This window comes from Salmo salar, chromosome ssa13 (genome assembly GCF_905237065.1).
Source record: "Salmo salar chromosome ssa13, Ssal_v3.1, whole genome shotgun sequence".
NCBI classification, from domain to species: domain Eukaryota; kingdom Metazoa; phylum Chordata; class Actinopteri; order Salmoniformes; family Salmonidae; genus Salmo; species Salmo salar.
The window spans coordinates 81,109,733-81,398,090 of record NC_059454.1 but is presented as its reverse complement, the minus strand read 5'-3'; the positions used below and the strand labels follow the sequence as shown (position 1 = coordinate 81,398,090).

The window sequence follows — 288,358 nt, the reverse complement described above, 5'->3', positions numbered from 1 at the left end:
ATTGAGATAGACTTTTGTTATTGACCAAATACTTATTTTCCACCATAATTTGCAAATAAATTCATAAAAAATCCTACAATGTGATTTTCTGGATTTTTTTTCTCATTTTGTCTGTCATCGTTGAAGTGTACCTATGATGAAAATTACAGGCCTCTCTCATCTTTTTAAGTGGGAGAACTTGCACAATTGGTGGCTGACTAAATACTTTTTTCCCCCACTGTACATTGTTATCCTAGAAAATCTAAAATTTTATTACATACAGCCAGGAAGAACTATTGGATATAAAAGCGATGTCAACTTACCATCATTACGACCAGTAATACGTGTCAAGCGGATCCTTTGCTCGGACCCCCACCCTGGACATGCGATCTTATCCCAGAGGCCGACCCCAAAAAAACGGACGCCGCAGGAAAGGCAGACGGAGCGGCCTACTGGTCAGACTCAGAAGACGAGCACACCATCCACCACTTCCGAGCATGTTACTCACCAATGTCCAATCTCTAGATAACAAGGTGAACAAAATTAGGGCACAAGTTGCCTTCCAGAGAGACATCAAAGATTGTAACATTCTGTTTCACGGAAACATGGTTCACTTGGGATATGTTGTCAGAGTCGGTACAGCCATCCGGTTTCTCCACGCATTGTACCGACAGAAACAAACATCTCTCTGGTAAGAAGAAGGGGTGGGGTGTATGCCTTATGATTAACGACTCATGGTGTAATCACAACAACATACAGGAACTCAAGTCCTTTTGTTCACCTGACCTAGAATTCCTTACAATCAAATGCCGACCACATTATCTTCCAAGACAATTCTCTTTGATTATAGTCACAGCCATGTATATCCCCCCCAAGCAGATCCCTCGCCAGCCCTGAAAGAACTTCACTGGACTCTATGTAAACTGGAAATCATACATCCTGAGGCTGCATTTACTGTAGCTGGAGATTTTAACAAAGCTAACCTAAGAACAATTCTGGTAGTATTCTGGATCATTGCTACTCGAACTTCCGCGATGCATACAAAGTCCTCCCCTGCCCTGCCTTTGGCAAGTCTGACCATTACTCCATTTTGTTGCTCCCAGCCTATAGACAGAAACTAAAACAGGAAACGTCCATGCTCAGGTCAATACAATGCTGGTCTGACCAATCGGATTCCACGCTTCAAGATTGCTTCGATCATGGGGACTGGGATATGTTCCGGATAGCCTCAGACAACAACATTGATGTATACGCCGACTCTGTGAGCGAGTTTATTAGCTAGTGCATCGGAGATGTCGTGTCCTCTGTGACTATTAAAACCTTCCCTAACCAGAAACAGTGGATTGATGGCAGCATTCGCACAAAACTGAAAGCGCGAACCACCGCTTTTAATCATGGCAAAGCGACCGGAAACATGATCGAATAGAAACAGTGCAGCTTTTCCCTCTGCAAGGCAGTCAAACAAGCGACGTGTCACTATAGAGACAATGTAGAGTCGCAAATCAACGGCTCAAACATGATATGTGGCAGGGTCTAGTCAATCACGGATTACAAAAAGAAAACCAGCCCCATTGCGGACATCCACGTCTTGCTCCCAGACAAATTAATCAACTTCTTTGCTCACTTTGAGGACAATACAGTGCCACTGACACGGCCCGCTACCAAAGCCTGTAGCTCTCCTTCTCCGTGGCCAATGTGAGTAAAACATTTAAACGTGTTAACCCTCGCAAGGCTGCCGATCCAGACAGCATCCCTAGCCGTGTCCTCAGAGCACGCGCAGACCAGGTGACTGGTGTGTTTACGGACATATTCAACCAATCCCTATTCCAGTCTGTTGTCCCTACATGCTTCAAGATAGCCACCATTGTTCCTGTTCCCAAGAAAGCTAGGGTAACTGAACTAAATGACTATCACCCCATTGCACACACTTCTGTCATCATGAACTGCTTTGAGAGACTAGTCAAGGATCATATCACCTCCACCCTACCTGATACCCTAAACCCACTCCAATTTGCTTACCGCCCCAATCAGTCCACTGACGATGCAATTGCGATCACACTGCACACTGCACACTGCACACTGCACACTGCACAATCCCATCTGGACAAGAGGAATACCTATGTAAGAATGTTGTTCATTGACTACAGCTCAGCATTTAACACCATAATACCCTCCAAACTTGTCACTTAGCCCGAGACCCTGGGTCTCGACCCCGCCCTGTGCAACTGGGTCCTGGACTTTCTGACGGGCCGCCCCTAGGTGGTGAAGGTAGGAAACAACATCTCCACCCCGCTGATCCTCAAAACTGGGGCCCCACCAGGGTGCGTTCTCAGCCCTCTCCTGTACTCCCTCTTCACCCATGACTGTATGGCCATGCACCGCTTCCAACTCAATCATCAAGTTTGCAGACGACACTACAGTTGTAGGCCTGATTACCAACAATGACGAGACGGCCTACAGGGAGGAGGTGAGGGCCCTCGGAGTGTGGTGTGAGGAAAAAACCTCTCACTCAACTCCAACAAAACAAAGGAGATGATCGTGGACTTCAGGAAACAGCAGACGGAGCACCCCCCCCTCCACATCGACAGGAGACAGCAGTGGAGAAGGTGGAAAGTTTTAAGTTCCTCTCCGTACACATCACGGACAAACTGAAATGGTCCACCCACACAGACAACGTGGTGAAGAAGGCACAACAGCGCCTCTTCAACCTCAGGAAGCTGAAGAAATGTGGCTTGTCATCTAAAACGCTCACAAACTTTTACAGATGCACAATCGAGAGCATCCTGTCGGGTTGTATCACCGCCTGGTACGGCAATTGCACTGCCCTCAACCGCAAGGCTCTCCAGAGAGTAGTGCGGTCTGCACAATGCATCACCTACAGCACCCGATGTCACAGGAAGGCCGAAAAGATCATCAAGGACAACAACCAACAGAGCCACTGCCTGTTCACACCGCTATCATCAAGAAGGCGAGGTCAGTACAGGTGCATCAAAGCTGGGACCAAGAGACTGAAAAACAGCTTCTATCTCAAGGCCATCAGACTGCCACCACTAACATAGAGAGGCTGCTGCCAACATACAGACTCAAATCTCTGGCCATTTAACCTCTCTTGGTTACGCTAGCGTAGGTAGCGGAGGTGGGACGCCACCCACAGTTCACACTATTCAACAGCCAGTGAAAAATCAGAGCGCCAAATTCAAAACCACAAAATGTCATTATTCAAAGTTCTCAAACATATGACATTTTACACCATTTTAAAGATACACGTCTCCTTAATGTAACCACATTGTCCGATTTCAAAAAGGCTTTACGGCGAAAGCATAAAGTTAGATTATGTTAGGACAGTTCCAACACAAGAAAAACCACACAGCCATTTTCCTAGCAAGGACAGGCGTCACAAAAAATAGAAAACCAGCTAAAATTATGCACTAAACTTTGACGATCTTCATCAGATGACACTCCTAGGACATCATGTTACACAATACATGCATTTTTTGTTCAATCAAGTTGATATTTATATCCAAAAACAGCATTTTACATTGGCGCGTGATGTTCAGAAAATATTTTGCCTCCAATACTGCCGGTGAATGAGCACAACAATTTACAAAAATACTCATCATAAACGTTGATAAAATATTAAACTGTTATTCAAAGAATTATAGATGAACATCTCCTTTGTGCAACCGCTGTGACAGATTTAAAAAAAAGCTTCACGGGGAAAGCACACTTTGCAATAATCTGAGTACTGCGCTCAGAAAAAGACATCAAGCAATACAGATACCCGCCATTTTGGAGTCATCTAAAATCATAAATGGCATTCGAAATATTCACTTACCTTTGATGATCTTCATCAGAAGGCACTTCCAGGAATCCCAGGTGCACAATAAATGTTGTTTTGTTCGATAAAGTCCATAATTTATGTCCAAATACCTCCTTGTTGTTTGCGGGTTCAGTAAGTTACTCTAAGTGTAGGAAGCGCGGCCAAAATGTCGCAACGAAAAGTCAAAAAAAGTTCTATTTACTTTCGTTCAAACATGTCAAACGTTGTATAGCATCAATCTTTAGGGCCTTTTTAACTTAGAACTTCAATAATATTCCAACCGGACGATTCCAATGTCTTGAAAAACATTTTGGAACACAGCTACCCCTCACGTGAAAGCGCGCCAATGAACTCATGTACTTTCCTGAGTCAACAACTTCCAACTTCCTTTGTTCGCTCTCTGTTCACCATAGACGCCTCAAACAACTTTCTAAAGACTGTTGACATCTAGTGGAAGCCTTAGGAAGTGCAAAATGAACCCTAAGTCACTGTGTGTTAGATAGGCAATGACTTGAAAAGACAACAAGAACCAGATTTCAAACTTCCTGGTTGGATTTTTCTCAGGTTTTTGCCTGCCATATGAGGTCTGTTATACTCACAGACATCATTCAAACAGTTTTAGAAACTTCAGGGTGTTTTCTATCCAAATATACTAATAATATGCATATTCTAGTTCCTGGGCCCGAGTAGTAGGCCGTTTAATTTGGGTACGTTTTTCATCCGGCCGTGAAAATACTGCCCCCTACCCAAGAGAGGTTAAATAAATGTACTTAATAAAGGTATCACTAGCCACTTTAATAATATTTACATGTCCTACATTACTCATCTCATATGTACATATTGTATTCTACACCATCTACTGCATCTTGCCTATGCTGCACGCCATCGCTCATCCATATATTTCTATGTACATATTCTTTTTCATCCTTTTACATTTGTGTGCATTTGTGTGTATAAGGTAGTTGTTGTGAATTTGTTAGATTACTTGTTAGATATTACTGCATAGTCGGAACTAGAAGCGCAAGCATTTCGCTGCACTCGCATTAACATCTGCTAACCATGTGTATGTGACCAATCAAATTTGATTTGATTTGTGCTGTGTAAGGGCTATTTGACCAAGAAGTAGAGTGATTGAGTGCTGCATCAGATGACCTGGCCTCCACAATCACCCGACCTCAACCCAATTGAGATGGTTTAGGATGAGTTGGACTGCAGAGTAAAGGAAAAGCAGCCAACAAGTGCTGAGCATATGTGGGAACTCCTTCAAGACTGTTGGAAAAGCATTCCAGGTGAAGCTGGTTGAGAAAATGCCAAGAATGTGGAAAGCTGTCATCAAGGCAAAGGGTGGCTACTTTGAAGAATCTAAAATATATTTAGATTTTTTTAACACTTTTTTGGTTACTACATGATTCCATATGTGTTATTTCATGATGTTGATGTTTTCACTATTAATTTACAATGTAGAACATAGTAAAAATAAAGAAAAACGTTTGAATGAGTAGGTGTGTCCAAACTTTTGACTAACCCTTATTTTACCAGGTAAATTGACTGAGATCACATTCTCATTTACAGCAACAACCTGAGGAATAGTTACAGGAAGGATGAATGAGCCAATTGAAAGCTGGGGATGATTAGGTGGCCATGATGGTGTGAGGGACAGATTGAGAATTTAGCCAGGACACTGGGGTTAACACCCTACTCTTACAATAAGTGTCATGGTATCGTTAGTGACCACAGAGAGTCAGGTCACCTGTATAATGTCCCATCCGAAAGACAGGACCCTGCACAGGGAAACGTCCCCAATCACTGCCCTGGGGCATTGGGATATACTTTTTAAGACCAGAGGAAAGAGTGCCTCCTACTGGCCCTTTAACACCACTTCTAGGAGCATCTGGTCTCTCATCCAGGGACTGACCAGGACCAACCCAGCTTAGCTTCAGAGGCAAGCCAGCAATGGGATGCAGGGTGGTATGCTGCTGGCTAAACTAAGGGTCTAAGGATGTGTTCTCTTTCTCAGCAGACTCAGTGGCATGGATAGAAGGCTCCTATGTAATACATCTCATGACTGGAACCCAACTCACATTTGTGGTAAACATAACAGAAGATTGTTGCTTTACAGGAGAAATGATGATAGACAATACACAGGAATCGCTTAAAGGCACATATATCTGAACATCTTTACAGTTGACGGAGTGCATGAATCCTCTGTAGGCTCTTGAGGTATATAGAGACTGACTGACATTTCAGTGGAAGGTTCAGTCCTTCCCAGCTCCTGATGACTCTAGATGGGTAATGAGGAGACATGTTGAGCCCACGGTGGTTGGTCCTGGTGTGAGGAGAGGGGCTGTGGAGGGCTGGCCTTGCGGTTGAGGACCAGGCAGCACCAGTTGAGCCCAGATTCTCTCCCAGAATCTTGCATAATGACAATCTTGCATAATGTTGTGCTATTTCTCTTTCCTCTTTGAATTATTTTTCTCATTCACCTTCCATTTTCACAGCTAAGATTTCATTACAAACTAATCAAAATAGCTATGGATTATTTTATCCTTTACCTATCCTCAGCTCAGAGCACATCTCACAGCTATCTTCTGACTATACTGTACACTGACAAGGTGAATTCAGGTGAAAGCTATGATCCCTTATTGATGTCACCTGTAAAATCCACTTCAATCAGTGTAGATGAAGGGGAAGAGACAGGTTAAATAAGGATTTTGAAGCTTTGCGACAATTGAGAATTGGATTGTGTATGTGTGCAATTCAGAGGGTGAATGGGCAAGACAAAAGATTTAGGTGCCTTGTACGGGGTATGGTAGTAGGTGCCAGGCGCACCAGTTTGAGTGTCAAGAACTGCAACGCAGCTGGGGTTTTCACACTCAACAGTTTCCAATGTGTATCAAGAATGGTCCACCACCCAAAGGACATCCAGCCAACTTGACACAACTGTGGGAAGCATTGAAGTCAGCATGAGCCAGCATCCCTGTGGAATGCTTTCGACACCTTGTAGAGTCCATGATCTGATGAATTGAGGCTGTTCTGAGGGCAAAAGCGGGTGCATCTCAATGTTAGGAAGATGTTCTTAATGTTTTGTACACTCAGTGTACATCAAGTAGACAGAAACTAAACAAGTCATATTTCCCCACACATAAATATGCAAGTTTTATCTCAGTCAGTCTCTTTCATAAAAACACTAAGGCAGGGTGCCAGCCTGGTTTGTGGTGGTGGCAGGGTACGGACAGCATAGGCTTTATTTGCGATTACAATTCAATTAATTTTAATCTCTTAATATGGAAATGCATTCCGATGCCCACAAGCGATGCAAAGCATCCACAAGTATTTATTGGAGCAAATTCACTCTGACTAGTCAGTGTGTGGTTGGTTTCCCTGCTGTATAACAGGGTCTGAACCCAGATGACCTGCTCTCGGTAGTCCAGGGACTGCCAGCCAAACGATTAACACTGCACTTGTACCCCACAACGCGTCAGCAGAGAGTAACTCACCCTGCTGTCTGGACCCAGATCGAACACCAATGCCCCCAGGAGCCTCGACGTTAACACACACACACACACACACACACACACACACACACACACACACACACACACACATCTGAGTGATGACGAGATCTCTCTGTTCTTGTTTTAAGTTTGTGACTGCGTGTACACAACATGGCAGGAGATTAAAGAGCTCAACATTGGCTAATTTAGGCAGTCATTTAATTAGTTTGATTTAATTTGATTTCTTTCAATTGGCTGCTGCGGCCTTGGGCAGATAACTGCAGAAGTGAGAATTTGGAAGGTCAGCCAGCCAGTTCAGTTTATTATTCCACATTACTGTGCTGCATGTCCTGCAGCCTTAGGCTGGCTGTTTGCTGGTGGACAGTGGACTGTGTTGTTGCTAGAGCAGGCCTGACAGGATGAGAGGGAGTGACCAACAGGCAGACACCCCTAGCAATGGCAATGCAAACAAACCTTGGTGCAAGGAAATATGGTAACAGGCTAAATACGGACTAAGAATAATTTTAGGTTGTAAGTAACTGAAGAAAGGAAGTCAGATGAAAGAAAAGAGGGCTATGGGAAAACAAGATAAGAAACACCATATGTCATCGACGTCCTGTGGTTTGAAGTCTATTTCCCCCCTCTGTGTCTACAGATCTAAATGATATTAATGACCATGCATATGAACGCAAATGAATCCATGTGTGAAACATTATTTTTGACATATTTTACGCACTACTTACAAAGCCTCCAGGGCTATGATTTAACATTCAGTCTGTGCTTGGCTGAGAATCATCGAGTCCACATTTTCGGCAGTGCTGTTTAATCCATAGCTGATATTTCTCTAATGTTTATGCTCAAACAGTGAAATAGAGGGTGTATAGAGTACGATTCATCATCAGCCACCAGGGACACTGAGACAACCATTTGGTAACACTTTTGAGAAGATTTTTTAAGTATTGTTTTTGATTGAATATGTTTGATTTGAATACATACTTGGACTTTTGTTGTTGTATTATCATACCTACAGGTCACTGAACCTGCACAATTATCTGAGTTATTACCCATTACTGTTGGCTAAGCACCAACTAGGCGTTTAATAGAAAGCTGATGTCTATACGAGATACAAGCTCCTTTACGAGACCACACTGTATAATATCTCCAGAGTATTCTGACTATCCTCTAGAAAATAATAATAAAATAACATTTCCTTATGACGTGTGTACTCAGAATACCTCCCCATCCCTCAGTGGTATGGTTTGAGGAACAATAGGAGCATCTACAGTTCAGCATCTTGATTGGTCACTCTGTGATTACTCTGAGAGGCTGCCTCAGTATCAAAAGTGTGATGGACTGCAGCCCACTTTGGTGCAATCTCGGCTTGACATCAGAGGAGGCTGGTGAGGGGAGGACGGATCATAATAATGGACGGAATGGAGTGAATTGAATGGTATCAAACTCATGGAAAACCAGGTGTTTGATGTGTTTGATACCATCCCATTTATTCCGTTTCAGCCATTACCATGAGCCTGTCCTCCCCATTTAAAGTGCCACCAGCCACCACTGATTGACACACAAGGAACAGCTAACAAAACATCTGAATAGAGAACACATCCCACCATCGGTCACAGCCAGGAAGAGTAGGTCTTCATGTACTTATGTGATAATGCCCGAGAAGCCGGTGTTTGGAAGATCTTTTGGCACGGGTGTTGTTAGGCCCAAGACGAAGTCCAGGGCCGGCAAACCGTGCCAATATATCCCCCAAACACCAGCTTCGAGGGCGTTATCACTTTTATACAACGGGTTACCAACATATTCAAATAATGATTGACATATTTTCATTTAAAACGTTGTTCTGATTAATTTATTCATACTATTTCATCCTTCCACAAGATATAGTCCTGACACGTTCAGTCTTTTTGTTCTGTATCTATGGACGCGACCCAGTCATTTGTTCTAAATGTTCCATTGCCATACTGGCTGGCAACACTCTTATCCCTTGCTTACTAGCTAGCCAGCTATGACTAACAGTGAATCAAACAATTCAGCCAGAATAACAGCAACGTTTCTGCATTTTCATTTGTTTAAGCTGTTTTCTAGTGACATTTATTTGGATACATCCATAACAATGAGATAAATGGGGGCCTCCCGAGTGACGCAGCGGTCACCACAGACCCAGGTTTGATTTCAGGCTGTGTTATAGCCGGCCGTGACCGGGAGACCCATTAGGCGGCGCACAACTGGCCCAGCATTGTCTGGGTTAGGGCAGGGTTTGGCCGGCTGGGATTTCCTTGTGCCATTGGGCTCTAGCGACTCCTTGTGGCGGGTCGTGCGCCTGCAACCTGACTCTGGTGACCAGCTGGACGGCGTTTCCGCCGACACATTGGTGCAGCTGACTTCCGGGTTAAGAGAGCAGTGTGTCAAGAAGCAGTGCGGCTTGGCAGGATCGTGTTTCAGAGGACGCATGGCTCTCGACCTTTGCCTCTCCCAAGTCCGTAGGGGAGTTGCAGCGATGGGACAAGACTGTAACTACCAATTGGATATTGGCTGCTTTGAGGAGGGAGTCGAGAATGTGCCTTGTGCAGGCACAGACAATAGAGCCCATGTTAGTTTGAATCTTCAGTGTGAAAATTCTCTACATGAGAGGCCATTTCATTTGTGCATGTCATCATTGATTGCAGTCTGTTGTATTGACAGTGGAATATAACCGTTTATCAGTCGGTCCTGCATGTCCTAATACAGACTACCACTGAGACCACCACATTGTCTTTACAAATGCTCACCAGTAGATGGTTCTTGCCTATATGAACCTGACCTTAGCAATATGAGACCAACATTGCATCTGGGCTTGGCTTCAAATTGTCAGACTCGGCAAGTGTGGACTGCTTGGAGAGTCTGGGTTGCACAGTGCATCGGAAGGCATAGTTTTGGGAATGCATATAGGCTCCGGGGTCGTCTCCAAGTATAACATCTGACAGGGTAGAACTGCTTGGCTTAGTTTGATTTGTCACAAAATTAACTATTGTTTAAAAGGAAGCACAGTCAGGTAAAATGAGTGCCTAAACTGTGGTGTGCTGTCACAGTCTCATGTTCAGTAGGCTATTATACTTCTGGCCAGCCTGTATGTGTGTGTAAATACCATTAGTAACTATTAAAAAACAAACAATCCCCTACCATTGTAAGTTACTAAAGACATTAAAGCATGTTGGATGAATGATTAAATAATAAATAATGTAGATAGTATAACAAAAATGTATTTCTAAGAATGACTCACTACAAAAATGAACCTATGGAAAATAATTTAACCCGCCGATAAAGGTCACTTAAACAGGCAGCTGAATCAACCAATCAGCAGTGCCTGTAATAGGAATCCCTCACATTCTGTGCCTTACCAGAGTGGTTCCCAACTCCAGTCCTCATGTTGTCCCAACAGCACTCATTTTTATTGTAGCCCTGGACAAAAAACACCTGATTCAACTCATTGGAGAGACTGGTGATTAGTTGACATGTTGAATCAGGTGTGCTTGCCCGGGGCTACAATAAAAATGTGAACTGTTGGGGGTACTTGAGGACTGGAGTTTGGAACCAATGCCTTACCATTGCAGAGAGGAGATTCAGGAATATTTAGAGGACAAATGGAATTAAATTTAAAAAAAATAATATTGCAAAGAGTAGAACCACTGCCTTACCATGCCAAGCCTAGCCCTCAGTAAAGGACAAAAGGACAGTGCGGGGCTGGCTGGAGGACTTTCCCCGTGCAGGCAGGCAGCCGTGCAGGCAGGCAGCCGTGCAGGCAGGCAGCCGTGCAGGCAGGCTGTCAACAGGGCAGCTGTCTCTGTCTCTTCACACTGGCCACAGGCAGAGGCGAGACTACTGGGATTAGATGCAAGTCGCCAGCCTGACACATAAAAACACACAGATGCTCTTCCAGACCCCTTACCCTCACTGCTGTTTACAGAATGCATTGCAGAGGGGGAGGGCGAGAGAGTAGATAGACATTATGAATCTGATATGTAGGGAATGAGACAGTGGGAGAGACAGGAAGAAGGGTTTCTTTTATAGGTAGGGCAAGAGTGTGTTTGTGTGTGCATGAGTATCAGGGTGTTTGTATGAGTGAGATAGGAGACTCAGAGTGTGAGTAAGTGTGGAACACATTATATATATATATATAGAGAGAGAGAGAGAGAGAGAGAGAGAGAGAGAGAGAGAGAGAGAGAGAGAGAGAGAGAGAGAGAGAGAGAGAGAGAGAGAGAGAGTAGAGACACAGATTCCCTGGAGCTGATTGGAAGGCCAAGTAAGCTGCGTGGGAGTAGGGGGTGTCACAGAGTGCTATTTAATTGCCCTCTCCAATTAAGACACCTCTATTAAAAGCAATAATGTGACCTGAAAAAGGAGAGCAGAGTGGTGACTCACAGCTGACTTTAGCTGTCTGTGCCAAGGCCAGAGCCAGCGTGACAGACAGACAGACAGGACAGTGAAACAGCCAATCAAGCTGAAATCCTCTCTGTGTTTACACAACCGTTTTTAGGTTTCATCAGAGTCTACTCAAATATTCCCCACATCAGAGGTTTATTCCACAGCCACCCTGACAGTATTTTTGCATTGTCTTTCGGTCAGAGAGTGAATGTGACTCAATGACAAGGCTACTCTTACCTCACACTAAGATATTCAGAGGTAATCGATTCGGGCTTTGTTCAAGAGCGCAATGATGATATCCTGCTTGCATAAGTAGTTTTGCAGAGTACCCACTGGGCACAGACATTTAGTTTTGATTTACATTTGGTTGAGTTGTCAACTAAAGTGAATTCAACGTGAAATCAACAAAACGTGTCACCATGTCATTGGATTTAGGTTAAAGGTTGGGTGAGAAAAGACAAAATTCCCTTATTTTGATTACTTTTTTCAAATCAGTTTTCCATGTAGATTTTTTGCAGAGTGGGTAGATGTTGTTCCTGAATGAACTCCAGTATGACCGCTAGAAAACTAAAGTTAATGATCTTGTTGCTTCATGTCATGATCTTTATTTCAAGCATCTGCCATATAGACCTCATAGAGATACATCCAAGTGACTGGAGTGAGCAGCTTGCCAATGATCTTGAATAATATTACAAACAGTTCAAAGTAAACTTCCTGTATGTTATGATATCAAATTGAGGTTAAATATCAATGCAAGCTGGTTATGAGGACTCGTGCATTGCTCATCTCAGAGCTGGTTCTGTGGAAAGATAGTGCTGTATCTTGCTGTGGGAACTGGGTGTGTGCTTAGAATGCAGGCCTGGACCGCTTCTTCTCACCAAATACCACTGGAGCTACTTAATCACCAGGAACTCACACCCTAAACTGTAACAATAATTCATCTCACATCGATTGCTCGTCATCTGGCTCTCCAAGTTTTAACTGCCAAATGAATTATTGGGAACTGTTTATGCAAATACAGCTAAATGTTCTCACAGAATACCAATTAGACCCATAACCATAGAATTGTATTTTAACATAACGAACATGAAAAATTGAAGAGACTCCTTTTTTTACTGAACCGTGTGTAACAACAAACTCTGTGTCTCCCCTGGGGATTGTCTTTCTCTCTCTCTCTCTGTGTGTGTGTGTGTGTGTGTGTGTGTGTGTGTGTGTGTGTGTGTGTGTGTGTGTGTGTGTGTGTGTGTGTGTGTGTGTGTGTGTGTGTGTGTGTGTGTGTGTGTGTGTGTGTGTGTGTGTGTGTGTGTGTGTGTGGGTGGGTGTACATGTGCATGTTTGTGTGTAGTAGGGCTTAAACATTTCATTCCTGGATCCAGGTAAATCCATGCACAGAATGACTGATGATCAATGGAGGTTAAACATAGAGTGCTATTCCCCAATCCCCCTGACTGGCCCAGAGGGAGACAGGTGGGTCTGCTGGTTCTGATGCAGCTGGGTGCTCCAACTGGTTGTGATGTGGAACAGTGGCTGATTGAGAGTTAGCCAGTCTTACCTTGATTAATTTATGGAACACATACCTAAACAAAAGTGAGGCGGCCTTGAATCCAAATAACTACTCAGGTGAATCGATTATGGACGAAGCTACAAAGAAAAACATTAATCTCGGTAACAAGGATAAAGTGTGGAGACCTGAAAAACACTTTCCCTATGCCATTTTACAGATAAGGACAACCAAAGTCGTCAAAATGACTGCACTATGAAAGCTATAAACCTCTAAACCTTATCAAACAACAGAGCGGGCCAGTGGACTTGTGTAAATGGTGTGAAATGGATAGCTAGTTAGCAATGAGTGCTAATAGTGGTTGAATCAGTGATATCACTCACTCTGAGACCTTTAAGTAGTTGTTTTCCTTGCTCTGCAAGGGCTGAGGCTTTTGCAGAGCAATAGGTAATGGTGCTTTATGGGAGGCAGTTGTTGATGTGTTCAGAGGGTCCCTGGTCAAACACAGGTTGGTGTGAGGAGAGGGACAGAAGCAACACCGTTACATTAATGCTATTGACCCAGATCATTCAGTTGGGCTCTGCCCAGCTGCTGGGGTTGCTGCGTAGAAGGAGGAGGTCAAAGGGGGGTGAGTGTAACCGGTGTGAATTGGTGACATCACTCGCTCTGAGAGCTTGAAGTAGTTGTTTCCCTTGCTCTGCAAGGGCTGTGGCTTTTGTGGAGCAATAGGTAATGATGCTTCATGGGAGGCAGTTGTTGATGTGTTCAGAGGGTCCCTGGTTCGAGCCCAGGTTTGGGCAAGAAGAGGGACGGAAGCAATACTGTTACACTTGTTCAACCCAGCCAGTGAATAGAATCGATGCATCCCTTGCTTAAAACAAAAGCATAAAGCCTAACCATTGTTACTGGACAATAGGAGACTAATTGTAAACCCCTCCGAGACAGGAATCATAAACCATACCACTCCATGCTGTACAGACAGAACCCACTCATTTCTGTTGGTGGGTGATCTGCTAGTGCAGTGAGGCAGTCAGTGGCGGACTTACCATTAGGGAACTAAGGGATGGATCGAAATTTACATAACGGGTACCTGTAGGAAAAACGCGAAGATGAGAAGGAGTACTGGAGGTCAACTTTGATTGCTTGCTACTACTATAATTGATTTGATGAAAAACAATATGTTTCTTGCCCATGATGTATTTATCAGTAAGCCAGATTCGAGTAACTTACATTGTGGTGCTGAAACTTGAAGCAGCAGCTGCAGAGCAATCAATCCAAAATGGACAGCTCATGGTGCTGAAAGTAGGCAAATTCGAGAAGGCATAAATCCTTTTAACCGTCTTCATTTTAATTCGATTTTACTAACAACAAGAAAGCTTTGTGTTGGAGCCTATTTCTTCCTATTTAAGAAATAAGAGGTAGGCCTACCTGTTTGACAGATGACATTAGGCTATAGGCAGCATTTAGGTAAACACTTGTGACCTTCTGTCATTGTGTTAAGCCACAAAAGAAGAGTAGTCAGCAGTTAAAGCTTAAAAGTTTCTGGGGTAGAAAGGTAGGCCTACTCTGTCTGTGGTGGAAAGGTAGGCCTAACTTTTGAAAGTATCATGCTCAGATTCCTTAATTATTTGCAAGCAGGGACAGTTTCTTTGCGAACAAGACAATCTAATTTGGCATTGGAGAAATATGATAAAATGAACACATGGAAACTAGGTTGTTTTATTCAAGCATGCTTACACCCAACAGAAGACCCCACTCTTGCCTCCTCTCTACTGGGTCAAAATGGCAGACTTGGCACAGAGTAACAGTTGGAGTTCTACCCTGTTACTGTCATTTTGAGCTATGGCTAGGTTAAGCAAAGCTTCTATTTTATTGAGATATTTCAAGTGTCTATTTCATGCATTTCTAAATCAAGTCTGTGTTTTATGAACTGATTCTGGAGTTCTGTCCATTCTTAGCCCGTAATTTCTGTAATATGTGTGATATTACAAAATACGTAAAAGTATGTAGAAATACATGAAATCTATATAAAAGGCTATTTTTTCTCGGACCTGCAAATACAATTTTACTATAAAGGACATCTTTCCACCCCTACTCTTCTCCATGGTGGTCTGCAAACCCACAACCTTCTGGCCTGCAGCCCTGTGCGCCATTCCTGCGTTGCCATGTAATGCTTACAGGATGAAGAACAGTTTCTAAAACTGCATATCTAAGGCTCTGGTCTGTCCAAGAAGTGAGGGTAAATGTTAGGCATGTTGTCTGCTATCCACTTTATGTGTTAATTACTGTTATGGGTATAGGGGAGTGTCACTTTTTCAAGCGTTCAGGGAGGGTTTAGATAAAACATATTTTGCTGAAGGGAGGGCCATACATTTTCATTTCAGAGAGTTCCAATTTTCTCCACATGACCCTTATTATAAATAACATTCACTCCCTAATTGCCTGGGGCCTCATGTCATCAGAGGGCCTCTTGAAACTTGGCAAAATATCCTGTAATAATACATTATTTCTGTTATTTTGCCTTCCTCCTCCGTTTGTGAGGAATCTCCGATGTGCTCTATTATAACAAACGCATCGGTTTCTGTTTTCTTCCACCGGATTTGTCTGAAGCTTTTGAGAGGTTGGGGCTATTAGCTATTACGACCCATCCCTAAAAGCTATGACTCTCAGGAACACGTGCGTGCCTCTCTACGATGCTCCCAGGCAGTGCAGGACACGTTAGACGGGACTGTGACAAAACCTCAAATAAAAAAAATTATAACCTTATTATCTTCCCTGATGTTTTCCGGAACTTTCCAATACCTTTCTGATGCATTTCACTCACCTTGTGATGCAATTTAAAATAAATACACCTTTCCCATATTCAAGTCATTTGACATATTTTCTTATTAGCCTTATGAACATAGAAACTTGCTGTTTGTAACTGTGCTAGAATGGTTAAAAAAAAAAAATACAGTGCATTTGGAAGGTATTCAGACTCCTTCACTTTTTCCACATTTTGTCATGTTACAGCCTTATTCTTATTCTAAAAAGCGAAAACAGGTTTTTAGACATTTTTGCAAAAAAATGTAAAACAAAAATACCTTATTTACATAAGTATTCTGACCCTTTGCTATGAGACTCACAATTGACCTCAGGTGCATCCCTTTTCCATTGACCATCCTTGAGATGATTCTACAACTTGATTGGAGTCCACCTGTGGTAAATTCAATTGATTGGACATGATTTGGAAAGGCACACACCTGTCTATATAAGGTCCCCAGTTGACAGTACGTCAGCGTAAAAGCCATGAGGTCGAAGGTATTGTCCGTAGAGCTCCGAGACAGGATTGTGTCTTTAAAAAAAAAAAAAAATACTAGGCAAGTCAGTTAAGAAATAATTCTTATTTATAATAACAGCCTACCGGGGAACAGTGGGTTAACTGCCTTGTTCAGGGGCAGAATGACAGATTTTTACCTTGTCAGCTCGGGGATTCGTTCTAATCACTAGGCTTCCTCCGCCCCGAAAGAGGCATAGTGTAGAGGCACAGATTTGGAAAAGGGTACCAAAACATTTATTCAGCATTGAAGGACTCTCGGACCATGGGAAACAAGATTATCTGGTCTGATGAAACCAAGATTGAACTCTTTGGCCTGAATGCTAAGCGTCACGTCTACATGGAAACCAGGAACCACTTATCACCTGGCCAATACCATCCCTATGGTGAAGCATGGTGGTGGCAGTATCATGCTTTGGGGATGTTTTTCAGTGGCAGGGACTGGGATGCTAGTCAGGATCGAGGGAAAGATGAACAGAACAAAGTACAGAGAGATCCTTGAGGAAAACCTGCTCCAGAGAGCTCAGGACCTCAGACTGGGGGCGAAGATTCACCTTCCAACAGGACAACGACTCTAAGGATACAGCCAAGACAACGCAGAAGTGGCTTCGGGACAATGGGAGAAACTCCCCAAATACAGGTGTGCCAAGCTTGTAGCGTCATACCCAAGAAGAGTCAAGGCTGTAATCGCTGCCAATGGTGCTTCAAGAAAGTAATGAGTGAATGGTACGAATACTTATGTAAATGAAATATTTATACATTTCCAAAATGTCTAAAACCCTGTTTTTGCTTAGTTATTAAAGGGTATTGCATGTAGATTGATGAAGGGGAAAAAAACAATTTAATCAATTTTAGAATAAGGCAGTAACGTAACAAAATGTGGAAAAAGTGAAGGGGTCTGAATACTTTCCGAATGCACTGTATACATCGGTATTGGTCGATGTTGCAAAGAAAATATTAGATGTAGGTATTGGCCCATAATTTACACATCATGAATCCATAACTTGAAAGTGTAAAAACAGCCTGGAGGTGTGTTGGGTCATTGTCCTGTTGAAAAACAAATGATAGTCCCACTAAGCCCAAACCAGATAGGATTGCTTATCTGCAGTATGCTGTGGTAGCCATGCTGGTTAAGTGTGCCTTGAAACTAAATAAATCACATACAGTGTCACCAACAAAGCACACTCACACCTCCTCCTCCATGATTCATGGTGGGAATCACACATGCAGAGATAATCCGTTTACCTACCCGGCGTCTCACAAAGACACGTGGTTAGAACCAAAATCTCAAATTTGGACTCAAAAGGACAGATTTCCAACGGTCTAATGTCCATTGCTTGTGTTTCTTGGCCCAAGCAAGTCTCTTCTTCTTATTGGTGTCCTTTAGTAGTGGTTTCTTTGCATAAATTCGACCATGTAGGCCTGATTCACACAGTCTCCTCTGAACAGTTGATGTTGAGATGTGTCTGTTACTTGAACTCTGTGAAGCATTTTTTTGGGCTGCAATTTCTGAGGTTGGTAATTCTAATGAACTAATCCTCTGCAGCAGAGGTAACTCTGGGTCTTCCATTCCTGTGGCGGTCCTCATTGGAGCCAGTTTGATAGCGCTTGATGGTTTTTGCGACTGCACTTGAAGAAACTTTCAAAGTTCTTGACATTTTCCGTATTGACTGACCTTCATGCCTTAAAGTAATGATGGACTGTCGTTTCTCTTTGCTTATTTGAGCTGTTCTTGCCATAATATGGACTTGGTCTTTTACCAAATAGGGCTATCTTCTGTATACCCCCTTACCTTGTCACAACACAACTGATTGGCTCAAACGCATTAAGAAGGAAAGAAATTCCACAAATTAACTTTTAAGAAGGCACATCTGTTAATTGAAATGCATTCCAGGAGACTACCTCATGAAGCTGGTTGAGAGAATGCCAAGACCCACCACTGCGACCTGTATGCTCTCGTTGGCTGGCCCTCGCTTCATACTCGTCGCTAAACCCACTGGCTCCAGGTCATCTACAAGACCCTGCTAGGTAAAGTCCTCCCTTATCTCAGCTCGCTTGTCACCATAGCAGCACCCACCTGTAGCACGTGCTCCAGCAGGTATATCTCACTGGTCACCCCCAAAGCCAATTCCTCCTTCGGCCGCCTCTCCTTCCAGTTCTCTGCTGCCAATGACTGGAACGAACTTCAAAAATCTCTGAAACTGGAAACACTTATCTCCCTCACTAGCTTTAAGCACCAGCTGTCAGAGCAGCTCACAGATTACTGCACCTGTACATAGCCCATCTATAATTTAGCCCAGACAACTACCTCTTCCCCTACTGTATTTATTTATTTATTTTGCTCCTTTGCACCCCATTATTTATATTTCTACTTTGCACTTTCTTCCACTGCAAATCTACCATTCCAGTGTTTTACTTGCTATATTGTATGTACTTCGCCACCATGGCCTTTTTTACTCCATGTGTAACTCTGTGTTGTTGTATGTGTCGAACTGCTTTGCTTTATCTTGGCCAGGTCACAATTGGAAATGAGAACTTGTTCTCAACTTGCCTACCTGGTTAAATAAAGGTGAAAAAAAGGAAAAAAAGGTGTCATCAAGGCAAAGGGTGGCTATTTGAAGAATCTCAAATCAAAAATATATTTTGATTTAACACTTTTTTTGGTTACTAAATTATTCCATATGTGTTATTTCATAGTTTTGATGTCTTCAGTATTATTCTACAATGTAGAAAATAGTAAAAAAATAACAACAATTTTTTAAAAATATTTTTATATTAATACTTTTTTGATTGTGATTTTTCAGCTGTACTGCAGCACTCTCAGAACCCCTACTTCCTACAGCTATGTTGGTCAGAGCAAAGCTGTCTTCCCACATATTAAGGCTAAATGTGTTGCTATAACACATTTCCTATACAACTTGAAGTGCCATTAACATCGGATGACATTAGTTGCTTTGCATTTCATGAAAACACCTGGGTAGCTTTGATGTGTCGTCTACACTGTGCTGTGGCAACAGAAGTGGTATTGGTTTGTTTAATCTAACAATCAGCTGAGGTGACAATAACTTGATAATGCCGTCTATACGTGCGACTATAATGCGTGTTTTAGCTCTGAGTGGTGATTTGAGATAGTGCCGACGGCATTCCTATTGGTTTAATGGAAACGTGATGACATGTAAGATTTACTCGCGTAGTATAAAACCTCCCCTCTATAACGGATCCAAGGCATCGTGGACAGGACTTCGTACCAGTGACAACTGTACATCAACTGTATATCAAATACTGGAATCATCCTAGCTGCCACACTACAACACTTAGGAATCATGAGTGAGGTAGGTGTACCTGCTTTATTTCAATTATCGCTTTCATAATAGCGTAGGCTAATAAACGAATCTATGGATAGTGTGCTGCTGCTAATTTCAGTATTCAAACGGAGGGCAAACAAATCCTGTCAAAGTAGCCAATTGGGATACAGCGTGAAATAAAATAAATAGTTTGTAGTTTCTGCTATGGCAACGATAGTAATCGTTTCGCTAGAATATAAGCAAGTGTCAGTGAAGTCCAGCCGATCTAAAATGATTTATTATCCAACTCCCAGTAAACCAACCCAAAACGGTCCGCTCTGAACCACCACTGGTCATTTTTGTCCTTATGTGGAATTTTTTGTTCAGTTTGTTTATACAATGATGCATGCTTTGGAAATATAGCTTTGGAAATGTAGCCTGCGTGCTTATCTTTGTAGGGTAGACACCTTAAAGTAAACACAATTCCAGACCTGGTCTCATAGACTAGACGTAACATAGTAAACGTAAATCCAGGATGCTCAAAATAGTATGATACAGTATATCACATTTGTTACAGTTACCTAAGACAGAAGGTTACTTTTACCTCTTAAGGATCTGCCCCTTTTTTCCAATTGTTGCCTAAAATGACATACCCAAATCTAACTGCCTGTAGCTCAGGACCTGAAGCAAGGATATCCATATTCAAGGTACCATTTGAAAGGAAACACTTTGAAGTTTGTGGAAATGTGAAAGGAATGTAGGAGAATATAACACAATGAATCTGGTAAAAGATAATACAAAGAAAAAAACAACCGTTCTTTTGTATTTTTTGTACCATCTTTGAAATGCAAGAGAAAGGCCATAATGTATTATATTCAGACCAGGTGCAGTTTAGTATGTGCAAAGTTTTTGACTGATCCAATGAACCATTGTATATCTGTTCAAAATCTTGTATCAAGACTGCCCAAATGTGCCTAATTTGTTTTATTAATAACTTTTCATTTTCAAAATTGTGCACGCTCCTAAAACAATAGCATGGTATTCTTTCACTGTAATAGCTACTGTAAATTGGACAGTGCAGTTAGATTAATAAGAATTTAAGCTTTCTGCCAATATCAGATATGTCTATGTCCTGGGAAATTTTGTTGTTGCTTACAACATCATGCTAATCGCATTAGCCTACGTTAGCTCAATCGTCCCGTGGAAAGGACACCGATCCTGAAGAAGTTTTTACGGCAAAAATGAAAGAAGTGTGGTTGGTCAAGGTGGACAGGTAGGCATATAACACAATTTATTTTTATATCATGTTGAAATCACATTAGTTGACAACTCAACCAAATGTAAATCAAATTATACATTGAACTGACGTCTGAGCCCAGTGGGATATCATACAAATTGTAATTCATAACAAATAATACGAAATGGATGAGACATCCACAAATTAATGCATACCATACAAAACCTAACATAGCATACTAAATGGAGGGAAACAGATTTACTTTTTACTATGTTATGTCTACCCTTGAGGCCAGGTTGCAGCCCAGCAGCAGCAGCAGCAGCTCCACATTTGTTTTCTGGTGCATTATGATTTTAATGTATTGTTAGAAGAGATAACCATACATCATCTGACTAACTCTATACTTAAGTGAGGAAATACTAGGATTATGAACTGTGTCAATTAGCCCAATGACAAGAGGAAACATGAATTTACGTGGTTACATAATAACTGAAGACTTTTGTTGAATGGTTACAGTTTCATATGGCCTCTAATCTGGCAGAAATCACAGAAGAACAAACCAGCATTCCGCTCCAGGCGTTCCACACGCAAAATACAAATATTCCGGGAAATCGGAAGCAGGTTGTCTAATGGCCGCTGTTGCTGTAAAGAGCCATATATAGTCATTTACATGTATGTCATTTAGCAGACGCTCTTATCCAGAGCGACTTGCAGATTGGTGCATTCACCTTATGATATCCAGTGGAACAACCACTTTACAATAGTACATCTATATCTTTTTATTTTTTTGGGGGGGGTTAGAAGGATTACTTTATCCTATCCCAGGTATTCCTTAAAGAGGTGGGGTTTCAGGTGTCTCCGGAAGGTGGTGATTGACTCCGCTGTCCTGGCGTCGTGAGGGAGCTTGTTCCACCATTGGGGTGCCAGAGCAGCGAACAGTTTTGACTGGGCTGAGCGGGAACTGTGCTTCCGCAGAGGTAGGGGGGCTAGTCAAAATGTTTTATGCAGTCTTTATTTAACGGTTGTTGTCATACTGTAAAGGCCTACTCAATCATGTAGTCTTCTCATTTAATATTTTGCATTTGAGGTATTCAGAACTACTTAGAGAGAGAGAGCGGCCTACATAAGGGAATATTCTACCTGTGTGAGAATCCTTTGATAAACAAGATTGTTGAGCTATGACATGGAAATGAATGCTTAATCCAGCATGAATAGTATATGTGTTAGTTGAAGCGGGAGTGATATTGACCTAGACACAAAGTCTGCCAATCAACCGAATGCATCAGTCAGTTCAGTTAAGCCATAAAAACCATGTCTATAACCATCATGTCTCAGCTGAAGGCAATTGGTCTCTGTGCTTATTACACTGCTAGAGAAAAACAGAACAAGCCATCCCAGAATCCAGTATATGCAAACACTGCACTGAGCACTGGAAAAGAACACATCCTACAGTCACTGAATAATTCAAGGCATACCGCTGACCCATTGAAATAATACATTCTGTTCTGTCATTGCAGAGCAGGGGGAAATGGAAATAAGTGAGGCCCCAATCTGGGACCTTATCACTGTCTCGTTCCCTCAGAACAATGGGCCAATCTTAGAAACAATTGAGCTGCATTTTTTTGGGTAGCTTGCCCGGTGTATAGGCTAGTACAGTTGGCCTCGCGCAACACAATTGCTTTCTGTCAATGGAATCCAGCAGCAGTTGGCCGAGAGAGACAGAGAAGAAGAGACAGACAGAGAAGAAGAGACAGACAGGGAGAGAGAGACAGACAGGGAGAGAGAGACAGACAGGGAGAGAGAGACAGACAGGGAGAGAGAGAGAGACAGACAGACAGACTGGCTGGCCGCGGCAGTGGCAGATGAGGCTAGTCTTCTTAGCTCTACAGCAGCCCCCCACCCCTCCCTCTCAACAGCTGCCCCCTCCTCTCTCTACAGCTGCCCCCTCTCTCTCCTGGTACACACTCTGCTTGGATAGGTGGTCCAATGGAGAGGCTCGGTCAGTGGCTGCCTCAGTGTGTGGGTGAGGGAAGCCTTCCCAGGCAACCCTACCCAGTGGGATCCTGAGTGGCGCTGCGGTCTAAGACACTGCATCTCAGTGCTTGAAGCATCACTACACTACCTTGGTTCCATCCCGGGCTGTATCACAACCAGCCTTGATTCGATGTCCCATAGGACGGTGCACAATTGGCCCAGCGTCGTCCGGGTTAGGGGAGGGTTTGGCCGGGGTAGGCCGTCACTGTAAAATAAGAATTAGTTCTTAACCTCTCTAGGGCCAGCGGGACGAAATCGTCCCACCTACGTAACAGCCAGTGGAATCCTGTGGCGCGTTATTCAAATACCTTAGAAATGCTATTACTTCAATTTCTCAAACATATGACTATTTTACACCATTTTAAAGACAAGACTCTCGTTAATCTAACCACACTGTCCGATTTCAAAAAGGCTTTACAACGAAAGCAAAACATTAGATTATGTCAGCAGAGTACCCAGCCAGAAATAATCAGACACCCATTTTTCAAGCTAGCATATAATGTCACAAAAACCCAGAAGACAGCTAAATGCAGCACTAACCTTTGATGATCTTCATCAGATGACACACCTAGGACATTATGTTATACAATACATGCATGTTTTGTTCAATCAAGTTCATATTTATATAAAAAACCAGCTTTTTACATTAGCATGTGACGTTCAGAACTAGCATACCCGCCGCAAACTTCCGGTGAATTTACTAAATTACTCACGATAAACGTTCACAAAAAGCATAACAATTATTTTAAGAATTATAGATACAGAACTCCTCTATGCACTCGATATGTCCAAATTTAAAATAGCTTTTCGGTGAAAGCACATTTTGCAATATTCTCAGTAGATAGCCCGGCATCACAGGGCTAGCTATTTAGACGCCCAGCAAGTTTAGCACTCACCAAAGTCAGATTTACTATAAGAAAAATGTTATTACCTTTGGTGTTCTTCGTCAGAATGCACTCCCAGGACTTCTACTTCAATAACAAATGTTGGTTTGGTCCAAAATAATCCATAGTTATATCCAAATAGCGGCATTTTGTTCGTGCGTTCAAGACACTATCCGAAAGGGTAAATGAGGGTTACGAGCTTGGCGCATTTCGTGACAAAAAACTTCTAAATATTCCATTACCGTACTTCGAAGCATGTCAACCGCTGTTTAAAATCCATTTTTATGCAATTTTTTTCTCATAAAAAAGCGATAATATTCAGACCGGGAATCTGCGTTTAGGTAAACAGACGAAAGAAAATAAAGCATGGGGTCGACTCGGGCACGCGCCTAAGCCCATAGTACTCTGATCGGCCACTTGCCAAACGCGATAAAGTGTTTCAGCCAGAGGCTGCCTCGATATCGTTCAGCTTTTTCCCGGGCTCTGAGAGCCTATGGGAGCCGTAGGAAGTGTCACGTTATAGCAAAGATCCTCAGTCTTCAATAAAAAGAGCCAAGATGAAACACAACTTGTCAGACAGGCCACTTCCTGCATGGAATCTTCTCAGGTTTTGGCCTGCCATATGAGTTCTGTTATACTCACAGACACCATTCAAACAGTTTTAGAAACTTTAGGGTGATTTCTATCCAAAGCCAATAATTATATGCATATTCTAGTTACTGGGCAGGAGTAGTAACCAGATTAAATCGGGTACGTTTTTTATCCGGCCGTGTCAATACTGCCCCCTAGCCCTAACAGGTTAACTGACTTGCCTAGTTAAATAAAAAAATTGAAATAAAACACATTGAGTAGAAAACACATAACACACCTGGGTTTTGGATTGGCTTTCTAGTTGTGTTAGCTACCGGTCTTTAGTGCAACATTAAGTCGACATCAACCAAAATGTAATTGTGATGACAATTATGAAAGACATGAATTGCACTTTTGAATTCCGTAAAGTCAGTGTGGAAGAGGTGAAAAAAATGATTGTTGTCTATCAACAATGATAAGCCACTGGGGTCTGACAATCTGGATGGAAAATTACTGAGGATAATAGCAGACGATATTGCCACTCCTTTTTGCCACATCTTCATTTTAAGCCTACTAGAGAGCGTGTGTTCTCAGGCCTGGATGGAAGCTAAAGTCATTCCGCTACCCAAGAATAGTAAAGCCCCCTTTACTGGCTCAAATAGCCAACCAATCAGCCTGTTATCAACCCTTAGTAAACTTCTGGAAAAAATGGTGTTTGACCATATACAATGCTATTTCACAGTAAACTAATTGACAACAGAATTTCAGTGTGCTTATAGGGAAGGACACTCAACAAGCACAGCACTTACACAAATGACTGATGATTGGCTGAGAGAAATTGATGATCAAGTGATTGTGGGGGCTGTCTTGTTAGACTTCAGTGCAACTTTTGACATTATCGATCATAGTCTGCTGCTGGAGAAACGTATGTGTTATGGCTTTACACCCCCTGCTATGATGTGGATAAAGAGTTACTTGTCTAACAGAACACAGAGGGTGTTCTTTAATGGAAGCCTCTCAAATATAATCCAGTTAGAATCAGGAATTCCCCAGGGTAGCTGTTTAGGCCCCTTGCTTTTTTCAATTTTTACTAACGACATGCCACAGACTTTGAGTAAAGCCAGAGTGTCTCTGTATGCGGATGACTCAACACTATACACGTCAGCTACTCCAGCGACTGAAATGACTGCAACACTCAACAAAGAGCTGCAGTTAGTTTCAGAGTGGGTAGCAAGGAATAAGTTAGCCTTAAATATTTCTAAAAATAAAAGCATTGTATTTGGAACAAAACACTCACTAAACCCTAAACCTCAAATAAATCTTGTAAAAAATAATGTGGAAATTGAGCCGGTTGAGATGACTAAACTGCTTGAAGTAACCCTAGATTGTAAACTGTCATGGTCAAAACATATTGATGCAGTAGTAGCTAAGATGGGGAGAAGTCTGTCTATAAGAAGGCAGAGCATCGCTTTATTAACAACACTATCAACAAGGCAGGTCCTACATACAGGCCCTAGATTTGTAGCACCTTTACTACTGTTCAGTCTTGTAGTCAGGTACCACAAAAAAGGACTCAGGAAAATTGCAATTGGCTCAGAACAGGGCAGCACGGCTGGCCCTTGGATGTACACAGAGAACTAATATTAATAATATGCATGTCAATCTCTCCTGGCTGAAAGTGGAGGATAAATTGACTTCATCATTACTTTTATTTATGAGATGTATTGACATGTTGAATGCACCGAGCTGTCTGTCTAAACTACTGGCACATAGCTCGGACACCTATGCATACCCCACAAGACATGCCACAAGTGGTCTCTTCACACTCCCCAAGTCCAGAACAGACTATGGGAGGCACACAGTACTACATAGAGCCATGACTACATGGAACTCTATTCCACATCAAGTAACTGACGCAAGAAGTAAAATTAGATTTGTAAAACAGATTTTTTTTAAACGCTTTATGCAACATGGGGACTGTGAAGCAACACACATATTGGCACAGATACACACACACACACACACACACACACACACACACACACACACACACACACACACACACACACACACACACACACACACACACACACACACACACACACAATAACACACGCACTATACATACACATGGATTTAGTACTGTAGATATGTGGTGGAGTAGGGGCCTGAGGGCACACAATGTGTTGTGAAATCTGTGAATGTATTGTAATGTTTTCAAAATTGTATAAACTGCCTTAATTTTGTTGGACCCCAGAAAGAGTAGCTAATGGGGATCCATAATAAATACAAATAGAAAATACACTGAGGTATGAGATCATACTGTACGTCACAGAGCACACATCTGACAATGATTCTCCCTGCTCATGGTTTATATAGGTTTCTATGGTACTGCATGAACACAGGATCTTATAAATAAGATCACTCTACCCCTACCTATATGTACATATCTACCTCAATTATCTTGTACCCCTGCACATCGACTCAGTACTGGTACGCCGTGTATATAGCCAAGTTATTGTTACTCATTGTGTATTTGTTCCGTGTGTTATTATTGAAAAAATATATCTTTACATCCGTAAGTAAGCATTTCAATGTTAGTCTACACCTGTTGTTTACGAAGCAAGTGACAAATAAAATGTGATTCAATAAGACATTACAAAGTGGGATCTTGCAGCACATAAGACATTCGCTAGCTTCCCATCTCCATGATGGATTTATATGCCCATAAAGAATCAAGGCCAAGGCTTTAGAGGGGCTCTGTGAATAAATAATTAAATGGAAATCAATGCCAATAATCCCCACTAGCTCACCTCCCACCCCACCACTCATTTACTTTCACACAAAGTTTCTACCTATGGGGCTATAAATAGGCCAAAATATACTCACCAATTTGTACCCAGTATGAAGACACTGGAATGGAATGACGATGTGTTCCAAACAATGTGCAGGTAACCAGTCAAGATGGGGCCCAGTATTGGGTTACTACTGGGTTATATATAGAGCAGAAAAGAGGTGGTGCGCACAGTGTATGGGGGAGGGTGGGAGATAATCAGAGAAAGAATCACATGCAATCATAAACTAGTCACACACCCTGGTCCCAGTCTCAGCCAGAGCCTGAAGAATTGCTTGGTCTCAGTGTCTTTTAAACACATCGCAACCGTCCACGCTGCAGCCTCCTGGCTGGGGGCTTTAGGAGCCATCTGTGGTTTTGAAAAGCAGCTGGGTAATTTCTTAAGTATATGCCTGTGTATTATTTGTAACTGCATCTGTACATGCATTAAGGCCTTGTGTCAGGCCTCTGGCGATAGCATTAGAACCCGGGCCCTAAATCCACATTTTCTCCACATTTAGAGACAAGCGACCGTCCCTCTGTCAACAGGCTAGATTGGAATGCTCTCCACAAATACTCAGATATTAAGCAGACTTGTTCAGTATTTTTTTGTTGCATGCAGGATTATGTAAATCCGCTCGGGTGGAGATTTGGTTCTGTCTGTGGTGCTGTGTATCTATCCCGTCCTGTCACATTCAGATTTAGACAGGTCAGGATCATTCAACAGCCATGATATCTGTCGTGTTGATGAGACACTCACTTGTTTAATTTCACAGCCTCTTCGCAATGGCAACAAATCACAACACTGTTTGTTCTATTGCCTTCAAATTTATTTTGGGGTAAAAATAAGCATTTTACTACGTTGAATGTGATGCTATGTCATTATGAAACACGATGTGATAAAACTCTGCCTCCACAGTGAAGGTGCAGTGTGGTTAAGAAAATGGGTAGATGATCCAGAATGTTCTATCCCTGTAGAGACTTGGGGGACCCAACCAACTTAACGTGCTGTAAATAAACCTTACCAATGTCTCTGAGTTAGTCGTCGATTGTGATCGGGCAGGCAGATAGATAAAGTAGATGAAGAGAGATGGGAAGGGAGGCAGATAGATTGGTAGATATATAGACAGAAAGAGCAGCACAGCTAGTGTCGCCTCCAGGCTTAAAAACAGGGTGCAGTCAGCCTTGTTTGATTAGCTTTGAGAGCATGGTCCAGTGGTTTGGTGTTTTCCATGTGAGTTGTCAGTGTAGGTTAAGATGACAAGTACTGAAGTATGCCATTCATATGGATGTGTGTATAGTAGATGCAGAATAATAAGGAAATGGTTCATTGATTCAAAAACCATCAATCATGCATGCTATGATCAACTAACAGTGGTATACACATAACTTGATTTTGACATATTTTATTACATTGCTATGATATAGAAACTTAAACAATTTCATAACATCCTCTATTTGAAAATAGTATTTTTTAAATCTTAACCTACTGATGCTCTCTCTAAGTAATGGCAATGCATCAGACAAAGAGTCCAATATGGAACTGCATCCAACAATTTAACATCATGGAACTGCATGGTGGCTTTGGTGCCTACTTAGCAAAGCCCTCTGTTTCATCATCAGATGTGGACCACCAGGCCCTCTCTTCACTCTAGCCTTTCTACATCAATGGAAAAGGAGAATGAGAGAAGGTTGCTACCAATTAGTGTAAAAAGGTCAGTGTAGCAGAGGCAAGGGAGGTAGGGATGAGTAGTGTCTCTTTGTGTCCTTTTTATCCTCGTTTCTACTGATGAAAGTCAGAAAGGGTGAATTAAATTCAGCTCAGAAGTGCCTGTTCGACAGATTTAGACACCAATTCAGTCAATTGAAGTCTGAGGAAATTAGCAAAAGTCAATTTTTTTTCTTTTTTGACCTGAACAATATTTTTTAGTTAATCTGTTAGTGGAAATGTCATATTAATTGGTATAATCTCTTCTGAATGACAGTACATCGATATTTTTTGTTTTAATCATATGTTTCTCTCAAATTGAAATTGGTCACAGTCCTCAGATCAGTCCAATATGTTGTCCTTATGTAATACTCCATGTTGTACGAAACATGCAACATTACGCTGGTGATACATGGTCCTGGTTCAGAATTATTCAGTGCTCATTGTGAATCACGATGCCACACTCTGACCCTAATCGTCCCTCACAATGAGCAGAGATTATGCTAAAATGATCTGTAATCCAGCTAAATTGTCTGATCTAGGGTCTGATCCCTGTCTGCTGTGCACTCCCCATAACCTGGTCCACAACATAGGGCTAACATCAGAGGTGTGGGATGGGGACAGACACCAGGAGAAGGAGAGGAGGCAGATTTAATTTCTAGCAATTATTAAAGGTTACTTCAAGTTTCACTCCGTTGATCTATGTGCATGCATACAGGTCGGTGGAGTGGGATTTTTGGAGTAGAGGACACCTTTTGGTAACATTATATCGTCGCCGGTCCAACACCCATTGTCAAGGTGGCAATAGCACACAGCCATTCAATCTCCATCGACAAACATTGGCAGTAGAATGGCCTCACTGAAGAGTTCAGTAACTTTCAACATGGCACCGTCATAGGGTGCCACCTTTCCAACAAGTCAGTTTGTCAAATGTCCATGGCCGAGCAGCTGCACACAAGATCACCATGCGCAAAGCCAAGCGTTGACTGGAGTTGTGTAAAGCTCGCCGCCATTGGACTCTGGAGCAGTGGAAATGATGGATGAAATGGGTTTGGCAGATGTCAGGAGAATGCTACCTGCCTGAATGCATAGTGCCAACTGTAAAGTTTGGTGGAGGAGGAATTATGGTCTGGGGCTGTTTTTCATGGTTCGGGCTAGGCCCCTTACTTCCAGTGAAGGGACATTTTAAGGCTACAGCATACAATGACTTTCTTGACAATTCTGTGCTTCCAACTTTATGGCAACAGTTTGGGGAAGGCCCTTTCCTATTTCAGCATGACAATGCCCCCGTGCATAAAGCGAGGTCCATACAGAAATGGTTTGTAGAGATCGGTGTGGAAGAATTTGACTGGCCTGCACAGAGCCCTGACCTCAACCCCATCAAACACCTTTGGGATGAATTGGAACACCGACTGCGAGCCAGGCCTAATCGCCCAACATCAGTGCCCGACCTCACTAATGCTCTTGTGGCTGAATGGAAGTAGCAATGTTCCAACTAGAGGTCGACCGATTAATCGGAATGGCCGATTAATTAGGGCCGATTTCACGTTTTCATAACAATCGGTAAATGGTATTTTTGGACACCGATTTGCCGATTTAATAAATAAATAAAAAATAAAAATGTATCGATACGAAATATGCTACTTTGATGAATAGTCTATATAGCCTATAGATCAGATAAATCAATCAAGCAACAACACTGCCCCCACAGCTACGGAAGGAATGATACGGCATGTCTCAATTTTCAGGTAGTAAAAATGTGTTTTGAATGCTGGAGCATTTACAAGAAGACGCTTTTTTGGTATTAAAAACGACATTGCAACACTCTGAATCTTGCATCTGCGTAGAGCTTGTAGTAAGCTTGACACTGCAGACACATTTAAGCATGGAAGCAGTCCAGGGTTGAAATTGTATTTAAGATCTTTCAAATAATTTGATTGTTTGACTTAGCCTGCCAGGTATGCCAGATGGGACTAAAGTATGCACTTTTGGAACTATTCCATTTGTTCCATTGCGCCAGACCCATATATTTGGCAAACTCAATCAAGCACAGCTAAAGTATTGAAAGAAAACAACTATTTCAACCCAGTTTTGCATGTCTTAGAGAGAATCATAAAGAGAGATTAGCATCTGAGCTCCAGTTTCTCATAACAGTCAGTCTCAGGACTAGAGGTCGACCGATTCATTATTATTATTATTATTTTTATTTTATTGATTTATATATATATATATATATATATATATATATATAATATATATATATATTTTTTTTTTTTACACCTTTATTTAACTAGGCAAGTCAGTTAAGAACACATTCTTATTTTCAATGACGGCCTAGGAACGGTGGGTTAACTGCCTTGTTCAGGGGCAGAACGACAGATTTTTACCTTGTCAGCTCGGGGATTCAATCTTGCAACCTTACGGATAACTAGGCCAACGCTCTAACCACCTGCTTTACATTGCAATCCACGAAGAGCCTGCCTGTTACGCGACTGCAGTAAGAAGCCAAGGTAAGTTGCTAGCTAGCATTAAAGTTATCTTAGAAAAAACAATCAATCAATCATAATCACTAGTTAACTACACATGGTTGATGATATTACTAGTTTATCTAGCCTGTCCTGCGTTGCATATAATCGATGCGGTGCGCATTCGTGAAAAGGAATGTCTTTGCTCCAACGTGTACCTTACCATAAACATCAATGTCTTTCTTAAAATCAATACACAAGTGTATATATTTTTAAACCTGCATATTTAGTTAATATTGCCTGCTAACATGGATTTCTTTTAACTAGGGAAAATGTGTCACCTTTTGCAACAGAGTCAGGGTATATGCAGTTTGAAGACTATTTCTTCCTAACAAAGACAGCCAACTTCGCCAACCGGGGGATGATTTAACCTCTCTTGGGGAGGTGGGACGCTAGCGTTTTAAACATACACGTCTCCTTAATGTAACCACATTGTCCGATTTCAAAAAGGCTTTACGGTGAAAGCATAAAGTTAGATTATGTTAGGACAGTTCCAACACAAGATAAACCACACAGCCATTTTCCTAGCAAGAACAGGCATCACAAAAACCAGAAAACCAGCTACAATTATGCACTAACCTTTGACGATCTTCATCAGATGACACTCCTAGGACATCATGTTACACAATACATGCATTTTTTGTTCGATCAAGTTGATATTTATATCCAAAAACAGCATTTTACATTGGCGCGTGATGTTCATAAAATATTTTGCCTCCAATACTGCCGGTGAATCAGCACTACAATTTACAAAAATACTCATCATAAACGTTGATAAAATATTAAACTGTTATTCAAAGAATTATAGATGAACATCTCCTTTGTGCAACCGCTGTGACAGATTTCAAAAAAGCTTCACGGGGAAAGCACACTTTGCAATAATCTGAGTACTGCGCTCAGAAAAAGACATCAAGCATTACAGATACACGCCATTTTGGAGTCATCTAAAATCATAAATGGCATTCGAAATATTCACTTACCTTTGATGATCTTCATCAGAAGGCACTTCCAGGAATCCCAGGTCCACAATACATTTTGTTTTGTTCGATAAAGTCCATCATTTATGTCCAAATACCTCCTTGTTGTTTGCGGGTTCAGTAAGCTACTCCAAGTGTAGGAAGCGCGGCCAAAATGTCACAACGAAAAGTAAAAAAAAGTTCTATTTACTTTCGTTCAAACATGTCAAACGTTGTATAGCATCAATCTTTAGGGCCTTTTTAACTTAGAACTTCAATAATATTCCAACCGGACGATTCCAATGTCTTGAAAAACGTTTTGGAACACAGCTACCCCTCACGTGAAAGCGCGCCAATGAACTCATGTGCTTTCCTGAGTCAGTAACTTCCAACTTCCTTTGTTCGCTCTCTGTTCACCATAGACGCCTCAAACAACTTTCTAAAGACTGTTGACATCTAGTGGAAGCCTTAGGAAGTGCAAAATTAACCCTAAGTCACTGTGTGTTAGATAGGTAATGACTTGAAAAGACTACAAGAACCAGATTTCCCAGTTCTTGGTTGGATTTTTCTCAGGTTTGTGCCTGCCATATGAGTTCTGTTATACTCACAGACATCATTCAAACAGTTTTAGAAACTTCTGAGTGTTTTCTATCCAAATCTACTAATAATATGCATATTCTAGTTCTTGGGCCCGAGTAGTAAGCCGTTTAAATTGGGTACGTTTTTCATCCGGCCGTGAAAATACTGCCCCCTACCCAAGAGAGGTTAACAAAAGCGCATTTGCGAAAAAAGCTAAATCGTTGCACGACTGTACCTAACCATAACAATACACAGAAGTATATATTTTTAAACCTGCATATTTAGCTAAAAGAAATCCAGGTTATTAGGCAATATTAACCAGGTGAAATTGTGTCACTTCTCTTGCGTTCATTGCACGCAGAGTCAGGGCATATGCAACAGTTTGGGCCGCCTGGCTCATTGCGAACTAATTTGCCAGAATTTTACGTAATTATGACATAACATTGAAGGTTGTGCAATGTAACAGGAATATTTAGACTTAGGGATGCCACCCGTTAGATAAAATACGGAACGGTTCTGTATTTCACTGAAAGAAAAAACGTTTTGTTTTCGAGATGATAGTTTCCGGATTCGACCATATTAATGACCAAAGGCTCGTATTTCTGTGTGTTATTATGTTATAATTAAGTCTATGATTTGATAGAGCAGTCTGACTGAGTGGTGGTAGGCACCAGCAGGCTCGTAAGCATTCATTCAAACAGCACTTTAGTGCGTTTTGCCAGCAGCTCTTCGCAATGCTTCAAGCATTGCGCTGTTTATGACTTCAAGCCTATCAACTCCCAAGATTAGGCTGGTGTAACCGATGTGAAATGGCTAGCTAGTTAACGGGGTTTGCGCTAATAGCGTTTCAAATGTAAACTCGCTCTGAGACTAGGAGTAGTTGTTCCCCTTGCTCTGCATATGTTCTCATGTTCTGAGCAAGGCACTTAAACGTTAGCTTTCTTACATGGCACATATTGCACTTTTACTTTCTTCTCCAACACTCTGTTTTTGCATTATATAAACCAAATTTAAACCAAAATTCATTATTTATTTGAGGCTAAATTGATTTTATTGATGTATTATATTAAGTTAAAATAAGTGTTCATTCAGTATTGTTGTAATTGCCATTATAAAAATAAATAAAAATCGGCTGATTAATCGGCAGCGGCTTTTTTTGGTCCTCCAATAATCGGTATCGGCGTTGAAAAATCATGATCAGTCGACCTCTACTCAGGACATTTGTTTTCGTCTCATTCAGCATTAATCTCAATAAAGTAACATAAATACGATGCATGTATAACAACGCCTAACCATCTAATACCCCATTGTTTTTATGATGCTTTCGTAACACATTCCACGTGATGCCAAAGGATTACACTTACTGTATAATAACCAGCTACATATAGCCATGTCCTCGAGCTAGGACTGAGGGACAGGATTGACTGTATGGATCAACTTCTCATTATGATTACTCATCCGAATAGAAATAGAGTGTAGACAGCAGCCGTCATGTCTTCTGGGCCTGTATTCATTAAACATCTTAGAGTAGGAGTGCTGATCCAGGATCAGGTCCATTCATTAGAATCTAAAAGGCAAAACTGATACAACTGTAAATCAGCGCTCCTACTCTGAGACGCTTGTATATACAGATGTGCTGCTGAAAGATGTCGTGCACTTTGTTGGATGTGTGTTGAGAGAGAGAGCCCTGGAGTCTGTCTAATGCGTGTTAATGTTTTATGAGGAAACCATGCTGTTGTATCATTAGTTTTGCTCCGGTTATTCCAGCAGGGAGAAAAACTGCTACTTCCTGTCTGTCTGATAATGAGTACTGTAGTTAGTACAACACATAGAGGTCAGTGAGGGTAGGAAGGCTCTGTTAACACATCATGGAGTGGCAGCCAGGGCAGATTGGATGTCAATGGAAGTACCTGACTTGGAATGAGTGGCCCACTAGAAGCACAGCACTCACATGTCACTAGGTCCCTCTTCTATAATTAGAGATTCATGTCTTGCTGGATTGTCTGTCTCTACATAAAGATTTTCCGTCTTGCAATGTTTACCATGGCAACGCATGGAATGATAATTACCTTTTATACAAAGAAAGTAATACAGAATCTGAACTTTCCAGAAAGTATGGACGGAAAGACAAACATAAAGAACTTACATTATACTCAGACAGTATCTGGAATTATGATGCTCATACCTAGTCTGAAGCCTTGTTATTGTCATTGCAAAATTTCACTCTCCTTTGTTACATCAGTCGGTGTGCAGACTGAATGAACATAGGCAACATTCCCAGGTCTAAAGTGAAGAGCAGAGGCAGAATCTACTCAATTGACTTCTATGCTGATATTAACAAACAGCTAAATGCAATGCCAGAGAGAATGAACTAAAGTTCAACAACTGTCACTTAACACTGTCACGAAGAGGAGGCCATCTCAAAATAGTCTTTCCCACGGTCACTCCTATCACCAAGGTCGTCCCCTAACTTTCCTTCTCTCAGGGGCTTCAGATTCTGGATAGATGGATGAGTCAAGCCTGTGGCTCACTTGGTAGAGCATGGCACTTGCAACGCCAGTTTGGTTCCCAAGGATGAACAGTGTGAAAATGTATGCACTCCCTTCTGTAAGTTGTTCTACATAAGAATGTGTGCTGAATGACTTAAATATGAAGTTGAACGCGTTAACTGTGCCCTCCAACACCAGAGCATTAACGCATGAGAGGAAGACCTTTACCATTATGCCATCCCATTCCAACATGGACATCCTCTGTCCTCTAAACTGTGCGTCTGCTTAACGAGTAGGCATTCTAGCACTACCCTTCAAGGTAGATGGACACTTGACAGGATTCCAGCGATTATTAGGCTAAGTAATAATTTCTGTATGTGCATGCATTGAATTTTTGCCCATTTCCGTCCAACGTTGCCAAGTCCGGAGCTTTTAAGCTGGATATCGGGCTACAAGACAGAATTATGGTTAAGCCAGAGTTATCTAATGTGTTGGCAGCTGAGCTGAGGAGATCCCTTTCCTCCCATAGAGCCTGGAATAATGACAAAGACCATCTCCGCTTAAAGCTCTGCCTTGAAAGCATTCATTTAAAGGAGACTCTCTTCTTGTGTCAGGTCTTTTTGATTAGGGAACATTGGCGTACCGGTATGCTAATGAGTTTCGACACCTGGTAATGTGTGAAGAAGCGGTTATTCTTAGGTTAATACAGTGAGGGTTCCATTGGTCAGTGGTGAAAATGGTTAATTTGAATAGTTCACATTCACTCCAATCAGCTGGCTTATTGCTTGTCTTGTCCAATTTCAGTGTTCATTTCATTTACCAGACAACAATACAAATCACAGTAGGGCCTGTACATAGATAAGCTTAGGAGAGCGCCCAATGCTTAGGTGGATACAATTTCAACGTCCATGTATAGTACCAAATCACAATGGGGGCTTTGCAGCAGAAAATCCACTAAGCTTGAGTGCACATTTTTGGTAACAGTTCTGGTGGCTATGAACCATAGCTGTCATAGTCCAGTGTCTGAGTCTGAATCACCCTGTCTCAGTAGCCGGATCCATCCTACCTGAACCCTGCTTCCCTTCAGCTCCCACCTCCCTCCTATCCCTCTGAGCCGTGGTAGCCAGTCTTCCACACTGTCACTCCGGCTCCCGAGTCCCATCCCCTGCACACTCCACAATGATAGGGCTGCTGAGGACTGTTGGTTGGGGCTGCATCGTCGACATTGTCATCTGTGGCCTAGTTTGCCTAGCGTCTCCTCCTCCTTGTTGAATAGTTAATAGACACTGACTGCAGTGTGGAGAACCTCTGGAGAGACCAAGCTGCCAGAAACACCCAAAATAGCCCCAGAAACGTCAGCGAGGAGACATTTATTTATTTGACTAATTCAACCCCCAAACTGCCACACCACCCTTTCATCACATCATTGTGAGATGTGAGGGCGTGCTTTATTAAATAAATTATATCAATGGTTAAACATACATGCTTAACATCAAAGAGGAAGTGATGCTCCGATCTAGGTTTAAACTACAGCAGAAATTTCACTTGAATATATTAACTAACAGCAGGAAGGGAATGTCTCTATCTGCCTACTGATGATATTTCATTTCACAACAACACATCGTTGTTAAGGTTACGTACTAGCTATGCAATAAAGGCAGCTCTATACCATATATCCAGACCATCAATGTGAGCTTGAGGCAATGCGGTTTGGCTCATATACAGTAACCCAGCTCCCATCTACCCCTAGTAAGGGGTTAAGGTGTACAGTGAGAGGAAGCGGTTTGTCGTGACTTTGGGTGGCTTTGCCAGGTAGACAGACAGGTTGAAGAGTCAAGCTGAAGGGCTGTGGAGTGCTGAGTGCAGACCTCTGGGTGGCACCAGGTTAAACGCACTGCGCTGTGGTGCGTGCCAAGCTCTGCATGCGAGTATAGGACCAGGCTGGGCTGGGCATGCCCTGGGGATTCACCGACTCACCCGTCAGCAATTTACCTCCTGTGGAAGGGACAGAGGATGGCAGGGTCTTATGCTTGCTTACGTCTTTTGTGTGTGTGTGTGTGTGTGTGTGTGTGTGTGTGTGTGTGTGTGTGTGTGTGAGAGAGAGCGTAAGAAGGAATCACAGCTCTGTGTTATCTACCAACACCTCCCAAAGCTCCGAGCTGTGTGCTCACTATACCTTATGACTCAACCATGTTAGGAAAAACCAGCCTTATGTGCTGGAAACATAATCATTATTATCACCATCATCACCTTCATCCCATTAGTTAAGCTTCCTCTCCGGCTTTGACATATGGGACTGGGAGCATGACGTGACAAGCAGCTCCTCAGTGCCTCAGTCCAAGCTGTGCCCATGATGCCTGTCTCAAATGGGAACTGACTGAACTGAACTGAATGAACACCATGGACTCGTTATCTCTGCAGTTCCTGCAGTAACTATGCCCACTCAGTTTAACTGGCCATATTATGGCCTGCGTCTCAGTGAAACACTATGTAATAGACTGAGTGCACCATGACTGCTGTTGTTGTTCCTCTTTCTCAAATCTCCTACTCCTAATCAGTGGCATCTCTGGAAATGGCTGTGCTGCTTGGTGGCCCAACATGAGAATCTGTTTTCGTTTTTGCTTGTGTTTATGTTTGTGTATTTTATGCCTTTGCCTGCGTGCAGTGTTTAATGATGAATGGCAAGTTGGCGTGTTCAGTGTGAGTCTGACATAATGTTGTGACAGATGTCTCAATGTATCACCATGATGCTCCTGAATGACTGTCGGCACTACATGGTCGGGGAGAGTGACCAGCAACCACAGGCGTTCACCACAGACAGACCCAGCCACTGAGGTCAGGGGCCGATGCAATCTCTTAATCTCTGACCCAGACCCAGATATATGTGTGAAAAATTGGTAGATATAGCGTTTTGGATATAAGCTCTTAAAATAAATGTTAAAAGAAAGATAAATAGGTAGAGATTTACATGTTTTACTGTATCTACATATGAGGTTTTTGTGAACGTTTAGCCTCTAAAAAGTGGTGCCTGTTGCATAAGCATGAGCTTGGTACTGTATATGTGGTTCTAAAAGTGTGTATATAAACCCAGCAAAAAAGAAACGTCCTCTCACTGTCAACTGCGTTTATTTTCAGCAAACTTAACATGTGTAAATAGTTGTATGAACATAACAAGATTCAACAACTGAGACATAAACTGAACAAGTTCCACAGACATGAGACTAACAGAAATGGAATAATGTGTTCCTGAACAAAGGGGGGGTCAAAATCAAAAGTAACAGTCAGTATCTGGTGTGGCCACCAGCTGCAGATTTGCCAGTTCTTGCTGTGAGATGTTACCCCACTCTTCCACCAAGGCAACTGCAAGTTCCCGGATATTTCTGGGGGAATGGCCCTAGCCCTCACCCTCCGATCCAACAGGTCCCAGACGTGCTCAATGGGATTGAGATCCGGGCTCTTCGCTGGCCATGGCAGAACACTGACATTCGCGTCTTGCAGGAAATCACGCACAGAACAAACAGTATGGCTGGTGGCATTGTCATGCTGGAGGGTCATGTCAGAATGAGCCTGCAGGATGGGTACCACATGAGGGGGGAGGATGTCTTCCTTGTAACGCACAGCGTTGAGATTGCCTGCAATGACTACAAGCTCAGTCCGATGATGCTGTGACACACCGCCCTAGACCATGACGGACCCTCCACCTCCAAATCGATCCTGCTCCAGAGTACAGGCCTCATTGTAACGCTCATTCCTTCGACGATAAATGCGAATCCAACCATCACCCATGTTGAGACAAAACTGCGACTCGTCAGAGAAGGGCACTTTTTGCCAGTCCTGTCTGGTCCAGCAGCGGTGGGTTTCTGCCCATAGGCGACATCGTTGCTGGTGATGTCTGGTGAAGACCTGCTTTACAACAGGCCTACAAGCCCTCAGTCCAGCCTCTCTCAGCCTATTGCAGACAGTCTGAGCACTGATGGAGGGATTGTGCATTCCTGGTGTAACTTGGTCAGCTGTTGTTGCCATCCTGTACCTGTCCCTCAGGTGTGATGTTCGGATGTACCGATCCTGTGCAGGTGTTGTTACACGTGGTCTGCCACTGCGAGGACGATCAGCTGTCCGTCCTGTCTCCCTGTAGCGCTGTCTCAGGTGTCTCACAGTACGGACATTGCAATTTATTGCCCTGGCCACATCTGCAGTCCTCATGCCTCCTTGCAGCATGCCTAAGGCACATTCACGCAGATGAGCAGGGACCCTGGGCATCTTTCTTTTGATGTTTTTCAGAGTCAGTAGAAAGGCCTCTTTAGTGTTCTATGTTTTCATAACTGTAACCTTAATTGCCTACCGTCTGTAAGCTGTTAGTGTCTTAACGACCGTTCCACAGGTGCATGATCATTAATTGTTTATGGTTCATTGGTTCAAGCATGGGAAACAGTGTTTAAACCCTTTACAATGAAGATCTGTGAAGTTATTTGGGTTATCTTTGAAAGACAGGGTCCTTTAAAAGGGACGTTTCTTTTGTTGGTGTGTGTGTGTGTGTGTGAAATTGGTGATTATAGCGTTTTGGAAATAAACTCTTCAAATAAATGTGGGTTCCTTCATGTGTGTGTGTAAAATATTACTGTTGTCATATTTTGAATTTGTAGCTTTTAGATGTGTATGAAAATGTTTTTGTTTTTTTGCTAAGCGCTATAGCAGGGGGTGGCAGGTAGCCTAACGGTTAGAGTGTTGGTCCAGTAACCGAAAGGTTGCTGGTTTGAATACCCAAGGTGGAATAAAATCTGTTTATGTGCTTTTGAGCAAGGCACTTAACCCTAATTCCCTCCAGAGGTGCTGTACTACTATGGCTGACCCTGTAAAATAACACATTTCACTGCACCTATCCAGTGTATGTGACAATAAAACATCATTTTTTCTGTGTGTGCAAAGAAAACATGATTAACTGTCTCTCTAAAATGAAATCAAGTTATTAAATAAGTACATGTCTGTCGTTGAACAACCCCAGGCCATGATTAGAAAAAGCACCAATCTTTTTCATAATTTCTTTAAACAATAAAAGCTAATTTACCAACATTTCTGAAAAATTATATATAGCGTTTTGGAATGGAATTTGAGTGTGCAAAAGTTAGGTTGTGTAAAAGCTTTGTTAATCTGTCTCTCATTGCTGTGTTCCTACGTTTTTCACCACAGCACCATTCATTCATTACTCTTTGTGTGTCCTAGGCTCTCTTGTGTCAGGAACATCTCTATCAGTAAAGATGAGATGAGGTGGAGACAAGGTCATCCTTCATGATAGGTCTGTGGGTTAATGAAATGAAGCCCAGTAGAGGAGAGGAGGAGAGTGAAGAAGAGGAGAGCAGATGGGAGAGGGAGGGGAGGAAAGGAGTGGAGGAGAGGCTCAGATGTATTGGGACGAGGTGTGATGGAACCGAGGCATGTCAGCGTGCAACAGACACACACTGGCGCACACACATACCCGCGCACACGTTCACACGCCACTAAGTATAAAGATTTGTCCATACTCTCACACATCTGAGTTTCAGGTTTTATTTAGGTCTGGCATGAGTTGGATTTACGAGCACACAAACTCACACACCCACACATGCGCACACACACACCCACTCTCTTGCTCACTCGCGGGCCGAACCAAACAAGTATTCCTTCATTGGGAGCCATCTGTTTTGGCATCTCTCAGTGGCCAACTTAATGTAATGTTTTACATGGCAGTTGTGTAAGCTGCGCTGTCCATGGGCCCAACCAGGCTGAACTATGCTGAGCTGAAGTAGGACACACTGTAGTGCAGACTTCCTGGACTGAAGGCTGCCAGGAGACAGTACACATGACCCCCATCTCTAGTTTGGATATTAGTTACACAATCAGAAATGAAGTGAAGGGTACACTCCTATAAACACACTTAGCTCTAAATCTGTGGTTACAAAACACACTTAGCTCTAAATCTGTGGCTACCTCTCATCTGCAGACTCTCTCTTATCAGTAACATACACTGCATTCTACACTGAGTATACTAAACATTAGGAACCCCCCCCCCCTCAAGATGGCTGAATGTCCTTTGGGTGGTGGACCATTCTTGATACACACGGGAAACTGTTGAGCGTGAAAAACCCAGCAGTGTTGCAGTTCTTTACACAAACCAGTGCACCTGGCATCTACTACCATAACCCATTCAAAGGCACTTAAAACCTTTGTCTTGCCCATTCACCCTCTGAATGGCACACATACACAATCCATTTCTCAATTGTATCAAGGCTTAAAAATCCTTCTGAAACCTGTCTCCTCACCTTTATCTACACCAGTGGTCACCAACCTTTTCAGAGTCAAGATCACTTTCACGGTCAAAAGCAAGCCGGCATCTACCACTCAGATTTATTTTTAAACATGGCTTCAAATGTTTTAACCTAATAAAAACAGTTCTGTAGGAATGAGGTTTGTGCAGTACGCCTAATACATTATCACAGCATATGCCTGGCCTGCCAATATTGTTCTTCTCAGACCATATTATATTTCAAAACTCGAGCTTTGATAACAAAATAGATCAGTTGGTGTAGCACTTGCGAGGCACGGCTGAGCATAAATTGAAATACAACAGTTTTCAGCTGTGCTAACATAATTGCAAAAGGGTTTTCTAATGATCAATTAGCCTTTTAAATGATAATCTTGGATTAGCTAACTCAACGTACCATTGGAACACAGAAGTGATGGTTGCTGATAATGGTCCTCTGTACGCCTATGTACTGTAGATATTCCATAAAAAAATCAACCGTTTCCAGCTACAAAAGTAATTTACAACATTAACAATGTAAACACTTTCTGATCAATTTGATGTTATTTTAATGGACAAAAAATGTGTTTTTCTTTAAAAAACATGGACATTTCTAAGTGACCCTAAACTTTTGAACGGTAGTGTATATAATCAGAAATAAAGCAGTAGTTTTGAAGAAGGTCCCTGCTCACAATCCACTGCAAAGATAGGGGATTTTCAGGAAGTGGAAGAGAGAGTTAGAGAGCATTTGTGTGAGTGTGTATGTGCGTGCGTGTGTGGATGCTGAGGTCTTCCAGAGACAGGGTTGCAGGTGCGTGACAAATCTGCTGGTCTCTCCTCAGTGCCAAACTGGCAGTGCACATTGTGTCCCTCATTCATTCATTCAGACATACATATTAATTCAAGCCTTCTTTCACGAGACAAAATGCTATTAACTCTGTTTGTGCAGATCATGTCAATGTCTCCATGTATTGTGGTGGGACTCTTGCCAGTCACAAATTCTTTCGTGTGGGTATTTTTATCTTGGCTATAAAATGCAAAAACTGTTATTTTGCATTAGTTTCACCCAAAAAGACAATTAAGGCAGTTCACATCTCCCCAAACCCTGAAGCATCGACATCATTTACCAAATATTCATGATCCACTGCTTTATCTCCTCTTTTATGGAAGATGCTTTCTGCTTACACGGCAAGTTCAGTCGGTATCCACATGCTACTCTATTGGTGGACTAATGATGCCAACCCACAGAGTTACAACAAAGAAACAACAGAAAAGAGCCTAACGGACCACGTTGTCATGCTTATCAAGATCCTTTACCCTCAAATGTTGCTCCTCTGCATGCTTCAGAGAGAGAGATAGGCAGAGGGCGTGTGAGGATGTTATTGTTGTGCCCGCTCAATCCTCTACAGTATTCTAGTAAAGTGTCTCAGATAGGGACTGTGGTCCATGTGTAACCCTTTTAATTAACAGGCTGATACAGCTTCATCACTTCATCTGACACTCAGCACAGACAACGGCCCACACTTTGTTGCGCCTAATGAAATGTTCAGTGTGGAAAGCCGCCACACCACACTGAGCATGTGACCCATAATTGTGTATAATATAGAATACATAATAATGTTTTGAATGGTTTGTTGATGATGTTGCTGGCAGGACTTTGGCAATAGCTGCTAAACTGGCATGAGCGAGTGTGGGAACGATAAGCATCAAGGAGCCAAGCAGAAGTGAGAGTAGAGAGGGAACGTGAGAATCAGGCGGCCGTGACAAAAGTCTCATTTGGAATTCACTCATGGTTTCTAAAGCCTCATGCAAATGTATTCTTTTTTGGGGGCAAATTTTATTAGGCGCTGTAAAACAAAGATAGAGCTGAAAAAGGGCGAGATAAAAGACTAAAAAGAGCAAAGTGGAGTAATGTGGAAAATGTGCCAGTGTGTTCAGAGTAATCTTCCTGAACGTTATGACCAGCCTGGTTATGTAAGCTCTAACCATATCCAGGCAGAGAGAAGGATCACAGAGGGAGAGGGAGGAGGAGGAAGAGAAGTGAGAGAGGGAGGAGTGTGTAGAGAGACTGGGGGTGCGTTCACAGAGCTGATGCGACCCTAAATCAGGGATTTAGCTCAAACTGATGAAGACTAGGAGAAACCATCCTTCATGTTGATGGTTTTCATCACAGCTGTTCCCTTTCACATCTCTTGGCCGTTGGTTGCGTGTCATTAAAGAGAAAACAACCATTAAACAATTACAGGGTCACCAATGACAGCGATCAACAACACAAAGAGTAGAGCAGATTAAATAGCGATGACTGTTTCTTCATTAACCTCTGTAACCACTCTATATGTGCTGAGCTTCTCTACTTTATCACAGCAGCACCAGTGGAAAAGCAATAAAGGTATCCGCTCCTTTCCAGTTGGGTAATACCAACTCATAATGTAAACTTTTGATCTTGTCTGTGTATGTGTGTTGTTGTTTCACTGTAGTTGCCTGCGTGGCAGTCTTTGGAGGTGTTGTCCTATAGGATCTCTTGTCCGTTGTCTTGTTTGTATACCAGTTCAGTGGATCCCTATGTTCCTACCTAGTGTTGCCTATGGTACTCCTTGACAGTGTTTCCCTACATAGAGGATAGACTGCAATGTGTAGTGTCTTATGTGTGGCACTGCGCTGAAGTGCTGGTCTGGGCTGTAGAAGTTCATTTCATGGCTCTAATGTGGCCTGATATGGAGGAGTGTTATATTCCTTTGAACTTGGATTAGCTTCCCATCCCTCTGCTCCTTTCTCTCTCTCTCGCTCTCTTTCTCTCTTTCTTTCTCTCTCTGGGTCCGGAGCCATGGCACCTATCTGCTCAGGCATTGTTTGTTAAGAGCTGCAGGGTGCAGGGAGAGAGGAAGAGAGAAGAAGAAGAAGGTGGGGAAGAGGAAAAGAAAGGTAGAGATGGAGTGAGGGGGAGAGAAAATTAGATGGAGAGAGTAAGGGAGGGTGTTAGTAACCTCTGGTGAACCCCAGTATCAACCTCACCCCATGTGACAGAGTATAACACAGAAAGATGAGACCTAACAAGGATGCCATCCCATCACCTCAGTGAATCCTTGGGATTTTGTCCACACTAACAGTGAGACAGATGGCAAAGATTTGAAATTAGTTCCCCTTCCATAGGAGAACTGAGGACACTGCCATTTTTTTGTTGTGATTTCCCTCCTCAGCCGCCTACCTGGCATCAAAGCTCACCTGCTGTATTTAAATTCATTGAAAGCACTGTATTAATAACTCAGGTAGTGATGTACAGGATGGGGAGTGTGGGCTTCCTCCACGGAGCAGAAGTCTCAGCAGAAGTTCACACATGTACGCATGTATGTACATAAACGGCCCGAGACCTTCTGGCTACTGGTCTACCTCTAAGTTTTGCCCCATATGTAAAGTAATGAATATTGGATCCCTCTCTATCTCTTCCTTTGCAGAGACAAGGATCCAGAGCCATGAGTGGAAACAGCAAACCTGCTGGACAAGGTGTGTACAGGATTTATTCAGGAAAAATATTACAAAATACACAACATACATCACGTAGGCCTGCTGTAACTAACTAATATCCTGCTTTTAAAAATCATCTTGTGAAATTCCAAAAACGCCATCCATGTTGGTTCATGTGACCACATTGCTTGAGAGTCATAGAACACATTGAGTGAGAGTCCACAGTCTGCAGTTCTACTCATGGAGAGCAGAATGTCCAAAAACAGCAAAAACAGAGAATCAGAGATGTCTCATAACTCAACAGATCATTTGTCTTGACTAACTCTCTTTTGTGGGGTTTTTTTATGAAAGAAAATATGCCATTATAGAAATAAAGACAATCTACCTTGGGTACATTCATGCCTGAAATTCACAGAAAGACCTACTTTCGATACTGGGGCATGGCATTGTTGTCATGATAATGACATTCAAATCCTCCGAGTTAGAGACGTCAAACTTAGGCTTGCAATACTTTGGAGGATCCTTTGATATCTATAAATGACATTAAGTGTAGAATTCAGTCATTCAGGTAAAGTGAATGTGACTGCAGGATACATTTAATTAAAAGTCCTACTTCAAATAGATTCTGGATCAAATAATTGACAATTCCACAAGACAGTTTTTTAAATATATTTTTCCCTGACTTTGGTATTTGATAGTCATATTGTACACTAGGAACCTTCCTGTAGTCTATATGTATCGACAGAGCCAACAATTGATCCTATTAAGTTTTTAAACAATACACAATATAATAAATTGATGTAACATATACTATGTCCTTCCCCCCATCCCTGGAATCTCATCCTAAGACACAATGAAGCCGGCAGGTTAATGATAGCCAATCACTTTTAAAAGGGTTCATTTGGCCATTCTGCACATTAAGTTGATCCTTCCTTCAGCATAACAGGGTGGCCGTGAGCCTCCTCTCCACCCTTCTGGAGCCACTGATGACAGTATAAAGAGTGAGACCTGGTGTTCATATGGATTTTAGCCTCAACTGGTTGGATGATGAGTTGCATTGTCATTCAGTTTAATCCATAGGTAAAAGCCACACAAATACCATACTCCTGTCAATTGAATTTGATTCAATGACGTTTATTTGACATTTGCCGATTTCCATTTGATTGTTTTCACCTTTTTTATTTTTGCTAGTAACCTAAGCAACTTGTATTGGTCCAGTTTGGTCATATCTTATTGTCTAAGTTTAAGTTGATAGAATACATGTACCATAGGGACCTATAATAATGTAAAGACTGACAATTGCATCCCATGCCTGCTCTAGTAACATGAGTGAATGATCTATTACCACAATCTCACATTCAGTCCTATAGTTATTTTAAGGCTGACTATTTTCAGTATTATATTGACTATGCTTTATTATAGACAAATTTGGTGAACTATATACTTGGTAGTGGGGATTTCATGTAGTTTGGATTCCAGCTATTTTAATACCCCTCCATAGGCTACTGAGTGCTCTCACCTAGATGTTCTGAGACTATACCTTCATCAATCATTGTCCCAGCGTCCCTGAGTAGCATACATCAGACAGTCACCAGCTCCAACATGACCTTTTACCATCTCCCCCAGAAATGAAGACATCATCAATTTGGGAGAATTTAGATATTCACACATGCACCTCCTCAAGTCTCAATTCATGGTTTAGGAAGACTGTGACCTTGTTGTGAAGTGTGCAATATGTATCGGGGGGGGGCACTCTGTCTGTTTACTAAGAACATAAGATATGTACATGAGAAACATCCCTTTCCTCCAAAAACTATATTAAAAAACAATGCACCCACACTGGCGACACTGGCGATAGACACTGACAATCAATTTAGATGGGTTAGGCCCACAGTGAAATGGGATGTCCCCACACTGTTCCATTACACAAGGAAAGATAGCTTGGAGAGTAATTGTATGGGCTCTGCAATCATGAAATGTACATTCCTCTCCATTGAAAACATTTTGTCTTCAAAGGATGCCAAGGTCGTGAAGAAAATCCATCTAAACCTAAACGTATGTTGTTCATTTTGCTGTATGTGTGCACATTTTATATATTAGTACCCTCTTGGAAAAAAGGGTTCCGAAAGGGTTCTTCGGTTGTCCCTATAGAATAACCCTTTTTGGTTCCAGGTTGAACACTTTTAGGTTCCATGTAAAATCCTCTGTGGAAAGGGTTCCACATGGAACCCCAAAAGGGTACTTCAAAGGGTTCTCCAATGGGGACAGCCAAAGAACCCTTTTAGGTTCTACATAGCAACTTTTTTTCTAAGAGTGTACATTCACAACTATGTACAATGTAAAATGGATATGGCATGTGTGACATCTTGTAAAGGAACGGATCTTTCAGTATTCAATACACATAGTAGATGCATGTGAATGGAGACTGACGTACACTTTCGCATCTCAATGCTGTTGGAATGAGACCTAGGAATTGAACCTGCATCACAGAAATTGGACCCAGTATTGCTTTTTTGGTCATTCACAGTCACTTCACGCATCCAATTCTGTATGTTCACTCCTCATATTTAAGCAATCAACCAAGGCTTAATATTCACAGAATGTTCACTCTTTAGTATCTAGCATGGGCACTGATCTGAACTCATTTAGTCTTTGCTGGCATTTTGGCTCTGATTATCTATGTATTAGGAAACGTTTAACCTTACATTTGTAAGTAAATAAAAAAAGAAATATATTCTGATGTATTACTGTGAATGTCTTTTGTCTTCTAGATTAAAGGGAGCAATGTATGACTAATGAAAGGGGAGTTAGAAAATGAAATCCTCCTGGATGAAGAGAGGACATGACAGCATGTATATGTATGGGAGATTAGAAAAGCTGGCCTTGCTTCATATTTCACAGTTTATCCCCTGATTTAAAGTCTTTGAAGTTGCAAAGCCCCCTGCCCTCTGTATACGCTCGAAAAAGGCTGCTTCTTTAAACATAATCTATTGAATTGAATTCAAATTAAACAAATGTCTATGAACTTTGAAACGTTCTATAGCTGTTAATGAAGGTTTTTCAGTCAATTCATGAATTGAAAACTGTCCCATTTTTAGGTGACCTTTTCCATTCATGATGGAGGGATGAAATAGTTACCCCAACTGTGGTAGAGTCACATACAGTACGACTCCCCAGTTTTCTATGCTGTCCCACTCTCTCTTCCAGTCTCTCACCGTCTTTATTGCCTCGCTACAGATGACTCTAAGAAGGCTGCTCCTGAGGAGGACTTTGCGGACATCGACATGAAGGCTCCGGAGACGGAGAAGGCTGCTGTGGCCATCCAATCACAGTTCCGGAAGTTCCAGAGCAAGAAGAAGCAGGAAGTAAAGTCCTAGAGTGGGAAGGACAGAGCCGGGCAGCTCTGTCTCCCATAGGCCGGGACTGCACCAGTTGGGGGTTTGGTCTTGCATGTCAATCAAACCACACCGTTATGGACTCAACTGAGGGGGAGTTAAGGGGAAGAGGGAAGGCTGGAGGGAGGGGTCAGGGTTCAAGGATCAAGGGGTCACTGATATCTTTGAAATGATTATGAGTAACTTATTAATTGATTGCTGTGTCCATAAATGATGGTTAAGTTCTGGATATATCTTGATCTTTCCTATGATTTTGCTATTTTCGTTTTTTATTGATACTGTAATACACACTATATTTTCCAGTTGCTGTAGCTGTCCAAACCCTTAGTAGTCCTCTCATGTCTCTCTCATGTCATGTACGCTGCAATATACCCATTTGAACAATAAAAAGCTGCTTGATAAGTAGGTTTCCTCGTAAAGCAATTAAGAAACTGGAACCAGGGTTTTATCACCCTCAGGCTGAACTTGTAGCCAAATGTATTGTGAAGATTGATTGTCAGATTTCAGCTGTGGCATCATAAATCTAAAGATTTTTTTTCCTAGTAGGTCCGTTATTAGGTGTGTTTCCCTCTTGTTGTGGGGAGTGTTTCCAGACATTCCAGCTTGTCTTGTTTGATCCATCCCAGTTAGCGCAGCGCCCAGTGGCTGATGCATTTAGAATTGAATCAATGGCTACAATTTGCTTTCCAATGTCTCCGGTGTCTCAACTTGCCAACTAAATCTAGGGCTTGTTCCATTATTTATGTGAGAATTGTGGATTTCCTTTCTTCCCTTCTTCCCTTCAACGTCAATGGAAAGTGTTTTTATTTTATGTTTGTATGACTTTGTTTCGGCATTAATTGTTTTTTAATGGGTGTTTCTATTGAATCCCCATTGTTTCCTTTTGTTGTTCAAACCCAAATGAGTGGAATATACTGTACAATACCATCATCCTTCAGTAGAGACACGTTCAAAGAATACTTAATAAATATCCTAAAGAGGTAAACATTGAGTCAGAAGTTATTTTGTTAACATTGTGTTTGTTTATGGTCCCCACTAGCCCATGTGCCTGTCATCGATGTCTATTTTCTTTATTTATTTAATAAATCATTTTGACAGAAACTGTCCAAAAGACATTCATAAACCTTTAAATGAATTTCCTTGGAAGCTAAGTGTTTGTTTCTGGTGCAATAAGTGGAGCTTACTCCGGTGTTCAAAAGCACATATCAGACCGAGAGCCCAATGCTTCTTAGGTAGTTCTTTATTAGTTTTAGTTTAGAAAATGATCTCTCCGCAGAAGCTACAGGGAGTTACAGGGATGGTAAAAACAGCTTGATTGCCATAGCAACATCAGGGAAACTGGGCAGAAAGGAGTGGTGCTTAAAATACAGCAGTTCTGCAACATCTTTAATTGAGCCTCTCATTATCCTTCATTTCCGGCCTCAACACGTTATGGAAAGAGATTAACTGTATAGGAAGCTCTGGGGACAGGTCGACTGGATACTGGACAGCCAATAAATTGGCAGATGCAAACAGACCATCTTTTACGGACAAAAGCTTGAACAAAAAAGCGGCTTGCGATTTCGTTCATACTGGTGAACCAGCGTTTCAGTTGTGTTCTTTTTTTATTTTATTGCTTACTTCATTGCAAAAACACAGGTCCACACACAAAACATGAAATACACAGGCATGAAACACCTCTGAAAACAACATGCCAGCATGATTCAAACTAGTCATGAAGCAGCAGCAATCCGTGTCGCCCATGCCGTCAATGTCCGTGTTTGCCCTGCAAATGGCCCTGCCCGCTTCCACCTGAAAAATCACATTTCCTCCATGACAATTCCTTCACAATATTACTGTCACGCAACACACCCAGGAGCTGGATTCAATCCGTATCGCAGAAGCATCGGGGGAATTCTACGTTACAGCTCGACCGAAATTGTTCCATGACATGGATTGAATCCAGCCCCCACCCTGTACATAGCCCCATTAAACCATGCCACTCCACTCCACACCAAATCAACACATGGCCCAAAATTATTTTCTTAGGGCTAGATTTTGTCAGATCTGCTCTAGCCAACAACCACAAGCGAACAACCACAAGCGGCCCCGGCATTCTACCTAAAGCGGACATTGCCATTGGCTGCACGGAGACACATTAAGAGAAATCCCTTGCGGCCTTGTTCACAAGCTTCAACACTTGAATGTGAGATGTAATCTATACCTCAATTAGACTGATAGAAATTCTCATTATTTTGTTGAATGATTTTCAATTTGAGGGTCATTATTTCTATATAGCCTACACTCTCTCTTTCTGAACTTCTATCGTGAGTGTGGTGGGTGTGGCTTCATGACAACGATCACAGAAGCAGCTGTTCACCGATTTAAAACACAGTAACACCTCTGACACCGCCAACTCAGACCTGCTGGGTAACGCTTAATCCGATTGAATCTAGGCCTTACTGTGACAATACTAAATCCATTTTATTTGTAAAATGTCATAACTCATATTTATCAATTTCATCACTAGGGAGGTTGAACAGGCTCTGAAAGCTAATACTGCTGATATCTTGGAGCTACAATATAATAACCTCCGGAATGTGTCTTAAGCACTTGAAACTATACTGACTTCCCGTGTACCCCGTGAAGTTATCTTTTTTATCGATAGCAATCCTTTAAAATGTGGTGTTGAAAGATTATAATCAGCACTTGTTTAAAGACTATGGATTGTCTTAGGAGTAATGTCATGAATAACCCATAAAAGGCAACATTGTAGTTCATGCATAAGTAGTAGTACATTCCTAGTGAGTAGTAGGACAAATGACCTGAGTTCATTGGTTCATCAGGGTACCTGATGTAAAGCTATGTGGGGACACTGTTCTTTGTAGCTGGCTGTTTGGTCATCTTTCTTTTGCTTTTTGTCATGAGTTTACATAAACTGAATTGAGACCTGAAATAAGTGTCAACATTCGGAGAAAAGTGGAGAATTGTATTCTAACTGTAAGACGTCCAAATAGGGTTTTCAATATAAACAGGCATGATATTTTTATTTAATTAAAAAGCTTATCCATGCTCTAATATTAGATAGCAACACAGAACAGCTAAATAAGCTGGTTAGATAAACATGTTCAAAATGCAAAAAAAATACATGTACTGCCTTAAAATCCTCATCACATGTCCGTCTACGCCTTGCTTTGGCTTCATTTACAAACCATTAGCTAACTCAAGCAGAACGTACGACCAAAGACACAGGTAACCTTTCATCTGGGGTGGGACTGTTAGCTAGCAAGCTACTTACAAGCATGCCCACAAGAACACACTGTGTTGTGAATGGATGCCATAGCGTAAATTATACGTTGCACTATTTGCAGAAGAATGAAGACATCCGACAGTGGTTGCTGCCTTTCATTTTGGGTGGATAGGCTCCACCGAAAAGTACTATTATGTCACACGTGTGCAGTGCACATTTTGAGCGAAGTCGCTTTATCAATTGGGGAGAACATTCGATGGGTCTTTCCAGGAAGCTAATCCTGAAGACAAATGCTGTACCATTATTGACAGTGGTCAGTGGATCTTGCAAGCACTGATCTAAATGTAAGTATCATGAGTCTGACACGGGGGCCAACATGATAGTTCGTTGGTGATGTGGACACCAAGGAACTTGAAACTCTCGACCCGCTCCACTACAGCCCCGTCGATGTTACTGGGGGCCTGTTCGGCCCGCCTTTTCCTGTAGTCCACGATCAGCTCCTTTGTCTTGCTCACATTGAGGGAGAGGTTGTTGTCCTGGCACCACACTGCCAGGGCTCTGACCTCCTCCCTATAGGCTGTCTCATTGTTGTTGGTGATCAGGCCTACCACTGTTGTGTCGTCAGCAAACTTAATGATGGTGTTGGAGTCGTGTTTGGCCATGCAGTCGTGGGTGAACAGGGAGTACAGGAGGGGACTAAGTACACACCCCTGAGGGGTCCCAGTGTTGAGGATCAGCATGTCAGACGTGATGTTGCCTAACCTTACCACCTGGGGGCAGCCTGTCAGGAAGTCCAGGATCCAGTTGCAGAGAGAGGTGTTTAGTTCCAGGGTCCTTAGCTTAGTGATGAGCTTCGTGGACACTATGGTGTTGAACGCTGAGCTGTAGTCAATGAACAGCATTCTCACATAGGTGTTCCTTTTGTCCAGGTGGGAAAGGGCAGTGGTGAGTACGATTGAGATGCATCATCTGTGGCTATGTTGGGGCAATATGGGAATTGGAGTGGGTCTAGGGTATCCGTGAGGATGCTGTTGATGTGAGCCATGACCAGCCTTTCAAAGCACTTCATGGCTACCAACGTGAGTGCTACGGGTGGTAATCATATAGGCAGGTTACTTTCGCTTCCTTGGGCACAGGGACTATGGTGGTTTGCTTGAAACATGTAGGTATTACAGACTCGGTCAGGGAGAGGTTGAAAATGTCAGTGAAGACACTTGCCAGTTGGTCCACACATGCTTTGAGTACACGTCCTGGTAATCCGTCTAGCCCCGCGACTTTTGAATGTTGACCTGTTTAAAGGTCTTGCTCACATCGGTTACCGAGAGCGTTATCACGGAATCATCCAGAACAGCTGGTGCTCTTGTGCATGCTTCAGTGTTAAAAGGCCTTTAGCTCGTCTGGTAGGCTCGCGTCACTGGGCAGCTCGTGTCTGGGTTTCCCTTTGTAGTCCATAATAGTTTTCAAGTCCTGCCACATCAGACGAGTGTCAGAGCCTGTGTAGTAGGATTCAATCTTAATCTTGTATTGACGCTTTGCTTGTTTGATGGTTCGTCTGAGGGCATAGCGGAATTTCTTATAAATCATAGTTATTCATTTGAAATCTGCATCAATTGAGCATTTCAGGCACACAAAAATTGGAAATACAAACATTGAAAAGTTTCACAAAAAAGTGCACAACCAAATATTGCATCACTTGCGGTACATTTTTGGAAACATAAGGAACGTATCTTTCATATCAGCGACGATTAATAAAAAATAAAAAAAGGTTAAATTACTACACACCTTTATGGGGTTAGGGATAGTGTTCCCACACGGCCATTTCTCCATATTATAGTGTTTGTTTACGGAAGACAAAGGGAAGACATAATTGGCTATCTAGCATGCTCCGAACACCTGTATGTAAGCGTAACTGAGGAGGAAGTGTAGTTTGTCAACTGGAGGCAGACACAGCTGTTGATCTGTAAAAAACTGCTACAGTAAGTGTATATTTTTTATTTGAAAGATTCTTTCTCTCTGATATGAAAGATACAGCCAGGTCATTCACAATTTACTTCAAAATTGGACATCTATCCATGTCCTGAGGAAGTCAGGAAATGAAGTCATGGGTGTAATCTCATGACTCTGGATCAGAAGGTTCTGTGTTTGATCCCAGTTATTGACACTGTTTTTTTATTCTTGGTTTTAGCTCTTACCTTAACCCTATCTCAAACCTTAACCCAATTCTTAACCATTTGGAATGAGTGCCTAGAATGAGCAACTTGAAAATTGGACATTTGGAGAGCGTGGATGAACGTCTAACTCTGCACTGAGACTGAGCTTGTTGGAAAGATAAGGGGAATATCAGCGTCTTTCGGAAAACCATTTGAAAGCAATGATTATTGACGTTTCTAAACGTTAAAGCCTCAGAATTGTAGTTCAGAAGGAATAAAATGTGGACAAATGTAACTGATGAAACCCTTACATATGGAGAAGAAGGGTTTTCGAGAGCTAGGTGGCCAGGTGCCTATATTAGGTAAGGTGTGTGCGTTAACAATGAACCTTTTGAAGCGAAGCATCATTACACTGCTCTAATTATTATTTTTAATGTCACAATTGTTTCTCACCTTTATTTTTCATGAGTGTTTATGTTGATCAATATTTTGGCCATGCTGGCCTATTGTAAATTATCAAATAAATGTCTGATCAATACATACAATTCTAAACATATTGTTATTTTTAATGCTAATACAGAGGCATCAATAAATTGTCCAGTACACTTATTGTATGCTGTTTTCATGTACATTCCCTGATGTTGAAGCTTCTAAGGTGACTCAGGCCTTACTAATTATTGTGAAGAAGTGTATCAGTGAACTGTATTCTGTAAATTAGTTACAAAACAATAGAAATACAATTGTGTATTGCTTCAGTTTGTCTGATATTCAACAGTCCATGATCAGCTCAGAATGACATGTGGCCCATTGTTTACCTGGTGGTCATCAATGACATGTGGCCCATTGTTTACCTTGTTACCTGGCAAAGACCACAAGGGTGTTTCAAAGAGCTGTCAGTCAAGACGAGCTCAACAATATAAGCTCACCGCCCACTGAACCTGTTATCAATGGTGTAAAATACTTAAGTAAAAATACTTTAAAGTACTACTTAAGTAGTTTTTCGGTGTATATGTACTTTACACAGCTTCCCTGTGGCTCAGTTGGTAGAGCATGGTGTTTGCAACGCCAGCTTGGTGTGTGCAATGCCACAGTTGTGGGTTCGATTCCCACGTGGGGCCAGTACAAAAATAAATATATATATTTTTTTTAAATGCGTGAAATGAAATGTATGAAATGTATGCATTCACTACTGTAAGTCGCTCTGGAAAAAAGCGTCTACTAAAATGTAAATGCTTACTATTTATATGTTTGACTACTTTTTACGCCAAACATTTTCCCTGACACCCAAAAGTACTAGTTACAATTTGAATGCTAGCAGTACAGGAAAAAGTTTCAATTCACAAACATATCAAGAGAATGTCCCTGGTCATCCCTACTGCCTCCGATCTGGTGGACTCACTAAACATAAATGCTTCCTTTGTAAATTATGTCTGAGTGTTGGAGTGTGCCCCTGGCTGTCAAAAAAAGTAATAAAAAAGGAAATTGTGCCGTCTGGTTTACTAAATAAAAGGAATTTGATGTATAGAATTTACTTTTACTTTGTACTTCTACTCAAGTATGAAAATTGAGTACTTTTTCCACCACTGTACTTAAGTACATTTAAAATCTGATACTTTAGACTATTACTCAAGTAGTATTTTATTGGGTTACTTTCACTTTTACTTTAGTCATTTTATATTAAGGTATCTTTACTTTTACTCAAGTACGACAATTGAGTACCTTTTCCACCCCTGCCTGTTATTTCATGCTTCCTAATAGTTAGAAATGAGAGAAAAGGTAAAATATATTAAATTCTGAGCATTTTAAGAGCCGAAAAATATTATGCATGATGTTTTGGTCATTCAAAGGCTATTTTTACTTGCAAAATAGGATGACTGTGCAGGACCTTTAAATGATGTACAGTTGAAGTCAGAAGTTTACATACACTTAGGTTGGAGTCATCAAAACTTGTTTTTCAACCACTCCCTAAATTTATTGTTAACAAACTATAGTTTTGGCAAGTCAGTTAGGACATAAACTTTGTGCATGACACAAGTAATTTTTCCAACAATTGTTTACAGACAGATTATTTCACTTATAACTCACTGTATCAGATTTCCAGTGGGTCAGAAGTTTACATACACTAAGTTGACTGTGCTGTTAAACAGGCTTGGCTTTAGAAGCTTCTGATAGGCTAATTGACATCATTTGAGTCAATTGGAGGTGTACCTGTGGATGTATTTCAAGGCTTGCTTGCTGACATCATGGGAAAATCTAAAGAAATAAGCCAAGACCTCAGAAAAAAGATTGTAGACCTTCACAAGTTGGTACATCCTTGGGAGCAATTTCCAAACGCCTGAAGGTACCACGTTCGTCTGTACAAACAATAGTATGCAAGTATAAACACCATGTGACCACGCAGCCGTGGTACCGCTCAGGAAGAAGACGCGCTATGTCTCCTAGAGATGAAAGTACTTCTGTGCGAAATGTGCAAATCAATCCCAGAACAACAGCAAAGGACCTTGTGAAGATGCTGGAGGAAACAGGTACAAAGGTATCTATATCCAAACAAGTCCTATATCGGCAGCAGAAAGGCCGCTCAGCAAGGAAGAAGCCACTGCTCCAAAGCCGCCATAAAAAAGCCAGACTACGGTTTGCAACTGCACATGGGGACAAAGATTGTACTTTTTGGAGAAATGTCCTCTGGTCTGATGAAACAAAAATAGAACTGTTTGGCCATAATGACCATCGATATGTTTGGAGGAAAAAGGGGGAGGCTTGCAAGCGGAAGAACACCATCACAACCGTGAAACACGGGGGTTGCAGCATCATGTTGTCAGGTTGCTTTTCTGCAGGAGGGACTGGTGCACTTAACAAAATAGATGGCTTCATGAGGCAGGAAAATTATGTGGATATATTGAAGCAACATCTCAAGACATCAGTCAGGAAGTTAAAGCTTGGTCGCAAATGGGTCTTCCAAATGAACAATGACCCCAAGCATACTTCCAAAATTGTGGCAAAATGGCTTAAGGACAACAAAGACAAGGTATTGGAGTGGCCATCACAAAGCCCTGACCTCAATCCTATAGAAAATTTGTGGGCAGAACTGAAAAAGCATGTGTGAGCAAGGAAGCCTACAAACCTGACTCAGTTACACCAGCTCTGTCAGGAGGAATGGGACAAAATTCACCCAACTTATTGTGGGAAACTTGTGGAAGGCTACCCAAAACGTTTTACCCAAGTTAAACAATTTAAAGGCAATGCTACCAAATACTAATTGAGTGTATGTTAACTTCTGACCCAATGGGAATGTGCTGAAAGAAATAAAATCTGAAATAAATCATTCTCTCTGCTATTATTCTGACATTTCACATTCTTAAAATAAAGCGGTGATCCTAACTGACCTAAGACAGGGAATTTTTGCTAGGATTAAATGTCAGGAATTGTGAAAACTGAGTTTAAATGTATTTGGCTAAGGTGTATGTAAACTTCCAACTTCAACTGTAGGACCTCACATTATCAATTCAAATAACTTTTAAAGGTATCTTAAAAACAAAAGTATATCATATAAGACTTGAGGTAGGCAGAACGTGTTAAGTCAGCTTGATAGGTAAGGTGTTTGCATGAACCATGAACCTTTTGAAGCTAAGCATCATTACACTGTTTGACAGGCTGCTAGGCTTAACAGCTTCATCCTGAGCTTGCACTGAAATCTGAACTTGACTGAATTGATCGATCTAGGTGATTTACTATATGGCTTTAAAGCCAATAATGTTGCAGCAGTCAATTGAGACAATTGTTTAAAATCTTTTTGCACTGAAACCCTGCTGATCAAGTGCCTTTAAACATCCAATGGATACATAATGGATTCTCAAACTTTCCCATACACCTCAATTGCAAATGAGAACTTGTTCTCAACTTGCCTACCTGGTTAAATAAAGGTGAAATAAATAAAATAAAATAAAAAATATCCCTTACATATACAGTATGGTCTATATGTCAAACTTACACCAATGACATGTTATCAATTACAGTGGATTTGTTTTCTGATCTGTGTTATATGTTGAGCCACGCGTGTGAATAGAATCCAGCTAGCACATTTGCTTTCTTGGATGTTGTGGGAACGTCCGTTTTTGGTTTCCAATTTGTTCTGGGAACAAAGCTGTACGTTTTATGATTGGTAAAACAGAATGTTTTTTAAACATTCTTGGAACGGAGGTGAACATTTTGTCTGTTCTGGGAACTTTATTTGTAGGTTGCGAGGAGGTTTTGAGAACGTTTTACTCTGGTTCCTTGAACATTTTCCAGGGAGGGTTTATTAAATTACATGTTTTTATTTATTTCACCTTTATTTAACCAGGTAGGCTAGTTGAGAACAGGTTCTCATTTACAACTGTGACCTGACCAAGATAAAGCAAAGCAGTTTGACACATACAACAACACAGAGTTACACATGGAATAAACAAACATACAGTCAATAATACAGTAGAAAAAGTCTATATACAGTGTTTGCAAATGAGGTAAGATAAGGGAGGTAAGGCAATAAATAGGCCATGGTGGCGAACTAATTACAATATAGCAATTAAACACTGGAATGGTAGATGTGCAGAAGATGAATGTGCAAGTAGGGATACTGGGGTGCAAAGGAGCAAGATAAATAAATAAATACAGTATGGGGATGAGGTAATTGGATGGGCTATTTACAGATGGGCTATGTACAGGTGCAGTGATCTGTGAGCTGCTCTGACAGCTGGTGCTTAAAGCTAGTGAGGGAGATATGTGTCTCCAGCTTGAGTGATTTTTGCAGTTCGTTCCAGTCATTGGCAGCAGAGAACTGGAAGGAAAGGCAGCCAAAGGAGGAATTGGCTTTGGGGGTGACCAGTGAGATATACCTGCTGAATCTCTTCCCGAAGCTGCTTGATGGTGATGCATGTAGGGCAGACAAACTCCTGTCCATTGAAAAATGTAAAATGTTCTCCCTCCTCTTGTGTGGAAATCATCTTGCACCTATCGCAGTTGTGTCCAGCCATGGATAAAAGCACCAGGTGGCTAGCACTACTAGCCTGCTCTATTAGCTTGATGGCTAGCAGCTAACCACTAAGCTATTAAGCGGGATCCCGGGACACAAACTTGTGGTCCCAGCAGATAAAAATACTATCACTGAAGTTGGGCAAGCCTTAAGTGTTGCTCTAATCCTACATACAGGAATCTATAACCTGGCTTTAGATGCGGTAAAGAGGTCAAGGGAACGCAGACCGTGGGGGACTAAAGAAGGACACCGGATTGGTGCACATTTAACAAATATGAACTAACAGTGGATATTTGTCTAATCCGTCATGATTGATGTATTGTAACAGGCCCATGGTGTGGTTACTAAAGTCCAATTTGGATATATTTGGCTATCGCTGCATAACATTAGAAGTTTTCAGGTTTAGAAGAAGTGACTGCTAAATGCTAACTCCCGCTGATATAAACTAGTAGCAGAGCTAGCATACCGGTGGTGGTACTGTAGTCAAAGTCGTTTTTAACTGTAATGCAGTTGATTGGTGACGATGACATTAACATGTATTGGGGTTGACATCTACATGTGTTGTATGGATAGACTATTGATTTGCCACACCATAAGGTTTACCATGGTGGAACTATACAATCCTCTTCAGTCTATGTAGAATGTTTTTAGGGCTGACCCTAACCAAGGAATGTCCTATTCATGCTTTCTACTGACAGCTGCTGAAGCACTTGTGCTTTCAGGCACCAAGAGATCCAGCCTTATGACTCAGTGCTGGTGGTCAATGGAGGGCCTCTGTCAGAGGTGACAGACACTCAACGCTCTACTGTAAATACATTGTCCACGATCAATGACACTCTGTCTCTGTCATCGCATTTACACGTTCTCAAAATCTTGCTGTTATGTACTGTATGTAGTTTTTACAAAGGGCATTTGTACATTTTAAGTTTCTGAATGAAAATATTCTGTGATGATCCTGTTGGTAAGCTAACTAACACCGCTGTTAAGTGGTTTAACATACAGTAGCAATTTGCCAAGGGGTTAGTGCACCCCAGAATCCATGCAGATGGAACTTCATATTTGCGACGTTGGTGTCAGTGGGATGTGCTGCCCAGCTATTTGAGGTATTCTTTGGACTGAGGCATAAGGAAACATTATGCAGAAATGTGAGGTGGTTTCTCTTCCTGAAAGATGCTGCAGCATTTTTTGATGTCAAAGCTGGCAGGAAGCCAGCATACAAACCAGGGTTCGGAGTAGGAGTTGAGATCAACCAGTATACTGAGTAGGATGGTGGTACATTGGATAAATACACTGACTTCAGAGTAAATTGGAGGTCCAAAACTCTGAGCAATCACACCCATGACATGGATTCTTGAACCCCAGAAGGATGTACGGTACAGCAACTGAACTGTAACACACACCCAGTTCAATAATGCTTATATCATCTCCATTGAGTCATATGGTCGTAGTTTTAATGAACATCTGAAATGAGGACAGTGAAACGATTAATCTTCCTACTTCCCTGTCATCATGTACCCATATCCCAATATCTCATAAAGAAAACATTATGTTCCATATGTCACACCAGATGCCACACCAACTCCATACCCCCTCTCTCCACACACAACACACACCCTTGGCTGACCATGTGATTGCATTTAACACGTCCTAATTAAAGCAAATCAAGCAGTGCTCCACGCCCATCTATAGATACAATCAACATACCAGCCTGGCCCAGTGACAGACAGCTCCATATTTCTCCTTCATATCAGAGGCAAGAATTCAGTCCGGTCCGCGCCTTTTATTTATGACAGCAGTTAATAACGGCCAAGTGTGGCGGGCTGAGTAAATCTCTGTCACTACATTTAATTTGTTGTGTACTTCAGAAGAGGATGGCGAATAAAGTTGTCATGCTGAGTAATACTCCTTCCCATTAGCCCTCCAGTCTGTGATATAGGACAGTGGAAGCAATTTTCAAGCCGAGGCGTCGGTTGGGGAGCTCAGGCTGAATCTCCAGAGTGACAGTCTGGAAGGCTCCCAATCAATAGACCAATTTAGTAAGCGCCTCTTACTCAAAGTCACAGCTACTAGCCTAACACCACACCCACTCACTGGGGGATTGAAATGGAGCAGTTTCAGCACCTAATGGGTTAAAATGCCAAGTTGTGCTGGCTAGTGACATATTAGAGAGTTTGTGTTTGAAGGGACTTAATTGTTAGGCCCTGAAATGTAGCCTTTGCATTCCAGCAGCAACTGAGTGTGTTTTTGTTTAGGTTTCTCTATTCAGAGAACACATCCAAAGCAGTGCCATAAGAGTTGAATGTAGTCTAATTTTCACTGTTTTTGTACACACACTTCTTTGCAGCAGGAACATAAGGATTGATTGGTTTGATCCATCCTGGCTATTGATCCTGCCAGGTCACATTTCCCCCCATAACTAAACCTTCTCCTAATAGTCTTGAAGAACACTACACATTGGATCAGTCGATAGGAATACACCATCTCACATTCTTCACAATGCATTGAAGCATGCAGGATGGCAATCATTACCAAATTTACTAAAAGTTAGTGTTATAAACAGAAATATGAGACGGTAAGTGTGAAATTGATCTGATATGTTTTGAGGCTACCTAGAGATGATACATTAGATAAAGTGTGTTATTCAATGAAAATAGGCAGCTTAACTTTGCAACACTGCCACCTGCAGGCAAAGAGTTGTGCACAAGTTATTAATGAGCGCTGGTTAATATCTTTAGCACTGAAAAAACATTCAATGTCATTGGTACAAACAATATTTTCATTTGGAGAATTTTAGTATTGTGAGACTCATGAGTGCTGTAATGAATGTGATGATCATCAATGACTGTTGTTTAAATTCAATTAAAGAGTGGCTGAACTCACCGATTCGCATGAATTTTTCTGCTCTTCATTAAGATAAATTAGATAAACTATTGGAACCAAGACTTAAAAATAAATGATGTTGTCACAAGATGGAGGGAATGTTGGAGCATAACTAATGAAATTACACTTACCCAAAAATGTACGCTTAATCCAGTATAAACTAATGTTTACAATTTATTATACAAGAGACAGAATTCACAAATTCCACAGCACAATGGCAGAGTCATGTCTTAAGTGTAAAACGAACAATGACTCAATCATTCATGCTTTCTGGGAATGCTATAAAGTCCAAAAGTTATGGGCAGAGCTAGAAAGTTGGCAGTCAGAAGTATTAGAATGTAAACTAACTTTTAATCCATCTGTCTGCATATTTCAAGACATGTCATATGTGGGTGCAGTGAGATACCCAATGGGCTGGATGATTCTCTTCCATCACTCATCTTTAAAAAACATATACTTAAAAACTTAGAAATCAATTAATCTGCCATCATCAACACCATGGAAAAATGTAATGATTAATTATTGAAATATTGAAATAGCATGGGCGACTAAGAAAAACAAATTGGTACAATTTGTGGCAAACAATAATGCAGGTACTATGGATGGGGGGTGAGCATGTGGGCCTGGGCAGATGAGATAGTCGTTGTTTGTGTGCGTCTGTAATTTGTTGTTTGTATGTGTATGTTTGTATCTGGTGTGGAGAATATATATTTTTTTAAATATATATATTTAAAAAAAGATAAACGAGATTTGGGTCTTGGGGGTATGGTTCGATGTGGGTGTGTTATGTTTGATTTATCGTACCCTGGCAGTTACTGTTATTTGTCCTTCTTAAGGCACAATAGCAACAACATAGAGATAAATCAAGAAATCTGTAATTTTCACATTTTTGCCGAGGTCGCACAATTTTACATTTAGCTAAGGTGTTTAGTGCAGTATTTCTCAAGTTATAACATGTGCATGAAAAACTACTTTATTACCAGAGAGTGTGTCTGTCTGGCAGTGTTTCATAGCGAATCATCTTACGAAACAGGTCGCAGCGGGACACAAGACGCTCTAGAAAGGGTTTAGAATTTTGGAATATTGACAAGAGGCAGTCGGGATGCAAGTGCACATTGTCTCAATTCTCATTTTGACCAAAACAGTGGCAGACTTGAGTGATCACTATCAAACACATCAGCAAGTTGTTCACTCCATAGGGGCCAAGTGTTCTTTCAACATAATATTGGTGACAAGTTGTTTTATGTAAATAAGTCAGAGTCCGGGGAGTTGCTTAATAGGCAGGTCTGTCTCGCTGTCTGGAGGTTCGCTGCTATGATTGGATAGAGTGCAATCAACGCATTCGTTTCTCAGTGCATAACAATTCTCCCTTGGCGATACAATCCCATTTTAGTGGGCATGATTGTAATCCAAACCCAACCCTCATGTAAGTTGTGACGACCTCAGTTACACAAATCTCACAAAACTCTGTTTTGGAATGTACTGACTTTATGACCAAAGTTATTCTACTTAAAGTTTTTTGTCAATTTTGGCACTGGAATAAATGTTTCTGAGATAGGCCGTTTTCAACCAGAGAAATGGCTTTTTACGTTCAGTTGCCCTTTAAGATGAGTTATCCAAAAATCCACCACTACCACCCCACTCACTCAACTCACTCACTCCCCCAGTGACCCACACAGGGAAACCTTCGGAGGCATCCTCCTCTATCAGTGCCTCTAAAAAGACCCATCTCCAGTCATTCATGTCCAAATTTGCAGGATCATTTTGGGAACAGCCTTTTTATTAATCAAATTTGAACGGTGTGTTAATTTCTCTTTATTTCAGTGCCACCATGGTGAACACCATGTTAAAAATAAAAAGCGACATCTTGTTAAAAGGAATATGAAGACAATTAATTAAAACTAATAATAAAAACTGGCATTAATAACCTCACAGCATTCTTATCAAACTCTCCCTCCAGGACTTAAAGAAAGAAAGAAATGGGCCAGGGTAGACAACAACAAGACAGTTTTGTTATATCCACACTTTAGATAGATATTTCCCATAGACTTTAGGTTTGGTTTGAAAGGGGGATTCTGTTGGATTGTCTCATTGTTTTTTCCCTGTAGAGGAGCATCACTGCAATGCAGCAACAGTAAATCTACTGAAGAGGAGAGAGAGTCTTGAAGACTCTACCTAGTGCACTGAGAATAGGGGCTCTGTCTGGACACACTTTTTGGGTGTCATGAAGTGCAAACCGTTAAATCTCTAACCCTCCCTGTTCTAGCTAACTTCATCTACCACCCTGGCAAATTAGCAGTGGTAAACTACACCTGATACATAGCTGGGGTTTGTCCCGCCCTGTAAGTATACTCACAACATAGTCATTATTTTCATTATAGTACAGTATAGAGCAAATAGTATCCATATAATTTTCATAATCTTTTTTCATATTGCACCATCAGAGAATGGAATACAGAGAAAGATCAATAGTGACTCCATTTCCTAATCAAAATGAGATATGTGCAAACATGACTAAGGACTTTATTAACCAAATCAATTCTTCCCTGTAATATCCACAGATAAAAGTGATCTCTTTTTATATATATATTTATAGTAATAAGAATAATAAATCTTCACATTGGATCATTTCATAGTGTGACAAAATGCTCAACTGGGCTGTCCAGTTGTGATCATAATCCTTATAATAGTCTTTAATTGGTCAGTCCCCATGCATCCATAGGAAATAGATGTATTTTTTCTTCAAAAAGTAACAATTTGAGAGCAGCTGACAAGTTTGGACAGCTGTCGATTGCTTTCATTCCCAGATTTCAGATTTTCCTAAGTTTCATTCAGTGTTTAAAAGGAATTTTCCATAGAAAAAAAGTATGGGCTCCAAATTATCATCTCACACTCTGAAAAAAAGTTGTCCAGGTTCTTATTAAAACAGTGTAGTAATGGTAATAGTTGATCATTTCTAATCAATAATTAATAATCATTAAAAGTTGACAACTAACAACAAATAATCCCTGATTAATAATTATTGATTAAAAATAATAATCAATAATAAATTATGTTCCCTCATAACGTAATTATTTTGGCAAGCTCCGCATGGAGTCATTTCAGATGAGTGAAATTTCTCACAAGTTTAAAAAACAAAGAAAGCTCCAAAATAAATAAAAGGAGATTAGTAAAAGTTATCCCTCGTTTAAGAAGAAAGGGGACGTTATATACAGGACTGTGTGGTGAGAGTCAGTTTACTGCACTTGTAAGTGTAATAAGTCCAGTGTTAGTGTGAGTTTTAGTCCAGCCCCATGCCTCTGGTGTTATACCAGCGTATAGGACTTTGCGTAGGGGTTGTTGGTCTGTTTGAGGTGTCCTCGTGAGTCCAGTAGGGACTCCTGGGAGGTGCTAAGCTTGGCGGCCTGGGCCAGCTCTGAGCCCTCTCTGTGGGGCAGGGTGGCGGCTGAGCCGGGCTGCCATTGGGGCACTGGGTCCCTGCTGCTGGCCCTGCTGGTGGCCTGGGGGGCCTCTGTGGGTGTAGGGGGCGCCATACGCGACGGCCGCTTCAGGGAGCGACTCTTCTGGGGTTCCAGACAGGCCTGACCCATGGCCCCCTCCCCCCGGCACCACCCCTCCCTCCAGTGCCCGTGCACGACATGCCACGGTTCAGCAGGAAGTCCATGCGCAGGTAAGGAGGCAGGTGCACAAGCTCGCCCCCTACAGGACAAAGTAGAGAGAGAGAGGGGAGTTAGTTTTTGGAAAACAACACCACTGAATTAAACATATAACATGGTCAAATTATGGAAAAATCTCAGTTCAAAATACTTCATTAGAGAAATTACTGCCCCTGGGGAAAGGGTTGGGTGGAAATAGAAATGTCTTTACCCCCTCAGATACAAGATCATCACATCTGCCACTCCAACCAACAAAACTAGCTTATACAGTATGTGAAAGTAATTTACAACTTCTTCAGGCTAGGGTCTATTTTTCTCAATTTCCGCCTGACTGACATGCCAAAAGTAAACTGCCTGATGCTCAGGCCCTGAAGCCAGCATATAATTGGTAACATTGGAAAGAAAACACTCTGAAGTTTGTAGAAATGTTAAAATAATGTAGAAGACTATAACACATTCGATATGGTAGGAGAAAATCCAATGCTCTTCCAATGGAACATATAGGTAAATAATTAAATCTAGCTCCCAGTATGCAATTCCCATGGCTTCCAATGGGTGTCAGTAGTCTTTGTTCAAGGTTTCAGGCTTGTTTCTTCCAAAATGAGGAAGAATAATGAGTTTTAGTACAGGGACACAGACTTGGAAATTCTTGTATCCGCGCGCGACGAAGAGGACACGCACCTGCTAATACCGTTTTCCTATTGAACATACATCTTTCCGTATTAAATATTACAGTTTAATTACATTTTAGGGTATCTGAGGATTAAATAGAAATGTATTTCGACTTGTTTTAACAAAGTTTAGCGGTAGCTTTTTGGATTCCTTTCTCTGCATGTTGAACAAGTGGATTACTCAAATCAATGGCGCCAACTAAACAGACTTTTTGGGATACAAAGAAGGATTTTATCTAACAAAATGACACTACATGTTGTAGCTGGGACCCTTTGGATGACAAATCATAGGAAGATTTTCAAAAGTAAGTGAATATTTAATCGGTATTTGTGAATTTATAAAACCTGTGCCGGTGGAAAAATATTTTGATGTGTGGCGCCGTCCTCAAACAATCACATGGCATGCTTTCGCTGTAAAGCTTACTGTAAATCGGACAGTGCAGTTAGATTAACAAGAATTTAAGCTTTTAACCGATATAAATGTTTAATATCCATAATCTTTATGATTATTTATTTGAATTGCACGCCCTCCAGTTTCACCGGAAGTTCTCCCGCTAGCGGGACGCCTAACCTTAAGAAGATTTATGTATACAAACTTTGCCTAGTTATTGAGGTTATATGCCAACGAATACTTCAGTGATTAATTATTCTCATACCGCCATGCTGCAATCTGTCCTCATGGCCTTGATCAACATTAAATTAATGACAACATTTACAATGTCGTTTAAAGCCCTCCATATCTCATTATACACATTGGGGTAATGGATGAAGAACGAGACTGTGGCTTTTCTATAACCTAAATAAGTAATGTTATAGATTTAAGACACTAGTGCAGTTTATTACACGCTTATCTGAGTAAAGTCTACAAAGTCTGAGTTTAATAAAATATACTCTACAATGAGCCAAAAATAGAATGAATAGAGATGATGACTTTAATAAAAAATAGACTGAATTTATAAGATGAAGTGACCTCATAGCAGATCACAGACTTGAGTGGTTCAATGTTAAAGATTGGTCATCCTGCAATGGAATTTTGTCACACTATCGTCAATAGAATAAGCTTAATTTATTAATACATTAACCTTAAAACATATTTAATTTATGCAAAGAACTGTCTGCAAAACTCCACATTTGTTGCATCAAGTAATAGTGGCATTACTACATCATTATCTTCGGCATATTCAACAGTTGAGTGAATACATCAGCAGTAAATATTTACAAACCCATAGCATTACAGGCCTGATGAAGGTTAGCGAAGGTTAGCAACAGAGCTCAGGACTCAAGAGTTAGCTATAGCAGAGTTAGCTATGTGTCTACGCGGCCTCACCCGGTCTGTGAGCCTTGGGCACGGCCATGTTCATGACTCGGCTGACGTCCTGAGGCTTGGGCGGGGAAGCGGTGAACCTACAGATGCCTGACTCGGAGGGTGTGCTGGATGTCAGGCTGTCTGTGTAGTCGTTGGTGCCTGCCGTCATCTGCTCCGACGACGTGTCCGAGATGAAGCATTCTGTGATGGTGAACTTGGCGTGGCGCAGCTGCTCCTCCATTTTGGCGTGCTCGTAGGCCCGCGCCAGCTCCTCATAGGTGGACGACGCACTCTCTGTGGACACCATGCTGCTCCGCGCTCGGTCTACACCAGGGGTTAGGGTTAGAGGTCGTGCTAGTAAAGCAGTTAGGGGCTAATGCTAGCATTATACTTGTTATTAAGTGTTGGCATTGTTACAAGTTTTATAATAGGCCTATCTATTGTTAATACAGAGGTGAAAGTTTTGTTATAGACATGGTTAAGAGTGATGTTGCAGACATTCTTATATGGGGACTGTTACAGCTGTTGTTACAGACTTGTCTCGTCTTCAGGTGCATTGTTACCTGTGTCCTGAGATGGGCTGACACTGTAGCTGTCACTTTCCTTATCCACAGATCCGGCCACCCGTGGCGTGGGCAGCCTCCAGTCAGTGCTCAGGGTGTGGGCCGAGACTGGCGGGTGTGGTCGGTTCAGGGTCCACTGGCTAGCGTAGCGGTTGCGTGCGGCAGGGCCTGCTTTGGCAGTGCGGCGGGCTGTGGGGTCTGAGGAGGAAGGACACAGGATGTTACATCACAGTCACACACCAGGGTGTTATGTCACTTAGCAAGGGCTCATCTCGAGTACTGCAATGCTCTGTTTTTTTAAGCTGACTGTGTTTTTAAAGGAGACTGTAAGTTTGTAGCTGGCTATAACAATGAGGCTGGACACTCTACCCTGACATAAACCAACAAAGACAAAACCGCCACCATCACAATATCTCTGCACATGCAGTTCATCTCGGGACTTCTTGTTTTCACACAAATACATAGAGCTTACAATAGCAGTGAGAAAACCATCATGGTCAAAGAGAATGTTTAATTGGGTTGACTGCAGTCCTTTGCAAATAGGCTCATTTTTTGGTTGGATACCATACACATACAGTGCCTTCAGAAAGTATTCACACCCCTTGAATTTTTCCTTATTTTGTTGTGTTACAGCCTGAATTTAAAATTGATTAAATTTAGATTTTTTGTCACTGGCTACACACAATACCCCATAATGTCAAAGTGGAATTATGTTTTTAGAAATGTTTACAAATTAATTAAAAATGAAAAGCTGAAATGTCTTGAGGCAATAAGTATTCAACCCCTTTGTTATGACAAGCCTAAATAAGTTCAGGAGTAAAAATGTGCTTAACAAGTCACATAATTTTCTCCCGAGTGGAGCAGCGGTCTAAGGCACTGCATCTCAGTGCAAGAGGCGTCACTACAGTCCCTGGTTCGAATCCAGGATGTATCACATCTGGCTGTGATTGGGAGTCCTATAGGGCAGCGCAAAATTGGCCCAGCGTCGTCTGGGTTTGGCCGGGGTAGGGCGTCATTGTAAATAAGAATTTGTTCTTAACTGACTTGCCGAGTCAAATAAAGGTTAAATAACAAAAATAATTATAATAATAAGTTGCACTGACTCATTCTGTTTGCAATAATAGCGTTTAACATGATTTTTGAATTACAACCTCATCTTTGTACCCCACACATAAGGTCCCTCAGTCGAGCAGTGAATTTCAAACACAGATTCAACCACAAAGACCAGGGAGGTTTTCCAATGCCTGGCAAAGAAGGGCACCTATTGGTAGATGGGTCAAAATAAAAAATGTAGACATTGAACATCCCTTTGAGCATGGTTATTATTTACACTTTGGATGGTGTATCAGTACACCCAGTCACTACAAAGATACATGCATCCTTCCTAACTCAGTTGCTGGAGAGGAAGGAACCACTTAGGGATTTCACTATGACGCCAATAGTGATTTTAAAACAGTTACAGTGTTACGATCGTCAAAAGGAGTGGACCAAAACGCAGCGTGTTGAGTGTTCATATTTATTACTATAATGAAACACTTAAACAAAGAAACAAAAACGAAAGCAAACAGTTCCGTCAGGCAACAGACAACTAAACGGAAAACAACTACCCACAAAAACCGCAGCCGCTGAAGACTCCGGGCTGCGGACCGTCGCTGGAGGCTCCGGACTGGGGAGCGTCGCTGGAGGCTCCGGACTGGGGAGCGTCTCTGTAGGTTCCGGACCGGGTACCGTCGCTGCAGGCTCCGTGCCATGGATCATCACTGGAGGCTCCGGGCCATGGATTATCACTGGAGGCTTCGTGCCATGGATCATCCCTACAGGCTCCGGGCCATGGATCATCACTGGAGGCTTCGTGCCATGGATCATCCCTACAGGCTCCGGGCCATGGATCATCACTGGAGGCTTTATGCCATGGATCATCCCTACAGGCTCCGGGCCATGGATCATCACTGGAGGCTTCGTGCCATGGATTATCACTGGAGGCTTCGGACCATTGATCATCACTGGAGGCTTCCTACATGGGGCTGGAACCGGACTGGGGAGACGCACAGGAGACTAGGTGCGCAGAGCATGGAGGCGCACTGGAGGTCTGGAGCTTAGTGCTGGCACACCCCGTCCTGGCTGGATGGTTATTTTAGCCCAGCAAGGGCGGAGCGCTAGTACAGGACGAACTGGGCTGTGCTGGTGAACGAGGGGTACCGTGCGTAGAGCTGGTGCAGGATAACCTGGGCCGAAGAGACACACTGGAGACCAGATACGCTGAGCCGGCACACTTCTTCCTGGCTGACGGCCAACTCTAGCACGGCAACGGTGAGGAGCTTGCACTGAGCGCACCGGGCTGTGAGTGCGCACTGGTGACACAGTGCGCATCACCGCATAACACGGTGCTTGCTCGTTCACTCGCTCCCCACGGTAAGCACGGGGAGTTGGCTCAGGTCTCAACCCCAACTTCGCCAATCTCCCCGTGTGCCCCCCCAAAAAATGTTTTGGGGGCGCTGCCTCTCAGGCTTCCGTTGTTTCCTGGCCTGTTCCTCCCAGTATCGCCGTTCCACTTTCGCTGCCTCTATCTCCTCCTGCGGGCGGCGATACTCCCCAGGCCTTGTCCAGGGTCCTTGCCCATACAGGATTTCCTCCCAGGTCCAGTCAATCGGCCCACGCTGCTTGGTCCTTTGGTGGTGGGTAGTTCTGTTACGATCATCAAAAGGAGTGGACCAAAACGCAGCGTGTTGAGTGCTCATATTTATTACTATAATGAAACAGTCAAACAAAGAAACAAAAATGAAAGCAAACAGTTCCGTCAGGCAACAGACAACTAAACGGAAAACAACTACCCACAAAAACCCAGGTGGGAAAAGGCTGCCTAAGTATGGCTCCCAATCAGAGACAGCTGCCTCTTATTGGAAACCATACCCGGCCAAAACATAGAAATAAAACACATAGAATGCCCACCCCATATCACACCCAGACCTAACTAAACAGAGAAAAACGGCTCTCTCAGGTCAGGGCGTGACATACAGAGTTTAATGGCTGTGATAGGAGAAAACTGAGGATGGATCAACAACATTGTAGTTACTCCACAATACTAACCAAATTGACAGAGTGAAAATAAGGAAGCCTGTATAGAATAAAAATATTCCAAAACATGCATCCTGTTTGCAACAAGGAACTAAAGTAATACTGCAAAGAAAATGTGGGGGAAAAATCTTTATGTCCTGCATACAAAGTGTTCTGTTTGGGGAAAATCCATTACAACACATTACTGAGTTCCACTGTCCATATTTTCAAGCATAGTGGTGGCTGCATCATGTTATGGGTATGCTTGTAATCATTAAGGACTGGGGAGTTAAGCACAGGCAAATCATGAAGCACAGGCAAAATCCTAGAGGAAAACCTGGTTCAGTCTGCTTTCCCCCAGACACTGGGAGATTAATTCTCCTTCAGCAGGGCAATAACCTAAAACACAAGGCCCAAAATCTACACTGGAGTTGCTTACCAAGAAGACAGTGATTGTTCCTGAGTGGCCAAGATACAGTTTTGACTTAAATATACTTGAGTATTTATGGCAAGACATGAAAATGGTTGTCTTAGCAATAATCAACAACCAATTTGACAGAGCTTGAATAATTTTGAAAATAATAATGGGCAAATATTGTACAATCTAGGTGTGGAAAGCTCTTAGAGACTTACCCAGAAAGACTCACAGCTGAAATCGCTTATATAAATGAGATATTTCTGTATTTCATTTTCAATACATTTGCTACAGTTTCTAAAAACATATTTTCACTTTGTCATTATGAGGTACTACAAGGAAATGGGTGAGAAAAAATATATATTTAATCAATTTTGAATTCAGGCTGTAACACAACAAAATATGGAATAATTCAAGAGGTATGAATACTTTCTGAAGGCACTGTACATAATAATTCATGTTCAGAATATGCAAATAATATAACAGCAATAGCCATTGTGCTGAAAGGAATTGTTAATCTGTGTGAATAACATCAGTGGAGATGGTAGTGGCACTGATCATAATGCTAGTGATGACTCTCTGAGGACTGGAGCTGAATAAAGTCAGTCTGGTTGTATAGAATAAATTCTAGCTGTATCAGTTTCAGCCGTATGAATGCAATCCTGATACCCCTTATTCATTCTAGTTTTACCTCTAGTAATGTAAAGAGGATGTTCGTACTGGACTTACTGGTTCCTGGCCTAGCGTCAGATACATCCACTAGAGGTCCGGTGGCCTGGGACAGGGACTGGTAGTGGACAGTGTGGGTAACCGTAGACGACTTCTGTTTCTGGGTCTCCCCAAAGTCATTGTCAGTCAGTAGCACTGTGGACCTGTCATCTGAAAGAGAAAGAGAGCTTTCACAAACATGGTCCCTACAGTACGATGACAATAGCCACAGTAGGCACTACTAACACTTGGAAGGCCACAAATATGTAATATTCACACATTGTTATCCAATGTTACACACATTTCCCACTCGTATTTCCTAATTGGAAGCTCATTATGAGTTATGGCGTGTCTGGGAGCTTTCTGTAAGTTTAAGTCACAAGTTGCCGATAATTCCGAGAACACATGAAAGCAGCATAATGTATCAGTGTCCACTCACCGACTGTTTCCATGGTGTCTCTCTCCTCTATGAGCAGCTGGGCTCGGGGGATGTCGATGTGCATTCTCATGGTCTGCTGCTGCTTGTTGATGGTGTCTGCAGGTCGCGTGTTTTTACTGCACGGGGAACACAGGAAGCCATACACAAGTCAATGCAGATCTCATTACACACTGGATAAGATATTCAGATAATAGTGATTCTGATATTATTCCATAGAAACAGTATTTAATGTTTTCTTCTTCCAGTAATGCATTAAACAAAATATTAACTATCTTTTAAGTTATGTGTCAAACTGCTCATGCTTACCTCATCAGCATCTCGGCTAAACTTTTAGCATCTACAGAGCAAACAAGAACAAAAATCACATTACATACAGATGATTCTCTTAGTATAATAAAAAATAGTTTGACGATAGTTACAGAAATCTTTTACTGAAATCTAACCAATCATGTTGCTGCTCTCACCTCTAAGCCTCTTCAGTCTCTGTTCCCGCCTCCGCCTCCTGAGCACAAGTAGCAGGACGAAGACCAGCACGATGCCCACCAGAACACATGAGATGATGGTCACCATTTTCAGACCCTCGTTACTGGACGTACTGCCCGCACTCACTGTCGGGGCCTTCACCAGGGGAGCGATGGTGCCTGGGGACAGGTCATAGAAATGTAATTAACTGACAAACTGTTATGATATTTGTTATGACAAGACCATGTAAGTTTCTTGTACTTAACTACAGGATTGTCAAGTGTGCAAACCAGACCTGGTAGAGAAGATAATGACTGCAAAACACCAGCCAAATACAAATATACTCACAGTGAACAAAACATTTCCATGACATAGACTGACTGGTAGTCAAAGACTCCAGTCAGCCAAGTCATAAACTGTTCTCTCTGCTACCACACGACAACTCAATATTAGGAAGGTGTTCCTATCATTTCGTATACTCACTGTCAATTAAGTCTATACAGGGTCTGTCGATGAATACTAAATTACCTTTGTGTTAATGTTTAAAACATGCAGCAAGCGCCTGGCAAAAGGTAACAGTGCGTCTGCGGCTTACATCCCAATCGAAATGTCTTTCCCAGCAATCCCACTCAATCTGCTCCTACAAGCTGTTGTAGCACTGTCTTGCCTGCAATCAGCACCTGACCTTCTGACGAATTTCCAATAATGCCCAGTTAACTGAAGCACTACTTAAAAGAGGTGAACTCTTCCTGATTCACTGAATAGTCAGCTCTTCTTCCCTTTTACACTTCGTGGATGGATGGGGGCAGTGTGTGTGTGTGTGTGTGTGTGTGTGTGTGTGTGTGTGTGTGTGTGTGTGTGTGTGTGTGTGTGTGTGTGTGTGTGTGTGTGTGTGTGTGTGTGTGTGTGTGAGAGAGAGAGAGAGAGAGAGAGAGAGAGAGAGAGAGAGAGAGAGAGTGTAAGGTTTAGGGTTGGGTAAGGCCATTGAATTGCTATGGGATTGGGAGGTGTTGGCACTGGTAGGTGATTGCTCATCTGTTGCCCCCCTCTAGCCCTTCTGCAGTCGGTAGATCACAAAATTATTTAATTCATGCAGCGCAGAGCGCTCGATAGGGCAGTGATGGAGGTGTCATAAACAGCAGCAGCAGACACAACAACCACCACGGCCACTGGAGTCAGCAGAAAATCTATTGGAGGTACTTTACTGCCCCATTCATCAGTTGCATGAGACTTGCATGAGACAGCTTCTTTAATGGCAGCACCAGTAAATAGCAAAATATGAATTCATTTACTTCTGCTCTAAGGCAGGTATAGTACCTACGCCGTAAATTAACATCTTTGATGGAGACTCGATCAGTTGTGACAATTTAAGGGATGGGAAGGTAAATGCCTTTTAAACTACAGTTCTTCAATTTTCATTCAGTTATCCTGAATAAGTCAATCTAAGAGTGTATATCTTTCAACTTATAACTTGCTGCAGTATGTATAGCATCAGTGAAGAGACAAGTGAACTCACTGCCGTCGTAGCTGAGTGTGGCGAACTTGACCCTCTTCTCTGCTGAGCCAGCGCTGTTGAACACCTTCATCTGCAGTTCGTACCAGGTGGCCTCGGCCAGGTCATACAGGATGTAGCTCTTGATCAGAGAGGTGCGCTGGGCCGTGGTCCACGTGGGAGACACCACCGAACGGTACTCCAACGTGAAGGATGTGATTGGACAGCCGCCGTTGTTCCAGCCAATCAGATTGAGCTTGACACGCGTGGCATTGATACTGGTGAAGAGCTCCTGTTCTTTAGAGTACTGGGGTTCTGTTGGGCAGAGAGGAGGGAGGAGTCAGACCATACACACACTTTAATGAGCGGTCCATTCATAAGTATCAGTTTTGTATTAATTGGGTAAAAGCAATGGAGTCACTATTTCATAACATACGTAAAAGGATGTCACCATCTCTCTACCTTTCCCATGAGTCTTAGCTTCGATGATCTCACTGATTCGCCCTGGCCCCACAGCATTCTGTGCCGTCAGTGTAAATTTGTACCAGGTGCCACACTTCAGGTTCTCCAGGCGATAGGAACGCTCACTAGGGCTAATGGCAAAGTTGCCCCACTGCTCACTGTTGTCCTCTGAGTATTGCAGGATGTAGCCTGATGTGAGAGAGAGAGGTTTGGATGATACACTGTTGTCTGCTAAACAACCATCCTGGTGTTGCTCATAGGGGACACTATTTAATCAAGTCAGTAACCTGTTTTCCAAGGTAAAACAATAAAATCTCCTATAATAGTTAGTGTTACTGCTTGCTGTGTTGGAGTCTGACCTCTGATGGAGCTGCCTCCGTTGTCTCCTGGTATCCAGGACAGAGTGATGGATGTGGTGGTCGTCTTGGTAACGGTAAGACGAGGCTGGTCTGGGGGAACTAGAAGTAAAAACATGGATTTTAATTAGGTCCTATCTCAAGAGGCATACAGTGCATTTGGAAAGTATTCAGACCCCTTACATTTTTCTACATTTTTGTTACATTACAGCCAATATCCTAAAATGGATTAAATACATTTTTTCCTTCCTCAATCAACACAAAATAACCCATCATGACAAAGCGCAAACATGTTTTTAGAATTTTTTTCAAATGTATTACAAATAAAAAACAGAAATACCTGATTTACATAATTATTCAGACCCTTTGCTCTGAAAACTTAAAATTGAGCTCAGGTGCATCGTGTTTCCATTGATCATCCTTGAGATGTTTCTTCAATTGATTGTTCATGATTTGGAAAGGCACACACCTGTCGATAAGGTCCCACAGTTGACAGTACATGTCAGCATGTCATGTCAGTGCAAAAACCAAGCCATGAGGTCAAAGGAATTGTCCATAGAGTTCTGAGACAGGATTGTGTCAAGGCACGGATCTGGGGAAGGGTACCAAAAACTTTATGCAGCATTGAAGGTCCCCAAGAACACAGTAGTCTCCATCATTCTTAAATTAAAGAAGTTTGGAAGCACCAAGACTCTTCCTAGCGCTGGCCGCCTGGCCAAACTGAGCAATCGGGGGAGAAGGGCCTTGGTCAGGGAGGTGACCAAGAGCCCGATTGTCACTCTGAAAGAGCTCCAGAGTTCCTGTGTGGAGATGAGAGAACCTTCCAGAAGGACAACCATCTCTGCAGCACTCCACCAATCAGGCCTTTATGGTAGAGTGGTCAGACGGAAGCCACTCCTCAGTAAAAGGCACATGACAGCACACTTGGAGTTTGCCAAAAGGCACCTAAAGGACTCTCAGACCATGAAAAACAATTCTCTGGTCTGATGAAACCGAGATTGAACTCTTTGGCCTGAATGCCAAGCGTCACATCTGGAGGAAACCAGGCATCATCCCTACGGTGAAGCATGGTGGTGGTAGCATCATGCCGCGGGGATGTTTTTCAGCAGCAGGGACTGGGAGACTAGTCAGGATTGAGGGAAAGATGAACGGAGCAAAGTACAGAGAGATCCTTGATGAAAACCTGCTCCAGTGCGCTCAGGACCTCAGACTGGAGCAAAGGTTCACCTTCCAACAGGACAACGACACTAACAACACAGCTAAGACAACACAGGAATGACTTCGTGAAAAATCTCAATGTCCTTGAGTGGCCCAGCCAGAGCCCGGACTTGAACCCGATCTAACATATCTGGAGAGGCTTGAAAATAGCTGTGCAGCGACGCTCCCCATCCAACCTGATAGAGCTTAAGAGGATCTGCAGAGAAGAATGGGAGAAACTTCCAACATGTATTGTAGCTTGTAATGTAGCGTCATACCCAAGAAGACTCGAGGCTGTAATCGCTACCAAAGATGCTTTAACAAAGTACTGAGTAAAGGGTTTGAATACTTATGTCAATGTGCAAAAAAAATATGAAAAACTGTTTTTGCTTTGTCATTATGGGGTATTGTGTGTAGATTTATGAGGGTGAAAAAAGATGTAATCATTTTTCGAATAAGGCTATAATAAGGCTATAATGGTTTGAATTGAGTGGTATACTGTACTGTTCCACCCCAGACTCCTTCTGGTTACCTTGAACCTGCAGGTTGAGGATGATTTTATCGGGCCCAAAACTGTTGCTAGCCACACAGGTGTAGTTCCCAGAATCCTCAGCTTTCACTGTGCGGATGACTAGGCTGCCATTACCCTGGATGATGCGTCTACTGTCGATCACAGCAGGGGCAGGGCTTCCGTTTCTGAATCACAAATGTACGAGAGACAGTTAGAAAATGAACTACGGTGAGATACGCAGCAGCAAAAATCATTTAAAAGTCTTGGATAATGTTACCCCTACTTTTTTGTGTGTAGGAACATGCTGTACATGTAAACAACTATGATTTTTTAACATTCTGCTGATGAGTGTGAAAGGATACTGTAAAAACAAAGAGACACTGTTTTTTCACTGGTATTTAGTTCAAGTGAAAAGCATTAAAAGTTACACAAAACACAGTCTGTACTAAGTGCTACTGTCTGTCCTACATGCAGCATGATGTGTTTCCCCAGCTGTGGGTCAGACTTTCCTGTACTCACGTCTCCTTGAGCCACTTGACCGTGGGGGCTGGGTCGCCCACCGCCTTACAGGGCAACACGATGTCCCTCATCCAGGGTGTGGTCACGGTGCCGTTGAACGTCAGAATCTGAGCAGGAGCTGCACACACACAAACACACCACAACTGGGTCAAATACTTTTAAATACTTAGGCTGACTTGATTTAGTTTGCTTGGTACAACAAAATGTATGGAATAGTCCCAAAAGTGGAAATCAATCCCAAATACTGTCAAGGGAAGCTCTAAAAAAGCAGTATACACTATTAGTTCTTTATCCATCTTTATTGAATTCACCTCCTCTACACGCAGAGCCCATCTCTGTGCTTGGACAGATGTAAAGTAATCTGTTTGGAACCAGGCTGGTCGGGCAGCAGACAGATTTCTAAAACACATCAGGTCTGGAGCTCCAGAGTGGGGACTACATTTATCACCCCTGCCTCTAGCAGGATGAGAACACTACACTGGCTATCACTGCTCACCCTCAGCTTATCAGCTCTCACAAAGAAGCACAGTGCTGACAGGGTGGAATAGCAGACCTATTTGCATTCAGTTTGATGCTACATTCACATCCTGAGTTAGGGGACGGGGACAATATAGTCGTTCTCCTCTTTTCTTTTCTCACCTTATTTACCTCATAGGGAGAGTTTCTCAGGGTTGCGCCCCTTAAATGTTCTGATGCTCTGATCATAGCTTTGACAAAAAAAACACAACTCAAACATCATCTTTTGTGTCTTCTAAAATCATTCAGAGACTGAATCTACTCCTGAATACTGAGAAGTGAAACTATAAGCTCCACCTAGGGCTGTGGCGATCACGAAATTTCGTCAGCCGGTGATTGTCAAGCAAATAACTGTCGGCCTCACGATAATTGGCCGTTAATTAACATAAACACATTTAGCATCTCCTGGCTTTCACACCTAGCCTACAAGCAAGTCATTTTAAAGAGTGTAATAAATCCATGTAATATAGCCTATACCTTCACAATGAATCCAGGATTTATTTTAGACAGGTCTGATATGTAGTCTATTTCAAAAGAAAATGTTAGCATTCTCTGTCTTTGTCAAATGGCTGTGTGCTACACCAGTAAATGTAGCAGACAAGATTTGCTTCTAATTCCGTGGCATTATTTTATATTATTTTATAGTATGAAGAATACAATTGAACAAAGCTGAATAAAATAGAAAGTAGATTTTCTCCAAACAATTTGAGGGAGTGCACACATGCTGTTATTCTGTGTTGAGCGGTTACTCCTAAACTTAACATGTGTAAATATTTGTATGAACATAACAAGATTCAACAACTGAGACATAAACTGAACAAGTTCCACAGACATGTGACTAACAGAAATTGAATAATGTGTCCCTGAACAAAGGCGGGTGAAAATCAAAGTAACAGTCAGTATCTGGTGTGGCCACTAGCTGCATTAAGTATTGCAGTATCTCCTCCTCATGGACTGCACCAGATTTGCCAGTTCTTGCTGTGAGATGTTACCCCACTCTTCCACCAAGGCACCTGCAAGTTCCCGGACATTTCTGGGGGGGAATGGCCCTAACCCTCACCCTCCGATCCTACAGGTCCCAGGCGTGCTCAATGGGATTGAGATCCGGGCTCTTCGTTGGCCATGGCAGAACACTGACATTCTTGTCTTGCAGGAAATCACTCACAAAACAAGCAGTATGGCTGGTGGCATTGTCATGCTGGAGGGTCATGTCAGGATGAGCCTGCATGTCTTCCCTGTAACGCACAGCGTTGAGATTGCCTGCAATGACAACAAGCTCAGTCCGATGATGCTGTGACACTCCACCCCAGACCATGACGGACCCTCCACCTCCAAATTGATCCCGCTCCAGAGTACAGACAGGTGTAACGCTCAAACGCGAATCCGACCATCACCCCTGGTGAGACAAAACTGTGACTCGTCAGTGAAGAGCACTTTTTCCAGTCCTGTCTGGTCCCACGACGGTGGGTTTGTGTCCATAGGCGACATTGTTGCCGGTGATGTCTGGTGAGGACCTGCCTTACAACAGGCCTACAAGCCCTCAGTCCAGCCTCTCTCAGCCTATTTGCGGACAGTGTGAGCACTGATGGAGGGATTATGCTCACACAGGGGTTCCTGGTGTAACTCGGGCAGTTGTTGTTACCATCCTGTACCTGTCCCGCAGGTGTGATGTTCGGATGTAAGGCTGCAAGATGAGACTAATGATCATTTGAAAAAAGTAGCTTGAAAGGCATGAGCTCTGCTTTGTTTTTTTTTGAGCAGGCTGTACACACTCCAATAGTCTCTCATTCACAATTTGACAAGCACTTGATAATGCCTCGAATTTCATGGCGGGATCTCATTTGTGGCCGTAATGCAGCCTAAAAGAATCCATGCCTTTTGCGACCCGGAGTGCTGCGTTGTGCCCTTCTCCCTGAGTGAGCTGCGCAATCCGAAGCTCTTCTCACTCACATGGCTCTCCATCACGTGATCAGGTCTTTCTCCCAGCTACAAGTGAAGACAGACACATCGGGGACGCAACTGTGCACGTCCTTATCCAATTCCGAGGTGCATATTGAAGATATTGGAAGAACTGTCCACATTTACTTTTCGTCAGTGTCACGTCCTGACCTTAGAAAACTGCTATTTTCTATGGTAGAGTAGGTCAGGGCGTGACAGAGGGGGTTTCTAGTTTAGTTTTTCTATGTTGTTATGTCCTAGTTTTGTATTTCTATGTTGGGTTTTGTTTGGGATGATCTCCAGTTAGAGGCAGCTGGTCATCGTTGTCTCTAATTGGAGATCATACTTAAGTAGGTGTTTTTCCCACCTGGGTTGGTGGGAGATTGGTTTTGAGTTAGTGTATGTTTCTACTCTGCATCACGGTTTGTTGTTTTTGTTCGTTTAGTTTATTGTGTATGTATTGCATAGTTTCACAGTGAAAATAAAATGTGGAACGACACACACGCTGCACTTTGGTCCGCTCCTTCCTACGACAACCGTGACAGAATCTCCCACCACCAAAGGACCAAGCAGCGTGCCCAGGAGAAACAAGAATGGACCTGGGAGGAAATTCTGGATGGGAAAAGACCCTGGAGTCAGGCTGGGGAGTATCGCCGTCCGAAAGAGGAGATTGAGGCAGCGCCTGAGACGGCCCGCAGTCCAGAGTCTTCAGCGACGGCCCGCAGTCCAGAGTCTTCAGCGGTGGCCCGCAGTCCAGAGTCTTCAGCGGCGGCCCGCAGTCCAGAACCTCCAGCGACGGCCGCCAGCCCAGAACCTCCAGCGGCGGCCGGCAGCCCAGAACCTCCAGCGGCGGTCTGCAGCCCAGAACCTTCGGCGATGATCTACGGTCCGGTTCCTCCGACGACGATCCACGGTCCGGTGGCACAAAAGCAGAGGGATCAGCGGGCGGAGCGGGGGTTACGCACCGAACCGGAGCCGCCTACTCTGTTGGAGGATCCGCAGGATGAGAAGGTTTTTTTGTTATTTTGTTGTTTCGGTGCGTTCGGAGTCCGCACCTTTGGAAGGGATACTGTCACGTCCTGACCTTAGAAAGCTGTTATTTTCTATGGTAGAGTAGGTCAGGGCGTGACAGGGGGGTTTTCTAGTTTAGTTTTTCTATGTTGTCATGTTGTAGTTTTGTATTTCTATGTTGGGTTTTGTTTGGGATGATCTCCAATTAGAGGCAGCTGGTCATCGTTGTCTCTAATTGGAGATCATACTTAAGTAGGTGTTTTTCCCACCTGGGTTTGTGGGAGATTGTTTTTGAGTTAATGTTTCACCTCTGCGTCACGGTTTGTTGTTTTTGTTATTCAGTTTATTTGTATGTATTGCATAGTTTCACAGTTCACAGTTCAAAATATGTAGAACGATAATCACGCTGCAGTTTGGTCTGCTTCATCCTACAACAACCGTGACAGTCAGCCAACAAGATGAGTAGGCCTAACGAACAGTAAAAGCACTAGCCTATGTGAATCTACTCTCCCCATAGTACAGAAGTCGAGCTATTCTATTCTGTGCGAGAAATTATTATTCCAAGCATAGTCTGGGACAGTTGTGAGATGCGATAGATCTCAAATTAATACAACCACTAGTGTCCCAAAAACCTTTTTATGCAATGTTGCTGACGCAACAGATCAGAACGTTTAGCTTAAAATGTTGATAAACTATTAGGCTTTTTCTTCACATTATAAACGCAGCAATGCGCACATGGTAGTAGGCAATAAGCGCAAATGTTTCATTAGCGGAAAACACCATTATCAAAAGTGACTGCAAATGCAATTATGCTTGTAATGCTTTTATTATAAAGGTGCATTTTTATGGTGAAAATTATCTTCCCCAAACATAAAACTCACGCACTGCTTATATATGCTCTACACCCCTTGTAAAGCGGATTAATGTGCTTAATTTTAAGAAGTAATTTGGCCACTTTAGTTGTGATACAAACCTTATTAAAACATATAGCCTATGGGCTAGGCTACATGAGGTGTACTACTATGATAAGAAAAAGTCACACAAAAATAGTATTTGTTTCTTATGCTGGTGTCACGGTTGTCGTAGGGTAAAGCGGACCAAGACGCAGCAGGGAAATGTGCACTCATCTTCTTCTATTCAACGGACAAAGAAGGTAAACCAAAATAAACACGTACACAACAAAAACACAACGACTAATAACAGGCCAGTAAGGCACAGAGCTATACACAGCACAATCTCCCACAAATACTAAAACAAACACATACCTATTTATAGAACCCTCAATCAGAGGCAACGAGAAAACACCTGCCTCCAATTGAGGGTTCAACCCCGAATTAACTAAACATAGAAATACAAATAACTAGACTGAACATAGAAATACATAAACATAGAACAGTGCCCAAAACCCGGAATACTAAATCAAACACCCTACAACTAACACAACCAGCCCGAACCACATACAAAAATACCCCCTGCCACGTCCTGACCAAACTACAATAACAAATAACCCCTATACTGGTCAGGACGTGACAGTAGCCCCCCCCCCCCCCCCCAAAGGTGCAGACCCCGGATGCACCTCACACAAATAAACAAAAAAAAAGAAATCCCCTAAACTAAAGGGAGGGAAGGGAGGGTGGCTGCCGTCAACGACGGCTCCTGTGCTACACCCCCCCCTCCCCAACCAACCTATACTGGAGGTGGCTCAGGCTCAGGTCTATTTCCCCCACCCAACCTGTCCACCCCTGCTGAATACTCAGGGCTGTAGAGCGTCTCTGGGAGCTCCGGACTGTAAGCCGACTCTGGAAGCTCCAGACTGTAGGCAGACTCACTCGGTTCCGGACTGCAGGCAGACTCACTCGGTTCCGGACTGCAGGCAGACTCACTCGGTTCCGGACTGCAGGCAGACTCACTCGGTTCCGGACTGCAGGCAGACTCACTCGGTTCCGGACTGCAGGCAGACTCACTCGGTTCCGGACTGCAGGCAGACTCACTCGGCTCCGGACTGCAGGCAGACTCACTCGGCTCCGGACTGCAGGCAGACTCACTCGGCTCCGGACTGCAGGCAGACTCACTCGGCTCCGGACTGCAGGCAGACTCACTCGGCTCCGGACTGCAGGCAGACTCACTCGGCTCCGGACTGCAGGCAGACTCACTCGGCGCCGGACTGTAGGCCGACTCACTCGGTGCCGGACAGTAGGCCGTCTCACTCGGTTCCGGACTAGACAATATTGCCGGATACTCTGGACGAGGTACTGTTGCCGGACACTCTGGACGAGGTACTGTTGCCGGACACTCTGGACGAGGTACTGTTGCCGGACACTCTGGACGAGGTACTGTTGCCGGACACTCTGGACGAGGTACTGTTGCCGGACACTCTGGACGAGGTACTGTTGCCGGACACTCTGGACGAGGTACTGTTGCCGGACACTCTGGACGAGGTACTGTTGCCGGACACTCTGGACGAGGTACTGTTGCCGGACACTCGGGACTGGGCTGATGCACTGGAAGCCTGATGCGTGGTGCTGGCACTGGATATACCGGGCCGTGGAGACGCACTGACGGTCTCGATCGCACCTCCGGCACAACCCGTCCTGGCTGGATGGAACTAGTAGCCCTGCACAAGCGAAGTGCTGGCACAGGGCAAACTGGGCTGTGCAGGGGCCTGATGGTTGCCGTGCGTAGAGCGGGCGTAGGGTAGCCTGGACCTAGGAGGCGTACCGGTGACCAGATGCGCTGCGCAGGCATCCTCCTTCCAGGCTGGATGCCCACTCTAGCACGGTAGCTTGCGAGGGGCTGGGATCACTCGCACCGGACTGTGCGTGCGTATGGGCGAGATCGTGCGCACTTCCGCATATTCCGGCGCTCTCTTCTCCACCTGTTCCCCATAAAAAGCACGGGGAGCTGGCTTAGGTCCACTGCCTGGCCTAGCCAACCTACCCGTGTGCCCCCCCAATTTTTTTTATTGGGGCTGCCTCTCCGGCTTCCTAGCCAGCCGTGTTCCCCGGTAGCGTTCCCTGTCCTCACCAGACTTCCTCCATGGGCCCTCTCCGGCCAAAATCTCCTCCCACGTCCAAAACTCCCGATAGTCCATATAATTATACCGTTGCTCCTTACCCTGCTGCTTGGTCCTTGGTTTGTGGGAGATTCTGTCACGGTTGTCGTAGGGTAAAGCGGACCAAGACGCAGCGGGGAAATGTGCACTCATCTTCTTTTATTCAACGGACAAAGAAGGTAAACCAAAATAAACCGTAAAAAACAAAAACACAACGACTAATAACAGGCCGGTAAGGCACAGAGCTGTACACAGCACAATCTCCCACAAATACTAAAACAAACACATACCTATTTATAGAACCCTCAATCAGAGGCAACGAGAAAACACCTGCCTCCAATTGAGGGTTCAACCCCCAATTAACTAAACATAGAAATACAAATAACTAGAGTGAACATAGAAATACATAAACATAGAACAGTGCCCAAAAACCCGGAATACTAAATCAAACACCCTACAACTAACACAACCAGCCCGAACCACATACAAAAATACCCCCTGCCACGTCCTGACCAAACTACAATAAAAAATAACCCCTATACTGGTCAGGACGTGACAGCTGGGCATCATTCACAAGTGATAGGCTAATATTGTCACACATCAGACTCTTCTTTAATCTTGTCTTTACATATACTAAATAATATATGTGTGACATTTGTTTTGATTTAGAATGGACCATTATCATGCACCTGTAGCGAAACGGGCAGCGGGAAAAAATGCACTTAAATAGAAAATGGATGACGCTTTTCCCTGTGGTTTATTTTCATGCCAGCCATGTAGGCTATACTCCTGTTGTAAATATAAGCAATGTGCTTAATATTAGGAAAGTTGAGAAATAAATATAGTAGGCCTAGCCTATAGAAGGCTGATGGGATCCTCGTCTTTTTATTAGCGGCCATCACTCTGTTTTCTCCAGCAATTGCATAGCCTATAGAAATGTTGGCAACATGAGCTCATGGGCTCTCATGAAGTGTTTGATTAGATTCACAAATATATTTTCATTGATGTCAGAGTGATTAGATGGACAATGTTGTGCTGAGTACCAGGCAATTAGCAAGTTTGGTAGACTAATGACTATGAGCAGCATCAGAGCTTGGAGAAGCCTAATTACCGTGACTACCGCCTGTGGCGGTAATATGGTCACCGCAACAGCCCTAGCTCCACCTACCCTCGGCCAGGGGCTTGACGGTGATGATGTCACTCGCGTTTCCACGGCCGGCTGCGGTGACGGCCACCACCCAGATGCTGTACTGACGGTTCCTGCTCAGGTTGGGGATACGGTAGAAGAAGATGTCTGGAGCTGCTTCAAACTCACTGCTCACCTGTAGGAGGGGAGAGACCGGCATGATGTTAGCAGAGAGATACAGGACCTATTCCAAATGTCTGTAACAAACTATCAATCCTTGGAGCTGAACACTGATGACAGCCTTGACAATGTGAGCTGGAGGGATGGTTTATAAGACTTCTCATGCCATATCTAGTCTAGCCTCTGAACCTGGTGCCTTCCTCTCCTCCAATTATGTTAGGCCTCAAATGTATTGTATGCCCACCACTGACTTGCCTTCATCACAGCTCTGAGACCCTGTACTCTGTGCCCTCCTTACCGTGGGGTGTGGGTTAGAGCAGAAGACAGTGTATTTCCTGATGATGCCGTTGAGTTTGAGAGGAGGGAGCCATGACACAAACACCACTGAGTTAGACGCCGCCGCTGCCTTCACGCCAGCAGGAGGACCAGGGACTGGTGAGGGAAAACCGTGAAATAGGGAAATATACATTATTATCCTTGTTCTGAGCAACATCTAAGGAAACCACTCTGTATTTAAATGTTGTCAGTGTCAAAATCTGTCATTCCAGTGAGCGTGCCTTAACTTCTTATGCTACATGGCGATCTGCAATATGCTGGAGCTGCAGTTTTTCACCTACTAATGTGAGTTGTCTGCACCGATTATCAACTCATATTTCTATAATTTCACACCAAATTCAAACAGAAGTCCTGTCAAAATGATTTATACTTGGCAACATGCTCTTCCATAATGCAAGAGGGGATATGCGGATCTAGGCACGGTTTACGTGCCAGTTGACCCCTGGCCTCTAGGTTAACCCCAATTTAGTATGATACAGTTTTGCATCTTCCCGCTAATAGTTAAGGTTAGAATTTAGGGAGGGTAAGCTGATCCTAGATCAGTGCCTGGGTGTCCTGGTCTACTAGTGTGCGTACCGTCCTCCTTGGTGCGGGTGAAGATCTGCTCGCTGCGCACCCCATCCCCTGCCCGAGTGAAGGTCAGCACCTGGATGCTGTAGTTGGTGTACTTCTCCAGACCATCCAGCTCCAGAGATGGCTTAGAGGTGGTCACGTTACGGATCTCCCCCAGCTCTGAGAGAGAGAAGGAGAGGACGGGATAGAGAGCAATTAGAAAAATATGGGGAGGAGGAAGGCAGAGAAAGAGAAGTACATAGCAAGGAAAAGAGACCGGGAAGAAGGAAGAAAAACAAGGATATCAAGAGTTGTCAAATGCAGAATTAACTTGCCTAACTTAAAACTTAGAAGTTGCTTCTACCCTACAGGTAAATATATACAGTACCAGTCAAAAGTTTGGACACACCTACTCATTCCAGGGTTTTACTTTATTTTGACTATTTTCAAAAAATAGAGAAGACATCAGAACTATGAAATGAAATCATATAGGAACCAAAAAAGTGTTAAAAAAATCTAAAGATATTTTAGATTTTAGATTCTTCAAAGTAGCCATCCTTTGCCTTGATGACAGCTTTGCACACTCTTGGCATTCTCTCAACCCGCTTCACCTGGAATGCTTTTCCAACAGTCTTGAAGGAGTTCCCACATATGCTCAGCACTTGTTGGCTGCTTTTCCTTCACTCCGCGGTCCAACTCATCCCAAACCATCTCAATTGGGTTGAGGTCGGGTTGATTGTGGGTGCCAGGTCATCTGATGCAGCACTCCATCGCTCCCCTTCTTGGTCAAATATCCCTTACACAGCCTGGAGGTGTTGGGACATTGTCCTGTTGAAAAACAAATGATAGTCCCACTAAGCGCAAACCAGATAGGATGGCGTATCGCTGCAGAATGCTGTGGTAGTCATGCTGGCTAAGTGTGCCATAAATTCTAAATAAATCACTGACAGTGTCACCAGCAAAGCATCCCCACACCATCACACCTCCTCCTCCATGCTTCACTTTTTTGGGGGGGTTCCTACATGATTCCATTTCATAGTTCTGATGTCTTCTCTATTATTCTACAATGTAGAAAATAACAGGCGGAGATCATCACAAAGACAGCGGTTGGAACCAATAATCTCAAATTTGGACTCATCAGATCAAAGGACATATTTCCCCTGGTCTAATGTCTATTGCTCGTGTTTCTTGGCCTAAGCAAGTCTCTTCCTTATTATTGGTGTCCTTTAGTAGTGGTTTCTTTGCAGCAATTCGACCATGAAGGCCTGATTCTCGCAGTCTCCTCTGAACAGTTGATGTTGGGATGTGTCTATTACTTGAACTCTGTGAAGCATTTATTTGGGCTGCAATTTCTGAGGCTGGTAACTCTAATGAACTTGTACTCTGCAGCAGAGGTAACACTCTGGGTCTTCCTTTCCTGTGGCGGTCCTCATGAGAGACAGTTTTGTCATAGCGCTTGATGGTTTTTGCGACTGCACTTGAAGAAACTTTCAAAGTTCTTAATATTTTCCAGATTGACTGGCCTTCATCGCGTAAAGTAATGATGGACTGTCGTTGCTCTTTGCTTATTTGAGCTGTTCTTGCCATAATATGGACTCTGTCTTTTACCAAATAGGGCTATCTTCTGTATACCACCCCTACATTGTCACAACACAACTGATTGGCTCAAACGCATTAAGAAGGAAAGACATTACACAAATTGACTTTTAACAAGGCACACATGTTAATTGAAATGCATTCCAGGTGACTACCTCTAGAAGCTGGTTGAGAGAATTCCAAGAGTGTGTAAAGCTGTCATCAAGGCTACTTTGAAGAATCTCAAATATATTATATATTTTAATTTGTTTAACACTTTTTTTGGTTACTACATAATTCCATAGTTTGATGTCTATAATGTAGAAAATATGAAAAAAATATGAAAAACCCTGGAATGAGTAGGTGTCCAAACTTTTGACTGGTACTGTATGTCTAACTGCCAAAACAATGGAAACACTTGAGTAAATGAGGGATACAAAGTATATTGAAAGCAGGTGCTTCCACACAGGTGTGATTCCTGAGTTAATTAAGCAATTAACATCCCATAATGCTTAGGGCCATGAACAAAAATGTTTTGCAGGACATTATTTTGGCTACGCCCCCATAGGAATACAGTGCCCCATCCACAGAGCACGAGTGGTCACTGAATGGTTTGATGAGCATGAAAACAATGTAAACCATATGCCAGGACAGTGTCAGCCATCAGATCTCAACCCAATTGAACACTTATGGGAGATTCTGGAGCGGCGCCTGAGACAGTGTTTTCCACCACCATCAACAAACACCAAATTATGGAATTTCTCATGGTTGAATGGTGTCGCGTCACTCCAAAAGAGTTGTAGAATCTGCCAAGGTGCATTGAACCTGTTCAGGCTTGTGGTGGCCTGACACTATCTTAAGTATTCAGACCACTTGACTTTTTCCAAATTTTGTTAGGTTACAGCCTTATTCTAGAATTGAATCAATTGTATTTTTATTTTTTTCGCTCATCAATCTGCACACAATACCCCATAACGACAAAGCAAAAACTGGTTTAGACATTTTTGCTAATTTATTACAAATAAAAAAATACAAACCCGTCTTTCCCTCGATCCTGACTAGTCTCCCAGTAACTGACACTGAAAAAAAATGTCCCACACCATCATGCTTCAACGTAGGGATCAGATAATCTTGTTTCTCATTGTCTGAGAGTGTTAGGTGCCTTTTAGCAAACTCCAAGTGGGCTGTCATGTGCCTTTTACTGAGGAGTGGCTTACGTCTCGCCACTCTACCATAAAAGCCTGATTGGTGGAGTGCTGCAGAAATGGTTGTCCTTCTGGAAGGTTCTCCCATCTCCACAGAGGAACTCTGGAGCTCTTTCAGAGTGACCATCGGGCTCTTGGTCAGTTTGGCTGGGCGGACAAATCTAGGAAGTGTCTTGGTGGTTCCTAACTTCTTCCATTTAAGAATGATGGAGGCCACTGTGTTCTCGGGGACCTTCAATGCTGCAGAAATGTTTTGGTATCCTTCCCAGATCTGTGCCTCGACACAATCCTGTCTCAGCGCTGTACGGACAATTCCTTCGACCTCGTGGCTTGGTTTCTTCTCTGACAAGAACTGTCAACTGTGGGACCTTATATAGACAGGTGTGTGCCTTTCCAAATCATGTCCAATCAATTGACTCTAATCAAGTTGTAGAAACATCTCAAGGATGATCAATTAAAAGAGCTCAATTTCAAGTCGCATAGCAAAGGGGCTGAATTCTTATGTAAACTTATGTATATCAGGAAAACAATTAATTTAATACATTTTAGAATAAGGCCGTTACGTAACAAAATGTGTGAAAAGTCAAGTGGTTTGATTGCTTTCCGAATGCACTATATATACACAGAAATATAAACGCAACATGTAAAGTGTTCGTCCCATGTTTCCAGAGCTGAAATAAAAGATTCCAGAAACATTCCATACGCACAAAAAGCTTATTTCTCCCAAATATTGTGCACAAATCTGTTTACATCCCTGTTAGTCAGCAATTTTTCTTTGTTTTTGCTGGTGACAATAAAAGGCCACTCTAAAATGTGAAGTTTTTTTTAAGGTACAGTTGAAGTCGGAAGTTTACATACACCTTAGCCAAATACATTTAAACTCAGTTTTTCACAATTCCTGACATTTAATCCTAGTAAAAATGCCCTGTCTTAGGTTAGTTAGGATCACCACATTATTTGAAGAATCTGATATGTCGGAATTATAGCAGAGAGAATGATTTATTTCAGCTTTTATTTCTTTCATCACATTCCCAGTGGGTCAGAAGTTTACATACACTCAATTAGTATTTGGTAGCATTGCCTTTAAATTGTTTAACTTGGGTCAAACGTTTCGGGTAGCCTTCCACAAGCTTCCCACAATAAGTTGGGTGAATTTTGGCCCATTCCTCCTGACTGAGCTGGTGTAACTGAGTCAGGTTTGTAGGCCTCCTTGCTCGCACACGCTTTTTCAGTTCTGCCCACAAATTTTCTATGGGATAGAGGTCAAGGCTTTGTGATGGCCACTCCAATACCTTGACTTTGATCTCCTTAAGTCATATTGCCACAACTTTGGAAGTATGCTTCGTTTCATTGTCCGTTTGGAAGACCCATTTGCGACCAAGCTTTAACTTCCTGACTGATGCCTTGAGATAGTAGTTTATGTGTCGGGGGCTAGGGCCAGTCTGTCACATCTGGAGTATTTCTCTTGTCTTTTCCGGTGTCCTGTGTGAATTTAAATATGCTCTCTCTAATTCTCTCTCTTTCTCTCTTTCTTTCTTTCTCTCTCTCTCTCGGAGGACCTGAGCCCTAGGACCATGCCTCAGGACTACCTGGCTTGATGACTCCTTGCTGTCCCCAGTTCACCTGGCCGTGCTGCTGCTCCAGTTCCAGCTGTTCTGCCTGCAGCTATGGAACCCTGACCTGTTCACCGGACGTGCTACCTGTCCCAGACCTGCTGTCCCAGACCTGCTGGAACCCTGACCTGTTTACCGGACGTGCTACCTGTCCCAGACCTGCTGTTTTCAACTCTCTAGAGACAGCATCAGCGGTAGAGATACTCTCAAAGATCGCCTATGAAAAAGCCAACTGACACTTACTCTTGTGTTACTGACTAGTTGCACCCTCGACAACCACTATGATTATTATTATTTGACCATGCTGGTCATTTATGAACATTTGAACATCTTGGCCATGTGCTGTTATAATTTCCACCCGGCACAGCCAGAAGAGGACTGGCCACCCCTCATAGCCTGGTTCCTCTCTAGGTTTCTTCCTTGGTTTTGGCCTTTCTAGGGAGTTTTTCCTAGCCACTGTGCTTCTACACCTGCATTGCTTGCTGTTTGGGGTTTTAGGCTGGGTTTCTGTACAGCACTTTGAGATATCAGCTGATGTAAGAAGGGCTATATAAATAAATTGTATTTTATTTTATTTGAGATGTTGCTTCAATATATCCACATAAATTTCCTTCCTCATGGTGCCATCTATTTTGTGAAGTGCACCAGACACTCCTGCAGCAAAGCACCCCCACAACATGATGCTGCCACCCCCGTTCTTCACGGTTGGGATGGTGTTCTTCGGCTTGCAAGCCTCCCCCTTTTTCCTCCAAACATAACAATGGTCATTATGGCCAAACAGTTCTATTTTTGTTTCATCAGACTAGAGGACATTGCTCCAAAATGTACGATCTTTGTCACCATGTGCAGTTGCAAAACGTAGTCTGGCTTTTTTAATAGCAGTTTTGGAGCAGTGGCTTCTTCCTTGCTGAGTGGCCTTTCAGGTTATGTCGATATAGGACTTGTTTTACTGTGGATATAGATACTTTTGTACCTGATTCCACCAGCATCTTCACAAGGTCCTTTGCTGTTGTTCTGGGATTGATTTGCACTTTTCGCACCAAAGTACGTTCATCTCTAGGAGACAGAACACGTCTCCTTCCTGAGCGGTATGACGGCTACGTGGTCCCATGGTGTTTATACTTGCGTACTATTGTTTGTACAGATGAACGTGGTACCTTCAGGCCTTTGGAAATTGCTCCCAATGATGAACCAGACTTGTGGAGGTCTACAATTTTTTTCTGAGGTCTTGGCTGATTTCTTTAGATTTTCCCATTATGTCAAGCAAAGAGGCACTGAGTTTGAAGGTAGGCCTTGAAATACATCCACAGGTACACCTCCAATTGACTCAAATGATGTCAATTAACCTAATCGAAGCTTCTAAAGCCATGACATAATTTTCTGAAATTTTCCAAGCTGGCACAGTCAACTTAGTGTATGTAAACTTCTGACCCATTGCAATTGTAATACAGTGAATTATAAATGAAGTAATCTGTCTTTAAACAATAGTTGGAAAAATTACTTGTGTCATGCACAAAGTAGATATCCTAACCAACTTGCCAAAACTATAGTTTGTTAACAAGAAATTTGTGGAGTGGTTGAAAAACGAGTTTTAATGACTCCAACCTAAGTGTATGTTAACATCTGACTTAACCAACCTAAGTGTATGTTAACTGTATCTGTGACCAACAGATGCATATCTGTATTCCCAGTTATGTGAAATCCATAGATGAGGTTCTAATTTATTTATTTCAATTGACTGATTTCCTCATATGAACTATAACTCAGGAAAATCAATGAAATTGTTCTATGTTGAATTTATATTTTTGTCAGTATATATAAAATACACAAATATACACTGAGTGTACAAAACATTAGGAACACCTTCCTAACATTGAGTTGCGCTCCCTCTTTCCCTCGGAACAGCCTCAATTCATCAGGACATGGACTCTACAAGGTGTTGAAAGCATTCCACAGGGATGCTGGCCCATGTTGACTCTAATGCTTTCAACAGTTGTGTCAAGTTGGCTGGATGTCCTTTTGGTGGGGGACCATTCTTGACACATAAGAAACTGTTGAACGTGAAAAACCCAGCACTCAAACCAAGGCACTTAAATATTTTGTCTTGCTCATTCGCCCTTTGAATGGCACACATAAACAATCCATGTCTCAATTGTCTCATGGTTTAAAAATCCTAGTTCTCCCCTTCATCTACACTGATTGAAGTGGATTTAACAGGTGACATCAATAAGGGATCAAAGCTTTCACCTGGTCAGTCTATGTCATGGAAAGAGAAGGTGTTCCTAATGTTCCTAATGTTTTGTACACTCAGTGTATACATATTTAATTAAGTTAATTTAAAACAAGAACAAATGCTAGGTTTCCATCCAATTGGCGACCGATTTGAATGCGAATATTCAAAAATCTGCATAAAGAAAATATGTGCATTTTCATACCAGTGGTGCTTCCACCAAACATACTTTTAGCAGATAAAATCAGTGGGTGATGATGTAGTGCACACAAAATGTACTTTTTTGCTTAGGTTTTCATGTACCGAATAAAAATCTAAAGTTCAATGTGTTTCCATCGTATTTTCAACTACCGATAGTTTTGTCCCAAAAATTGCTGCGTTAAGAAGAAAATGTGCCTACTGTGGTCTTGGCATGTGCGCTCTAGCCAACAGCTCGCCGATACAGTGTGGGTAAACTGTGCGGGTACAATAGTCTACATGATGAGATTATTATGGATAAGAGTGAGAATATTCTTATTTGTCAAACAGCAGTAAAGCATCAATCATCATGTCATCAGAATAAGACCCTCGATAATCAGTGGAGGCTGTTGAGGGGAGGATGGCTCATAACAATGGCCGGAAAGGAGCAAATGGAATGGCATCAAATACATGGATGACATGGAAGTGAGAAGTGATGCATTGCACCAGATTTAGGTAACAGCTAATATACATCTGCAAATGCGCCATCCTTTACCACGAGCTCGTCCTCCCCAATTAAGGTGCCACCAACCTCCTGTGCTTGATATACACTGCGTGCACAATTATTAGGCAAATTGTATTCCTCGGGATTAATTTTATTGTTGAACAAACACAATGCTCTCAGTCAATCCAAAATGTTATTGAACCTCAAACCTGAATGTTTAACAAAGGAAAAGTGAGTTTTGTCTTTCTCAGGGAAATATATAAGTGTGCACAATTATTAGGCAACTATTAGTGTGCAGAATTATTAGGCAACTAAATTACAAAAATAATTTCTCTCAACTCACTTGTTTATTCTCAATTTTTAGAGTAAGTGTAACAGATAAGTAACACAAAATGACAATTATATAAAATGTTTGGCCTTTCAAAAATATTCAGTGACCAATATAGCCACACTTATTTTCAATAACTGCCATGAGCCTTCCATCCATGGAGTCTGTCAGTTTCTTGATCTGTTCACGATCAATTTTCACTGAAGCAGCAACCACAGCCTCCCAAATGCTGTTCAAAAAGGTGTATTGTCTTCCATCACTATAAATCTCACGTTTGAGAAGGGCCCACAAGTTCTCAATAGGATTTAAGTCAGGTGAGGAAGGGGGCTCGGTCATTATTCAGGCATCTTTGAGGCCCTTGCTGGCTAGCCAAGCAGTGGAGTACTTGGATGCATGTGATGGAGCATTGTCCTGCATAAAGATCATGGCCTTCTGGAATGCGGAGGACTTCTTCCTGTACCACTGTTTGACGAAAGAATCTTCCAGAAACTGGCAGTAGGTTTGGGAGTTGAGTTTCAGTCCATCTTCAACCTGAAAAGGTCCAACTACCTCATCCTCAATGATAGCAGCCCATACCAGTACCCCTCCTTCACCTTGCTGGCACCTGACTCAAAGTGGTGCCCTGTGTCCATTACTGATCCAGCCACGGGCCCATCCATTTGGTCCAAGAGTCACTTTCATCTCATCAGTCCATAAAACCTTTGAAAAATCTGTCTTCAGGTATTTATTTTCCCAATCTTGATGCTTCAACTTGTGAATCTTATTCATTGGTGGTCTTGTTTCAGTCTTCTTGACCTTGGCCATGTCTCTGAGCACTTGACACCTTGTACTTCTGAACACTCCAGGTAGGTTGCAGTTCTGGAATACGGTGGCACTGGAGGATAATGGGTTCCTGGTAGTTTGACGTTGAATTCTTCTCAAGTCTTTTGCAGTTAATTTGCACCTTTTCTTCCCCATGCGTTTTTTGCGCCCCAGTTGACTATTCGCAACAAAACGTTTGAATGTCCGGTGGTCACACCTCAATAGTTTAGCTATTTAAAGAGCGTCGCATCCGTCTGAAAGGCATTTTACATTTTTGTTTTTTCAGTGTCAGTTAAATTTATTTTTGGGCCCATTTTACCTGAAGTAATGAGGCTGCCTAATAATTATGCACACCTTGATATAAGGTGTTATTCACTTTCGCCACACCCTCCCTCATTACACAAATACATATCACCTGAAAATGATTAAATCCAATAAGCATTCAAGTTTATATGGTTTGGAGTTCGAAAATGTGAATAGAAACAATGATAAGATCAGAATACTCACTTGCCTAATAATTATGCACGCAGTGTATATTGGAAAGGAGCATCAAGACCACCTTGCACTTTCACAACCCTGTGAAGTTCATCATAATTTTTTCAGCTGTAGTCTAATAAATTGCATGGTTTCCCCGAGTCGCAGTGGGAGGACCACACACCATGTCATCGCGTGACTCCAAGTTTACTTCAAGACGATGGTTGTTATATCAATACTTGCAAAAAAATCAGTTTCCACCGCAATTTCTCACATATTACATTTTACAGACACAAAAAGATCCCCCCCATGTCGATCAAACAAATGATCTGTCTGCATTTTTAAAATTGTACCGAAACTCCCTGTTTCCATCACAGCTGTCATGATTATTATTATTTTTTTATCTGTTCTGACTTTATTCGCATAACATGTGATTACAGTACAACAAAACATAAGGTTTAGGAGTGAGAAGTGATGCATTGCACCAGATTTAGCTAACAGCTAATATACATCTGCAATCCCTGGGTAGGTGAACAAATAAACGTGAATACATTTGATACATACATCAGACATTATTCAAAACAGAAGGCAAGACATTACACATAAAAATCATTGCACATGCTGTTGGACTTGATAATAGTGGGGTTGTAAAACACATAAAACACCTAGTAAAAACAAAATATTGAACAAAGCCCAGTTATTGCACCTGTTGAATACACATGTGCGTTCTAAAGTGTTTTCTGTTGCATTAAAAAGTCCCTGTGGTTTATTAGATTAAAATCAGTGTGAACACTTTTGATTGGACTTAACCCATGTTTTTGTCTCGGGTGAGAAGGCTTGGAAGCTGCCTAAAGCTTTCAGGGAGGAGGGGAGGCCATTCCATGTCTTTATCGCTTTGTATGTGATATACTTGTACAGTATATCACATACATAAAATAAGATGGCCAAGGATGTCTTAGCGGTGAACATACATAACACCTTATTCAATCAAACCATGGACACAAATACGGGATTGAAAAGCCCATCCAAGGTCTGTTCTGGTGTGTCTCTCCTTGACTCTGACAATGCTTCTCTAAGTGTTGAATTATAGATGTCTCTCCATCTCTCTCCTCTTTCTCTCTTTCACTTTCCTCTTTCTCTCCCCCTCCTTTCTCTATCCTCTGTCTTCTCTCCATTCCCTCTCTCTCTCCTCCCTCCTCTACTGCAGTCTGGATGTGAGCCACAGTTTGCTAATGCTCCATCCTCCCTGTTAGTACAGGTGTTCCTCCTCCTCCTCCCTCTCTCCCTCCCTCCTCCTCCCTCTCTTTAATGATGCCATTCAAACGCCAAACTGTCCCAATGCAGCCATAGCATATTAACAGCTCAGGTGTTCTACACTAGCTGGAATCTGTTCATCTATGTCTCTATAGCTCCATCCTTTATGGTTGTGTTGTGGGCTGTTCAGAGCACTTATTTGGGATATAACAGTGAGTGAAAGGTTTACGAGTCAGAATACTGTGATTTGGAAATGTATAGTACAATATATGCTGTGGTTTACGATAGTTGGAATCACTATTCTGACTCATGAAATGGGTGATAAATATACACCATTGATGAGTGCTTGAATGCAAATAATAAAAGAAAACATTATTTTGAGTTTGATTACTGCAGTGACGGGATAGAGCCAAATGTTTAGAACAGCAGTGTTGGATGAATAAAACTAAGTTGTTTCACCAACTTAGAAAAAGGGCCTATAGCCCCGTCTGCTGGTGCATGAGGTTTTAACAACCCATGATACTTTGCTCATATTTGGAATATATGAAGAGCACAACAGGCACTGGCTGAAGGTTTAGACAAGTGTCTTAGACAATAAATACATAAATATGATTTCTTATCACACATAATGAGTGACATATTTCATTTAAATGAATACGATCTGTATTCATACTCAACGTTACATACGATAGATATCAATATGTATAGAATATATGTAGCACATGGCTATGGCTGTAGTATTGTTGGGACTCTGGAGCGTGTCCCACTATGAAATGCACTGTTACTATGCAAACTAGATTGAGCTGTCAGGCTGTGAGCGGTGCTTTTCTATTAGTGCATCCAGGGGCCATCAGCGAGGATGTGATATGACAGATGAGGGGTCAAAGGTAACGTGGCTGTCAGAAGCGGTCACTCTGATGTCTCTCCAGCACGTGACGGCTGCATGCCATGCCAGGCTGTCTGGATTGGACTAGAAAGCCTGGGTCACTGCTAAAATGTCTCATTCATCCACTTCAATTTTCATGCATAGTGAATCATGTTGATACTGTATACATTCTATATACAGTGTGTCTTGGAGAGTTACGGACCAGGCAAGATATAGTATAACGTCTACATCCTTCTCTGTGTGTGTGTGTGTGTGTGTGTGTGTGTGTGTGTGTGTGTGTGTGTGTGTGTGTGTGTACTGTGTGTGTACTGTGTGTTGCTGTACCTCCGTCCGGCAGGTTGGCCCAGTAGATGACTCTGAAGCCAAGCAGGATGCCGTTGAGGGCGTCTTTAGGAGGGGTCAGCCAGGACAGAGAGATAACCTCTGGGGACGCCGCCGTGGCCTGGACATTCTCTGGAGGTCGGCTGGGAACTGTTACAACCAGGCAGGAGGAAAAACAACACCGTTACCTCACTCTCCAATCAAGAAGCATGAACAGAAGAGTTTACTGAAGAGACAAAAATATTGAGCTACTCTTGGAGGACAATGGAAGTGAACTTCAAAATGCTTATTTGAACTTTTGGGATCTAGCATTCATCATGGTTTTTTGAGCCATGGCAATAATGACCGCCACATACTGATCATGTGACAGTCACTACACCAGCAGTACCAACACTATCCACTAGATGGCAATAAAGCTCCATCCTGGGAGTTCACTCCCCTCAAAGACAAAACATCAGCCATTTGACCCTTGATGCACAACAATACTGTAGAATACCTTCATTCAGCAAAAGAAATTTGTGAAATCAATAAGATTTTCACTGTCTACCATATTGTCACTGATAGCTAAGGGCAGTGTGTGTGTGTGTGTGTGTGTGTGTGTGTGTGTGTGTGTGTGTGTGTGTGTGTGTGTGTGTGTGTGTGTGTGTGTGTGTGTGTGTGTGTGTGCATATGCGTGCATGTGTGTGTGTCCTCACCATCCTCCAGTGTGGTAGAGATGACCTCCTGGGAGGAGGGTCCAGTCCCAGCGCTGTTGCTGGCCTGCACCACCACCCCATACTGGGTGAATTTCTTCAGGCTGTCCAGGGTGATGCTCTCACTGTGGTCGTTGTCCCCCGTCGTTTCCATGGTGATGACATTGAACTGGTAGTTTCCCCCGGAGCTGAACTCCCTGTAGCCCACCTGGTAGCCTCGGATCGCTCCGTTCTGGAGGTGCTTCTTAGGAGCCTGGGGGAGGACAGAGAGGGGGAGTGAAGAAGGAGGAGACGGGAACGCACATTAGATATTGGGGGAAATTTGTATTTTTCAAAAGCTCTTTAAGGACAAAATAATGGTTGTGGCCCTCAAGGCCCTGAAGTGTAGCAGACCATGTAGCTAACAGACCATAGAGCTGCAGTAAGGGTTCTTCAGTCCTTGTGGTAATAGCAGGTTAAATGTATCTTACCCTCCAGGAGACTTTGATGCTCTGAGAGGAGAAAGCTTCAAGCTGCACATCTTGTGGGGGACCATCAGGGGCTAGAAGAAAAGACACATTAAGGTAATTGAGATCTGAGCTACTGTCAGTTCAGTAGATGAGGTACAGGGCAAAGAAGTCAGTCTACCAGCATTCTGCCAATGGAATGGAACTATCCAAACTGAGTGCATTCTGAAGGTTATGCCAAGGTCAAGTCAAATCTATGATTCTGAGACATGGAAGGCTAAGGTCCTACTGTATCTATGGGTAGACCAGAGTTGTTGGTCTCAGATGGCCCAGCCCACTTCACAATAATGAAGATGGCAGTCATGTTTATGAGAGGTCATGGGGGACAGACAGTCAGAAGAGAAGTGCGAGAGAGAAGTGCAGAGTGGGGGTTGGGAGGAACCACCAAAGAACCACCAAAGGGAACAGGGGCAGTTTGCAGAGGGGCTGGCCCGTGGTCTATTGATTGCAGTGTGACATTTACAACATGGTCTGTTAATTGAAAAGTCCTGCTTTTAGTGCAGGGTCAGCGTGTCTTCAATAATGCAGTAGAGCCAATGGAGCTGATGTCACTCTGCTGTTAATGAATTGACTTGACTCCCCATTCCCCTCTTACAACATTAATGTTCTAGATGCGTTTTATGGGACGTTGCAAGAACATTCATGTGTCTAGTTTTCTAAGGGTTAGGAGAATATTTCATCAACATTCCACCAGACATACACAGGACATGGTTGCCATGTTCTCAGAAATTAAAGTTCTAGACACGTTTCATGAGAATGTTGCAATAACATTCCTGGGTCCAGTTTTCTGAGGGTTAGGAGAATATTCCAACAACATCATATTCTATGGAAACATGGCAAGAACACCTTGTTACTGTTGCCAAGCCCATCAAGGCCCTGATTGGTGAACCACTAAACCATTCACAGCTCTTTTTGTCTGTTGGCCAAGTTAGGGATACTCACAAAGTGCTTTTTACACGTTCAGTGTTTACACACTTTGACATACATGATTACATTATGCATTTATTATTCAACATGTCCTCACCTGGGATTGAACTCAGATCACTTAAGTTGACAATTCTCTTATTATTGACTTGATTTACATATTTAAACAATTTAAGGGCTTTCTGTATAGTTGCCTGATGCCGGTGGGGCATATTAACCTGCTTGAATGATACTTCTGTATCACTATAATCAATCCCCCCCCCAAAAAATTGTGTATTTTTAACAGAGCTGAGATTTACTTCATAGTGCATTCACCCTTTTGCTTAGACCTATTTTCAGATCTATACAAGTGCCTTGGTAGGAGGGTTTAGGGTTTCTTCTGGACAGGGCATAACTATACTGGCCCAATAAGCACATGCCCTTCAGATATCCCTTATTGGGACGGTGGTTAGGGTGTTTGACATTATTGCTGGTGGCCTTGCATTGAGACCTGGTAGGGGAGTCCACTTACTCTCACATTCTTAGCAATATATGTTAATTTCAGTATTGCACTTATCAGACATTTTGATTGTTTATATGGACATTTCGTTAGAACACTTGGAAAATGATTTACTATCTGAAACAACTTGATAGGTGTAAGCAATAAGGTGAATGCACTTTGAAGTAAATCCCAGGTCGGTAAAAGGTACACCAGAAAATATTTTATTGGTCATAGTGATTCAGGAGTATCATTAAAACAGGTTAATATGCCTTACCAACATTAGACAACTACAGAAAGTCCTCCAGTTGCTGAAGTAAGTACATCAAATCAATGATGATAGAATAGTCAGATTAACTGATACCTGATGTGGACCTGGTGGCATAGCAGGAAGAATGGAGTACTGTGAACCAAGAGGTTGTGATTTTTAAATCCCAGGTGAGGACATTGAATAATAAATACTGTTACATGCACAATGCAATCATGTATGTCTAATATGTCATATGAAAAGGATTTGCCAGTAGATCGTCGATTTGATTTATGATGATGACTTCTAGCTAAGATTTTGAAAGTATGATGTTGACATGATCAGTCCAATCAAAGCTATGGTAGATATAACGTGATTTGACGTAATATTATCTGTGGCCAATGACCTTGAGCCTTCTTGGATGGGCACTTCTAATGTAACTCTATGGCAGCACTCAAGGGGCTTGAATTTTCTAGCTCTACCCGTAGATTTTGTGGTGATGTAGTGTCCCCATGAGTGGCAGAACACTGAGCCAATCACGGCGCAACTAGAGAACATTACCAACCCCTACGCTCAGTATTTTTCCGCTGGCTGCCCCACCACCACAGAAAGCACTGAGCTAGGCTGAAACACCTGCATTTCGGAGCTGGCTTACTCAAGAAAGCACAAAAGAGACCATGTTTGTATGCGGCTTTATTAACTCTATGATTTTTTTTTAACATTGTTTGCAAACGGATATGTGACACATATTTATGCCAAAATAACATGCCCCCAATCCCTGAATAACGGGCCGCCACTGATTTTCAGTAAGCCATAATAAACTGGGTAGGCTGGGAGTGGCGTAATGAGAAAGTCCTTCTCCGTTTCCGTTATCCAACCCTCTGAAAGAGCATTATATATGAAGCTATCTACAGTGCCTTCAGAAAGTATTCATACCCCTTGACTTATTCCACATTCTGTTGTGTTACAGCCTGAATTCAAAATTGATTAAATATATTTTTTCTCTCACCTATCTACACACAATACCCTATAATGACAAAGTGAAAACATGATTTTAGAAATTGTAGCAAATGTATTGAAAATGAAATACAGAAATATCTAATTTACAGAAGTATTCACACCCCTGAGTCAATACATGTTAGGATCACCGTTGGCAGTGATTACAGCTGCGAGTCTTTCTGGGTAAGTATCTAAGAGCTTTGCACACCTGGATTGTACAATATTTGTCCAATTTTCTTTTCAAAATTCTTCAAGCTCTGTCAAATTGGTTGTCGATTATTGCTAGACAACCATTTTCAATTATTTTCATAGATTTTCAAGCAGATTTAAGTCAAAACTGTAACTCGGCCACTCAGGAACATTCACTGTCTTCTTGGTAAGCAACTCCAGTGTAGATTTGGCCTTGTGTTTTAGGTTATTGTCCTGCTGAAAGGTGAATTCCTCTCCCAGTGTCTAGTGGAAAGCAGAATGAACCAAGTTTTCCTTTAGGATTTTGCCTGTGCATAGCTCCATTACGTTTTTTTTACCCTGAAAACTCCCCAGTCCTTAAGGATTACAAGCATACCCATAACATGATGCAGCCACCACTATGCTTGAAAATATGGAGAGTGGTACTCAGTAATGTGTTACATTGGATTTGCCCCAAACATAACACTTTTTATTCAGGACAAAAAGTGAATTGCTTTGCCACATTTTTTTCAGTATTACTTTAGTGCCTTGTTGCAAACATGATGCATGTTTTGGAATATTTGTATTCTGTACAGGCTTCCTACTTTTCACTCTGTTAATTTGGTTAGTCTTGTTGAGTAACTACAATGTTGTTGATCCATTGTCAGTTTTTACCTATCATAGTCATTCAACTCTGAAACTGTTTTAAAATCACCATTGGCATCATGGTGAAATCCCTGAGGGGTTTTCTTCCTATCCGGCAACTGAGTTGGGAAGGATCCCTGTATCTTTGTAGTAACTGGGTGTATTGATATACCATCCAAAGTGTAATTAATAACTTCACCATGCTCAAAGGGATATTCAATGTCTGCTTTTTTTATTTTTACCCATCTACCAATAGGTGCCCTTCTTCGCAATGCAGTGGAAAACCTCCCTGGTCTTTGTGGTTGAATCTGTGCTTGAAATTCACTGTTCAACTGAGGGACATTACAGATAATTGTATGTGTGGGGTACATAAATGATCTAATCACTCATGTTAAACACTATTATTGCAAGTTTAAGTTTATCTTGGTAAACCCTTTTTGTCATTGTTGTTGAGCACCCTTCCCTTTCTTTGTTTGGTGAAGTGCAAAGGCCCACCTGAACATGGCAACCATGTTCTGTGTATGTTTGGTGGGCCGTAGATGGAATATTCACCTAACCCACAGAAAACTGGACACATGAATGTTCTTGCAATGTTCTTATTCAATGTGTATAGAACATTAATATCTTATGTTCTGAGAACATGGTAACCACAATCTCGGTAAGTTCTATTTCACATTAAGGAAATGGTCTCTTGGTCTCTTGGAGACATTCCTTGCACATCACGGGAACATTCCAATGAAAACCTTAGTTAATGACCTATTGAGACTCTTAAGGGAACGTTCTCTAAAGTTGTGGGAATGTTTGTTGTTAGCTGGGATGTCTGTGTGTGCATGCTGCATGTGCATACATATGACCAGTGGTGGTCTGGTGAGTCTATACCTGCTTCGTCTGTGGTGATGGTGAGTTCGTTGCTGGCCTCACTCTTGCCGATGTGGTTCTTGGCGAACATGCGGATGCTGTAGGTGGAGGAGGGGTGCAGGTCTATGATGGTGGCCTGGTTGAGCTGGGGAGACACGTCTTTGGTCCTTTGGGCTGTTTCCCAGGAGCCTGTAGGGCCAGAGGTCAAGGTTTATGTGGGTTCGTGAGGACCACTGAGTGGGGCTAGAGGTCAAAGCCTGCTAAGTGCATTAATCTGCGGTATTGAATTATAGCACTGAGACAAGAAAAGATCATGAATAATGATTATTTGGAAGACAAAAGGAGCACATCCATCTTAACATGATGATACAGAGAAGCATTTCATCAGGATAGACTATAGACATACACAGGAAGTTAAAGTATTTGTATTCATACAGTGTTTCGCCTAAGATTATCTTTAGCAGCAGTGGCAAAGGCAGCGGTGATAGGGGGGGTTGCTCTTTCCTGGGGGGGTCCTGGGGCATGCACCTCCGGGAGATTTTTTTGTAGAACGACTGTGAGAAGGTCACTGATGGTGATTTTTTTTTTAAAGACATTCTACTCCAAAGTGCATGAAAATTACATTATGTTGACACCATCTGAAATATAACTAATGCGTGCCACTGCACTGTATGGAGATGAGGAGCAAGTGGTGGCTGTGCACTCGTGGCTCTCATACGCACCACTGCTCACTTTGTTTGCTACAAATTGATGTTGTAACTTGTCACTCTGTCACTGTTAAAGGGATATTGCGAGATTTTGGAAATCAAGCCATTTTATACTTAGCCAGAATCAGATTAACTCATGACTAATTGATACCATGTTTATGTCTCTGCGTGCAGTTTGAAAGAAGTTGAAGGTCGTTTTGTGAGCCATTGCTAATTAGTGTCAGCAGAATGACTGGAAGTCATAGACTTCCAGTCATTGCGCTAAAGCTAGTAAGCAAGTTACTTCAAACTGCATGCAGAGACATAAAAATGTTCTAAAAATGGTATCCATGAGTTCAACTGACTCTGTGTAAGTATAAAAAGGGCTTACTTGCCAAAATCTCGCACTGTACTTTTAAAAGCACGTCTCGGTAGAAATATTGTATATAAATCATAACTTTTGGAGTGGCGGCAACAATTTAGTAGTGGCGGCCCACCACTGCAAAATGAATATAGGTGAAACACTGCTTACAGTATTACTATACATCGCTGGCATCCAGAACATGCCATCTCTTACAAAGATAACTCTTGTTTGTCTTGTACCTGATTTGTTCTTGCACTCAATGTCGAAGCCTGTGATTGGGCTGTTTCCGTCAAAGCCCATGGTCCAGCGGAGGGCGATGGTCCTGTCCTTCACCTCTCTGATCTCCACCTCAGGAGGGTCCGGGGGCTCTGAAGAGCACCACAAAGTCACACATGTGTGTTAGAGCCCTGCACAGGCATGCATTTTAACCCCAAGCCCTTCCCATGCCCGCGACATTAAAGCCCTACCCAACCCAGGCCAGATTGCTTCAGCCAAATTTAAGGCCCCGCCCTGCCTGAAACCCGAAATCAGAAATAACTTCCTCTGTTAGTAAATCTATTAGATACCCCTCTGTCTGTTACTCGCTCCCTGTGCGCTCTGCTCATGGCGCTTAGACTCTGAGTATTCATAGCAACAGCTCCACTTAGGCTGCTCTGCTCAATGAAGAGACATTGGAGAGCAGTTAGCTTTTCGCTACTTTTCGTGACAAAACTCAATGAACATTATTATTTTCTGTGAAATAATCTGTCCTGTCTTATATTTGAAGAGGTTGAAGCACTTCTGACACAATGTTATGATCTTAGTCAGATATGACTCTACCGTGCAGCAGTGCACCAGCAAATGGCTCAGCTTCAAAATGTTAGTGATCAATTTAGTGATACCCGAGCCCTGCCCGTACCGTAGTTACTGATGAAAAACAAGCCCTACCCGGTCCTAACCCAATGTAAAATGTCGGGGCTTGTCAGGCTTGGTTGGGGTAGCAGAACTCTAATATGGGTATACAACGCTATGGTAGTAATGAAGGACTAGCTAGCTAGCTAGCTACACCTACTAGGGAGTCCATTAACTGCAGTGGCTGAGCTCAAACGTCATCCAAGTCCTACTATGGAGAAGCCACACAAACTGCAAGGATGGCGAGACATCTTGATGACACTGTGCTGTCTGCATGCCCCTGGACATGCTCCAGAGACCATCTTTGCTTGCCCTGCCCTTTTGACCACCTCCCTCTGATGATCAGTCAAGCCATGAACTTTCCGACCCTCTGATAACCTTGAATAATGCTGTTGTTGTTGTTTTCTAAATTGCTCGTCTATTTTGTGTTGCTTTAAAGCGCTTTGAGATTCTTGATGTAATGAATAGTGCTATATAAGTTGAATAAATTATTATTATTATTGTTATTATTATTATGCTGATGTTGCATCATTATCTTATTTGGAGGGGTTATATATTTTTATTTCATGATGTTTTCATGACGATTGTCAGTGTTAGGCAGCTGTACCTTGCACTGTTAGCTGGATGATCCCTCGGTCTTCACCATAGGAGTTGATGGCATGGCAGGAGAAGAAGCCTGAGTCTTCCCTCACTGTAGGCCGGATCTATAGAAAAGGGGAAAAGAGGGTCAGCTACATAGATAAGAAAGTGCATGGGAAATACACATTCTGGGCTATATCATTCACAGACAGGGCTCATGATGAGCCATCATAACAAACTGACAAACTCAGTATGCAGGCTTTTTTATCCAACGCTTTGGTCCAAGCAAAATCTCTGCATAACCAGTAGTGCTCCACCTGGCCTCAGCTGAGGTAACTGTAACTGGGAAGCGAGCAGTACCACTCCCCCTGGTGGTGTGTATGTGTACCTGCAGGGTGGAGATGACCTCGTCGGCCACCTCTTTGACGGTGACCACGTAGCGGTGGCTGCTCTCTGGGTTGATGATGCGATCTTCCTTCTCCCAACGCACCATGATGGGTTTCTCCCCGTGGGCCGTGCAGCTCATCCTCTTCTCACTGCCCTGCGTAGCCAGCGTGGTGTTGGGGTACGACGTGATCATGGCTGGGACTGGGAGGGAGAGAGAAAGAGGGGAGGGAAAGAGAGAGAGCGAGAACGACAGAGAGCGAGAAAGGAGGAGAGGGATAGAGAGAGAGAAAAGAGGAGAAGGCATATGTTACATTAGTTATGAAGTAAGACTGGCTGAACATGTTTAGCCATAATCCAATTCCAGTGGGACATCATAGTGATACCTGCCACACGGAGGGTAGTTACAAGACAGGGGAATGGTGTAATGAATCAAATCTCTCTGCTAAAATTACACTTAATTGAGTCATAGTATAGCTGACTTCATTGGTTGCAAAGTGTGCTGGTTTGCTCCAACTTCTAACATAATACACAATAAAGCCCATGCCTGCCTGTTATGTTGAGCTGTGACAACAAACATCTTGTGACCACAAGCAGACAAGGCTTGGATAGGAGAAAATACTTATTGGTCGGTCTCTGACAGCACACTAAGGACAGCACACTACACACACTAGAGATTCAAACACACACAGCTCATTACCCCCACAACTGAGTGTGTAATGACACACACACACACACACACACACACACACACACACACACACACACACACACACACACACCATGGCTCCTGTGATGTAATGGAAAGTGTCAGGCGAGGGGATGCAGACATTTAAGCCTCATCTCTTATTCACTCCCCAGCCATTTTGAGCCGTGCTACAGAAAAATAAGGCTGATTTATTTAGCATGACAACTATGAATGTTTTGTGAGATGCACTTGGAGTAGTGAGGGAAAAAAGTATTCCTTGCAGCCTTCTGTAAATGTTAGCATTTTGAGCAATGGTAGTCTTTTTACATAGTCATAAACTATAACAAACAGTTATGACGTTGTCCACTAGTATTACCATAATTATGACATAGGATCATGTTGATATTGGATGAGAGGCCTTCAATGGGACGCAACACTGTTGAAAAACATGTAGTCAATGAAGCGCCTACTGTACGGAAGGGCTACATGAGGTGAGGTGGGCATCACACAGGAGGAGACAAGACCAATGTAACCAGTGTGTGAGAGAGTAAGCAGCACAGCTGTGTCTGTCTGTCTGTCCTGAGGCATTTGCCACAGTGCCAGGCTGTTTCTGTAATTGCTGTGTTGACGTATTTCTATAATATCTAGCAGGATTATGGGCAGAGGAACACGGCTCTGGGGGCAGGGGAGCGAGGTGACGCCTCCACTGGGAGACTCACACATTAGACAACCACTCATTTTTTATTTCACACTGTGGACTAAATAAACAGGCATGCGCGCACGCAAGCGCTTTATTCAGCAGCACTGACGGATATGTGTATCTCTAGCTGACAGAGTAGAGGCTAGGAGAGCCCTGTTTCAAAACCTCCAGCCCAGAGGGCAACAAACATGATGCACTCCAGCCTGCTCAGCCTGCTTCTCTGCCTGCCTGCAGGGAATTCTGGGATATTCTGCTCCCGCGAGAGAAAAAGATGCAGATCCCTCCTCCCAGGCTCCCTTTCACCTGGCCAGGTTACCATGCCAACTAGCATTGGACAATCTCTCTCTCCCTCTCTCTCCATCCCCGTTCTCAGAAGAGGCCATTTATAGTACCAGGAATAGAACATGGACCAGCCATTGATTTCCAACAGGACCATGATTATACTATTCCAGCCCTGAATGTCGCAATGCAGACCCAAAATAAAAAACAGGGATATATAACGCATCTCTGTATCTTGTAATAATGTTGGTCATGTGACAAACAATAACATAATTGAGCAAATAGTCAGGAGACATTATAGTTAAAAACACTGCCCAGATACTTTACGCCTGCATTGTTGTGGTCCATTACAGGCTCAAAAAGAGTAAATAAAAGCAAAAATTAGACCCTGTCTGTCTCAATATATTAATCAATATATACAGTGCATTCGGGAAGTGTTTAGTCCCCTTGACTTTTTCCACATTTTGTTACGTTACAGCCCTGTTCTAAAATAGATTAAATTGTTCCCCCTCCATCACTCTACACATAACACCCCATAATGACAAACCAACATCTGTTTTTTAGAAATTTTTGCACATTTATAAAAACCTACTGAAATATTACATTTACATAAGTATTCAGACCCTTTACTCAGTACTTTGTTGAAGCACCTTTGGCAGTAACTACAGCCTCGAATCTTCTTGGGTATGACGCTACAAGCTTGGCACACCTGTATTTGGGGAGTTTCTCCCATTATTCTCTGCAGATCCTCTCAAGCTCTGTCAGGTTGGATGGGGAGCATCGCTGCACAGCTATTTTCAGGTCTTTCCAGAGATCTTCGATCGGGCTAAAGTCCGGGCTATGGCTGGGCCACTCAAGGACATTCAGAGACTTGTCCCGAAGCCACTTCTGCGTTGTGTTGGCTGTGTGCTTAGGGTCATTGTCCTGTTGGAAGGTGAACCTTCGCCCCAGTCTGAGGTCCTGAGCGTTCTGGAGCAGGTTTTCATAAATAATCTTTCTGTACTTTGTTCTGTTCATCTTTCCTTCGATCCTGACTAGTCTCCCAGTCTCTGCTGCTGAAAAACATCCCCACAGCATGATGCTGCCACCACCATACTTCACCGTAGGGATGGTGCCAGGTTTCCTCCAGACGTGACGCTGGCATTCAGGCCAAAGAGTTCAATCTTGTTTTTTTCAGACCAGAGAATCTCTCCTTTATGTGCCTTTTGGCAAACTCCAAGCGGGCTGTCATTAGCTTTTTAGTGAAGAGTGGCTTCTGTCTGGCAACTCTACCATAAGGGCCTGATTGGTGGAGTGCTGCAGAGATGATTGTCCTTCTGGAAGGTTCTCCCTTCTCTGCAGCGGAACTCTGGAGCTCAGTAAGAGTGTGTTATGGGAATTTTTGAATCCCAATGATAAAAAATTAACAATCAATAAGCCTTGACTAATCCCCAAGGTTTGTAAGACACTGGGTTAAGAATAATTAGGCAAGGTCTCAACTTTCTGCAAAAGGTCTGTACAGTTTATTCAGAGAACGTTCTAAAGTCCAAAATCAAGACTCAGTCCTTTTATAGTACAAACACATTCTTATCTTTAGACCACTCCCTTCTCCAACAACCAGTACTTTTCTACTCACCACAAAGAACCATAAAAACTTGCCACATTCTTCAAGGCTTTCACCTTCCCTCCCCCTTTATGACCCTCTTGGTTTGAAATCTCTACAATGTTTTTCTTTTAACTAATCTACAACTTCACTCAGTTTACATCCCTACTAAAGACTATAACCTCAAAGTTTTACAATCCTAACCGATCTCCCCATATCCTGATTTTATCATCCCATTATTCTTAAACATATCTCCCTATTCTATAATAACAGAGTGGAACAATTCAGTCATTATTCTAACACATACAAATTATTCTAACAGAGTGATCATCGGGTTCTTGGTCACCTCCCTGACCAAGGCCCTTCTCCTCCGATTGCTCAGCTCTAGGAATAGTCTTGGTGGTTGCAAACTTCTTCCATTTAAGAATGATGGAGGCCACAGTGTTCTTGGGGACCTTCAATCCTGTAGACATTTTTGGTACCCTTCCCCAGATCTGTGCCTCGGCACAATCCTGTCTCGGAGCTCTCACGACAATTCCTTCGACCTCATGTCTTGGTTTTTGCTCTGACATGCACTGTCAACTGTGGGACCTTATATAGACAGGTGTGTGCCTTTCCAAATCATGTCCAATCAATTGAATTTACCACAGGTGGACTCCAATTAAGTTGTAGAAACAAGGATGATCAATGGAAACAGGATGCACCTGAGCAAAATTTCGAGTCTCATAGCAAATTTTTAAACTTGTTTTCGCTTTGTCATTATGGGGTATTGTGTGTAGATTGTTGAATGAAAAAAAAATATTGAATCCATTTTAGAATAAGGCTGTACCGTAACAAAATGTGGAAAAAGTGAAGGGGTCTGAATACTTTCTGAATGCACTGTACATTTCGGTGGCAGTAGCAAGAACTGAACTTGACAAACACATGACAAACAGGTTGTATCACCAGCCAGACTTATATAGATCTACCATACTTATGCCTGATGTGAAATATGCAGTAGGCCTATATTTCCACCATCTTATTCACTCAGTTGAAACAGATAACAAAATATCCCATCTCCTACCAACCTGACACCCCTGATCCATCAACATGCAGTACATTGAATGGTCATCTAACAGAAACATGAACCTACACTACCGTTCAAAAGTTTGGGGTCACTTAGAAATGTCCTTGTTTTTAAAAGAAAAGCAAATGTTTTGTCCATTAAAATATCATCCAATTGATCAGAAATACAGTGTTGACACTGTTAATGTTGTAAATGACTATTGTAGCTGGAAATGGCAGATTTTTTATGGAATATCTACATAGTCATCCAGAGGCCCATTATCACAGGCCCATTATCACAGGCCCATCACTCCTGTGTTCCAATGGCGAAAACTGGCTCTAACCAGAATAGAAAGAGGAGTGGGAGGCACAACTGAGCAAGAGGACAAGTCCATTAAAGTGTCTAATTTGAGAAACAGACGCCTCACAAGTCCTCAACTGGCAGCTTCATTAAATAGTACCCGCAAAAAACACCAGTCTCAACGTCAACAGTGAAGAGGCGACTCTGGGATGCTGGCCTTCTTGGCAGAGTTGCAAATAAAAAGCCATTCTCAGACTGGCCAATAAAAATTAAAGATAAAGATGGGCAAAGGAACACAGACACTGGACAGAGATATGGCTTTTTTTCTGGTTAGAGCCAGTTTGCGTTGTTCTGTGAAGGGAGTAGTACACAGCGTTGTACGAGATCTTCAGTTTCTTGGCAATTTCTCGCATGGAATAGCCTTCTTATCTCAGAACAAGAATAGACTGATGAGTTTCAGAAGAAAGTTATTTCTTTCTGGTCATTTTGAGCCTGTAATCGAACCCACAAATGCTGATACTCCAGATACTCAACTAGTCTAAAGAAGTCCAGCAGTTTTCAGCATGCTAACATAATTGCAAAACGGTTTTCTAATAATCAATTAGCCTTTTAAATGATCAACTTAGATTAGCTAATACAATGTGCCATTGGAACACAGGAGTGATGGTTGCTGATAATGGGCCTCTGTATGCCTATGTAGATATTCCATAGAAATCAGCCGTTAACAGCTACAATAGTCATTTACAACATTAACAATGTCTACATTGTATTTCTGATCAATTTCATGTTATTTTAATGGACAAAAAATGTGCTTTTCTTTCAAAAACATTTCTAAGTGACCCCAAACTTTTGAACGGTAGTGTATGACTGTAGATTCCAGGTCGGATGCACAGCCGCAGGCATCAGGCTCTGTTTACGCCAGCAGAGTGAGTGTCTGGCTGAGGAATGTAGGCCACAGGGTGCCCTGGCTGGATGACTGAACCATGGGAGTGAGATGAGAACGAGACGAGATCACTCCCTACAGGAGCCCACTGCCCCTGGGGCACTGTGTGTGTGTGTGTGTGTGTGTGTGTGTGTGTGTGTGTGTGTGTGTGTGTGTGTGTGTGTGTGTGTGTGTGTGTGTGTGTGTGTGTGTGTGTGTGTGTGTGTGTGTGTGCGTGTGTAGAGTGGGTAGGTAGAGGGAATGGTGGTGATGGCACAGAGATGACTGGTTCACTGGGTGCTAGCTCTACTCACTGCACCAAAATAATTCCCTTAGCTGCACAATTGGGTTGGATATTGAGCATGATGCTGAGTATATGGCTGCAGACAGGCTGCTTTGTGTGGGTAGTTGGAGGGCTGTAACGGGGGAAGGAGAGAGAGAGAGAGAGAGAGAGAGAGAGAGAGAGAGAGAGAGAGAGAGAGAGAGAGAGAGAGAGAGAGAGAGAGAGAGAGAGAGAGAGAATTATTATTTTCTATACTCCAGTGTCTGAGGGAAGCTGTCTGATTGGGTGATTGGGAGCTTGGCGACCAGGCAACAATGCTGTTTTTCACCAATTAAGTCTCATTATGTGCGCGCTCTCATCATTGTGTCTCGGAGCGTTATGAGTGTAATGCTCTTAATTGATCCTAATTGGCACTGATAAACATTAAGTGGCTGTTGACCCACTCTGATAAAATCAACCTACTCTGGATTAGTGATGCATCCAGTCAATTGCATCAGTGGAGGTACGTACAGTATACAGTAGAGACTGTAGTCATTTAGACAGGGAAATGGGTTCAAATGTTGTTAGTTCCCTCAGCTGCACAAAATCTAAATAAGGACATGGGTAATTTTAAGGAAGGTAGAATGAAGTGTTAACGTGTCTAGGCAATATGCCAAATATTCTGAACCTATGATATATAAAGTATTAATACTGTGAATGTACATTTGCACGCATGCACGTACACATGTATGCACACACGTACACATGCACGCATGCACGCACACACATAAAGCTGTGAAAATACTGCTAGTGCAACATAAGCTATTTTTGCTGGCTGTGGGCGTCTGTGACAGCGTTCCAATGCGTTGATGCATGGTGTATTATGGTTAGGCATTAGCCTATGCACAGACACTAATAACAATGAAAACGTCTCACTGTGCATCACAATAGCTGCAATTCATTTCCCCATGCGTCCGCCACAATAGCCTGGCCGAATGGAATCTGTCTAAACCACTGAATTACAGTAGCAGCCTGTGAGGGCCATGATTCTTCAGTAATAGCCTGTGTGTGTGTGTGCGTGTGTGAGCGTGTGTGAGCGTGTGTGTGCGTGTGTGCGTGTGTGTGTGTGTGTGTGTGTGTGTGTGTGTGTGTGTGTGTGTGTGTGTGTGTGTGTGTGTGTGTGTGTGTGCGTGCGTGCGTGTGCGTGTGTGTGTGTGTGTGTGCGTGCATGTGCATGTGTATGCCTATATGTGTGCATTTTCCAGTAACACAGCCAGGTAAACTTCTATGAGTGATCACCCAGTCAAGAGCTCATCCAGTACTGTATATCACCTGACCACTTTACAGCCGTCACTTCCAGTGTTGCTCTAATTTACTCCTAAGCCTCTTAAGTGGCAGCAGCTTCCCAAGCAGCAGTGGTGTCGTATGGCCTGGATAAACAACACACACCAGTACAGCACAGCCTGTACTGCTCCAGCAGTCTGCTGCATGCTTACCGTCTATGTAGAGGAGAGGAGGACAGAGTCTGGTGTGGGTACAGTATATAACACTACACCTGCTAGTCTGCAGCATGCTTAGTGCCTACATGTATGGAGAGGAGGACACAGTCTGGTGTGGGTACAGTATATAACACTACACCTGCTCAGCAGAGGAAAGGCCCTGTGGGTTAACGAGGGTCTCGTCTGGCACAAGCACACTGATCCATAGGAGACAAGGGGAGCAGGGCTCCCAGGGAGGCTCACGTTCCAGAGAGCAGGAGGGGCAGACACAACCGTCACCCGATCGCCCCGATCCGACCGCACAATGATCAAAACAACAACCTGAACCGGGAGATCAGCTCAACCTAAGGGAGAACACACAGGCTCACATACAGACACATACATGCACGCATGCACACACACACAACGCAGCGGGACATCTGTCTGTCTGTCTGTGTGTGTGTGTGTGTGTGTGTGTGTGTGTGTGTGTGTGTGTGTGTGTGTGTGTGTGTGTGTGTGTGTGTGTGTGTGTGTGTGTGTGTGTGTGTGTGTGTGTGTGCGTGCGTGCGTGCGTGCGTGCGTGCGTGCGGACAACACTGAGCAGCCTATGTCCAAACAATTTACACAGGGATGAAAATCTCCCACTGCTGTGGGTACTCTGCTGTGTGTGTCTAGATGTAAGGCTTTAAGTGTGTAGTGCACAGGAGGTTGGTGGCACCTTAATTGGGGAGGACGGGCTCGTGGTAATGACTGGAGCGGAGTCGGTGGAATGGTATCAAACACATCAAACACATGGTTTCAATGTGTTTGATTCCATTTACTCAGTTCCAGCCGTTATGAGCCGTTATGATCCGCTCTCCCCTGAGCAGCCTCCACTGGCGTACAGTAGTGTATAATTGTGTTTATCCATATGAGTGTGTGTGTGTTTGTTCATAAGTGTACGTGTCCTGGTACATATACTGTGTGTGTGTGTGTTTTTGAGGAATTGTGTGAGAGTATTACATGAGTGATTGAGTCAGACAGACGGACAGACGGACGGACGGACGGACGGAGGGAGGGAGGGAGGGAGGGAGGGAGGGAGGGAGGGAGGGAGGGAGGGAGGGAGGGAGGGAGAGAGGGAGGGAGGGAGGGAGGGAGGGAGGGAGGGCTAGTCATGAGGTAGCAGTATTTGTCTGCGGCAGACAGACAGACAGACAGACAGACAGACAGACAGACAGACAGACAGACAGACAGACAGACAGACAGACAGACAGACAGACAGACAGACAGACAGACAGACAGACAGACAGACAGACAGACACTCTGCAGGGAGGCCTCTGCTCTGGCCAGATAACAGCTACAAGGATATAAGCTCCCACACTGTGTGACTGGAATTACATGAGCACCCAGCCCAGCCATAAGAGTGCAGCAGGAGATCAAACACACACATACAACGTACAGAGATACACACACGCACGAGGACATACATGTACACAAACATACACGTACAGTTGAAGTCGGAAGTTTACATACACTTAGTTTGGAGTCATTAAAACTAGTTTTTAAACCACTCCACAAATTTCTTGTTAACAAACTATAGTTTTGGCAAGTCGATTAGGACATCTACAGACAGATTATTTCACTTATAATTCACTGTATCACAATTCCAGTGGGTCAGAAGTTTACATACACTAAGATGACTGTGCCTTTAAACAGCTTGGAAAATTCTAGAAAATGATGTCATGGCTTTAGAAGCTTCTGATGGCTAATTTACATCATTTGAGTCAATTGGAGGTGTACCTGTGGATGTATTTCAAGGCCTACCTTCAAACTCAGTGCTTCTTTGCTTAACATCATGGGAAAATCAAAAGAAATCAGCCAAGACCTCAGAAAAAAATGGTAGAACTCCACAAGTCTGGTTCATCCTTGGCAGCAATTTCCAAACACCTGAAGGTACCACGTTCATCTGTACAAACAATAGTACACAAGTATAAACACCATGGGACCACGCAGCCGTCATACCGCTCAGGAAGGAGACGCGATCTGTCTCCTAGAGATGAACGTACTTTGGTGCGAAAAGTGCAAATCAATCCCAGAACAACAGCAAAGGACCTTGTGAAGATGCTAGAGGAAACAGGTACAAAAGTATCTATATCCACAGTAAAATGAGTCCTACATCGATATAACCTGAAAGGTCACTCAGCAAGGAAGAAGCCATAATGACCATTGTTATGTTTGGAAGAAAAAGGGGAGGCTTGCAAGCCGAAGAAAACCATCCCAACCGTGAAGCACGGGGGTGGCAGCATCATGTTGTGGGGGTGCTTTGCTGCAGGAGGGACTGGTGCACTTCACAAAAAAAATGGCATCATGAGGCAGGAAAATTACGTGGATATATTGAAGCAACATCTCAAGACATCAGTCAGGAAGTTAAAGCTTGGTCGCAAATGGGTCTTCCAAATGGACAATGACCCCAAGCATACTTCCAAAGTTGTAGCAAAATGGCTTAAGGACAACAAAGTCAAAGTATTGGAGTGGCCATCACAAAGCCCTGACCTCAATCCTATAGAAAATTTGTGGGCAGAACTGAAAAAGCTTGTGCGAGCAAGGAGGCCTACAAACCTGACTCAGTTACACCAGCTCTGTCAGGAGGAATGGGCCAAAATTCACCCAACTTATTGTCGGAAGCTTGTGGAAGGCTACCCGGAACGTTTGACCCAAGTTAAACAATTTAAAGGCAATGCTACCAAATACTAATTGAGTGTATGTAAACAACTGACCCACTGGGAATGTGAAAGCTGAAATAAATAATTCTCTCTACTATTATTCTGACATTTCACATTCTTAAAATAAAGTGGTGATCCTAACTGAGACAGGGAATTTTTACTAGGATTAAATGTCAGGAATTGTGAAAAACTGAGTTTAAATGTATTTGGCTAAGGTGTATGTAAACTTCCGATTGCAACTGTACACATAAACAACACACACCTCCCAGACATACTAAGAACCTGATTTACCCAGAAACTTTGGCTCAAAATGTTTATGTTGATTCAGGACAATCAACAGTTCCTCTTTCATATTACAAATCAGTGCAGTTTACATCGTCTATTCAACATCAACATCAAATGGGAACTCCTTCAACATGAAAGATGAAAACAATAGTCTGGCCTCACTTTTTCGAGTTTCCTTTTTTTTCACCTGAAGAGGGAGGTGTTCCTATTGGAAAAATCTACAGCGACAACTTATAGTATAATCATAGACTTTAACCTCTTAATGGGGGGGGTAACATATGGAATTGTTTTAAGATTGTCATACCACGGATCATTTAGATATTTTATTTGAATTTTAGGACCCCTTTCGGTATCAATTAGTTATATTTTTGTATTATTTGGTAAAATGTTGAATTTGACCTTTACTACCATAGCCCATAGAAACGAATTGAATAACACATTCATAAATGGCAAAAAAAGACATATCTTGGAGATATAAGAAAGCTCAGGATTTATTTTCGGTTTTGACATATACTTAACCCGTTATTTTTGTTGCCACAAAACTACCTCCATACTTCCATTTATTTGTATGGGTTACCTTCAGACAAGTCCTGTCTTAGAGCACAAAACTAACTCCATACTTCCATTCATTTCTATGGGTTACCTTCAGACAAGTCCTGTGGTAGAGCACAAAACTACCTCCATAAGTCATTTGTATGGGTTACCTTCAGATGAGTCCTGTCGTGGAGCACAAAACTACCTCCATACTTCCATTCATTTGTATGGGTTACCTTCAGACGAGTCCTGTCGCAGAGCACAAAACTACCTCCATACTTCCATTCATTTGTATGGGTTACCTTCAGACGAGTCCTGTGGTAGAGCACAAAACTACCCCCATGCTTCCATTTTTTTGTATGGATTATCTTCAGACGAGTCAAAACGGAGCAAAACAGAGAGAGAGTCTCCCCTTTCCATAGTGGGGTCATAATAGTTTGTAGGCCAAACCGTTTGGACGCTACAGATGTTTTCGTGAGAAGACCGATTTTCGGGATGTCACATGCTCTGACAAACACCGCTGTAGCTCGGCCACCTTCCACCACAGATGGCCGACATAGGCGGATGAGACGCAACCCATGAAAACATCTGGTATCTCTAGCTTAAATTGACAGATTTTAATGGGATTTTTTTATTATGTTACTTAGATTGACGCATGGTGCGTTAATAGACTCTTAGTTAAATATGGTATGCATGTGGGAGCAGAGGGTTGAAAGAAGTAAGGAGAGCTTGGAGAGATCTCGCATTTGATTTGTTTCGTTATCCAATAACAACTGCTTTAATTTCACTTGCTGGACAAGAATATAGTATAATGCATCCAATTTATATTATATTATCTATAAGAAATAATGCCCCAAATATTTGGGGGAGATTATGTAATATTGGGAAGGGGCTGAAGGTGCTGAAAAAATCGAATAAATTGAATTGAATTGAATTTGACTTGGGTGGATGGAACTGGCTCTAGAGGTGGGTGATGGGCACAACACCATATCATGTCACTACCAATCAAATCCCAGTGGTTAGACTGGGAGACACAAAATGATGGGAGCTGGAGGGAGGAGGGAAAGAGGTAGGAGAGATGAAGACAGGCAGACAGGGCAGGGGCAATTATATTGTATCAGAATTTAAATACAGTTAAATATTACACACACACACAAATAAGACAGAGGGAGAAAGACAGAAAGGGAAGACAGAGGGAATTAGGAAGCAGAAGAGGAGGAGGAGGAGAAAGACAGACACACAGAAGAGCAGCCTATGGAGGGGAGGGGAGAGAGAGAAGGGGAAGACAAGGGAGGGTGATGGACGGGTAGTCCATCCCTCCACTCCCCTCCCCCTCGGCCCTCTTTTCCACATGGCAGCCTCTGCCTGCATACAGAGTTCAGAGCCTAATGGAGGGGAGCTAAGTCCATGGCCACTCAGCGGATAAACGCCTGTGTTTCTCCGAGAGAAAAAGAGAGCGACGGAGACTGGAAACGCTGCATGGCTGCTTTAGTGGGATATGTTCAGGCAGAAAGATACAGGGCCATGGTAGTGGTGGTGATGGTGGCGGCACCACACTGGTGGCCTCTCTGTCACAGAGCACAGTGACTCCAGTCACTTAACCTTTAGCCATTTAACGCAACAAACACTAACCAGCACTATACTGGACCACCCCACTGTAAATACAGGGCTAAAACAATGTGGCTCTTTGACATCCCTAGCACTCCATTCCCACACAGGGACACTCATTCCAGCACAGACCACTAACATGACAACATCAAACAGAAATGGATGCTCGGAAGACTCCATAAAATGGCTTCATGAATGTCTCTAGTGAGAGTCAACATGTAGCCTAGTGCTTCCCCATAGGTCTCCCTTTAGATGTTAAGGTACATAATCCTGACTGGAAGAGGGATCTTACTTTTGACACTAAGTTTGGATCATTATTTTTTTTTTATTACATTGGAGAACACATACATTTCAGGATGGGGGGGGGGGGGGGTCTTCCATTTGACACCCAGGTCCATGTGTACAGCCATGACAGATAGGGGTCTTCAGTGACTTACTTTTGACGTTGAGGTACATGGACTTGCTGACGTCAGCTCCCACGTCATTGCTGACCTTACACAGGTAGTAGCCGCTGTCCTCCTCCAGTACATGTTTGATGAGCAGAGAGCCGTTGACCAGCACCTGGATACGGAAGCCTGAGTTCAAGGCTATAGGCTGGAACTGGGGAACCCCCGCACCTAGAGAAGGAGGGATATAGGGAGAGAGGGAGAGGTGGAGGGAGGTAGAGAGAGGAGGGGAAGATGTAAGATGTATTGAAAAACACCTATTGCATAGTTTATGACCAAATTATGAGGAATTATTACATAATGGATGGATGTTTTGCAGTAACAAAAACTACAGTACATTTCCATTTCCTCCTTTACAGTAATGTTGCCTTCCCTTGTTCCTCTTTACATTTGTTTAGAGTTGCAGCGCTGAGCTTTCACCATTAAACCTTAAGGCTGTGGACACTGTGTTTGCTGTGTTGGCTCTCATAAACAGATGCTCTTTAATAAAAAAGCTTGCCGTAGGACAATGTTGTGTTTATGCAATTCAGCAAGATAGTCAAAGGAGTAGAAACGGAAGATGCACAGTTACAGAAGGGTATTTATCCTCAATCATGAACCAAGTGTGTAAACATATCATCATAGTGGTCAAAAAGGAGAAGAGTAGCTTTTAATTCATCCTGGGTCATGTTCAGTAGTGCACACAGTAGCAAAACGTTTAGCAATGGAAAAGGAACATCTGTGTGCTATTTGGACAGGTTCATGCAGTACCTCCCTGTTTCACTCCATGTCAAAACATTAACTCTCTACTTAACACAATCCTTTATATTCTGGCCTATTTACCTTTGGAATGCTTCCACACTATGGTAGGGACGGGGTATCCCTCTGCAGAGCAGTTGAGGATCACAGCTTTACCATAGATGCCGTCCTGGTCCTTGGGCTGCACCACAAACTTTGGAGGGACTGGTTGGGAGAGCAACAGACAAAAGGTAATTAAAACGGGTTAATCTGTTATGGTGTTGTAGTTTGAGTTTGTAATACCTTGTGGCTTAAATAGCACAAATTAGAAATGCTATAATTTCACACCAAGTGTGAGAAAAACAAGAAGAGCCAATGCTAACGGGTGGGTTAGCATATTAGCCCAGTAGTGGAATAAGTGGCATCTCACATCACAACATTACAATATTACAGTAAAACAACATGTGCAACACTGCTATTGGGATTAGGGTTATATTTTGTTTTAGCATATAGGTTTTCTTTTGCTATACCCAACATAGGCCTAGTGGTAGGTTGATTTGGATCCACTCCAACTGTAGGGGAACATATGAAGAGAGTTTACTCTTGCAGAATACTGGAAAAACTAGCAAATACCTTCTAGACTCATATCTATGAGTGGTGTCAATCCTTCTCCCCCCTCTCTCCCCACATCAGCTCCCTCCCCCTCCCACCCATCTCCACATCTCCCCCCACCCCTCTCCCTCCTCACCCCTCTCCCCTCCTCACCCCTCTCCCTCCTCTCCCCTTCTCACCCTCTCGTCTCCTCACTGCTCTCCATCCCCCTCCTCACCCCTCTCCCTCCACAACCCTCTCCCCTCCTCACCCCTCTCCCCTCCTCACCGCTCTCCATCCCACTCCTCACCCCTCTCCCTCCTCAACCCTCTCCCCTCCTCACCCCTCCTCACCCCTCTCCCCTCCTCACCGCTCTCCATCCCCCTCCTCACACCTCTCCCTCTCCCTCCTCACCCCTCTCCCCCCACCTCTCTCCCCTCCTCACCTCCTCACCTCCCTATCCCCCCTCACCCCCCCCTCCCCCCTCCTCACCCCTCCTCACCCCTGACGATGAGCTGACTCTGGTGTTCCACGGTGGCGGCCTGGTTGCGTGCGATGCAGGTGTAGTTGCCGTTGTGCAGGAGAGACAGGTTGGAGATACGTAGGGAGCTGGTGAAGTCTATGTTGTCGATGGTTACGCCGAGGCTGGCCGGGATTGGCCGACCGTCCTTCTGCCAGGTGATGAAGACAGGCTGATCACCTGACATCACCACGCACGGAATGAACACACGTTGGCCAATAGAGAAACGAGGGAACTCAAAGGGATGGATGGTGGGGGGAACTGCGGGAGAAAGAGACGGGTAGAGTTAAGGCAAGAGTATTTATGTATGTGTCTTAAAGCAAGGATTCAACTTAGTTAGTTCTGATCAGCCATCCTCACATCTAGTTTATAAACGTATTAATAGCATGGCTTAACACCATGGAGATGCAGATGAGAGAGAGAAATTAATTACATTTCCCCTTGTGGAGAGGCTAGCTGTCCTCTACCTCTGCCTTGTTTCCTCTTTCTCTCTCTCTCTTTCTCTTCCTCTGTCTCTCTCTCTCTGGGGACACTTTAGCCATGGTGAGAAACAGATGCTTTGAAGAATTCATGATTTAAAATAACATTGGAATAAACGGCACTTCAACAATTATTTAATTCACAACAAAGTAAGCATAATGGGCTCCTGGGGATTCCCGCTCTTTTCCTCTCCTCTCCGCAGCCTCAGAATGCTAAGCAGCCGAGAGGCAAATTAGGTACAGTGGGAATGTCTGCGTTCTGGGCTTTGTTTAGGGCCGCAGTCGGCGTGATTTCCCCCGCCTCGCATAAATGTTCATGTGAGAGAGGATTCCGATTGGTACGTTCTTTCTGATACTTCAAATTATGCAGCGCCATTATTGAGGAAAGACCAACTGGGCACAAACTGGTTTAATCATTGTTGTTTCCGTGTAATTTCAATTAAATTATGTTGAACCAACATGGAATAGACGTTTAATTGACATCTGTGCTCAGTGGGGAGAGCCATCTGAGGTTATGTACTGTAGTGTACTGGCAGACTGGCATAGCGGCTGTAAATGTTCAGATCAGCTGACGATGGGATCCTTTACAATGTTAGTCGTGGCTGGTCATGGCTGACATCAACACCATCATCCCAGACACCCTGGACCCACTCCAATTGCATACCGCCCCAACAAATCCACAGATGACACAATCTCTATTGCACTCCACACCTGGACAAGAGGAATACCTATGTGAGAATGCTGTTCATCGACTATAGCTCAGCACCACAGTGCCCTCCAAGCTCATCACTAAACTAAGGACCATGGGACTGAACACCTCCCTCTGCAACTGGATCCTGGACTTCCTGACAGGACACCCCCAGTTGGTGAGGGTAGACAACAACCCATCTGCCACGCTGACCCTTAACACAGGGGCCCCTCAGGTGTTTGTGCTTAGTCCCATCCTGTACTCCCTGTTCACCCACAACTGCGTGGTTGCGCACGACTCCAACACCATCACTAAGTTTGCTGATCACCGAAGACAATTAGACAGCCTATAGGGAGGAGGTCAGTGACCTGGTAGTGTGGTGCCAGGACAACAACCTCTCCCTCAACGTCAGCAAGACAAAGGAGCTGATCGTGGACCACAGGAAACGGAAGGCCGAGAGCTTCAAGTTCTTCGGTGTCCACATCACTAAGGAATTAACATGGTCCACACATGCCAACACAGTCAGGATGAAGGCATGACAACACCTCTTCCCCCTCAGGAAACAGAAAAGTTTTGTCATGGGCCCTCAGATCCTCAAAAAGTTTTACAGCTGCCATCCAGGACCTCTATACCAGGCGGTGTCAGAGGAAGCCCCTAAAAATACTCCAGCCACCCTAGTCATAGACATTTCTCTCTGCTACCGCACAGCAAGAACCCTGAACAGCCTCTACCCCTAAGCCATAAGACTGCTAAATACTTAACCAAATACCTACCCAGACTATCTGCATTGACCCTTTTCACACTAACTCTTTTGACTCATCACATACACTGCTGTTACTGTTTATTATCTATCCTGTTGCCTAGTCACTTTATCCCTACACAACAGTAGTAGTAGATCATCAAGGACATCAACCACCCAAGCCTGTTCACCCCACTATAATCCAGAAGGCAAGGTCAGTACAGCTTTTATTTAGTTAACTTTTAATTAACTAAGCAAGTCAGTTATTTACAAAGACGGCCTAGGAACACTGGGTTAACTGCCTTGTTCAGGGGCAGAACGACATATTTTTACCTTCTCAGCTCAGGGATTCGATCTAGCAACCTCTCAGTTACTGACCCAACGCTCTAGCCACTAGGCTACCTGCCACCCCATCAAAGCTGCATCAAAGCTGGGACCGAGAGACTGAAAAACAGGTACTATCTCAAGGCCATCAGACTGTTAAATAGCCATCAGTAGCTGGCCTCCACTCAGTAACCTGCCCTGAACTTAGTCACTGTTACTAGCTGGCTACCATCCGGTTACTCAACCCTGCACCTTAGAGGCTGTTGTCCTATGGACATAGACATGGAATCACTGGTCACTTTAATAAAGGAACACTGGTCACTTTAGGGCTAGGCCCCTTTTTCTCAATTTCCGCCTGACTTACGTGCCCAAAGTAAACTGCCTGTTGCACTGGCCCTGAAGCCAGGATATGCATATCATTGGTATCATTGGAAAGAAAACACTTTGAAGTTTGTAGAAATGTTAAAATAATGTAGGAGAATATAACACAATAGATTCCTATGGCTTCCACAGGGTGTCAGCAGTCTATGTTCAAGGTTTCAGGCTTGTAACTTCCAAAACGAATAACAAATATCAGTTTTAGTACAGGGACACAGTCTTGGAAATTCGTGTTTGGGCGCACGATGAAGACAAGACGCACTTACTAAAATCATTTTTCTATTGAACGTACTTCTTTCCGTAAGAAATATTATAGTTTGATTACATTTAAGGGTATCTGAGGAGTAAATACAAATGTATTTTGACTTGTTGAAACTGTTTAGGGGTAGATTTTCGGATTAGTTTCTCTGCATGTTGAACAAGTGGATTATCAAATCGATGGCGCCAACTAAACTGACTTTTTGGGATATAAAGAAGGATTTTATCTAACAAAACGACACTACATGTTATAGCTGGGATCCTTTGGATGACAAATCAGAGGAAGATATTCAAAAAGTAAGTGAAAATTGAATCGCTATTTGTGAATTTATGAAACCTGTGCCGGTGGAAATATATTTTGATGTGGGGCGCCATCCTCAAACAATCGCATTGGCATACTTTCACTGTAATAGCTACTGTAAATCAAACAGTGCAGTTAGATTAACAAGAATTTAAGCTTTCAACCGATATAAGACACTTGTATGTACCTAAATATATAATATCCATCATTTTTATGATTATTTCTTTGAATTGCGCACCCTCCAGTTTCACTGGAAGTCACCGCTAGCGGGACGCCTATCCCTGAGTTAATAATGTTTACATACTGTTTTACTCATTTTATATGTATATACTGTATTCTACTGTATTCTAGTCAATGCTACTCCAACATTGCACGTCCTAATATTTATATATTTCTTAATTCCATTATTTTACTTTGAGATTAGTGTGTATTGTTGTGAATTGATTTAGATACAACTGCACAGTTAAATTGTACTGTGCTGATGTGGCTAGGAACACAAGCATTTTGCTACACCCGCAATAATATCTGCTAAATATCTGTATGTGACCAATCAAATTTGATTGATTTTGATATGCACATATCTACCTCAATTACCTCGTACCCCTGCACATCGACTCGGTACTGGTACCTCGTGTAGAAAACCCTTACAATCCCTCTCATGAACTAACTCATAGCCCTCTCTAACTCTTGAAACAAGTAGCCTACCTAACTCTGCCTGACTCCCTGACTCAGCAGAGAGCAGAGGCGGGGGATGGGATCCCATTGTTTATAGGCTACTCTGTTTGCACCTCTGGAGCTCTCCAGTTACATGCCACAACCAGTGGCCTCTGATTAGGACATTTGACCGCCCATCACCACCTTTGATCCTGCCGAACTGCATCTCCACAGTACATCTGACCAATAAGCAGGTGTGACCAGGACAAGTATAAAAGCACAATCAATCCCAGTCCGTTGTAAGTCTTCAGCAAGCAGTGGCAGAGTGAGGAGCATAAACCTCGGCCCTCCACGTCAACGGCTGGGCCACAACCCATTGACCATTTCTTCTGCAGCCCTGGACTCTCCCAACACACGCTAATGTTAGTATGTCACTGACCTACAAACCACTATCACAATAACACTTCCACCTAGCCCACTTCCTGTTTGCCGTGTGTGTGTGTGCCTGTCTTGAGTGTTGAAATAATGTGTGAATTGCATCCCTGTCTCCTACCGGTCATTTCCGTCCTCTTACCGGGACGCCGGGGCAGTTGCACTTATATCTAAACCGCCACCTCTATTAGAGACCACCACATGGTGGAGCTATTTATCACTGTCTATATAGCCAAGTTCCTTATATAGCCAAGTTACTTATTGTGTATTTATTCCTCATGTACTTTTTTAAATATTATTTTTAGATTTGTCGCTGCATTGTTGGGAAGGTCACGTACAGTGGCTTGCGAAAGTATTCACACCCCTTAGCATTTTTACTATTTTGTTGACTTACAACCTGGAATTAAATAGATTTTTTCGGGGTTTGTATCATTTGATTTACACAACATGCCTACCAATTTGAAGATATAAAATATTTTTTTATTGTAAAACAAATAAGAAATAAGACAAAAAAACTGAAAACTTGAGCGTGCATAACTATTCACCCCCCCAAAGTCAATACTTTGTAGAGCCACCTATTGCAGCAGTTACAGATGCATGTCTCTTGGGGTATGTTTCTATAAGCTTGGCACATCTAGCCACTGGGATTTTTGGCCATTCTTCAAGGACAAACTGCTCCAGCTCCTTCAAGTTGGATGGGTTCCGCTGGTGTACAGCAATCTTTAAGTCATACTACAGATTCTCAATTGATTTGAGTTCTGGGTTTTGGCTAGGCCATTCCAATACGTGTAAATGTTTTCCTTTAAACCACTCAAGTGTTGCTTTAGCAGTATGCTTAGGGTCATTGTCCTGCTGGAAGGTGAACCTCCGTCCTTGTCTCAAATCTCTGGAAGACTGAAACAGGTTTCCCTCAAGAATTTCCCTGTATTTAGCTGTGGTATGACTTAAAGATCATTCCTTAAATTCTGACCAGTTTCCCAGTCCCTGCCGATGAAAAACATCCCCACAGCATGATGCTGCCACCACCATCCTTCACTGTGGGGATGATGTTCTCGGGGTGATGAGAGGTGTTGGGTTTGCACCGGACAGCGTTTTCTAAGATGGCCAAAAAGCTCAATTTTAGTCTCATCTGACCAGAGTACCTTCCATATGTTTGTGGATTCTCCCACATGCCTTTTGGCAAACACCAAACATGTTTGCTTATTTTTGTCTTTAAGAAATGTTTTTTTATGACCACTATTCCATAAAGCCCAGCTCTGTGGAGTGTACGGCTTAAAGTGGTCTTATGGACAGATACTCCAATTTCTGCCGTGAAGTTTTGCAGCTCCTTCAGGGTTATCTTTGGTCTATTTTTGCCTCTCTGATTAATGCCCTCCTTGCCTGGCCCGTGAGTTTTGGTGGGCGGCCCTTTCTTGGCAGGTTTGTTGTGGTGCTATAGTCTTTCCACCTTTTTATAATGGATTTAATGGTGTTCCGTGGGATGTTCAAAGTTTCTGATATTTTTTATAACCCAACCCTGATCTTTACTTCTCCACAACTTTGTCCCTGACCTGTTTGGAGAGCTCTTTGGTCTTCATGGTGCCGCTTGCTTGATGGTGCCCCTTGCTTAGTGATGTTGCAGACACTGGGGCCTTTCAGAACAGGTGTATATATACTGAGATCATGTGACAGATCATGTGACACTTAGATTGCACACAGGTGGACTTTATTTCACTAATTATGTGACTTCTGAAGGTAGTTGGTTGCACCAGATCTTATTCAGGGGCTTCATAGCAAAGGGGGTGAATCCATTTAAATTACAGGTTGTAATTCAACAAAATAGAAAAAACGCCAAGGGGGATGAATACTTTTGCAAGGCACTGTAAGTAAGCATTTCACTGTCAGTCTACACCTGTTGTTTACGAAGCATGTGAAAAATACAATTTGATTTGATTGTAAGAGCCATACCTTTTACTGATTATGGCATATATCTGTAAAGTGCATATACAAGAGGCTGTAACACACTTGCTTCATCAAATCAGGGTCCTGATGAGTATTTTATGAGTCTAATCATGTGTGTTAGAGGGGCGACAGGTACCCTATTCTAGATGCCATTGCCTGAATGTACAACCTCACAACTGGTAATTACCACCTTGCTACGTGGTTATGAACGTAGCATAAAGCCCGCAGATAGCTCTACAGGTTGGGAACCCCTGGTTTATATCTTTAACTGAGTAGGTTAAAGGTTTGAGTGCATACTGTACCTTTCACACTGACGTGCACACTTTGGCTGGTGGAGAGAGAAGGTGAGACCAGCACGCTACATGTGTACTCTCCCTCATCCACATCCTTCTGTACATCATACAGCTTTAGCGTGCCATTGTTCTCAAATGCCCGCTGCCGGTGGTTATAGGGGAGCAGGTTGGCGTCCTTGTGCCATTTGATGGAGTAGTACGGGTAGCCAATGACGCGGCAGTGAATGTACATGTCCCGCCCAGCAATGGCGGTGAGGTTTTTCATTGGTCGTATGCTGGCAGGCCCTTAATGGAGACAGAAGAGAAATACCTCTCTTAAAATGATTTTGAGGCTGAGAAATGTGAAACTTTAGAAGTTTGAGATGTTTAAGTGTGTCAGAAACCATGGAGACAGACAGGGATTAATTCTGAAAGACAAGGACAACATTTCTTGGAGATTGTAACGCATATTAAAATAATATATTCCTTTGTGACTGACTACAATATCCTACTATTAGTATAATATCAACACCTCTTTTTCAATAATTTACATAAATCTCATTGAATAATAGTAATATAAAATCACCCTAGTTCCTCGTCACTGGGACCTATCCATAGCTGAGTGTTCCAGAGGGCGTGTACCTACTTTCCTATTTTAAACTCTCAGAGGTGAAGTGAATATTATCACACTGTTCTAGCACCTGCTAGACGCCAGGCATGATTGCATTTGACAAGCATTAGAGCACAATGTTCCCACTCTCCACTTATGAACATATTATCAAAAGCATTACTCATGTTCCCCCTGCTCGCTCTCTCACACTGCTGGAAAACCAACAGCATGTAACCAACACAGCTCTATAATACAGACCCTACCAGGGATACTGACTGACTATTAGGATATTTAACATACTGTAGTTCGATGACAGTGACCCAATCCATCCTGTATTGCCTATAGGAGCCATAGGAAAACTAACACTTGACAGAAAGGTACAAATCTAGAGTTAGGTACTGTAGCTAGATAGAACAGTTGAACTAAATCTGTGGTGATGTGCACCTCTAGGGCACTGTAAAGGCATCCACGTTGCTACTCTCTTTAGCATGATTAAGAAGCCAACAATGTGAGAAACAGTCATTACACTGTCTCTGCAATGACACCTGTGGATATTTATCTTCTACGCTCAGGCTGCATTCAGAAGCCATGGACACTCTGCTCAGCTCCGCTCTCTTCTGTGCTAGGCTAGCTAACCTACTGAACTGGAGACTTTAGCATCCCCTCACTAAGCCCATGTTAAGCTACATCATTGTGCTTTCCAGTGGGCAAACTATCAAAATGAATTATCCAATATGTAACACAGACCATAGGCCTATCCTTCTCTGTTTTGAGCCTTTATAAGGTAATGAATTAGCATTGAGTGGAGGATGGAGGGCCTGGAGTCTCTTGATATACCCCTAGTAACCATGGTGACAGTCAGTCTTACAGTAGCTGGCTATAGAGCTGCCTGGCACCTCCCTGCTGAGTGTAGATTGCTCCTCAGTCAAATGCTAGTGCTAGTGTAAATCAACTTAATGGCGTCCCAATATAAAGCCATCAGCGAATGTTAGGTAGGGAGTAGGGCATTAGAGAAGTTACCGCTGACACCAGTGAGTGATGATCGCAGCACTATACGAGCCCCTGGGATAATCTGGCATGTTTTGAATAGGAAATTAAATCAAAAGGAAAAAGATGGGTACAGACAGACAGGGGAGCTAGTTGACACAAAGATACACACGTCGACACAGACAGAACAACCGTAAGGGAAAACAGACCAGATAGAACACGCTCAAACACATACATACACACACCAACAAAAACAAAGACACACATGTACACACATACACATATTTGTGACATATGTAAACAAAACAAGAAGGAAAGAAACAAATAAATGGCTCACAACTAACACACAACATACACAGAACACACACAGAACACACAGCTAACACACAACACACTCAGAACACACAACTAACACACAACTAATACATGACACACACTGAACACACAACTAACACGCAAATAACACACACCACAAACTAACACACAACACACACAGAACACACAACTAACACACAACACACACAGAACACACAACTAACACACAACACACACAGAACACACAACTAACACACAACACACACACAACACACACAAAACACACAATTAACACACAACACCCACAGAACACACATAGAACACACAACTAACGCACAAATAACACACACACACAGAACACACAAACAACAAGGAGACCCTGAAACAAGCTTGAAAGAGGTTAGTCAGGCACTCTCAAAGGAGCTTCGGAAAAAAACACATGCATCAGGAAAAACAACAAAAACAACAACAAATGAATTTATAATTCATAAATTAATAAATGTGTAAAATGTAATTGTTTTGGAGGAGCTGATCTGACAAGCACCTCTTACGTTTATTCGCGCCTGGTAGGAGACCGCCCCGGCCGAATTGTTGCAGATGCACCGGTAGACCCCCCCGTCCGGCCCCGTGGTCTGGCTGATGTTCAGGTGGCTGATCACATGGCCCTCCTGGTTGGTGTAGTGGCCGATCCGGTGGCGGGAGTCCCTGATGACTGGGTCGTCGTCCAGCGTCCACATCACCCTGGGCTCCGGTGTGCCTTTCACCGTGCAGAACAGTGACACAAACTCGTTGGTTCCAAACACTTTCTCACTGAAGGAAGAGATTATCTTGGGCGTGCCGTCTGGAGAGAGGGGGAGAGGGAGACAAGATGGGAGGTGGGTTAGAGTTAAAGATACTTTTTTTCTAGTAGATCTAGATACCAATCTAAAGTCAGCTGCATTTTATCCCCCTTAAAGGAAAATTCCACCCCAAAACTACAGTATATTTTGGTATTTGTTTCATTGGTCCATTGTTGATATATTCCCAAAATGCTTTGCTTGTCAACATCATTCAGGTCATATTTCTGTATTTTGAAAGTTACATATCTTGAAAACTTGATTGCTGACAAGCAAAACATTTTCAACAATGGACTAATGAAACAAATACCAAAAGATAGTTTTTGGGTGGAGTTTTCCTTTAAGGTCAAGGTGAGGATTAGGTTTGGCTCGACTGATCCTAGATCTATGTCTAGTATGTCTAGTTTATAAAAGGAGCATTCATTACATTGTCTCTTTGCCAGATACAGTAAATCAGGGATAAAAAAAAACTGTTGACCTCAAGTCACATGCATCAAAGGATCATGACACACAGTGTCCATTCACACTAATACTGTATATCTCAGTGGAGAGAGAATTTGGAATTGTTTCTACTCCTCCTCCCTCTCCTCTTCCTCCTCCTCCTCATTATAGATTATCAATACCCTCTTTATATTGGTCCATGGCCATGGGAGACAGTTGCCACAGCAACGGAGTTCAGGCCATGCGAGCAATGTGAGGCTCGTTCAGATAATCTAATTATAGGGGCTGTGGCAGGGCTTTACTGCAGCCCTAATTAGCAGTCACACACGCACACCTGATCAATGGTTGGTGTTCCCCAATTCTGCAGTCACACAAAAAAACACATGCAGGCAAGCACACACTCACATGCATGGACCCTCACACACAGATGCATGGTCACACAATGCTCACATGCACATACACACTAAAAGCACACAACTACCCAAAAACAAAAACACACAGATTTTCTGCTGCGATTGAAAGTAACATCGCTAACCCCCTGACCACACAGACATACACTGAGAGTACTGACCTTCCAGAATGACCTGGACAAAGTCCTGGGCGGACATCTTGCCTTTCCTAGCGAAGCACTGGTAGGCTCCTCCATCACTCTTAGCCATCCCAGCCATGACCAGGTTCTCCCGGTTGTTGCCAGTCATACGAACACTGTTCCCAGGGTAGATAATTTCTCCATTCCGGTACCAGGACAGGTCGTACTCCTCCGAGCCACTCACGCTGCACGACAGAGACACCTGGCTACCCACGCTGCCTTTCACCTTCCTCGGGCTGACCACTGCCTTCAGGGGCTCTGGAAGAGGGAGAGGGGGCTTATATTCTCTTGTCAATGTGACATACTGTATATCAGCTAAGAATGTAGTAACTTTGAACAGTATCCAACTCTGAACAGTATTTTAGCTATACAATTAACAGATTAACAACAAATATACTGTACATTTAGCACAACATGCAGCACACAGTCTATTACTGACCTTTAACCTGCAGCCTCCCCACCACCTCTGCGTTGCCATAGCTGTTCCACACCTCACACACGTAGCTTCCCTTGTCGCTGGGCTGCGCCCTCTCTATCAACAGGCCCGTCACACTCTGCCTGAAGCGGCTGTCCGGCTCTAGCGGACGGTTGTCCTTCAGCCAGCGGTACTTGGGGGCCGGGTGACCAGACGCCTTGCACGGCAGCTCCACCCGGTGTGATGTCATCACCTCGCGACGCTCAAAGCCATCCAGGATGACCGGTGCCGAGTTGGAGGGGTCTGAGGGAGGAGCAATGGCCAAAGGTGAGAGAAATGCAATATTTTGGTCAAAAGTATGCATTTTTAGCAATACGCAGTTGACTAGATGGGAGCAGGTCCAGATTGAAGGAGTGAAGTGAAACAATAGTGAAACCTAGTGATATTCAGAGTGTATTCCAGGCTATCATTGGCACTCAAACTTGCACAACAGACTGGTATCCAAGCTGTACTGTCCCTGTGCATACCTGACACAAAGAGGCGTGCGCTGTTGCTCTGCCTGGTCTCTCCTGTGTAGCGGTGGCGTGTCATACACCTGTAGTTATACAATCCATCCTCATTTTGCACGTCCAGGATGTACAGGGCTCCCGTGGAGGTGATGAGGAACCGAGGCGCTGCAACATAACAAGACACAGCTAATCGTTAGACATATGCAACATACAACCTGCTTATGTAGCTTAGAAGCAACATACTGTACAACCTTACAGCTGTGTGGCATATAAACAGAGTGGTATCAGAATCATCCTGCATATACAGATAGGATTCAACAAATAAAAACATTAAAAACAGCCCTAGCAAAACTTGATATAGAATATCCATGCGGCTTGGTAAATATTTGCAGAGGTGTCTTCTGTGATGTGCCTGGCGACAAGACTACAGACACTGAGCATCTGCTCCGGCCCATTTAGCTGAACACATCTGAGAGGGAATGTGACACGGCTGTGTGTTGTGGCAGTCTAACACCGCTCGTTATCACATAGCTCATCGCTCTGCTCTCTCTCCCTGGCGGGAGAGTCTCTCGTTCAGACTAAAGCAGAGAGATCCAGGGACAGAGATCACACAGCGCTTTGATATGGCACCGCGGCGCAGCTCAGGTCGGATGTGCTAATATCATGCTAATTGGTGGGAAAACTGGAAATGGGGGGAGGTCGTCAACGTTTAGGAGGACTAATGCCTGAGAGCTGCCGGAGCTGTCATAGCAGGAGCTGGGAGGATATTCCTCAGACAGAGATGATGGAGGATGCTGTTTAGGATGGGCTTGAGAATGGCACGTGCATAGCACCTCCCATTTCCTTCCCATCTATGCCAGTCAGTGTTGAAGCTATGAGAACTGGAACAGTGACCGACACCTCTTATTGAATACTGTCTGTAAAACACAAAACCCATTACATCACTGCAACAATCTACACTATTTTGACCCCCTTTTCTTTTTGATATAGAAAGGGAAAAATGAGTAATGAGACATACTGTATTGTATTGGCCTTTGTGCAGAACGCTACAATAATCCATAGAAGGCAGTAACGAACCTGTGTTCATGTCCTTGATGTTTAATTAAAGAATATTGATTCAACCTTGTGATATTTTACATTTGATAGAAAGAGGAGAGTTGAAATAAAGAAGGAGAAAACACAGAGAGAACGTGAAATAGAGAGAAAGAAAGAGATACACTATAACAGTGCATTTGGAAAGTATTCAGACCCCTTGACTTTTTCCACATTTTGTTATGTTACAGCCTTATTCTAAAATGGATTAAATAAAAACATTTCCTCATCAATCTACACACAATAGCCCATAATGCCAAAGAGAAAACAGGTTTTTAGATATTTTTGTACATTCATTAAAAATAAAAAACTGAAAAACGTATTTACATAAGTATTCAGAGCCTTTGCTATGAGACTCGAAATTGAACTCAGGTGCATCCTGTTTCCATTGATCATCCTTGAGATATTTCTACAACTTGATTGGAGTGTACCTGTGGTAAATTCAATTGATTGGACATGATTTGGAAAGGCACACACCTGTCTATATAAGGTCCTAGGTCGAAGGAATTGTCCATAGAGCTTTAGAGCAAAAACCAAGGTCGAAGGAATTGTCCGTAGAGCTGTGTTGAGGCACAGCTCTGGGGAAGGGTACCAAAACGTTTCTGCAGCATTGAAGGTCCCCAAGAACACAGTGGCTTCCATCATTCTTAAATGGAAGAAGTTTGGAACCACCAAGACTCTTTCTAGAGCTGGCCGCCCGGCCAAACTGAGCACTCGGGGGAGAAGGGCCTTGGTCAGGGAGGTGACCAAGACCCGATGGTCAATCTGAGAGAGCTCCAGAGATCCTATGTGGAGATGGGAGAACTTTCCAGAAGGACAACCATCACTGCAGCACTCCACCAATCAGGCCTTTATGGTAGAGTGTGCCAGACGGATGCCACTCTTCAGTAAAAGCACATGACAGCCCGCTTGGAGTTTGCCAAAAGGCACCGAAAGGACTCTCAGACCATGAGAAACAAGATTCTCTGGTCTGATGAATCCAAGATTTTACTCTTTGGCCTGAATGCCAAGCGTCATGTATGGAGGAAACCTGGAACCATCCCTACGGTGAAGCATGGTGGTGGCAGCACCTGCTTTTTGCAGAGACTGGGAGACTAGTCGGGAACGAGGGAAAGATAAACGGAACAAAGTACAGAGAGATCCTTGATGAAAACCTGCTCCAGAGCACTCAGGACCTCAGATTGGGGCGAAGGTTCACCCTCCAACAGGACAATGATCCTAAGCACATAGCCAAGACAACGCATGAGTGGCTTCTGGACAAGTCTCTGAATGTCCTTGAGTGGCCCAGCCAGAGCCCGGACTTGAACCCGATCGAACATCTCTGGAGAGACTTCAAAATAGCTGCGCAGCGACACTCCCCATTCAACCTGACAGAACTTGAGAGGATCTGCAGAGAAGAATGGGAGAAACTCCCCAAATACAAGTGTGCCAAGCTTGTAGCGTCATACCCAAGAAGACTCGAGGCTGTAATCGCTGCCAAAGGTGCTTCAACAATGTACTGAGTAAAGGGTCTGAAAATGAAAATGTAATATTACAGTTATAAATGTTTTAACATCTGCCAACATTTCTAAAAGCCTGTTTTTGTTTTGTAATTATAGGGTATTGTGCGTAGATTGATGAGGATAAAAAACTATTTTATACATTTTAGAATAAGACTCTAATGTAACAAAATGTGGAAAAAGTTAAGGGGTCTGAATAATTTCCGAATGCACTGTATATACAAAAGTATGTGGACACCCCTTCATATTAGTGGAATCGGGTATTTCAGCCACACCCGTTTCTGACAGGTGTATAAAATCGAGCACACAACCATGCAATCTCCATACACAAACATTGGCAGTAGAATGGCTTTACTAAAGAGTTCAGTGACTTTCAAAGTGGCACCATCATAGGATGCAACAATTCCAACAAGTTAGTTCGTCAAATTTCTGCCCTGCTAGAGCTGCCCCAGTCAACTGTAAGTGCTGTTATTGTGAAGTTGAAACATCTAGGAGAAACAACGGCTCAGCCGCGAAGTGGTAGGCCAAACAAGCTCACAGAATGGGACCACCGAGTTCTGAAGCGCGTCACGCGTAAAAATCGTCTGTTGCAACACTAACTACTGAGTTCCAAACTGCCTCTGGAAGCAACGTCAGCACAAGCACTCTTCGTCGGGAGTGTCATGAAATGGTTTTCCATGGCCGAGCAGGCGCACACAAGCCTAAGATCACCATGCACAATGCCAAGCATCGGCTGGAGTAGTGTAAAGCTCACCGCCATTGGACTCTGGAGCAGTGGAAACACGTTCTTTGGCTTCACCATCTGGCAGTACGACGGACGAATATGGGTTTGGCGATGCCAGGAGAACGCTACCTGCCCAATTGCATAGTGCCAACTGTAAAGTTTGGTGGAGAAGGAATAATGGTCTGGGGCTGTTTTTCATGGTTCGGGCTAGGCCCCTTAGTTCCAGTGAAGGGAAATCTTAACGCTACAGCATACAATGACATTCTAGACGATACTGTGCTTCCAACATTGTGGCAATAGTTTGGAAATTGCCCTTTCCTGTTTCAGCATGACAATGCCCCCGTGCACAAAGCGAGGACCATACAGAAATGGTTTGTCGAGATCAGTGTGGGAGAACTTGACTGGCCTGCACAGAGCCCTGACCTCAACCACATCGAACACCTTTGGGATGAATTGGAACGACGAGTGCAAGCCAGGCCTAATCGCCCAACATCAGTGCCCGACCTCACTAATGCTCTTGTGGCTGAATGGAAGCAAGTCCCTGCAGCAATGTTCCAACATCTAGTGGAAAGCCTTCCCAGAAGAGTGGAGGCTGATATAGCAGCAAAGCGGGGGCCAACTCCATATTAATGCCCATGATTTTGAAATGAGATGTTCAACAAGCATGTGTCCACATACTTTTGGTCATGTAGTGCAGATAGAAAAGGAGAGAGAGAGGGAGGCGAGGAGGATGCAGTAGCGGCAGTGTATTGTGAGGAGCGAGCGTTGACCTAGTTAGAGCATGGATTTGATATCCTGAAGGGCTTTTCAGCTTGTGATTTACATGCAGTTGTGTGTGAGAAGCAACCACTGGTAAAATGAGGGGGAAAGGAGAGTGTGTGTGTGTGTGTGTGTGTACTTGCATGCTAGACAAACACATCATCTCTGCTAAACCTTATAGCAGAGGAGAATGGAATCCTAGTGTTTTCTAAACCAATTACACTCCTCAGTAGATGTGATATTTTACAAGCTATTAAACAACTCAACTGTTCTTTATTTTCTTCAAGACAAGACAACCCTAAGTGAGACAGACATGCAGGTTAAGAAAAATAATTCATTTCCAAGCGATTATAAATAACATATATCAAAGTAGGGGGAATCAGTCAGTCTCTCCTGCCCTTCCTTCTTTGATCCTCCTTTCCCCTGAACTTCGCCTGGCATGCTGCTTGGCGTCAAAAGCTGACAAGATTTTGTTCTACAGGCTTATGAATGAGAAGCGCTTTCATTATAACAGGTTTCATCTAATCCATGACAACGGAGAGCGAGTAATGTGTGTTGGCGCGTGCGTGTTTGTGTGTGTGTGTGTGCTCGCGTACCTCAAAGTCAGTGTGGAGCGAGGTGTGTGTGTGTTTCCATGTGACACACACACACACACACACACACACACACACACACACACACACACACACACACACACACACAGTCTTGCTCACACACACACACAATTACACAAACACAGATCCTCTAGATTGTTGTTTATTGAATCCGTCTCCTCCTCTCAGTGGAGGGCTGAAATCAGATTCCTGATGCATGCTTAGGATGGGATTTCTCTCTACGACCATTCATGATTATATTTATTTTATCAATATATTTTTTAACTATTATTTATGGATAATTGTGATTATGGAATGTTCAACTGACCCACACTACAGCAACTACACTGTGTGTGTGTGTGTGTGTGTGTGTGTGTGTGTGTGTGTGTGTGTGTGTGTGTGTGTGTGTGTGTGTGTGTGTGTGTGTGTGTGTGTGTGTGTGTGTGTGTGTGTGTGTGTGTGTGTGTGTGTGTGCGTGTGTGTGTGTGCGTGTGGACTTGTCTCCGCAGCACAGGGCTACACAGAGGCTTGGTCAATAATAACGATCCACAGGGCTGTACTACGCCCTCCCTTGCTCCCCCCAGTCCGCCTACTGAATACTAACGCAGACGAGGGAAGAGAGAGAGCCCTCCGTGATAACGCAGAGCTGTGTGATGTGTGCGTGTGTGTGTGTGATGCATGTGTGTGTGTGAGGGGATGGCAATGGTATCACCAAACCCCAGGTGGCACCAATCCCCATCCATCCCCTTCCCCTCTCCTTCCTCTAGCCAGGTGCTTGGCATGGCCATGATCAGGGACACAAGTCACCCTCTGTGAGCCTCCGCTCAATAGATTCTGCAGTGAGCACTAATGTACACTGTATTCTCTACATGGGGGATTTCACAAATTCTGACTGAATCATAGCCATGTCCTCTCATGCTGTTTCCATTTAGGAAATTCAGTTTTTGGCAATTTTGCAGATAAAATAACTCAACAACCTTACACACAAAAATGAATAACATTAACAAATCATCTCTCCTTGGGAGACACATGGTGGCATTGTTGAACTCTTTCTCCAGGCTGGCCTATGCTTGCTGGGTGACCATCTTCCTAAAAGGTGGCTTTCTCCATGACTGTTGACAAAAGGACCACTGCGTAGGACCTGCAGCACAGTTCTGAGGCTTCAGCTGATTCTACACTGATAGAGACACGAGGGGAGAGAGAAATAGACTATGAGAGAAAGAGAGCGTATGGGAGAGAGAGTTTGAGACAGTATGGGAGGTTAGAAAGAGAGAGCGAAAGGGAGAGAGAGAAAGAGACAGCACCTCTGGGATACAACCACTCTCTGTCATCTGAAATGACTTACAAATTAGCATACACCAATGTGCAAGAGAGAGAGAAAAAAAGAGAAGAAGACAACTTTCATATGCTAATACAGATCATGGCCAGGCAGAGCAATTTTCATAAAAATGTCAGCCGTGTCTGTTTGACAGATCCCAACAGGCGCTTGAAGACTCCGACCTCACAGCCTCGCTCTCTGTCTCTCTCTAGATGGGAGATAAGATATAGTCAGGTATTAAAATGCTTCTCGCTGAAACATTTCTCACATCCCTTTGCTGAGTTAGGCTAATGTTATATTGTCAAAATGCAAGCTGTCTTTTATGAGCATAAAAACTTTTAACATCCCTTTTGAACTTTGAACTGTGGCAGCTGATCAGCTCGCGTAAATAAAAAAATACACCCAAGCTATCTTTCAACAACAAAAATAGAAATTTGCTTCATCATCATTTGATTATCCTCCAAGTAGGGCAGAAGCCCAGTCCCTGCAGAGTCAGCCGACTAGCAATAGCTTGTGCTCCCTGCCAGGCTGTCTCTGCCAGGCTGTCTCTGCCAGGCTGTCTCTGCCAGGCTGTCTCTGCCAGGCTGTGCCGTGTTGGGGAGTGGAGGTTGGTTCACCCCCAGAGACAGGGGTTATTATTGTCACTGTAACCTTGGCCACACAAACTCACACTACCTGACATGAACAGCAGTACGCTGGCCCACCTGCAGCTATCTGCATCTATAATGAATATATCCTCTACACGCTCTCTCTGTCTACTCCCTCTGTGTGTGTATGTACGTGTGTGTGTGTGTGTGTGTGTGTGTGTGTGTGTGTGTGTGTGTGTGTGTGTGTGTGTGTTCCCTGCTGCGCTCAGACTTGAAGCTGCTGTTGAAAAGACATGAACTGCATAATTATTGTGTTTTCTCTCCACTTCTGAATGACTCTTTAAAAAACATTTTCTGAACAACAACACATCAAGGTCCTATGCAGCGGCGTCTGCCATGTCTGGGTGCAAATACTACTTGTTTTCTGTCAAATACTTTAGCTGTGCTTGATTGAGGTTGTCTAGCGCAATGGAATCTATGGAATAGTCCCACAGGTTCAAAACCTGCCCATCAGGCACTCCTGGCATGCTCAATCAAACGCTCAATGTGTTCAAAAGATTTCACTATAATTATTTTCAACACAGGCCTGTTATGTACAGTAAGTCATGTCCTGTATATGAGGGAGTATCAGAGTAGAAGAAGCCCTGAGTTGTACTGTAATAAGGCCTGGTCTTATTAATTGTCAGTCCTTAGGAGAAGCTCTGTATCTCTAAGACAGTACAGTACAGTTCAGTAGAGGGGGATTCCACCATATTACCCCTCCTGTAATAACCACCATTTGTCACCATTACAGGAAGCTGTTGACAGCTACTGGGGTTGTCAGGGCAACGCTATCCCTATCCCAGCACCTTCCTACCAAACAATTGTCTGCATAATGTGCTAAGCTCACAATGGAAACACACACACACGTACAGTAAGTTAGTACACACACAAGTTTCCAGATACACAAAATAATACACATAATCTTTTCCTTAGCTACACTACACGACCAAAAGTATGTGGACACATGCTCATTGAACATCTCATTCCAAAATCATGGACATTAATATGGAGTTGGTCCCCCATTTACTGCGAAAACAGCCTCCACTCTTTTGGGAAGGCTTTCCACAAGGTGTTGGAACATTACTGTGGGGACTTGCTTCCATTCAGCCACAATAGCATTAGTGAGGTCGGGCACTGATGTTGGGCGATTAGGCCTGGCTTGCAGTCTGCGTTCCAATTCATCCCAAAGGTGTTCGATGTGGTTGAGGTCAGGGCTCTGTGCAGGCCAGTCAAGTTCTTCCACACCGATCTCGACAAACCATTTCTGTATGGACCTCGCTTTGTGCACGGGGGCATTGTCAAGCTGAAAGAGAGAACGTGTTTCTTTTCAGTCGAGAGAACGTGTTTCCACTGCTCCAGAGTCCAATGGTGGCGAGCTTTACACCACTCCTGCCGACGCTTGGCATTGTGCATGGTGATCTTAGGCTTGTGTGAGGCTGCTCGGTCATGGAAACCCATTTCATGAAGCTCCTGACAAACAGTCCTTGTGCTGACGTTGCTTCCAGAGGCAGTTTGGAACTCGGTAGTGAGTGTTGCAACCGAGGACAGACGATGTTTACGCGCTACACGCTTCTGCACTCGGTGGTTCCGTTCTGTGAGCTTGTGTGGCCTAACACTTTGCGGCTGAGTTGTTGTTGCTCCTAGACATTTTCACTTCACAATAACAGCACTTACAGTTGACCGGGAAATCTCTAGCAGGGTCGAAATTTGACGAACTGACTTGTTGAAAAGGTTGCATCCTATGACGGTGTCACTTCAGTAAGGCCATTCTACTGCCAATGTTTGTCTATGGAGATTGCATGGCGGTGTGCTCAATTTTATACACATGTCAGCAATGGGTGTGGCTGAAATAGCCAAATACTTCTCTATATATTGCGTATATGTTCCTCTCTCTTACCTGGTTGAGCTTACAGTTTGGGAACACACTGACAGTAAGGCAAGTTACGGTCTATCTATCTATCTATCTATCTATCTATCTATCTATCTATCTATCTATCTATCTATCTATCTATCTATCTATCTATCTATCTATCTATCTATCTATCTATCTATCTATCTATCTATCTATCTATCTATCTATCTATCTATCTATCTATCTATCTATCTATCTATCTATCTATCTATCTATCTATCTATCTATCTATCTATCTATCTATCTATCTATCTATCTATCTATCTATCTATCTATCATTAAATCCAGGCAGACCATGTATTGTAGATGTACAGTATGTATGCAGTTGAGTGAGCAACAGTTTCTCTACATGGTGATAATCAGGAGAAACATCCCTCTGCTCATTAACTAGTTACAGTAGCCTGGGGCTGACGACTCCCTCCTTCCGTAGGCGTGTACGCCAGAGTGGAGGATAAAGATGTCATATTCTGCCAGACTGAACACACACTACTGCTATTAACTGTGGATGGACATTTAACATTGTCCCAGTGACAAGACAACAATAGTCTAACTAACGATGCCCTGGAGCAAGAGACTGGATCAATCACTCATTACTGTCTGTCGTTGGTCATTGCACAGCATGTTTTAAATGAATACCTAACGTTCATATATTGATACATCCTATGAGGATCAAGGTAGTCAGAATGATCAAAAACAAATAAATGATCGTCTGCAGTACAACAATCCCATGACAACGGCAGGCCGTGACTATGTTCCCTTGATACAAGAATAACTAAAATAGGGTCACACACACGTACACAGACAGTAGTGGCTTTAGAGCGTGATTAGTATGTGATGATATTATGATGGGCAGAGCTGTGTATCAGTGCTCATTCTGATCATTAGGACTAACTTACAGCTGTTCAGCACTGTCCCCTCCTACACACACCTACTGTATTTAAGCAGTTCACATTGGAGCTAAGGTTTGTATGTATTGGGGCTAAGGTTCCTTTCTGAGCTAAACATTGGCCAACCCACACACGCACGCACACACACATACGTTTTTGGGATGTGAACACAGGCTCACTTCAGACTCTATTTCCTCTGAAATGAATGGGGGCCATTGGGCCATGGTGAGTGACTGTGCGTCTTAATTGGCCAGTATTAGACTCAAGTCATTAAGCCACTGATGGCTGTGCATTTACAATGCTATCATTGGCTTCTCCCTGGCTGACGCTAAATGGCCCCAGTGTTGGGCCTCAGCTGTATACCTCATGAATATGTATAGTAGATCTCCCCTCTCAGCTGCACTGATGTGAAACTTTTGTGCATGGGGCAACCACATGGCACTGGCAAGCATTAAGTTAGCTATCACTATCTATTCAATTAATATCTATGATCTGAACACCCAAAATGATGCCGCGTGTGAAAAAAATGTGCTTTGTATGCACATGACAAAAAAGTAGGCCTTTCTCCAATCTCTCACTTTCTCTGTTCAATAGTCCATACAGAGATCAGTGTTTTCACCTGTCCTGAGTCACCTCTCTGGATGTCAGCAACCATCAAGGAGTGAGAGGTTCCACGTGTGGGTTCACGCCCCCCAGTGTCCGGTCTGGAACGTGAAGTCACGACCTCTGCAGGTCGGCTACTGGTCTGCCCTAGAAAGTTACGATCGGCAGAACGGCCAAACATTTATATTTTTATGGCTGTTTTGGGGAAAAAAAACATGTTTATTATAATCAAGTTCCATCACCATGGTGAATTCTTTTAAAGCTCACTACAAACAGAGATATTTAATTAAACAGAGATATTTAATTAAACAGAGATATTTAATTAAACAGAGATCCATTCTGACTACTATATTTGTCGTCACACAGGACAATGTGCTGGCACAGACCAATCACAGGTTGGCAGGCTACGAGGAGGCTCGCGCCCTCATGCCATAGACATTAAGGTTGACTCTCTCAGGCAGGACGAAAACGACTACATCGACCATGACCTTTGCTAGTTACGGCCACTTTCACCATGATCCTTAGCAATTTTTTGGTGCCATTCAGCCCCATTCAGCAATATGAAGCGCTTTAAATTCAAATACTTCATGCGCCATCGGGAGTTTTTCATAGGAATATGTGGATGACATCAGCGCTATCACTATTTACTGGTTTTAATGTCTATGGTTCTCGCACACACACAAAAACATCTGATGTCAATACCAGCTCTGAAAACCAGGCCATCCCTAGCTAAACCAAACCTCTGTTAAAAACCAAGTCAATTAAGTGAGAAGAAGAAAAAAAAAAAGATCAGTGGAAGTGACTTCAGGTCCTTCCTCAGATCTAACCCCTATAGTATAGACTGGTCTTAGATAGATTGAGTGTTCATTGGCATTTCATGGTAATTTGCGGAGGCAAACGGAGGGAGCAGGCAGTGTGCAGCACAGTGCAGTGCTGCATCGCGGTAAGTAAAACAGAAGGGCAAGGGGAGGATTAGATAATCAAACAGTGTGCCACTTTAAATAATCTCTGACTCCTCTGGGAGAGGTAAGACTCAAAGCCCAGGCGCTTCTGCTTTAATTGTCTGATTCTCCATTTATTATGGTTGAGGGCCTCTGTAATTCAGCTCCATTAAATATTCAGGAGCCAGACGGAGCGAGAGGGAGAGAGAGATAGAGGAGAAAGAGAGGGAGAGGGAGAAAGAAGGAGAGAGGGAGAGAGAAGACGCTGAGTGAAGACATCTCTCCGTGCTCTACCTCACTCGCTCTAGCTAATAACAGCAGATTATCTGGCATATTATAGTTGGGAATCTTTCATATGAACAGCTGCTGTTTGATTGATGCAGTTCAACATATATATGTTTTACTGAGATAAAACAATCACAATCACTTGTATCATGCTGCATATAAACTGGCTTTTGACCTTCTAAAAAACCTTTTGCCCTGGAATAAAGATACTGTATGATGCTACAGGGGAGTTGTTTAAGTTGATTACCTGACACTGTACTGTTTGTAATGTTTCGAATAAAAAAGAGTGAAGCCAACCAATGGAGAGTAAAGTTGGGAGAGTGCTCAGTAAATTGGTGTGTGTGTGTGTGCTTGTGTGTGTGTGTAATTAATTAATTATAGTGTTCTGCCCGACTACCTCTTAATAAAGAAGACGTGTGAGATGAACACACAGTAGAGCACAGAGAGAGAACCCCTGCATCTCTCGCTGTCTCTCTCTGTCTCTCTCTGTCTCTCTCTCTCTCTCTCTCTCTCTCTCTCTCTGTCTCTCTCTCTCTCTGTCTCTCTGTCTCTCTCTCTCTCTGTCTCTCTGTCTCTCTCTCTCTCTCTCCCCTCACAAGAGGTGAAGGCAGGGGGGAGTGGCCAGGCAGGCCACTTTCATGCAAAGGTGGCCCTGTGTTGCCATGGTAACAGTTAGGACACAGGGTCACTGTGGCCTAGACACATTCATTAGTCCAGCCTCAGATTTATAGCCAACTGCACAGGGCACACACACACTCACACATATGCAGTCACACTCACATGTGTGCGCAAAGTATAGTGTGCCTCATTTCAACGGTGTCGATACAAGAGTGTCTGGGGGTTGACCAACAGATATTCTACTGATTCTCCCCTCCCCCTCTCTCTATTTCCGTGCACTTTTCTCTACCCTTACCTCTACCACCCCCCTCGCTCTCTCTACTTCCCTTCCTGTCTCCGAGCCTCCACCACTCCTATTCCTCTCCCTCCCTCCACCCCTCTGGCGGTGGAGTGGAATGTTAGCCTGCAGTGGTCAGCCCTGCTGCTCCACCTGAAGAATATCAATCAATGTTACCGTGGAGACAGAAAAGAAAAGAACAGAGCTCCTCATCTCTCCTCCCCTCTGAGGCTTCTCTTCCCACTTGTGTTTCTCTCTGTTTACAGGTTGAACATACTGTGCAGGTCAGTGCATAGTCAATTAACCACAGTTATTCACAGAGAAAATACAATTATTTTCCAGATGTATTCAATGGGGTGCCGTTGCAGTAAGCTATTCCATGTTATCTTCTGTATTCTCAAACTACTACATCACAGTCTCCCAGGTCTCTAGCCTGCTGAGGGTGGTAGTTGGCGAGTCATTTCTGTCTATGTATCACTAATTACTGCTGGTTTTCCTAAGACCTTTGTTAGGATTTCATCCCTCCTTGGTGTCAGAGAGGCAAGGCAGATGGATATGCTACTGACTCTAGCAAACTGGCTCAAATTAAGATTCTACATCTGTATCACTCTAAACAACCCAGCCAGCCAGCCAGCCAGCCAGCCAGCCAGCCAGCCAGCCAGCCAGACAGACAGACAGACAGACAGACAGACAGACAGACAGACAGACAGACAGACAGACAGACAGACAGACAGACAGACAGACAGACAGACAGACAGACAGACAGACAGACAGACAGACAGACAGACAGACAGACAGACAGACAGACAGACAGACAGACAGACAGACAGACAGACAGACAGGCAGGCAGGCAGGCAGGCAGGCAGGCAGGCAGAGAGACAGAGATGTCTGCCTCCGCTGACACTGACACTCAAACACTGCACCCTGAGTCCTCCTATGGAGATTACAAGGCTCTAAATTAGTCAAAAACCAGCATCCCAGGGACCATGCATGCCACAACACAGCCCCTCTGCTGTTGATATATAACCCCAGTCTCCCCATAGACGCACTAGGCCAGAGCCAGAGCCAGCCCAGGGTTAATAAGCAAATATTGGGCTAAGAGGAAGGCAAGCAGCTGCTGTCTCAGTCTCATTGCGTTCGTGCGCTCTCTGTCCCAGACTCAGGCTGCCTGGCTGGCTGTTATATATCACACAGAGCAATTAGTGCAGCGTGTCTGCCTGCCCTCGTTAACCAGCAGGAGGGAACTCCATTAACATCATGCTCAATGATGGCTCTGCCTCTAGTCTGGAGAAGCTCTGGATGGGCTGACTGTGCTGGAGTCTGCAGGGACGACACATACACCATACTGTCAGAGAGACAGTGAGGCTAGGTACCTCCATTACAAATCAATGCACCATCAATGTAATCAAGGTTCCACTACTTAGTCATTTGCATTCTGTAAGAGGGGAAATGTATGTGAGTATATTTGGCACGTAAAGAGCACAACATACATAGGATGATGATGATGAGGATGAGGATAATAGTATAATAACTGTATTGGTAATGGTTGAGGTGATCATATTAAATGCTTAGTCTACTACCCAGTACGCGTCATCTAAAATACCTAAATCATCTCACATCACTGAAAGGTAATTCCACAAGATTAATACATAAAAAAACTGCTTAGGGAAATAGCCATCAACACTACATTACCATATCGCTCTAAATTACCACAATCACCAGGAGAGCATTTAACATGTGACAGCCCCCACCCCCCATCCATTGAAAAAAACACTCTTGCAAATAATGTCAAAATGAATGTAATTGATTTATATTGCGTTTTAGTTGTGATTGCTGCAGTAGCAGTGGCTGTTGCGTCCAGGGTAATGAGGTGGTAATGTGGGTGTAATTGGCAGTGTCTGAGCGCCTGTAGTAGGGCGCAGAGCAAAGCGACGAAGGACTAGCCTTGTCTTTGGAACAAGAACGCATGCAGGGCACACTGGGGCTGAGGCTGGCAGGGCAGACAGAGACAGCTCCCTTTCCACCAGTAAACTGGGATGGGGAAAAGTGGAGGGAGGGAGGGAGACCGGGTAGGGATTGGTGGATGGTGATTTGTGATGGGGGATTTTGAAAAAATATGACTGTCCTGTGAAGCCTGCAAATGTGCAAAAGCAAGGTTGTCATATCAGACCCCCCCCACACTCTCCACACACACACACCGCCTTTTCCCACTCTCTCTTTCTCATATCTCCCTTTCTCTCCCTCTCTCCCCTCCATCTCTCTCCTATTCTTTCTTTCTCTCTCACCCACTAGCAGCTGTATCTGTTCTGGGGGAATTCTTCATGGCGCTGGATAAAAACAGAAGAAAGACAGAAATGTGAAACAGCAATTTTCCATTACTGAAACATGTCTATCCCCCTTTTTTGGGAAGGGTGTATGTCTAGGCTCTTACTCACTTCAAGCCTTGCTCCCTCCTTCCCCCCTCCCTCTCTCTCTCCCTCCCTCTTTCTCTCTCTCCTCGCCAGCAGACATATTCTTTCTTCTCTTTAGGTGCACTGAGACTGGAGAGAGAGAGGTGAACTGGTTACTGTGGCAACCAGGAGACTGACTCTCAGGAGATGACATGAGCATGGGGAGAGAGAGAGGGTGGGGAGGAGGGGAGAGAGGGATGGATGGATGGATGGATGGATGGAGGGAGGGAGAGGAGAGGAGAGGGGGGTAGGAAGAAAGCAGGCAGATCAGAGGGAGGTGTCAGTGGGTTACTCCAAGGAGCGATGCACCCTCTTTTTTTCTTGGCAGAAGAAAGGAAGGTAAAAACAAAAGAGTCTGGTGAATGTGTGCTGGATTGGACTGTCAGAGCTCTGCTGCTAACAACCTGACCTGGCTGTTCCTGTTCCTAGAGACACACAGTGCAGACTGGAACTGCAGAGGATTGGGTCTGCATTTCACTCTGTGAATACAATATCATCTCAGTCCATACAGATAGATATAGCATATGTAGCTATTTACTCTCTATTTATTATCAACTCTCAGTTACATACACTAAATGTATTGGATTAGAGCATTTATCAGAGAAATAGAGTGGAATTGACCGATTCATAGGTTTTGTGCTTTAATTTTCTCCAACCCAAATCACACCAGTCCTGTTGCCATTCACTATACTCTGACTCACCCATAAGCATCCTTTAGTCGTGCAATGATTGAATAAGGCAGACCAGTAAACCAGTAGCTAACCGATAGTGATGGAACTACTGTGACAGTCTTGGAGTGTTGTGAGGATGAGTGTAATAGCTCTTTGACCTTTAGAATGGGGTGAGGGGAGCCCACATATAAACAGACTGTCAGGGACAAACAGAACTATGGGATGGCTGTTGTAAATATGCTGCCCCATGTGGTGGGGATGACCTTATGAAAGCAACATAAACAACAACAACAAACTGTGGGCGTTGCAATGTCTGCTGGGAGCTGCCCTCTGTGGATGGACAACAGTTCGAAATTCCAACAGGAACCAAATCCCATCCACTATGATCATCTTTTTACACACTATTAAGTTACAATAACTTGTGAATAAGCCTTTATAAATGCTTATAATTTACTTTATAAACGATTCAACATTTTATAAACATACACTGGTCTAACATACTTTGGACAAAACAACAACCAATCATAACCAGTAATACTCCAGTCCTGATTATCTTACAGTCAATCAGTGAGGCCACACAATCAGTCCCATTTCCAAGAAGGGGATGTATCTATCAACTGGATTGGATCAGGTATGATGATGTCACGGTAGTAGAGAGGTATTCAGAGACACAGCAGCACAGTGAGTGAAACTGACAAAGACAAAGCTTTGGTGTCTTCTACAAACATTCCAGAGTTATCTCATGGTTATCAGAAGTATTTTTGCTCCAGTGTGTCATGCCTGCTGCACTGCTTGTGACTGCAGTGTCACGTTAACAGACTCCCCTCATTATGCAAGAGGAGCTACACATGGGGTCTGTGATCTCAGGAACACACTCTGTATCAAAAGGTAACAACCAGCGCCACGCACTACGCGACAACAGAGAGGAAAAGCCACATCCTTATGTTTCAAGAGACGACAGGGGACTTTCATGCCATTGTGAAGGAGACAGGGGGGAGAGAAAGGGGGGAGGAGGGAGGAAGTCACAGCGAGGCATATGATACCTTGAATTTTTGGGCAATGACAAGTGACAGGTTAACTGAACAGCCGGCGGGGGGTAGCGCGTGGGGAGAAGGGTAGAGAAGAGGAGAGAAAAGAAGGAGAGGTTGAGGGGGGTGGTGATAAGGTTGCTAAACGCTCCCATCTGTTCCTATCCCAAGGCACTCCAGCTCCAGCGTAACTACCGTCTTATGTAGATGAATCCGGAGCGGAGCGGAGCTCCCCACTTACAGACCATGTATAAATATATTTGAATATTGAGAGCAGTCGAATGTGAAAAGCAGCATATGGGGATCAACTGTTGCCGAGGAGTTGGTTATTTTTCTGATTATCACAATTTCAGGATGTTGGCAGTAACCCCTGCCAATGGTGCTCTCCTCATTAAGGCCTGCTTTGCTCTGGGCCCTAGCACCGTCCCAGGGGAAAGTTGGGCTTAACGGGCCTCTTATGTGGACTGTAGCTCAAATCATACATTATCTACAGACCAAAGTTAAGCAAATAGCATCATGTTTATGATACTGTGATATATCTGTGGTTCACCCAGCAGATAGGCTGAGGTAACTACTCCTGTTACTCCACAGCCCTAATGATGTACAGGCCTACTGCACATGACTGAAGACATAACCTGACTCACATATTAGTTAGATAATCTAACAATCTGATCCAGTAATGACTTACACTCAAACTGACCTGTTTAAGGTATGCTATACAGTGCCTTGGAAAAGTATTCATCCCCCTTGGCATTTTTCCTATTTTGTTGCATTACAACCTGTAATTTAAATAGATTTTTATTTGGATTTCATGTAATGGACATACACAAAATAGTCCAAATTGGTGAAGTGAAGTGAAAAAAATTACTTGTTTCGAAAAATTCTATAAAATAAAAAATGGAAAAGTGGTGCGTGCATATGTATTCACCCCCTTTGCTATGAAGCCGCTAAATAAGATATGGTGCAACCAATTACCTTCAGAAGTCATATAATTAGTTAAATAAAGTCCACCTATGTGCAATCTACGTGTCACATGATCTGTCACATGATCTCAGTATATATACACCTGTTCTGAAAGGCCCCAGTGTCTGCAACACTACTAAGCAAGGGGCACCACCAAGCAAGCTTCACCATGAAGACCAAGGAGCTCTCCAAACAGGTCAGGGACAAAGTTGTGGAGAAGTACAGATCAAGGTTGCCAAGAGAGGGCCGCCCACCAAAACTCACGGACCAGGCAAGGAGGGCATTAATCAGAGAGGCAACAAAGAGACCAAAGATAACCCTGAAGGAGCTGCAAAGCTCCACAGTGGAGATGGAAGTATCTGTCCAGAGGACCACTTTAAACCGTACACTCCACACAGCTGGACTTTACGGAAGAGTGTCCAGAAAAAAAGCCATTGCTTAAAGAAAAAAATAAGCAAACACATGACCAAAGGCATGTGGGAGTTTCCCCAAACATATGGAAGAGGGTACTCTGCTCAGATGAGACTAAAATTGAGCTTTTTGGCCATCAAGGCCTTGTCTGGCGCAAACCCAACACCTCTCATCACCCCGAGAACAAAAGCCCCACACAGAAGCATGGTGGTGGCAGCATCATGCTGTGGGGATGTTTTTCATTGGCATGGACTGGGAAACTGGTCAGAATTGAAGGAATGATGGATAGCGTTATATACAGAGAAATTCTTAAGGGAAACCTGTTTCAGTCTTCAAGAGATTTGAGACTGGGACAGAGGTTCACCTTCCTGCAGGACAATGACCCTAAGCATACTGCTAAAGCAACACTCAACTGGTTTAAGGGGAAACATTTAAATGTCTTGGAATGGCCAAGTCAAAGCCCAGACCTCAATCCAATTGAGAATCTGTGGTATGACTTAAAGATTGTTGTCCACCATCGGAACCCATCCAACTTGAAGGAGCTGGAGCAGTTTTGCCTTGAAGAATGGGCAAAAATCCTAGATGTGCCAAGCTTTTGAGACATACCCCAAGAGACTTGCAGCTGTAATTGCTGCAAAAGGTGGCTCTACAAAATATTGACTTTGGGGGGGTGAATAGTTATGCACGCTCAAGTTTTCAGTTATTTTATTTTTTTATTTATTTTTTGTTTTACAATAAAAAATATTTTGCATCTTCAAAGTGGTAGGCATGTTGTGTAAATCAAATGATACAAACTCCCAAAAAATACATTTTAATTCCAGGTTGTAAGGCAACAAAATAGGAAAAATGCCAAGGGGGTTGAGTATTTTCGCAAGCCACTGTAGCAATTTACATTTTAGTCATTGAGCAGACACTTATCCAGAGCGACTTAAAGGAGCAATTAGGGTTAAGTGTCTTGCTTAAGGGCACATCGCTACATTTTTCACCTAGTCGGCTGGGAGACTTGAACCAGTGACCTTTCGGCTACTAGCCCAACCACTAGGCTATCTCCCTGAGATTTCAAATCCTCCAAAACATCTATGGTAGCCCTTCATTTAGTTAGTCCATCTGTAGATACTCTACAGAATATCTACAGACTATCAGTAACATTTCAACTAACGACTAACCCTTGTCCTAACCCTAACCTTACCCCTTACCCTAACCTTAACCCTTACCCTAACCCAGGGTTCTCCAACCCTGTTCTTAGAGAGCTACCCTCCTGTAGGTTTTCACTCCAACCTTAGTTATAACTAACCTGATTCAGCTTATCAACCAGCTAATTATTAGAATCAGGTGCTCTAGTTAAAGGTTGCAGCGAAAACCTACAGGACAATAGCTCTCCAGGAACAGAGTTGGCGAGCCCTGGGCTAACCCTTATTCTAAATCGAAATGTAACCCTAATCCTAACGTAACCTTAGCAAGCAGTCCCCAGGTGCCGGAGACGTGGATGTCAATTATGGCAGCCCCCCACACCTCTCTGATTCAGAGGGGTTGGGTTATATCAACAGATAGTATGTCGATAGAATGACCATTTGTAGAGCATCTACAGATGTACTATCTGGACTATCCAAATAAAGTGTGACCACATCTACTATTTTATACATATCATGTTGTCTTTTATTCATGTATCTATCTATTACGTTTTTCATCAGGTTTTTTTCAGAAGGTGTGTGTGTTTGTGTGTGTTTGTGCCTGCACTGTTAGTCACTCATCTATACCCCAAGTTCTACGACAAAACAGAGAGATTTGCGGCTAGACAATGCCTCTGCGTCTATAGATGTGGATTTCTAAACTGAGAGGATGAATAAAAGAGATTACTGGCATCATGCCTGTCCATGTTAACAGATATAGTCATTTGCTCCCTCTGTGTGTGCTCCCACTTAATGATAGCATATGCAAATGAGGATAAGGAGCTTTTTGATGGAGTGAGGGATAGGGAGAAGTGGGCGAGGTAAAGCCTTGGCAGATTTAAATCTTGGTAAACTGTTACATAGTGGGATTACCAGTAAAAACCCCTGGCAAAAATAGAGGCCCTAGTTATTTACTAGCCTTACAGTGGCAAACCATCTGTACTTAATTGTAAGACACAAACTTTATAAAGATCAACAGGGGATTTGGCCACAAAGCCTCTTACCCTGTGGAATTGGTGTCCACTGGTCCTAAAGAAAAAGGGAGGCCGCTTTGGGCACGTCACATCATGCGCTTTAAGAAAACAGACTGCTCTGTCTGTCCTACAAACGTCCCCTTTTTGTCTCCATGTTCAAATCATGGGATTTTGTCTAGTGTGTGCACTATACTTTCAAACCAAAAGGCCTATATCACTGGCATTTACAGTGCAGTGCAACATGGACGTAGAAATGTGACGAGGTAGAAAAACACACAGAGCAGTCAGTCAGCATCAAAGCAGCTAATTGCCTTGAGCCTGAGTGCCCTTAAGTGTGAGGCCACCCAATAGATCCCAATTAGGCATGAAACGCCCCGCTAACGATGCTTAACTAACAATGCTAAGCTATGTAAATCAGTACTGAGGGGATAGCATTAGTAGTACCAAAGCTAACCAATGGAGATTGGCAGAACAGGTATCATAGTATGGTATTATTATTCAATATAAATAGTCACATGTTGTTTTTGGCAGCCATTTGTAAACCAGGAGATGCATAAGAGTACCATTCTAAGCATTGAGCAGCAGCTAGGCAGGTAGCCAGTCTAATCCTATTTAACAGGATCTGGCTGTGCTGCAGGAGGGTGGTTGGGCTGGGCTGGGGTGATACCAGGAGTGCAATGGGGTCAGGGATGGTGATGTGTTAGCCTATGATGTGAACTAGCCCTATGGGGACGGGTGTTAGCACCTCAAAGCACCTCATTCAAACTGTCATACCCCCCACCATCCTCCTACCTGCACCCTCTACCCCAAAATAATCTGAACAGGCACCACTGTAGGAGCATGCATTGAAGAAAATTCAAGGCATGAACAAGGTGTCCTTTATTCATACAGTATGTTACTGAAATGCATCTGAGTGAGATAACACTCAAAGAACCAAGCCATGCCGTCACTCAAGGCTTTCCAGAAGTGTCCTAATCTGTCCCAAGAAACTCTGCGGCATGGTAGACGGGTCACCCAAGACCAAATATTGGGGCCCTTAAGCCACTGGCTGCTTTAACTCATTTATTTTCTTCCGCTGCGTTAATTCCTGCCATCTCCATATGTTGGTGGGATTAGAGACATATTAAAGCCATGCTGTCTGGACCAGACCAGGGGTGGCTAGCTTTAATCCTGGCAGAAGAGCACCCGACTGAGCGACTGGACGGATGCAGGCAGAGTGAGCCCCCCCCTGGGTAGAGACCAAGCTAGAGCTGGTCTGGGCTGGCATACTGACCTGACTCTCTGACCTCAGGCCTGCCACAGCTGCACAACTGTTGCTGAGAATGGGGGTTTGGAAAACAACTTGACCAGTAGATCAGGAAAACTCTGAGGGAAGGAATGATGTTGGAATCCCAGGCAGAGGTCACAGAGATATCTATCTAGACATAGAGGTATCTGTCTCTATGGCACTTAACAATGAGTTATTAAGGTCAGTGCAGTAGTTATCCACTTATAAAAGACAAGGCATCAACCTTGGGCACGTCGTCAGAGTATTCTTATAAGTGACATGAGGGTGGGAGTGGACATTATACTGTGCATGTGGATGGAAAACTACTGTGAGCATTATGCAGTCACACAACTTCAGACTGCAGCTCTTTTTCCATGTGGCAAAACTATGGTCCGTTTTTTCAATGGTACAGCCATGCATTTCCTAAAAAAAGAAAACAATATGGAGAGGGTGTAGATATAAAAAAAGATTGCCATGACAACAACCTGCCCTCCCCCTAGATTTCCCTCCTCTCCATCCCTCCATAAAGGGCTTAGCAGCCGGCTCAACAGGATGCTGTTGTGTTGTGAGGAGAGGAGAGGAGAGGAGAGGAGAGGAGAGGAGAGGAGAGGAGAGGAGAGGAGAGGAGAGGAGAGGAGAGGAGAGGAGAGGAGAGGAGAGGAGAGGAGAGGAGAGGAGAGGAGAGGAGAGGAGAGGAGAGGAGAGGAGAGGAGAGGAGTCCGCTTGCCACAGATAAGCTCACAGGGTTCACAGGGTCGGTCAAGTTATTTAGCAATGTGACTTCATAACTGTAACAACCTACTCACACTGCTGCCCCCGTCCTGTCCCATGCATCCCCACAACCCCTTCACCCCCCTCCTCCAGCTCCTCCTCCACTCATTAGCAGGTATAATCCCTGTAGACCCATCTGTCAGACACACGGCCACAGAGCCACAGAGCAGCAAGCAAACAAGCCTTAGAGAAACAACCTTTAGAACAGCCATTATGGGCTATTTGAATTGGCTGGCTGATCACCTCACCTGACTGTTTGCTCTGCCTGTACAGACAATAGTGCCATTATAGCGTCACTCTTTCACACAAGAGAAATGATCGTGGCTGATAAACAAGCACACCTGTTTCTGGGTTTTTGTTCTCTGGCATGGTATGAATGTCACGTCCCTTCCTGTCTCTGTCTCAGTTTCTATCAGTAGAATACAGCATCATATATCTGATGCAGTGTCTGTGTCACCAACGCAATCATGCTGGAGTTGTCTGAACTTTTATGAGAGATAAATTAAAATGCAGGCCTCCCGAGAGGCGCAGGGGTCTAAGGCACTGCATCGCAGTGCTAGCTGTGTCACTAGAGATCCTGGTTCGAGTCCAGGCTCTGTCGCAGCCGGGAGACACATGGGGTGGCGCACAATTGGCCCAGCGTTGTCCGGGTTAGGGGAGGGTTTGGCCGGCAGGGATGTTCCTGTCCCATCGCGCACTAGCGACTCCTGTGGCGGGCCGGGCGCAATGCACGCTGACATGGTCGACAGGTGTTTCCTCTTACACATTGGTTTGGCTGGCTTCCAGGTTAAGCGGGCGTTGTGTCAAGAAGTAGTGCGGCTTGGCTGGGTTGTGTTTCGGTGGACGCATGGCTCTCAACCTTCGCCTCTCCCGAGTCCGTACGGGAGTTGCAACGAAGGGACAGGACTGTAACTACCAACTGGGAAGAAAAAGGGGTTAAAAAATAAATTCAAAAAAATAAAGAGATAAATGAAAAAAACTAAAACAGACATCAAGTACTTTCTATAAAGTCAGAATGTTTGGTAGAATATTCCCCAGCTATGGATTCTAAAGGGTTACATTTAATAGGGCATGGCATAGATTTAATGTGTTAAATGTTCCTAGAAGTGTTTATTTATATTTCTCCTTATGTTACAGAAACAAAAACGAGAATAGAGAATGGACCAAATTATCACTTCACAATATTTACAAAGCTGATCATAAGACATTGACTATATTTGCTTCAGAACTAATTTCCGTTGTTAAAAGTATTTCATCAACAGTCCAGGGGCGATAGCAAAGGGAGACTGTGCCGATTATATTTTTTCTACATTGATCAATTAATTTATTCAATATTCAGTGAGTATCAGGCAGCACTGTCTTTGATAAAGTAACAGAGGCCTGCTCACAAAATGGCTGCTGTTTGGTCACAACATAACCCCATTGCTCCCAGCACTGCTCCTTAGAAAGAATAAACTCATTACCAGCGGCCTTCTCTGTCTGTCTATTCACCCTGATTGTCAGGAGATTAAGAACTATCTGTTGTATAAGATAGTTGATTGCTTTTTCTTCAAGAGTATTGCCATGGATGCCAAGAAACCTTGGGTTACGTTGCGCTCACTGACCCAGGCTTTGTGGAAAAGTAATCCTGGTTTGGGGCTAAACTGGGATCAAGGCACCAGAAACACACAATGTAATCAGTGACACATCACACCCAAGGAATCAGACAGTAGGATAAATCCAAACAGATGTTTATCTACAATGTCAATTATAACATATGTTATAGAGCATTAATTGTAGAGTATTAAATGTGCCATTCAAGGATTGGAGGAGTCTGTATTGGACCACGTCGGTGCAAAACAAACAAAATAACTGTACACTGCTATCAAATTCTAGAATTCCATTCACTGAGAATTCATAACAGATATAAATAATAGAAATAGAAAGAAACTGAATAAATAGTATAAAAATAGCCTATCCATAATATATTAAACGCCTGAAGGAAAACTCAATTTGGCATTTGTAAATACTTAAAACACGCATCTTTTCAAATAAAATATTCAGTGTATTATATTTTTCAATATATCAGTTCATAAATTGCTGAAAACATATATTTTTTAATGGCATTTAAATGGCAGGAAATTATGTAGCGCAAAGAGAAGTACATGGTGCCTTCCACAGAAGGAGGTTCTCCCCTACCGTCCTAGGGGTGTGTGAGAGAGACCCCTTAGTGATCGCTGTGTGTGTGTGTGTGTGTGTCTCTCAGTGAGACGGAGAGAAAATGGCTGCACAAGGTCACATGGTCTGGCCTCCATTTTGGAGTTTGCATAATGTTTCTGCAGGTTCAACGGTTGCCCGTCATTTGACAAACACCACACACACACACACACACACAGTGAAATCTACGCCACAGTGTCGTGAGTGCACACAGGCGAAAGCTTGTAAAAACCAAGCACAATTAAAAAAGAAGAAACTGGCTACCATACAGTGAGCTTAATAGCTGTTGAGAGAGAGTAGCTTATCTTCCCACCACAGCTAATATGTGCTTCTCAATGAGATGAAAGCCTTGCTCCCTTTCTCAACTGTTTTGTTCAATTTCTCCAGGCAATTTATTTATTTAGAAAAAAAGAGTGTTAGTGCAGAAAACGCTATTGGCTAAGCATTCGACGAGTCATCCACCCAATGCACCAATCAGGTGCCTCAGACAAAATCAACTGAGAACCTCAGCAACCAAATTGATATTTACTGTACTGAGGATCAGGAATGTTATGGGACTCCTGACAGCCAAATATTAATACCTCAAACATAAAGGACATCACATTAAATATAATGTAATTATTCAATATTTAATTGACAGAAATCGTATATTTTTTTCTGTTCTTTTTTGTATATTTCATACATACAGTACAATCTAAATGGTACTCACTGGTAGTCTATAAAACCTGAAGAAAGCGAGAAGCAAATTATTTTGCATATTCAATTGCGTGATCAAAAAATTCAAAATTTCAAAAATCAAAGGCATGGACAAGAGCAATAACACAAACCAGATCATGTTGCATCATGCCAATTAAAAGGTTTCCTGTGAATTTGAATGCTGTCACTGTTCTTTTTAGTTAACACACTTCATTCTGTGTTCTGTTATAGATTAGCCTGGATTATGCAAAGGACCCTACACACATACACTTATCAGTTAAATTTCTTTGTGCCCAGAATTATTTTTACAACCAACTCTCCTACTATTGTATCTGTCTCTGCAGCTGCCAAGTGTAACTAAAGGATTATGCAAGCAGCTTCCAAAAGCAAATAGATTTCTACACCTCAGAGAGAGAAAATGCTGGAAATGCAGTGCACTGTAACACTTTCCACCATACATAGGCAATGTGTACTTGAGTTATGTGAGTATAAGCTTTCCGTGTGCATAGCAGGAGGATAGGGTCCAGGGAGTAACTGGCCTTGATATGCCAACATGGGAACACAGTGGATATCTTTATCAAAGAAGAGCTCATCTGTGATGGGCCATTGTTCTTTTAAAAAGTATGTCACTCTTATATATATGAAATAGTATTACTTTCTATATAAATACATGTAAATACATTATTCTAAATATATTTTGTAATACATAACATCATTTGTTGACTGAATTGAAACACAAAAACAAATACATTTTATAAATATCTTTAACATACCAATAAAATAAAAAATATACGCATGAAAATAATTATTCAAGAATTGAATTATATTATGTAGATAAAATCTAATTAAAAATGTTGCTAATAAAAATGTAATATCAAAATATAAATGTGTTATATTTTACAATTAAACTATTCTATTAAAATATATCTAGTTTAATTTTATTACATCAAATGTGTAGAATATAATCATTAAAAACACCACCAACATTTGCATGTATTACACAACAACAGTTTCATTGAATCACTATCAATGAAACTAATACAATTTCCAAATTGATCATTGGTAAACATTGTGATCATGAAGCCTATTATTAAATCATCAATCTACTAATTGCTACCTACTTTTTTACTTGCTATTCCAAAACAGAAGAATCACTATCCATAATATGAAAATGTCCTAATACAAACACCTACAAAGAAACAACCTCTAAGGTAAGGGCCTTACAGTGTAGACACACTACTTAGCATAGATCTTCCAGTCATCCCTTCCCCATCTGTTCTTCAATACCACATCAAACTCAAGGTGCCTTATCACAGCTTTCAATAAATAACTTCTAAGAGTAGGACATGACATGACAGTGCATCTGGGTAGGGGAGACTGCGACTAGGTGGGGCGAGATGGGTGGGGGGTAGAATTCCCAGAACCCACTCTGGTATTCAGTACACAGGGATATCACTATCCCAGCTGCTCAATATGTCGACCTATCTATCAAGGTGATTTCCCCTGGTGGGGAAGTACTGTAGCCTTGGAAACACCTATAGGCAGGTCACCTTTATCCTGGCGGAGCATCTCCTTCCCTCCCTCCCTCCCTGGTGAATGAATTAACTTCATTATTCCCTGTTCTGATTAGCATCATGACCTTGGAGGGATTCATCATCACTATACACTATCCTCTTCTGGCAGACCTGGGATGGAGAGAGAAGGGAGGGGACTCCCCCTGGCCTGGATGACTGAGCTCTTCCTTCCATTGAGTTGATCAAGATTCCTAGATTTTTATATTCAATCATTAAAAGTATGTTGCCAACATGTCATATTTTTCTGTCTAAAGACAGAATCAGAGCGAACCAGACATGGATTAAGAGGAGTTGTTTTCAGAAGGCTATGCATTACACATTACACATTACACAGGTGTGGTTGATGTCTGTATCAACATGGTACAAAATATAACCCTGCAGAAGTAGTGAAAAAAATGGGGTGTTGTGATATATTATATCCAATTCTATATCTGAATAAATGTACATTATATATATATATATATATATATATATGTAAGGTCTACCCTAGTATGATATTTGTGATTTATTCTGGGTTTAATGTTGCTGTTGCAATCATAAGTGTTTAAAAAACAGATCTACACACACACACACACACACACACACACACACACACACACACACACACACACACACACACACACACACACACACACACACACACACACACACACACATTAGAAGAGAAATGCTCTGATGTCAAATGACGTTTCACTTTTCGCCTGTCCCTTGTTAGAAAGAAATCTGAAAATGTGACAACATGGAGCCATTTGTCGTGAGTCTGCATCAAAGCTCAAGTCATGTTTTTCTTATTTCTTTCTCACTCTCTTGACAGAAAATGCAGTGCAGGCAGAGAGAGAGACAGAGTGAGGAAGAGAGAGAGAGGAAGAGAGAGAGTGTGTGTTTTTGCTGTGAATAGGGAGAGTGAGTGGCATTCATGGACAGCCCCTCTGTCTCTCAAAGACACTGCAGTAGCTGCACACACGCGATAAGAGCAGCCTACACCACAGCCTCCGCCCCCCCTCCCCCTCCTTCTCCCCGCAAACACACACACACACACACACACACACACACACACACACACACACACACACACACACACACACACACACACACACACACACACACACACACACACACACACACACCTCTCTGCCATCAGCCTGCTGCAGTTTCCATGCAGATGTCGCCAGTCAAAGGTTGGTCTTATGGATCACCTAATTGTGACGTCGCCATCACCAACAGCAAGGTTAAACATGGGAGAGAAATGGAGTGATGGAGGGGGGAATAGCCTTCCCCTCTTTTCTCGCTGACAGAGTAATCACGCGGTGCTAAGAAGACAGCAGCACAGCCGTTTGTTTGTCTCTGGCTGAGACTGACGCTAAGGCTCCTTGTGTTTGTCACCATCGTCTCTAGCTCCAGAACACTGCTCTCTTTCCTCCCTTCCTCGTTCTTCCCTAGTCTTTCTGCTCTTACATTATGGTTCAAGATCGCTTAACCAACCCAACAGAAACCAGGACGATGAAAGTATTCTTTATAGAAAGGCCTAAATATATCTAAATTTCAAACTAATTTGTCTTGGGATTTGTTCTATAGCGCCCTGATGCTGGTTCACAACACCTGTTCAGAGGGAGAGAGACAGAGAGTCATTAGTCTCCATCTTTTTCCTGAGCTAACGAGCTCTATCGTGACAGATACGCTGAGTCACCGTCAGCCTGACGGGGATGTAGGCCACTGAGAGTGCAGTGTTGATCTCTCCACTCACAACCTAACCTGTACACTTGAGGTTGGGCTTAGTCCCGCTCAGGTGATGACCCTCGCTTTCCTATCGTGTCATAAAGTTAGAACGTTCTCCTTGGGCTCCTCCTTCAGATGTTCTCCTATATCACCTTGTGTATCATATCTATATCACAGACACCTTGTGTGTCCATCTGTCTGTCCAGATGTAGGTGTAGCATTCATCTGATATCGCTGTCCCTCCTCCATGGCAGAACCAGCTACTGTATAAAGCCATCTCAGCAGAGTGATGGGTTACCCTTCCTCAGCTGACCTCATCAAAACCTTCCCTCCTCTACTCTCTAGTAAACTCTGCAAAGACGTTCTCTTCTTTAACACTCTGACACCAGCGTGTCAGGGCCTGTTGCTGTCTGAAAACATGACATACCATAACATGGCTACATACAATTGAATAGAATCTCAAACTGGACAAACAAACGGCCTTATGAGCTCATAGGTACCTCGTCTTGTCACGTGTGTGTCTCGCCACAAAACAAGAGGGACCCAGAGAGACACTAGTGTAGTTCAAGCCATTGGAAAAAAAACAACATCCTAATGTCACAAAAACACACTCTCTACTCTCCACTCACCACTGACACCTTCCCTTTGACCCACTGATAAATACAATTTGAGGTAGATATGTACATTAAGGCAGAGTAAAGTGATTAGGCATCAGGATAGATAATAAGAAGAATAAAATAAAGATCAGGTCCTCCAAAACATCCAGTCCACAGATATCTCTAAATGCTAATTAATGTGTGGCTCCTTCCATGATTAGCCCATGTTGTGATGATAGCTAATCTGTATCTTGGACGGGGTCCACATGTGACCTGGCAGGGCTCCCGATCTTGCTGGTGCTGTTGGGGTCTGGAGGCTGTAAGAAGAGTCTACCACCACTACCAACATCTTTCTCCTTCCTGGAAGATGTGCCAAACGGCAGCAGCACCTATGGAGCCCTCGCTCACTGTTTATCAAAGACTAAGCTGCGCTTAGTCCCCCTCTCTCCCTCACACCGGCTCAGAGCTCTAATCGTTCCCAGCCCCGGCCTAGAGTTTAATAAGGAACAAACTGTGGTTATTCATGAGCAAACAGCCACAGTGCAGAGGTGGGAGTTTGATCAGTGCAGGGAAGGTGGTGGTGGTGGTGGGGGAGATAAGAGAATTAATATATCTGTCTAGGTCTGGGAGCGGAGCAGGGGAAGGCTGACAAAGGCTGTTGGAATCTAGCTAACCACATATGGATCTGCATTACATTATTTATCAACACTCACAAATGCTCACTGAGTGTCTACGACCGTGGCAGGATCTTCATAGGATCTTTCAAACTTAAATAAGTGCATAGATAATAAAATACAGGGGACATTTTGGCTCTCCATGGCTAAGGGGAGCATGCTTCCCCTCCTCTCTCCTCCCTCACCCCCATGCTTATCACGTTGTGTTCACACTGCCCTGCGCACAACTGCCTCTCTCCCGTCATGATCCCATAATGCTTAGTGGCAGCCGCAGCCAGATTCATGCGCACAGGTATCGATTTTCCTCCCAATTTTTTTGTGTATCACTTTATTTATCCCTTTATTTCTCCAGCTAAGGCCCCTGCCACTAGGCGTGGCGGGAGAACCAGCCGGGAGCCTGTGAGAGGGGGAGGAGAATGCTGGTTACACCAGAGACACTCACTCCCTCGCTCACTATACAGCACACCATTTATTTCTATTTATCTATTTTATTTTTGCAGGGAGTGAGTGCTCTACTCCAGAGTACATTCAACCTTAGTTTGAGCGTGTTTGTGTGTGTGTGTGTGTGTGTGTGTGTGTGTGTGTCTGCGGACTGTACGTCTCTACAAACACTCAATCCTCCACAGGCCGCCTGACCCATTTTCGGTGTGAATAACAATACTCCAGCCAATCATAGAGAGGAGGAATGACGAGCGCTCGAAAAAGACTCTCCATCCGGCCTGTCACGCATCAGAGTCCAAACCCTGCCTGTCGACAGAGAGAGAGAGAGAGAGAGAGAGCGAGAGAGAGAGAGAGAGAGAGAGAGAGAGAGAGAGAGAGACCCTCACCTCACCCCACCCTCCTCCCCCAACATGGCTATGGCTTCCAGAAACACGGCCATGTTAGTCCCTTCTTCCCCCTTTCCTCCCCTCCATCCCTCCCTCCCTCCCTCCCTCCCTTCTCTCTCTCTGTCTCCAGCACACAGAGACCAGTAAAACCATTATCCCTCCTCAGCCCCAGCCCCAGCCTCAGCCCCTTTCTCAAGGTGGTGCTGCATTCACCAATGCTTACGCTGCTTCTATACTGTTTTACCATAGAGCAAACCAACAGTGAGTGTGCTATACTGTATGAATGCTACTCTTTACACTCAATCCTTCCAATTAAATTTTCTCTTCAGTCCTCAAAAAGGCAACATCAATACACCTGAATTACTACTGACTTTTTCCCTCTACAAATGTTGATCTAATACTTAAAGGGATAGTTCACACAAATAAAAAAACGCATTGGATTCCTTAACCTGTAAGCAGTCTATTTACAAGGTATGACAGAAATCCATGTGTTGGTTTTATTTCCCTGGCACTGTTTCCAAATGCTAACGTTTTAGCATTTGTGGCACAAATCCCATTCAATTCATGGGACCGATATTATAATTTTTTGCTCATTATGTCCAAATAATCCGAAAGTATCTAAAATTGACTGTGACGCTCACTTGCAAAGTCACTTACAGATGATTTGAACATGATGCACGAAAAATGCAAATATCGGTCCCATGACTTGAATGGGATTTGTACCACAAATAGTAAATGCTAAATTGGATTTGTGCCACAAATGCATTTGGAAACAGTGCCAGGGAAACTAAACCAAAGCTTGGATTTCTGTCATACAGTGGTTCTCCCTATAAAAGTTTTGAGCTTATGTTGCGACCGTTTGTGGTAGATGGTGGCAGATTGTGGTAAATTGCGTCATTCTGGCAACAATGGCTGACAGTTAGATAACGTACCATAGAATTCTGCGGCACCACGCAAGCTGTGCTGCAGTATGCTGCATGGTGATATCCACATTTGTTCCAACGCAATACAAAATGTTAAAATCAATGGTGTACAGAGAGTAATATTGATAGTATATATTCTGTGATAAAATCATCGGTCCCATTTGAGAGAGGACTGTTTACAAACACCGACCATATACTCCCAGTTGATATTCACATCACAGGGATTCCCCTAGACCACGCTCACCTTGGTGGAAAACAATCCTTCTTCCCCATTGACCCCCATTGAAAAAGAGCCAACATTTTTGTTTATTTTGTATTATACAGAAATCAAAAACCATGTTGAAAAACTGCTGTGTTGTACAATGTACGTCAAACCAGGTCAAAAATCCCAATCTAAAGTTTGTAATGATCCCATGTAAGGAAATAGAGGCTGTGAGGAGAGACCTGTGGCTTCAGGCTATTCAGCGTGGAGAGTGGTAAATTGTGGGACCAGGTGTCCAAGTACACGTAATGTAAGCTATGTGTGTAAAACATTGCACAAACATCTCATCACAAGTTAGATATTTAACTTGTTTAGTACAGCCCCTCAAAAAGTATAGACTACTGATCGCTGTCCATGGTGCTGAAATTGCGGCATGTCTATTCGGCTGCCTGTTGAATTGATGATAGGCTTTCTGTGGTGCCACTGCCAGGGCACGTAGCCTATAGGTTTGCTTTAGACAATGGTTACATTTTTATTGGTAAGCCTATTTGGTCATAATTTTCTCATGTTAAGGGTAACATTTCAAGAAGCTATATACGATGTAGCAATGCTGACATTTAGACTGCTGGCTGGTGGCAATAATGTAAATACTTGTTCCGTAATTAAAGTTGGAAAATCAAACAATGCTAATTGTAAAATTGCATACTAAAACCAACTATTAACACCAAATAATACAGTCAGTCCACCCTGAGAACACTAGCTTACAAGGGATTGTTTCATTATGCAGTGTAGCCTACTATCTATAGCTAAATACAGTATTAAGCTGCTACTATAAACTTTTTAATAACAATTACACATCAAATAACCTAACAATTATCCTGAAGTATTCTCTCTCTGTGTCTCGTTTTCTCTTTGTTTCTCTAAGAAAAATGTTTATCTGTGTGTGTAAATGTCCCTCTCTTTTTTTCAACGTAGAGGGCTACAGAAGCTAGAGTATGCGACGGCGTCGCCTTGCATTTTTATGTGCAAATGTTTTCACCACGGCCTGTAGGCCTAGGTTGTGTGCCCAACTGTTTTCTATACTAAGTATTGACAAGCCAGACAATCTTTCCTGAGACATGCGTTATGCTGTATGTACATTGCGCTGCACACGATTTAAACTTAGTCTTGAATGATGCTTGCCAAGATATACCAGAGATAAGGGACTGTTGATATTGCATCCACACAACGCCAGTTCACCAGTATGAACGAAATTGCGAACCGATATTTTTGAACTGTTGTCCGCTAAAGATGATAATCTGTTATTGGCTGTCCAATATCCAGACGACCTGTCCCCAGGGCTTCCTATACAAGTAATCTCTTTCCAGAAATTAAGGAGAATGAGAGGACCAATTAAAGATGTTGCAGAACTGCTGTATTTGAAGCACCACTCCTTTCTGCCCAGTTTCCCTGATGTTGCTACGGCAATCAAGCTGTTTTTACCATCCCTGTAACCATCCCTGAGATCGTTTTCTTAAATAAACTCATGAAGAACTACCTAAGAAGCATTGGGCTGTCGGTCTGATATGCGTTTTTAAACACCTGAGTAAGCTCCACTCATTGCACTGGCGGCGTCGTTGCCTTGACCACGGCACTTGTTCACGATACCCCGTTACTTTCAATTATTTATTTTTCAAGGCCTGAGTCAGTCACTTTCATGAAGCCCAAGAAATGAACACTTAGCTTCCTAGTACATATGGAAATTAAAAAGATGTATGAATTACTTTTTGGAGGGTTACTGTAAAATGATTTTTAAAACAAAAAATAGACATCGATCACAGTCACATGGGCCCGAGAGCTTGTGGGCACCCCTGCCTTGCAGGGTCTGCAGGGGTGTCCGGTATTCCAGTGCTAGTGCAATTATAAAAGCAGCACAATGAGGGAAGAACAACAATATTATGTTTTTCTAAGTACCAAGAATGTTCTGGAGCAGGCAATGTTGAAATCATCTTTAGACATGTTGTACTTTTCCTAAATGAAGTTTTGAAATGGACTAAAATAAGCAGACAACAACAAAATTGAGTTTGAAAAAGGTTAGGTTATTTCAGTGAGCCAATGGGATAACCAAGGTAATTACAGGTTGCTTTCCCAAAGGTGGGCAGGGCTAAGACATTCTAGCTAATACCAACTGAGAGTACTGTAAAGCTGACACCACAGAGACAGAGAGAGAGAGAAGAGAAAACACCAGCCCATGAACACATGATGATGGTGGCCTGGCTTTTGATAAAACAATTGATATTTATTTCACAGCGACCACCAGCCCGGAGACACACATGACTGACTGGCTGGCCACTAAACAACTTGAAAATAGCTGGAAAATGGCAATGAAACATTAGCGATAAACTGTGAAATACACCAGATAGATAGGCAACAGTGTTGAACTTCCAACCGGAAGAACAAATCAGGGAAGCTTGGATGAATATCAATAAGACAGGAATAAGAACAATATGAATATTATGTTGTTGCTGAACACCATTATATCACATGTGTATACTGAAAGACAACAGCTCTTTTGGGTAGCTGATTCAACAATAAATGTTACACATTCAGGTATAACACATACAGTCAATAACCCGTATATATTGATGGTATGAGGATGGTACAAAGTCAATGGTGGTACAAACGACTTCCCATGTCATAATGTACCTTATCACTTTGCTCCTAAATACAAGGACAGGGAGTGACCATGGCGTGTTTGTGTGTCTGTCTGTGTGTGTGTGTGTGTGTGTGTGTGTGTGTGTGTGTGTGTGTGTGTGTGTGTGTGTGTGTGTGTGTGTGTGTGTGTGTGTGTGTGTGTGTGTGTGAATGGGGGGGGTGGGTAGGTGGAGTAGAAAAGGGCAATGTGATGTGATGGCCGATAGCCCTGGTTTGTGGCTCGTGTGTGGAATGAGAAGGAGTGTGTAGAGCGTGTGCGTGTGTGCCTCTCTGTTGTGCTGGGGGCCGGCCCCACTCGTGCTGAATGCAGAGCAGGCCAGATCAGGCCATGGCAAATCACTACAAGGCCCTCCTCAGTGACTGCAGCACAGCACAGCAAAGCCCTCAGTCTGCACCTGGGGAATGGAGAACACTGCTTGGGCTGTCTCTCTCTCTGTGAGTCAACAGAAACAGAATCACCAACCCACCCCCAACATGACACAAACAAACCTAATATGAACACTCTTTTTGCTATTGATGGAGAATAAGTATTTGGGTTTGTTTCATAAATATAATCTCAATTAATAGAATATCAATCGAATGTTTATTACTGCATGCAACAAAAATAGTTTTGGGGATTTTGTCAGAGGCTATCAATGCAACACGCATACTTTCTTTCAACATGACAAGCTATTTTGAGGTTTTGGTTAAATACAACCATTAGTGTCATCAGCATAGTAGCTATAGGATGAGCTTGGTACTATTGGGCATATTTCATAATATCCCTTGTCTTAAGTCTTATTCACAAACTGCGAAGGGAAGCCGACTGAAGGAGGATTCATAAAATGGTTCCCGGAAGAACACAATCCATAAGACAGTTGCAGATGCAAGGTACTTAGAACCTTTCACCATTGGAATGAAAACATTTCAGAGCTTTGAACGCAGAACAATACATCACTGGATTCATCCTGCATTATGCTGCAGCAGACAGCCACGCGGCAGAGCAGCGAAAGAAATACGTGTGTGGGTGTCATTGCTTCATCCCCAGCCATATCTTCACCCATATCTTAGTGACAATCAGCTGCTTATCAGAGGAGGGGAGCATGTAGCTATAGACACAAATGAATGGGATATGGGCATCATTTTTTCCTTCAAATCATTGCTGTAATTCCTGCCACTCGATCATCACTTTACCAGTTTTTCTTTCCATCTAAAATGATATAACCATATTGTTTTGAACCATGTAATGACAAATGTTCAGTGTAATGATACATCAATTGCATTCACCAGTGGTCACCAACGCTGAGCCTGGAGAGCTATATGGTGTGCAGGTTGTTGTTCCAGCCCTGCGTTAACCATCTGGTTTAACAAGTCAATGTCCTGAAGAGCAGTACTGTTGTGTACTGTAAGACAGTGCTGGGCTGCAACAAAAGCCTGCACGCCTAGTAGCTAACCATTTCCAGGGTTTACCTATGACCACTGACATTGACAATGCACTTTACTGCACTGCAACTTCTAGTGACTGTCTTCTTGATTGTGTGTATTTTTCACGGTCATATTAGACCGTCATTGCACGCTTGCAGACACTGGAGCTCTTTGAGTGGTGCGTTGTTAGGTTCTGCACAGCAACCCATCCTAAAGTAGGCTTAACCCCAGTGAGACTTACAGAGGGATGGTTAGATGGGGCCTGCTGCTGCTTCATGGTACACCTCTCCAACAGAAATACTACCATCCATAATTCATACTACCAGAGACAGAAAAACTTTATTTTGTGAAGTTTTTCGAGTCTAAGTGTTGATATTTTCTTCTATTTTTTTACTCATTAAACATTTAAAAGGTGGGCTTTGGCGGCCCCTAGAAAACAGGAGTAGGGCTTGGACATCTGCCTAGAACCATCAGTCAACATGGATACCACGCATGCACGCAGACACACACACGCACGCACACATGGACACGCACACACATTCTTTCACACACGCAGACTACTTAAGTTACACTTGTTATGCGTGAGCCATGAAGAATGGGGAGAATGAACAGTGGGTGTATGTGTTGAGAAATAAATAAAGACTACTTGCTGCTGGATTCATAGACTTCTGTCATCTATTATTTAGCATGGAGAAGAGCACTGGATTGGTGGCGGCTACATCTTTCTGACAGCGTGTACATTTTGATTTTAACAGCACAAAGTAAACATTTTGTTTTGATAGTGAATTTCACATAGGACAGCAAGGAAAAATACCCATTTAGACTTGCATAAGAAAATGATTGCATTGCGTCTTTACAGTACATACATCGAATGGATCATATGACAAGTCTTAGAATACAGTCAAGTATTAAGTCTAGGGGAAAAAATACTTGACATTATGAAACATATGTATTCCATAAACCATAACCGCATATCCCCTCAGCTCCAAAACGTCCTCGCGGCAAATCCATTTATGGACGATTAAGAGATTGATATAGCTTTCAACATGGTTGCTTTCGCCTCAGCAGACAAATTGTGAAAGATCAACAAAAAAGAAACCGCTGCATTTGCCCTCCGTCCAAAAGTCAAAACGACATTAGCTTTGTCTATTGAGTTTGTTAAATGCCCCACATAAAGTGAATTTGCCCCCGGGGTCTAGGAAACAATCGAGTAGACGAGCGTCCCATTTAAGCAATTTGAATGATCAGACCGTGCAACGTGTACCATGCAATGGCCCCCATCACCAGAGAACTAGGTCAATAGCACTGAGGCTAAGTAACACCACAGGGCTGCCATGCCCTCCTCCTTTCTCTCGTGGAAGACTCTCGTCCAGCCCGGGTCAGCAGGGAAATAGGGCCAGTCTGTCATGAGGTCAGACAGACGTGGACACAAGACAACGCAACAGGCTGATTGGATGGCTGGAACAGGGACAAGGGGCATGGGCACTAGTCTACTAGTCTAACCTGACCTCTCAAGGCCTTGCAGACAGACAGTGCATAGCACATGCACACATCCCTGGGGTCAAAACGCTATCTCAAACCTATGGCCTTCCCTTTCTTGCAGTGTGATACTCATTTGCCAAGCTGTTTTTTGTTGTTGTTTTTTTTACATACATTTCTCTGTATACATCACAGTAGCGATTAGAGAGCAGAGACTTACTCTGGATGTTGATTGACACTGTGTCTTTTTCCCAGGACACAACAGTGATGTAGGCCTCCACCGAGGCTGGGATAATGCACTTGAACACCGCCACATTGCCTCTCATGGCTTTCTGGTCCTCCACGCGGACCGTGTAGGGCTCTCGTAGAACTGAAAGAGATGGGGGGATATGGACAAATGTTCTTGTTGGAAAACATAAGAAATTACACAAGAAATGACACTGATGAATGAATTGACTTTTATTTTCCTGTTTTGGCAAAACATTTGGTAAGTCTATATATTTTGTTCCTTTGCTTAATTCGCTGCTTTGCTCACACTCTCAACCCAATGTGATGTCTGTGGTTCACGTTGTACATTTCCGGCTGGAAGGTTTCGCTTGTGGTCACTAGTCACCCAAGCAATATACCCCCACTTAGTGACCAACAACCTTCTGGTCAACTTCTTCACAGCCATACTGTCTGCAGCCCTAACTCCCACCTCTGTAATCAACAGTCCATTTCCAGAACCACACTGACCACTAACCACTACATGGTCCAGGGCACAAGATTAAATAGAACAGTATTATATTGTATCTTTATGGTCTATGGTCATTTCAGTTTCTTCAGGTCACCTCTTAAACTGACTGAACTGAAATGGAATCAACTCCAGCCTTGGCATTGCCCCTATACTCTAAATAAACAACCCTACTGTAAACTATAGGCATAAACCAACTAGATAGACAACTCACCAGCCTTAATATGGACATCTTGGCTCCTGATTTTCCCTGAGGGGTTCTCCGCTGTGCAATAGTAGGTGTTGTCATGGATGAGGTTGCTGAAGCTGGAGGGGTTGAAGTGGAAGATCTGAAGGGTGCCATTTGGGTGCACGTGGCGGATCCCGGGGACATCGTAGATCTCCTCTCCGGTGGCCAGGTACCAGCGCAGCGAGGCGGGGGGCACACTCGCGGCGGGACAGGGCACCGAGGTCCCTGTGGTGCTGGCAAACACTACCTCTTGCACAGATGCATTGACAAAATATAAGCTGGAACGTAAATCTTCACTGAAAACTGCAAGGCAAAAAGAGGAGAGGAGAGGGGGGAATGTTAGTCATTGATAGTGTTTAGGTTTTCTTCTCGACCAATGTTCAGCCTTTAGCCACCTTTGATTTGTACCACTATATCCCTGATCCTAATCAATGTGAAGAAAGAATACTGAGCCCATTTATGTTTTTAGGGATGATTTTTCATCCTTTTTTTAAGGGTATTTTTATGAGGGTTGTTTTACAATGTAACATTCTGAGTTTTAGAAAAAAAACTGAAACAAAAAAATAACAATCAATGAATGGCTTGAAGGATCCAGAAAAACCAGTCTCCATCTTAACAATGGTGGCCATTGTGCTATTTTTCTAAACTAAAACCTCTGAAAGCCTAGTCAGCAGAGCTTTTAAATCAAGTTTTTGTATTGGAATAGACAGAGCTCCACTATTCATTTATCTTTAAGGTTTCTTACGTTGTACTACCCTTTGGGTCTGTGGTGCTATAATGGTTTTGTGCTCTGACGACATGGCCAAAGTGCTGTTTTTAACTGCAGTGAGGATTGGAGAAAGGAGAGTTGTTCACTATTAAGAGGCATTGCAGAGGAGCCGAGGGAGAGGAGAGGAACTTGGAGGGCCAGCATACCACCAGACCTGATTACAAACACAGTGCATCATGGGAAACTGCGGCTAGAGGGCTGCTCATGGAGTGCTGAGCCACCAACCCCCCTAAGAAACGTGCTGTGTGTGTGGGTGGATGCTGCTACTCCACCATACCATACCACACCCCTACAACCCAATACTGCACCAATCTTTTATGAGCTTCACACTTAGAAAAAAGGGTTCTCCTATGGGCTGTCCCATATGGGACCCTTTTGGAACCCTTTTTTCTAAGAGTGTAGTGTGGTGTGCTGCATAGGCAGAAAGAGCGACATCATTGATATATACAGAGAAAAGAGTCGTCCCGAGAATTGAACCCTGTGGCACCCCCATAGAGACTGCCAGAGGTCTGGACAACAGGCCCTCTGATTTGACACACTGAACTCTATCTGAGTAGTAGTTGGTGAACCAGGCGAGGCAGTCATTTGAGAAGCCAAGGCTATTGAGTCTGCCGATAAGAATGTGGTGATTGACAGAGTCGAAAACCTTTGGTTAGGTCGATGAAGACGGCTGCACAGTACTGTCTTTTATCGATGGCGGTTATGATATCGTTTAGGACCTTGAGCGTGGCTGAGGTGCACCCATGACCAGATCGGAAACCAGATTGCATAGTGGAGAAGGTACGGTTGGATTCGAAATGGTAGGTGATCTGTTTATTAACTTGGCTTTCAAAGATTTTAGAAAGGCAGGGCAGGATGGATATAGGTCTATAACAGTTTGGGTCTATAACAAGCGGCAACGGTGAGAGACTTGTTTCTGGAAAGGTGTATTTTTAGAAGTAGAAGCTCAAATTGTTTGGGCACAGACCTGGATAGTATGACAGAACTCTGTAGGCTATCTCTGCAGTAGATTGCAACTCCGCCCCCTTTGGCAGTTCTATCTTGTCGGAAAATGTTATAGTTAGGGATGGACATTTCAGGATTCTTGGTGGCCTTTCTAAGCCAGGATTCAGACACGGCTAGGACATCAGGGTTGGCGGAGTGTGCTAAAACAGTGAATAAAACATTTTACATTACATTTACGTCATTTAGCAGACACTCTTATCCAGAGCGACTTACAAGTTGGTGCATTCACCTTATGATATCCAGTGGAACAACAACTTTACAATAGTGCATCTATATATTTTTTTTTGGGGGGGGGGTAGAAGGATTACTTTATCCTATCCCAGGTATTCCTTAAAGAGGTGGGGTTTCAGGTGTCTCCGGAAGGTGGTGATTGACTCCGCTGTCCTGGCGTCGTGAGGACCATTGGGGTGCCAGAGCAGCAAACAGTTTTGACTGGGCTGAGCGGGAACTGTGCTTCCGCAGAGGTAGGGAGGCGAGCAGGCCAGAGGTGGATGAACACAGTGCCCTTCTTTGGGTGTAGGGACTGATCAGAGCCTGAAGGTACGGAGGTGCCGTTCCCCTCACAGCTCCGTAGGCAAGCACCATTGTCTTGTAGCAGATGCGAGCTTCAACTGGAAGCCAGTGGATTAGGGAGGAGGCTTCTAATGTTAACATGCATGAAACCAATGCTTTTACGGTTACAGAAGTCAACAAATGAGAGCGCCTGGGGAATGGGAGTGATGCTGGGGGCTGCCGGGCCTGGGTTAACCTCTACATCACCAGAGGAACAGAGGAGGAGTTGGATAAGAGTACGGCTAAAGGCTAAAAGAACTGTCGTCTATTGCGTTCGGAACAGAGAGTAAAAGGAGCAGGTTTCTGGGCACGGAAGAATAGATTCAAGGCATAATGTACAGACAAGGCTATGGTAGGATGTGAGTACAGTGGAGGTAAGCCTAGGCATTGAGTGATGATGAGAGAGGTTTTGTCTCTAGAGGCACCATTTAAGCCAGGTGTGGACACCGCATGTGTGGGGGGTAGAACAAAAGGGCTAGCTAAGGCATATTGAGCAGGGCTGGAGGCTCTACAGTGAAATAAGACAAAATTTACTAACCAAAACAGCAATAGACAAGGCAAATTGACATTAGGGAGAGGCATGTGTAGCCGAGTGATCAGCTAGGCGAGCTGGAGGCACGGCGATTCAGACAGCTAGCAGGCCAGGGATAGCAGGCTAGCAGATGGGCCTCAGGGGGACGTCGCAACGGGAGAGCCTGTTGAAACCCCCTCGGACGGTTACGTTGGCAGACCAGTCATGATGGATCGGCGGGGCTCCGTGTCAGCAGCAGAGGGTCCAGGCCAATTGGCAAAAGAGGTATTGAATCCCAGTAATTATCTGATGGATCTCTTCGGGTAGCCGGGAGATGGGCCTAGCTCCAGGCTAACTTGTGCTTGCTTCGGGACAGAAACCCCCTCGGACGGTTACGTCGGTAGACCAGTCATGATGGATTGGCGGGGCTCCGTGTCGGCAGCAAAGGGTCCAGGCCAATTGGCAAAAGAGGTAATTGAAGCCCAAGAATTTCTTGATGGATCTCTTTGGCTAGCCGGGAGATGGGCCTAGCTTGAGACTAGCTCCAGGCTAACTGGTGCTTGCTTCGGGACAGAGACGTTAGCCAGGAGTAGCCACTTGGATAGTAGCTAGCTAGCTGTGATGGAGTAAAGGTTCAGAGCTTGCGGTAGGAATCCGGAGATGTGGTAGAGAAAAGCAGTCCGATATGCTCTGGGTTGATTTCGCGCTGTGCAGGCTGGCAGATGTCCGAGTTAACGGTGATGACCGCTGGCAGTGGCTAACTGACAACTAGCTAGTAGCTAGTTAGCTGGCAAACTTCTGAAGGGGGTTCCGGTTCTATACTATAAAAAATAGCAGATCCATACTACATTGGTGAGGCGGGTTGCAGGAGAGTATGTTCAGTCCGTAGATGGAAATTGAGATTAAAAATATAAAAAATATATACGAAATATATACGAAGAAAAACGATATATACAAGGGATGGGACAAGACAATCAAAACAGACATCCCACTGCTACGCCATCTTGGAAACATGTGCTTCCAACCCATTTTAAACATTGTGTTTTTAAGCTACGGACTTCTTTGTTGTTGCATTTGATTGCTGTCACAAACTCAACACTCCACACAGTTGTCATTGACTAGTTGGATATTCATTTCCCACTGAGCAAATTATTTCTCTAGTTACAGCATTCTTATAAATGCATTTTTTTATCTGTTTTTTTCTTGGTGGACCTTATTTTTTTTATTGACATTTGTCAATAAAACTCATGAATGTAAGTGTTTATGTCAAATTGTTTTTGTGCTCTACTTTGTGTTCTCCTTGTAGCCCTGGTTGTCCTGGAAAGAAAATTGTAAAACACTTAAATGTGAGGCTAAATATGAGGGCAGAACAAGCAGATTAATGAAAGTAGTGAATTTCAGCTTTTTTACTGTGGGAATTCCTGGGACCAGATCTCAATTCACATTCACACATACTCAAATGCACAGGATTAATATTTGTACCTCAAAGTTACAGACATGAGGGAGCTCAACATTTAATTGCAGGTGTTGTCATCATTCAGGGTCCTTTCTGTTTCTTATCGAAATCATATGATCATGAACTGTATTGAGACTTTCATAAGCAGGGAATGGGGAAGGGAAGTGCAAGAGTGCTCCATCCTTATGGACGTCTAGCACTGCACCATATTGATCGGCTAACAGGAAATCTTGAGACCCCAACATTAACAGACAGACACACACAGCCAAGTATCACATGGCTGATTGATCAGTGGCCTGAATAGCATAGTGTAGTAACTGCATGTTCCACAACACAGCCATGGACCAGAGGGTCCGGCGCCACACCCATTCTCTGCCTCTGCATCAGTCCTGAAGTGTGTGTGTGTGTCCTCATTGTATTTACCCCTATGGTTAACACACAGATCAATAGCTCTCAGCCCAGCTAAGCAGCTGCAGGTGGCTCATCATAGCATGAATACATGCTAAGAGTTAGCCTGAAGCTAAGTGCTCATAAATATAAATACAACCAGCTCCATCATCAGCCATTATAGTGGATGGACCCCTCTTAGCAGGACCACAGTCAGGGCAGTCAATACATACAGGTCCCAAAAGGTTTGTAGCTATTGTTTGGAGAATAAAGCCAGCCTCCTCTGTGCTTTGCAGGTTTTTAATGTGAACAAAGAGCCATCAAAGCTGAGTTCTGAGTGTGTTTGAAAGGTGAAAAAGGGAGAGGCTGCCTCATGAGTGCCTTTGTCTCAATCCGCCTTTTAACACACTCATGAAAAATGTAGCCCCCGTTTCTGGGCGGCTGATTCCTTAAGACAGTGAAGCCATGACGGACACATGCAGGTGCTTCCAGAGCCCAGAGCCCAATGGAGGAGAGCAGAGAGATACTGTATAGAGAAAAAAACATTTGTCAAGGAAAACAGTGAGGAAGAGTGGAGAGAGAGATGGAAAGCACTCAGACAATAACATGCAGGCAGTTATTAGCAGAGAGAGAGAGAAAGAGAGGGAGAAAGGCCACTAGAGAGGTCAGGGGCATTCTCCCACTCTCTCTGTTAGGCTCTCTTCCAGCAAATTCACACTCCTCCTTTTTTCCTCTTCTCTCTGTCTCTCTCATCTCCACTCCATCCTGCTCTCTCTCCTCTCCTCTCATCTTCTCTTCTCTCGTTATCATCTCTCTCTCTCTGCCTCTTCCTTCCTTCTCTCTCTCCTCCTCTCCTTCCAGTTTCTCTGTAACCTTCAGCCCTCCTTCATGGTCAAGTGACCCTGTCTCTCACATCCAGGCTTGCTCAACCTGTACTGAGCAGGGGGACACAGGTGCAGGAAAGCAAACAACAAATAACAAGACAGTGCATCTCTCTCACACAGAGAGTAGAGTACACATTATTCCCCGTCCTGGCTGAAATGCCATTTCTTATCTTCTCTTGGACCTTCATGTATACCACACTGACTTGCAACCCAAATTACTGGAGAGGACAGTGGATAAGATGGCGATCTACCTACATCCTAAATACAGTCTGAGAACTTGTATGTACTGCAATTGTAGTTGTTTTGTTAACCTTTTACTGCAGTGGGCTAAATCAGGGTCATGCAGAGTGTTTCTTGGTAGTCTTAAACAAATCTACTTTCAAACAAAAGTATACACCCCACACACATGGTTATGGGCTTAAAAAAAGAAGACACCTATACCATGTCAAATATAGAGTTGAAATGTATTCCATTTTGAGTTTGCAGCCCAATATTACACGTTATATACATCACAGAAGACTGAAATATAACAAAACCGTTTGACATAGAAAAAATGATTTTCTGTGTAAAAAACAACAACATGTTTATTAATTATGAAATTATGAAAAATATGAATAACATTCCACCCATGAGGCCACTAGAAGGCTATTTTGTCATTTGACTGCAGGAAAGGCCTATGACCCAGCCATATTCAGCTGTAATAGCTGAATGACCAGGTGAAATGTATGTCAATTAACAAGCTAAAACTTATCTTATTATTACCACATTATCATCACTTTATTCCGTGCTGTAATGTAAAGTCCTACCACAACCACACACATCATAAAGCACTTAGCTGTCTCTTATGACCAAGACTTCAGCTGTATTAACTGAATGACCAAGTCAAATTGAGCTAAATCAACAGAGTGTTTACCGAAACAGCCCCTGTGTGTTTGGGTGGGGCTGGCTGTGAAGTTCTACAGGGTATTTGTATGTGTTTTATGCGACACCTCTGAATAATAATCTCATTAACAGCAGTAATAAAGCAGTCAGATCACTGAAGTATAAAGAGTTGTTTTACAGAGTAGCAGCGGCACTTCTGAGAATCTATTGATAATAACGAGAGGAGAGCAGCCAGGAGAAGATCAAAACCAGGCCGTGGGAAACTTAAAAAGACAGATCAAAGATGAATGTGTATCCTATCAATACACAACCATCAGCATGAGCAAGACAACAGACCTGCCTGCCTGCCTGCCTGCCTGCCTGCCTGCCTGTCTGTCTGTCTGTCTGTCTGTCTGTCTGTCTGTCTGTCTGTCTGTCTGTCTGTCTGTCTGTCTGTCTGTCTGTCTGTCTGTCTGTCTGTCTGTCTGTCTGCATTTGCAACACTTTTGGTCTGAAAGACTACTATAGCCTACTATAGGTTTTGAATGTCATTTATGCTGCACAATTAGGCTATTCATTAATTTCCCTTTAGAAATGTATATAATAAGGAATGATGTGCCCGTGCCCCACACAAATGGACTGATTGTTTGGTACAAACATTGCTTGCTAACCCTGTGCTATCGCTAATCCCATCAAACATCATGCATGCCCTGTATTAGACTTATGTAAAAGCAGAAATGCCAGAGTCTGTTTACCATTGTTTTGTCTTTGTTTGGTATTGCTGATCCGTTCAACTTACCACCGCTGAACTCATCTGGCTTGCTAGCTGGGTGTGCGCCAGTCATGTGGCTTTACCTACAGTGTCACGCCCTGACCATGGAGAGCCCTTGGTAGTTTTCTTATTTCTATGTTGGTGTGCTTGGTATGGTTCCCAATTAGAGGCAGCTGGTAATCGTTGCCTCTAATTGGGGATCATATTTAGGTAGCCTTTTTCCCACCTGTGTTTGTGGGATATTATTTTGTGTTTGTGTATGTGCACCACGTAGTCATGTTTTGTTCGTTTATTGTTTTGTTTTGCTGAAGTTTCACTTGAGAATAAAGATGTGGAAATCTACGTACGCTGCGCCTTGGTCCAGTTCTTACGACAACCGTAACACACAAGTATCGCGCGCCTCTCATGAGTTGTTTTCTCTTGTTTCAGGGGTGTTTTGAAAGTTGATTGTAAGCGCTAATGTTTGTGTCTTTGTTATCATTAACGTGTTATGTAAGCTATTGGCCAATGTTATGTTGAGTTTGCATCAAATCAACTTTTATTTGTCACATGCGCTGAATACAACAGGTGTACACCTTACAGTGAAATTCTTACTTACAAGCACTTAACCAACAATGCAGTTCAAGAAATAGAGTAAAGAAAATATTTACTAAATAAACGAAAGTAAAAAATTCTATAAAAAGTAACACAATAAAATAACAATGACGAGGCTATATGCAGGGGGTACCGGTACTGAGTCAATGTGCGGGGGTACAGGTTAGTCGAGGTAATTTGTACATGTAGGTAGGTCATAAAGTGACTATGCATAGATAATAAACAGCAAGTAGCAGCAGTGTAAAATCAAAGGGGGGGGGTCTTAAGGCTTGGGTGTAGAAGCTGTTAAGGAGGCTTTTGTACCTAGACTTGGGCTCTGGTACCGCTTGCCGTGCGGTAGCAGAGAGATCAGTCTATGACTTGGGTGGTTGGAGTCTTTGACCATTTTTTGGGCCTTCCTCTGACACCGCCTAGTATATAGGTCCTGGATGGCAGGAAGCTTGGCCCCAGTGATGTACTGGGCCGCAAGCACTTCCCTCTGTAGTGCGTTACGGTCAGACTCCGAGCAGTTGCCATTCCAGTAGGTGATACAACCGGTCAGGATGCTCTCGATGGTGTAGTTGTACACATTTTTGAGAATCTGGGGACCCATGCCAAATCTTTTCAGTCTCCTGAGAGGGAAAAGGTGTTGTCGTGCCCTCTTCACAACTGTCTTGGTGTGTTTGGACCATGATAGGTTGTTGGTGATGTAGACACCAAGGAACTTGAAACTCTCAACCTGTTCGGCCCTCCTTCTTCTGTAGTCCATGATCAGCTCCTTTGTCTTTCTCACATTGAGGGAGAGGTTGTTGTCCTGGCACCACACTGCCAGGTCTCTGATCTCCTCCCTATAGGCTGTCTCATCGTTGTCGGTGATCAGGCCTCCCACTGTTGTGTCATCAGCAAACTTAATGATGGTGTTGGAGTCGTGCCTGGCCATGCAGTCATAGGTGAACAGGGAGTACAGGAGCGGACTAAGCACGTACCCCTGAGGGACCCCAGTGTTGAGGATCAGAGTGGCAGATGAGTTGTTACCTACCCTTACCAACTGTGGCCTACCCTTACCTTACCACCTGGGGGTGGCCCATCAGGAAGTCCAGGATCCAGATGCAGATGGACGTGTTAAGTCCCAGGGTCCTAAGCTTAGTGATGAGCTTTGTGGGCACTATGGTGTTGGATGCTAAGCTGTAGTCAATGAACAGCATTCTCACATAGGTGTTCCTTTTGTCCAGGTGGGAAAGGGCAGTGTGGAGTGAGATTGAGATTACATCATCTGTGGATCTGTTGGGGCAGTATGCGAATTGGACTGGGTCTAGGATTTCTGAGATGATGGTGTTGATGTGAGTCATGACCAGCCTTTCAAAGCACTTCATCGCTACCGACGTGAGTGCTACGGGTCGGAAGTCATTTAGGCAGGTTACGTTCGCTTTCTTGGGCACAGGGACTATGGTGATCTGCTTGAAACATGTAGGTATTACAGACTCAGTCAGGGAGAGGTTGAAAATGTCTGCGCATGCTCTGTGTACACGTCCTGGTAATCCGTCTGGCCCAGCGGCCTTGTGAATGTTGACCTGTTTAAAGGTCTTGCTCATATCGGCTACCGAGAGCGTGATCACACAGTCGTCTGGAACAGATGGTGCTCTCATGCATGCTTCAGTGTTGCTTGCCTTGAAGCGAGCATAAAAGGCATTTAGCTCGTCTGGAAGGCTTGCATCACTGGGCAGCTCACGGCTGAGTTTCCCTTTGTGGTGCCAGGACAACAATCTCTCCCTCAATGTGGGAAGACAAAGGAGCTGATCGTGGACTACAGGAAACGGAGGGCTGAACACGCCCCCAGTCACATCAACAGGGCTGTAGTGGAGCAGGTAGAGAGCTTCAAGTTCCTCTGTGTCCACATCACTAAGGACCTATCATGGTACAAACACACCACAGTCGTGAAGAGGGAATGACAATGCCTCTTCCCCATCAGGTGTCTGAAAAGATTTTTCAGAGGCACTTCAGATCCTTAAAAGGTTCTACAGCTGCAGCATTGAGAGCATCTTGACTGGCTACATCACCGCCTGGTATGACAACTGCTTGTCATGTGACTGCAAGGCACTATAGAGGTTAGTGGTTATGGCCCAGTACATCCCTGGGGCCAAACTCCTTGCTATCCAGGACCTCTATAGCAGGCGGTGTCAGAGGAATGCCCTAAAAAATGTTAAAAACTCCAGCCACCCAGGCCATAAACTGTCTTCTCTGCTACCACACGGCAAGTGGTACCGGAGTGCCAAGTCTGGGACCAAAAGGCACCTGAACAGGTTCTACCCCCAAGCCATAAGACTGCTGAACAGTTAATCAAATTGTTAATCTGAATATTTACATTGACCCCCTTTATTATTTATTGCATTGACTCCTTTGCACTGCTCTATGCACACACACTAGACTCTACCCACACCCTCACATGTACTACACTGACACTCCAACACACACACACACACACACACACACACACACACACACACACACACACACACACACACACACACACACACACACACACACACACATGCATATTGACCCCCCACACACACACACACACACACTCACAGATAGACACACTTTCACATTCTTCATATGCTGCTGCTACTCTGTTTTTTATATATCCTGATTGCCTAGTCACTTTTACCCCTACCTACATGTACATACTGTATTACCTCAATTACCTCAACTACCTCATTCCCCTGCACATTGACTCGGTACTGGTACACATTGACTCGGTACTCTTTCTACCGCACCTGCTGTCTCTAACTCTGAATGATCAGCTATGAAAAGCCAACTGATATTTACTCCTGAGGTGCTGACCTGTTGCACCCTCTACAACCACTGTGATTATTATTATTTGACCCTGCTGGTCATCTATGAACATTTGAACATCTTGGCCATGTACTGTTTTAATCTCTACCCGCCACAGCCAGAAGAGGACTGGCCACCCCTCAGAGCCTGGTTCCTCTCTAGGTTTCTTCCTAGATTACTGCCTTTCTAGGGAGTTTTTCCTAGCCACCGTGCTTCTACAGTACATCTGCATTGCTTGCTGTTTGGTGTTTTAGGCTGGGTTTCTGTATAGCACTTTGTGACATCGGCTGATGTAAAAAAGGGCTTTATTGATTGATTGATGACTTGTATATAGTCTCGTTATTGTTTTTATTGTGTTCTATTTCCTTTTCATTAACCAAATATTTGCCTTACCTTTTAACTCTGCATTGTTGTGAATGGGATCGTAAGTAAGCATTTCACTCTAAAGTATACACCTGTTGCATTCGGCCCATGTGACCAACACATTTGATTAGATTTTGATTGATTTTATCTATACAGTGCATACATTTTCATTGGTTTTGGTTTTAGATGTGAAGGAGTCAATGCAACATAGCAAGGGAAGAGCCAGGTTTGACTTGAGGAGGAAAAACACTTTAATTGTATAAAGCTTCTAGGACCAGCCCAACCACCCATGACTGAACACACACACAACCTTACTGTGTCTACTAGGGCAGGGCCACCTGGGGATGCATCAGGACACACGCACCCACTCACGTACATGTCCTCTATGTATGTACTGTTCGCATGCACGCACAACCTACGGTTCTATTTTATGTCTGGCCTGACACATTCAGAACAACTCAAATCTCTCCTAACCATCTCTTCATCCAACAAGTTCTCACAGTCTCATGTCAGAATTTAAGGTTAAGTTAAGGCATTTACTCCGAAATCTTAAGGTTAGATGTTAACTCAGAATTGTCAAGGGGGGTGGTTAAGGTTTGGGATAAACTTTCTATTGCTGGATTCGAGCATGCAACCTTTTGCGGCAGAGGCAGATGCTTAAGGTCTTCTCTCTCTCTCTCTCTCTCTCTCTCTCTCTCTCTCTCTCTCTCTCTCTCTCTCTCTCTCTCTCTCTCTCTCTCTCTCTCTCTCTCTCTCTCTCTCTCTCTCTCTCTCTCTCTCTCTCTCTCTCTCTCTCTCTCTCTCTCTCTCTCTCTCTCTCTCTCTCTCTCTCTCTCTCTCTCTCTCACTGACTGACCTGTCAGTCATCCCCACAACCTCTCTAAAATCCACCACACGCTCAGCGACCTGCACCTTTAATCGACTTCATTTTTCCATGAGCCAAACCACAAAGAAGAAAAAAATGATACTGTTCAATAATGCATCCAACACATCTATAATGAATGGGGCTTTTTTATTTCCCTCTATCAGCAAAGCTGAGGGGACTGAGGGTTTGGCTGGTTTGGCTGTTGGAGTTGGAAGAGGGCCTTCTCTTGGTGTAAAATAATAGATGGCTCTGTAGTTGTGTCACTCCCTGTTGGAGAAGGCCCATAGTGAATGAAGGCACTGATCCTGGATTGCTGGTGACTCTAATGCACTCTCCCTGTCCTGTCCGCTCAGGTCTGGCTCTGGGTGCTTCCTGTCTGTTACATTGCTACGGGCCTGCCTGACAGCTCAAGGGCACAAACCATCACCTACTTCTCTGCTAAACTGCTGCTTTCAAAACCACCCAGGCGATTTATTTAAGTAAATGTAGGATCAATACTGATCGAGCTAACAGCAACATAAATAGGCCCATGCATTAGCAGCTAGCCCATTGATGCTTCAGTGGCTCCGTTCTGCGCATGTGTTTACCTCCACCAAACAACACCCACCCAACAACAGATGATAGTCAAGCTACTCAATTTTCCTAATTTCAGCTACTGATTACTTACATCCTTCTTTTAATATTTTAGAGGCAAGTAGCCTGGCGGGTAGGAGCATTGAGCCAGTAACTGAAAGGTTGCTGGATCGAATCCCCGAGCAGACAAGGTAAAAATCTGTTCTTAACCCCCAACAACTGCTCCCTGGGCATGGATGTTGATAAAGGCAGCCCCCCGTACCTCTCTGATTCAGAGGGGTTGGGATAAACGCAGAAGATACATTTCAGTTGAATGCATTCATTTGTACAACTGACTAGGTGTCCTCCATATTCACAAGTGTGTGCAACAGTATCTCGCCATCGCTTGACCTCCATACAGTGAGCTAGCAATTGGCCATATTATGTCCTCCAGTCCATTCCTAAGGCTAGGCTGTCTGAGTGCTAGTGGCTGTAGTATTGCTGGTTGGCTGTTAGTCACAACCATGCTTGGTGAGGACAGAGCAGGGAAAGGCTCTGTGTGTGTGTGTGTGTGTGTGTGTGTGTGTGTGTGTGTGTGTGTGTGTGTGTGTGTGTGTGTGTGTGTGTGTGTGTGTGTGTGTCTGGTCCAGTGCTGGGCATCCCCAGTGGCAAACAGTGACTGTGGCACACTGACAGGCCATGTCTGGAGCTGCAGGTAATTAAGGCAGAGCGCTTCAGGAGAGAGAAGGGGGTGGATCAGGGTGGATCAGGGGGGTTCGGGATGGACAGGACAGGGTCCTGTGGCAGTGAGTAAGCACACCCCCACACCCCCTTCCCTCTCCTGCCCCCAGGGCTTACACGGCAAGAGGCGCGTTGCTACAGCCCAGGAACGAAAGGGCCCTTGCCTGACTCACTCCCTGGCTCCCAATTTGCTCTCATGAATAATACTGAGCAGCATGCTTAGTGGCACTCTGCCCCAGCGCTATGTAAAACCAATGATATCCTCCTCTGATGTGGATCCTCCTGAGGACGCATGATGAGATGAGGGTCATTCTTGCACATTTTCAATTTTTTTTATTCAAGTGGGTTAGTTGATGCATCTGAATGCTCATTTCCATGAGCGGGGAACAGGAATGAGGAGAGAGGAGATCCTGAGGGGATGCCAGTTAGATCTTAATCAGTTACAGCACTGAGACATTGATGTCTGAATCACAGAGGAGAGAGAGAGAAAGAGAGAGAGAGAGAGTGACAGAGAGAGAGAAGAGGATAGAGTGTGTGTGAGAGAGAGTGCGAGAGACAGAGAGTGACAGAGAGAGATAGGGAGAGGGAGAAGAGAGAGGACAGGGGAGAGAGAAGAGAGAGAGTGGCAGAGAGCTGGCATGATGAGGAAACAGAAGAACTCTGTTTACTAATGGCTAACCGAGCTCCCTCTACTGACGATATAAATCTGAACGTGCACATAAACAAATTAAATACATTTTTATTTGTCACATGTGCCGAACACAACAGGCTTAGACCTTACTGCGAAATGCTTTTTTGGGCCTTCCTCTGACACAGCCTAGTATACAGGTCCTGAATGGCAGGAAGCTTGGCCCCAGCGATGTACTGGACCGTATTCACTACCCTCTGTAGCGCCTTACGGTCGGATGCTGAGCAGTTGCCATACCAGGCGGTGATGCAACCGGTCAGGATGCTCTCGATGGTGCAGCTGTATAACTTTTTGAGAATCTGGGGACCCATTCCAAATCCTTTCAGTACCCTGAATAGGCGTTGTCGTGCCCTCTTCACGACTGTCTTGGTGTGTTTAGACCATGATAGTTTGTTGGTGATGTGGACACGAAGGAACTTGAAGCTCATGACCCACTCCACTACAGCCCCGTCGATGTGAATGGAGGCGTGTTCGGCCCTCCTTTTTCTGTAGTCCAGGATCAGCTCCTTTGTCTTGCTCACATTGAGGTAGATCTCTGACCTCCTCCCTATAGGCTGTCTCACCGTTGTCGGTGATCAGGCCTACCACTGTTGCATCGTCAACAAACTTAATGATGGTGTTGGAGTCATGCTTGGCCACGCAGTTGTGGGTGAACAGGGAGTACAGGAGGGGGTTGAGCATGCACCCCTGAGGGGCCCCAGTGTTGAGGATCAGAGTGGCAGGTGAGTTGTTGCCTACCCTTACCAACTGTGGCCTGCCCGTCAAGAAGTCCAGGATTTAGTTTTCAGAGGGAGATGTTTAGTTCCAGGGTCCTTAGCTTAGTGATGAGCTTTGTGGGCACTATGTTGTTGAACGCTGAGCTGTAGACAATGAACAGCATTCTCACATAGGTGTTCCTTTTGTCCAGGTGGGAAAGGGCAGTGTGGATTCCAATTGAGATTGCATCATCTGTGGATCTGTTGGGGCAGTATGCGAATTGGAGTGGGTCTAGGGTTCCGGGATGATGGTGTTGATATGATCCATGGCCAGACTTTCAAAGCACTTCATGGCTACCTACGTGAGTCCTACAGGGCGGTAGTCATTTAGGCAGGTGGTCTGCTTGAAACATGTAGGTATTACAGACTCGGTCAGGGAGAGGTTGAAAATGTCAGTGTAGACACTTGCCTGCTGGCCAGTGCATGCTCTGAGTACACGTCCTGGTAATCCGTTTTGCCCCGCGGCCTTGTGAATGTTGACCTGTTTAACCTGTTATGGCTAGGGGGCAGTATTTTCACGGCTGGATAAAAAACGTACCCGATTTAATCTGGTTACCACTCCTACCCAGTAACTAGAATATGCATATACTTATTACATATGGATAGAAAACACCCTAAAGTTTCTAAAACTGTTTGAATGGTGTCTGTGAGTATAACAGAACTCATTTAGCAGGCAAAAACCTGACAAGGTTTCAGGCAGGAAGTGGCCTGTCTGACAAGGTGTCGTTCTTCTTGTCTCTGTTTATTGAAGAGTGAGGATCTTAGCTGTCCCGTGACACTTCCTATGGCTGCCATAGGGTCTCAGAAGGCGGCAAAAAGCTGAATCGTGGCTTTGCAGGCTCTGGCTGAAACAAAGTAGCGCGTTTGGGTAGTGGCTGGTTACAGTACTGTGAGACTCAGGCTCGTGCCCGCGTCGACCGAAAGCTCTGTTTACTTTCCTCTGTTTAGCTAAAAGGAGATTCCCGGTCGGAATATTATCGCTTTTTTACGAGAAAAATGGCATAAAAATGGATTTTAAACAGCGGTTGACATGCTTCGAAGTACGGTAATGGAATATTTAGATTTTCTTTGTCACGAATTGCGCCATGCGCACGACCCTGATTTACCATTTCAGATAGTGTCTGGGACGCACGAACAAAACGCCGCTATTCGGATATAACGATGGATTATTTTGGACCAAACCAACATTTGTTATTGAAGTAGCAGTCCTGGGAGTGCATTCTGACGAAGACAACAAAAGGTAATCAAACTTTTATAATAGTAAACCTGATATTGGTGAGTGCTAAACTTGCCGGGTGTCTAAATAGCTAGCCCGTGATGCCTGGGCTATGTACTTAGAATATTGCAAAATGTGCTTTCACCAAAAAGCTATTTTAAAATCGGACATATCGAGTGCATAGAGGAGTTCTGTATCTATAATTCTTAAAATAATTGTTATGCTTTTTGTGAACGTTTATCGTGAGTAATTTAGTAAAATGTTAGCAAATTCCTCCGGAATTGCTAGTTCTGAACGTCACATGCTAATGTAAAAAGCTGTTTTTTGATATAAATATGAACTTGATTGAACAAAACATGCATGTATTGTATAACATAATGTCCTAGGTGTGTCATCTGATGAAGATCATCAAAGGTTAGTGCTGCATTTAGCTGTCTTCTGGGTTTTTGTGACATTATATGCTAGCTTGAAAAATGGGTGTCTGATTATTTCTGGCTTGGTACTCTGCTGACATAATCTAATGGTTTGCTTTCGCTGTAAAGCCTTTTTGAAATCGGACAGTGTGGTTAGATAAAGGAGAGTCTTGTCTTTAAAATGCTGTGAAATAGTCATATGTTTGAAAAATTGAAGTTTTTGTATTTTTGAGGAGTTTGTATTTCGCGCCACGCCCATCATTGGATATTGGAGCAGGTGTTCCGCTAGCGGAATGTCTAGATGTAAGAGGTTAAAGGTCTCGCTCACATCGGCTACGGAGAGCGCGATCACACAGTCATCCAGAACTGCTGGTGCTCTCATGCATGCTTCAATGTTGATTGCCTAGAAGGGAGCATAAAAGGGATTTAGCCCATCTGGTAAGCTCACGTCACTGGGCAGCTCGCGGATGGGTTTCCCTTTGTAGTCCATAATAGTTTGCAAGCCCTGCCACATCCAACAGGCATCACAGCCGTATTATTATGATTCAATCTTGGTCCTGTATTGACGCTTTGCCTGTTTGGTGGTATGTCTAAGGACATAGCGGGATTTCTTATAAGCATCCAGATTAGTGTCCCGTTCCTTTAGCTTGGTGCGGATGTTGCCTGTAATCCATGGCTTCTGGTTGGGATATGTACTTACGGTCACTGTGGGGACGACGTCGTTGATGCACTTATTGATTAAGCTGGTGACTGAGGTGGTATACTCGTCAATGCAATTTGACGAATTCCGTAACATATTCCAGTCTGTGCTAGCAAAACAGTCCTGTAGCTTAGGATCCTCGTCATCTGACCACTTCGGTGTTTATTGAGTCACTGGTACTTTGTGATTTAGTTTTTGCATGTAAGCAGATATCAGGAGGATAGGATTATGGTCAAATTTGCCAAATGGAGGGCAAGGGAGAGCTTTGTATGTGTCTTTGTGTGTGGAGTAAAGGTGGTCTAAAGTTTTTTGGTCCTCTCGTTGCACATGTGACATGCTTGTAGATATTAGGTAAAACAAATTTAAGTTTGACTGCATTAAAGTTCCCGGCCACTAGGAGCGTCGCTTCTTGATGAGCATTTTCTTGTTTGCTAATGGTCTTATACAACTCATTGAGTGCGGTCTTAGTGCCAGCATCAGTTTGTGGTGGTAAATAGACAGCTACGAAAAATATAGATGAAAACTCTCTTGGTAGGTAGTGTGGTCTACATCTTATCATGAGGTACTCTACCTCAGGTGAGCAATACTTTGAGACTTCACTAAGATTAGACATCGCGCACCAGCTGTTATTGACAAATAGACACACACCACTAACCCTCGTCTTACCGGAGGTCGGTGTTCTGTCTTGTGGATGCATGGAAAAGCCAGCCAACTGTACATTATCCGTGTCATCGTTCAGTCATGACTCGGTGAAACATAAGATACTACAGTTTTTAATGTCCCGTTGGTAGGATAGTCTCGAACGGAGCTCATCCAGTTTATTCTCCAGTGATTGCACGTTGGCCAATAGAACGGATGGTAGAGGCGGGTTACCCACTCGCCGACGAATTCTCACAAGGCACCCGGATCTACGCACCTTGTATCTCAGTCTTTTCTTCATGCGAATGATGAGGCTTTGGGACTGGTCCAGGAACAACAGTATATCCTTTGCATTCTGATATCCAGAAGGTATTTTTTGTCATAAGAGACGGTAGCAGAAACATTATGTACAAAATAAGTAACAAACAATGCGAAAAAACACACAAAATAGCACAATTGGTCAGGAGCCTGTAAAACGGCAGCCATCCCCTCCAGCGATATTCTAAAATCTCACATATTGGTCATGACGACCTTATAACAAACATACATCTGACAACATTCGGACTGACATTCTTTGGAAAAAAATTCTAAAGTACACTACAGAGAATGTTTAATGACAACTATGAGTGTGCATCTCTTCCAGTTCAAAGTATGAATCAGAGCTTGTTTTGTTGACATGAGTCTCCCTCAAGGTAAAAGACTAGAAGAGTCAGATCAAAATAAGTCATCACAAACACCAAACCAAAAGTTATGAGTATCTGGGTACAAAAGGACTGTGTACAGTGACTAACAATTCTCTCATAGGACAAGACTCAAAGGACAGTCTGACAAACATGCCTATGATAGGCCAGTCAATTTGAGCCTGTGAGTCTGATTGGTGCAGGGAGATCAGGTGAGATTAATGCTGTAGGTCCTATTGGATCCAGCAGGTAGGGATGAACAGGGAGATTTTGTGGAATAGAAGAGGCTGGATGATATAACAGACATCCTTAAGAACATCCATGTGGCGTGCAGCACCAAGGCTTCAGCTGGGGGAGTAGATGCAAGCAGTTGACAGAGAATCACCGTGAGCATTAATTGACTATAAATGGATAAATGTATCGGGGAGACACATGTTTCTTGCTCGTTTTTGAAGAAACAAGCCTGAAACAATGAACAAAGACTGTTGACATCTAGAGGAAGCCATAGGAATTGTAATCTGGGAGCTGGAATTACATAGAACACATAGCTTTCCATTATAAGAGCCTGGGAGGTCAACAACAAAAAATCCTGGTTGGTTTTTCTTTGGAATTTCGCTTGCTATATCAATTGTGTTATAGTCTCAGACATTATTTGAACATTTCTAGAACCTTCAAAGTGTTTTCTATCCAATGTTATCAATTATATGCATATCCTGGCTTCTGGGCCTGAGTAACAGGCAGTTTACTTTGGGCACGCCAGTCAAGCGGAAATTCAGGAAAATAGACCCTAGCTCTAGGAAGTTAAGAACATCCATGTGGTGTGCAGCACCAAGGCTTCAGCTGGGGGAGTAGATGCAAGCAGTTGACAGAGAATCTCCTTGAGCATTAATTATAGATGGTTAAAATGGTTAAATGTATCGGGGAGACACATGTCCTTTTCAATGCAAGTTAGGGGTTATGGAAAAACGTATTGATGGTTAACCTTACAGATACTGTATGGTAGCTGCCTCTTTTTATATTGTTGTCAATTAAATATGGCGTGCTCAAAACAGGCAGCCACAGAAACAACAAAAAGGTGTACAGGAATAATTTATTAAACATTGCAAATATATAAGCTGCATTTTTTGTTGTTAAAGAATTGTGCAGCCACAGAAACAAAAAGCTATGAAGAGTTAGCCATAGTAGCTAGAGGCTGTCACGAGAATAGGGCAAATCAAAGTCCTGGGGTTAAAAGGGATTGTGCGTCAGATAACTAGACATCATTGCCTTCCCTCCCATTCACAGCCATTCTCTGATGCTTCAGGAAACATGCCCTTCTCTCTTTCCCCTCCCTCTCCTTTCTACCGCTCCCTCTCCCCCACCCTCTCCACTTGCTTCACAGGCAGGGCTACTCCATCTTGAGTAAGCATACTGCAGCAGAGTCCTCTCTAATACCACAGTGGGAGACAGAGCCAGGTAGCCTGCTTTTTTTTGCGTGCGTGCGTGCGTGCGTGCGTGTGTGCGTGTGTGTGTGTGTGTGTGTGTGTGTGTGTGTGTGTGTGTGTGTGAGACCAAGCATTGGAACCTGCCCTTCAAAAATGCAGGTGTCCCGGTCAGAGAACACCTGAAATTGTCCCCAACAGGAGGGGTGGATTCTAGGGGACACACAGGACACTGTCCTCATCAGTCAGTGATATTACCAACAGGACCCAACCTCACAACAATATAATAACTGAGGGTACACAAGATTGGCGGAAATGCACTAGGACAATGATGACAGCAAGCTGCATTCAGGCTATTCTTTACTCTACTCACTGCAAAAATAGGCTACACTAATATTTATTTATATTTCAGGTGTTCTCTGACTGGGACACCTGCATTTTTTATTGGCTTAATGTGATATACATTAAGACAATTTACATTTTTGGTTAACTTATCTAAATAAATGCAATCTAAATAAAAAATAATGTTTATTTCTGTCTGGATGGTGTGCCTCAGTCATTCTCTGGTCATCCCTCCCTTCCTCTGTCATGTCTGCTTACATAGTGACAGGAGACGTTAGCTCTGCAAAGCTATACTACCAAGTGGACATAAACGTATTCAGACCGTTTAGTGCTCAGGATTAATCAAATTATAATTTAATCATCTGATCAAACAGCAATTAGCATAATCACTTCTGGGGAAGGCCTGATAGAATGGAGACTAAAACAGATTTGACCCAGAGCTAGCAACACTTTAATGAGATATTTGTGGAGAATCTTTGAAAATGTTACACATTTCTGCTACATAAATTGTGCCGATTTTTTTTGTATACTAATCAGGGCTTGTCGGATATGCCTCAACGCATCTAATAGTCAGCCGAGCAACTAACAATCACTGGCTGAATAAGACAAACAGGCATCACTTCACACACTGAAACAATAAAACACACTAACCTTGTGTGTTGCTTCGTTTCAATTGGATTTATTTAAATGTGCTAATTTAATGCATTATACTCATAAGAGAAAAAATTTAAAAAAAAAAGGTGTCATGTGATTTACAAATGTAAAGGAGGGACCTGTACCCCCCGCACACTGACTCGGTACCGGTACCCCCTGTATATAGCCTCGTTATTGTTATGTCATTTTCTTGTGTTACTTTTACATTTTATTACATTTTTTTACTTTAGTTTATTTAGTAAATATTTTCTTAACTCTATTTATTGAACTGCATTGTTGGTTAAGGGCTTGTAAGTAAGCATTTCAAGGTAAGGTTGTATTCAGAGCGCTTGACAAATAAAATTTGATTTGATATAGCTCTTTCGTTAGAAGCATTTCTGTGGACTGAAGACAATGGAAACATCTGACAAAAATCATTCAAACTGGCTACACATCTTTTTTGCTTTTTCCATAATATTGGTGCAATACGATAACAATGTATAGCATTGTCTTTAATGGGCTGCATTGTATTGCAATATATTGTATTCAAGGTTATCAACTCTAATGTTATTCACCTACAGAAAAAGAAGAGTGTGATCTGTGTAGATGCATAAACCACCTCACCTGCCTCCCACGTCAACTCAGGAGATCAATCACTTTTGCATAGCGGGATACCTGTCCCATGTGTTATAAATGAGCTTGACCTGGTGTGAGCGTGCGTGTGTGTAGAAAACCACAAAGCCTGAGTCTTTCTGTAGAGGTCATTTGGTACTCCTTCCATTACCCCTGTGACAGACTTTAAAAATGGTCTCCCAAAAATAGCTCTGCAGTGTGTGTGTATGTGCACCACATTACATATAGAAACCCACCAGGCAGGAACCTCTTCACCTGGCAACCCCTGTCTCCAGATCTGGCGACCTGGACACAGCCCTTATCTCAGGAAGGACTGTTGGCACTGTTGTTCTAATGCTTGTTCAAAATAGCAGATAAGTATATAGTACAGTACCATGGTGATGTCCCAGAGGGCAAGAGTGAGCATGTGAGAACAAATCAAGACTTTAGCCGGAAACTTTATATGTCAACTGATGCTCAAGTTGGATTATGGATATATGGATTAAATGTCCATGGCCAAGTCTACAGTATACTGTAGGCTATGTGTGTGTTGGCTTCAGCACCAGTCCCTTTTTGACCTGACATGGTATATGACATACCCTCAAAGTCAATACAACTCATCCTGTATACTCAACTCATCCTAAAATATGTACCTTTCAGGTCTCAATCTATAATGATATTGTAGCTGAAGGGGTATGCTGTATCTCAAAGGAAAAAGAGGGCCTATGAACAAGGAAAGCATTCCTTTCGCTAGATAAAATCTCAGACAACATTGACAAACTGGTAGTTCTGAGAAATACATGCTGCACAGTACAACAATCAAATGTAAGAAAAAAAGTCCAAGCAGGACACTTGTCTTGTGAATATACAGTAGGGCCCACAGTATCCCCACTTGTAGGCTAGCTGTGCCACATTAAGATCAGCTCCTGCCTTCCTGAAGGGTCAGGGCATTAGCCTACTGCCCCACTTTAACATGGAAACACTAGCATGCCAGCTAAGTGGAAAACAAATGACATAGGCTATCTACTAACTACTGTTGTTTTATTCATTCACAGATATAAAACACCACCTACCAGGAAGAACCTGTGAGTGTGCATGTGCGTGCATGTGGGAACCTTGTGTAATAGTTTACTTCCTTACAGTGTGTCAAATACCAGTGTGTAACACATGCTGACTCATTCTCTCTCTCTTTATCTCTCTCTTTGCTTAGTTGCACTCCATCATCTCCTTAAGCATTCTGGCCTGGGTTAAAAGAAACAGTTAACATTTCAATGTGCACACATTACCATATGGTTCAGTCTGTTCTGGATATAACAGCCAACTCCAAGCTCAGGGATATGTTAGGAGATGTCATGACATCCATCTTGCACAATGTTTTAGATATTGCAAATACTTGCCATATGCTGATTTTTATGGGAAGGATGTATTTTGTAAGGCTTTATTTTATAGTGCTGTTGGTATTTATCTATTAGGTCATTTTTAGATCAAATGTTTTTCTGTTGGAGGAGTATTATCAAATTTCACTTTATTCTTGTGCGTGTGTGTTTGTTGCGGTGGCTCTGTCATGCAGGCTTGGTTCTACGTGAACTGACAGATATATACCAAAGGACACCACCAACCAGTTTCCCACTGGCCTGAACATGACCTCCAAACAATGTTGTCTTCTGTTTTTACTAGTTAAATAATAATGATAATGCAATAATAACTGTTTATTTACAAACTGTTCAATGTCTTTCATAAGGTGACATTTAGAAAAGAGAAAAGACCCCAAATCAAATCTATGAGTTGCACAGATGGCGTTTGGAGTGCAGGTTTGTTGATCTTTGATATTTGAAACAATGACTGGAAAGTAATACAGTATCTTGAAAAAAATGGTATCTGTATCTAGTACAGTAGGATTCAAGACAATGGGGATCTGTGTGGGGATATGTGTGTAGATATTCCTGCATTTTCTGATAAACGACATCCATCATTGGCATGTACACTGAATGTACAAAACATTAAGAACACCTTCCTAATATTGAGTCCCCCCCCAACCCATTTTTGCCCTCAGAACAGCCTCAATTCGTCGAGGCATGGACTCTACAAGGTGTCGAAAGCGTTCCACAGGGATGCTGGCCCATGCTGACGCCAATGCTTCCCACAGTTGTGTCATGTTGGCTGGATGTCCTTTGGGTGGTGGACCATTCTTGATACACACGGGAAACTGTTGAGCGTGGAAAAACTCATCAGCGTTGCAGTTCTTGATACAAGCCGGTGTGCCTGGCACCTACTACCATACCCCATTTAAAGGCACTTAAATCTTTTGTCTTGCCAAATCACCATCAGCACAAATACACAATCCATGTCTCAATTGTCTCAAGGCAACTGAGACAATCCTTCTTTAACCTGTCTTTTCCCCTTCATCTACACTGATTGAAGTGCATTTAACAAGTGACATCAAAAAGGCATCATAGCTTTCACCTGGATTCACCTGGTCAGTCTAAGTCTATGTCATGGAAAGAGCAGGTGTTCTTAATGTTTTGTATAATTACAGGTACATTTACACTCAAAATATAATTGCCCTTTACTTCCACTCACCTGCCCCCATATACAATGACAAAAACACAGCACACAATTACTAAGTCAACATGTCTGTTATGATAACACCAAACCTGGGTCTCTCTCTGTGGAGATCTCCCAGATGGGTTGATTAAAATCTCTGTGGTCATGACAGCTTTATCAAGGTTAATCCTGTAGCCTGGTTCCCTAGGCTATTCCTGTTCGAAACGAGCAGTCTAACTGATAGTGACAGCTATTCAGATGCCAGGCCTAGGATAGCTTTAATCTTCTAAATAGGAATCCTCTTGTAGGCCAGCATAGATTAAGGCATTTTCCACATTGGAAGTCTTACTACTGAATGTGTGTTTGAATAAGATGAAAGACACAATTTGGTTATGTTCTGATGGCAAAACACTACTGTCTGTCTGAAAGGTGGTCGGGTGAATCCACACTGAGATGGTTCATGTCTGAATTAGCCGAGGTAGGGGGCAAATCTCTCTCTCACACACACACACACACACACACACACACACACACACACACACACACACACACACACACACACACACACACACACACACACACACACACACACACACACACACACACACACACACACACACACACACACACACACACACAGTGATACTGAGTGCCAATTGAGGAGCATTGTTGTATATTTGCACTGCTTATTAGTGTCCAATTGAGCATGTGTCATATTTGCCCCCTGGCATTGCTGAGCAAAAACAACATTATGCCATTTCCCCAGTCTGTCTCTCCATGGATAGATCTGTTGTTCCCAGTACATTTAATACTGATGCAACAGCACTGGAAAAGTGTCATTGACATCAACACTACAATGCTTTTTACTCGTTGCAACTGTGAATTGTTTATGATTGCAAATTGTATCCAAAGACAAGATGAGTTTGCATCTCAGTCTTAAAAACGGAAAGCAGCAAATATATGCAACAGAAAGAGCCCTGCAGATTCTGCAGATTTACATTGTCAAATGTCAGGCTGTAGTTAAAAAAAAGAAAACATGATCTAACACCTTGTTAATAAATTGCTCCATACCTTTGCATAACTCAAATACTATAAATACACAATCTAATACAAGATCTAAACCAAACAAATAGACATGAACCAAACTATTACTGATTGCGGTAGTCAGTCCTGGAAAAACAACAGAAATCTGGGAATAACGTATCAGAACGACCGACAACTTACCACCAGAATAACATCTTTAAAACATGCAAAAATAACCTTCACATATCCTTTCTCTGTCTACAAAAATATCATAGAGCTGCAGGAGTGACTGGTCTAATCTGTGGGGAAGCACTTCCGGGGTCACCTGCACAGAGTGCGGCCTTGCTCAGACCCAGCCCACACTGCGCCAACACTCATTATCCACGTTTCCATAGAGACCACCTCAGGAGCATGTGCTGCTAGACCAGAACCCTAAAAGCCGTTATGTCTGGAATCCAATCTCGATCACTCTCCGTCTCTCTCTCTCTCTGCCCAGAAGAGCTAGGCTACACATTGTACTATTCTTATATAGGATAGTGCTGGTGATGTGGACGCTGGTTGGACATTCAAAAAAATACAAATCAGGAAGAAATAGAGCAATATGCAAAGTAGCCTGATATCATAAGAAACACAGCAGTATAAGACCTTTTCAATCTATGACCTATCAGCCATATCTATGATTTATTGATTTAAAAAACATAATTTTGAAAGAAAAAAAGCATGTAAAATGAAATAATATTGTATTGTATATTATTGTGTGCCATTCCTGCCCACAAAACAATAATTTCAATAACCTCAAAGATTGACAACGTGACTCTTGCATAAACTTAATCTGTTAACAAAACACAGATCATCAACATCAGCCATAGACTCTGGATGTATCATATCCACAGTGGTGTTTTCATTCAAAGTTTCCATGCTGAATGCTTCAGGAGCAGCCATTTTACAATGCCGAAGCCTGCATGGTCAAAACACACCATGTGAAGCTGTTCAAAAGCTAAGAGAGAGATAGTGCTCTCAGCTCACACAAGGGTTTATTGTAGCACATAATGGATTGATATTTGAAATGGACATCATACTATGGAACAGGGGCTCTCTCTAGAACCAGTCAGTCCTGCCTCAGTTGTGTTAAAATGCATTTGTACATGTCCCTCACTGCATCACTGTATTTTCTGTGGCAAACCACTACCTCATTCAGCCCTTCAACATTGCCACAAAATGGTTTTTCTGTCATCTTTGGTTGACGCATCTCTCTCCCCTCAGTTTACATGCATCTGTCCACTTTAATATTAGCCCCCACTCCATCCATCAATCTTTAAAAAGATCCTCTAAATGTCCAATTTGTCTCTGGATTATTTCCCCCCCCCCCCCACCCCCACAAACACCCCCAACCCCTTGTCCTCCTCAACCTCCTTCTCCCCCCCCACCCCCCTCTCTCTCACACACACCCTTCTTGTATTCGCTAAGCGTTCAGGCAGCCCCAACCCAAAAGCACATTTGCCTCTTATCAAATCCACATTTTTAAGGAATTACAGGCCAATCACCTTTGCATTGTGTAACACAAAGGGATTGTGTTCAACTGTTTCAGGGGGAACACAGGGAAATGGGCGACAAGGGGCTTGCCTCAACTGTTTTTTTAGATCCTGATGCCTCCATGTTTGTACTTCTAATATGGTGGGTGTAGCTCCATAAAAAAAATACAGCATAAACTGAGTTGTTTCCTTTTTTTCAGTATTATCTCACAGGATACCTTCTGATTTTATGGAAATAAAGAGATTATCTTATGCACATATTAATTCAGTTAATCAATGGAATATTTTAGTAAATTGTATTCTCATATAAAACATTAATTGGCCTATTAAATTTCCCATAGCAAATAAGCATGTTTTTTCCCTTATTAAAACCCTTTTAAAATATCAATATACCCTATGTGCCTAGGGGAAATCATTGCATTTTATTGTCACAATTAAGTGGCACACTATTTAAGTGTAATTCACATGTGATTATGCTGTTATGAATGAATATAATTCCTAATTGTATTGATGTGAATATGCAAATGAGCTACGATAATTACTAATTGGAAATAATAAAAATAAAACAACATCTGATATTACTTTAAACATGAAGTTACACTTCCCCAAAAAGTGTTTTATCAAAATATACAATCACACTCAATTTCATTAGATAAAAATATGGGGATAAAGTACAATTACACCAAATTGAAATAAGGTTACTTATTATTGAAGTGTAACCTGCGAAATGTATCAAAACGATACCAGCATTTAGTTCATATTTTCCTATCAAGCCATCGCCATATACTGTAGCCTATGCACTATTACACTATTCTAGAAATGTCTTACTATAAAATATTATGTTAATCGCCCTAAAGAACAAAGTAGAGTCTAGTTTTTATTCAGTGTTTTTAAATCAGTGTTTTCACATAGTTGTATCCAACTATAGGTATTAGGTAGCCAAATTAACCGGGATGTGACTGGCAGGCTCAGCTCAGCCAGCACTGCTTCTGCTGCCCAATCCAACCGCTCTCCAACTGGGCTCTCAGGACATACCAACAACTATTTAGTATATCATTTTACCACAAAATAAATAATATTATTCCGCAAATAATTAAGATGGGCTATATCTGGTAAGTTTTGCTCAGAGGAAAATTAACATTAAATTAACATTTCCAGAGCATGTCTTTAATGAAGTTCATTTTAAATAGCACAACTTACCATTCAAGATGCACTGGAAAAAGATGACAGCCAATATCCACATGCCCCGCACCGTTCAATATCCAAGCTATGCTTTTTCTTTTTTTCACTCCACACACTTTCTTCCTTAAGTTTTCTTTATATTTCTTCAATATGCCAATTGCAATGGACGATGGTCTGTACAAATCAGTATCTCTCTCTCTCTTTCTCTCTCTTCGCGTTGGGAAGAGGAGGTATGAGCGTCTGGTGATTGTCTTATGATAAGAGCTTAGATCCAACTGTACGTCTCTCTTGAAGTGGCCACGCCGTGCCTTAGTGCAGCCTTCCCCGCTTCTGGGCGCGATGCTCTGCGGGGTACATGTGGGTCTCGCCTCCTTGAGCTCTGGTCCAGGTGAGTGCGGTTGAGTCAGAGCGGAGACTGGAGGCTGAAGACGCATACGACACGAGGAGGGACAAGCGCAATATGCACAGGTGGAATTCCCAAATTAAATTCAAAGAAAATAAAGAATTAAGTTAAAACAATTCGAATTAGTCTACAAAATAAAGAAAACACTATGAATAAATAATGAGACCAAAAAGTTTCCAGTGAAAAAAAATGCATACATTTGGATTGGATAAAAAAATTACGTATGAATTTGTAAGCAGGAAGCAATAGTTAGCTGTACTGAAAACTCATTCCCTTTTCGCCGCCTCTCTCCATCCAGCAAGCAACAAGCACACGCATCTTCTCGCAGCCGTACAAATCACACTGGTCCCTGCGCTAACCTTCCCTGGCTCAGAGCATTATGGAATAACTCTCGCCTCCTCCTCCGCGGCCGCTTTTCTTCTTCATTGCCTTAAAGGTGCAGCAGTTCGCCACTCCATCCCTTGTGCTGAGCGCTAGATTGCATACAGGGCTTGCCTCCACTCTTTATGAGAGAGAGGATACCAAGGTGTCCATCATGGGTATATAAGGACATTATTATTGCTTACATTAAAATACTCAAGTTATAATTAGGCCAATGATTGTTGTAGATGCTATGGCTAGGATATGGGGTGATGAGAAAGGCGTGATACACACCTGGCTAGACTGACATTCATTTTAGAAAAAAAAATAACGAAATGATCTTAATTGGAGGACATCAAATCATGTCCTTTAATGTGTTAATGTCTTTTTTAATGTGCCCCGCGGGAGTGTTGGGATTCAGCCAGCCTTTGACTGCATTCATCAATTGACCTTGACGAATATGAGCAGAGGCCTCCCTTGCAGTAGGGGCATCGACAGCGGCCATGTCAGGAACCACGTGCATCTAACCGACTAGGGAGACCAAACATAAGATTGGAAATGTATCCTTTTGCCGATAGCTATGATACTACACACTCAAAATGGTCACTGAATAGATGGATAAGAATAGCCTCTACTGCAGCTTGTTAATGTGGAAGTAGGCTATCATAGCCTACTCCCCTCAACCTCTCTCTTACCAGCAAAAAAACAAACATGTTTTCTTCTGTCATGTGCCGCACACCTTCTCATGGTTTCCCTCATGTCACGTGAAAATGAGGGTCGTGAATATGTCCTTTCAAGGCTGTGAGTTAACCTATTGAACAAAATGCATTGGTGTTGAAAGAAAAATAGCCACGTGAATGTAATTTCCTATAACGGAAGGGCATCTTTTGATTTGTCAAGATAATCAAACAGAAATTAAAATAGATTTAGCGTAACATACAGTGCCTTCGGAAAGTATTCAGACCCATTGACTTTTCCCACATTTTGTTACCTCACAGCCTTATTCTAAAATGTATAAAACATTGTTTTATCTTCAGCAATCTATAAACAATATCCCATAATGACAAAGCCAAAAACAGGTTGGTGAAAAATAGAAATACCTTATTTACATACTGTACAGTACCAGTCAAAATAATTAGACACACCTACTCATTCAAGGCTTTTTCTTTATTTTTACTATTTTCTACATTGTACAATAATAGTGAAGACATCAAAACTATAAAATAACACATATGGAATCATGTAGTAACAAAAAAAGTGTTAAACAAATTCAAATATATTTTAGATTCTTCAAAATAGCCACCCTTTGCCTTGATGACAGCTTTGCACACTCTTGGCATTCTCTCAACCAGCTTCACCTAGAGTGTGTTTCCAACAGTCTCAAAGGAGTTCCCACATATGCTGAGCACTTGTTGGGTGCTTTTCCTTTACTCTGCGGTCTAACTCTTCCCAAACCATCTCAATTGGGTTGAGGTCGGGTGATTGTGGAGGCCAGGTTATCTGATGCAGAACTCCATCACTCTCATTCTTGGTCAAATAGCCCTTACACAGCCTGGAGGTGTCCCACTAAGCGCAAACCAGATGGGATGGCGTATCTCTGCAGACTGCTGTGGTAGCCATGCTGGTTAAGTGTGCCTTGAATTCTAAATAAATCACTGACAGTGTCACCAGCAAAGCACCCCCACACCATCGCACCTCCTCCTCCATGCTTCACTGTGGGAACCACACATGCTGAGATCATCCATTCACCTACTGTGCGTCTCACAAAGACACGGCGGTTGGAACCAAAAATCTCAAATTTGGACTCATCAGACAAAAGGACAGATTTCCACCGGTCTAATGTCCATTGCTCGTGTTTCTTGGCCCAAGCAAGGCTTCTTATTATTGGTGTCCTTTAGTAGTGATTTTTTTTGCAGCAATTCGACCATGAAGGCCTGATTCACACAGTCTCCTCTGAACAGTTGATGGTGAGTTGTGTCTGTTACATGAACTCTGTGAAGCATTTATTTGAGCTGCAATTTCTGATGCTGAACTTAACCTCTACAGCAGAGGTAACTCTGGGTCTTCCTTTCCTGTTGCAGTCCTCATGAGAGCTAGTTTCATCATAGCACTTGATGGTTTTTGCAACTGCACTTGAAGAAACTTTCAAACTTTCAAACATTTCAAACATTTTTTGAAATGTTCCGCATTGACTGACTTTCAGGTCTTAAAGTAATGATGGACTGTCGTTTCTCTTTGCTTATTTGAGCTGTTCTTGCCATAATATGGACTTGGTCTTTTACCAAGTAGGGCTATCTTCTGTATACCCCCCCACCTTGTCACAACACAACTGATTGTCTCAAACGCATTAAGAAGGAAAGAAATTCCACAAATTAACTTTTAAGAAGGCACACCTGTTAATTGAAATGTATTCCAGGTGACTACCTCATGAAGCTGTTTGAGAGAATGTCACGAGTGTGTAAAGGTGTCATCAAGGCAAAGTGTGGCTATTTGAAGAATCTCAAATGTAAAATATATTTGATTTAACACTTTTTTGGTTACTACATGATTCCACATGTGTTATTTCATTGTTTTGATGTCTTCACTATTATTGTACAATGTAGAAAATAGTAAAAATAAAGAAAAACCCTTGAATGAGTGCGTGTCCAAACTTTTGTCTGGTACTGTAAGTATTCAGACCCTTTTCTATGAGACTCGAAATTGATCTCAGGTGCATCCTGTTTGCATTGATCATCCTTGAGTTGTTTCTACAACTTGATTGGAGCACCTGTGGTAAATTCAATTAATTGGACATGATTTGGAAAGGCACACACCTGTATATATAAGGTCCCACAGTTGACAGTGCATGTCAGAGCAAAAACCAAATCGAGACATGATGTCACATATACTCCCTCTCCGGCCTCTAGGTCATCAGGCTGCTGATTAACCCGCACACCTGTCACCATCGTCTCGCGTACCTGTGCCTAATGCCACTCACCTGGACTCCATCAGCTCCTTGATTATCTTCCCTATATCTGTCACTCCCCTTGGTTCTTTCCTCAGGTGTTATTGACTCTGTTTCATGTCGGTGCGGTGTTTGTGTTTCGTGTTTATTGTTGTGGTTATTTATTAAAACACTCCCTCCCTGTACTTGCTTCCCGACTCTCAGCGCACTTGTTACACATGATCTCTTTCATGGACAGTCTCGCAAAAAGAAGCATTTTTGCATTGTAACTATCCGCTATTCAAAGTGCGCTGAACAAATTAAGTGAATCGTTCACAAACATTGGCAGATTCTAAGATCCGATGACAGTATCGGTAATGTGCTTTCGGACCCTCCCTTGGTTGTATTCTCGCAGGGCAGAAATGTCAGAGATCAATTGTAAACTCTGATTTACCACCGAAACAAATCCCTGCACATTGTCTGTTTGCACCTCTACCAGATCGAAACTACAAGTGTAATGGATGTGCTCAATGCAATAGCACTTACAAATGTAGATCCTTCAAACACCCCCAAACAGGGAAACAGATCCAAATCAAAGGTGTTATCACATGCTCCACTAAGACATGTATCTTATAACTTGTCCTTGTGGTAAACATTATGTGGGTAAAACAAAGCGCAAATTCTTTTTGGAAGCGAACCACTCGATTTCGTCCCTATGTTATATCGGCATCGAACATGTCACCCTCCCTAGGAGAGAGGGTGACCTCGACAATTTATTTTTAAAACGAGAGGCTGCCTGGATCTTTAATTTATAGACCATTGCTCCCTTCGGTCTCAACGTAGACTTTGATCTGAAGCCATTCTTGTGATTATTGTGATTTTGCTATTCATTGTAAATGTTTGTAGGCCTATGTAGCCAAATTGTATCTATTATCGTATGCTATCCATTCATGTTTTTGTATGTTCTTTGACACTTTATAAACTAGTAACCCGCAGTGTTTGTCATTATACCCTGATGAAGACAGCTTGTCTCTCGAAACATTGGTTTTTAGGTTATTCAATTATTGCATCTGAGCTCCTAGAGTGTGCGGCTCTCCTTTTCTTTTTCAAGAGCAAAAACCAAACCATGAGGTCGAAGGAATTGTCCGTGGAGCTCCGAGACCAGATTTGTGTCGAGGCATAGATCTGGGGAAGGGCACCAAAACATTTCAGCAGCATTGAAGGTCCCCAAGAACACAGTGGCCTCCATCATTCTTAAATGGAAGATGTTTGGAACCTCCAAGACTCTTCCTAGAGCTGGCCACCCGGCAAAACTGAGCAGTCAGGGGAGAAGGCCCTTGGTCAGGGCGGTGACCAAGAACCTGAGAGAGTCACTCTTACAGAGCTCTAGCATTCCTCTGTGGAGATGGGTGAACCTTCCAGAAGGACAACCATCTCTGCTGCACTCCAACTATCAGGCCTTTATGGTAGACCGGCCAGATGGAAGCCACTCCTCAGTAAAAGGCACATGACAGCCTTGGAGTTTGCCAAAAGGCATCTAAAGACTCTCAGACAATGAGAAACAAGATTCTCTGGTCTGATGAAACCAATATTGAACTCTTTGGCCTGAATGCCAAGCGGCACGTCTGGAGGAAACCTGGCACTATCCCTACGGTGACCATGTTGGTGGCAGCATCATGCTGGGGGATGTTTTTCAGCAGCAGGAACTGGGAGATTAGTCAGGATCGAGGCAAAGATGAACAGAGTAAAGTACATAGAGATCCTTGATAAAAACCTGCTCCAGAGGACTCAGGACCTCAGACTGGGGCGAAGGTTCACCTTCCAACTGGACAACGAACCTAAACACACAGCCAAGACAATGCAGGAGAGGCTTCGGCCAAGTCTTTGAATGCCTTTGAGTGGCCCAGCCAGAGCCCGGACTTGAACCCGATCGAACATCTCTGGAGTGACCTGAAAATAGCTGTTCAGCGACGCTCCAGATCCAACCTGACAGGGCTTGAAAGGATCTGTAGAGAAGAATGGGAGAAACTCCCCAAATACAGTTGTGCCAAGCTTGTAGCATCGTACCGAAGAAGACTCGAGGCTGTAATCGCTGCCAATGGTGCTTCAACAAAGTACTGAGTAAAGGGTCTGACTACCTATGTAAATGTGATATTTCAGTTTTTATTTATTTGTAGATTAGCAAAAAATGCCCCCCAAAAATGTTTTTGTCTTAATGGAGTATTGTGTGTAGACTGAACACCTGCTCTTTCCATGACATAGACTGACCAGGTGAATCCAGGTGAAACCTATGATCCCTTATTGATGTCAACTGTTAAATCCACTCCAATCAGTGTAGATGAAGGGGAGGAGACAGGTTAAATAAGGATTTTAAAGCCTTGAGACAATTGAGACATGGATTGTGTATGTGTGCAATTCAGAAGGTGAGTCGGCAAGACAAAAAATGTAAGTGCACCCGGCACCTACTACAATACCCCGTTCAAAACGGGGTATTGTAGTAGGTGCCGGGTGCACCGGTTTATGTCAATAACTGCAATGCTGCTGGGGTTTTCACGCTCAACTGTTTCCCGTGTGTATCAAGGATGGTCAACCACCCAAAGGACACCCGGCCAGCTTGACACAACTGTGGAAGCATTGGAGTCAACATGGGACGCTTTCAAAACCTTGTAGAGTCCATGCCCTGACGAATTGAGGCTGTTCTGAGGCCTAGGTTAGGAAGGTGTTCCTAATGTTTGGTATACTTAGTGTACATGCATTAGTCTATAATGTGCACCAACATGGATAGATAGGCCTATGTAGTGCCTGGCAAAAGTATTCATCCCCCTTGGTGTTTTTCCGATTTTGTTGCATTACAACCTGTAATTTAAATTGATTTTCATTTGGATTTCATGTAATGGACATACACAAAATTGTCCAAATTGGTGAAGTGAAATGAAAAATATAAGTGGTGCTTAGATATTTGTTTATTTTACTAGGCAAGTCAGTTAAGAACAAATTCTTTTTTCAATGATGGCCTTAGGAACAGTGGGTTAACTGCCTTGTTCAGGGGCAGAACTACAGATTTATACCTTGTCAGCTTGTGGATTCGATCTTACAACCTTTCAGTTACTAGTCGAACTCTCTAACCACTACGGTACCTGCCACCCCCTTTGTATTCACCCACTTTGCTATGAAGCCCCTAAATAAGATCTGGTGCAACCAACTACCTTCAGAAGTCACATAATTAGTTAAATAAAGTCCACCTATGTGCAATCTAAGTGTCACATGATCTGTCACATGATCTCAGTATATGAAAGGCCCCAGAGTCTGTTATGAAAGGCCCCAGAGTCTGCAACACCACTAAGCAAAGGCCACCACCAAGCAAGCGACACTATGAAGACCAAGGTGCTCTCCAAACAGGTCAGGGACAAAGTTGTGGAGAAGTACAGATGAGGGTTGGGTTATAAAATTATCCAAAACTTTAAACATCCCACGGACCACCATTAAATCCATTATTTAAAAAATGGAAAGAATATGGCACAACAACAAACCTGCCAAGAGAGGGCCGTCAACCAAAACTCATAGACCAGGCAAGGAGAACATTAATCAGAGAGGCAATAAAGAGACCAAAGATAACCCTGAAGAAGCTGCAAAGCTCCACAGCGGAGATGGGAGTATCTGTCCATAGGACCACTTTAAACCATACACGCCACACAGCTGGGCTTTACGGAAGAGCGGCCAGAAAAAGCCATTGCTTAAAGAAAAAAATTTGCAAACACGTTTGGTGTTCGCCAAAAGGCATGTGGGAGACTCCCCAAACATATGGAAGAAGGTACTCTGGTCAGATGAGACAAACATTTTGCTTTTTGGCCATCAAGGAAAACGCTATGTCTGGCGCAAACCCAACACCTCTCATCACCCCGAGAACCCTATCCCCACAGTGAAGCATGGTGGTGGCAGCATCATGCTGTGGGGATGTTTTTCATCGGCAGGGACTGGGAAACTGGTCAGAATTGAAGAAATTATGGATGGTGCTAAATACAGGGAAATTCTTGAGGGAAACCTGTTTCAGTCTTCCAGAGATTTGAGATGAGGACAGAGGTTCAACTTCCAGCAGGACAATGACCCTAAGCATAATGCTAAAGCAACACTCGACTGGTTTAAGGGGAAACATTGAAATGTCTTGGAATGGCCTAGTCAAGCCCAGACCTCAATCCAATTGAGAATCTGTGGTATGACTTAAAGATTTCTGTACACCAGCGGAACCCATCCAACTTGAAGGAGCTGGTGCAGTTTTGCCTTGAAGAATGGGCAAAAATCCCAGTGGCTAGATGTGCCAAGCTTTTGAGACATACCCCAAGAGACATGCAGCTGTAATTGCTGCAAAAGGTGGCCCTACAAAGTATTGACTTTAGGGTGGTGAATAGTTCAAGCTCAAGTTTTCTGTTTTTTTGTCTTATTTCTTGCTTGTTTCACAATAAAACATATTTTGCATCTTCAAAGTGGTAGTCATGTTGTGTACATCAAATGATACAAACCCTCAAAAAATCTATTTTAATTCCAGGTTGTAAGGCAACAATATAGGAAAAATGCCAAGGCGGGTGAATGCTTTCGCAAGCCACTGTATAGCGATCATAGAACTGTGATCTGGAAAAAGAGGCCTGCATTGTTTGTAATGTAAAAAAAACTTGAAATGCATGGATTTTTGTGTATTTGGGAGGCACAGACAACCACTCAATCTTCACAACAGATCAGCACCCTGAACAATACTTTATAATTGAACCTCTGGGATTGCTTCAAAAAATGATGATACGAAAGGCCAGTACAGAGAGAGTAGACATTCTCACAATCAAGATTACACTCCTTTCCATTACATTAATATTCCTTTGATGTGAAGACTTATTTTACTCTAAACATATCAAAATAAAACAATGTAGTTGAGGCAGTTGGAATTGTTCATCACATGGATATTTGTTATACTCTATTACTCTTTTCCATAATCAAGTGCGATATAGTAAGATAAGGATGACAAGGAGGATGATGATGGTGATGTTGATAACATTAACAGAAGTTTCAAGTTTTAATGTCACATGTACTAGTACAGTGACATTCCTTTCTTGCGAACTCAAAACCCAGCATTGCAGTAATCAATAACAATGTAATTCTAGAAAAAAAAACACGCAAAATAAGAAACTATAAGAGCTATACAATACACTGTTCTATTTAATTATATGTAAACAGTATCAATAGACAACCCTAGAGCAGGGAAACTGTTATTTATTGTCTGTTCAGATTCATCCTGGCCTGCCAGTGTCTTTGTTCATTTTAGTAGGCCAGTTAAACTGCAGCACACTCCACCTTATGCAGCCTCTGTCTCATAGGCTTAGCATCCACATCAGACCTTTAAATGCACTGCACCAGGAATTCAAGGCCTGCCTGTCACTGGCCTTGCAGTGTGTGCTGTGCCTGTGGCCACCCAGACCAAAATAAAACATATCATTAACATTAAGCCTGACTTCAATCATCCCAACCAAAATGGCATACAAGGTCTTCAAATCGTCACTCATGCCTACTAGATTGTAATTTTTCTCCTATTTGTGAGCAGTGTTGGTTTTGGTTATTGTTCTCTCTCTCTCTCTCTCCCTCCCTCTCTCTCTCTATATATCTCTCTCTCTCTCTCTCTCTCTCTCTCTCTCTCTCTGCAGTGAGGGGTGGGTGTGTGTTGTTCATCCAGTCATGGCATTGTTCTTGGTAATCTGCACAGCTCCAGTCCTTTCTGCCTTTTCCTGGCTGCCGCTCTACAGACACCGGTCTCTCTGCAGCCTGCTGCCTGCCTGCCGTCCATTTTCAACGCCCCAATAGCCTTTCAGATGGATTATTATTAGAAACAGTTTATTGAATGCTGTAGCTCTCAACAGCTCAGCCCCCCAAATATGGCAGCTTTCTTCTCAGGCTGTTAGCAATATTTAGCAATTTCTCAGACAATTTGATTAAAGAACTTGACCGCTTAGCATTTATCTTTGTTTATCAGTCTTATTGTTACATTTATAAAGTTTTTGTCTTATTAATTAATAGGCCTTTTATCGTTAAGGTATGTATTTTTTCTCAAATAGTTGTGAATGGTATTACAATTTATTTCTTGTTCTGTTGTAATGATAATGTGAATGAGCAAAAGATTTGACGTGATTACCCACTTGTCTCATAAATATGATGCATATGTTTCATGATGACTAATCATGTATTCATCAAAAGCCATTTGTAACAGTTATGGTTGTTTTACTCATTGGCTTTAATCCCAGTGGTCTGTTTGGGTATAAGCTTTATAAATCCCATGGTCAATAATCCTTTGTTTTGCCCCATGATTTTCTATGAAGAGGTTATGATGAAATCAAAGGTATTATGGTTCTAGAGCTTATATGGCAATGATCTTGTCAATACAAAATCCCTACTGACAATCAGCATCTGGCTAATTTCAGCACAGAAGATGAAAATATAAAAGCTTGAAAATATGTTAACAGATTAAGGTATCTTTTTACAAATTGTTTGAAACAAGGACACGGTTTTCACTACATACCATTTCATATCATGTCATTCAATCGCACATGGCTTTTGACAGATTTTATTTTAATTCCTGTGATACCAAATCTCCAAGCTTCTCCCAAATCATAAATGTTACAGTATGTGCATTTGTATTGTGTTCCCAATATTCCATGATGTTCTCACAGAACATTTAAAAAAAAGACGTCTTGTTGTTGGCATTGCTGTATGTCAGGTGACCATATCCCATACTGCCCTGCAGGGGCGGCTTGTTCTCCTTGAGCCTCCACAGCACCCTGTTCCGAAAGAGAATGGCAGAATCTCTGTTTCACCATCCCTTTGTTGTCCAAAATAATGGCTCTGAGAGATACAGATAGATAAAAGGGGATGGTGAAAGAGAGAGAGAGATTTGGGAGGGATGAGGGAGGGAGATAGCTGATTTGAGGCCGGTTGCAATAACCAGTATCATGTCAAATGAAATGTGAGTGCAACAGCAAGCCTGTTCACATCACTCAATATGTAGACACATAAAGGGACTATAAATATCCCAAAGAGCCTACATTGTGACATGCACTCGTCAAGACGCGAGTACCCAGGCTTGACCAAAACACTGGGTAGATGTTTGATCATTTCTGGGCGATGAGGAGAGCCCAAAAGCATGTGAGAAGCGTGAAGGCGATGGAACACTACTCAGTGTAGGCCTCAGTAAACTCACCATCAAAACATACTCTACTGTACAAATTGATCATTTGAGAAAACAACAATTTGGTATTCGTATCCCTCCCTCATAGTAATAGAGAGCTTGCCCCTGGAGTGAAAACTCAAAGGTCACAGAGTATTTTGATAATATTAAAACATCCATTAAACACTAACCTATCTTGCAGGCAGTGATGGAGAATTCATTTAATGGGCTCAATTTGAAGAGTGCTTGGTTGGGTCCCTGGGTCTGGATGTTGAATAATTCAAGCTATATTATGTGGGCGATAGGTAGAAGCAGTAGGCTAATGTACATCCAGAGATCCTGATTTTATTGGAACCTCTTAGAATCTCTCTCTGCCCATTATGATTTCTGTGAGAAACGTGAGACAAAGTCCCAGTTAATCTTTAATGAGTGGACATGTCTCGAGAATAAAGAAATGGAGAAACCGTGTTCTCGTTGACAGTAATTCTCCACCATTAAGACATAAATGAGAAAAAAAAACATAATGTCTCAGATTGGAAATAGCTATAGCCTACAGTACAGTGACTTCTCCCACTGGGGTTCATACAAGGAGCATTGGCTTGGCAAAAGCAGAACGACAGAGAGAATGGGACAAATTATGCATATTTTCCTATGAACTATTCCTGTTGCCCATATAAAGTTGACTAAGACTTGTATCCTTTCGTTTGCTGCAAGGTCAGACAACTCTAAATAGATATTTAAAAGACAAATTTAAGTCAATCAATCAATCAAATGTATTTATAAAGCCCTTTTTACATCAGCAGAAGTGTTATACAGAAACCTAGCCTAAAACCCCAAACAGCAAGCAATGCAGATGTAGAAGCACGGTGGCAGAGCACGCTGACACGGTTGCAAGGTGTACAGTGTTTCCTCCAACACATTGGTGCGGCTGGCTTCCGGGTTAAGTGGGCGTTGTGTCAAGAAGCAGTGCGGCTTGGTTGGGTTGTGTTTCGGAGGACGCACAAGCAGTGCGGCTTGGTTGGGTTGTGTTTCGGAGGACGCACTGCTCTCGACCTTCGCCTCTCCCGAGTCCATACGGCGGTTGCAGCGATGAGACAAGACTGTAACTACTAATTGGATACCACGAAATATGGGGAGAAAACAGGGTAAATTATTTTAATAATAAACACCCTTTTCTCAAAAGGTAGTGGGCAATTGACTGGACATAGCCAGAGGTTCTTGATGGCCCTACCTAAGTGGATCTATACATTGATTATATTAATTGACTGCTCTCCATCTCACGGCTCAATGCATTTCTGTCTAGTCCTGATTAAGTAGTGGAGATCTCTATAGTCAACCTGTTTCTCCTTTGTACTAAACCTGTTCATTAGTTGACAGTCTGCTAAGGTACAGTCTATCTATTCACTGATTCTGTACTACTTTTAGCATTCCCTGATTCCTTCATAAGTTTATATGATGGGAGGTGTTGTTCAAACTTTCTAAAAGTCACACACTAAACGCCATAAACGTCCTATCTTTACTAGCATCACAACACTGGTTATATGCCGTGTAAGCACGATTAATGGATTGAGATATTTTCTGGCTCTGTGGCTGATGGTCAACCTGATGATCAATGCCGTGGAACGAGCTGTTGGCATGGTGATCTCTATTGACAAAGCATACATCTGAGTGTGTTGGCATGACCGATAAAGACCTCCATGTTATTGCATGTTATACCAGAGACATGCACAGAGGCTGTCTGATAGCCTGTCATACTCCCAGCTGAAATAAACACATTTGAGTTTGACTTCTCCGATTTGCAACTGTCCAACACGGGGTGGCAGCAGCGTTGCTTAGTAACCACGGCACATGGCTGACCTTATCGGCGTGGTCATAAAAATTTATGAAGTCCTTTTATTCATTTTCCCTTTTTCCTTTTCTGCCTTCAAATCTCTCTTTCTCTCTCAAGAAACCTGGCCAGAGCAGAGGTTACATTCATTCATTTGAGGCAGTGAGTGTGCGGGCGTGTGTGAGAGACAGAGGTGGTAATGAAGGGCTACCTGACAAAAGTCACAGACTGTAACAAGTGGCCAGCAGGGTGGGGAACAACATTCAGGGACAGACAGCCATGACAGGCCACACACACACAAGATGCACAGGGAGCATCGGAGCTAGGACCATTTTCACTCTGAATACACTGGAGGATTTTCAGCCGATTTGGACATCAAGCTTTGGATGGAACTGATTTGTGAAAAATAATTATGCTATAGCGTTTCAGAAAACGACTTGCTGTGGGATTGAGAGAGAAGATGACATTTAGATTGGTCACTTATTCCCTGACGTGGAGTGTGATGTTATGTGCTTGTCATGTTAATGACATATGTGGCCCTAAATGTCATCATATTTGTTGTTGGTACAGTCTGGCACCCTTAATAAAGATGATCAAAAAACACTGTATAAAATAAATAATTCAAATACTGAGCTATATTTTATGTTTCGAATGATTCGCACCCCTAATTAGATGCCAGCTCCATGCCAATAGGCTCTTTGGAAGAGTTGCCAGAAAAAAATATTTATTGAGAGCAACCTACAAATGTAAACGTCTTTAGTTTGCTAACCTACATTGGCACTTCGATTGGAACCAGTGCTAAACTCAGATGACACAAAATTAGAGCTCTTTGGCTACGCACACCAGTGGTGGGTTTGGCGTCGAAAGAGGGATGCATATGCAGAAAAGAAGCTACTCTGAAATGTGGCGATGGATCTTTGATGTCAACAGCATCATGAGCTCTACCAAGTACCAGAACATTTTAGCCAACAATCTGGTTGCCTCTGCCAGGAAGCTGAACTTGGCCGCAAGTGAATCTTCCAGCAAGACAATAAACCTAAGCACACACGATAAACCACAAAGAAATGGTTGATTGACCACAAAATCAAGACTTGAACCCCATTGAAAACCTATGGTTTGAATTGAAGATGTCAGTCCATAAGTGCAGACTGAAGTATATTACCGATCTGGAAAGATTCTGTATGGAGGAACAGTCTAAGATCCCTCCCAATGTGTTCTCCAATCTCATAAAACATTTTAGAAAAAGGCTCAGTGCCATTATCCTAGCAAGGGGAGGGTGCCGGAGTATTGAAAACAGGGGTGCCAATAAAAAAGGTTGTTACTTGTTAACCTGTTTAGGATAGGGGGCAGTATTTTCACGGCCGGATAAAAAACGTACCCGATTTAATCTGGTTATTGCTCCTGCCCAGAACTAGAATATGCATAAAATTAGTAGATGTGGATAGAAAACACCCTAAAGTTTCTAAAACTGCTTGAATGGTGTCTGTGAGTATAACAGAACTCAAATGGCAGGCCAAAACCTGAGAAGATTCCATACAGGAAGTGCCCTCTCTGACCATTTCTTGTCCTTCTATAGCCTCTTTATGGAAAATAGAGGATCTCTGCTGTAACGTGACATTTTCTAAGGCTCCCATAGGCTCTCAGAAGGCGCCAGAACGGGGAATGATGACTCTGCAGTCCCTGGGCGAAAAACAGTAGGGGTTTTGGAAAGTGGTCGCTCTGAGAAAAATGACATGGGGCGCTCGTGCATGTGAAGACACCATTTTCTATTTTCAGTGTTTGAACGAAAACAAGGTCTCCCGGTCTGAATATTATCGCTATTTTACGAGAAAAATCACATAAAAATTTATTTTAAACAGCGTTTGACATGCTTCGAATTACGGTAATGGAATATTTAGATTTTTTTTGTCACGATATGCGCCGGCGCATCACCCTTCGGATAGGGTTAGGGTTAGGGTTAGGGTTAGGGTTAGCTATTTGGATATAACTGTAGTAGAGTTAAAATGGTTATTCCAGCAAACTTGAAATTATTAGAATAGTACACAACGCAGAACAGAACAATCAGGTTGAGGGTCAGTGGCCAAAAGCCCGCGAACAGGAATATTCCAAGTTCAGACAGAAGGGGGGAGTCAGATCGCCAGGAACTTTACTTTTGGTTTCTAATTTTAATTGTTGCGCTACTGGTGATGCCTGTTGATGTTAGGTAGGCAGCTACAGTAGCTGAATGATGTTAACATCTTCAGGTTTTGTTTCATTAAATGTATTTTATTTTATCTGGGTGCTTACGTCACCTACTAACACCCTGGTACTACCCATAGATCCCGCTCTCCTCAGTCTGAGAAAACACTGAGAGAGAAAGGTACGGGTTGCAGATTACTCCTTTGTAGAAGTCCGTAACGTGAAATAAATAAACGTCCCAAGGTTAATGCTGTAGATATTGTTATAAGGGGATGTGAGACTATCGAAACACGTAACTTTCAGAGTTTTATTGTTGTTATTAATATAGTTACAGAGTGCTAAAAGTGTTGCTAGCTAGCATGACTTTCTTTCTGTGATGCAGACGGCTAGCTGAGCTGCCGACTAGTGATGGTGTTGCATTATGGGGGATGTAGTTTTTGCCCTCTAAGGCGATTTTACGTTGTAACTTGTTTGTGTTGCAGTGGTTTTGTACATGAGTTGTTGTATTTTGCTACTATCAACACTGAAAGCACCTAGCAATGTATTGGGGATGTGAGACAGGATATGTGTTTTACCTTTCTTCATGCTCCTGTGTAGAACAACTTGTCAGGTGGTGCATTGGAGACTGATGTGTTCCTGTCCTGTCTTTTCATAATACTATTGCAGGTATGGTTCTATTGTCTAAGAATTAAGATTATACATTCTTTGTATTAAGGACTGGTTATTATTTTATACTATACATTATGGCTTTATGTATGAGTGTGATTGTGAGAGTCTGAGAAAACACTGAGAGAGAAAGAACAACTTGTCAGGTGGTGCATTGGAGACTGATGTGTTCCTGTCCTGTCTTTTCATAATACTATTGCAGATCAACATAAAAGCCTTAAAGACAGCCTCTTCATTTCTTGGTTCTCCTGTGGTGCATAAGAGACCCGCTACATAACTATGGATTATTTGGAACCAAAACAACATTGGGTGTTGAAGTAGAAGTCCTGGGAGTGCATTCTGACGAAGAACAGCAAAGGTAATCCAATTTTTCTTATAGTAAATCTGAGTTTGGTGAGTGCCAAACTTGGTGGGTGTCAAAATAGCTAGCCATGATGGCCGGGCTATCTACTCAGAATATTGCAAAATGTGCTTTCACCGAAAAGCTATTTTAAAATCGGACACCGCGATTGCATAAAGGAGTTCTGTATCTATAATTCTTAAAATAATTGTTATGTTTTTTGTGAACGTTTATCGTGAGTAATTTAGTAAATTCACCGGAAGTTTTCGGTGGGTATGCTAGTTCTGAACGTCACATGCTAATGTAAAAAGCTGGTTTTTGATATAAATATGAACTTGATTGAACAAAACATGCATGTATTGTATAACATAATGTCCTAGGAGTGTCATCTGATGAAGATCATCAAAGGTTAGTGCTGCATTTAGCTGTGGTTTTGGTTTTTGTGACATTATATGCTAGCTTGAAAAATGGGTGTGTGATTATTTCTGGCTGGGTACTCTCCTGACATAATCTAATGTTTTGCTTTCGTTGTAAAGCCTTTTTGAAATCGGACAATGTGGTTAGATAAAGGAGAGTCTTGTCTTTAAAATGGTGTAAAATAGTCATATGTTTGAAAAATTGAAGTTTTTGGATTTTTGAGGAGTTTGTAATTCGCGCCACGCTCTACCATTGGATATTGGCGAGGCGTTCCGCTAGCGGAACATCTAGATGTAAGAGGTACAAAATGTCTTTCTCTGAGCAATTGTATTAGTATAAAATAATATACTTTCAAAAAAATTTTGAGCATACAATATAACTCAGTATTTTATTATTTATTTTATACAGTCTTTTTTGCTCATCTTTATTAAAGGTGCCAATCCTTTTGGACCTGACTGTATATCTTAACTGTGGATCTGACCGTTATGTCTCAGAGAATCAGACCTAGGTCCAAATAGTATTTTCTCTCTTTCAAATACTTAGAGCATTCAGTTGAGCTTACCTAGAGTGCCAGCAGGGTTTACGCTTGGGACTATTCCATTTGGTCCTTTATTGTGCCAGGTAAGCTCAATTAAGCACAACTAAAGTATTGGAAAGAAAGCAAATACTATTTGAACCCAGGTCTGCAGAGCAGAGAGCAGCACCCTGAACAATTTGTTGTGCTAAGTACTATTCCACCCTGTTTGTCAGTGTCTCAGATTGCGCATTCTTACTGGGGCTCAGGGTATCACACCACCAGGCTGGCTTTTCTGCAAAGTGCTGCTCCGTCGTTCCCACGGGGAACACAGATGTTGGTATGGCTGTCTCTCCCTCACTCCCTCTCAGTCCCTCAATCTGCCTGCTCTGCTGCCCTGTCGCCGGGACAACATCTGCACAGCTGGGTCTGCCGTCACCGCTGCCATATGCAACCGGGCCCTCCCTCTTCTCAGGCTGACAGTCAGTGCCTGGGATGGGCAGGCTAGTGGGCACAGATGGCGCAGGCAAGTGTGACGGGCACCAGGGGACAGGGAAGAAAGTGAAGGCAGACAGGCAGGTACAGTAGGGGCTGGCTGGTGATCCCATCTGGCCCTGGCACTGGCACACTGCCCGTGGGCATCTCTTGTCTTTACCCAGCAGAGAACCTGTCAGAGAGAAAGTCATCTCCTCATACTGTAAAACGCTGTATCCTCTGGGTTATTTCAGCAGAGAAGCGCCAGAGGAGAGCAAAGCGGGAAGATCATAGGAGAGTACAGTTAGAGGGATGTGGTTGATTGTAATGTATAGCTGAATAGGCAAGATTGCAGTAGAACAGTGTGAACTTGACCCATACGTGAGCATGAAAAGGATGTTGAATGTTGTACGCTTATTTAGTTCACTAGTTCAAAATCTACTCATAATACTGGCAGAAACAAGGTGTCAAGGTGACAATCTCCATCAGAATGACTCCCAGAGAGGCTTTCTAGTGGTTTGTTTTTCCACAAAAGCACCAATAGAAATGTCATATAGAAATAGTAATGTGTCAAACATATCAATGACTGGAATCTAAATATCCAGATGAAGATAAATCTGAGATTATTATCGGAACATTAACTGTAATGTTACCAAAAACAGACTAGATTAACTTTTCCCATATTGGCTGCTAAACATAATTTTAAATCAACAATAACCAGATTCCTTATAAAGCCCATGAATAACTGATGTTGTGGAAATTCATACTGTCATTTCTTCAAACAATCATCTTTATTTAATATCGATTCATTATTGCAATAATGAAACTAGTCAACCCAACACTTTTGACTGTTGGCCGAGCTGCCTGACATTCAACAAATACAAATATATTTTATAGCAACGATGCACCCTCTTAGTCTCCATGAAAAAACAGCAGATGTGTGCAATGGGTCACAAGGTGAGACTTGATATATGGGAAAGGAGTGTACCCCAGCTAGATAGCATTTGCTATGAAAACTGTGCTTATTGTAGAGCCCAGAATTTAGCCCCTAAGACAAGGTTCCTCTTATCATTATCCATACCCGAGCCATCTCTCCCTGGTACCTTACATTACACAAACAGCAGCTCATTCTATGAAATGCATGCTGCATGCTGTTATCACCAACCCATTAAATCAATTGTCAGCTCCAGATACTCCTATCTCGAGTAAAACCCATGTTCTTGACCACACACCTGACCAGCTGCAGGGAACTAGAGTATGCACCCTGACAAAACACAGCATTAGTAGAACAGAAATGTCTTACTATTTGTTAAGTATATATAATTGTTAACTATTAATATTAAACAAAGCAGGTGAACATGTTCATTTTCCTCTCACATCCCCCCCATTTTGAGATTTTTCTCAACTTAAAAGAAAATTACAATGTTTAAAAATACATGAATACACATAAAACCACCACTTCTAACTAAAACATATAGGGGAAAAAAACTTCCTTCCACGAGTATACTACTATTGTAAATGACCATCCGTTGGTTCATTGAGCCTTTAACCTTAACATAAAATTATCCTTCCTTGGAAATTATATAAACATTAAAATATTGTTATGAAATGATCAGCAATCTAAATCGGAAAACATTTTTCATCAGTACGAAACACAATCATCATGTTGATACGGATCTCACTCCCATTGGTCAGCATACTGGAAATAACTCAACTCAGCAAAAAAAGAAACGTCCTCTCACTGTCAACTGTGTTTATTTTCAGCAAACTTAACATGTGTAAATATTTGTATGAACATAACAAGATTCAACAACTGAGACATAAACTGAACAAGTTCCACAGACATGTAACTAACTGAAATGGAATAATGTGTACCTGAACAAAGTGGGGGTCAAAATCAAAAGTAACAGTCAGTATCTGGTGTGGCCACCAGCTGAATTAAGTACTGCAGTGCATCTCCTCCTCATGGACTGCACCAGATTTGCCAGTTCTTGCTGTGAGATGTTACCCCACTCTTCCACCAAGGCACCTTTGACGAGAAATGTGAATCCGACCATCACCCCTGGTGAGACAAAACCGTGACTCGTCAGTGAAGAGCACTTTTTGCCAGTCCTGTCAAATCCACCAGCGACGGTGGGTTTGTGCCCATAGGCGACGTTGTTATCGGTGATGTCTGGTAGGCCTGCCTTACAACAGGCCTACAAGCCCTCAGTCCAGCCTCTCTCAGCCTATTGCGGACAGTGTGAGCACTGATGGAAGGATTGTGCGTTCCTGGTGTAACTCGGGCAGTTGTTGTTGCCGTCCTGTTCCTGTCCCGCAGGTGTGATGTCCGGATGTACCGATCCTGTGCAGGTGTTGTTACACGTGGTCTGCCACTGCGAGGAGGATCAGCTGTCCGTCCTGTCTCCCTGTTGCTTTGTCTTAGGCATCTCACAGTACGGATATTGCAATTTATTGCCCTGGCCACATCTGCAGTCCTCATGCCTCCTTGCAGCATGCCTAAGGCACGTTCACGCATATGAGCAGGGACCCTGGACATCTTTCTTTTGGTGTTTTTCAGAGTCAGTAGAAAGGCCTCTTTAGTGTCCTATGTTTTCATAACTGTGACCTTAATTGCCTACTGTCTGTAAGCTGTTAGTGTCTTAACGACCGTTCCACAGGTGCATGGTTCATTGAACAAGCATGGGAAAAAGTGTTTAAACCCTTTACAATGAAGATCTGTGAAGTTATTTGGATGTTTACAAATTATCTTTGAAAGACAGGGTCCTGAAAAAGGGACGTTTCTTTTTTTGCTGAGCTTATAATTGTTAACTATTAATATTAAACAAAGCAGGTAAACATGTTAATTTTCCTCTTACACTGATTTGGAACAATATTACAGTGTAAACAGAGAAATGTGTCCCTCTCTTCTCTATTCTGTGGCCATCTTTACTCCTCTCTTTCCAAATTTGACACAGAACCTGGAACAGACACAGATATACAACATTTTGATTTGTCATGTCAAAGGGCAATACAAAAAACTGAATGTGATCCAAATGTAATTTCTGCCAAACAAAGGAATAGCATAACCATAAAGTGAAATGTGTGTGTCCCATTTAACTAAGATACCCTTTTCTCTCTCAGCAGGAGGTGGAGGCCACCCAAGACGAGGCCGTAAATATCAAGATATGTGAGGTGATTTAGGACAGTCAGAGCAGGGGGGAGACCCAGAGGGAGAGAGAAAACAAAGAGGCGAGACTGTGGTGATGATGACTGCAGGTAGATTGCACCAAAGAGGTTGGAGGATCACCATCAAGGGGGGTCTGACCTGGAATGGCCGTCCGGAGTCCAGCAGAGCAAAGGGCCAGAGGCAATAAATAAGCTTTACGGCAGGAGGAGCATGTGGTCAGGTCATCCTTCTCCCCCCCTTCCCCTCTCCTCTCCTCCTTAATCCCATCCTGTCCGTCTCCTCCTCCTCTTCCCCTAGCCTGTAATTACTCTGTATCTAATACCACGTGGAAATGCCAACAGATGCCCACTGTCTAAGACAGGCATTATGTGCTTAGTGGATGTCCTGTTAATGCTGGTTTCTACCAGGCCGCTGATTATGACCACATTGTATTGGGGTGTGATGGGGACAACAGGTTGACAACGTTATGGCTCCATGCTCCCCACGGTTAAAACAAAACATAACAAGGCGGTGGCTACAGCCTGAGTTGAACATCTGTGTATTTGTGGGGCCAGAGGAACTGATTGATTAATGCATGTGGAAGAAATATTCAAAAGTCATTTGAGGAAAACATATTTCTGTTCACAGCCAAATTCCTCGTATCCATTCTGTGGTTGAAGGCTGCTGAAACTCTTATATTGATGGGATATTGAGGGATTTTTAAAAATCATGCTGAGTAGCAACAATGGTCTCCTTTTGTGACATGTATTTTGTGACATGTTACTCATCAAGAATTCAAAACCTGAGAAGCCCAGGACTTCATTTGCCATCAGAGTATATGTCAATCACTGTGACTCTGGGAGAAAGTGGTTTGTCAGGGCCTGAGGGGGCCACACTGACCTAAATACAAAACTGTCGACAGCAACACATTGACCATCTAAAAAAGGGCACATGGGAAATAAATAGTCAAGAACTAACCAAGTCTCCAAATCAAAATCACCTTTTCAGATACAGTTAATTTATTTAAATCCAATTTGTATAATTCACTATTCTTTTATCTCAATAAAATATCTGAAGTTGTGTGATAAAGGGGAAAGATCTTGGTGTGTTTATTTGCTTGGGAAGAGGATAGCCATTAATTAGCTGTCTTACTTCGTGTTTAATTCCTCTGTTGTTGAATATCTTCTTATTGTTTCTGTGGAGATTATGACAGTTGTCTTTGTTGATATTGTTCTTAGAAGGAGTAAACGAGTCATCTAATGCAGTATTGAGGTCATTAAGATTGACTCACTGGCCAAGTAAAGAGAATCTGGAACCACAGAAAATTCTGTCAGCAAAGTCCAAATCAGGACAGTGTGTGTGTGTGCTTTCTAATGTAGTCCAGGTTTTCCCAAATTCAAATAATCAAAGCTTGATGATGAGTTGGTTATTTGAATCAGCTGTGTAGAGATAGGGCAAAAAACAAAATGTGGACCCAGAGGGGCCACCAGGACCACATTTGGGAAACCCTGACGTAGATGTCAATACAGAAAAGTGCCCTCCCCTGGTCAGGAGTGGGAGCGCAAAAGAAAATGACATTGTCACTGATTGGAATCCAATGAGGGAATCCTTGCTTTATAATTGTTTCTCCAAATGTCTTACAGTGAATACGTATAAGACTGTAAAAAAATTGTTTTTTCGAACAGCCACTTTAGATACAAAAAAGTCACTGAAAGCAAACATTTGAGACCATAAAAATAATGCAAAATACGACATTTATAAAATACAAAAATGATAAAATGGGAATCTGTTTAAATCGATACCCAGGGGATTCTTGCATGACTACCTTGACCAATACACATGAATAGTGTGACCTTTGATCTATGTACATTGTCTAAAGCCACTGCATACAAGGCTGTGTGGCAGAAGCTGAGCTGCATCCGTAGCTCAATACTGGTTGACCTACAAAATCAGTGAGATTGCTGATGCTCATCACAACCGCAGGACTCTGGTGTGTCGTAAAGACTCATGCTGCTTCAAGACTCTATGAGGCTTGAGGCTTGCCATCGACCTCACAAAAGAACAGGATAAAAAATAAACCCATAACTCCCCAGTAACAAGCGCTGTCTCTCCATTGGCTGCGGAGGAATGTATGTTGGTTTGATCATACCCATTGGACTTAATGACACACACACACACACACACACACACACACACACACACACACACACACACACACACACACACACACACACACACAGGGCCGGTTCCAGGCATAAGCGAAATAAGCGGTCACTTAGGGCCCCGTCCCAAAATCAATAAACATATTTTGTATTTTTAAAAACTATGGACCAAAGTCGGATCAATTATTTGAATTCCATTTCCATTCTGCGAGCTCAATGCCCACATTGCACAGTTTTTCTAGAAATAAATCAGATCAAGCCCGAACTGTGTGATGTAGTAGTTTCCAACAGGCCAATATTCCACATAGTTCAGCGCAGAACATTTGGTAATTAACTACAATGACCATAATCCATTGCACGCCTACTTGTCCGGTCTGTGGTTCTTTCGGTCTGTGGTTCTTTTCTTTCACCTAAAAGAGACAGAAAAATGTGCAATCGAGAGTAGTAGCTTCGTGTGGTATGTCTACCTGAAAATACATGATCTAAGTGATTGATAGTTGGTATTCAGCATTCATAAAAGTATGCCTTATTTACTTTGAAGAACTACTAAAATAGTGATTTGTCCGACAGCGTAGGCAGCATGCAGAAGAGATGAGATGACTTGGAATTAAATAATAAAGTCATCAAATAAAATGTAATATACACAACAACAGAAATATTTTATAGAGTAAAATAATGTGAATAAATGATGGTTAATAAGTGATAATCAGTGATGGGTAGTCACTACCATCATGGGACTTGTATTAATTGTTCAATTCTGTGTTGTTACATTATTCAAAACACATAATGCATAATAAAACCGAAACGACCTCAAAAAGTACCAATCGCTCAGCACTATATGTCAGTCACTGACCGTCACTCAATTAGGCATATCAGCTAACCATTTTTTGATTGGTAGTTAGTATAGCCAGCCATCTAAACTTCTAGTAATCATGTCTGAATACCGACCGGACACACAGGGCACGTGCCCAGGCCATGCCCTCCAGGGCCTCCCCAGATTGATTTTGTTAGTCATTCGTACTCAGATGTCATATTAACATGGCATAAGTCTTCTTTTTCTGTTGCAGGGAATTGGGTTTGAAACGGCAAACATTTCTCTCCACCCAATGGCAAAATGGGTAGAATTGCAGGAAATTCTGTAAAACTGCAAATGTTTTCTCTCAGCCCCATGGAAAAATTTGTAGAATTGCAGGAAATTAACTTTAAAACAGTCATGAGGGGGCCACTCAAATATTTAGTTGTGAGATGTGAGATCTAGCTCAGGGCCCCCAAAAGGCAATAGCCGGCCCTGCACACACACACTCTCACACACATGCACACTGGTGAAAACTGGGGCAGAATCACACCGGTGAACATCTTTTTACTTAAATCTCCTCTGAGAATTGAGTGTTTTTCCTCACCCAAGATTAGCACATGGCCCCTGGATAGAAGTGTTGTCATTTTGTTATTACAGATCTTACCCAGGGTTTTTCATACTTAATGTTAACATCAGAATCTTCCTATTGGCGGACTTTCAAAACAGGCTACCATTAACCTCTTATACTCTATTTATATAACTTTTTGTTATAAAGTGTAGAAAATGAAAATGTGCAACATTGTTGATTTTCTATCGTCACAAAATGTAGTCCGTTTTAGATGATTGTTTGAGAATTGTAATTAAGTGGATAATTAAACATGGTTCATGTAATGAATAATAATATTTAAGTAATACATTTTAATGATAAGAGACATTTAACTGAAACTTTTATTGGCTTAATTTTCATATAATTTTTGGTTTATTCTTAAAATTCATGCACTTTCATTGAAATGTACCTTTACTTTTTCAATGGACACTGTCTGCAACTCCAGCAGGTTAATGAAGATGTTATGTAATGCGTATTGACTCTGCAGAAGTGTTATCGTCTTCCTACAGATATAGAAGAACATGCATTTCTGTTTTATCCATTCTGAATGTTTCTCTCCCAGCTACAGTGTCAAAATAATGGCTTCAGCCCTCCACATACTACATGCCTGTTCTGAATCATGCCGAGCTGTCGTCCATGATCCCTGTGGCATTTTACATTTACATTTTAGTCACTTAGCAGACGCTCTTACCCAGAGCGACTTACTGTAGTGAATGCATACATTTCATAAAAAAAAATGTCATGCATTTTTTTTTGTACTGGCCCCCCGTGGGAATCAAACCCACAACCCTGGCGTTGCACACACCATGCTCTACCAACTGAGCCACAGGGAAGACCACCCTGGCCACCCTACACTCTTAGAAAAAGGGTGCTAAGTAGACCCATGTAGGGTTCTTCGGTTTGTCCGGTAGGGGAACCCTTTTTGGTGCTAGGTAGAACCCTTCGTAGAAGGTTCTACCTAAAACCCTCAATGTAGTGTGTTACAGGCTTTGGCTTTTCTCTCCATTTTAGCATTTTAACCTAGCACGTTAGCATGTTGTGGTGCGCACAGATTGGAGTCACCTCCTTAGTCAGGATGGGTTTCACCTGTGCTGGCCCAGTGAGTCATCTCATTAGTCATGATGCGTTTCACCTTTGCAGGTCCAGCTGGTAATTCAGTTGGAGAGATGTTGGCAGAACTCATAGAGCAAGGGTACTCAACTCTTACCCTAAGTGGTACAGGCCCTGTGTGTAGCTAACTGACCCTCTCTGCCCATTCATCGCCATTTACCCGTTGAGGTTGTCTTAGCTGTTTACCCGTTGTTGTCTTACCTGTTGTTGTCTTAGCTATCCCAATAAACACCTGTGATTGCTTCATCTCATATCTCTCTAATGTCAATATGCCTTGTATACTGTTGTTTAGGGTAGCTCTCATTGTTTTATTTTACTGCGGAGCCCCTAGTCCCGCTCAACATGCCTTAGACAGCTCCTTTGTCCCACCCCACACACATGCAGAGACCTCACCTAGCTTAACTGGCGCCTCCAGAGATGCAACCTCTCTCATCGTTACTCAATGCCTAGGTTTACCTCCACTGTACTCGCACCCTACCATACCCTTGTCTGTACATTATTCCCTGAATCTATCCTACCACGCCCAGAAATCTGCTCCTTTTATTCTGTTCCCAACAAACTAGATGACCAGTTCTTATAGCCTTTAGCCGTACCCTCATCCTACTCCTCCTCTATTCCTCTGGTGATGTAGAGGTTAACCCAGGCCCTGTGTGTCCCCAGGTGCTCTCATCTGTTGACTTATGTAACCATAAAAGCCTTGGGTTCATGCCTGTTAACATCAGAAGCCTCCTCCCTAAGTTTACTTTATTCACTGCTTTAGCACACTCCGCCAACCCTGATGTCCTAGCCATGTCTGAATCCTGGCTTAGGAAGGCCACAAAAAAATTCTGAAATTTCCATCCCCAACTACAACATTTTCCATCAAGATACAACTGCTAAAGGGGGTGGAGTTGCAATCTACTGCAGAGATAGCCTGCAGAGTTCTGTCATACTATCCAGGTCTATGCCCAAACAGTTTGAGCTTCTACTTTTAAAAATCCATCTCTCCAGAAATAAGTTTCTCACTGTTACTGCCTGTTATAGACCCCCCTTAGCTCCCAGCTGTACCCTGGACACCATATGTGAATTGATTGCCCCAGCAATCATCAGAGCTCGTACTGTTAGGTGACCTAAACTGGGACATGCTTAACACCCGGCCGTCCTACAATCTAAGATAGATGCCCTCAATCTCACACAAATTATCAAGGAACCTACCAGGTACAACCCTAAGTTCGTAAACATGGGCACACTCATTGATATCATCCTGACCAACTTTCCCTCTAAATACACCTCTGCTGTTTTCAACCAGGATCTCAGCGATCACTGTTTCATTGCCTGCGTCCGTTATGGGTTCGCAGTCAAACAACCACCCCTCATCACTGTCCACATTTTTTTAATTTCACCTTTATTTAACCAGCTAGGCTAGTTGAGAACAAGTTCTCATTTACAACTGCAACCTGGCCAAGATAAAGCAAAGCAGTTCGACACATACAACAACACAGTTATACATGGAATAAACAAACATACAGTCAATAATACAGTAGAAAAAAAGGTCTATATACATTGTGTGCAAATGAGGTAAGATAAGGGAGGTAAGGCAATAAATAGGCCATGGTGGCGAAGTAATTACAATATAGCAATTAAACACTGGAATGATAGATGTGCAGAAGAGGAATGTGCAATTTGATATACTGGGGTGCAAAGGAGCAAGATGAATAAATAAATACAGTATGGGGATGAGGTAGTTGGATGGGCTATTTACAGATGGGCTATGTACAGCTGCAGTGATCTGTGAGCTGCTCTGACAGCTGGTGGTTAAATCTAGTGAGGGAGATATGAGTCTCCAGCTTCAGTGATTTTTGCAGTTTATTCCAGTCATTGGCAGCAGAGAACTGGAAGGAAAGGCGGCAAAGGAGGAATTGGCTTTGGGGGTGACCAGTGAGATATACCTGCTGGAGCGTGTGCTATGGGTGGGTGCTGCTATGGTGACCAGTAAGCTGAGATAAGGCGGGGCTTTACCTAGCAAAGACTTGTAGATGACCTGGAGCCAGTGGGTTTGGCAACGAATATGAAGCGAGGGGCAGCCAACGAGAGCGTACAGGTCACAGTGGTGGGTAGTATATGGGGCTTTGGTGACAAAACGGATGGCACTGTGATAGACTGCATCCAATTTGTTGAGTAGAGTGTTGGAGGCTATTTTGTAAATGACATCGCCGAAGTCGAGGATCGGTAGGATGGTCAGTTTTACGAGGGTATGTTTGGCAGCATGAGTGAAGGATGCTTTGTTGCAAAAAATGAAGCCGATTCTAGATTTAATTTTGGATTGGAGATGTTTAATGTGAGTCTGGAAGGAGAGTTTAGAGTCTAGCCAGACACCTAGGTATTTGTAGTTGTCCACATATTCTAAGTCAGAACCGTCCAGAGTAGTGATGCTGGACGGGCGGGCAGGTGCTGGCACCGATCGTTTGAAGAGCATGCATTTAGTTTTACTTGCATTTAAGAGCAGTTGGAGGTCACGGAAGGAGAGTTGTATGGCATTGAAGCTCGTCTGGAGGTTAGTTAACAGCATCCAAAGAAGGGCCAGAAGTATACAGAATAGTGTCATCTGCGTAGAGGTGGATCAGAGAATCACCAGCAGCAAGTGCGACATCATTGATGTATACAGAGAAGAGAGCCGGCCCGAGAATTGAACCCTGTGGCACCCCCATAGAGACTGCCAGAGATCCAGAAAACAGGCCCTCCAATTTGGCACACTGAACTCTATCAGAGAAGTAGTTGGTGAACCAGGCGAGGCAGTCATTTGAGAAACCAAGGCTGTTTAGTTTGCCGATAAGAATGTGCTGATTGACAGAGTTGAAAGCTTTGGCCAGGTTGATGAATACGGCTGCACAGTAATGTCTCTTATCGATGGCAGTTATGATATTGTTTAGGACCTTGAGCGTGGCTGAGGTGTTCCCATGACCAGCTCTGAAACGAGATTGCATAGCGGAGAAGGTACGGTGGGATTCTAAATGGTAGGTAATCTGTTTGTTAACTTGGCTTTCGAAGACCTTAGAAAGGGAGGGTAGGATAGATATAGGTCTGTAGCAGTTTGGGTCTACAGTGTCTCCCCCTAGAAGACCGGTGACGTCGACCGCCGAACGTCGCCCGAACAAGGAGAGGGACCGACTTCGGAGGAAGTTGTGACAGTACCCCCCCCGCCTTGACGCGCTGCTCCAGCTGCGCGTCGACACCGGCCTCAGGGACGACCCAGAGGGCGAGGCGCAGGGCTATCCGGATGAAGATGGTGGAGCTCCTGCAGAATTAAAGGGTCCAACACATCCTCGACCGGAACCCAGCACCTTTCCTCCAGACCGTACCCCTCCCACTCCACGAGATACTGAAGGCCCCTCGCCCGACACCTTGAATCCAGTATGGAGCGAACGGAGTACGCCGGAGCTCCCTCCATCCAGAGGGGGCGGAGGAACCTCCCGCACCTCAGACTCCTGGAGCGGGCCAGCCACCACCGGACTGAGGAGAGACACATGGAACGAGGGGTTAATACGGTAATTGGGGGGAAGCTGTAACCTATAACAAACCTTGTTCACTCTCCTCAGGACTTTAAATGGCCCCACAAACCGCGGACCCAGCTTCCGGCAGGGCAGGCGGAGGGGCAGGTTTCGGGTCGAGAGCCAGACCCGGTCACTGCGGTGGCGGTCTGCGTTCTCTTTTTGGCGCAGCATGGCCCGCTGAAGGTGAACACGGACAGCTTCCCATGTCTCCTCCGCGTGCCTGAACCAGTCGTCCTCCGCAGGAGCCTCGGTCTGACTCTGATACCAAGGTGCCAGAACCGGCTGGTACCCCAGTACGCACTGGAAGGGAGAGAGGTTAGTGGAGGAGTGGCGAAGCGAGTTCTGTGCCATCTTGGCCCAGGGCACGAACGCCGCCCACTCCCCCGGCCAGTCCTGGCAATAGGACCTCAGAAACGTGCCCACATCGTGGTTTACTCTCTCCACCTGCCCATTACTCTCGGGGTAAAACCCTGAGGTAAGGCTGATCGAGACCCCCAGACGTTCCATGAACGTCTTCCAGACCCTAGACTTGAATTGGGGACCTCGATCAGACACTATATCCTCAGGCACCCCGTAGTGCCAGAAGACGTGCGTAAATAAGGCCTCCGCAGTCTGTAGGGCCGTAGGGAGACCAGGCAGAGGGAGGAGACGACAAGAATTTGAGAACCAATCCACAACGACCAGGATCGCGGTGTTACCCTGTGAGGGGGGAGATCAGTTAGAAAATCCACCGACAGGTGTGACCAAGGCCATAGTGGAACGGGTAAGGGGTGTAGCTTCCCTCTGGGCAGGTGCCTAGGAGCCTTACACTGGGCGCACACCGAGCAGGAGGAAACATAAACCCTCACGTCCTTAGCCAAGGTAGGCCACCAGTACCTCCCGCTCAAACAGCGCACTGTCCGACCGATCCCAGGATGACCAGAGGAGTGTGACGTGTGGGCCGAATAGATCAACCGGTCACGAACAGCAGACGAGACCTACAGACGCCCAGTGGAACACTGGACGGGAGCGGGCTCTGCATGTAATGCCTGCTCAATGTCCGCGTCCAGCTCCCACACTACCGGCGCCACCAGGCAGGAGGCGGAGAGTATGGGAGTGGGATCCATGGGCCGCTCCTCTGTGTCATACAGCCGGGACAATGCGTCTGCCTTCACGTTCTGGGAGCCTGGTCTGTAGGAAAGGGTAAACACAAAACAGGTGAAAAACATGGCCCACCTTGCCTGGCGAGGGTTCAATCTTCTCGCTGCCTGGATGTAGTCCAGATTAAGGTGGTCAGTCTAGATAAGGAAAGGGTGTTTAGCCCCCTCAAGCCAATGTCACCACGCCTTCAAAGCCTTGACGACAGCCCACAGCTCCCGGTCCCCCACATCATAGTTTCGGTAGCTTCGGTGACGTACCCGAGCGCTGAGAGAGCACAGCTCCTATCCCAGCCTCAGACATGTCCACCTCCACTATGAACGCCAAAGAGGGATCCGGATGGGCCAGCACGGGAGCCGAGGTAAACAGAGACCTCAGGTGACCAAAAGCCCTGTCCGCCTCAGCTGACCACTGAAAATGCACCGGGCCCCCCTTCAGCAGTGAGTTAATGGGAGACGCTACCTGACCAAAGCCCCGGATAAACCTCCGGTAGTAGTTGGCAAACCCTACGAACCGCTTCACCTCCTTTACCGTGGTGGGAGTCGGCCAATTACGCACGGCTGAAATGCGGTCACTCTCCATCTCCACCCCTGAGGTGGAAATGTGGTAACCTAGGAAGGAGACGGACTGCTGGAAGAACAGGCACTTCTCAGTCTTGACATACAGGTCATGCTCCAACAGGTGACCAAGTACCCTGTGCACCAGGGACACATGCTCGGCGCGTGTACCGGAGTATATCAGAATGTCATCAATATACACCACTACACCCTGCCCGTCCAGGTCCCTGAAAATCTCATCTACAAAGGCCTGGAAGACTGATGGCGCATTCATCAACACGTATGGCATGACGTGGTACTCATAGTGCCCTGAGGTGGTACTGAAAGCCGTCTTCCGCTCGTCTCCCTCCCGGATATGCACCAGGTTGTAAGTGCTCCTGCGATCTAGTTTGGTGAAGAAGCACACCCCGTGCATTGACTCAATCACTGTGGCTATGAGCGGTAGCGGGTAACTATACCTCACGGTGATCTGGTTCAGACCCCAATAGTCAATACACGGGCGCAGACCTCCCTCCTTCTTCTTCACAAAAAAGAAACTCGAGGAGGCGGTTGAAGTGAGTGACTGTATGTACCCCTGACGCAGGGATTCGGAGACATATGTTTCCATAGCCTCCGTCTCCGCCTGTGAGAGGGGATACATGTGACTCCTGGGAAGTGCAGCGTCTACCAGGAGATTTATCGCGCAATCGCCCCGGTAATTGAGTCGCCTTCGTTTTGGAGAAGGCGAGAGCCAAATCGGCATATTCAGGTGGAATGCGCACGGTGGAGACCTGGTCTGGACTCTCCATCGTAGTAGCACCAACGGAAACCCCTAAACACCTCCCCGAGCACTTTCGCGACCACCCCGTGAGAGCCCTCTTTGGCCAAGAAACAGTGGGGTCATGACAAACTAACCAGGATAGGCCTAGCACCACGGGAAACGCAGGAGAGTCAATAAGGAAGAGACTAATTCTCTCCTTGTGACCCCCCTGCGTCACCATGCCCACAGGAGCGGTGGCCTCCCTGATCAACCCTGACCCTAATGGTTGACTATCTATGGCGTGAACGGGGAAAGGCACAGCCACAGGAACAATGGGGATCCCTAAACTATGGGTGAACGATCTATCTATAAAATTCCCAGCCGCGCCTGAATCGACGAGGGCCTTATGCTGGGAATGCGGGGAAAACTCCGAAAAAGTGACATACACAAACATATGTGCGACAGAGGGCTCAGGGTGAGAATGGTGCCGGCTCACCTGGGGTGATGCCAGAGCGCCCTGCCTGCTGCCTCGATGCCCAGAGGAACCAACCCGGCACCGACCGGCAGTGTGACCTCTGCGGCCACAGATGGTGCACGAGCTGGAACCCCCTCCGGTCTCCCTGCGCACAGCCCCTCCCAGCTCCATGGGTATCGGAGAGGGGGTGCGGGGGGATGGAACCAACAGACCCCGATCTGAACGTCCGCGGGCAGCCAGCAGGTTATCCAGCCGGATGGACAGGTCCACCAGCTGGTCGAACGTGAGGGTGGTGTCTCTGCATGCCAACTCCCGATTGACGTCCTCGCTCAGACTGCAGCGATAATGGTTGATCAGGGCCCTGTCGTTCCATCCCACGCCGGCAGCCAGGGTCCGAAACTCCAGGGTGAACTCAGATGAAATCGGCGTTCACCCGTCGCTCTACCCTCGGACGGATGGACGAAGACTGCCCGGAAGCGGCGGGTGAACTCCTCAAACTGGTCCAACGCCGCATCTCCCTCTCTCCACACGGCGCTGGCCCACTCCAGGACTTTCCCGGTGAGGCATGAGACGAGGGCAGACACCCTCTCACGGCCTGAAGGAGCCGGGTGGATGGTTGCCAGGTATAAGTTCAGCTGCAAGAGGAACCCCTGGCAGTTCGCAGCCATCCCATTGAATTCCTGGGAAGCGAGAGACGAATCCCACTGGGACAAGGAGAAGGAGGGGTGCGTAGTGGAGACCCCAGCTGTGCTGGTGGAGGCACTGGGAGAACTCCCTGTCTCTCCCAGTGGTCCATTGTCTGGACAACGCGGTCCAAGGCGGTGCCAAGATGGTGGAGCATTGCTGCATGCTCCCGGACACGCTCCTCCACCCCTATACCCGGGGTACTTGCCCCTGCTGACTCCATAAGTTTGGTCCGGTATTCTGTAAGGGGTGCATACTGGCGGCAGAGAAGTCAGACGCAGGAGAGCAAAAACTGTCTTTCCAACGGCGCAGTTTAACCTCTCTGGGCTAGGCGGGACGAATTCGTCCCACCTACGCAACAGCCAGTCTAATCCAGTGGCGCGATTTTCAAATACCTTAAAAATCCTATTACTTCAATTTCTCAAACATATGACTATTTTACAGCTATTTAAAGACAAGACTCTCGTTAATCTAACCACACTGTCCGATTTCAAAAAGGCTTTACAATGAAAGCAAAACATTAGATTATGTCAGCAGAGTACCCAGCCAGAAATAATCAGACACCCATTTTTCAAGCTAGCATATAATGTCACAAAAACCCAGAAGACAGCTAAATGCAGCACTAACCTTTGATGATCTTCATCAGATGACAACCCTAGGACATTATGTTATCCTGTTATGGCTAGGGGGCAGTATTTTCACGGCTGGATAAAAAACGTACCCGATTTAATCTGGTTACCACTCCTACCCAGTAACTAGAATATGCATATACTTATTACATATGGATAGAAAACACCCTAAAGTTTCTAAAACTGTTTGAATGGTGTCTGTGAGTAAACCTCTTCAGCGTCTCATCCCGTCAGCGGGATCAAAATCCAGCGAAAAATCATATCGCCATTAGCATAACAAAATTTAATAATTTGAAAAAAAAAAAACATTTTTTTTCGTTTTATAGATACACCTCTCCTGAATCGACCCACGCCGTCCGATTTCAAAAAGGTTTAACAGGAAAAGCAAATCATTAGATTATGTTAGAGGAGTCCATCGTAAAAAGCAGAAACATAGCCATTTTCCGACCAACCACATGCATCACAAATAACCAAAAAACAGCTAAATGCAGCACTAACCTTTTACAAACTTCATCAGATGACACACCTAGGACATGATGTTACACAATGCATGCATTCTTTTGTTCAATAAAGTTCATATTTATATATGAAAACAGCATTTTACATCGGCGTCTGACGTTGACTAACTATTTTCCCGTCAAAAGCATCCGATGAAACAGTGCTACAATTTACTGAATTACTATTCGAAAACATGTTTAAAATGTAATATTGTCATTCTAAGATTTATAGATGAATATCTCTTGAAAGCACCTGTCATACCAGATTTAAAAATAACTTTACTGGGTAATCACACTTAGCGATAAAAGGGGATGCGATACTCAGAAAATGAGCTAGTAAATACAGCTCGGCGCCATCTTGGAACAATCGCATATCACATCTAATGTTGTATAATATTGTCAATAATCCCTTACCTTTAGTTGTCTTCATCAGAAAGCACTTCCAGGAATTCCCAGGTCCACAACAGATGTATTTTCGGTCGAAAAAGTCCATCCTTTATGTTCCATTAGCTTGCTGTTGTTAGTGCGTCCGAAGGGCGTATCCAACTAATCTGCCTTGCGCGCCACAGTGGTTTCGAAATAATACTTTTTTTTCACATTTAGGTTCATTCAAACATGTCAAACGTTGTATAACATAAATCTTCAGGGCCTGTTTCAACAAGAGAGCCAATAAGATTCGAGGGGGACGATTTCAATGTGTTTCAAAACGTTTCCAAAGGTGGGGGTAGACAGGGCCGCCGGCGTCATAATGGTGATGGCCCTCCCGCTGTGACCAATTCACAACGCGTCTCATTCACTGAGTTTCGACAGTAGAAGGCTCAAAACACTTTGTAAAGACTGGCGACATCTTGTGGAAGCAATAGGAAGTGCTCAATAAACGATATCTCACGGTGTGTATAATAGGCGACGACGTGAAGTTGAGTCCACAATTCAGAATTCCACTTCCTGGTTCAATCGGTCTCGGGGTTTTGACTGCCATATGAGTTCTGTTATACTCACAGACACCATTCAAACAGTTTTAGAAACTTTAGGGTGGTTTCTATCCACAGGTATTAATTATATGCATATCCTAGCTTCTGAGTCTGATTAGTAGGCCATTGAAAATGGGCACGAATTTTTTCCAAAATGCGCTGTGGCGCCCCCTATCCTAGGGTAACGTCAAGAGGTGCACGTTTTGTTTTTTTCCCTAGCACTACACAGCTGATTCAAATAATAAACTAACCATCAAGTTTTTACATTTTGAATCAGCTGTGTAGCGTTATGGCAAAAAGCAATATGTGCACCCCTTGTGGTCACGAGGACCGAGTTTAGGAAATGCTGCCCTATCCTAAGTTGGTGTTTACTTTTAGTTCCGGGGTGTCAAACTCATTCCATGGAGGGCCTAGTGTCTGCAGGTTTTTGATTTTTCCTTTTATTCAACCTCTTAAGGATCCGCCTGTTTTTTGACATTTTCGCCTAAAATGACATACTCAAATCTAACTGCCTGTGGCTCAGGACCAGAAGCAAGGATATGCATATTCTTGATACCATTTGAAAGGAAACACTTTGAAGTTTGTGGAAATGTGAAATGAATGTAGGAGAATATAAAACATTAGATCTGGTAAAAGATAATACAAAGAAAAAAACATTGTACATCTTTAAAATGCAAGAGAAAGGCCATAATGTATTATTCCAGCCTGGGCGCAATTTCGATTTTGGTCACTAGATGGCAGCAGTGTATGTAGAACATTTTAGACTGATCCAATGAACCATTTCATTTCTGTTCAAAATTTGGTATCAAGAGTGCCCAAATGTGCCTAATTGGTTTATGAATTACTTTTCAAGTTCAAAACTATGCACTCTCCTCAAACAATAGCATGGTATTATTTCAATGTAATAGCTACTGTAAATTGGACAGTGCAGTTAGATTAACAAGAATTTAAACTTTCTGCCATTATCAGATATGTCTATGTCCTGGGAAATTGTATTGTTACTTACAACCTCATGCTAATCGCATTAGCCTATATTAGCTCAACCGTCCCGCTGGGCACCCAACGATCCTGTAGAGTTTGCCCTAAACAACCAGGTTTGGAGAGTTAATTTCTAATTAGTGACCTTAATTTATCAATCAAGTAGAAGGAAGGAGCGTAAACCCTCAGAAACTGCGTTTTTGTTTGTCTGTTCTCAGGCAAATCCGGTGGGTGTCTTTTAAGACCCTACTCGAGTTTCTTGGCCAGCATCCAGTAGGCACTCCCATGGATGCCTTTCAGAACACATTCTAAAACTCCAGCCATTTCAATTTGGTTGTCAGTGAGTCATTTAAGTTCCCTGCGTCTGTGAGCGACAACATTTTGAGTTTGTCTTTTGGGAACGTAACAAGGGTTCTTCATAGAACCCTGTGTAAATAGTTCTACCTATAACCCTCTAAGAAGTGCTCAACCAAGAACTCTTTAACCTCTAAAGGTTCATTATAGAACCCTGCAAAATTGTTCAACCAAGAACCCTTTTATCTTTGAAGGGTTCTTCCTCGAACCCTCTATGAATGGTTCCACCAGTCTTATTAGCCTTTAAACTTAAACTCTTTGTTTATGACAATACATTACATATACAGAACAAATATATAAATGCAACAATTTCAAAGGTTTTACTGAGTTACAGTTAATATAAGGAAATCAGTCAATTGAAATACATTTATTAGGCCCTAATCTATGGATTTCACATAACTGGGCAAAGGCGCACTGGAGACCCAGGCCCAGCCAATCAGAAATAATTTTTCCCCACAAAAAGGGGGACGTACTGTCAAATTCTCTAAAACAATGTTGGAGGTGGCTTATGGTAGAGAAATGAACATACAATTCTCTGGCGACAAATCTGGTGGACAGTCAGCAGTCAGCATGCCAATTGCACGCTCCCTCAAAACTTGAGACATCTGTGTCATTATGTTGTGTGACAAAACTGCACATTTTAGAGTGGCCTTTTATTGTCCCTAGCACAAGGTGCACCTGTGTAATTACCATTCTGTTTAATCAGCTTCTTGACATGCCACACCTGTCAGGTGGATGGATTATCTTGGCAAAGGAGAAATTCTCACTTAAAGGGATGTAAACAAATTTGTGTACAACATTTGAGAGAAAGAAGCTTTTTGTGCGTATGGAAGATTTTTGGGGTCTTTTATTTCAGCTCATGAAATGTGGGAACAATACTGGAGGGCCTAGTTATTCCCTAACAAAGTGGTGTTAGGAAACTCCTGGTTTACAGGCCACATCAGTAGTGATGTGCAGTTCATGAATGATTTGTTATTTTCAAATCAACTCTTATTGGTCGTGTTTAGCAGATGTTATTGCGGGTGTAGCGAAATGCTTGTGCTTCTAGCTACGACATTGCATTAATATCTAACAAGTATTATCTAACAGTTTCATAACATATTCCCAAAATACACATACATCTAAGAAAGGAATGGATGAAGAATATATATACATATACACTACCGTTCAAAAGTTTCGGGTCACTTAGAAGTGTCCTTATTTTTTAAAGAAAAGCACATTTTTTGTCCATTAAAATAACATCAAATTGATCAGAAATACAGTGTAGACATTGTAAATGTTGTAAATGACAATTGTAGCTGGAAAGGCCAGCATCCCGGAGTCGCCTCTTCGCTGTTGACATTGAGACTTGTGTTTTGCGGGTACTATTTAATGAAGCTGCCAGTTGAGGACTTGTGAGGCATCTGTTTCTCAAACTAGACACTCTAATGTACTTGTCCTCTTGCTCCGTTGTTCACCAGGGCCTCCCACTCCTCTTTCTATTCTGGTTAGAGACAGTTTGTGCTGTTCTGTGAAGGGTTGTACACAGCGTTGTATGAGATCTTCAGTTTCTTGGCAATTTCTCGCATGGAATAGCCTTCATTTCTCAGAACAAGAATAGACTGACGAGTTTCAGAAGAAAGTTATTTATTTCTGGCCATTTTGAGCCTGTAATTGAACCCATAAATGTTGATGCTCCAGATACTCAACTAGTCTAAGGAAGCCCAGTTTTATTGCTTCTTTAATAATCACCACCCCAGTTTTCATCTGTGCTAACATAATTGCAAAAGGATTTTCTAATGATCAATTAGACTTTTAAAATAATAACTAGGATTAGTTAACACAACGTGCCATTGAAACACAGGAGTGATGATTGTTGATAATAGGCCTCTGAACGCCTATGTAGATATTCCATTGAAAATCAGCCGTTTCCAGCTACAATAGTCATTTACAACATTAACAATGTCTACACTGTTTTTCTGATCAATTTGATGTTATTTTAATGGACAAAGTAATGTGCTTTTCTTTCAAAAACAAGGACTTTTCTAAGTGACCCCAAACTTATGAACGGTAGTGTATGTCAGAGTGGCATTGGACTAAGATACAGTCGCATAGTATAGAGTACAGTAAATACATATGAGATGGGTGATGCAATATTTACAAACAATTAAATTGACTAAGATACCGTAGAATAGTATAGAGTACAGTTTATACATATGAGATGAGTAATGCAAGATACGGAGACCTTATTAAAGTGGCTAGTGTTTCATTTCATTAAAGCGGCCAGTGATTCCTAATCTATGTCTATAGGCAGCAGCCTCTGATGTGCTGGAGATGGCTGTTTAACAGTCAGTGGTGTAGTATAGACTACAATACAGTATATACATATGAAATGGGTGATGCAATGTAAACACAACTTAAAAGTGACTAAGATACCGTAGAATAGTGTGGAGTGCAGTTTATACAGATGAGATAAGTAATGCTAGATACGGAACATTATTAAAGTGGCTAGTGATCCATTTCTAAAAGTGGCCAGTGATTCCTAATCTATGTCTACGCCTCTGATGTGCTAGTGATGGCTGTTTAGCAGTCTGATGGCCTTGAGATACAAGCTGTTTTTCAATCTCTCGGTCCCAGCTGTGATGCAGCTGAACTGACCTCGCCTTCTGGATGATAGTGGTGTGAACAGGCAGTGGCTTGGGTGGTTATTGTCCTTGATTATCTTTTTGGCCTTCCTGTGACATCAGGTGCTGTAGGTGTCCTGGAGGGCTGGTAGTTTGTCCCCGGTGATGCATTGTGCAGACCGCATCACCCTCTGGAGAGCCTTGTGGTTGAGGGCAGTGCAGATGCCGTAGCAGGCTGTGATACAGCCCGACAGGAGGATCTCGATTGTGCATCTGTAAAAGTTTGTCAGGATTTTAGGTGACAAGCCACTACTACTGGAGAGCCTTTCTTTGTCTACACTCATTCAGCATCGTTCACACCCTCTTAAGCTTTAGCCCCATCCATCTCTTTAAGGGTTGATCCGAGCGTTCTGTACTAACAGCAGTCAAGCACCAAAGCTAACTTGCTAGCTACTTCCAGACACAATGAGAGAACAGCTCACTGAACATTACTCGCCCTAGCAGAGCTGGTCAGGCTGTTATGTTATCGAGAGCATTGGTGACTGCAACTGTGCTGTCAGATTGTCCGTTTGTAAATTCAGAGCTCTTGGAGCATTCAGAGCGCACACTGGATGCTCTGGCCGATGAGTAGGGTTGATCAGAACATTCTGATCTCACAACGGCAGTCAAGCACCCAAGCTAACTGGCTAACATTGGCTAGCTTGCTAGCTACTTCCAGTCACAAATGAGAGAACACCCCACTCTGACCATTTCACTCACCCTAGCAGAGCTGGTTAGGGTGTTTTCATGTTATCCAGATCGTTAGTGACTCTAACTGTACTGCTGGCAACAATTTAATTATTATTTTTTGCCAATGTTTACTGACTCCGGCCGTATTCAACGGGTGATGAGCATTCGTAAATGCATGTCATTCTCATTGAAAGCAAGTATAAGAAGCAGTAGGTCTGTTCTATGTGCGTTATTACTATGCTTCCCGTTCTTAAGTTTTGTTTTTGCGTCTTTTACTTTCGGTTTTGTACACCAGCTTCAAACAACTGAAAATACAATATTTTTGGTTATGGAAAATATATTTTACAGCAGTTTAGATGGTACAATGATTCCATGATTCTTTACAGAATGACTGCTTGTTTTGTCACAAACTGAAATTAGGCAAACTATTCGAATTTTAGCAACCAGAAAATGTTGGAGCATTTTCTGCATATTGCACCTTTAAGGGCAAGGTGTGCTGTTCTGTTTTGAGCCAGCTGCAGCTTTGCTAGGTCTTTCTATGCTGCACTTGACCATATTACTGGACAGTAATCAAGATGGTACAAGACCAGAGCTTCAACAACTAGTAAATTTGATTTGTGTCAAAAATGCAGAACATCTTTTTATAACAGACATACCCCTCCCCATCTTCACAACAACTTTGTCAGTATGACTTGACCATGATAATTGACCATCCAATATTATACCTAGGAGTTTAGCTTCCTCAACTTGCTCAATGGTCACACACCCTTTATACACAACTCCAGCTGAGGTTTAGGTTTTTATTGAATGTTAAGAACCAAATAAAATGTTTTTCGTTTTAGATGTAGGTCATTATTAATCACCCATTGTGATACTGACTGTAACAACAACAAAAACATCTGACATGTAGAGTGTGGAATCATCCGCATACATAGTCATTCTAGCTTCGTGTAAGACCAGTGGCAAATCATTTGTGAAAATAGAGAAGAGTAATGGGTCAAGGCAACTGCGCTGAGGGACACCGCATGGTACATATCTGATGTTAGAGAAGCTTCCATTGAAGAACACTCTGTGGGTTCTATTGGATAAATAACTCTCCAACCATGTGATGGCAGGTGATGTGAGTTTCTTCAATAACAATTTATGACCAATAACATCAAAGGCTGCACTGAAATCTAGCAATACAGCTCCAACTATCATCTTATTATCAATTTATTTTGACCAATCATCTGTCATCAGAGTCAGTGCTGTACATGTTGAGTGCCTTTCTCTATATGCATGCTGAAAGTCAGTACTTAACTTGTTCTCAGAAAAATGCCATTGTATTTGGTCAAACAATTCTCTCCATCAGTTTACTAAAAACAGACAGAACACTGATTGGGCGGCTGTTAGAGCCAGCAAAGGGTGCTTTATTACTTTTAGTCAGTGAAATGACTTTAGCTTCCTTCAAATCAAATCACCTGTAGGGACACACTCCTTTAGGATTTAGTTAAAGATATAGGAAATAGGGGTAGCAATACACTATTAAAATTCTGAAGAGTTTCTCATCACGATTGTCTATACCTGGTAGTTTATCATTTTTGATGAATAACAGTAGTTATTCCACCTCTCCCACACAAACTTAACGGTAATTCAAAACAGCAATCGTTCAATTCTTAGATCTTTTATACAAAAATATTATGGTTCACTGTTAAATGTTGTAATTTCACTTATTTCAGTTTTTCCACTTTACTAGTGAAAAAGTAATTCAAATGATTGGAAATATCGAAAAGTTGACGATGGAGGTGAATAGTTTTTTTTCATGACATCATACTCCATAGCCCTCTTCTCATTGTATCTGTTCAGTTGAGGCTTGTCATGGTACAAGGGGGAGGGGTGGTGGAGTTCTTCTTTTGTCTTTCTCGGCTTGATTAAAACAAACTTTATTTAATAAAAAAAAGTGTTTTTAAATTTAATTGAGGGGGAGGGGTTGGGAAGAGGGAATGAACCCGGTTTAGGGTAAGGGGTTTGGGTTGGGTGTAAATAACGTGATAAAAAATAGAAAGTAGGGGGATGGAAAAATGAAGGTTACGTATGTAACCACGGTTGTGTGAGCTATATGGATCACTCCAATATATTGGTATCACTCTGCGGCAGAGGGATACATCTGAGGTGAGGATTTATAGATTTACTCCCGTGTACCTGTGTCACGGCTGGGGTCCGCCTCTATATATAGACCCCATGGCCGCGACACGTTCTCGACATAATTTTTGAGGCGCCTCTAGCACCGTAGAGGATTGCAGTGATCCATATAGCTCACGTAACCTTCGTTATGTTTCACTATATTGGATCACTCCAATATATTGGTATACACGTACCAGATTAGTCGGTGCTAGAGGGACCTGGCCAGCCAGCAGCGAAGTCCCAGCGTGAGACCGAGATGCAGGGATGTCAATGTGGAAGGGGGTCCCGGCCCAGTCCCTGGAAGGGGAGGCGACGCCCAGGACCGCTGAACCAACTGCAGAGGGAGGTGCCACATTTAACCCATAGTACCTAGCAAAGGTGCAAGAGGAAGCCCAGCTGGCCGCAGCACAGATCTCACAGATGGTCTCTACTCCTCTCAGTAGAGACCAGGACGTAGCCACACCTCGTGTTGAACGTGCCACCACAGATCCCAGCACTGGAATGCCAGCCAGGCGGTATGCTGTCGTAATCGTGTCCACGATCCAGTGAGAGCCTCTGCTTTGATAGCCCAGCTCCCAGGACTCTCACCATAGCAGACAAAGAGCTGGTCTGTTGTTTTCACTGACCGTGTCCGCTACACATAGGCAGCCAGTGCCCTCACATGGCACAGCATGCCAGAGGGAGGCCCAGAATCCCCCGCCACTGCCAGGGGATTGTAAGCAGGATAGACTTTGTTAGGGGTTAAAAAGAGTTATGCCCGTTTCCATTTAAAATGTCTTAAAAACAGCCTTAAGCATAGGAAAGTAAAAATGGTTTAAAAGGGTCACCTTCAGTGCAGTGCACCACACACTATAACATATACAAATAACAGGTGCATTAAAATGTTAGGTGATCTTAAAGTTATTTGTGGGTTATAACCATGTGCTATATAGATTAATTGATGAGACTACCTAACTCACTTAACTGGAACAACCATTTCAGTAAGGGGTGCAACAAGTCCATCTACTAACATATTGGATTAGTTTAGAAAAATTTATATTATGTATCTTTGTGTAGCAAAAGATTAATCAACCAATCAATGTACATGCAAAATACAGATATTAAAACAAACCTTTCTCTGTAGCTCAGTTGGTAGAGCATGGTGTTTGCAACACCAGGGTTGTGGGTTTGATTCCCACGGGGGGCCAGCACAGGAAAAAAAAAAAAATGTATGAAATGTATGCATTCACTACTGTAAGTCGCTCTGGATAAGAGCGTCTGCTAAAATGTAAAGTCAACATGCAATAGAGCATGCTGGGAAATATGATAATGATCAGCATGGTTTTGTGTGTTTTAGCCTACACAGAATAAAAATGACACAGTCACAATCAACTCTGGTTATTAACACCAGAACTGGGGGTTATTTTACACGACTAAGTGTTACGTTAATTTAATCAACACTAGAAATGTTACACTGAAAAATCAACACTAGGTAAAACTGGCCAATTTGCAGTGTACCTAACAATATACTGCTGGTTCACTCATACTCCCTTCTATTCTCCTACTCTCTGCTCAATCAAATCACAGAAAATACTAATTTCAAAGACAGAAATTATGACAACTATGTCAGTACTGTATATGTGAAATGATTAAGGGAATACCAGGTGCATGCACAAATATTCCCATATACTGTAGATATAGTTTAAAACATTCTCACACCTATATTTTTAAATGTGTCAGATTTCTCAAACTCCTGATGTTGAAGTAAAAAAAAATACTGCTCAAGCACTATTTAAAAGAAAGACCGACTACAATAAAAAAGCTTATTCAGATTCAGAAGGGTTCTGAATCCCTTCTTGCCTTCCAAATCAGAATCACCTTTATTCGCTACACATTTGCATGTACAGGCATTTGACTTGGTGAAATCGTGCTACCTCAATAAGTATACAGACAACTGGTAAACTGGATATATAGTAGTGATGAGACATTCAGCTCTTTTTACTGACACTGATCAAGGAGAGGGCACATTTAGCTCATTGCTGAGCGTTTTTTGTTGTTGTTGTACATTTTAACCCCTTTCTCCCCAATTTCATGATGTCCAATTGGTAGTTAGTCTTGTGCCATCGCTGCAACTCCCTGTCACGTCCTGACCAGTAAGGGGTTATTTGTTATTGTAGTTTGGTCAGGGCGTGAAAGGGGTGTTTGTTTTGTGTGTTTCGGGGGTTTTTGATTTATTATTCTATATTTTCTATTTCTATGTTTATTCTAGTTTTCTATTTCTATGTTGTGTTTTTCAATGACCTCCAATTAGAGGCAGCTGGTTGTTGTTGTCTCTAATTGGAGGCCATATTTAAGTGTGTTTGTTTTTCACTTGTGTTTGTGGGTGGTTGTTTCCGGTATAGTCTGTGCACCTTACTGGACTGTTTTTGCTGTTTGTTTTGCTTAAGTGTTTTATGTTTAATAAAATAAAGAAGATGATCAATATACCCGCTGCATTTTGGTCCACTCCTTACGACGCCTGTGACACTCCCGTACGGATTCGGGAGAGGCGAAGGTCGAGAGCCCCGCGTCCTCCAAAACACAACCCAGCCAAGCTGCTTGCTTAACCCAGAAGCCAGACGCACCAATGTGTTGGAAGAAACACCATACAACTGGCGACCCAAGTGCAGCGTGCATGCACCGGGCCCACCACAAGGAGTCTCTAGAGCACGATGGGGCAAGGACATCCCAGCCCAGCCAAACCCTCCCCTAACCCGGACAACTGTGCGCCACCTCATGTGTCTCCCGGCCCTGGGATCAAACCAGGGTCTGTAGTGACACCTCTAGCACTGCCTTAGACTGCTGCGCCACTCGAGATGCACCAGGGTTTCCCTTCCCAGAGAGAGAGAGAGAGAGAGAGAGAGAGAGAGAGAGAGAGAGAGAGAGAGAGAGAGAGAGAGAGAGAGAGAGAGAGAGAGAGAGAGAGAGAGAGAGAGAGAGAGAGAGAGAGAGATAATACAGCGCCAATGAGGGCCCTCATGCTAAACGGGCGGCCATTCAAATTAGTGTCTAATTGCAGCATCTGTTAACCCATTGAAGAGGTGTCAGTGCTGTGTCATGGGCCTGTTAATTGGTACAAACAGGTAGCAGATGCAGCCTCTGTGACTGAGCATCTTCCAATTATCAAGCCAGCCTCAATGAGCTGTGATTAGGCAGCCATGCTGATGAGGGAGAGAGGGGAGGAGAGAAAGTAGAGAGGGGAGGAGAGAAAGGAGAGGGATAAAGAAAAGTGGAAGGGAGGAGAGAGTGGAGAGAGAGAGAAAGGGGAGGGGGAGAGAAGAGAAAGACACAGGGAAAAGGGGGAAATATTTAAGTCAACAGAATACATATAGGGCTCGGGGGTTGACTTGGTGGTATGCACTTCAAAATCAAATGTTGTTTCCTGGTGTTGATGTTGGAGCACCACCCTGAGGTGAGATCAGGAAATGTAGGACTATATCTATTGCTATTTTATCCAAAACTCCAGGGCTGTAATTCAGCATAGTTGCTGATCTAGGATCAGTTTTTCCAAATGATAATGAATAAGATTACATGGACAGGGGGGATCTGATCATAGCACTCTCCGTACTGTCCAGTCCCTGGTGTGTGTACTTTATCTTAATTATAAACATACAGTTGAAGTCGGAAGTTTACATACACCTTAGCCAAATACATTTAAACTCCGTGTCCATTCCTGCCATCCTAGTAAAAATTCTCTGTCGTAGGTCAGTTAGGATCACCACTTTATTTTAAGAATGTGAAATGTCAGAATAATAGTAGAGAGAATGATTTATTTCAGATTTTATTTCTTTCATCACATTCCCAGTCAGAAGTTTACATACACTCAATTAGTATTTGGTAGCATTGCCTTGAAATTGTTGAACTTGGGTCAAACGTTTCGGGCCTTCCACAAGCTTCCCACAATAAGTTGGGTGAATTTTGGCCCATTCCTCCTGACAGAGCTGGTGTAGCTGAGTCAGGTTTGTAGGCCTCCTTGCTCGCACACGCTTTTTCAGTTCTACCCACAAATGTTCTATGGGATTGAGGTCAGGGCTTTGTGATGGCCACTCCAATACCTTGACTTTGTTGTCCTTAAGCCATTTTGCCACAACTTTGGAAGTATGCTTGGGGTCATTGTCAATTTGAAAGTCCCATTTGCAACCAAGCTTTAACTTCCTGACTGATGTCTTGAGATGTTACTTCAATATATCCACATAATTTTCCTGCCTCATGATGCCATGTATTTTGTGAAGTGCACCAGTCCCTCCTGCAGCAAAGCACCCCCACAACATGATGCTGCCACCCCCGTGCTTCACGGTTGGGATGGTGTTCTTCAGCTTGCAAGCGTCCCCCTTTTTCCTCCAAACATAACAATGGTCATTATGGCCAAACAGTTCTATTTTTGTTTCATCAGACCAGAGGACATTTCTCCAAAAAGTACGATCTTTGTCCCCAAACCGCAGTCTTGCTTTTTTATGGTGGTTTTGGAGCAGTCGTTTCTTTCTTGCTGAGCGGCCTTTCAGGTTATGTCGATATAGGACTCGTTTGTCTGTGGATATAGATACTTTTGTACCGGTTTCCTCCAGCATCTTCAGAAGGTCCTTTGCTGTTGTTCTGAGATTGATTTGCACTTTTCGCACCAAAGTACGTTCATCTCTAGGAGACAGGTCTCCTTCCTGAGCGGTATGACGGCTGCATGGTCCCATGCTATTTAAACTTGCGTACTATTGTTTGTACAGATGAACGTGGTACCTTCAGGCATTTGAGAATTGCTCCCAAGGACGAACCAGACTTGTGGAGGTCTACACATTTTTTTCTGAGGTCTTGGCTGATTTTGTTTGATTTTCCCATGATGTCAAGCAAAGAGGCACTGAGTTTGAAGGTAGGCCTTGAAATACATCCCCAGGTACGTCTCCAATTGACTCAAATGATGTCAATTAGCCTATCAGAAGCATCTAAGGCCATGACATCATTTTCTGGAATTTTCCAAGCTGTTTAAAGGCACAGTCAACTTAGTGTATGTAAACTTCTGACCCACTGGAATTGTGATACTGTGAATTATAAGTGAAATAATCTGTCTGTAAACAATTTTTGGAAACATTACTAGTTAGAGGCTGGCTACAGCTATATGTTCACTTTAAGTTTTTCCACAGAAACACATTCAGGACTTTTACCCTTCAGTAGGTGAAAAGAAAACACTTCCAAAACAATAATCTGAGAGGGAGGTATCACAAACCTAAGCTTAGTCACTCCCAGTCCACATCTTGGCACATGAGCACATACGGAAGCAGTCATGTCTTTGTGTCCCATACAGAAACAGCTCCAGGAAATGAATTCACAGAAAACAGCCACTCCCTTATTAATCACAGATATAAACAGTTGCTAGCATTTTTTGTGTATCATATGTACAGTACCAGTCAAAAGTTTGGACACAAATACTCATTCAAGGGTTTTTCTTTATTTTTACTATTTTCTACATTGTACAAAAATAGTGAAGACATCAAAACTATGAAATAACACACATAGAATCATGTAGTAACCAAAAAAGTGTTAAACAAATCTAAATATATTTTAGATTCTTCAATGTAGCCACCCTTTGCCAATAAGTCAACAGGCACCAAAAATCATCCCTGAAAGCAGTGTACGTGTAATTTATTCAGAAGCCACATTTCAGACAGGTGAATTTGATTAGCAAAAGAGGCCATCATCATTGGTATCGCCATCAATTTTTCTGCAAGGAAATTCAAAGTGGATAAAACATGTTAAAAGGTAATAATGCTTTACTGGATCCACATAATTTGTATTGCCCCTTGCCCTCTATATTTATGTATGTTTTATGTCCTGTATGGAGTTACGCAAAACAGATGTATGTGAAAAGAGACAATAAAATGCTATATTTTCTTATCTTACAATAAATCAACTGTTAGTTACTGTTAGTACCTACCTGCATTTGTTCATATATCCAGGGGAGGAAGTGGGAGACATTGCCGTAGATTCCTGGCTTGTTCTTCAGAGCACAACCTATACCCCAGCTAGTGTCCCCTACCAGCCACCATAATGAACCCTCCTTGGCCACCATTGGTCCTCCACTATCCCCCTGCAAGACACAAAAGTTACCCCCCAAGTTAGCATTACGTCATGGGATCATAACTTTATACCTTCCAGAGTATGTTAATTTCTTCATTATACCACCATCCGCTCTATCATAACACAATAAGAAAACAGCAAATCAAAAGATGATATCAAATAAGAAAGAATACATGTAACATCAAGTAGGAAGTAAAAAAACTTCCCATGAATATCTATTACAAAATATTTTAAGAGTGAATCTGACCTGACATGAGTCCACTCCTCCTGCCAGTGTCCCAGCACAGATCATAGAGGCGGTGACACGTCCATTGTACACCAACTGTGCGTTACATGTGTGTCTGCTGTACATGGTGATCTGGGCCTGACGCAGGTAATCTGACACCAACCCTGGAGTCATCGCAATGATTGTCAAGCATAAAGATTTAATACAACAAATAGATTTTATTCTGATGACCTGTGTTTAATAATGACAGTCATTGGTCCTGTAATAAAAGTTGTCTTACCACCACTCCTAATGGACCCCCATCCAGAGATCCAGGCTTCTCGCTGGGGAGTCAGATTCACTCCGAAGTTGGGCAGACACACTGGTCTCACCTTATCTGCAACACAAAACATTTAAGACTGGCTTGGAGTGTTGTACTCCAATATGACTACCGAAACAGTGACACATTAAAAAAAAATATCATATTAACCGTGTTAGGGCTCCTTCACAAAATTGAAAAGGTTGAATGCAACTTTACTATGCATTTGTGACAATTCACATCATAGTGTCGTTTTTCCAAACCCCCAATGTAATTTGCCATTGGAACATATGTTTCAAATGTTTGAAATTGACCAGTGACTTACCTGACATAGTGAGTAATGTGTTGAGTTTCATAAGAGCGATGTCATTATCCTTAGTCTGCTTGTCGTACTTTTCGTGAGAGATGATGCGTCCCACTGAATTGCCGGTGGCACTAGCCATCTGTATCTGGGTCAAATAGCCAGCATACACTGTCCACTGACTGGGCTGTGATAGCCTACCATGCAAAATGACAGAGGGGTTGATCCATATGATTTCAATCATTTTCTGACTGCACCCCTTTTAATTTGAACGAAACCTTTACCAATGGTAGAAATGGTCAGAAAGTAACTTTCTGGACCTGAATGTCAAATTTTTCAGGAAAAGTTGACCCATTTTGCATACCCCATCCTACCATGAGACATCCATGTGTTCATCAGTGAAAAAAATGTATTGGGTATGATAACATTTGAAAGCTTACAAACAGGGTTGTCAAACTATTTAATGATTTGAATTATTATTATTTTTTTTTTTTTTAACCTTTTAACCTCACTAGGGTAGGGGGCACTATTTTCACCTCCAGATGAAAGCGTGCCCAAAGTAAACTGCCTGCTACTCAGGCCCAGAAGCTAGGATATGCATGTAAAACTGTTAAAATAATGTCTGTGAGTATAACAGAACTGTAATGGCAGGCGAAAACCTGTGGAAAATCAATCCAGGAAGTGCCATTCATTTGAAATGGCTGTTTTTCCAATGAAAGCCTACCCACCATTTAAAGGGATAGGACCCAGATTCCGTTCCCTATAGCTTCCACTAGTTGTGAACAGTCTTTAGACATTGTTTCAGGCTTTTATTCTGAAAAATGAGGGAGAATGAGAACTTTGAGTGAGTGGATAGTGGGATGTCCCCAGAGCTCTTTACTGCGTGCGACCGAGAGCACGCCTTTCTTGTTTTTCTTTTATATTGATGACGCTATTGTCCAGTTGAAATATTATCAATTATTTAGGCTAAAAACAACCTGAGGATTGATTATAAACATCGTTTGACATGTTTCTACAAACTTTACGGATACTATTTGGAATTTTCATCTGCCTCTTGTGACTGCATTTGAGTCATTGGATTACTGACCAAAACACGCCAACAAAATGGAGGTTTTTGGATATAAAGAGGGACTTTATCGAACAAAACAAACATTTATTGTTTAACTGGGAGTCTTGTGAGTGCAACCATACAAAGATCATCAAAGGTAAGTGATTAACCTCTCTTGGGTAGGGGGCAGTATTTTCACGGCCGGATGAATAACGTACCCAAATTAAATGGCCTACTACTCAGGCCCAGGAACTAGAATATGCATATATTAGTAGATTTGGATAGAAAACACTGAAGTTTCTAAAACTGTTTGAATGATGTCTGTGAGTATAACAGAACTCATATGGCAGGCAAAAACCTGAGAAAAATCTAACCAGGAAGTGGGAAATCTGGAGCTTGTAGTCTTTTCAAGTCATTGCCTATCCAACACACAGTGACTTAGGGTTAATTTTGCACTTCCTAAGGCTTCCACTAGATGTCAACAGTCTTTAGAACCTAGTTTCAGGCTTTTGCAGTGAACAGAGAGCGAACAAGAAGGCCGGGGAGTTGGTGACTCAGGGAAGGACATGAGTTCATTGGCACGCACTCACGTGATGAGGTACAGTAGCTGTGTTCCAAAACATTTTTCAAGACATTGGAATCGTCCGGTTGGAATATTATTGAAGTTCTAAGTTAACCTGTTGGGGACAGGGGGCAGTATCTGCACGGCCGGATAAAAAACGTACCCGATTTAATCTGGTTACTACTCCTGCCCAGTAACTAGAATATGCATATAATTATTGGCTTTGGATAGAAAACACCCTAAAGTTTCTAAAACTGTTTGAATGGTGTCTGTGAGTATAACAGAACTCATATGGCAGGCAAAAACCTGAGAAGATTCCTTACAGGAAGTGGCCTGTCTGACAAGTTCTTGTTCTTCTTGGCTCTGTTTATTGAAAACTGAGGATCTTTGCTGTAACGTGACACTTCCTACAGCTCCCATAGGCTCTCAGAACCCGGGAAAAAGCTGAATGATGTAATTCCAGCCTCTGGCTGAAAAACATTAGCGCGTTTGGATAGTGGCCGGTCAGAGTACTATGAGACTCAGGCGCGTGCACGAGTCGACCCCATGTTTTATTTTCTTTTGTCTTTGAACGTAAACACGCTTTCCCGGTCGGAATATTATCGCTTTTTTACGAGAAAAATTGCATAAAAATTGATTTTAAACAGCGGTTGACATGCTTCAAAGTACGGTAATGGAATATTTAGAATTGTTTTGTCACGAAATGCGTCGTGCGCGTCACCCTTCTTTACCATTCGGATAGTGTCTTGAACGCACGAACAAAACAGAGGATATTTGAACATAACTATGGATTATTTTGAACCAAACCAACATTTGTTATTGAAGTAGAAGTCCTGGGAGTGCATTCTGACGAAGAACAGCAAAGGTAATAACATTTTTCTTATAGTAAATCTGACTTTGGTCAGGGCTAAACTTGCTGGGTGTCTAAATAGCTAGTCCTGTGATGCCGGGCTATCTACTCAGAATATTGCAAAATGTGCTTTCACCGAAAAGCTATTTTAAAATCGGACATAGCGAGTGCATAGAGGAGTTCTGTATCTATAATTCTTAAAATAATTGTTATGTTTTTTTGTGAACGTTTATTGTGAGTAATTTAGTAAATTCACCAGAAGTTTGCGGGGGGTATGCTAGTTCTGAACGTCACATGCTAATGTAAAAAGCTGTTTTTTTATATAAATATGAACTTGATTGAACAAAACATGCATGTATTGTATAACATAATGTCCTAGGTGTGTCATCTGATGAAGATCATCAAAGGTTAGTGCTGCATTTAGCTGTGGTTTGGGTTTATGTGACATTATATGCTAGCTTGAAAAATGGGTGTCTGATTATTTCTGGCTGGGTACTCTGCTGACATAATCTAATGTTTTGCTTTCGTTGTAAAGCCTTTTTGAAATCGGACAGTGTGGTTAGATTAACGAGAGTCTTATCTTTAAAATGGTGTAAAATAGTCATATGTTTGAGAAATTGAAGTAATAGCATTTCTAAGGTATTTGAATAACGCGCCACAGGATTCCACTGGCTGTTACGAAGGTGGGACGATTTCGTCCCGCCGACCCTAGAGAGGTTAAAAAGTCCCTAAAGATTGATGCTATACAACGTTTGACATGTTTCAACGAACGTAAATATAACTTTTTTTGTACTTTTCGTCGTGAAATTTTGGGCGCGCTTCCTACATTTGGAGTCGCTTACTGAACTCGCAAACAACAAGGAGGTATTTGGACATAAATTATGGACTTTATCGAACAAAACAACATTTATTGTGGACCTGGGATTCCTGGAAGTGCCTTCTGATGAAGATCGTCAAAGGTAAGTGAATATTTATAATGCTATTTATGATTTTAGATGAATCCAAAATGGCGGGTATCTGTATTGCCTAGTGTATGTTTCTGAGCGCCGTACTCAGATTATTGCAAAGTGTGCTTTCCCCGTGAAGCTTTTTTGAAATCGGTCACAGCGGTTGCATAAAGGAGATGGTTATCTAAAATTCTTTGAATAATAGTTGAATATTTTATCAACGTTTATGATGAGTATTTTTGTAAATTGTTGTGCTGTTTCACCGGCAGTATTGGAGGCAAAATATTTTCTGAACATCACGCGCCAATGTAAAATGCTGTTTTTGGATATAAATATGAACTTTATCACACAAAACATACATGTATTGTCTAACATTGAGTCCTATGAGTGTCATCTGATGAAGATCGTCAAAGGTTAGTGCTTAATTTTAGCTGAATTTCTGGTATTTGTGACCCCTCTCCTGCTTGGAAAATGGCTGTGTGGTTTTTCTTGTGTTGTACCTGTCCTAACATAATCTAACTTTATGCTTTCACCGTAAAGCCTTTTTGAAATCGGAGAATGTGGTTACATTAACGAGAAGTGTACCTTTAAAATGATGTAAAATAGTCGTATGTTTGAGAACTTTGAATTATGACATTTTGTTGATTTGAATTTGAAATTGGCGCTCTGATTTTTCACTGGCTGTTGAATAGTGTGAACCTAGCGTCCCACCTGCCCAAGAGAGGTTAATTATATTGCTATTTCTGACTTTCGTGACTAATCTACTTGGCTGGTAACTAACTGTATGTAATGTTTCGTGTGCTGAGTGCTGTCCTCAAATAATCGCATGGTTTGCTTTCGCCGTAAAGCCTTTTTGAAGTCTGACACGGCGGCTGGATTAACAAGTTAAGCTTTATTTTTATGTATTACACTTGTGATTTCATGAAAGTTAAATATTTATAGTAATTTAATTTGAATTTGGCGCTCTGCAATTTCACCGGATGTTGGCCAGATAGGACGCTACCATCCCACACCCCCTAGAGAGGTTTTAATATTATCTAAAAACGTGTAAACTCCCACCCTGTATTCAAGAGTATGCTATGTCTCAACCAATGATGGGCACAACACGAACAACTCAGTTTATGTAAAATAGGGTCTAAGCTACAGCATTTGTGAAAATGTGTATTTAACTTAGACGTATTTAAATAATTGACGTTAAAGGCTAGACATTTATATTTGACTTTTTTCAAGAAATCAGAATAGTTGGACAACCCTGTTTGTAAGTTAAATTCTACATATTTTTTCTTCACATTTTCAAACAATACATTTATATTGTCAAATGGGGCTATACATTTGGGTGAGTTTTTTTCCCCTCGCCTGAATAACCTCGATTCACTGCCAAAAATAAAATTAAACCATCTGGTGTTCAGCGAAATAACAACACAATGTCAAATACAGGTAGCCTTGTCAAATAATCCAATCATCCAATCACATTAACCGTTACTCTCTGGTGGGAAACCTTCACTCTTGCTCAGACATTTAGAAACGAAACATGACAATTTCAAAAATAAGCCACAGGAGTTTTTTGAGTGAGAATAAAGACGACTTCCAAGTAGTAAGACGTGTAAAAGCAACAGATACCATTTAATAAGAAGGGGCTAGACGGTCTTATATTGTGAGCTACCGAGTGGCTAGGACAGGCAAGCCCCATACTATTGTGGAGGACTTAATTATTCCTGCTGCCTTGGATATGGCTGGGAGAATGCTGGAGAAAAAGGCCCAAAAAAGTATTCAGACAATGCCTTTATCAAACAACACTGTTTCAGGACGCATCAGTGATATGGCAGGAGATGGTTTGAAAAAATTCCTGCGTCGCATACAAGCCAGTAAATTATATGCATTACAGCTGGATGAGTCAACAGAAGTGGCAGGCCTGGCACAGCTCCTGGTATATGTGCGTTACGTTTATGGGGGTCAATTAAGGAAGACATCCTCTTCTGCAAACCACTGGAAACCAGGACAACATGAGGATATTTTTGAAGTACTGGACGGCTTTGTGACAACAAATGGACTTTGGTGGTCAAGATGTGTTGGTATCTGTACAGATGGCGCAAAAGCCATGACAGGGAGACATAGTGGAGTGCTAACGCGCCTGCAAGCAGTTGCTCCCGACGCCACTTGGATACACTGCAGCATCCACCGAGAGGCTCTTGCTGCCAAGGGAATGCCTGACAGCTTGAAAGACATGTTGGACACTACAGTGAAAATGGTTAACTTTGTTAATGCAAGGTCCTGAACTCTCGTGTATTTTCTGCATTATGCAATGATATGGGCAGCGACCATGTAACGCTTTTACAACATCCAGAAGTGGACTGGTTATCAAGGGGCAAAGCAACTGAGTGAGCTGGGTGCGCAATTACGCAGGTACTTTCCTGAAACGGACGACACAAACAACTGGATTCTTTATCCCTATATTGCCTCCCGTCCACTTCCTGATATCTGAACGAGCGCCTCATCGAAATTGCAACAAGCGGTTCTGTGAAAATTGAATTTAATCAGAAGTCACTGCCAGGTTAGGGCTGCGCTCAGAGTTTCTTACTTTAGCAAATCACGCTGTTAAGATATTGATGCCCTTTGCAACCACGTACCTATGTGAGAGTGGATTCTCAGTCCTCACTAGCATGAAAACTAAATACAAGCACAGACTGTGTGTGGAAAATGATTTAAGAGTGAGACTCTCTCTCCAATACAACCCAACATTGCAGAGTTTTGTGCATCCTTTCAAGCACACCCTTCTGATTAATCTGTGGTAAGTTATTCACAATTTTTGATGAGCAAATAAGGTTTTATGTAAGATGGCTAAATAAAGAGCAAAACTATTGATTATTAGTATTTGTGCCTTGGTCCTATAAGAGCTCTTTGTCACTTCCCACGAGCCGGGTTGTGACAAACTCACACTCATTCTTATGTTAAATAAATGTATCGTATAGTGTGTGTGTGTGGCAGGCTTACAATGCTGGCAAAAAACAACATTTGAGAGTACGCTGACCCTGGTGCTAGAGGTGATACACAGCTGGAGGTTGAATGTTTGAAGGGGTACAGGACTATTAAAACGTTTGGGAACCACTGTTTTAGGCAATCCGGTCCAAAAAATAGCTTTCTGACCACTTCTACCATAGGCAAACATGCATGGATAGTTTTGTTTAAATGAAATGTGTTCAGTCCGAAAATAATTGAATTCATATAGAAGGACCCAGAGGAAACAGACAATAGTAAGTCCTGAGGCGATCTCTCTGCTGGTTTCATTGTTGTAGTGCTCCCACCACAAAATCATGCTGTAGTTTAATTTACAAGGATTTTTTTAAATAGTTTTTATTTTGTATGTTTTTTCATAAAAATGTTGAGGAGTATAATATTCCTCTTCCTCCCTTGAGGAATCTCCTCTGAGAGGAACAAATGATTGAGTCTAGTCTCGTCCACCACCCGGCTCTCTGTCTTTAGTAGTAAGTATTAAATTAGCTTTGATACGAGGTCAGATTGAGTCACACTCACGTTTCTATACAGTGGGCTGCTGTGATGATCCACTCAGGGCTGATGATGGAGCCTCCACACTGGTGCTGGTAGTTGGAGTGCAGACTGACTTGCCAGGGCCAAGCCCCGCTCACCGCTTTGTCGCCTCCTACAATACGGCTCCTAGTGGGCGCGAAACTCACACCACAGTCTGGAAGCCAGACAACAACACACAGAGAAACATTACAGAATCTAACCCAATTTTCTAATTTCCAAGATTAACTGTAAAGTAATCTGGGCACCCAGAACCAAATCTCAGCTAGTCTTTCAGGCTGTCACAAGCTATTGTAGGGCAAAGAGGGGTAGCCAGTCTGGTTCAAACTGAACAAAACAGGGATCACTTCACTGGTGGATAAGAACGTTTTAACCCTAAAAGCGACAACATATTTATAATCCTAAATCGACAACGGTGGTCATTTTTTAAATTAGTAAAGATTGCAAAGAGACTGTCTGTTAAGCAGTAACACAAAACAATGGTTATGTTTTGAAGTTATTTTGATCAATTTTATCCATAGCAATTTATCATGAAAATGTTTATGTTATTCTTTCAAGGTGTTGTGTTTCTGTGATACGTAGAGGTTGAGAAGTTGGCGATTTAAGCTATGACAAACCTTTAGGACCTAAGATGGCCACCGATATGGGTGACATGGGCTATATGGGCGCCGGTGCCATCACACATTTTGCTCGAACTTTGGAATACTTTAGGCTATCAACTCAGTTCCAATTGCTTTTTTTTGTTATTGTTGCTGCAATCCTATAAGTTTGTTGTCACATCAAAATGAGGGGCATTGCACAAAACCAATCAGCGTTTAGCTCGTCTCTAACCAATTAGAGTATCAAAGCCAATGATGGCTCTGGCCCCAGCTCTGGTCCAACCCATCTGTATCTGGGACCAATCAGAATGGTCAGAATTTGTTTGCATTCAATAAGATGTCAGGGAGGAAAGCAAACCCAGTGTCATCGTGAAGAAGAAACGCTAGCGGGCGTGTTCGGCCGGAGCGATGTGGATGGGAAGACAAGCTACAAGTCTGTGCCAAATGTTGTGCTTTTATCACAAAATGCATGATTGAGTCAACAATTTCAGTTTAGCCTCCCCACTAGAATTCAAAAGAGTATTTTTCTTTCCTACATATTGACACAGAAATCGTACATGTTTTATTTTGTCTTTAACTAGTTGTTTGACAGAGTCCTACAATTTCAGAATGATCAAAAAGAGGGTTTCGAGGGGGTCAACATTTCCACCAGGTGGCATTTTTAGGGTTAGGGTTTTTAATTCAGTTTGGTTGTCTACTTAAGAGAAACCATATCATCTTCATGTTTCCATAGCCAACCCAAAGTACCTGGTCAAGATATAGACCAGAGTAGTAAACCAGCTACATGTAACAATGATAATCTAAATGTCAAGGTTGTCAATCTCCTGTCAATAATGAGGATGGGACCCACCCAAATCATTTGGGTTCCTGGATCCTTTCACAGCATTATAAGGCTGTATTGAGACAACGACTTATCAATGACCCAAGCCCAGCTCATTTAATCCCTACCATTGTGTCGCTGAGTTGTCATAATGTTTCAGCAAATGTACATTATTCCGGGGGCGTTGGAAGACACAATGTAAGTAACTTATTTCTGTTCCTCACTGCCCTGGATGCCTCTGCTGATCCTACAGCTATTGTATGCAGTAATCATATGCCTATGTATCAGAGTTAAACTGTTAGCACTGAGGTGGTGTGCCCAAGCAGGAATCTCCACTGTGTGGAGTTCACCCTGCACTAACATACTGTAAATAACCCAAGCATGTCTACATCTGCTATGCTTCCAGTAAAGCAAGAAAAACATTAAAGCGTCCCAGAAAAGTGTTAAAAATAGCCCACATTAACAGCTTAAAAACAAGGTTCATGAAATCAATAATTTGCTAGTGACAGATGACATTCATATTCTGACAATTTCTAAAACTCAGATAATACATTTGATGATGCAGTGATAGCAATACATGATTATAAGATCTACAGAAAAAATGCCAAAAGTGGAGGTGTGGCTGTTTTATATTCAGAACCACATTCCTGTAAGGCTTAGAGAAGATCTCATGTTAAATACTGTTGAAGTAATATGGCTACAGGTTCATCTGCCTCACCTAAAGCCCATTCTTATGGGAAGCTGCCAAGTGCTAACAGTCAGTATCTGGATGACATGTGAAATGCATGTGATATCAATTGAGCGGTATATTTTCTGGGTGATTTAAATATTGACTGGCTTTCATCAGACTGCCCACTCAAGAGAAATCTTCAAACTGTAACTAGCGCCTGCAACCTGGTTCAGGTTATCAATCAACCTACCGGTGTAGTTACAAACAGCACAGGAATGAAATCATCAACATGTATTGATCACATCTTTACTAATGCTGCAGAAATGTGTTTGAAAGCAGTATTCAAATCCATCGAATGTAGTAATCACAATATAGTAGCCATATTTAGGAAACCCAAGTTCCAAAGGCTGGGCCTAATATAGTGTATAATACGTTTTGTAGTGATTCCTATGTTGATGTGAAGAATATTTGTTGGTCCGTGATGTGTAATGAGGAGCAACCAGACGCTGCACTTGACACATTTATGAAATTGCTTATCCCAGTTTCTAATAAGCATGCACCCATTAAGAAAATGACTGTAAAAACTGTTAAATCCCTGTGGATTGATGAAGAATTGAAAAACTGTATGGTTGAGAAGGATGAGGCAAAATAAATGGCAAATAGGTATGGCTGTACAACCGTTGGCAAACGTACTGCAAATTCAGAAATCATGTGACTGCCAGCAACAAACGCTGACACTACACATCCAAGTATATCTGACCAAATTGAATTCCGTAAAGTAAGTGTGGAAGAGGGGAAAAAATAATTTTCTATCAACAATGACAAGCCCCTGTGGTCTGACAACTTTGATGGAAAATTACTGAGAATAATAGTGGACAATTTTCCACTCCTATTTGCCAAATCTTCAGTTTAAGCCTACTAGAAAGTGTGTGCCCTCAGGCCTAGAGGGAAGCAAAAGTTATTCCCCTACCTAAGGATTGTAAAGCCCCATTTACTTGCTCAAAAAGCCGACCAATCAGCAATCCGTTACCAACCCGTTGTAAAATTTTGGAAGAAATTGTGTTTGACCAAATACATTGCTATTTTACAGTAAACAAATTGACAAGACTTTCAGCACGTTTTGTAGGGAAGGACATTCAACAATCACAGCACTTATATATATGACTGATGATTGCCTGAGAGAAATTGATGATAAAAAGATTGTGGGGGCTGTTTTGTTAGACTTCAGTACGGCTTCGTTCAGTCTGTTGCTGGAAAACCTTGTGATATGGCTTTACACCCCGTGCTATATTGTGGATAGAGATTTACCTGTCTAACAGAACACAGAGGGTGTTCTTTAATGGAAGCCTCTCCTGGTTTTGTGGCTGTTGGACTTACTGAGCCAGAGATCACAGCGGGTCAAAGTAGGCCAACACAGGCTCTCCTCGGGGATGTGTTTTGTCCCCACTCCTCTACATCTTGTACACTAATAGTTGTACTAGTTCCCATCCTGACAGACACCTCGTTAAGGTTGCGGATGAAATTGCCTTGATCAGCCTGTTGCATGATGATGAGGAACACCATGGCCCGGTCCTAAATTACTTTGTAAAGTGGTGTGACGAATCACACTTGGTCATCAATACCAACAAGACCAAAGAGATGTGCATAGACTTCAGGAAGTGTACAACACCTACCTCTGCAACATCTATCAGTGGTCAGAACATAGAGATTGTAGAGGAATACAAATATCTGGGTATCCTCTTGGACAATAAGTTTCAGTGGAGTAACTGTACACACCTGATCTACAAAAAGAGTCAACAGAAACTGTACTTTCTCATAATGCTGGGCTGATAAAAATATTGTTGATTGTACTATACTGACTCTGTTTTACAAATCTTTCATTGAGAGTATTTTAACTTTTTGTATTTGTTGGTTTGGCAATGCCACCATCAGCCAGAGAAATATGCTGAGAAGGATTATCACCACAGCAAGCAAGGTACTTGGAGTCAAACAGACAGGCCTGGATGAGATCTTTAAGGTCAGGGCCCTCCACAAGGCTCCAAAAATAATTTTAGACCCAAGCCACCCCCTGTACCCAGACTTTGAACTACTCCCCTCTGGGCGCAGGTGTAGGGCACCCCTCGGCAGGAAAAACAGAACTAGACAATCATTTGTGCCAGGTGAGATATCACTCTAAATAGCTCAAGCTAATGTTCCTATCCACCCAGTAAGGCCAGCAGGCTTGTCTCTTTTTATTGGTATGTAACTTATGAAAGTTGTATTGTCAATTTGTTTTGTATTTAAACGCCTCTTTAAACGTGTACATGGCACTGCAACACAATTTCCTCATGGGGACAATAAAGTCAGTAAAGTAACAAAATCTAGGTAGAATCAGGAATTCCCAAGGGCAGCTGTATAGGCCCCTTACTTTTTTCAATCTTTACTAACGACATGCCACTGGCTTTGAGTAAAGCGTCTATGTATGCAGATGACTCAACACTATACATGTCAGCTACCACATCGACTGAAATGACGGCAACACTTAACAAAAGCTGCAGTCAGTTTCATAATGGGTGGCAAGGAATAAGTTAGTCCTAAATATTTAAAAAACTAAAAGCATTGTATTTGCTAAAAATCATTCACTAAACCTCAAATAAATGTTTTTATGAATAATGTGGTAATTAAGCAAGTTGAAGCCACTAAACTGCTTGGAGTAACCCTGGATTGCAAACTGTCATGGTCAAAACATATTGATACAACAGTAACTAAGATGGGGAGAAGTCTGTCCATAATAAAGCGTTGCTCTGCATTCTTAACAGCACTATCAACAAGGCAGGTCCCATGGGCCCTAGTTTTGGACTACTGTTCAGTCCTGTGGTCAGGTGCCACAAAGAGGGACTTTGGCTCAGAGCAGGGCAGCACAGCTGGCCCTTGGATGGACACGGAGAGCTAACATTAATAATATGCATGTCAATCTCTCCTGGCTCAAAGTGGAGGAGAGATTGACTTCATCACTACTTGTATTTGTGAGAGGTATTGACATGTTGAATGCATGGAGCTGTCTGTTTGAACTACTGGCACACAGCTCGGACACCCATGCATACCCCACAAGACAGTCCCCAAGTCCAGAACAGACTATGGGAGGCGCACAGTACTACATAGAGCCATGACTACATGGAACTCTATTCCACATCAAGTAACTCATGCAAGCAGTAAAATTATATTAGAAAAACATAAAAATACACCTTGTGGAACAGCGGGGACTGTGAAGCAACACCAACAGGCACAGACGCATGCATACAAACACACAATAACATACGCTCTATACACACACGTACACATGGATTTTGTGTTGTATATATGTGGTAGTAGAGTAGGGGCCTGAGGGCAAACGCTTAATATGTTGTGAAATCTGTTGTAAATGTATTGTAATGTTTTACAAAATGTAAAATTGCCTTAATTTTGCTGAACCCCTGGAAGAGTAGCTGCTGCCTATAATACAAATAACTCCTTCTGTTGAGTTCCCCTTCCTGACTGAGTTTCTACAAGCTTTGTCTTAACCTGAAGGTCAGCTGTGTCTGTGCAGAGAATCAGTGTTATGGTAAAGTAATGACTTACCAATACACTGCAGGGAGACTGCTTGTAATGAGCAGTAGGGACTGCAGGAGGAAATTACATCATGAGAGTCATATAAAGGTTTACAGAAGCAATACTGTATAAAAAAAGAAAATTCAATACATGAAGACTATTTTTATTTATTCCCCACCACTCAAAAAAGGTATTTTGTATTTTTAAATGTTGGTATATTTACTCCGTAAAAAAAGGTTGGATTGAATGAGATGTATTCATGTTCTCGTCACCTGCTGGTTAGCTGCCCCTGTAGAAGGGAATGAGGGTCAAAGCCTGACAGCTTCATATAGCCATCAAAGGCCAAGGAGCCTGGGTTTCTTTGTGAGAACCGAACATAGGACCCACTTGGAAACAGAGATAGGTATGGTCAGCCCCGCAAATATTATTTATGTTATGTACAAAATGTTCAACACAGAATATAATATACTCTTCTGTACAAGTGATCAGACTGCTAAACAGCAATCACTAACACAGAGAGGCAGCTGTCCACATGGAGACAAAATCACTGGGCACTTTAAACACTGCCACTTTAAATAATGTCACTTTAATAATGTTTACATATATTACATTATTCATATCATATGCATATACGGTATTTTATACCATCTATTGCACCTTGCCTATGCCGCTCGGCCATCGCTCATCCATATATTTATGTACATATTCTCATTCACCCCTTTTAGATTTGTGTGTATTAGGTATTTGTTGGGGAATTGTTAGATTACTTGATAGATATTACCGCACTGTCGGAAACAAGACGCACAAGCATTTCATTACACTTGCATTAACATCTGCTAACCATGTGTATGTGACCAATAAGATTTGATTTGAAAGTGATCACAGTTGATACTCTATGACATGTACAGTATGTGATCCTATTTCTCCTGGTGACCCACCTGCTGTATCCAATCTGCTGACAGGTGGCCCTGCCAATGTTGTCATTCCAGTTATCAGCACACACTGGCTTCCACATCTGACTGTCTGATGAGTAACTCTGCAGCACAGAACCAGACCCATGAAGGCGTACTGGAAAGTAGAGACTGATGTTAAAACAGCGTTCAGTTCAGGGAGAAAAGCATGAAGACAAAAATCATATAATTAACCATAGCAAAGTGTGAACAACCCCCATATCTACATTCATTTTAACAGTCAGTTCCTGAACACAGCGTCGGTCAACAGCACACTGTAAGTATACTCAGCAAAAAAAGAAACGTCCTCTCACTGTCAACTGCGTTTATTTTCCGCAAACTTAACGTGTAAATATTTGTATGAACATAACAAGATTCAACAACTGAGACATAAACTGAACAAGTTCCACAGACATGTGACTAACAGAAATGGAAAAATGTGTCCCTGAACAAAGGGGGGGTCAAAATCAAAAGTAACAGTCAGTATCTGGTGTGGCCACCAGCTGCATTAAGTACTGCAGTGCATCTCCTCCTCATGGACTGCACCAGATTTGGCAGTTCTTGCTGTGAGATGTTACCCCACTCTTCCACCAAGGCACCTGCAAGTTCCCGGACATTTCTGGGGGGAATGGCCCTAGCTCTCACCCTCCGATCCAACAGGTCCCAGATGTGCTCATGAGATCTGGACTTGTCGCTGGCCATGGCAGAACACTGACATTCCTGCCTTGCAAGAAATCACGCACAGAACAAGCGGTATGGCTGGTGGCATTGTCATGCTGGAGAGTCATGTCAGGATGAGCCTGCAGGAAGGGTACCACATGAGGGAGGAGGATGTCTTCCCTGTAACGCACAGCGTTGAGATTGCCTGCAATGACAACCTTCTCAGTCTGATGACGCTGTGACATACCGCCCCAGACCATGACAGACCCTCCACCTCCAAATTGATCTCGCTCCAGAGTACAGGCCTCGGTGTATTCCTTCGACGACAAACATGAATCCGATCATCACCCCTGGTGAGACAAAACCACAACTCGTCAGTGAAGAGCACTATTTACCAGTCCTGTCTGGTCCAGCGACGGTGGGTTTATGCCCATAGGCGACGTTGTTGCCGGTGATGTCTGGTGAGGACCTGCCTTACAACAGGCCTACAAGCCCTCAGTCCAGCCTCTCTCAGCTTATTGCGGACAGTCTGAGCACTGATGGAAGGATTGTGCGTTCCTGGTGTAACTCGGGCAGTTGTTGTTGCCATCCTGTACCTGTCCCGCAGGTGTGATATTCGGATGTACCGATCTTGTGCAGGTGTGGTTACACGTGGTCTGCCACTGCGAGGACGATCAGCTGTCCGTCCTGTCTCCCTGTAGCGCTGTCTTAGGCGTCTCACAGTACGGACATTGCAATTTACTGCCCTGGCCACATCTGCAGTCCTCATGCCTCCTTGCAGCATGCCTAAGGCACGTTCACGCAGATGAGCAGGGACCCTGGCCATTTGTCTTTTGGTGTTTTCCAGAGTCAGTAGAAGGCATCTTTAGTGTCCTAATTTTTCATAACTGTGACCTTAATTGCCTACCGTCTGTAAGCTGTTCGTATCTTAACGACCGTTCCACAGGTGCATGTTCATTAATTGTTTATGGTTCATTGAACAAGCATGGGAAACAGTGTTTAAACCCTTTACAATGAAGGTCTGTGGAGTTATTTGGATTTTTACAAATTATCTTTGAAAGACAGGGTCCTGAAAAAGGGACATTTATTTTTTTGCTGAGTTTATAATGATAAACATGATTGAGTGGAGACATACGGCACTGTGACTCATCTTCTCCTCCTGGACAGTCTCTGATGCCATCACACCACTGAGAGGCATTCAGACACACACCTCCCTCGCTACAGGACCTCCCCAACACACACTGGTAGGACACTGTGGACACACACACAAGACAGGGCATCACAGCTGTGACCATGACTATAAGGTTACTCTTCTTGGCCTTTTCAATGATTAAGAACTACTTGGTCATTTTCCTTTGCTTCCAGATACACCTATAAACTACGTAGACAGCTGTGTATTTGGATAGCAAGATGAATTCGCAAGTTGAATTTGCTTATGTCATCTTGTCTTTTCATAAAAAGCATATAAATAATGTCAACATTATTAATATGTCAGCTTATGTCAACAGCATCAATGGAGATACTGTATGAGAGGAGACTGTACGTACAGAAATACCAAACCAACGCTCCGGCTGCCCCAAGGAGAACTAAGACACTTAGGATTAAGGCCACAATACATTTACAGCGGCTTTTCTTCACCACTGAAAGAGATTAGAAACAAAACAACACTTAAAATACACTTAAAATAAAAACAACTAGAGGCTCTCTTGTTCTACATTTTAACATAGAACTCTCAACCCAAGACCAAGATATTTACATATCATTTGACCATTGGTTACTTTTGACACCCTGGAAACATGGAAAGGCTTGTTTTGCATTTGTGTGGCTTCAGATGTTGACTGCTACTAAGTGAAACAGTACTACTTAACACGCTATACAGTGCCTTCAGAAAGTATTCACATCCCTTGACTTATTCAACATTTTGTTGTGTTACAGCCTGAATTACAAATGGATTAAATTGTTTTTGTTTTCTCACCCATCTACACACAATATCCCATAATGAGAGTGAAAACATGTTTTTAGACATTTTTACAAATGTATTGAAAATGAAATACAGTAATATATAAATTGCATACGTATTCGCACCCCTTTGTCAATACATGTTATAATCACCTTTGGCTGCGATTACAGCTGAGTCTTTCCGGTTAAGTCTCTAGGACAGGGTTTCCCAAATTCGGTCCTCTTGACCACAAGGGGTGCACATTTTGGTTTTTGCTCTAGCACTACACAGCTGACTCAAAACAATCAACTAATCATCAAACTTTGCTGTGTAGTTTTAGGGCAAAAACCAAAACGTGCTTACCTTTAACACTGCTCTAAGAGCTTTGCACACCTGGATTGTACAATGTTTGCACAATATTATTACAAAAATTCGTCAAGCTCTGTCAAGTTGGTTATTGATCATTGCTAGACAGCCATTTTCAAGTCTTGCCATATATTTTCAAGCTGTTTTAAGTCAAAACTGTAACTAGGCCACTCAGGAACATTCAATGTCATCTTGGTAAGCAATTTGTGTTTTTGTTATTGTCCTGCTGAAAGGTGAATTTGTCCACCAGTGTCTGCTGGAAAGCTGACTGAACCAGGTTTATTTAAATTTTAGTCATGAAAAAGGGACACCTGAAACCCCACCTCTTCAAGGAATACCTGGGATAGGATAAAGTTATCCTTCTAACCCCCCCCTTAAAAGATTTAGATGCACTATTGTAAGTGGTTGTTCCACTGGATATTATAAGGTGAATGCACCAATTTGTAAGTCGCTCTGGATAAGAGCGTCTGCTAAATGACTTAAATGTAAATGTCATTTAGCAGATGCTCTTATCCAGAGCAACTTACAGTAGTGAATGCATACATTTCATACATTTTTTTTTTCTTTCCATGCTGGTCCCCCGTGGGAATTGAACCCACAACCCTGGCGTTGCAAACACCATGCTCTACCAACTGAGCCACACAGGACCGTTTATCTGTATTATTTTGTGCTTAGCTCTGTTCCGTTTCTTTTTATCCTTAAAAAAAACTCCCTCGTCATTGCCGATGACAAGCATACCCACCACCATGCTTGAAAATATGAACAATGGTACTCAGAAATGTGTTGTGTTGGATTTGCCCCAAACGTAACATTTTGTATTTAGGACATAAAGTTAATTTCTTTGCACATATTTTGCTGTTTTACTTTAGTGCCTTATTGCAAACAGGATCCATGTTTTTGGAATATTTTTATTCTGTACAGGCTTCTTTCTTTTCACTCTGTCATTTATGTTAGTATTGTAGAGTAACTACAATGTTGATCCATCCTTAATTTTCTCCTATCACAGCCATTCAATTCTGTAACTGCTTTAAAGTCACCACTTTCCTAATGGTGAAGTGCCTGAGCGGTTTCCTTCCTCTCCGGCAACGGAGTTAGGAAGGATGCCTGTATCTTTGCAGTGACTGATACACCATCCAAAAGGTAATTAATAACTTCACCATGCTCAAAGTGATAATCAATGTTTGCTTTTTTTGTGTACCCTCTACCAACAGGTGCCCTTCTTTGCAAGGCATTGGAAAACCTGTATGGTCTTTGTGTTTGAAATTCACTGCTCGACCAACGGACCTTACACTTTTAGAAAAAAGGGTTCTTTGGCTGTCCCCATAGGATAACCTTTTTGGTTCCAGGTAGAACTCTTTTGGGTTCTATGTAGAACCCTCTGTGAAAAGTGTTCTACATGGAAACCAAAATAGTAACCAAAAAGGGTTCTTCAAAGGGTTCTCCTATGGGGACAGCCAAAGAACCCTTATTGGTTCCAGATAGCACCTTTTTTTTTATAAGAGTGTAAACATAATTGCATGTGTGAGGCACAGATATGAGGTAGTCATTCAAAAGTCCATGCAACTTAGTATGTGACTTGTTAAGCAAATGATTACTCCTGAAATTATTTAGGCTTGCCATAACAAAGGGGTTGAATACGTTTTGACTCAAGACATTTCAGCTTTCTATTTTAATGAATTTTTAAAAATGTCTAAAAACATAATTCCACTCTGACATTATGGGGTTTTGTGTGTAGGCCAGTGACACAAGATCTCATGTAATACATTTTAAATTCAGGCTGTAACACAACAAAATGTGGAAAAAGTCAATGGGTGTGAATACTTTCTGAAGGCACTGTAAACCTTATAATAGCATATGACAAAACAGAGATTAAGACAACACATCTCATGGCAAAACAGATATGAAGACCAAATGGAACACCTCAAAGCTGCTCAGACAATGTTTTATAATAAACAATAGAATGCAAAAAACGACAGTGTATGAAACGTATACTGCAGATATATTGGCATTGTTTATCAACTGAGGAATATCAGCAGATGGGTAAATACTGTACCTTTTCGTACTGGGACAGGATGTGGAAATCCAGTGGTGAGCGTGTGGTGGGTGTTGATGGTCTGAGGGGTGTTCTGAGGGTAAATAGAGAGGGGGACGTTGGGCATCTGCGGGTCAGAAGTGTTTGCAGGGGGTCTTCCCTCAGCTCCCTCACCCTCTTGAAATCCATAGTTCACATACTGGGGACCTGGTGTCTGGGGAAAGCGGAGAGGAGAATTTAATTACAATGAGAGAAATCCATGCATTATTTGATACATTGGAGCAATTTGACTTGGTAACATACAGTACACATTACAACAGAAGTGTCATGTTTATCATGTAATTACCACTAAACTTCAATGATTGGTATTTCAATGTACTGTATGTAGCTGTCCATTTCCCATAGGTAATACAAAATTAGAATCCGACAGATATACACAGCATTCGGGAAAGCATCCCCTTCCCTTTTTCCACACTTTGTTACGTTACAGCCATATTAAAAAATATATTAAATAAAAAATGTCCCTCATCAATTCACGCGCTACCCTATAATGACAAAGCAAGTTTTTAGACACATTTGCACACAAAATAAAAACGAAAAAAACAAAAACACAAATACCTTATTTACATAAGTATTCAGACCCTTTGCTATGAGACTCAAAATTGTGCTCAGGTGCATCCTGTTTCCATTGAACATCCTTGAAATGTGTCTACAACTTCACTGGAGTCCACCTATGGTAAATCCAATTGATTGGACATGATTTGGAAAGGCACACACCTGTCTATGTAAGGTCCCACAGTTGACAGCGCATGTATTTTAAAAACTAAGCCATGAGGTTGAAGGAATTGTCCATAGAGCTCCGAAACTGGATTGTGTCAAGTCACAGATCAGGAATGGTACAAAAAATGTCTGCAGCATTGAAGGTCCCCAAGAACACAGTGCCCTCCATCATTCTTAAATGTAAGAAGTTTGGAACCACCAAGACGCTCCTAGAGCTGGCCGACTGGCCAAACTGAGCAATCAGGGGAAAAAGACCTTGGTCAGGGAGGTGACCAAGAACCCAATGGTCACTTTGACAGAGCTCCATAGTTTCTCTGTGGAGATGGTTGTCCTTCTGGAAGGTTTTCCCATCTCTGCAGCACTCCACCAATCAAGCCTTTTATGGTAGAGTGACCAGACAGAAGCCACACCTAGCAAAAGATACATGACAGCCCACTTGGAGTTTGCTAAGAGGCACCTAAAGGACTCTTAGACCATGAGAAACAAGATTCTCTGGTCTGATGAAACCAAGATTGAACTCTTTGGCCTGAATGCCAAGCAGAATGTCTGGAGGAAACCTGGTACCATCCCTACGGTGAAGCATGGTGGTGACAGCATGCTGTGGGGATGATTTTCAGCGGCAGGAACTGGGAGACTAGACAGGATCGAGGGAAAGATATCCTTGATGAAAACCTGCTCCAGAGTGCTCAGAACCTCAGGCTGGGGAAAAGGTTCACCTTCAAACAAGATAATGACCCAAAGCACACAGCCAAGACAATGCAGGAGTGGCTTCGGGACAAGTCTCTGAATGTCCTTGAGTGGCCCAGCCAGAGCCCGGACTTCAACCCAATCGAAAATCTCTGGAGAGACCTGAAAATAGCTGTGCAGCAACGCTCCCGATCCAACCTGACAGAGCTTGAGAAGATCAACAGCATCCTCCCAGAAACCCTAGACCCACTCCAATTCGAATAACGTCCCAACAGATCCACAGAATACGCAATCTCAATCGCAGTCCACAGCGCCCTTTCCCACCTGGACATAAGGAACACCTATGTGAGAACGATATTCATTGACTACAGCTCAGCGTTCAACACCATAGTACCCACAAAGCTCATCACTAAGCTAAGGACCCTGAAGGGCCGCCCCCAGGTGGTAAGGGTAGGCAACAACACATCTGCCATGCTGATCCTCAACACTGGGGCCCCTCAGTGATGTGTACTTAGTCCCCTACTGTACTCCCTGTTCACCCACGACTGCGTGGCCAATCACGACTCCAACACTATAATTTAAGTTTGCTGACGACACAAGTGGGAGGCCTGATCACCGACAATGATGAGATGGCCTATAGGGAGGAGGTCAGAGGACAACAACCTCTCCCTCAATGTGAGCAAGACAAAGGAGCTGATCGTGGACTACAGGAAAAGGCGGGCTGAACAGGCCCTCATTAACATCAGCAGGGCTGTAGTGGAGCGGGTAGAGTTTCAAGTTACTTGGTGTCCACATCACCAACAAACTATCATGGTCCAAACACACCAAGATAGTCATGAAGAGGACACAACAAAACCTATTCCCTCTCAGGAGACTGAAAAGATTTGGCATGGGTCCCCAGATCCTCAAAAAGTTTTATAGCTGCACCATTGAGAGCATCCTGACCGGTTGCATCACCGCCTGGTATGCAACTGCTCGGCATCTGACCGTAAGGCGCTACAGAAGGTACATCACTGGGGCCAAGCTTCCTGCCATACAGGACCTATATAATATGCGGTGTAAGAGGAAAGCCCATAAAATTGTCAGAGACTCCAGTCACCCAAGTGATAGACTGTTTTCTCTGCTATCGCACGGCAAGCGGTGCCGGAGCGCCAATTCTAGGACCAAAAGGCTCCTTAACAGATTCTAACCCCAAGCTATAAGACTGCTGAACAATTAATCAAATGACCATCTGACTATTACATTGACCCCGCTCAATTTGTTTTGTACATTGCTGCTATTCGCTGTTTATTACCTATGCATAGTCCCTTCACACCTACCTACATGTACAAATTACCTCAACTAACCTGTACCCCAGCACAGTGACTTGGTACCAGTACCCCTTGTACAGTTGAAGTCAGAAGTTTACATACACTTAGGTTGAAGTCATTAAAACTTGTTTTCAACCTCTCCACAAATTTCTTGTTAACAAACTATAGTTTGGAAAGTTGGTTAGGATATCTACTTTGTGCATGACACAAGTAATTTTTCCAACAATTGTTTACAGAGAGATTATTTCATTTATAATTCACTGTATCACAATTCCAGTGGGTCAGAAGTGTACATACACTAAGTTGACTGTGCCTTTAAACCGCATGGAATATTCCAGAAAATTATGTCATGAAACCCTGTATAAAGTCTGTAGACATTTAGTGGAAGCCATAGGTATTGCAATCTGGGATGAATTTTTATATGTAGACTCATAGACTTGCATTGGAAAGGCCTGTGATCTCCACCAAAAATTATTTCCGGATGGATTTTCCTTGGGTTTTTGCCTGCCATATCAATTCTGTTATACTCACAGACATTATTTTAACAGTTTTAGAAACTTCAAAGTATTTTCTATCTAATTCTACTAGTTAGCTAGCTTCTGGGCCTGAGTAAGAGGCAGTTTATTTTGGGCACATCAGTCAGGCAGAAATTCAATATACTGCCCCCTAGCCCTAAGAAGATAGGCTAATTGACATCATTTGAGTCAATTGAAGGTGTACCTGTGGATGTATTTCAAGGCCTACCTTCAAACTCAGTGCCTCTTTTTCATGGGAAAATCAAAGAAATCAGCCAAGACCTCAGAAAAAGATTGTAGACCTCCACAAGTCTGGTTCATCCTTGGGAGCAATTTCCAAACACCTGAAGGTACCACGGTCATCTGTACAAACAATAGTACGCAAGTATAAACACCATGAGTGTACGCAGCCGTCATACCGCTCAAGAAGGAGACACGTTCTGTCTCCTAGAGATTAACGTACTTTGGTGCGAAAAGTGCAAATCAATCCCAGAACAACAGCAAAGGACCCTGTGAAGATGCTGGAGGAAACAGCTACAAAAGTATCTATATCCACAGTAAAACGAGTCCTATATTGACATAACCTGAAAGGCTGCTCAGCAAGGAAGAACCCACTGCTCCAAAACCACCATAAAAAAGCCAGACTGCGGTTTGCAACTGCACATGGGGACAAAGATTATACTTTTTGGAGAAATGTCCTCTGGTCTGATGAAACAAAAATAGAACTGTTTGGCCATAATGACCATCGTTATGTTTGGAGGAAAAAGGGAGACGCTTGCAAGCCGAAAAACACCATCCCAACCGTGAAGCACGGGGGTGGCAGCATCATGTTGTGGGGGTGCTTTGCTGCAGGAGGGACCGGTGCACTTCACAAAATAGATGCCATCATGAGGCAGGAAAATGATGTGGATATATTGAAGCAACATCTCAAGACATCAGTCAGGAAGTTAAAACTTGGTCGCAAATGGATCTTCCAAATGGACAATGACCCCAGGTATACTTCCAAAGTTGTGGCAAAATGGCTTAAGGACAACAAAGTCAAGGTATTGGAGTGGCCATCACAAAGCCCTGAGCTCAATCCCATAGAAAATTTGTGGGCAGAATTGAAAAAGCGTGTGCGAGCAAGGAGGCCTACAAACCTGACCCAGTTACACCAGCTCTGTCAGGAGGAAAGGGCCAAAATTCACCCAACTTATTGTGGGATGCTTGTGGAAGGCTTCCCGAAACATTTGACCCAAGTTAAACAATTTAACGGCAATGTTACCAAATACTAATTGAGTGTATGTAAACTTCTGACCCACTGGGAATGTGATGAAAGAAATTTAAGCTGAACTCAGTATTTCTCTATAATATTTTTCTGACATTTCACATTATTAAATAAAGTGGTGATCCTAACTGACTTAAGACAGGGAATTTTTACTCTGATTAAATGTCAGGAATTGTGAAAAACTGAGTTTAAATGTATTTGGCTAAGTTGTATGTACATTTCCAACTTCAACTGTATATAGCCTCGTTATGGCTACTTAAAAACATTTTTTTAACTTTAGCTTATTTGGTAAATATTTTCTTAAAATCTTCTTGAACTGCAGTGTTGGTTAAGGGCTTGTAAGTAAGCATTTCACGGTAAGGTCTACACTTGTTGTATTTGGCACGTGACAAATAAAGTTTGATTTGATCTGCAGAGAAGAATGGGAGAAACTCCCAAATGCAGGTGTGCCAAGATTGTAGCGTCATACCCAAGAAGTCTTGAGGCTGTAATCGCTGCCAAATGTGCTTCAACAAAGTACTGAGTAAAGGGTCTGAATACTTATTTAAATTTGATATTTCCTTTTTTTATATACATTTGCAAAAACTTCTAAACCTGTTTTTGCTTTGTCATTATGGGGTATTGTGTGTAGATTGATTGGAAAAAAATCTATTTAATACATTTTACAATAAGGCTGGAACCTAACAAAATGTGGAAAAAGTCAAGGGATCTGAAAACTTTCCCAATGCACTGTATAACTGAAGTTACCTGGTTATTGTTCATGTCGAAACCACTTTCAATATGCCGATGAGATATTATCAAATCTGAAAAAGGTTGAAGAAACTTTTTAGCCACAGTAAAACATTTTTTTATCAAGTTAATACAACAACAACGTCATATAAATGTACAGCAAAGCTTTGTAAAACAGTTTTTATTTTTTATAGTAGATTCAATTTGAGTTTTTACCTTTTTCCTTTACCAGATTTACATTGGATTAGTTCAACTCTTGCTTTTGAAAACTGATTTGATGTCCTTTCTTCTTATTCTCTCTTCCTCTAACTCAGTCCATTCTCTCTTTACTCCTTGCAATAAACAGCCATGACCACACCTTAGCTTGTGTGAACAGTCTGACCTGTAGGGCGGTACAAGTTTTAAAGCTGTAACAACAAATCAAATCAAATCAAAATGTATTGGTCACATACACATGGTTTGCATATGTTAATGTGAGTGTAGCGAAATGCTTGTGCTTCTAGTTCCAACAGTGCAGTAATATCTAACAAGTAATCTAACAATTCCCAACCACTACCTAATACACACAAATCTAAAGGGGTGCATGAGAATATGTACATATAAATATATGGATGAGCGATCGCCGAGCGGCATAGGCAAGGTGCAGTAGATGGTATAAAATACAGTATATACATTTACATTTACATTTTAGTCATTTAGCAGACGCTCTTATCCAGAGCGACTTACAAATTGGTGCATTCACCTTATAATATCCAGTGGAACAACCACTTTACAATAGTGCATCTAAATCTTTTAAGGGGGGGGTTAGAAGGATTACTTTATCCTATCCCAGGTATTCCTTGAAGAGGTGGGGTTTCAGGTGTCTCCGGAAGGTGGTGATTGACTCCGCTGTCCTGGCGTCGTGAGGGAGCTTGTTCCACCATTGGGGTGCCAGAGCAGCGAACAGTTTTGACTGGGCTGAGCGGGAACTGTGCTTCCTCAGAGGTAGGGAGGCGAGCAGGCCAGAGGTGGATGAACGGAGTGCCCTTGTTTGGGTGTAGGGCCTGATCAGAGCCTGAAGGTACGGAGGTGCCGTTCCCCTCACAGCTCCGTAGGCAAGCACCATGGTCTTGTAGCGGATGCGAGCTTCGACTGGAAGCCAGTGGAGAGAGCGGAGGAGCGGGGTGACGTGAGAGAACTTGGGAAAGTTGAACACCAGACGGGCTGCGGCGTTCTGGATGAGTTGTAGGGGTTTAATGGCACAGGCAGGGAGCCCAGCCAACAGCGAGTTGCAATAATCCAGACGGGAGATGACAAGTGCCTGGATTAGGACCTGCGCCGCTTCCTGTGTGAGGCAGGGTCGTACTCTGCGAATGTTGTAGAGCATGAACCTACAGGATCAGGTCACCGCCTTGATGTTGGTGGAGAACGACAGGGTGTTGTCCAGGGTCACGCCAAGGCTCTTAGCACTCTGGGAGGAGGACACAAGGGAGTTGTCAACCGTGATGGCGAGATCATGGAACGGGCAGTCCTTCCCCGGGAGGAAGAGCAGCTCCGTCTTGCCGAGGTTCAGCTTGAGGTGGTGATCCGTCATCCACACTGATATGTCTGCCAGACATGCAGAGATGCGATTCGCCACCTGGTTGTCAGAAGGGGGAAAGGAGAAGATTAATTGTGTGTCATCTGCATAGCAATGATATGAGAGACCATGTGAGGATATGACAGAGCCAAGTGACTTGGTGTATAGCGAGAATAGGAGTGGGCCAAGAACAGAGCCCTGGGGGACACCAGTGGTGAGAGCACGTGGTGCGGAGACAGATTCTCGCCACGCCACCTGGTAGGAGCGACCTGTCAGGTAGGACGCAATCCAAGCGTGCGCGGTGCCGGAGATGCCCAGCTCGGAGAGGGTGGAGAGGAGGATCTGATGGTTCACGGTATCAAAGGCAGCAGATAGGTCTAGAAGGATGAGAGCAGAGGAGAGAGAGTTAGCTTTAGCAGTGCGGAGAGCCTCCGTGACACAGAGAAGAGCAGTCTCAGTTGAATGCCCAGTCTTGAAACCTGACTGATTAGGATCAAGAAGCTGGCTAGCTAACCTCGATGGCTGGCTAGCTAACAATTATCAAGCTATGACAAAGACAACTAAGTAGCTAGCTAGGTAACACTGCACTAGTCAAATTGTTCGTATACATGTCATATGAGTAATGTAAGATATGTAAACATTATTACCAAGTGGCATTATTTAGAGTGGCATTGTTTAAAGTGACTAATGATCCATTTATTAAAGTGTCCAGTGTTTTGGGTCTCAATGTAGGCAGCAGCCTCTCTGAGTTAATGATTGCTGTTTAGCAGTCTGATGGCCTTAAGATACAAGCTGTTTTTCAGTCTCTCGGTCCCAGCTTTGATGCACCTGTATTGACCTCGCCTTCTGCATGATAGCGGGGTGAATAGGCAGTGGCTTGGGTGGTTGTTGTCCTTGATGATCTTTATGGCCTTCCTGTGACATCAGGTGCTGTAGGTGACATGGAGGGCAGGTAATTTGCCCCCGGTGATGCGTTGTGCATACCGCACCACCCTCTGGAGAGCCTTGCGGTTGAGGGTGGTGCAGTTGCCGTACCAGGCTGTGATACAGCCCGACAGGATGCTCTCGATTGTGCATCTGTAAGACTTTGTCAGGGTTTTGGGTGACAAGCCAAACTTCTTCAGCCTCCTGAGGTTGAAGAGGCGCTATTGTGTCTTCTTCACAACACTGTCTGTGTAGATGTACCATTTCAGTTTGTCTGTGATGTGTACGCCCAGGAACTTAAAACTTTCCACCTTCTCCACTGCTGTCCCTTTGATGTGGATAGGGGGGTGCTCCCTCTGCTGTTTCCTGAAGTCCACGATCATCTCCTTTGTTTTGTTGACATTGAGAGGTTGTTTTCCTGACACCATACTCCGAGGGCCCTCACCTCCTCCCTGTAGGTTGTCTCGTTGTTGTTGGTGATCAAGCCCACTACTGTAGTGTCATCTGCAAACTTGATGATTGAGTTGGAGGCGTGCATGGCCACGCAGTCGTGAGTGAACAGGGAGTACAGGAGAGGGCTGAGCACACACCCTTGTGGGGCCCCAGTGTTGAGGGTCAGCGAAGTGGAGATGTTGTTTCCTACCTTCACCACCTGGGGGTAGCCCGTCAAAGTCCAGGACCCAGTTGCACTAGGAGGGGTTGAGACCCAGGGCCTCCAGCTTGATGATGAGCTTGGAAGGTACTATGGTGTAGAATGCTGAGCTGTATTCACTGAACAGCATTCTTACATAGGTATTATTTTTGTCCAGATGGGATAGGGCAGTGTGCAGTGCGATGGCGATTTCATCATCTGTGGACCTGTTGGGGCGGTATGCAAACTGAAGTGGGTCTAGGGTGGCCGGTAAGGTGGCGGTGATATGTTCCTTGACTAGCCTCTCAAAGCACTTCATGATGACAAGTGAGTGCTACAGGGCGGTAGTCATTTAGTTCAGTTATCTTTGCCTTCTTGGGTACAGGAACAATGGTATCCATCTTGAAGCATATGGGGACAACTGACTGGGATAGGGAGTGATTAAATATGTTCGTAAACACCAGCCAGCTGGTCTGCGCATGCTCTGAGGATGCGGCTAGGGATGCCGTCTGGGTCAGCAGGGTTAGCATGTTTAAATGTTTTACTCACGTCAGCCACTGAGAAGGAAAGGGGGGGCCACAGTATTTGTAGCGGGCGAAGAAGGTGGTTAGTTTGTCTGGAAGTGTGACGTCGGTATCAGTGACATTGCTGTTTCTGTTTTTGTAGTCCGTGATTTCCTGTAGACCTTGCCACATACGTCTCTTGTCTGAGCCGTTGAATTGAGACTCCACCTTGTCCCTGTACCGGCATTTCGCTTGTTTGATTGCCTTGCGGAGGGAATAACTACACTGTTAATATTCAGCCATATCACCAGACCTCTTTCCATGGTTAAATGCGGTGGATCGCGCTATCAGTATTTCACGAATGCCACCACCCATCCACGGTTTCTGGTTAGGGTAGGTTTTAATAGTCACAGTGGGTACGACATTTTCAATGCACTTATTTATAAACATACTCACCGAGTCAGCGTATAGATCAATGTCATTCTCTGAGGTTGACCGGAACATATTCCAGTCTGCGTGATCAAAACAATCTTGGAGTGTGGCTTCCGATTGGTCAGACCAGCGTTGAATGGTTCTCGTCACTGGTACATCCTGTTTGAGTTTCTGCCTATAAGCTGGGACGAGCAAGATGGCGTCATGGTCAGATTTGCCGAAGAGAGGGTGGGGGAGGGCTTTGTATGCATCAGGGAAGTTAGAGTAGCAGTGGCCGAGAGTATTAGCCCTACTAGTTGTGCAATCAATATGCTGATAAAATGTAGGTAACGTTGATCTGAAATTAGCTTTGTTAAAATCCCCAGCTACAATAAATGCAGCCTCCGGGTATATAGTCTCCAGTTTACATAGAGTACAGTGAAGCTCCTTGAGGGCCGTCTTGTTATTCGCTTGAGGGGGGGGGTGTACACAGCTGTGACTATAACTGACAAGAATTCTCTTGGTAGGTAGAATGGCCGACATTTGATTGTAAGGAATTCTAGGTCAGGTGAGCAGAAGGACTTGAGTTCCTGTTTGTTGTTATGATCACACCATGAGTTGTTAATCATAAAGCATGCACCACCGCCCTTCCTCTTCCCAGAGAGGTGTTTATCTCTGTCGGCGCGATGCATGGAGAAGGACCGATTCTAACAACAAAGCCCAAGAGAGCCATGTTTCCGTGAAACAGACAATGTTATAATCTCTGTCTCTCTGGAAGGCAACCCTTGCTCAAATTTCATCTACCTTGTAGTCAAGAAACTGGATATTGGCGAGTAGTATGCTCGGGAACGGTGAGCGACGTGCCAGTTTACAAAGCCTGAGCAAAAGCCCACTCCGTCTGCCCTTTCTGCGTCGCTGTTGTTTTCGGTCAGCTGCTGGGATTAGATCCATTGTCCTGGGTCATGGTCCGAAGAGAGGATCTGCTTTGGGAAAGTCGTTGTTCTGGTCGTAATGTTGGTAAGTTGACGTTGCTCTGATATCCAATAGTTCTTTCCAGCTGTATGTAATAAGACTTAAGATTTCCTGGGGTAACAATGTAAGAAATAATACATAAAAAAAGGAAATTCTGCATAGTTTCCTATGACCTAGACTGCCATCATCTGTAGGCCTAGCCTACTCTTAAGGAAAGAGAGTATTTTTATAGTATTTTTTTAATAGTATTTTCTACATTGTAGAATAATAGTGAAGACATCAAAACTATGAAATAGCACATATGTAGTAACCAAAAAAGTGTTAAACAAATACAAAAATATTTAGTAGCCACTTTGCCTCGATGACAGCTTTCCACAGTCTTGGCATTCTCTCAACCAGCTTCACGAGGAAGTCATCTGGAATGCATTTAAATTAACAGGTGTGCCTTGTTAAAAGTTAATTTGTGTAATTTCTTTCCTTCTTAATGCGTTTCAGCCAATCAGTTGTGTTGTGACAAGGTAGAGGGGTATACAGAAGATAAACCTATTTGGTAAAAGACCAAGTCCATATTATGGCAAGAACAACTCAAATAAGCAAAGAGAAACAACAGTCCATCATTACTTTAAGCCATGAAGGTTAGTCAACCTGGAAAATTTCAACAACTTTGAAAGTTTCTTCAAGTGCAGTTGCAAAAACCATCAAGCGCTTTGATGAAACTGGCTCTCATGAGGACCGCCACAGGAAGGAAGACCCAGAGCTACCTCTGCTGCTGAGCATAAATTCAGTAGAGTTAACTGCACCTCAGATTGCAGACTGCGTGAATCAGGCCTTCATGGTTGAATTGCTGCAAAGAAACCACTACAAAAGGACACCAATAAGAAAACTTGCTTGGGCCAAGAAACAATAGCAAAGGACATTAGACTGGTGGAAATCTGTCCTTTGGTCTGACGAGTCCAAATTTGAGATTTTTTGTTCCAACCACTGTATCTTTGTGAGAGTAGGTGAATGGATTATCTCCACATGTGTGGTTCCCACCATGAAGCATGGAGGGGGAGGTGGTGGTGTGGGGGTGCTTTGCTGGTGACACTGTCTGTGATTTATTTAAAATTCAAGACGCACATAACCAGCATGGCTAACACAGCATTCTGCAGCGATATGCCGTCCTATTTGGTTTGCACATAGTGGGACTAGCATTTGTTTTTCAACAGAACAATGACCCAAAACACACCTCCAGGCTGTATAAGGGCTGTTTGACCAAGAAGGAGAGTGACGCTCCATCAGATGTTCTGGCCTCCACAATCACCCGACCTCAACCCATTTGAGATTGTTTGGGATGAGTTGGACCACAGAGTGAAGGAAAAGCAGCCAACAAGTGCTCAGCATATGTGGGAACTCCTTCAAGACTTTTGGAAAAGCATTCATCATGAATGCCAAGAGTGTGCAAAGCTGTCATCAAGGCAAAGGGTGGCTACTTTGTTTAACACTTTTTGTTACTACATGATTCCATATGTGTTATTTCATAGTTTTGATGTCTTCACTATTATTCTACAATGTAGAAAATTGTCAAAATTATGAAAAAACGGTACTGGTGCTGTATATTTTGTTATAGTATTTCCTTTAACATTTTTAATGATATCACAAAGTAACAATCAAACTGAGAACAGTGTTATTTTAGGTCACTTCTGCTCATTCCCCACGTTCTATGTTAGAAATATTGTTCCATTATTTGCTTTAGAACGTGTTAGTTTCAGCGGGAAAATGTCTGTGTAGACAAAGGCATATTCCTTGGGTGAATTTGAAGAGGGAGATAGCTGAATGTTCTGTCCTTGATTTACAACAGGGCATGAGCTGTCAACCCCTGACCAGTTCCCTTCTTCACCCTCTGTGGGTGAGATAGGGTCTGGTTGAAGTTATTTATTGCAAAGCTGATCTGACCTATTTGGATTCTTACAGGACAGTCATGACACACATCTGCTTTTAGGGGTAGGTTGTGCATTATGATCACTTCTGTGAGATTGAAACATACAGTATACAATATTGTGGCTAACTCTGAGAAGGGTGTATAAAATGTCTCTATGAGAACAGAATCACTTCATAACGATGTTGTTCCTCTCTTTATAGGACGTTTGGATTCATATTGCATGGCAATCTCCCCTAACAATCTAGTTGTCATCTCTGCCAGGTCATGTGGGAATAATAACTAGACAACCATCCAAAACACCTGTGAAACCTGCATACTTATTTTTTTATTTAACCAGGCAAGTCAGTAAAGAACAAATTCTTATTAACAATGACGGCCTAGTGGGTTAACCTCCTTGTTCAGGGGCAGAACGACAGAGTTTTACCTTGTCAGCTCAGGGATTCGATCTCGCAACCTTGCGGTTACGAGCTCAACACTCTAACCACTAGGCTACCTGCTGCCCTAAAGACCAACCTTCAAAATGAAAAAAACATTGTGATAATAATGCATACAAAAAGATTTAACTGGGTAGTAGCCTAGAGTATATTTGTGTGCTTTTGAAGATTTTGTAGGATAAATTGACAGAATCTTCCACCCTCACATCTGCTCCAATTCATTTACATTACCGTATATTACAAACTCTACAAGTAAGTTCATTACATTGTATGTTAAATTAATCTAATTTATTGGAAAGACTCCATGGTGGCCAAAGAAAATGACAAGACCACTAAGCTTCTGACCAATGAAAACAATAGCACTAACACACTGTTGTCTAGGACCGGAAGTAGGCGGTCACCTGTCTCCCCAATGACCATACATTGGCCTTTTCTCAATTGCACACTCCTCGCATCCTCTCTCCTCGTCTCCTTCTCAAAACACATTGGATGAGAAAGCCAGAGGTCCCTCTCTGACCTTCCCCGCCAATGGGTTTTGAGAAGGAGATGAGGAGAGTGGACGCGAGGAGTATGTCATTGAGAAAAGACCATTTGAATGTAAAAATCACGTGCAATATATTGTTTACACTGTAACTGAAAAAATACATAAGCTACAAAAAAAATATATATTATACAATTATTGTATACCTAAAAACCTCTCCTTCTTAGAATACATTTTAGTCATTTAGCAGATGTTCTTATCCAGAGTGTGCATACATTTTTCACACTTTTGTTTTCATACTGATCCCCATGGGAATCAAATTCACAGCCCTGGCTTTACAAGTCACATGCTTTAGCAACTGAGCCACATGGGACCGCAATTACCTAAGTACATTCCCACATTCCCTAAATTAATTCAATAGAATGACGTGAAAAGATGGTGAAATAGTTGTTCATACTGTGTATACAAAGGCCCCGGGTTCTCTGGACATGTTAAGCCTTTCTTCTTGGCTGTTAATCAATAACCAGGAAAGGCATTATGACCAGGTTCTTGAGAGGATAGCTACACACAACAGGCCCTTGAAATGTCTACACACTGAAACTCTATGGCCTCAGGACTTTGATACACTACCTAAGTACTCAGTCAATATTTAACATGCCGTATGACTAAGTTCTCTGCCTGGAAAGAAGGGGAAACAATATATAGGCCAAATGGGACAGAACAATTTCAAATATCTTTGTCACTGGTGGGATGAACTTTTGCTTTCTTCTTTCAGTTAAATCAACTGGTTGTTTTATTTAATTAAACCATGGATGAGAGGTGACTGAGGTAATGAAATAAATGTTTTTACTGACAGCAAGTCAGTCCTAAGTTCCCTATGGCATGATGACCACGCATGAAACCTCAAAAAGAAACACTGGGCTACTTATCTCGCTTCCATCCTTCCAAAACTTGTCTCATTGACTCAACTATTGAAACGTGAGAAGCCTGGACTTTTGAGGCAATTTTGATAACAACAGACAGATTTTCTTTAGATCATTTGGAGGGAAGTGGTCAAAAACAATAAAATACAATGAATTCCATTCCCCTCCCCCAAGAACCCCCCAATGCACCAAAAACCAAGAGAATGAACTAAAGAGAAAAAAGGAAAAGACAGAAGAAAACAGCAACTAACAATGCAAAAAAATGTATAAATAAAAATAACAATAGGACATCAAGGACAACTGAAATCATAACAGCAATGCCTACTGTATATGTTTGTGTGCATGTCTGGCTCTATTACTTGTATGTGTGTGTTCTTGTATGTGTTTATTTGAATGAGAGTGTGTGTATATGCATGTGTACAAACACCTGCACGTCATCAGCCTCAGGCAAACCGGCATTAGTTGTAAGAACACTGCCACTTAGTGTCATTCAAATGTACTTTTATTATGTTTTATTTTGACTTTTTTCCCTTTATCTTTTGACCATCATTCTCTCTCTCACATAGCAACTCCACTCCCACTTGTCCCCAAGTGAGATATGACTAAGGAGTTAATCAGGGCAATTTTTCCATAAATAGACAGGTATTTACCTCTCCATGGTTGCAGGATCTTGTCTATTTTTACAAGTTTTCTTTTGAAATTCATTGTGGAGAGCTTATTTATATCTTGTGTTTTGAATACCGAGTATGTCTACTTCACCATCAGCCCATTTTATAGGTAAGCTGCAGGGTAATGTAAAAGTTGTATTTTTTAAGGATCCAATATGTAATATTGTACACTTATCATAATTAGGTTTTAGTCCAGAGAGTACAGAAAAGTTATCGAGATCTTTAATGAGACATTGCAGGGATCTAGCTTGCGGACTTAACATAACACTTAAGTCATTGGCATACATGGCCACCTTTGTTTTTAAGCCTTGGATTTCTAATCCTCTAATGTTGTTATTGGATCTGATTTTTATAGCTAGCATTTCGATGGCCATAACAAATAGATATGGTGACAGCGGACACCCTTGTTAAACTCCTCTTGACAATTCAAAACTCTCTGAGAAGTATCCGTTATTTACTATTTTACACCTGGGGTTGCTATACATTATTTTTACCCATTTAATAAGAGAGTTACCGAAATTAAAAACATCCAGGCATTTATAAATAAAATCCAGTCTTGACCAATTGCCTTTTCAAAATCCGCTATAAATACCATTCCTGGCTTCTTATATGTTTAATGATGTTCTATTATTTCTAGTAGTTGTCGTATATTATCTCCAATGTATCGTCCATGTTAAAAACCTGTCTGATCAGGATGAACAATACCTGGTAAAACCCTTTAAATTCTGAGTGCTATGCATTTTGCTAGTATTTTTGCATCACAACATTGAAGTGTAAGGGGCCTCCAGTTTTTTAGATAGACCGGGTCTTTATATTTGCCATCTGGGTCTTGTTTAAATAATAGAGAAATCAGACCTTCCTGCTGAGTACCTGACAGACTACCATCTCTATAGGAGTAGTTAAAACAATCTAACAATGGAGCTTTTAGTATATAAAAAAATACTTGATATACCTCTACCGGTATGCCATCAAGCCCTGGGGTTTTTCCAGACTGAAAGGATTTAATAGCCTTAAAAAGTTCTTCCTCTGTAATTTGGCCTTCGCACTGATCTTTCTGGACATTTGTTAATTTTACATTTTTTACATTATTTGGAAAGAATTCCTTACCGTAATCTTCATTCAGGATGAGATGGAAAAGAGAACATCTGCCTAAAATAATTAGCTTCCTCTTTTAAAATATAATTTGGAGAATTATAGATGACTCCGTCTTCAGTAACAAGTTTCTGCAAATTATTTTTGTTAGCGTTCCTGTATTGGAGATTCAGGAAGAATTTTGTGCATTTTTCTCCATATTTCATCCAGTTTGTTTATTTTTGTAATATATTACATTAGATTATTCTTGAATAAGTTCCTCAAGTTATTTTTGTTTTTCCTCTAACTTATTTTGTATCTCTGTAGTATCGTTTTTTTGCTATCTTACCTGTACTATTAGTTCATGGATTTCCCTTGTTAGTCTTGTTTCTTAAGCCAGAAACTGCTTTTTTTATTATTGATGATGTCACGTCCTGACCATAGTAAGTTGTTATTTTCTATGGTAGAGTAGGTCAGGGCGTGACAGGGGGTGTTTGTCTGTTTTTGTATTTCTATGTTCAGTTTCTAGTTTTGTATTTCTATTTTGGTTTTTGTTTGGCATGGCCTCCAATTAGAGGTAGCCGGTTGTCGTTGTCTCTAATTGGAGGTCATATTTAAGTTGATGTTTGTCCCACCTGTTTTTGTGCGTGATTATTATTTTGTGAGTAGTGTTTGTTCCTCCTGCGTCACGGTTTGTTGTTTTATCCTTCAGTTTATTTTGGTATTGCATTAAGTTTCACAGTCTAATAAATATGTGGAACGAAACAGACGCTGCATTTTGGTCCGATCATTTAGACAACCGTGACAGAATCACCCACCGCCAAAGGACCAAGCAGCGTGGAATGGAGCAGCGGGACAAATGGACTTGGGAGGAGATATTGGATGGGAAAGGACCCTGGAGGCAGGCTGGGGAGTATCGCCGTCCGAAGGAGGAGATCGAGGCAGCAAGAGCGGAGCGGCGATACTATGAGGTGCTATATCCACCAAGAGACAAGGACAAGAGGCAGCACCCAAAACATGTTTTGGGGGGGAACACGGGCAGATTGGCTAAGGCAGTTTTAAGACCTGAGCCAACTCCCTGTGCTTACCGTGGGGAGGGAGTGACCGAGCAAGCACCGTGTTATGCGGTGATGCGCACTGTGTCGCCAGTGCGCACTCACAGCCTGGTGCGCTCGGTGCAAGCTCCTCACCGTTGCTGTGCTAGGGTTCGGCCGTCAGCCAGGAAGAAGTGCGCCAGCTCAGCGTACCTGGTCTCCAGTGCGTCTCTTCGGTCCAGGTTATCCTGCGCCTGCTCTACGCACAGTACCCCCCATTCACCAGCACAGCCCAGTTCGTCCTGTGCCGGCGCTCCGCCCTTACTTGGCTCAAATAACCATCCAGCCAGGACGGGGTGTGCCAGCTCTAAGCTCCAGGCCTCCGGTGCGCCTCCGGAGCCCAGTACGTCCTGTGCCTCCTCCTCGCACTCGCCCTGAGGTGCGTGTTACTAGTCTGGCGCCTCCTATGCCAGCTCCACGCATCAGGCCTCCAGTGCGCCTGCCCAGTCCGGGGTGTCCTGTTCCTGCTCCCCGCACTCGCCCTGAGGTGCGTGTTACTTGTCTGCCACCTCCTATGCCAGTCCCACGCATCAGGCCTCCAGCGACGCTCCCCAGTCCGGAGCCTCCAGCGACGCTCCCCAATCCGGAGCCTCCAGCGACGCTACCCAGACCGGAGCCTCCAGCGACGTTCCTCAGCCCGGAGCCTCCAGCGATGCTTCCCAGCCCGGAGCCTCCAGCGACCGGAGCCTTCAGCGGCGGTCCGCGGCCCGGAGGCTTCAGCGGCGGTCGGCGGCCCAGAGCCTTCACCGGCGGTCCGCGGCCCGGAGCCTTCAGCGGCGGTCCGCGGCCCGGAGTCTTCAGTGGCGGTCCGCGGCCCGGAGTCTTCAGCGGAGGTCTGCGGCCCGGAGTCTTCAGCGGCGGTTGGCGGCCCAGAGTCTTCAGCGGCGGTCGGCGGCCCAGAGTCTTCAGCGGCGGTTGGCGGTCCGAAGCCTCCGGCGATGATCCATGGTCTGGTTCCTCTGGACACACAGAAGCGGGGGGATCAGCGGGCGGGGGGTACTACGCCCGGAACCAGAGCCACCGCCATCGACATTAGTCACCCACCCTACCCTCCCTTTGTGTTTTTTTGGGGGGGGGTTGCTGTTTGGTGGGGTTCTGTTGTTGTTTTTGTAGGTGCGGTCGGAGTCTGCACCTTTGGGGGGGTACTGTCACGTCCTGACCATAGTAAGTTGTTATTTTCTATGGTAGAGTAGGTCAGGGTGTGACAGGGGGTGTTTGTCTGTTTTTGTATTTCTATGTTCAGTTTCTAGTTTTGTATTTCTATGTTGGTTTTTGTTTGGCATGACCTCCAATTAGGGGCAGCCAGTTGTCGTTGTCTCTAATTGGAGGTCATATTTAAGTTGATGTTTGTACCACCTGTTTTTGTGGGTGATTATTATTTTGTGAGTAGTGTTTGTTCCTCCTGCGTCACGGTTTGTTGTTTTGTCCTTCAGTTTATTTTGGTATTGCATTAAGTTTCACAGTCTAATAAATATGTGGAATGAAACAGACGCTGCATTTTGGTCCGATCATTTAGACAACCGTGACACATGAATATTGAATTGAATGACCCCTGAGGTACATTTAAAGGTATCCCAAACAATAAGGGGATTTGCTGAACTTATATTATACTGGAAAAATTCAGTTATAAATTATTTTGTCTTAGTTAAAAATAAGTTGTCCTCCAGTAAACTTTGATTAAATTTCCAATATCTCCGTCCACGTGGAAAATCTATAAGAGTTATGTGAAAGCCAATTAGGTGATGATCCGATCGCATTTTGTCTCCTATTAAAACTTTTTTAACCTTGGATGAAAGAGAGAAAGAGACAAGAAAGTAGTCAAGACTAGCTTGATTAAGTCTCTTCCATGTATATCTCACTAGGTCGGGGTTTTTTAGTCTCCAAATATCCACTATTTCTAATGTGTCCATAATATTTGTGATTTCCTTAAGGGCACGGTGATGATAGTTTGTAGAGTGATTACCTTTACGGTCCATTGAGGTACTTAACACTGTGTTATAGTCTCCTACTATAATGATTAGATAATTTGTTGCCTGTAAGTTCAATAAATTGGTATAAATGTTTTTCGAAGAAGTGTGGATAATCCTGATTTGGACCATATAGATTAATGAGCCAAATCTCTTTTTCGTCCACTTTCATATTCAAAAGGATCCACCTTCCTTGCGAATCATTCCTGATTATTTGCACATTCAGATCAACATTTTTGTTAATTAATATCATCACACCCTTTGAGTTCCTTTGTCCATGACAGAAAATTATTTCACCACCCCATTCCTTTTTCCACGCAACTTCATCTAAGGATGTAGAGTGAGTTTCCTGTAAACAGTATATGTTATATTCCTTTTCTTTTAGCCATGTAAAGACTGCTCTTCTTTTTTTATAATCTCTCAACTCGTTTCAATTATAACTAGCTATACTTATTTCACCCCTTACCATAACTAGATACTATTCTCAGGTTAAATTTACCATAATTAGTGCTTGTAAAGTTACTGCCATCAGAGGTATTATGAAGGTCAAAACTAGAGCTTTCAAATGTCTGATATTTAGAATTCAAGAAATAGGTTCTAGCAATATTTTTTTATACCCTTGCCTGTGCCTGTGAGCCAATGCCACAGATGTTAGAAAATTGAGACAAATGATGTGTGTTACAAATCTGAGTAGGTTGATGTGTATGATATTGGATATGATATAATGAGAGTGTGTATGATGTCTGTATAAGAGTAAGACTATAATGTGTGATGTCCAAATAAATAATAACTGCCAATTAGCATGTATGAGTGTCTATGTGTGTAACATGTAGTGCGTATAGCCTTAATATTCATAATTGTAATCCATATCGTATCACCATCATAGTTGCATCATAGTTACCTTAAACATAATTGAAAAACACATCCCAGCATTTCCATAGCAATTGACGTTTCACATGATCATGAAAGAGACCTTGCATTACTCTAGAGACGGCTTCACTACAGTACAAATGTATTCCGTACAATATGTTATTATTCCCCAATGCCCCTATTTTGATATCTTCCCCTTGCTTGTTGTAAACATATATAAACTTGTAGACAAATACATAAAAAAGATAGACAAACAATAAACACATTAAGTTATAAAGCAGTTCTCGACAATAGAGAGAGAGGGAGAGAAGAGAAAAGAGAGAAAGATAGAGTGAGAGAAGAGAGCGAGATCACGTGTGTGTATGTATAAGTCCGTATGCGTAAGCAAGCATGTAGTTGAGTACGTGTGTGTTCATATCCACTTCATAATGTTCAGATATTTTTAGTTCCCATACCTTCTTTTTTTTCATAACCTGAAGTCCCTGTAGAATTTAGTACAGCCACGGTGTTATGGAGCTGTCTCGGAATAGCTGTCCATCTATAAAGAGTTTGTCCACAATGATAAAGGTACGCCTACCATCCATCCTTTGTTGTCTTTGTACCGGATACAGTCTCTTACGACGTTCATTTATCTCCTTTGGAAATTGGTCATTGAGACCAAATTTGGTCCCTTTAAGCTCCCTTCCTCTGCTTTTGATCAGCTCCTTTTGTTGGTAGTGTTCAAATGTTGCGATGATCGATCGGGGACCCTTGGTCTTGTCGCTCCGAGCTCCAAGTCTGTGTACTCGGTGGAAAGCCACCTTGTTTACAGTCTCTATAGGAAGTTTCAATGCGGATTTCATGAATTCTTGAGAGGTTCTTGAGAGGATAGCTACACACAACAGGCCCTTGAAATGTCTACACACTGAAACTCTATGGCCTCAGGACTTTGATACAGTCAATATTTAACATGCCGTATGACTAAGTTCTCTGCCTGGAAAGAAGGGGAAACAATATATAGGCCAAATGGGACAGAACAACTTGACATATCTTTGGCATTGGTGAGATGAACTTTTGCTTTCTTCTTTCAGTTAAATCAACAGGTTGTTTTATTTAATTAAACCATGGATGAGAGGTGACTGAGGTAATGAAATAAATGTTTTTACTGACAGCAAGTCAGTCCTAAGTTCCCTATGGCATGATGACCACGCATGAAACCTCAAAAAGAAACACTGGGCTACTTATCTCGCTTCCATCCTTCCAAAACTTGTCTCATTGACTCAACTATTGGAACATGAGAAGCCTGGACTTTTGAGGCAATCTTGATAATAACAGACAGATTTTCTTTAGATCATTTGGAGGGAAGTGGTGGGCAAATGTTACAGTAGTTGTCATCCAGTGGAGGCTCCTCAGAGGAGGAAGAGGAGGACCATTCTCCTTCATGAATTTCATAAAAATAAAATTTTTAAAACATTTAAAAAGTTATATTCTTTAGATAAAACTATATTAAATATATTCACGTCACAAAATAATTGAATAAAACACACTGTTTTGCAATGAAGGTCTACAGGAGCCTCAACAGCACTCCTATAGGGTAGCGCTATTGTGTAGCCGGAGGACAGCTAGCTTCCGTCCTCCTCTGAGTACATTGACTTCAATACAACACCTAGGAGGCTCATGGTTCTTACCCCCTTCCATAGACTTACACAGTAATTATGACAACTTCCAGAGGATGTCCTCCAACCTATCAGAGCTCTTGCAGCATGAACTGACATGTTGTCAACCCAATCAAAGGATCAGAGAATGAATCTAGTTCCAAAAGCGTAAGTGTTACGTTCCCCAGTTTCTGTGTTGTGGTTTTGTATGTGTGTATTTTAGGATGGCTTCCTGAAATTCCCCCAAGCTGCTGATTGGTCGGCCCCATTTGATGATTGGAGCTGACCCCGCCCTCTCGTCAGAAACAGCTGTCTTCAATTACCGACTCCTTTTCCAGCTATATAAGCCAGTGTTCTGTTGCTGAGAGGGAGATGATGAGTGTGTCCTGTCTTGGTTGTGACTGAGAGACAGGTTTTGTTAAGTATTTTTGTAGCCGCTGATTTGAGGTATGTGTGTGCCAATAGAACTGTGTTTTTGATTCTTGAAATTGTTTAATTACGTTTGGATTATTCTGTTTCATTTGTTCCCGGGGGGAAGGGGAAGGCACCTAGGGAGTGCTTAGGCAAGAGGCCTGCGGGCATACATAACCCGTAGTATTCACTGTCTATGCACACTAGGTAAAACCTGGGCGGATCACCCCCTGTGTTTTGGTTAGCGCACCAGGTAGTGGGTAGGCAGGTAAGGTAGGAGAGGGGGCTTTGATATTTACTTTCTTTGCTTTGGTTCCGTCAAGCCCTTTTTCCCCAAAAATACCGTGTGATGGAATAAATTCTTAGTAAATGGTAAATTCTCTGCCTTTTGTCATCCTTACTCGCACCTACAGTCTCATATGTCTTTCACTCCACGGGAAGTTGAGTTGTAGCAGGGTGTTGCATTCCCTCTTCCTAGAGGTGTGCGTAACAATAAGCTACAGCTAGCTAGCACTGCAGTGCATAAAATGTGATGAGTAGTTGACTCAAAGAGAGAGACAATAGTTTAACAGTTTTGAACAAGATTGAGATAGAGTTGGTCCCTTTTTTTCACTTTCACTTAGCTAGCAAATGCAGCTAGCTAGTTCAGCCTACTCAAACACCCTGCTCAGAGGGATGCTATGTTAGCTAGCTGGCTATGACTATCCAACACAACACTGGAACTCTTCCAAGTCAAGGTAAGCTTTTGATTTGACTAATTTATTTCCACCGGGGTCCGCTGGTGTAACTGCTAAACTGCTTACTGACTGTGGGTTTACTAACGCTTTAGTTCTATTAGCTGTGTTGACTATGACGTTACTTTAGCTAATATGGTGACAACGATGTATCCTGTGTGTAGCGGTTATATGGTTTGACTTGGAAAGTTTTTTTTGCCTGGTCACATAGAGCTGATGTGTTGTGCATTGAAGTCCACAAACGAGAAGATGTGAGAAGGAATACAATGTTGCTGCTATAAAAGTGAACTGTGTTTACGCGTAATCATGGGTCTATTCATTCCACCGATTCTGTTAAAATGGTTATTAAACGGGGATAAACATACCTGTCTGTCCATGTGCCACTGTCTGTCACCTAAATAATTTCTCTCAACCTGTGTGCGCCTATGTTGTAAACGTTCATGCATAGGCTAGGTTGTAGCAACCTCATGATGGGTATACTGTAGGGAAAATTTTAGTATCATGTAGTAGCCTAAACCTATCGATGTTACATTGAATTGGGTGAATGGAATATGAATGACAGTCATCCAATATCCTGTAATAGAAATAAGGTCATGCTTATGATAAATAGCACTGTTGTCATTGAGATGTCTGAGATGCAATCATCTTTACCACAATAAACCATATAATACTGACAATAGAAATGTACATTGAACTGCACATCTAAAAAGCCAAAGGCATATAACCTCGCCAATCACTGCCTTAGTGTTCAGAAGGCTAAGCCAAATATAATTAATTACATTATGCATTTAAAAACTGTGGCTAAGCGCTCTGTGACTATTGAAGAGGCAGACAGACCGCTACGTCATCCCTTTGTGGACAAACACCCAACAACAGCAGGACAAACATCCCAACAACAGCAGGACAAACATCCCAACAACAGCAGGACAAACATCCCAACAACAAAAGGCTTTACAATGAAAGAAAAACATTAGATTATGTCAGCAGAGTACCCAGCCAGAAATAATCAGACACCCATTTTTCAAGCTAGCATATAATGTCACATAAACCCAAACCAAAGCTAAATGCAGCACTAACCTTTGATGATCTTCATCAGATGACAATCCTAGGACATTATGTTATACTATACATGCATGTTTTGTTCAATCAAGTTCATATTTATATCAAAAACCAGCTTTTTACATTAGCATGTGACTAGCATGTGACTAGCATTCCCACCGTGAATTTACTAAATTACTCACGATAAACGTTCACAAAAAACATAATTATTTTAAGAATTATAGATACAGAACTCCTTTATGCACTCGCTATGTCCGATTTTAAAATAGCTTTTCGGTGAAAGCACATTTTGCAATATTCTGAGTAGATAGCCCGGCCATCACAGGCTAGCTATTTTGACACCCACCAAGTGTGGTACTCACCAAATGCCGATTTATTATTAGAAAAGTTTGATTACCTTTGCTGTTCTTCGTCAGAATGCACTCCCAGGACTTCTACTTCAATAACAAATGTTGGTTTGGTTACAAATAATCCATAGTTATATCCAAATAGCGCCGTTTTGTTCATGCGTTCAAGACACTATCCGAAGGATAAAGAAGGGTGACGCGCCCGACACGTTTCGTGACAAAAAAATTCTAAATATTCCATTACCGTACTTCGAAGCATGTCATTTGAGAAACCAAGGCTGTTGAGTCTGCCGATAAGAATGTGGTGATTAACAGAGTCGAAAGCCTTGGCCAGGTCGATGAATACGGCTGCACAGTAATGTCTCTTATC

General features: G+C 42.9%; 3 protein-coding genes across 4 annotated transcripts; 1 reads left to right on the top strand and 2 right to left on the bottom strand.

Annotated features, from left to right (window-relative positions):
* The first annotated feature begins 19,678 nt into the window (after positions 1 to 19,678).
* On the top strand, positions 19,679 to 49,744 carry LOC106567919 (calmodulin regulator protein PCP4). 2 transcript variants are annotated; one of them, XM_014137811.2, is made up of 4 exons: positions 19,706 to 19,858; positions 45,355 to 45,403; positions 47,381 to 47,419; positions 48,602 to 49,744. In XM_014137811.2, the coding sequence occupies exons 1-4, from the start codon at positions 19,850 to 19,852 to the stop codon at positions 48,739 to 48,741; spliced, it is 237 nt and encodes a 78-aa protein (XP_013993286.1). In that variant the 5' UTR covers positions 19,706 to 19,849; the 3' UTR covers positions 48,742 to 49,744. The 2 variants fall into 2 exon arrangements, with proteins under 2 accessions (XP_013993287.1, XP_013993286.1); XM_014137812.2 differs by lacking the exon at positions 47,381 to 47,419 and having other exon boundaries at positions 19,679 to 19,858.
* Positions 49,745 to 62,182: 12,438 nt separating this feature from the next.
* Positions 62,183 to 198,306, bottom strand: LOC106567921 (Down syndrome cell adhesion molecule homolog). The gene is given in 33 exon segments (XM_045692248.1): positions 62,183 to 65,646; positions 65,649 to 65,725; positions 68,223 to 68,420; positions 72,421 to 72,570; positions 72,839 to 72,954; positions 73,145 to 73,175; positions 73,303 to 73,479; positions 74,817 to 75,107; positions 75,255 to 75,443; positions 75,614 to 75,712; positions 77,340 to 77,503; positions 77,838 to 77,955; positions 85,523 to 85,676; positions 85,959 to 86,092; positions 86,573 to 86,728; positions 97,921 to 98,067; positions 98,613 to 98,862; positions 99,080 to 99,150; positions 103,456 to 103,623; positions 104,724 to 104,852; positions 105,983 to 106,079; positions 106,343 to 106,542; positions 119,161 to 119,340; positions 119,992 to 120,111; positions 120,980 to 121,258; positions 127,494 to 127,769; positions 129,920 to 130,216; positions 131,224 to 131,499; positions 131,681 to 131,959; positions 132,184 to 132,330; positions 169,208 to 169,357; positions 169,935 to 170,252; positions 197,474 to 198,306. Coding segments are annotated over 33 exon segments (5,796 nt in total). The 5' UTR covers positions 197,517 to 198,306; the 3' UTR covers positions 62,183 to 65,331.
* A 45,754-nt stretch (positions 198,307 to 244,060) lies between these two features.
* LOC106567922 (transmembrane serine protease 2) lies at positions 244,061 to 284,628 on the bottom strand. The gene is made up of 15 exons (XM_014137816.2): positions 284,259 to 284,628; positions 269,592 to 269,757; positions 269,394 to 269,449; positions 264,109 to 264,301; positions 261,298 to 261,390; positions 260,886 to 261,002; positions 259,079 to 259,208; positions 258,413 to 258,526; positions 258,171 to 258,211; positions 252,473 to 252,641; positions 245,559 to 245,731; positions 245,216 to 245,311; positions 244,957 to 245,099; positions 244,567 to 244,719; positions 244,061 to 244,353 (listed from the first exon to the last, which is right to left on the bottom strand). The coding sequence occupies exons 3-15, from the start codon at positions 269,406 to 269,408 to the stop codon at positions 244,345 to 244,347; spliced, it is 1,446 nt and encodes a 481-aa protein (XP_013993291.1). The 5' UTR covers positions 269,409 to 269,449; positions 269,592 to 269,757; positions 284,259 to 284,628; the 3' UTR covers positions 244,061 to 244,344.
* Positions 284,629 to 288,358: the final 3,730 nt, after the last annotated feature.

Excerpts from the sequence above, each read along its gene's own strand:
- LOC106567919 (XM_014137811.2), top strand. Across the intron at positions 45,404-47,380 it reads CAGCAAACCTGCTGGACAAG|GATGCCAAGGTCGTGAAGAA; the intron begins GTGTGTACAGGA and ends TTGTCTTCAAAG. Across the intron at positions 47,420-48,601 it reads AAATCCATCTAAACCTAAAC|ATGACTCTAAGAAGGCTGCT; the intron begins GTATGTTGTTCA and ends GCCTCGCTACAG.
- LOC106567922 (XM_014137816.2), bottom strand. Across the intron at positions 258,527-259,078 it reads CAGCAGATTGGATACAGCAG|TGGGTCCTATGTTCGGTTCT; the intron begins GTGGGTCACCAG and ends TCTGTTTCCAAG. Across the intron at positions 244,720-244,956 it reads GAGGAGTGGACTCATGTCAG|GGGGATAGTGGAGGACCAAT; the intron begins GTCAGATTCACT and ends TGTGTCTTGCAG.